Raw genomic sequence first — 225,931 nt, 5'->3', positions numbered from 1 at the left:
GAAATAAGACAGTTGTATCGCCATTCTCTATACAGAACATCCTTGGACCGATCGAGATCAGATTCATTTTCTTGCCCTCATCTGCCTGCCCTAAGCTGAATGTTTAGTTTGGGTTGAACTTTGCTTTATTTTGTAGAGTGACTGAGCTCGATTTTGAACACTGAGATGAGTTTTACAGGAGGTATAATCGAGTTCTGCGGTAATACCATTGGAAAATATTCTTTCAAAACACTGAAGACATTGGAAGAGGATAGAGGATTTGCTGAAGATTTAGCTGAATTTTGTTTCTGCTGAATGTAAGTGAACAAGAGATAGGTGAGAGAAACAGAGACTGCTCAAGTGTAGTCATGAGATTTCTGAACAGAAATATGACGAGGAGAGTGGATTATAGAAGATGATTAGTGTGATATACGATACGCGTATTTCTTCCAAAATAATCTACCTCTTTCATTCTCTTATTGTGTGAAAATGGTGAAAAATAGTTTTGTATCAGAACACATGGAGGGCTTACGAATATACTAGATTATCTGAAAGAATAGTCCAATGCTTACACATAGTGTGCTATATAGCGCCTTTCCGAAAGGTACATAGCGTTTTACAGGTGTATATCACTTATAATAAACTGATTTACAGATAAACAGAAATATCAATAGGAAATATCATATAGCACTCCAAACAGAAATAGATGGGATTTCCCTTGCTTCTTGAACAAGATTATGAATTATTTATTTGCTAATTATGGGGGGGGGGGGGTAATGAATTTTAAGTTCGGGGTGATGTACGAAAAAGAACGATCTCCCTTTTGTGAGTCTTTGAAACGAGGTATAGAAGAGTGATACAGGTAGATCATATAGATCCATGTGTATAAACGGGAAGCTTCTGCTGACGACTCAGTGCGGTGTGTAAAAACATCAGCGCCCTTGTACATTCTTCGTGTGAATTAATCGAAATACGGATATACTGACTTTGTATGACACCCACTTTTTGTGGACACAATAGTCATGACATCATGATTACTTTGTCCTGCCATTAACACTGCCATTAACACAGTAAAACTGTACATGATGACATGATAACATGACATGATGACATGATAACATGACATGATGACATGATAACATGACATGATGAAATGATAACATGACATGATGACATGATAACACAGTAAAACTGTTACATGATGACATGATAACATGACATGATGACATGATAACATGACATGATGACATGATAACATGACATGATGACATGATAACATGACATGATGACATGATAACATGACATGATGACATGATAACACAGTAAAACTGTTACATGATGACATGATAACATGACATGATGACATGATAACACAGTAAAACTGTTACATGATGACATGATAACACAGTAAAACTGTTACATGACATGATAGAATGACATGATGACATGATAGTAGAACTGTTACATGATGACATGATAACATAACATGATGACATGATAACACAGTAAAGCTGTTACATGATAACATGGCATGATGACATGATAACACAGTAAAACTATTACATGATGACATGATAACATGACATGATGACATAATAACATGACATGATGACATGATAACACAGTAAAACTGTTACATGATGACATGATAACATGACATGATGACATGATAACACAGTAAAACTGTTACAATCATGATGACATGAGAACATGACATGATGACATGAGAACATGACATGATGACATAACACAGTAAAACTGTTACATGATGACATGATAACATGACATGATAACACAGTAAAACTGTTACATGATGATCTTTGTGAATGCTTATAATTTCCTGCATATTTCGTCATTGCATATTTTGAAATCGGTCTAGACAATCTTTAGAATATTCATCAAGTTTAAGTTTGACCCCATCCACCTAGTCATGACCATGCAGCCAACAAAAAGCATCGGCAAAATCTGGACCTGGATACAGACGCCCGAAGCCTGCGTTCAGTATCATCCATAGGTATCCTTTATTTTTAAACTCAGAGAACTGTTTCAATGATATTAAGATAATCGATCCTCTGGAGACGAGCTATAATACACCATTGTAAAGGACTGCATCAAAACACAAACGCGAGAACAGCAGCTGTATGAAACTGATAAGAAATATGTGTGGCTCCATTAATTATCTTTATGCCTTGTCTTGCCAAAGATACCCATAATCAATAGGTTGATTATCATGTAGTCAGGTCTAATTGCACAGTAACAAGCAGGAAACTTTATACAATAGTAAGAATGTTTACCAAAATGTTCAAATGCAATTCTTTTATTTTAGCAAACGTTGTTAAAGACGACAACAAAAAATCAATCGGTGTCAAATTTATAGATATAAAAATATTTCCCTTGAGAACCTATATTTACCCATGGATACCTATGGAAGATTCTGAACGCAGGCTGAGCCTCTGTATTCAGATCCAGGTTTAGTCCTTAAGATGAGCCGGGTCATGTCCAGGTGGCGTGGCGTCGAACTTAAATTTTATGGGTTCATTGTCCCAGAATTTATCCAAACCAATTTCAAAACTGAAGACAATGGGTACATCTATTAAATTTCTTGGTAAACTAGTCCATGGTTTCCTGATACACATGTAAAATGAGTTTCTTCTTGTAGTGATATGTGATCGAAAAATATATAACTTTTTACTATGTCCTCTTGTGCATTTTTTTTTATTAAACCCAAATAAGGCACTACTTCCTGATCATTATGAAATACTGTAATTTAAAAGCTTCAATCATGTCACCTCTTGCCCTGCGGTATGCTAGAATTGAATGTCCGAGGTGCCTCAATCTCTGTTCATAAGATAAAGATCATATTTCACGTACTAATTTTGTGGCCCTCCGTTGGACATTTTCTAAAGTTAATATATGTTTTTTTTTTTTTTTCAAATAAGGACTCCATACCGCATGGGCGTATTCTAAATGAGGTCTTACCAAAACTTTATATAACAATAAAAAAATTCTTTATTTAGATAAACAAAATGTGCGTCTTATTAGATTCATTATTTATTTATTTGTTCCTGAAAATGTTGTTCAAATTTAAGTTTAGAATCAACCGTGACTCCTAGATCCTTGCATGAATCTACGTGTGAAAGGTACAGTGTTTCCAATATAAGTATTCAATATTTATAAGCTGTTCCGTCCATAAGTGCACATCACCCACAAATCATACAGATCACGAGCCGTATACAGTCCGTCAGTCATATAAACAGCCACTGAGTATGACACCAAGCAAACAAGGTCCACGAGACCGACAATGTAAGTCCCGTGTATATGTTATCAAACTCGTGGTCTGTTTTACCTTCATTATCGAACTCATGGGCCCACCGCCAAACTGGGCTGTATGACTATTGGGGCTTCTTTTTTTTTTTCAACGTCAAATTCGTGGGCTATGTGACTCGTGGTTGTCAGTCTCGTGGGATGACACCCATTCCTTGCTATATTATGTCAGGCCAGTCCTTGCAAACTTCCTGTCTTGGTTATATTGTAAGGGACATCCTTTGTTATACAGGTAGGCACGCAGACAGTGCCATTAAAATAGGTACAAAATAATATAAGCACTTGACAAAAAAAAAAATCCCTGTTTTGTTAGTTTTATGGAGGATGATAAGCCTGTTGACAACAGTCACAGAAAGAGCAGTAATCACGAAGAGTATCATATGGAAACAATTACATGTATCTTGAAATAAATTTACTCACGCTAATTTCGTCTGTATGGTTTTGTCAGGTTTCTTCTTAGACGCACCGGATCCCATTGCTCTTACACTAATGCAGGTCTAATGAAGAGATTATGACAGTATATTTGATAATCTCCAAATGGGAGACAGTTTATATCCCGAGTTGTGATCAGATAATTAGGTATAGAACCATGACATGATGATGAACACAGAAGCGCTTCGGGGATCGGTGCAAAACAGCGAAGTTTTTTTGCTGATTATTGACACGCGTTATATCTGCTCCGCAGACAGGCCCATTCGGAAAAGTTTGACAGTACTCATTAGTACCATAAGCTGAAAAAAAAAAATCCCTGATATGCGAATGTCCACGATTAAACTGCTTCCTTGTCGATGTTGTTCCCCACAAATGTACACATCTCTCTATGAGCTGACAAATTAATGGCGTCCAATGAAGTGAAAATTCCGAATGAGTGCATGAAGTTCACAACCGTGAGATAAACAAATAACGCTTCTTGAAAAGGTCTTCTTGATCGAACTAGTCTCAAAAGTTTAGAGTCCAAACTATGCTTCAATCTCTGGCTATTAATGAATAGTTTTCAGATCATCTATGCAAACGCGGATCTACGATTCCGTATTGACATATAGTCATCCTTGACACATTATGACGTGAGAAGTCGACGCACGGAGAATTACTCACGAAAGAAGTCGACAAACATAGAATTACTCACAAAATACGGCGTGGGTCTACATATCTTCCAACGGTGTCAGGGAAGCCTAATCTTTCCCTGTCGTTGTTAAGGCGATTGTATACATGCGCACAAATACACGGGGCGCGACATTGGGTAAAGGACAATAGACCTGTCCTTTGAAAAAAAAAAAAAGCGACTCCTTGTGGTTGGATACAGTTCAGTAGCTTTAGAATGGCGCGAGAGGGTGGGCCGGGAATCGTTAGGTGTAGCTTTTCGCTTTGTCAGCCCGTAAGAATGGACTGGAACGTCATTGTTGCTTAGCTCCAAATCTGCATTCCCCCAAGAGAGAATCTCATGGCCTGCAGGCCATGGCCTTTCTCTGGTCTTCGATCGGTTGGAATAGACTATGCAGCATAAGGATAAGTAGGTACTCACCCAACATGGTCTTTAAGGGTCTTTGCTCAACTTCAGTTAGTTTAGGACCGGAGTGTACACAACACTTTTGGAAAGTTTATGCAAAGTCAGAGAAGTGTAACCAACCAAGCTGCCACACAGAAGCCTTTCCTTGATGGATCTATTCATTCGGTCTGGAACTGAAGATTTTCCAAATCAATTATTCCTGAAATTCAAATCCAGTCCCATCACGCAATCATTGCATAAGTTCATAGTTACGTAACCGACTGGGAATTACTCCGTCTTGAAATAAAGAGGTTCTAATTTCCATGATATACAGTTACTTCACTTCCCAGCACCTCAACCACCTGTAGCCTCACAGTAAACGGTTGCAAATGTCATTGATTTTACTGCTTATTGAAGCATAATTATAACCATTGACGTCTAGATTGTACAAAATATTACTGATTTTTTTAGATTCTGGTCTGGGAAGGATTCACTAAATGACTGGGAGATAGATACCACCAATTCCTGAAGTTACTTCTTGACAAGATAATTTTCATGTTTTCCAATCTTTGACATCCTGTGCTGCGTAAAGTTTCTCGTGACCGCTGTGTGTGGTACCCGGCGAATCTCCAGAGAGAAGATTTTGTTCAGATTTTATAAGCCCAAAAAGCGAACATGAATTAACAACAGTCCTCCAGTCAAAACGGCATGCATCACATGCTAGGAGGCATAACTAGAAAAAAAAGTGACCAATAAAATTGACTAAGCATCACTATTTGCCTGTAATATTCTGCGATTGAGTGAAACAGGAACCAAGATTACACCATTCAAACGAAGACATTTGGAAAAAAACATTTGGAAATTTTGATATCAGTTTTTCGAGCTCCAGCAGGGTGGACAACATTGAATGTACAAGGTGCGACATAACCTTTTGTTATGTAAAGTAAAGTATAGGATGTATATTCTGCTTATATCTTTCCGTTCTCCCCTGTCATCACACCCAATAAATTAATGATTCCCTCGTCGAGAGCCCACAAACGTTTAATTTGCAAATAACGCTGTTAACTTGACTCATAGTACATCATCTTGTAAGAAAGTGTTACAATCGGGTCAATACAAATAAGGCACTATAGACTGCATTTTTGAGAGTGACATTATTCATTCTATCTTTATCAATAACAAAGGCTTAAATGGGTTTTTGTTCTCATCTTGCCTTGATGGCGCTCCTATAACTGGCGCACGCGTGTGAACAGTTGGCGCTGTTCACTTTGACGTGCGAACCCAATTGATACCCCTTTCACGCTAGTCACTGGGGTGATCAACCGGAGATTCAACGGGGAATCAAACGGGAAATCAAGCAGGGAAGACCTGCGAGAAATTTCGTTCACACTGACGATTGAGCTCCCGCTTGAATTTATCTTCTGCAGTGCAAGTATATATGGTAATATAATAACGTCACACTATAGAGGAATGCATCAAATGCCAATTGTTTTGACTTTAATTCAAAATCCGAATTTTCCGGGGCCTCCCCATTCGTCAGGGATGAAAGTGCTTATGTTTTTAAAGCACTTTCATCCCTGACGAAGGGGGAGGCCCCCGAAAATTCGGATTTTGAATTAAAGTCAAGGCAATTGGCATTTAATGCATTCATCTATTGTGACATTATTATTACTATTTTTCGTAATACCACTACGTGGAGCAAATACAATGTTTGGAACAAGATTTTAATATAATATATAATAGAGAAAGATTTCTCAGGGCAAGTTCTGGGCTATTGGGTCAAAGACCAAAGGTTAAAGTCAAGTCAAAATATTAAATCAGGGGTAGAATGATTGCGACCGTGGTGTGATATATGCATTTTTGTCAGAAACACACAGACACACATTTTTGTACGTTCACTCATACACACACACACACACACACACACACGTATGTAACCTTCAGGATTTTTATGCAATTTAATTATACATATATGCCTGTAACAATACAAAGATTATATTTGTATACATGTATATTACTATTTTGTTTGTAATATTTATGCTTAAAATGACGGCAAAGCATAATTATTATATGTCAGAAGTTCAGTTGATCTAAGAATTGAAATTAAGAGTTATTTATGATCATTTTTTTTTTCATTTTTGATGCATAACATATTTCTGTTGATAAGATGATGTTAGATTGTATTTTTGCGTTGAATCAAATGATTAATTTGTGCATATAATAGTAATACTTCAGAAGATTGATATGACACTGCGTTATAATACTATATTATGGCACATTATGCCATTAAGATAATGATATTATAATCGTTCTGTTGGTAGATCATGATGAAGGCCTGATGATAGGCCGGAAGCTGACAGGCCGAAAGCTCGATTAAAAGGTAGCACAAGATCGAGAGCAACGTCTGCCTCAAGTCTATTTTTTTTCCCCACTATATGTTACCCATAATGAGGCAATTACTAGAAGTACACGGTCCATGCCGGAAGAGCGTGGCGTCTGTACGGACCCACGGCAGCTACACGGATCAACACGGCAGCTACACGGCAGCCACACGGCCCATCCCGGATTCCTCGGCCAACACGGCAGTCCCCGGATGACGCCGGATGTTTTTGACCTCCAAACGTTGCGTGTTGGCCTCCCGGATGTCCAGGGATGACCAAGGCGTCAACACGGATCTCTCCCCGGGTCACCCCGGATCAGATCCGGGGTGATCCGGCATGTTTGTTTGTTTGTTCATTTCCATCTGAGAAGATAGCTGGATGGCCCATATTCAGCTACGTTAAGCTGGTCTTCCATGGGGTCCAGTTTGATGTGAGGTGGGACCACTTCACCGGGTTAAACACCCTGCTCTTTGCGATGGATGAATGAAGCGGGATATTTTACGTGCATGAGTTGTGACTCTCTCATACACGGGACCTCCATTTTATGTCCTATCCGAGGGACAGAGTGTTTTACCTCTTGCTAGAGGGGACGGTATGCTTACACACAACATTGCTCAGTCCTGACTCGGGCCCTTAGGATCGTGAGGCAGACGCGCTACCGACTGAGCCAACTCACCGCATGTCAGAAGCTGTGTTCAGACGGAGGCAGTTTTGGTCGGAATAACTTCGGAGGATGGGTCGGAGGAAGCTTGGTCGGAGTAACTTCGGAGGATAGGTCGGAGTAGTGCCCGTCTGAACAAGGTCGTGGTAACTTCCTCCGATCGGAGGAACTTACCACGACCTCTTCCTCCGAACGAGATACTCCTGAGTTTTCTCAGGAGTATCTCGCTACCACGACTAGCCGGTCGGAGTAAATTGCCCGTGCGGACAAGCCCTCGGAGTATCTATGAACTTACATACCTTACATGCCTTACGACCTAGGTAAAACTTCTTGGGTCAAATCGCAATGTTGATATTTTGCGACTATACGTGCGCGTGTATAGTGCAATTCTAACCTAGTTGATCGCGACGAAGAAGCTAGCAATCATGCAGAAATTTCCCTCAAAAAGAATGGAGAAGACTTAATGCCACTGGTAAAAAAATCAATCGCATGGTCGACGTGAGCGGCGCTACCACTTCCGGAAGTTCCACCGACCTTCACACATAAATTGGTCGGAGTTTCTTCCCACGACCGTCGTGTGGACACAAGGGTCGTGGTAAGATATGCATTAATTTGAATTTTAATTGCCGTGCCATCAATTTTTACTCCGACTAGAAATACGTCTGAACATGGCTTATTATTGTGACTGGGGCTTAAAGCAAGAGACATGCAAAAAAAAAACTCTCGTTTTACTTTTATGCATACACAGATGGCGCAATAATAAGCAGGGAACCAGAGTTCTGTGACAAACGCCCACACCGCTGAAAGTGTATATTACAGCTTTAGTTACTGACCACTCGGTATAAGATCAACAGGTACAAGCCCTACTGAAGTTAAGGAACTGTTCAGAATTCCTTTCTAGAACAAGAAGTGATAGAGATAATACAGTGCTATTAGTAAATCCATTGATGAATGCAGTTTAAAGTTTGTATGGCGGGTCTGGGGTGTCCTCCTGGTGGCGGGGGGGGGGGGGCTGTGGAGGCACCAAGTGTGGGACTTAGAACCATGGGCAACGTTTAATGGCCTATTTAAGTCAACCTTATCTTATGGTGTATTAGAGATCCCCTAATCCTTAGAAAGAGTTTGGTGTATACATATTTTGAAAATGATTTGAAATGTGTGATAACTGATAGCAACACAAATATTTGAGGGAAAAAATGGGCAATCCATCACAAAGTTTAACATTGCTCGTTAAAAAAAGAAAGAAAAAAGTTTTGGTTCATAAAACGGCTGCCCAATCTAGATGGACACTTTACAAGTTGTGATGACAGACATAGTAAAACAAAATATAGGAATAAACTAGAAATGTCGCTATGGCGACTGATGCCTCCGCCATAATGAATGATTCTCCCAATAGGTATATAGTACAATGTCTTCACAATGTGTGATGACAGTTTCACATAACTGGCAAAATATTGATATGACAGGTTTATCAGAAATGTCTTGAATGTTCACTTTCCTCAAACTAGGTTTGCTATAATTGTCTAAGAGTGCAGGTACATATATTTGGGGAATCGAGGATTTTTACTTGACTTCTGACCGACCCTGTTATAAGTTTGTGCATTGAGTAATTTTCAAGGTATGAAGAAAGAGTGTAATTACAGTACAAAATAGCTTTTTTTTTTTTTCATTTAAACCTGACCTTTGATCCTTAACCTTTGAACTTTGATCTTCTGGCTGGAAATTTCCCAGAATCTCCATTAGGTAATACATGTATATATTAGTAAGTTTTAAAACTAATAATGCAAGCATTGCTTATACTAGTATATGAGGCAAACAGTAAAATTTTGAGGAGTTGACCTTGACCTTTGACCCCTGACTATTGATCCATGACTCCTAAATTCCCTATATAATCCCTGCCAGTCAGTACATGCATATGTGCTAAGTTCCGTACAGATATATTGAACCATTTGCGAGAAAAGTGAAATTGCAACATTTTCACCTAACCTTTCACCTTATGACATTAAACTCTCTCTGGAGAATCTTTCCATAGTAGTACATGTCTACACTAAGTTGCAATAAAATACCTTCGGGCATTGCATAGATATGGGGGTAATAGCAACATTTTTAGCATTTGACCTTCTGACCTTTGATCTCTTGCCAATGTCACTAAAATCTCCTCAACTAATTGCCCCATCATACATCATCCTTGGACCAAGTTTGGTTAAAGCTGCTTCATCCAGTTTTGAGTTATCACGTAAACAGATAAATTTTAGGATTTGACCTTGATCTTTGACCTTTAACCTCTGTCAGATTTCACTACAAAACTAATCATGTAATTGTCCCATCATACATCATCCTTGGACAAAGTTTGGTGAAATTTGCTCTATCCAGTCTTGAGTTATTGCGTAAACGGATACAATTTCATGATTTGACCTTGACCTTTGACCTTTGACCTTAGGCCGATTTCACCCAAAATCTAATCAAGTAATTGCCCCATCATACTTTATACTTGGACCAGATTTGGTAAAATTCCAGTCTATATTTCTCAAGTTATCACGTAAACGAATGCGGACGGACGTACGGACGGACGGACGGACAACCCGAAATGCCTCCGGCACCACTTCGTGGCGGAGGCATAATGAAAAATAATGTCAACAATAGATAAAATCGCCCTACTGTATTCTAATTTGGTTGTGTGTTAATAACGGTGCGTAATCTTATGGCTCTGTTGAAGGGGAAGGGGAAGAAAGGATAAAGTGTTTGATATCATTCGAGTAATCATTAAAATTCAGTCCTATTCTATTCTATTTCAGTTGCATTACGAGAACCAAATAAATATTGGAAGACCAAAGAGTATTTGCTTCACACCAATATGTTGACATCAAAGTAAATATTTCATATTTACTGCAAAGAGACACGGATAAAGAAAATACACGAAGCTACAGCTAAAAGGAACGCATCGGACAAACATTATTAACTCTTAACCAAATTATGCGATAGCCATCCATCCATAAGGTCAAAATTGTATTTTAACCAAATACCTCTACACTCTAAGAAAAAAGGTTCGACTTTGAACTTATACGGGTGCAACTTTGCAACTTACAGACCACTGGAAACACCTTTAGGAGTGCAATATAAACTGTGCACCTTTCCGACCAGAAAGGTGCAAAATTGCACCCCTAAAGGTGTTCCCAGTCTATTACACGTGCAAGGTTTAATCTATTTTTCTTAGAGCGTGCATAACCTGAATATGTTCTATGTTTACCCCCCCCCCCCCAAAAAAAAAGCCATTTATAGCGTACTATGACATGTATGAGAATGTTTAAAAACATAACAAGTTAGAAAATAAAAGTGAGTTTGAAACCCCATGTGGCGAATGAGACAAGAGAACGGCGAGTTCATGTCTATGAAAATAAAACTTTTAATAAGATTTTGAAGAAAACGTTGCGGGGGTTGGGAAGCAAATGCCTTGGGCGTTTAGTAACATACGCTTAAAGGGAACCAAAGCCCAAAGAGCAATTAAAGAAAATTCCACGAAAATTCATTTTTCATGAAAATTACAAATTCCATCAACTTCATACTGACATATTTTATGGGTAGCAAATTACTATTCTCCCTGCTTTCTGAAAGCAGCTAGTCAAGTGTTTTATAATGCTAGAAAAGTGATTTTTTTTTCTTGGAATTTCTTTATATTTTCTTTATATTGTTGTCCACTCCATTAAAAAGTCAAATTATATTCATCACCATGAACAACGAAAAAATCTGCTAAAATTTCGTTTTCTTCTTTTTGTAAAAAAAATATGATGTTGGATTGCAATCCCTCAGAGTGACGTGGTCTTGGTGAAGAAAAGAAAATAAATTGAAGACCACATTTCATGCATTGAGGAATTTGTCTGGAATCTTGGGCTTGTTTGTTCACTTGAGTCGTGGAAGTAATTGGGCGAAGCAGTGGAATAGCTACGAAAGGTAAGACTGTCCGTTCATCACTGGCGTAGCCGGGGGGGGGGGGGGGGCGATGGGGGCGGTCCTCCCCCCCCCCCCCCCCCCAAGATTTGGACCGGGGATTTGGGAGGCGGAAAAAAAATGCGTGTATACTGTATGCATGCACATGAAGCGGGTCTCCTTTGCAACCTTTCATCAAATGAGATCATATTTTTTGAATATTTCACTCAAAGTGTGCACCAGATCGTTGAATTTCAATTCAAAATATGCAAAATCTCTCGTGCTTGGATCCCCCTCCCAAACCCTCCCCCTCTCCGCCTCTTTCCCTAGCGTAGTACACTTTTTAGATTTATAAAAAAATTATGAATAATTTAGTGCACAAGACTTATCACTTATATTCCGAAAACTCAAAGTTCCCTCATGTACAAGGGGAATTTCAACTTTTAATCGACCCTTTCCTCTCTCAGTCCCCCCCCCCCATCATTCTTTTTTTTTATGATTTCCCAAATATTTCATCAAATATGCGTATACGAGATATCTCAAAGTTCCATCGTACGGGAAGGGTGGAGATAACACTCGCCCACGCCTTCTCCCTGCTCGCCCGCCCCTCCCCCTCCCCTATGCATAGAAGTAGACTGTGGCTACACTCTGAACATAAACAGTTTTCCAAATATGACACAAAATGTGTACACCAAAACGTTTAACTGCAATCAGAAAATTATACAGAATCTCCTTCCACAGATTTGCTACACTTCTCTTCTGATTGACAAATTTCCAGATATTCCAACAAATCCCAACAATCGGCGGCAGATTGTTGAATTTCAGTTCTAAAAGCTTAAAACTGAAAAAAAAAATGCTCCCTTGAATATGGGAGAGGTATCTTGCCACCCTTCCATTGCTTGTTACCCATTATAGACTTAGCACATTTTTGGGAATGACAATTTCCGAATTTTCCACAAAAAAAGTGTGCTCCAGATCGCTTTATTTCAATTTTGAAAACGCAAAAGCTATACGAGCGGGAGGGGGAATCCCTCTTCCCCTAAGCTCTACCTCACTAGACTTTGTACATACACACAGATGATGCACATTCGGAATAGGAGCTAAATTCCGTGATTTTAACACTTCGGTGAAAAAGTATTGCACCAAAAATTTGCACCAGATCACTGAATTTCAGATCTGAAAATGCAAAATCACCTTCGTGTGGGAGGGGATATGCCCCTATCTACACCCTCGTCTTCATGCTTTTTCTGTTTGATTGCTGAACAGACAGCGTTCATGATATTCAGTGTAAGAATAAATTAATACAAGAAGATTATTTAAATGACACCATTTTATAGGCAAATTGTTCAATAATAATATACACTAAAATAATACTGTAACCTTAAACAAGTGGGACTGTTTGAACTCGTTAAAACACACAAAAACATGCATCAAATTGCACCATTTGCAACATCGAAATGCAAAAAGTTCTCACCGTGGGAGGGGGGACACCCCCCTCCCACACACACACCCCTCCCACACCCTGTGTGTGTGTGTGTGTGTGTGTGTGCAATTCGTGCATATTAAGTGGCACGTAAAGGGTTAATAATCTCTGTCTTCTATGCAACAGGCCTTGTCAGCCTTGGACTATTAACATAACAATGTTGCCATTTCGGGGCCTTGGTGCTTGTTCCAGTTCATCGTGTCACTGCCGGTAACCAAGGATAGCGTGGTGTATATTGTAGCTGCCAGGAAAGTACAGGTAGACCTTATAGTGAATAGATAGATACTGCAGATGGAATAGATAAACAGATGGATAGAGATCAGGGGAGGAAGAATGGGACAAGCGTACGAAAAATAAGTAATTGGGTCATAAAGACTACATGATTTCGTTCATGAATTATATATCAGAGCCTCCTGCAAACAGTGGTGATGATATCAACCATGGCTCCAAGCAACATTTCTGTAACAGGTAAGCACATTATAATACCTCTCTTTGCTGCAGCAGTTTTCTCAGTATAGACTTCTTTGGTTTGGGTGAGGGCTCTTTATTGTTAAAGGGAAAGATCAGTTTCGGTTGAGATGGGGCTTCAAGTTTCCAACGTTTTTCGGTGATTAGATCTCTTATGGAATATGGAAGAGCATATAATTCTAGAGGAATTCAAAGTTTATTTGATAAACATTGGTTTTGAAATGGCCAAGCTGTCTAAAACAAAGCGATCCCCATTAAAGGTGGGACCCATCTTTTAATAGGAGTGCTTTGTTTTACTTTATTTTTGATATTTCAGCCATTTCAAAACCGATTTTCATCGAATAAATTTTGAATTCCTCGTAGAATTAGTTTGTGTGCTCTTTACAATTTCATAAAGTAGTTATAAGTATCTCGCAAAAAGTCGAAAGCTGAATCCTCACCTCACCCAATACTTTCTCATCCCTTTAAAGGACAAGTCCACCTTCATATTATACATGTGGATTGAGTGAATGCAGCAATGTTAGTAGAACACAATCAGTGAAAGTTTGGGGGGAAATCGGACAATCCGTTCAAAAGTTAAGAATTTTTAAAGTATCTGCACAGTCACTGCTGGATGAGAAGACTTTATGCAAGAGTTTGTGCGTCTCACATAACGGCACTTTGCTCTTTAGCAAAGAAAATAGGTGGTCGCGAGACACCATTTTTTCCTCTCTTTTTTTTTTATGCGACAATGTTTATACTTATGACATGAGCAAAATGAGTAATGCTTTATGTGGTGTTGGTAAGTCGTTAACTAACCACAACCCACATACCTGTAAGTTTGCACTGTTGGGATACAAGCATATTATGATTATCAACCCTTGCTTGTAAAAAGACGAGGAAAATGGTAACAGTCCAGAACAGTGGGCGAATTCCTTCTTTATAACTTTCTCGGTTATTTTCCGTCTCTCTAATATCAGCCCGAACCTTACGGCAGTTCGTACCGGTGTGCCGTGCAGCAACACCCGCTCGTCACCGAGGATATGGGGTAACGGTTACCACGAGCATGTCCGCGCACTCGCTCACAAAGCACCGTGAACCTCCGGAATTCGGGAGAAGTCTCCGGGAGCGGGAGTTCTTCATCCCGGTAGATCTGGCCTATGTTAACCACGGGTCTTACGGAAGTGTGCCGAAGAGCTTGATGAAAATTCAGCAGAGGTTTGTTCATTGTATTCCCCTCTCCATTTTGTCAGTATAGGCCTATCACAATTATTCGAAACTTCGAAAGGAAACGAAATCCCAATATACGATATACGTGTGGGGTGAGGGAATGAAGCAATGCTCCTGGAACACATCAGTGAAGATTGAGGAAAATATGTTCAAAAGTTGGGATTTTTTGAAGTTTCGGTTCAGCCATCGCTGCGAGAAAACTGAAAACTACAGTTTGTGATGTCACGTACGTCCTATGTACAACGATATACAGAAAATGCATGTATGAAGAGAATTCCGCAAAAATTAATGTTTTATGTTGAGTACACATTCTTGTTACTGGCATTGTATATGTTAAGGGTGATTTCATTCCCCTTGCTTTCTAAACGAGGATAGTCAAGAGCTCTTTTATTAGGCTATACAGTGACAATATGGTCAGTGATGGTGCATTCTCCTTGTGTTTTACCTTTTATTCATATTGTTTTCCATACATGACGTTGCAAAGTGTTGTAGTCTTTTCATCTCACCCAGCGCACCAAAACTTTTAAACTTCATAATTTTTTAACGGATTCTGATTTTCTTCAAACTTCGCTGATGTGTTAAGCTATGATATTGTGACATTCTCTCAATTAGCATTTTGTATACTTGGGTTTTATTCTCCTTGACAACGTCAAATTGTAGATGCGTATTGTGTAATGTTAGAGCGTGTATTTGATATTCTTCCTCCGTTCATTGATACATTTTTTCTGTTTTTAGGCATAATTAAATATAATTGTACAATCATAGTCTGACAAGAAATGCGCAAATATCTTTGTAGTTTATGTGTACACAATGTCATGTACACATCTCAGATCGAATAATTACTTTATTACCATTAATGTTCATGATCATTATATCGACCTTTTAACAAAATAATGCCAAACTGCGGCCGAAACTCGAATGAAGCGACTTCTCTTTAGCACCAAATCCATTTCTGTACACTAGTCATGCGTGCTGTGTAGCTTTAGAAGTAATAAACTCAAACTTCTGTCGTCTGATTTACATAGGTATTACATTATCTAACACTGCTTGATTTGGCTTGATTTTTATTTTTCTGAATGGGCTATATTACAGTTGTATAATGATTGTTAAATGGATGAAACCGAAATCATTTAAGCTTAAAGCTTGTATATTAATGTTGTTACTCTCTAAACATTTATGAACCAGTCACCATGCTGTCAAACAGCATGTGAAATACAATCACACAAGGAGGCAATATAGGCTCGCATCGTAGTATCTCATTAGTTCAATGAAACTATTTCTGTTTGGGAGACAGTAATTTGGTAAATCGGCTCACTCGTGGTTTTAACTCCGTCAAAGCACTTTTGTGGTTTTCGTTTTCACAAATAATTTCTATATAGCCCTACATAACAGCAGAAGCATCGAAAACATGTAGGCATAGAACCTTTCTGTTATTTTTTTTAATGTATTAGGCCTATGCCTCCGGAAACATTATCGACAATCCTGTTGTAACCTCTTTTGATGCACTTTGTCCACAGGATGCTTGAAGAAATGGAATCCAATCCAGAGCTGTGGTATAGATACAAAGCGCTGGATTTGTACAAAAGCGCTGCAAAGCAAGTAGCCGATTTCGTGGCGGCAAAGCCTGAAAACATGCTGCTCATCGAAAATGCAACCACTGGTGGGTAACAGCATGCCATGTCTTGTGTGGTAAAGCGTAATAACAGATTGTTCAACGGGGATTATTCATGCACTAATGTGACCAAACACACTGTTTGTTGTTTTGTTTTTGATGAGGATGGGTATTGTCAAAGTGAAGATCTCTACCATTATGGAGCTGCACATCATGCCTGTATGGTATTTAAAGGAGCGATTTTGCAGAACCAGGCTGAAAACGGTGAACATTTTCAAACACAATACACGATGTATGCATCAATGTCATTCATCACAATCAATACGCGGATTGGCAAGGAAGCTACACGAGCCCGTGACATGGATTCCACGAGCGCTGCTCAGAAAGTGTTATGCACGACTAGATATCCTGCCAATATGTGTCACTTGACGGATAACGCTGAGAAATGCAAAGCACAAAGTTACTCGTCTACAAAAAAAAAAAAGAAGAAGAAGAAGAAAAGAAAAAACTGCGGCACGTGCTAAGGGGAAAGGATCTCTTTTTTCTTTTTTCTTTTTTTTTTTTTTGGGGGGGGGGGGTGGGGGAGGGTGGGTCCATAGCTGGCCCCTGGCCCCAGAGTGGTATTGGTGGTGGAGATGTGGTATGAAGGCAAAACTTCCAGTGGTAATCTTGGGGTTTTTCACTGTTTGTGGGGAGATTTACCAGTGATTTTATCTATCAAAACCTTTTGTTTGTTTCTTTGTTTTATTTTTTTTTATTTTTTTTTTCGTTTTTGTTGAATTGCTCTTTTTTTTCTTTTTTTTTTCTTTTTTGCATTCCAGAAGTGTTTCAGAGGGACCCGGTTCCTCGTCCCATGCAGCATGCAATATTTACTAATGTCACGAAACATTTAATACCCACACCGCCATTGCACCCACCACCACCACAATCCTGTGTAACTTGTACTGTCACGTTCATTTTCTTTTTCATTTCACTATTGACACACACAAATGCAAAGTGATGGGGTTGCTACAAGAGCGTATATCGAAAAAACGAGTGCCTATCGAATTGGAAAATTATTTGAATAATGTTCGCACCCGTTGCTAACCTAGAATAGTTCGTGGCATGTTTGATGTTCTTTTTTTTATGTTTTATTGAAAAAAAAATTATACAGAATCACACTATTTACAACAATTAACTTGATTAGAATAACATAATCACTGAACAATGTATAGGAATTGTAAAAAAGAACAAAAAAGGCAGAACATTAGGTTACCATATACAAATCAGATCTTGTTCAAGAGCGATATTCCGAGATGGGGAAGGAGAATAAAACAAACAAACACGCAAACAAACTAATGAGTGACCAATTAACAGTTTCATCCTCCCTTCCAACTGAAAAAAAAGTGCGTGCACTGCAGAGACCGGAACAAGCCAAACCAGGGGGCGAGAGGATCTGCATTACCCAAACATAACTTGAACTTCCACAACAACTACACCTCCCCCCCCCCACACACACACACCCCACACATCCTTGTCTCAACACATATACACTCACCCCCCACACACATACCCTTTAATGCAATGTAGATCACCCCACCACCCGACCTGGCCCATTCCAGCCACAATGCACTCTGTAAGATGTCCTGCAAACCCTACATCCGATGGTAAAGTTTAAAAACAATCATTATCAATTCACAGGTCAGGTCACGTCAATGCCAAAGAAAGCTACCATCTCAGAAATCGCCCCTGAAAAGTCCGAATCGACAACAAATGGCAGCGTTACTAGTACAGTGTATATTGTACTACATGCACTACATGCGACTACAAATGAATAACGCAATATGGCCTTCTATATACAAAAAACCCCAACCAAACAAACAAACAAAATATGACACCAATAAGCAGTCAATGTACTTGGTCTATTACAATGGCATGAGGATTGCATGGAGGCGTTAAATTTCAAAACGCCATTTCTTGAAATGGGAAGTTAATTTATTTTTCTTTTTTGCTATGTAATATTCAATTTCCTTCTGTTTTTTTAACAAAAGATTTGAGTGCTACTATATTGGGGAGACTATTACTAAACTTGCAACTGTAGATATGATATTTCATTAATAGAAATAAATATGAAACAAATTTATCATTACCAAATCCAAAAAGCTTTTCAAAATTGGTTACATTAATGATTGAACGGTTATACCGTGAAATTATGACAAGGAGGTCCTGCCAAATAGGGGTAACCTTTTCACATTCACAAAATAAATGAACAATTGTTTCCTCCTTTTTATCATATAGGGAACAGTTAGGAGATTCCTTCCGTTTAATCTTAAAAAGAAAATCGATGTTTGATGTTCTTTGTATTCATTAGCTATTTGTAGAAATTCGCAGAGATACGCTGGAGCCGTTTTTGTCGAGCCCACCATAGGTGATCCATAGGTCCGTTTGTGACTAAACTTGGATGGTAGATGTCCCTTGGGGAGTAGATGATCACCACAAGGTTAAAGATCACAAGCAGGGGTCAACGAACTTTTAGAGCCCAATGTTAAGTTTTTATGGCGCGTTTCTATTATGGGTCATAACTTTTGATCCATAACTCCATTTGTGACTAAACTTGGATGGTAGATGTCCCTTGAGGAGTTGAAGGTCACCACAAGTTCAGAGGTCACAGACAGGGGTCAACAAACTTTTAGGGCCCAATGTTAAGTTTTTACGGCGCATTTCGATTATGGCTCTTAATTTTTTATCCCTTTGTCCAAATGGGACCAAACTTGGATGGTAAATGTCCCTTGGGGAGTTGAAGGTCACCACCAGGTCAAAGGTCATAGGCGGGTCAATGAATTTCCGGGAATTAGATTAACATTAATTTCTTGTACGCGAATGGGCGAGACACAATTTGGCACTTGCCTTGTTTTCTAGACATATTGTGCATACGTTCAAAATAAGAAATAGGTGTGATGATGATGAAGATATAATGATACAAGCTCAGTGAGAATATGGTGAGGTAATGTCGTCATTAACTCCACTATTTTGCAACCATGTCTGTCTCGTGAAAACTTGTGAAATTCTGCAATTATTTGGCAACTTCCTTTTTTCATGTCCTGGATTTGTATAAACTTCTAAACTATGCTTGTACGATTTTACTCTGTTATCGGAGTCATATTGAAGTTTGACCGGCTTTTCTCCTTTCACATATTTTTCAAAGCATTGATCATAAAAACTTACAGACAGTAGGATACATTGTACATACACTGTCCATAAAAACTGTGAGTGCGTCTCTCTCTCTCTCTCTCTCTCTCGTGTATGTTTGCGTATGTGCGTGTGTGTGTGTGTGTGTGTGTTTGTGTGTTGGGTATAGGGAACTGTCTGAATATAAGTCCACCCTCGACACGCTGTCGTAGATGTTGAATACTTTGATTTCGGGAGACAAACAATAATGAAGCATTTCATGGTCATCTCCGAATCCCCAACTTTCACACCGTTATCATATAACTCTCTTGACTGTCTCAACCTGCAGCAACCAACAGTATCCTGCAATCTTTCCACTTCGAGGCTGGCGATCAGATATTGATGACGAATCACACATACACGTCGGTGGAGCAGACGGTGCAGATTCTCACCAGTCGGAGACCGGGTAAGACGAAAGTCGACGTAACATACGCATTATGAAAACAAGAGATTTGAACGAATCAAAAGGATTTGATAGCTTTTGTCAGGCATGAATAGTAGCAGTAGCAGTAAGCAGATCAGGTGTTCTCATTCGCCTGCAAAGTTGCCGTTTCCGGGGCTCACCACGAGGATTCGAGCGCTTGCCTGCACTGTAAGGCATCGCCCCACCATCTCTACGCAGAGAAAATCTCACTTGAAGCTGGTAGGGAAGGCCACCCAAGACCCTTCAAATATTCTTCACACCCGAATCAAGAAAAATGTATCCCTTGGACCCTTGACATTCGCCCTCGTCGTCCTTTCAGTTGGCATGCAGGAACCCTCAACGGCGTAGCCAGGATTTCATCTTAGGGGGGGGCGGTTAGTCTGCGAGGGAGCGAAGCGACCGAGCCCGAGCGAGCGGAGCGAGCGAGGGGGGGGGGGGGGGAGGGTGTGGGAGGGGGGTGTCCCCCCTCCCACGGTAAGAACTTTTTTTGCATTTGGATGTTGTAAATGGTGCAATTTGATGCATGTTTTTGCGCGTTTTATCGACGTGAAACAGTCCCACTTGTTTATGGTAGCAGTTTATTTTGATGTAGATTATTATTGAACAATTTGCCTATAAAAGGGTATAATTTAGATACACTTCTTGTATTAATTCTTTTCACTGAATATCATGAACGCGACTGAACCCGAGCGAGCGGAGCGAGCGAGGGGGGAGGGGAGGGTGTGGGAGGGGGGTGTCCCCCCTCCCACGATAAGAACTTTTTGCATTTTGATGTTGCAAATGGTGCAATTTGATGCATGTTTTTGCGCGTTTTATCGACGTGAAACAGTCCCACTTGTTTAAGATAGCAGTATATTTTAGTGTAGATTATTATTGAACAATTTGCCTATAAAATGGTATAATTCAAATATTCTTTTCACTGAATATCATGAACGCGACTGAACCCGAGCGAGCGGATGGAGCGAGGGGGTAGGGGAGGGTGTGGGAGGGGGGTTTCCCCCCTCCCACGGTGAGAACTTTTTACATTTTGATTTTGCAAATGGTGCAATTTGATGCATGTATTTGCGTGTTTTAACGACGTGAAACAGTCCCACTTGTTTAAGATTGCAGTATATTTTAGAGTAGATTATCATTGAACAATTTGCCTATAAAATGGTATAATTCCAATACACTTCTTGTATTAATTCTTTTCACTGAATATCATGAACGCGACTGAACCCGAGCGAGCGGAGCGAACGAGGGGGTAGGGGAGGGTGTGGGAGGGGGGGGGGGGGTTTCCCCCTCCCAAGGTGAGAACTTTTTACATTTTGATTTTGCAAATGGTGCAATTTGATGCATGTTTTAACGACGTGAAACAGTCCCACTTGTTTAAGATTGCAGTATATTTTATATCATGAACGCGACTGAACCCGAGCGAGCGGAGCGAGCGAGGGGGAGGGGAGGGTGTGGGAGGGGGGTGTCCCCCCTCCCACGATAAGAACTTTTTGCATTTTGATGTTGCAAATGGTGCAATTTGATGCATGTTTTTGCGCGTTTTATTGACGTGAAACAGTCCCTCTCGTTTAAGGTAGCAGTATATTTTAGTGTAGATTATTATTGAACAATTTGCCTATAAAATGGTATAATTCAAATACACTTCTTGTATTAATTCTTTTCACTGAATATCATGAACGCGACTGAACCCGAGCGAGCGGAGCGAGCGGAGGGAGCGAGGGGGGTAGGGGAGGGTGAGAGGGGAACCCCCCTCCCACGGTGAGAACTTTTTACATTTTGATTTTGCAAATGGTGCAATTTGATGCATGTTTTTGCGTGTTTTAACGACGTGAAACAGTCCCACTTGTTTTAGATTGCAGTATATTTTAGTGTAGATTATTATTGAACAATTTGCCTATAAAATGGTATAATTTAGATACACTTCTTGTATTAATTCTTTTCACTGTATATCACGAACTCGACTGAACCCGAGCGAGCGGAGCGAGCGAGGGGGTAGGGGAGGGTGTGGGAGGGGGTGTCCCCCCTCCTACGGTGAGAACTTTTTGCATTTTGATGTTGCAAATGGTGCAATTTGATGCATGTTTTTGCGTGTTTTAACGAGTTGAAACAGTCCCACTTGTTTAAGGTTGCCGTATATTTTATTGTAGATTATTATTGAACAATTTGCCTATAAAACAGTATAATTCAAACACACTAGTCTTCTTGTATTAATTCTTACACTGAATATCATGAACGCTGTCTGTTCAGCAATCAAACAGAAAAAGCATGCACACGAGGGTGTAGATAGGGGCATATCCCCTCCCACACGAAGGTGATTTTGCGTTTTCAGACCTGAAATTCAGCGATCTGGTGCAAATTTTTGGTGCAACACTTTTTCATCGAAGTGTTAAAATCACGGAATTTAGCTCTTATTCCGAATGTGCACCATCTGTGCGTATGTATAAAGTCTAGTGAGGTAGAACTTAGGGGAAGGGGGATTCCCCCTCCCGCTCGCGGAGCTTTTGCGTTTTTAGAATTGAAATAAAGCGATCTTGGTATAGCCACAGTCTACTTCTTTGCATGGCGGGGGGGGGGGGGGGGGACAGGAAGAAGGCGTTGGCGAGTGTTATCTCCACTCTTCCCTTCCGATGGAGCTTGTATCTTTTTAAGGCTGAAATTGAGATATCTCGTATACGCACAATAAGCATATTTGATGGAATCAACATTTGGGTAATCAAAAAAAAAATGATGGGGGGGGGGCTGAGGGAGGAAAGGGTCGATTAAAAGGGGAAATTCCCCTTATACATGAGGGAACCTTCAGTTTTCGGAATATTAGTGAAAAGTCTTGTGCACTCAGAATTATTCAGAATTTTTTTTAATCTAAAAAGTGTACTTAGCTAGGGAAAGCGGCAAAGAGGGGGAGGGTTTGGGAGGGGGTATCCCCCTCCCAAGCACGAGAGATTTTGCATATTTTGAATTGAAATTCAACGATCTGGTGCACACTTTGAGTGAAATATTCAAAAAAAATATATCTTATTTGATGAAAGGTTGCAAAGGAGACCCGCTTCATGTGCATGCATACAGTATACACGCATTTTTTTTTTCCGCCTCCCAACTCCTCGGTCCAAATCTTAGGGGGGCGACCGCCCCCATCGCCCCCCCCCCCCCCCGGCTACGCCAGTGGGAACCCTTGAGCCCTTTGCTACAGCTCCAACCCAAACATGCAATCAGATAGTAGCGAATGGCAACATCTGGACACGGTCACCATCACTCCTATTACCAAGCCCAAACCTAGAACCCATACCTATAGAGACAGGGTAATACTCAACCATATGCGAACAGGAGTTGGCCACTTCATTGGGGTACGTGTCTGCCCGTCAGCATCCTGTCCGCGTTACCCAGAACAGACGGCGCCTCACGTCTTGTCCGAGAGTGGCGACCTCGGCCCACCCGCTGGAATAGAGCTGCATATATAGACCTGTGAGATTCGCAGCCCTGCAACATTGTATAGAACATGCAGATCACATGAAAGAAGAAGCAGAGGGAAGAAGAAGAAGAAGAAGAAGAAGGAGAAGAACAAGATTATACATGAAATACGTGTAGATATGATGCGGACGCACCAAGGAGGTTTTAGAAATGGAGCTCCAACTGGCTGTAAACATTCAAACAGCTGTCAGTTTTCTTTTGATGTACAAAATAATTCCACAGGTGCATTTGTGACTTTGATGATTGGGGTTCGATGCCGCCGTCTTTCCGCGCAAAGAGATGGATTTAAAACGCTGACATAATGTCGGCTATGTTTTGTTTGTTTTTGTATTAAAGGAAATTGAATTTCAGCTAATGATAAGGCATATGAAAAAGAAAGTAACTCCTGTCCAGGATTATGTCAAAAAGTGTAAATCTAAGCCGTACGTTGTGAAAATATTTGAACTGCGCTCTTACTGGAAAGTCACTTTTATCATCTTTTCGATCACTTCCGACAAACGAAACTGATATGGTATAATCTTCAAATGTAGTTATTTATTAATTTATATGTTAGATTAGTGAAAAAACATGTAAAGTCGGGTAATTCTAATTCTTATTTCATCAATTTTTGTGGGATTTTATTCGCAGATCCCAGTGTCTGTACGTTTATGTACCGTTCATGTTTCATAAGAAGGGACAGCGAAAAGTAATTATCATCATAAAGACATATCTTCCATTGAGAGTGACGAGTCATGATGCAATGCCACATTAATCAACTGTCGCCCTATCTGTGAGACAGCTCCAGTTTAGCACATACTTCAAATATTTCATAAAGGCGGCATCAAACATCGGATCAAAGGGAATAACACTGTTGTTACTCCATCTCTTGAACCTCCATGGACGCACACAGTGAGGGTGCACGCATGACAAATAGGATGACGTTCGTTATTCCTCCAGGGTTATTCCAAAGGTTTGTTTATTCAAAAATGAAAACAGTATTCGTTATTCCAATGGTTCGTGTTATCGAAACACACAAATTCAGTTTACCTACATATTCGTCATTCCAAAATTTAAATAGGGTTCATTAATACGAACATTTGTAGCTTGTTGCGAAGGTTCATGCTCCAAAACTTTGTTCATCTGAAAATGGGAAAAACGTACATGCTTTTGCCCAACGAACGTTCGGAGTCGTTTTCGGATTAACAAACCTTGTTATGGAGTCCGAAAATGGTATGGGTTGTTACTAGCTCAGCCAGGAAGGATGTATTTGCAGGAATTGTCTATTTCTGCAATATCGCTTAAAAAGCTTTGAAATGAAATTTGATGGATATTTCAGACTACATTCGTTGTGGCAAGAGACACAAAATAATGTTGTATCAGATCATGAGCCGGAGTCACGACTTTCACTTAGGATTATTCGCCTTCCGGAATAGAGGACAGTACATTGCACCTTTTTTTTTTTTTTTTTTTGCGCGCGAAACAAGACAAAATTAAGTATCATCCGAAAGATTAAATGAACGAACAACATCTCCATAAGGTCTGTTACAATCTAATTCTAAATCTAAATCTAATTCATATCGCAGTATAGTATTTAGGATCTGGCGATCCAGAAGTAGAAGTCATGTACAATGCAATGTGTGATGGATTCGTATGCAATCTCTTCAGATGGACACGTTGTTGCAATAAAGAACAAAGAAATCCTCGGTTTAACGTGATGTGGGTTCTTTATTCTGTTACACAGCATGTATCGGCGATGTGTAACTGTGCATACTGCAAACTTGCGCTTGCTAGTGTGATATATTATATTCAACAACTGTGTTGGAATGAGTGGTTCCTGTAAGATACAAACAAGAAGAGAATTATTCATCTAACACGCCATACAAATCAGTATACTCTATTTCAACTCTACACAGAAATAGTAAGACGATAATGAATATTTTCTTTCTTTCTTTCTTTTCTTAAAGAAGCAATTTTGGCCAGAATATTTTAACAACGTTTATATCTATTCTAACTAACTCATGAGGGTGACTGTGTTAACTATCATCAGGAGTATTGCCGTTATGTATCTGGTGTACTCTACAAGCAGAATAAACATAATGAACTTTCAATATTCTGTCTAAGTCAGACAAATCATCGTCGGTTAATAAACTTATTTAACACAATCAATATATCTTGAATCTTATGATTGTAAACGCTCAATGCCACATCTCACAACAATGTCACTATAAGACGTCCTGTAGCAAATTGTGCATTAATAATTAACAACGAGCATTAGATTCTCCCTAGCAACGCTTTTGTGGTCTTAAATGAGACTATCACAGAATCTACAGCTAGACGTATCACTATAACTTCAACTTTAATATCCCTCCGCGTGCATGAACTTCGTTCGTGGAGCGTTCCTAACACAACTATCGTAATGATATACATACGCGAAAAGATATAATCCAACTTTTACGTTTTAACGTGAGCAATACATAATACCAGAAAACCCGTTTGAAACTCCACGGATTCACATTCACAATACTATCATTTCGGACCGTTCTCCGATAGGGAGAGGTCTTTACAAAGACCGTCCAAAACGTTCAACGTATTCGCATTAACACTTTCCACACCGCGGACCATGCACCACGCACGCTACACTGAACGTTAATGCAATTGAACAATACACGGAACAATAGACGCTTATACGTAGTACAGCGTATACGGCGATGACCTTGACCTTGAACATACATAATCTTATTTCTCATTTACGGTTTTTCCTTTTAACTCCCTGACCATGGAAGCTTTGTTTATTCCTTAAATGGTGCACAAATCATAAAAGAACGATTTTTGACATACCTTGGATTGTTGGACTTCGTCAGATTGTCCAAGAAACCCAAACTATAAGCAAACTGCTGTGGCCAACTGCTGAGCAAACTGCTGCTCTTGTGGAACGACTGACCGGAACTCTTTGTTAACAGTCTATAATTCAGACCCTAATTTTGAGACTCGTGGTATATTGTATCATTCCATGACACAATGTGTGAAGAAAAGAGGGTTTTTCATTATTCTATTATGTTGATATTCGGAAGTCAATGTTCTCTAAACATACTTGAATATCTTCCTTTTGCCTTCATTATTGTGACATTTATTTTTCTTATTAATTATCATTCTTTTGAATATTGATGGAACTTAGTTATCAAACTTGAATAAAAAATTGAGCTGTTGTCCGGTTTTCTTTCAGGGAATGAGTAGAAACGGCTATTTCTTGGAAAAGAAGCTATTTTTTTTTTCGGTGTGCTTGTTTACGCTATCAACGTGTAATAGTGAAATAATTCCGAACTCTGACATTACGAATGTTTATGCCATAGAGAGTGACATAAGTGAACATAAGAGAAATACTGGTAATATTGAGAAAAAGGACAAACATTAGTGTTATATTTTGGTCTATATAGCGATATGTGACTCTCTGTGGTCTTGGCTGGGGTCATTCTCTCCGAGCTCTTTTGCAGTTGCCATGATTGTTGGCTTCTCGTTTTTGATCGAATAGTTACAAAAATCCTTTTATAGATCACCACCGCCGTGACGACAAACCTTCTTTCAGAGCACCCGAGTCCAGAGAATTTGCGCCGTTGGATCATTGGTAAAGCATGCACGTGGAGGCTGCGAGAAACCTCGAACACGGTCGAACAGAGACCACACCGTTATGAACGTTTGAACACATTCTCGTGTTTCTGTATAAGTCATGAAGCATAGCGTCCCTTAGCTTAGAGTGAAATTGTTGTTTGTGGTGGTCTCTTGCTTGTGTGCTTTTAAATTCCTCTGCACTGTAACATAACGCAACCGAACAAGCAACCAAACAGCAAACAAAAAGGGACGTGACTTTTTGTGTCAAAGTTCAACCATCGAATGGCTTTATTTTTTTTTTTTATGTAAAGGAAGACGAACGACAACATCAACGACAAGGTGGTATGTGTAGAACAGAATGAACGAGAACTTGATGTTAGTTTGGAGATGGCGCGACAACTGGAATTTTTATCTATGATAATTTTGGGTTAGAGGAATTCAATATGCAAATTAAGTCATACAGCAATACTTCACTCAGATAACTCCCTATTCAACCCCCCCCCCCTCCGTCTCTCTCTTTAATCCTTGCTGACAAAATATACATGCGTAGACATGCATTGTAGATATATAGAGTGTATACAGCAGAGAGGTTTATTAGACGCCAGAATTCAAAATATGAAATGTCACTAACTTTTCTTCATTTTTTTTCTAGATTCCCAAAGAGTTTTCCCTGATCACTTATATCATGTGCAACTGATAATATGAACATATATATACATATATATATATATATATATATATACCGTAACAATGTTATGTTATCTTAAGTTGTTCCCTTTTCCCGAAGTGTCACTGGAGGCATTATGTTTTCGGGTTGTCCGTAGGCTATAATCAATTTTGTGGACAGCGTAACTGAACAATTTGAGGTATCCGAATGAAACTTAGCATTTGTGGACACTATGAGTGGGTGAAGCTGCGCCTATCAAAGTTTTGGACGCACACGCTCAGGATCAAAGGTCAAAGGTCAAAGGTCATGGTCAAATTATTAACATTTTACTGTTTTCCCCATATCACTGCAATGCCTGGAGGTATTTTCATGAAAGTGTATACTAATAGTGTACTACTTATAGTGTATACATGCCGGTAAAGATTTTTTCTCAGGAAAGTTTTATTTGGGCCATGGGTCAAAGTGCAAAGGCCAAAGGTCAAGTGATAATGCTAGAATATCATTTTTTTTTCCATATCTTGGAAGTGGCTCATGTTATACATGTACTGCCTGACATCTCTCTTGAAAATTCTAGGGTAATGGGGTCAAATGTCAAGGGTCAAAGGTCAGGTGAAAATCTAGCCTTTCGCAAATGCAGCTCGCAATGGACTCGCACACAGCGAGCGGTGGACTCGCACGCAGCTGGGTCGGAGGTCGCTACGCTCGCAGCTCGCCGCAAGCGCGTGCTGTGTGTGCGAGTCCACTGCTCTCTGTGTGTGCATGTCCTCAAATTTATAGCAAGCTGCCTTTGCAAATAAAGGCTAGTGAAAATCCACAAATCTGCTATGATGAAGTAACATTTTCTCTATACCTTGAAAGTTAGTCGGTGCATTCACAATTAATCTGGTTATATACACAATAATGCACATTATTCTGTAAGGAAAGATTTCGGCCATGGGTCAAAGGTTGAATTAATAATGTTGAAATGTCACTGTTTTGCCCGTCCCCGTCCTTTTGAAAATATCTCAAGGTATTGTCATGGGAATAAGATATTACGAGTTAGCGATTATTTGAAGAAAAATGTGGGTCAAGAGATCAAAAGTCAGGTTCCAAATAGTAGGCCCTAAGTGAAGATGCCCAAATTTCCGAAAACTTGCCCTCTGAACACTGTTTTATTCAGCCATCCAAATGAAATCTATAGTTCAAGGAATGCATAAACACTAAACATATTTTGGTGTTGTGCCATCACACTTTCAAACATGTCGTTTTGTTTTTTATCATTTTTTTTTTTACTAATCATGTGAACTTATAGTCTCACACTGTCAAGCTGTAGATTTCCTACAACAGACCTACGTAAGAATCAAATACGATATGGCGGTGCCGTGGAGGCATACCAGTCGCCATAGCGCCATTTCAAGCTTTGTATATACTTAAAACCACACAACTTTACAAGAGTTTCCTATTTTGCGGGGAGCATTATGTAGTCACAACTTCAGTTTCATTTTATTTTCCACAAGATATCGACGTGGTACAAATTCACATACCTTTCAAGACGACGACGGAAGAAATACTCGAGCGTCATGTGACAGCCCTTAACGAAAACCCGCGAATCCGGCTCGCCCTGATCGACCACATTCCCTGCACATCCGCCGTCTTGTTTCCAATCAGAGAGCTTGTGAGCATGTGCCGCGAACGGGGAGTGATCAGCGCGGTAGACGGGGCGCACGGGCCGGGCCAGATTTCGTTGAGACTGGAAGACCTTGGCGCTGACTTTTATTATGGTAGGCAAATGAGCGATGTAGGCCTAGTGAATGGTGGTAAGTCCTACCACACATCTCGATGGAATCAAACAGGCACGACGTGTAACAAACACACAGAACGACATCGTAACAGCTGTGTGGAAGTCACTAACGAAGGTCATAAGATAACAAAACTTGAAAGAAGATACACGTATAGAATACAGACAATTCAATGACATCTGCTTCCAAGGAAAGGATCATTAATTTATGATAATTACAAAGCGCACCCACATATCGTCCATTCAAATTAAAATCAAGAAGTAAAATGTTATTAGGCCTAACATTGTAAACACTAGACAAATTTGTAGGTCCACTGCACTTGTATCACATGAGCATTATATAGATTATTGATATGCTGTTCACTTGTAGGCCTAACTTATAGAGACGTTGCCTTAGATTGACAAACGTTATTTAAATCTCGTCTACGAGTAAATTTAGTCCATGAACAAAACAAGGGTGTAATAGACGTATCTGGCATAATTATGTGTCACGTGCATTTATAACAGTCGAAATAACTCATACCGGATTTACATACACCATTGTAAATGTATTCATTTATTCATTCATTTACTAAAATATATTTATTTAGGATGACTTGCTCAGTTTGAGCTGTTTTTCATCAATGTCCTGAGATAAAACACAATAACACTAGCAACTGATTAATCTTCACAATGACTGTCATCAAACAATTTCACATCAGCATCACTAAAAGAAAAATATTCAAACAGATTAATTATCCACAGAATAACGTTACGTCTATAATAATTATCTGCTGTCCCTTTTGAAAAGTGCCTCTTTACGTCTACGTTGGACAATTTGTTAATCAGCTGCAATAAAAACAACTCGATGGTAGCATGAATTTGAATAATTATACGCGGTTTCACCCGCTGCAAACTATAGGATTAGAACCAGCACTGGCTGTCGGGCGGAAGCTCGGTGGTCTAATGAAGAAGATACTGTACAGAGATCAGGAGGTTGTACTATGTAGGTTCGAATCCTACCCGAATATGTATGCCCATGATTTCTTTTGTTATGGCTACTTCTTATTTACGTCGATGTAGGGAAATTTGTTAATCGGCAGATGTATGATAGGCCTACATGAGATGGGCATCTGGCAATGCTGATGGCGTATAGAACTCTTGGATCACAGTGTTTACACTTTGTAAAAAATCACTGTGGGAAGCGAAAACCACATTATTGAATGCTGTTTGCTGAAAACAACAGCAACAAAACAAACAAAATCACACACTCAAAACAAACAGTAGAATCGTGAGCTGGGAAATATTTCAAGATGGCAAACGGAAAGGTTGTGACAGCGAGCTTATATTATAATCCATATGATATGATATATATATTACATTCGCCTGTACTATTTTTGTCTCTGTGTGTTTGTGTTCATGGGTGTGTGTGTGTGTGTCTTTTCGAATCTATGTGGCTATACTAGGTAATTTACACAAGTGGCTGTTCTGCCCCCGTGGTTGCTCGCTCTTCTATAAACGCACGTCCAGAGCACCATCACTGGCTGCGCACCGCCGTGTCGTCCCGGTACACCTTCTCCGAGGACCTCCACAAGCGTTTTCACTACACGGGCACCAAAGATTACAACCCTTTTTATATGGCCGGGCATGCGATAGGTTACCTCCACTACTTGGGCGGCTTGGTGAGTTACACTGTTTTGAGGATACTTGAATGGTTACTTCCATAAAATGTTTATCGTTATTACCATCATAATTGCTGCTTGTTTGACTTCTTGTTTTTTCTTTATTATTCATTTAAAGGCGACAGAATGACACTCTTAAAATGCGACAAATCAGCTTTGTAATCGTTCTCCACTGGTGACCTTTTTTTCATCAAGGTCGTGCCAGGTCACAATAATGTTCCAGTTCATTAACCTTCCAGATTCTTTTGTCATAAATGCTGCCATGCAAAGGACGGCGAAACACTTAATATTGTCATGGATGTGATATGATTGTTACATCGACTTTTTTATGATTATAAAGATTCGACAATAGTAAATTCTTTCACTAACATGGGTTGTTTGGTCTGACACAGGAACGAATCACGGCCTACAACTCGGAGCTGACGATTTGGGCCGCTGAGATGCTGGCCGACGCCTGGCAGACGAATTATATCAAACTGGAGGAGAGGGTGAGGGCGCCATTTATGTGTCTCGTCACTCTGCCGAAGACGCCGCGTCTTGCGCAGTTCTGGCATCCCACCGGACTGAGGGAAATCTGTCGCGAGATAGCCAAAGAGGGCGTGGTCGTTGCCGTCACGAGGGACGAGAAGGAAAAATATCTGCGCCTCAGCGCTCAAGTCTACAACTTTAAGGAGGAATTCTACGCGTTACGTGACGCAGTCATCAAGGTGCTTGGAGCGAAAGTTTAGATCAGCTGACGTACATGTTCAGCTCATCGGGTGTTAAAAAAAGGAGAAGAAGAAGCTCAGGAAGTTCATTCACATTATTGCTTTTTTTAAGGCTCTTATTTTAACAATAATATATGAACATTATATTTAAAGCAGTCAAGAGGGCGCCAGTCAGCATATGACGTATCAAGTAGATTCCGCTACAATTTTCCTGAAATTTGGGTGAAATTTTCTGGTTTTGGATTTACGTCATCATCATCAATATGTAAAGAAATTACTGTTTTTACTCAGTGACGCCATGGGATCAAAATCATGTCTCAAACAGCAATGTGTGTCTGGAAAAGCCATTCTCTCTCCCGATGCCTGACGAGATCACATAGTTGGGCAAAACTTCAACGAGCACCTTCTGGACCATTCCCCGAAGTTTTCCCGTAATCACGTCTATTCCTGAGGGGTATACGTTTGCCACGGAAACATCAGTGGACATGAGAACAGCCTGTTCTTACTGCACGGATACCCAAGGGTAAGTGGATTACTGGTCTTGAACATCTTTACATGACAATATACCATATTGTGCCTCCGCTACGCTCCTCAAGACTCATTATCTTGTACAAAAGCTCGTCTCGAAACTTGCTATTAACAAAAATCTAGCGCCTTACGTGTATCTGCATAGGAATCAAAATGTCGAAACCTGTTCAAATGTCCACCAGACAGACAAGGCAGTCGCAAAGTCAAAGCCAAGTGTCAAACGACAAGCCGATGAATGCCGCCATGACTGATTTCTCTCAAAATGATGAATTTCTCGCTGCCTAAAAGACGCAGTCAAACAAACAGTGCGCGAAGAACTGCAGGAAATCAGGCAGGAACTCTCCATGATGACGACACAGATTGAGCTCAACGAATCAAGAATACTTTCTCTAGAAGTTTGTAATGACCAAAAGTCAAAGAAAATAGATGAATTGGAGAGAAAACTACTTGAACAAAGAGAGCAAATACAATCACTGGAAAACAAAGCGAAAGAATCGGAGCAATATTCGAGAAGAAACTGTTTGAAGGTATTTGGAATCCCGGAAGTCAGGGGTGATAATACTGACGATATTGTCCTCAAGCTCGCCAAAGAAAAGCTCGGTATCGAAATCGACATCAATGACATCGACAGAAGTCATAGAACAGGACCCCATCGAACCTCAGAGCGATCGCATGCCCACAAAAAAAGCAGAGCGTCAACGAGCGCACTCGCAAGATCCAGCCACATCGACTTCGTCATCGTCATCGTCATCACGCGTGAGTGAAGCCTCGTCTTCTTCCAAGGCGGACAGCAAGCTGTACCATCGGCCTATCATTGTCAAATTCGCCACGTACCGTGCACGACAAGTCGTCATGAAAGCTAGGCGCAAACTCAAACAATCGGGAATCTCTATTGTAGAGGATCTCACGGCATCAAACAACAGAATTCTCAAAACAGCCAGACAATCCAAAAACGTCTCCGCTGCGTGGTCTCAAGACGGCAGAGTCTATGTTACCATTGTTGGGAAAAGTGAAAGGAAGCACGTGACCTCTCTCCAGGACGCGCAAAAGTTGTAAAACATGTTTAAAAATCACGTCAGAGCCGATGAACAATGAGGGTGCACGTTGCCATTATAATTCTTCCCACTGGCGGCACTTTTCTGTTGTTTAACTTGTAAATTGATTGATTTTTTTTTGAAGTCATAATCTAAGTGTGTTGTAATTTAGCTGAATTTATGGGTAAAGATTTTTATGTGGTTTATGTAGTAAGTCAGTAAGGGTAAATCAAAAAGGTTTGAAATGTACTCAATGTAAGAAATGGGTTCCTATCTCATGTAATGGTATCGCAGAGAAGCTGTACAATGATGTAACAGAGCAGTTTGTAGGCTGGGAATGTCGTAATTGTATTTTGAGGCGTACGCCGTTTTACGGTGAACAATATCATGAATATGAAAAGAAAACTACAAGTGCATGTAATCGGAAAAGGGATAATTCAGAAAGTGTAAAGAATGAAAGTTTGAAAATTTCGCATATGAGTCAGAATGGATTAAATTATGCACATTTAAATGTGAGTTTGATGAAGAATTTTGATGAGATTAAAGCTATACTTTGCAGTAATAATATTCATATATTTGCTATAAATGAAAGTAGGCTTGATGAAAGTATTCGTTCTTCGGAAATTTAAGTTGACCATTATAGATTGATTCGGAAAGATCGTAATAGGCAAGGCGGTGGTGTTGCTGTATACATTCATGAAAACTTGAATTATAAAGAAGTATCAGATCCCTCCATTAATGAGTTGGAGGCGATACTGTTATTGATTGATGTTACAAAATGTACACTCCTACTTTTTGTGAACTGGTACAGACCTCCTAATGCAAAATGCAATATTCTCTCTGAGTACGAAGATATGTTGGTTTTTATTGAAGGGTTCGGAACACCTGTGATATTGATGGGAGACATCAATCTTAACATTATGCAACAATCATTAAGTACTGATTGCCGAAGGTATTGTGAGATAAATGAAATTCATGATCTTCATCAAATTAATGCATGTGAATATAGGCGTATATCTCCTGATTCACGGTCTCTCATAGATCATATGTTGTGTAGTCAACCTGATAAGGTAATATCTTGGGGTATATATGACGTGGGATTCAGTGATCATTCTCTGAGCTATCTCTCATGGAAAGTAAAGCAGATGAACAATACAAATAATTATGCAAATGTGATCACGTTTAGAAAAACTATACTGGTGTTGATATATAGATGCATTTAAAGATGAAAATGCGGTAGAAGTAGAAGAATGTGGCTGTTTAGATGAAGCAGTGTCTCAATGGGAGAGATTGGTAATGGAAGTTGTAAAAAAGCATATATTATGCCAATCAGAGTCAAGAGAGTAAAGAAGAAACACTCTCCATGGATTAATGAGTTTATTTTTGCATTGATGAAGAAACTGGATAAACTGAAAAAGAATGCGAAATTGCACAACAGGGTCGAAGACTGGAGAGAATATAAGAAAATACGAAATAAAGTTACGTTGGAAATAAAAAAAGCAAAAAAGAAATATTATGTTGAAAAAATATGTGACAATCATTGTTGTGGGCAATCTTGGAACATCCTCAAATTGTTCATGCCTACTAAGTCTTCAGAAATGGTTCATATTACTGGAGACGGAAAAAATATAGCTGAGGAATTTAATAGTCACTTCTCAAATGTTGCCAACTCTATTCTTTTTGAGGAAAACGAATCGCAAGATATCCCACTAAATTGTATGAATAGAAATGGAAACTCCAGTTCATCGTCACCGGTGATCAGGAGGTCGTAGGTTTGAATCCTGCTCGAGTATGTACGCCCATGATTTTTTTATCATGGCTACTACTAAAACACTGATCAATTCAGTGCTTATTTACGTCGATGTAGGGCAATTTGTCAATCAGTTGCAATGAAAACATCTCGACGGAAGAATTTCATGAATTTGAATAACAAAGCAGTACCCGCTGCATGCTATAAGGATTAGAACCAACACTTGCTGTCGGGCGAAAGCTCGGTGGTCTGGAGATGACGCCTGTTCGGTGATCAGGAGGTCGTAGATGCGAATCCTGCTCGAGTATGTACGCCCATGATTTTTTATCATGGCTACTACTAAAACACTGATCAATTCAGTGCATATTTACGTCGATGTAGGGCAATTTGTCAATCAGTTGCAATGAAAACATCTCGACGGAAGAATTTCATGAATTTGAATAACAAAGCAGTACCCGCTGCATGCTATAAGGATTAGAACCAACACTTGCTGTCGGGCGAAAGCTCGGTGGACTGGAGATGACGCCTGTTCGGTGATCAGGAGGTCGTAGATGCGAATCCTGCTCGAGTATGTACGCCCATGATTTTTTTATCATGGCTACTACTAAAACACTGATCAATTCAGTGCTTATTTACGTCGATGTAGGGCAATTTGTCAATCAGTTGCAATGAAAACATCTCGACGGAAGAATTTCATGAATTTGAATAACAAAGCAGTACCCGCTGCATGCTATAAGGATTAGAACCAACACTTGCTGTCGGGCGAAAGCTCGGTGGTCTGGAGATGACGCCTGTTCGGTGATCAGGAGGTCGTAGATGCGAATCCTGCTCGAGTATGTACGCCCATGATTTTTTATCATGGCTACTACTAAAACACTGATCAATTCAGTGCATATTTACGTCGATGTAGGGCAATTTGTCAATCAGTTGCAATGAAAACATCTCGACGGAAGAATTTCATGAATTTGAATAACAAAGCAGTACCCGCTGCATGCTATAAGGATTAGAACCAACACTTGCTGTCGGGCGAAAGCTCGGTGGTCTGGAGATGACGCCTGTTCGGTGATCAGGAGGTCGTAGATGCGAATCCTGCTCGAGTATGCACGCCCATGAATTTTTATCATGGCTACTTCTAAAACACTAATCAATTCAGTGCATATTTACGTCGATGTAGGGCAATTTGTCAATCAGTTGCAATGAAAACATCTCGACGGAAGAATTTCATGAATTTGAATAACTAAAGCAGTACCCGCTGCATGCTATAAGGATTAGAACCAACACTTGCTGTCGGGCGAAAGCTCGGTGGTCTAGTGGAGATGACGCCTGTTCGGTGATCAGGAGGTCGTAGATGCGAATCCTGCTCGAGTATGTACGCCCATGATTTTTTTTTATCATGGCTACTACTAAAACACTGATCAATTCAGTGCTTATTTACGTCGATATAGGGCAATTTGTCAATCAGTTGCAATGAAAACATCTCGACGGAAGAATTTCATGAATTTGTATATTACCCTATGTCATCAGAGATCTAAGATGAGTCGGGGGGGGGGTTGTTTTGAGGGATTGTTTTGTGATATGATTTTAGATATTGTGTTTGGTGTGAATTAAAGACATGTTAGTTATATATATAGATTTATAAATCTTAGACCCCATGGAAGAACAGATCTATCATGTTTATAGATCTGAAATGGGCTATCCACCGTTACACGTTATCATCATTGTCACATGTCAATTTGTTTTCATTGTATTTTGATACTTCAATCTTGATTCATGTTTCAGTTATGTCATGTTCAACACTGTTTATTTTGTATATGATTTTATTGTTTCGGAAATAAAAACAACAACATTATCATTTCAATAGGTTAGCCTCCCTTGCTTTCAGCCTTCAAGGATAAAAAAACAACAACTTTCAACCCGAATACAAGTAGGCATGCTATTTAGCTGATACATGTTATCTAAAACATGAAGCGGATATTTGGGGACTTCTGTTTTAAGGAAGTAAGCTGTAGAGGAGTACATCTTTAGGTGTTAACACTAATGATTTAGCTCCCAGTCGCGTCCAAAGGCAACCGAAAGTTCTTCATTTCACATTTTGGATCGTCACCTTGGACGGGTCGGTCTTGGAATGAGATTCCTATAACGACGTCGAACAAAAATGAGAAGACATCCGCATCCAAAATAATAAAGAACATCACAGTGCACTAATGTAACTTATGGTGTAATTCGATATCACTTATACCGGCTTCTATACTTCTCTTCCCCCTGCTTTTACTTCTCTTACTACCACCATTCCACCAATTACTGAAGTGATCAATTTGTCAGAACTATCTATTCCCGCCATTTCGAAATTTATCTATATGCAGTTAACAGGACTGAAAGTGACGGCTCGCATATTGAAGATGTGCATGCACTGCTTCCTTAGGAACGAAATCATTGAGACGGTTGGGAGATGCAGAAAAAAGTTGCCGGAGATATAAACATTTAAATGAGGTATAAATCATAAATATAGCATATTAGTGAAAGAGCCATCAAAATTCATCATGTTAGCACTTAAGAAAGTTGTCTTAGACACCTATATGAGTATAAGTGATTTCGCACAGATACGCAAAATTTCACGAAAATTGATTTGTTTGGTAAAAAGCAAAGCTCTTAATTTAGTAAATTAAGTATAATTATAAGTAAATTTCAAAGCGATATTGCGATAAATATTACTTAAACAAAGATGAAAAAATAAACAGAGACTTTTTGAATATAATGAAGATGATGATAATGAATATGATGATGATGACGATGATAACGATGATGATGATGATGATGATGATGATGATGATGATGATGATGATGATGATTACTGGAGCAGGATTAATGTCGCGCCATTTGTCTGCAGAGAACATTCGGAGGCGTCCAAGCCTGTGAGAAAACTTTATTGAAGTCGCTGGTCTTTGGCATTTGAACTATTTGTCCCTTTGTAAGTACTGTACATTAAAATACCCATTTTGGTGTTCTTAACTGTCATTGATGATTTTGATGTGGACTCAGTGTGGACTACCTCCCTCCTTGACACCTCTCCTGGTCACGTCTCGAATACCTTGATGTGAAAAGAAGAAGCAGGAGGGGGGGGGGACAGACAACAGTAGGTATAGGAAGAGAGAGAGACAGAGCAAGAGAGACAGAGACAGACAGAGAGGGACAAACCGATAGGCAGAAAGAGACAGACAGAGGGATAAAGACAGAGAGAAGAGAATAAGGTTTCGAAGCTCCAAAGTAATCTTAATTCCCCTTGTATCCTGACTAAGACAGCGTGGAGAGAACATGACAATCAAACAATGTCGAATAAGGCTATGATGTCAGTGATAAAATTTGAATACCGTATAATCTACTATATTATTAGCAAATGATTACATTCACAAATTGTTAATGTAAGGTGGCGTGTACTAACACGCACACCTTCGAAATTGCGAACCTTATTTCGTTTTCGGATTAAACGAATCTACAGATTATTACAGTACATAAAAACATTACTGTAATCGATTTTACAGTGGATATGACATTTTAATAATAGTGATAATAATAGTGGCCCTTATAATGCGCTGAAGTCCATCAAGAGTGATGCTCATGGCGCTCTTACATAACCAGCATGACCAGTACATAATACAGCCATACAATAATCAAATGCAATAACTTGTCAGAAGAAATGAAATACAAATCTTTGACAATATTCCACCTGTTTATAGCCTAACTCATTAATCGTTGGATCATCACTACCATTTCCCCATTATACTGAGTTCTCCGTTGACGTAACCCACGCGAGTCATTCATCCATGCCTCTCTCTCCCTCTCTCGCACGTGGATGTTGAGTGATATATCAATGGCCGTGAATTTTTGTCACCGGAAACATTCTGTAAGATGAGTCTAATGTTCACAGTGTCGATGTACTATTTCTGCACAACCTTGCTCTGTGATGTTGGATAAGAACGGTCCTCAGCTAGACGCTATCACGTTGCCATAGTGACAAGAGTCAATTTGGATGATTGGTCGTGCAATTTGCATCGATGAATTTGTCCTTCACAATCAGGACAACATAACGCAATACGCTATAGGAGATGCGGTGCTGCGTTGTATGAGGCTGTAATACCATGATAGATATTATGCTAGTTTGGACAACGATACATCCCAAAAAGGATATCCCTACCAATGAAATTGACTTGAATATTGAACGGAAATGTCAACGGTGTTTGTGTAAAAACCTATTGCTACCATCAGGTCTAAAGGGCCACTTGTACACGTCACTGCATTTCGACTTGTGTACTAGTGTGTACTCTCGGTAAATCGTCGAACCTCACCTGTGTTATCAGTGATATGCAAGTGACATGTTGTGGAAATAGCGACATACTGTGCTGTTGGAAACCCATACACTCTGACGCATTATGGTTCAATTACTGAAACCAGACAATGCCGGAGTATGTATTACACTCGTAAATAGAGAAACCGGCTCTCCTGATTCAACAACCTGCATCACTTTCGTGCCAACGTGTTCGATTTCAGATGAAATGCCTATATGCTTAGCAAGAGACACTCCCCAAGACACGGATATTTTCCAATTTCCTGCCGCAGATAGTGTGTGTTGTTGTTGTAGTTTAGATTGTTTTGCTGTCGTTGGAGTCATCATTTACCGATATTGCTCAGCAAACATGAACCAAACCGAGGTAGAATTTGACAGGTAACGAAGCCCTCACTTTCTGCGCAAATCGATGCGCAGATCAATCGACTTACTGCCAGTTTCTCTTACCCATGTTAGTGCATCTGGTGATGATGTTTATGGCAACAGCTACCACCACAGCCAAGCTTCATTCTACTTCTCTCCAGCTTCGTCACAACTCCTGCCACCACCATCGCTACCACAGCTACCACAGCTACCACCACTACTTGCAGCAACAACACATGGTCGCACCATCACATCTTCATAATCTCTTACTTATCCCTAGCCATCGTTACCATTATCAACACGGCACCGCTCCTACCTTTCAATTATGCAGTCAACTGCTCATCACACGCACCACCGAAAAAGCCACTACCATTGTAACGTCCCTCAAAAAGAACAACTTCCTTTTCACGACAGCTGACACCACAACACCCGCCACCAACTCTTCTACGTCTACCAGTACAAGTACCAGCAACACCCCCAACAGTTTAATCACTGCCATCCTGAGTACATTAACGCGACCAGTTTCCTTGCATCCACTGCGGAATAACCATTCTTTCATCATTCATCGCACCATTTCAACCACCATTACCACCACTGAAACAATAATTATCAATCCCTTACATGATAACCATTGCTTTGACCAGGGAGGTGAATCCCTGCTTTGACTGATTGCACTCTCTCTTTCTCCTTTTCGAACGGTTGATAGGTGATTAACTGATGCCTTTGTTGCCATTGGTTGCTATGTCGATGCGTCGTTATACCAATGGACTGATTTTCAATTTCATCTCTGCTATACAACAGTGCGTTTCGCGGCTTTCAAGAAAGGAAATTACCCCAGAAACAACGACATGGCTATCAAAATCCAGAGCTAAGTAATTAAGTAGGAATTACATGCCATACATGTTATTTTAGTATCTGAATTATAAATAAAACGATTTGTTTTTTTCCGTCACTTCTACTTTTCGTTTCTCTGTCTCCCCCTTTGAATTCAAGTTAAGTCCAGTATTTCTTTGTTTTCCCTTTCATATAATATAATATATATATATCTGAAGAGTTTGTTCGCAAATACCGATAATTCCATTTTTGAAGATTTGGAAGTAGGGTCTCTGTCATAAAGTACAAAATAATACTTTTTAAATGATATATTGGTCACTACATAAAAAAGGTACATTTTTGAAGTTATAGTCAAAAGAAGCAAAAATTTTCTTATTATTCTCTTTAATTTTCTTGACCTTCAATCGCAAATATCTCCATTTGGCAAATATGGACTTATCGGTTTTTGCGAACAAACTTCATATATATATATATATATATATATATATATATATATATATATATATATATATATGTGTGTGTGTGTGTGTGTGTGTGTGTGTGTGTGTATGTTATGAACGAAATGTCACGCATGTAGTGTCATGACAATACTGTTAAAAGAGATGATATAGTTTTGGTTGAGATGGGGTTTCAGGTTTTTATTTTATCTTTTTTTTTTAGTGCTTTAGGTAATGAGAAACTTCTTATGAAATACAAAAGAACATATAATTCAAAGAAGAAATCAAAGTTTCTTTTATGGAAATGTGTTCTGAAATGGCTAAGATATCCAAAACAAAGCAACCCTCATGAAAGGTGGGACCTACCTTTTATTACGATTGCTTTGTTTTACTTTGTTTTTGCCGTAGAAATAGTAATGAACTTTCAAATAGAATACATAGTTCACGAAAGATGCAATGTCTTTTGTGTTTCATATCCGAGAAGACCAACTTATTTCATTCCAGTTCTCAAATATGACTACTCAAAAAAAAAAACCTCTCTTAAAACTCTCACTTTTTTCTGTTTCAGAATTTTTCGTCGACCTGTATGTAATTTATTTCATTTAATTTGATTTGGATTTTGTAATCTCTTTTTAAATACAAGAATATAACATAAATTAATTGAACAAAGTTATTGAGTAATATTTGAACAGAGGAAATGTATAAAAACAGGTGAACAATTGACTAAAATAAACAAATACGGACAGGTGACTTTTACGCATTAAAAAAAAATCACGTACTTGCTTTTGAAAACACAAATTATGCATATTTAAATGTAAGAGAAATGCAGGAGACCATTATCATAAGAATATAAGATGTTTAATCTTAACGTGTACTTTGAAGAAGGAACTCACTCTCATCATCTACATCTAATTAGTTTTTATGGCTTATTTTTTTTAATCTTTTTTTTTCTTTTTGTGTTTGTGGTTGTTGTTGTTGTTGCTGCTGCTATTATTGTCATTGTTTTTAAGATTTATCTTGGTATATTCGCTAAGAAAACGTGATTGATATGGGGCTGGTCCACTTTATTCATAGGTGTGACCCAGAGTTCTGTGGTGTGACCATAGAACGGTCTCATTTAATGTTTTGAACGCAGCTGGCGCCATAGCAAATAGGAAAACAGTTTAACTCGGACTTCCTCCACACACGTCTAGGATACTAGTACCACAGTACCATGTTGAGCTTACATCGAGTATGATCATGGCCAATGGTATGACCAAAGAGTTACAGACTTCTGTCTACTGGTTTAGGCTATACCCATTGATTTCACATCAGTGAATCTTAGCTCTATAAAAGACTAACAATCTGGCACATGATGTCCAGGATACAAGGATATGTTCAGATATAATCAAATCTTGGTCATTTCTACCATTTTTTCCCCTAAGGTCCTTCATTTCGATCGATATGGGAACGCTGAACCCATGATACCACCCACGTTTGAGGACGTTCTTGCATGCTTCACAACGACCACCGTAATGGTTTTAAAGGAAATTAGAAGATTACATTAGGATATTACCACATTAACAAGTTCCCATAGCGACACGTGTATCTTGTCATAAAGGAATGTAATCTATCAACACAATGATAAAACTTGCAAGAGTAATCTTCCAACAGAAGAACAGAGCTTAGGGGTAGGAAAAATATGGGGGATATAACATGAAGCACATTAGTTACTGTTATAGACCCTTATCATTCTAAGTAAACTATCTTTAACATGCCTTCTGAGGTTCGCCACGGATTCATTCACATAATTAGAATAATTAGAATAAGACCGCAAACAAACACGCGCAGCAATACATATTAATCTTACAAGAGCAAACGTTTAAACAGGAAGCTAAAAAGGTTGATTATGGCAATTTTGACAAGGCCTATTAAAATTAAATCATTGCCTTGTGTTGAGATGTTCTGAGTTGTCTAAAATCTATTGCCTTTCCAACAAATCTACGACGATAAAACACTCTATAATGAAGAATAGCAGAATTAACACAAATGTTGTGGACTCTAATCTCCCAACAAACAGCTACTGGTTGTATTGGTGCGTCTGCTGATTAAATTAACAATATTGTATATAATATTATCATATTACATTCCATGATTTGCAATTCCATTCATTCAACACAGACGACTGAAGAACGATGAATGGAGTGTTACTGAAAAGGTTAACATGATTTCCTGAATTGCATATTTTGTGGTGTCCTGTTGTTGGCACTAAAAAAAAAAAAACAAAACAAAACAAAACAAAAAAAAAAACTATGTAAGATATTAATTGGCAGATTTTTTATCCGGGATGTGGTATTTTAAAGATAATAATCAGGGATGAGAACGTGGGTTTATATAACATGGTTCAATACTAAGCCTAAAAAAGTATCAGACATTTTTTGAATGTACACAGCTCGTTAAATTCATTGCATTTGTCTTAAAATCTTTTCTGTCATTAAAGGAGCTATTAATCCTATATATAGTAGTCCAGTACTATTAACAGTAACAGAAGATTTATGTTTGATTCGCAAAAGTAATCATTTCAGCAGCCATTAATGCATATCATTTCAGGGGCGGATCCAGGAATTCCGTTATGGCGGGGGGGGGCCTTTACAAAACTAAAGGGAGGGGCGCACGCCCTCATTTCTCTTTTTATTTCTCTTGTTTTAACAAAAACTGCCGGTGTGCCCCCACCTGAATCCGCCACTGTTTGACGTTTGACGTGTTCACACTTTCATAGTATCAAGGAAGCTGAAAGTAAACACTTGAATAAATGATGAAAAAAATATATAATTACACTTGCATGCACACTCACACTCACACTCTCTTCTCTATCTTTCAATTCAATTCAATAGTTTATTCATTTCCATAACGAATACATGAAACAAACGGTACATTTGACAATGCACCTCTTTCATGTATAGGCCCTATACATAAATACATAATGATACATAAAAGCACATGATTATTTACGTCTTTCAATGTATAATGAATACACGCATGCATGTATACTGACTTTGATGGTGTACATACTTTGTTAAACTGGGTATAGCTGATCAACACAAGAGGCAAAGAGTTCAGAAAAGCATTTGTTTTTCGATACTGCAGATTGGACGAATGGTATCTCATAACTACGGGAAGAAAAGTAAAATGGCATCATTGTACGCAGGTCACATTGATTTGGATGATTGCCTTAAAGGGAAGGTAAACCCAAAGAGCAATGAGGATTGAATGAAAGCAGCAACATCAGTAGAACACGTCAGTGAAAGTTTGAAGAAAATCGGACAATCGATGCAAAAGTTATGAATTTTTGAAGTGTTGGTGTTGGAACTGCTGGATGAGGAGACTACTAGAGGTTATGACGTATGAGAGGACAACAATATAAAGGCTATATAAAGAAATTTTCACAAAAATTCATTTTTTATGAAAACCACAAATTCCATCAACTTGATGCTGACATATGTTAAGGGTAGCAATTATTCCCCCTGCTTTCTGAAAGCGGTTAGGCAAGTGCCTTTTCATGATGCTAGAAAAGTGAATTTTTGTTGATTTTCCTTTATATTTGCTTTATATTGCTGTCCACTCATACGTCATAACCTCTAGTAGTCTCCTCATCCAGCTGTTCAAACACCAAAACTTTAAAAATTCATAACTTTTGCATCGATTGTCCGATTTTCCTCAAACTTTCACTGATGTGCTTTGCTAATGTTGTTGCTTTCACTCAATCCACATTGCTCTTTGGGTTTACCTTCCCTTTAAAGAGGTTACTAGTATGCAGAGCCTACTTGTTAGTATATACAGAGGTAGTCATCGTGTGTGTGATCCCCCCCCCCCCCACACACACACAATATCTATGTCACATATGACAGGAAGGACGCCATCTCATCATTGACTTCTGTAAAAAATGGAGATGGTTCGGGTGGATGGTATATCCTAAGATGGAGCGGAACTAACACAAACTCGTTCTAAATAGTCGATTATCCCCATGTGGACACACCAAAAGTAGCAGGTAGCGGCAGAATCTGACAGATATAATTGCGATCATGACATGTCAACAACACATTTTATTGAAGGAAGTCATCAATAGCGTATACTGAGTATCACTCATCACAAACCTGCTAACGAGGAGAACTGTGACGTCACAGGTGGTCTGCTCGTCACTTTTTCATCCTGCATTCAACTTGAAGGCCCCAATTAACACAGTTCAGCTGAAGTCACGGTAATGATGATGATGATGATGATGACGATGACAAGATGATGACGACGATGATACTATACTATACTACTTCTACTTCTAGTAGTATATTGAAATATAGTAGTAGTAGTAGTAGTAGTAGTAGTGGAAGTAGTAGTATAGTAGTAACACCATAGTAAAGAATAATGAACTCACAGATTGATAATATTGCTATATGCAACGTAAAAGCTTTATTAATGGAATCAAGTTAAAACTAAATGTAAACATCTGAAACATTATACATCTTCTCTCTCCCCCTCTCTCTCTCTCTCTCTCTCTTTATACAAGGGAATGTAGAAACGAACTCGTCTCTAAGGTGTGGATATAGACAATAATATTGGTTCATTCAGAAGTTCATTGCTAAAGGCACACAATTGAAAAGGAACTGCATGTATTCAAGTGCTGATCGCATACTTGGCGATGATCTAAACGCACTTCCAAGGCAGGCTTTTGACAGAAAGCTGTACGAACATAGCACTGGAAAGGATACCGTGGTATTCGCATAACATGAGGAATTCAGAGAGGTCAAAGTCTACTAGGCCACAAAATATTTCGATTATATCATCACTGATTATGACCGCAAGATATTGGATTATGTTTTGATATGATTGTTAGGAGGGCATACCGCTATAGCCAGCTGCAATGTAAATGTCATTGTTTTTTTAAGGTATTTATTTTTGTTTTGTTTTTCAAATGTCACACGGACTGTGTTATCCATTGGTTGGAAAACGGGTATCTTGTGAATGATATTGATGACTAAGAACGAAAAATGATAACACTGATGACGTCACAACAGCAATTACTTCATGTTTTGTCAATTTGTATCTTGTGTTTAGGATATGACAAATAATATTTCATTGAATACACTACTTTGTGTGTTTCTATAACAGTGGAGTTGATCAGATTGAAAAGCATTTAACAAAATCCGTAACTCCAATGCAGTCCCCGACTGTACCACTGACGCCATGTAAACACCCTTTGTACGTACGTGAAAACTTTACTGTCTAATATCACACTCTATAAAGACTACACCAGCAAAACGATGTTTTCACCTATTTTTTATCATTGACGTAGACAAGAGAGAGTACTGCTATTCTGTTTTCTGTTTTCGAGTTTCAAGTTTGTAGTTTCGAGTAGGACTAACGTAGACGATTATACATCTGTATTACTTAAAGATAAACTTGGCTCAAGATAGAACTTGAAAGGAGTGGTGGAATACTAGGCCTTTACTCCCCGGGCTTTACTCCTACTTATACAGCGATTGTTCGTCGGCATTTCTTACTGTTGAATCACACACCCGTCCATGTAAACCCTCTTACGACAATATACACGAAGATACAATATAAAACCAAGAACGCAATTCTGAGAACTTTTCAGCTTTTGACTAGGCATGGTGATAAATCCCGCCCCTCATGCATATTCATAAACGACCTCTTTGAAGAAAGGGGGATCGTACCGATGATTATGACGTCACCCAAACAACACATGGGGGATTCTCGCTCGTGCGATCGATTTATATCATTCGGCGCCCGTAAGGTTGCATTACAGTTTCAGTGACTGCCAACACAGCGTGGCTATTGCTCTGCAGTGCATACAAATCAACTCTCTGCTGGACAGATGGATCCTAACACGGGAATATTTGTAAAAGTCGAAAGACTTTCGAATATGGCAGTACTTATTTTCACAATCGTGTCGATATCATTTGTATTAACGGTACCTGCACAGCATTCAGAAAGCGGTAAGATTTTTAGAACATTTTTAATTTTTACATCTCGTCATATTATCATTCTGTATAGAGATCTGACCGATCGAATCCGACCAGCTGATCCAGTGCGAGCGCTTGACGTCGGCGCCGCCTAAGCCTTCGGGGCTGTCCCCAATCTCATACTGGGTCAAGTATGAACGCGCAGCTCTTATCATCCCAGATATTTACGAGAGGTCGTTTATCCTTGATAAGAGATATTATCATCTTATATCCATGCCGACACATGGCAAGACTGTTGCTTCTGGCTGTTTATGTCCATCAAATTGCAGCTTTGCATTTCAGTGCATTTAAAGGGATACATACCCCGAACATACACATGGCCCATTCTCAGTAAAAGCGTTCAAATACGGAATTTTGGTGTCGCCGACATTCCATGACAGTTTGCGGTTCCCTGAAACCTATTAGATACTATTTAAATGTTTATAATATATCTCGAGGACTTTATTTGTTAAAAATAAACACGATCAAATGCGGTTGTCTGCCTTTTTGTATAAAATTTTGCTGTTAAACCTCGTTAAGACCCCCAAAACGCAGTGTCGCCGGCTATTTCAGAATTATGTTTTATTGCTCCTCTCCGTCCACAAACACACTTTCCAAATATCATTTTCATGGACGATGAGCATATCATATGTGCTAATCACAATACTCAAAAAGTTCCAAAATTTTTATTGAGTTCTTTTTTTATAGCCTTTTGAAACCTGTCGCCAAGTTCATCGCCAGATACGTTACCAGTTTCTTTAGTGTTACAGCATTGCGAAAATAACAAGACTATGCAATGACCCTGTGTATATGAAACCCTGAGGATATACTTCATACATTGCAAGTACTTAAATTTTTTTGTGCAACAGCTCTTTTTTGAGAATACGGTACAATGTTTGAAATATCGGTTTTCTACACTTTTATTTGGACAGATACGTGACATACTTTTCACGCCACCCACTGCGACAGATATTGCAATGTCAGACAAATTGTATATTATACATTACTCCTCGGAATGACGCATCCATTCAACATTAAAGTTTAGTACAAGTGAGAAATATTTGGTAGATATCGCTCTCATAATAATATGATCAACCATATACGTTACCACAGATACGTTACCCCAGATACGTGACCGAATTTTGCTCATTGGTCTTGTGCTTTCTGGGGATCAAATCTGGTCAAAATTCATTCCTACACATTACATGCTTCGCTTTGTTGGACCTCAGGATTATATTCTTACACCAAAAGGACAGAGAGGTGAAAAAGATCAACACTTCCACATGATTTTTCTTTCTGCGTCAGTGTCTCACAAATTAATGCCAAGTTTTCCGACAGATACGTTACCACATAATCAAAATGCTGAAAAGAAATTGTAAATGTTTTTACAAACAAATCGTTGTGTGCTCATAAACTCAAAGTTCTATTCTATAAAACCCAGCCACTTTCATATTCTATGCAACAACTTTGAACGTTTATTTTACAAGACGAAGCTAAGATTCAGCATATCAGTTTTTTGCTTTTCAGATTTAGCAGATACGTTACGTATAATTCAGGGCACCCACGGTGACAAATAATGTTATGTAAAACAAGTGTTCATGAAACAATTCTGCATACAATGACGCTTCCATAAAAAATTTAAGTTATGTTCAAATGAAGAATATTCAGTAGAAATTGCTCTGTAACTTCACCGACAGATTCATTTACGGTACGCCAGATACGTTACCAAACTTTGAAAGAGTAAAAAGTAGTTTATGAAACGCTTCCGAGAAAAGTTTCAGTGTTCTGCTGCATATTTATTCTAGTGTTTTTCAACATATGAAGAACTACTCAAGATTCATTGATAAGTTGAACAATTATTTATTCATTTTCATTAAAAGGGATGAGCCAAATACGTTACCATAGGTCAAACAATTGTTTAGCATATCGAGTTCATAGAGACTGTACCTACTTCCTTCTAAGTGCCTGCAAAAATATGTTTTTTAAACCTTGTTTGCATTATCCATCAAAACTTAATGAATATTTATAGTCAGATGAATAAATACATTCAGACGTAAGATGAGAATATTCTGTGAATGAAGAACTCAGCTTTCACATTTAGGGCTCTTTTCCACTACATTTCATAGTTTAAATATTACGTACAATGTTTATGATGGTTAATTTGGGCTTACATCATTCATTTTTACATCAATTCATGAGGTAAATAATTAAACAGGTGATATTTATTAATTCATACACAACTAAAATTATTACTTATATTTTACCAGATACGTTACCAAAGGTAATTCGATGTTTTTCCAATAGTTATTTCCCCAGGAAAGCAATTCATATTTGTTTCCTGTGAAATTCCAGATCGGATCGTTCCCTTTGCATGATTTGTGGGATTCGAAACTTTATTTGTAAGCGAAATTTGCTAAAAATACAAAGTGAATTTTAAGGTTATATTTCATTTCAGCAAAAAGCATATTTCAACCTACCACACAGAAATAATTTCTACCAATTAGCAAGGGATGACAACATCTTTACCTCTTGAAAAACCCCAATATCTTTAGGGGGGACAAATGTCTTTTCCTGAACAGAAATTGGATCAAAACAATAAATTTAATTCAGAGTTAGGAGTCCATTACAACATGTAAATTTGCGGTAACGTATCTGATTGGTGATCAAAAATCATATATGATGCTCTATTTCAATTCATTTTTACTCAATGAATGGCCATCATTTAGAATGTTCCACTTTTTGTTTCGTATTTGACCGGTTTTGAAGTTTCCGAAAACACATCTTTGAATGTATTACTTTGTGGTTGATTTTTCGGTTTTACTCACATGGAATTGAACACTTAATCTGAGAATGGCCCACATGACATATAGGCATTCATAGAATATGCAGAAATGTTAGTTTAAAAACGTCACCATCATTGAACTGTGAGGAAAATCAAACAATCTACTAAAAAATTATGAGTTTTTGTAATTTTGGTTTAATGCATGTGCCTTATGGATGAGGAGTCTACAGCAATGATTTACTGTGATGTCGCAGCACTATAACAATATAAAAGCCTATAAATAAGAATTCTGCCGAACTCGTGTCAAATGGAGTGTAGGCCTACATTCCTGTGACTTATTACTGACATGTAAGATATCAATTAGGGTAACATTATTCTCCCTGCATTCTGAAGGAGGTAAACCGAGGGCTCTCCCATGATATCAGGAAAGTGAAATTATTTTTATTTACCTGCATGTATATTGACATATTAAACTACCAACATATGGTGTGTGTGGCTGTATGTCTATGCATGTTTGTGTGTATGTGTGCATGTTTATAGCCAAACAGTGAAAAAGGATGGTTTGACTCCACCCAGTGTATATTTTTGCATCAATCAACTCTTAACACACAGTGATTCATGAACTTCCATGTCTCACTGTTTTATCTTGTCTCCGTCCATTCATACATAGGCCTGTGTATATGTATATTTATATTCATGCATACATACATAAATTATGTAAGGCTTATTGATAGATGGATAGAAAGTTATGTGACACAATCACCATGAAAGTGCCCAATTCATTGCAGTGAGATCTGGGCTAGAAGTCATCAATTTTTGTTGAAGATGGCAAGAAGGCTGTAATTAAGATTGTTTCGTTGATGTGTATACCAGGACCTCCCTCCAGAACAGGAAATTAAAGGTCCCATTTACCTTTGGGAGCAGTGATTTAAAAAATGTTCAAGATATCACTTTTGATGCATATGTGTAGGTCAGTTGTATCACAAAACATCCTGCCATATACAGGGGCCGTGGAACGTTTTGAAATTCATGGGTGTTGTGATTTTTTTTACGATTTTTTTTTTCGATTTCTTTTTTATACGATTTTTTCTTTTAAGAGCCAAAAGTGTGGGGGGCTGCAGCCCCCCCCCCCCAGCCACCCCCCCCCCCCCCCGCTTCCGCGGCCCCTGATATAAATTTTTTGCAATAAAGCCTAACATATAAGGAGATATCACTGTTTTTCTTATCAGATCATAACTGTACAGACGGTTTAGTGTGGAAACATTCTTGTTATAACAATTGTTCACATTTTTTATATTCAACAATACTTAACATCGCGTATACTGGTTCAAATTTGTGCATTGGTTGTTTCTATCCTTAACTCACATTTTAAAACTATTTTGAAGCACTAAAGCTGGGTTTTTGTTTCATCTGCAAATGATAAATTATGTCTTTAAGGAATGCAGACACCCAAAGGCTCATTCTGTTGATATGTGGAACTCTTGTGATATTACAAAATAATGAACGAAAATCCCAATAAAGTGGCACTGAAGAAGTAACCTGTCATGTGACATAAAGAATAGCATTACCAACTGTAGCTGCATATTTGACGCATGGCAATATGTTGTTGGAGTAGGAGTCACTGGAGAAAATCAGAATTTTGTGTTGAGGGCACTTTGAAATCATTACAAGTTTTATTCAATGTTAGGAAATTGTCATCTGGTGTGCAGAAAATGGTTGGAGGATTAAAGAGAGAGAGAGAGAAGGAGAGGGATAGAGAGATGGATGTATTTTTAAGCCATGTCTTTTTACCTACCAGCACTAGAAAGGCAAGAATATATATAGGTAAATCATGTGACTTTACGTGTTTTTTTTTTTGTGTGTGATTGATATACATGGATATAGATACTACATTACTATTTAATTATGATTTTTGATATCATGATCAACCCCATTGTCATCTTCATCAATTATTTTCATATATCTACTCATAATCATTACAGTTTACGAGGTTGGATAAGGATGAATGAGTTGCAGATTGGGGTATACTTTACTTACCACACAATGACTGAAGATATTCATGGAAAGATGGATGATATCTTTCAGGGATGAAAATTATTGTGTGTCAGAGGCTTGGTACAGGGAGAGGGGGATCATAATAACTTAAACTGAAAGCATATCAGATTTTATTAGTTACAGCCAGAGGGTGAGCAGTGTGTGATGATAAAGGAGTGGATTTGTCATGCCGGAGTCTGCCCTAAAGCTAGAGTTCAGGAATGCGAACAGCATGAGACAGAAACCCACTTTTCTTCTCTCACATAGACAGTGTTTACTCAAGTCAAGTAAGAAGAGTAGTTCAGTGATGTTGAAGAAACACACTAAATTCAAACCTTGCATTGGTTTGGTTGATTATCCCATGCTCAAAATAGCAATGATCACATTACTCCATTACAAAGGATCCTTCATTTGTGGCAGATGTCTATTTGTGTCTTAGTTATGATAGTAATAGTAATAATAATAATAATAATGATAATAATAATAATAATAATGATGATGATAATAATAATAATAATAATAATAATAATAATAATAATAATAATGATAATGATAATAATAATAATAATACATTACATTTGTAATGTGCTTAATACAGTGTTTCTAAGCACAAGTTATTTCACATTCAAAGCTTATATACAAATTTGATAGGTTGCAGGGTAGAAAACACTATCAAATCTACAGTCTGGAATGCAGTAATAATTTGATAGTTCACTTCCATACTACATTAACTCACAACCAATTAGCACTCAGTACAGCAGAAAGGGAAATGTGGATGGAGGAGAATCTGACAAAAGCACAAAAATTGTAGAAGAGTCGATGGGGGGGGGGGAATATTGAATAAAATGTCACACATAAAAGAGAAAAGATGTGAGAAAGGCTATAAAAGAGTGAGAGGGAAAAGAGATTGCAATAATATAGAAGAAGAAGAGAAGCAGGAGTAGAAAAACCAAAGAGTGCCCAGAAAGGAGAAAATAATTTTTAAAGAGAGAGAGAAAAAAAAAAATGATGGGGTGGGAGATTGAATACATGTCAAATATCAGATCTGCAGAGAAATTCTTACTGTCAGAGATATGATATGTCTAGAAATAAGACTAATATGAATATATTGGAAGCCAGGCTGAACAATGCTGCCCATAGTTCAGGCTGACCTCCAGGACCCAATACACTTTTATGACATATCCTTATCACTCTCAAATGGGACTGTTCACATTCATACCTTTTTCCTGGAGGAATCATGTTTCCCAGGACCTTGCTTAAACCATGGACCTACAGGTCCATGCTTAAACCAAGGAGTAGGTCTAAATACTTTTCTCCATATTTTCAGTGGATGTATTCAGCTTTACGCATGAAGATCTTTGAACTTTTGTGAGACATATTTATTTCTATTCCAAGAGACTGTGTACCATATTGTATTTATTTGGTCATCATGACTGCAATATTTAAGCCTAGTATATACTTCTGGTGGAAGTTTAAGAAGAATACTGCCAAACTGCATAAAGTTTGTTGTGTAAGTTCAAGTAAGTTTTTGAAAGAGTGAGAATATGTCTTCATTTCTTTACATTTCTCATGTTTAAGGAGACAGTTTTAGATATAAGTTGTATTTTGTAATGAGCTATATTTAGCTTGGCTTTTGACGCCTAATGTCATATATATGGTACATATGAAGAGTTTGTTTGCAAAAACCGATAAGTCCATATTTGCAAAATGGAGATATTTGCAATTAAAGTCAAGAAAAATAAAGAGAATGATAAGAAATTTTTTGCTTCTTTTGACCATAACGTCAAAAATGTACCTTTACATGTAGTGACCAATATGTCATTTTAAAGGTATTATTTTGTACTTTATTACCCTTTATGACCCTACTTCAAAATCTTCAAAAATGGACTTATCGGTTTTTGCGAACAAACTCTTCATATATATATATATATTTATATATATATATATATATATATATTTTAGTGCAATTTTACCGTGTCAGTGTGAATGGCTCTGGAGTTATGAACAGATACCAGCATAGGCCAGCAGGCATGCACTCAAGATAAATGGCACCCAGTGGCAGTGACTTACTGATTTCAGTCAAGTGATAACTTACTCTGTCAAGAAACAAGCTGTAATTCTTTCCTCAGTGTAATAACGTGTAGCCAGTATAGGGCTAATAGTTAGCATCAAAGCAGATATGGATGCAGCAAAAATGTAAAGTGTAGGGAAACTCTCTATTTCTCACTCCAACCAAAGCCAAATCATATAATGTACTTCAATTTACTTGACCCCTGAAATTGAGGACAATTTGTGCCGATGTGAATGAAGCAGTATAGGCCTATCCCTGCTCTGCAGGTTTGCTTTCATAGGTGAAACTCTGCAATAATAAATGAAGCCTGGGCAAGAAATGTGTATGAAGATTAAAGGCTTTAGCTTTTAACCTGCGACAGGGACCTCCATTGTCCACTGGTGATGGGCTTGTTATGATAGATGGAACAGGACATTATAAGGCCCGTTCACACACAAGGGAAAAAGTGCGATTTAAAAATCGATTTTCTTATCGCGATCAAAATTTCGAAATTTTTTCCAGTGTGGACAGAAAAATCTCACTAATTACCGCGATCCTTATCGCGATCCAACTCGCACTATTAGGATTTTTCATAATAATCGCGATTATTTTGCCAAGCGTCGTGTGTGTGAGCGCGATCGAGATTCGGAAATCGGTATTTTTAATCCCATCGTTCGTAGCGCGTGCGAAACTCTATTGGGACTGCGGGCGGGGTCAGTCTTCGGTCATGCAAGTTTCGCGCATGCGCAGTTTGGCCACTGATCGTTCTTTCCTTGCTGCGAAGTGCGATTTTTCCCTGTGTATGAACGGTCGAAAAAAAAAATCGAAATTTGGATCGCGATTGAAATTTCGATTTTCATTGTTTGTGAACGGGCCTTATACTGCACCTCAATAGCTGAATTTATGAATGTTGAAGATGGCATGTGACCATTTGATTTTGAGGGAGATTCGGATTTTCCTGTGCAGAAGCTCTGCTAGGATACCTTTTAGAATTTCTCAGTAAGGAACATAAAATCTTTGTTTTATAAAGCATTGTTTAGGATTTTGAAGCTTAGCTTGTTTTGTGCTTGACAGCAAGGCCTTCACTTTGATTAGAATGTGAAAACTAAATTTTAGCGTTTTAAATACCAAAATGTCAGAGTGATTACTTTGCTTTAAGTCAGTGAAATGGAACATTCACAACAACACACTTGTGAATCATTACCAAAAAGGTTGAAATGAACTAAAATCTGTGCTGCTTTGACTGCTAGAAATCTATAAAATTGGCTGCCATCACATGTTATTGTTACCGTAATAATTAAAAGTAATAGTCCTTTATGATTATGAGATAGTGTGAATGATCACAGACATTCAGAGGGCATAACGACATCCAGGTTCTTCCTGTGGAAAAGGAACTGTTGTGGGAGATATGAAGAAAAGAACTAGTTTGTTCTATTTTAAAAAAAAAATAATTCATCTTCTTTTTGTATCTTGATATCTGTTTCCTGCTATTCTACATTTCTCTGCCCCTCCCAGCCCCCCTTCTCTCCCTCTCTCTCTCTCTCTTCCCTGTTCAATCTCTGATTTCATTTTCTCCTTCTCTTCCTTCTTTTTCTCTGATATCTTGAAGGAAGCCAATGACAGAATTTTCTGTAATCACAATGCTAGTCTCTTATTTAAAGGGGATGGCTAGTAACTGATCAGTGGGAATCAGTGGGAATGCTAGGGATGATTGTTCCAATCCTTGTGGGATTCATTTAAGAGTACATTTATATCTATTGTATGAAAATTATTTGCTTCAAAATGGTCTCATATTCAAGTAATGTGCAGTTCAATGTTTCCAGGTTAGCATGCCTGTACAGTGTCGGGGCGATCGCCCTTTACACTGTACAGACACGCTAACCTGGAAACATTGAACTGCATGAGACCATTCTGAAGCAAATAATTTTCACACAACAGTGGATATATAATGTACTCTTAAATGAATCCCACAAGGATTGGAACAATCATCCCCCAGCATTCCCACTGATTCCCACTGATCAGTTACTAGCCATCCCCTCTGAATGCTGTTAAAGTCACTTAACAAGTTTTGTTTATATATCCAAATCCTGGCTTAGTAATGCTGTGCAACAGGAGCAGGCTTGTAATTTCTTACCGCAAAAGGAGAAAAAAAATATCTATATAGATATACAAATTGTGCAAGCATATTACTTGAAACATGCATATAATTTTATATCACATTATTTGATCAGATGATGAATTTAGTAGGTCCTCTGACAGACTGTGAGTTTCATTTGTTGTGATGAGTTTGCAAGAGTTTGCCTTTCCCCATTTCTTTTTGAGCAGATTTAGTTTAGGTTGTTCCACATTGATTTAGCTTTCAAAGGGCATGGTTATACAGTTTTGTTTCTCTCACATATATATTCTCTAATCATGAAGTATGAATTGGCCTGTCTAGCAGTAAAATTATATCTATTCCATTCTTTCAATGAGAATACTCTAGTTTTGAGCTTGATGTCTTGTTTATGGTATCAATTATGTGCATTGCCCTTATCATCTGATGTGCAGGTAGGTTGCATCAGTTTAATGTGATTAAATCCAGCATTGGAGGCAGTCAGATGAAACACAGATAAATTGCCCCGAATGGCTATCCAGAAATCTTTATCAAGAGCTGTCCTCATTTTACAGTTTATCAAATCATGGACCCTACCAGTGGTCCATGATCAAATTATCAAATTTATCAGGACGATGTGTCTTACATCTAATTGAAGACTGCGTCGGTGGTGGTATTGAATCTGTAGCAATCATATCAGTAGAGAAATACAAACAATGTCCAATATTTCCATGATGTAATGTGTCTGTTATGAGATGATTCAAGCTGTAGTATACATGTACATGTACTACGTGGCCCCAAACCACATTAGATAAATCAGATCACTGCCACATCTGTATATTTGTTTGGATATAAATCAGTCCCAACCAGCAGCAGAAGCTAATCTTACATAGGTCTTAAAAAGGGATTCAGCGACGGCATTTACTTTGAAATTCAATAACCCTAAAAAACTTCCTGCCATAATTTCATTCCTCTCAATTTTATTTGCTGAAATCTGATAGCAACAGAGAAAACTAACAGCTTCCTTTTGAAAATATGATGTAAATCAACAGATTGTTGTGTTACAGAGTATAATACGTTATCATCCTTACTCTGCCATGTCTATTATATGAAGGGAATATATCCCTCTAGAAGCTGATATATGTGACAAGAATATAATTGGAACCATTGACATTTTTGCCTGTACAGTACGTTGACTCTACAGGAGAGAACATAATTTATGGGAAGAGGAATTCTTAAAGCCAAATACCAAATAAAAGGTACCCCTTTTATCATGAGATGAAATATAATACAAGTGTTATCGACATATGATATTTTTCTGCTGATTGTTTTCAGTTTTAAGATTTTCTAGACAGTGACAACTGTGCAAGACTGTAATTTACTGATGATAGTCACTCATCAATACAAAGCTCCCAAAGCCATAATCTTATCTTACCACCGGGTAGGTAGTTAATTTTGTGATACTTGCAATGAGATACCAAACCATATGTGAGTTTCAAAGAATGCAAAAGCCCTTTCTTTGCTCACTGTTATTGCCACAGTTACATTGTTTAGAAGAAGAATCCCATGTAAAGCTGAAGCATGCAGGATAACACATGATTTCATGGAAATTAGAGGCAAAGGCCACATTAACTGAATTTTCTGGTTGGTAGAATCAGACCACAATTGTGTATGATCTGTTTTTGTGGTAGAGGCTGGAGGACAGGACCACTGCATTTGGAATTAAGAGACCCATTCTAATTGGGGAATATTGCTATAGTAATGAACTCATTTTTTTTTTCCATTTACACATCTATACAAAACATTGCGAAGTTATGTCTCTATAGAGAAAAAATAATCAGAGTTTACATTGTTACTGTCATGCAGTTATGTGTGTAATTAGCTTGGCAGTTTGCAGAATATGCAACTGATATATCAAACAATGACCTATCCCGGCTAACTACACATATTGAGAGTGCCTGTAGGAATTAATCTGCACATAGAGTAGAAGAGACAGAATTGTGAATTGTCTGTAGATAGGGCTCGTGCTGTAACTTGTATACATACAAACTTCAATGCACAGGTAGAAAAATAACATTCGTCCCCGTCCCGCGTAACCAAATTGAATGGGGTTTTCTGCAAAATAGAGCTAAAATGTTATATCTTAAGACCCTGAAGTAGCATTCAGACAGTTTAATCATATTGGGTGTTATCAGTGCGAAAATCTGACTGTAATTTTTTTTTTTTTTTTGGGGGGGGGGAGGGACAGACTATATATAAAAATCAGTAAAAGTACAGATAAGATGGGGATTAAGGTTACTTTTGACCAAATTTCAAGGCATTTGAGATTTTACTCATGCAACTTGCATAATGTTAATAGGCCTACTGCATTTTGATATGGTTTACATCCCATTGATTTGAATATGAAAATGTTCATTTTTGTTAAAATACAGGACAGGTAAAAAAGGTAGTAATGTTTATTATCGCTCAATATTGTATGTGCCTTTAAAATGCATGTAGCCAATTTTCACATGTATTACTTTAATCTCATTTGGTGCAAAGTACAATCCACATGAAAACAAAAACAGGTAGTCTTCAAATCAAATTCCAGTCACTAAGTCAATATATGTTGTAAGATAAGGCAGCACTGAGAAAAACAGTCTTTACTGTCCTTGAGTGGTAAATGTCATATTTTCCAATGTATCATGTAGGCCCGATATGCTTATCAGGGCAGGGAATAGTAATAGACACAATGAATGTGCTGGCCCGTCATATATCCCAAAAATTTAATCCAAAGCTGATTAACACTTTTTGATAACGGGAACTTAAAACATTGCCCATACCTGTCATTTGATTCATATCCTCAACTGATCAATTCATAGTCTTCCACAATTAATGCGAAAAGAACATAAATTTCATTTGATAGATATTTTGGATAACTGTAACTGCAAAGTATTTATTACAAAGTGATAATCTCTGAACTGCCAGATGAAACAACAGAAAACCTAATTTATATCAAGGTCAGATTACAAGAGGATTTTCACCAATAAGACTTGGAAAGAGCTGATAAAGAGACAGACAGACAGACAGACAGACAGACAGAGGGAAAGAGAGAATGAAAGAGGAAGATAAGACATGAAAGAACCAGCGATTATACCACAGCTATTAAATGTTAAGTATATAATTAAATCTATAATTTATAGTAGGATCATGAGTTCCCATGTGTAGGTGTGTGAAATAGATCAACTCTACAGTGGACAAAGTTCAGTGAACTTTTGCTACCTTCCTCATGGTGTATGTGATGAGATATGTGACATGGTACAGGAAAGGAGTGTACAGGGTATCAATTACCATGTTATACACATATCAACTGACCATACTGTTACACCTGTATCCTGCCGATAAAATCACTGTATTAACCATCTGGTATTTACTTGGAGGTTGCTAGGAGTGATCTCTACACTTATGATTACTGACAACCATTTGCATCAGCGCAATTCATTTAGAACAACATATAAAGAATTAGAGAATTTAAAGTGTCTGAAAATAACAACGAAATAGAAATTTTTATCACATGGACTGTGGTGTGTATTGTATGATCTAACAATAGAATTAAAACAAAAAATGCTCACAAAAGAGCACAACTGTGGTATGTATTTACCATAAGGAAATATCAGAATTTATCTTTAGGGGAAGTTTGAAACAAATAAACAAGTGAAATTGATTTATTAACTATGAAATTTGTAAGTCATTTTTCTCTTCTTTAATGATTTTTTCATGAACAATAGGATGTGGCCTAATGTTTTGTTGACATATCTAGTGTATGATTTTAAGTTTCAGTATGCATTCTTCACCTCTTTCTCTACTTTCAACCTTTCTGTGGTCCCTTTTGTTCTTATCTGCAAAGATCACTCTTATAGTAACATATTCATTTTGCATTCTAAAATTATTCTGCTGGTATATTCTATTCATAACAAATGTAGACGTTGAAGTTTATTGTGATAATCAGAATGAACTGAATGCTGTTTTGCAACAGAGGTCAAATATCAGTTCCTGTACAACAACATTTGAATCGAAGCCAAAGTATTAGGCCTACTCAAACTGTTTAGTAAGCTTGACTGCTGTGTAGAAGTATCTGCCAATATCTGCCAATAATCATTTCTTCAGGAGAGATTGTAGGGTATTATTTTCATTGTAGGAGATGAAACGGAGATGATGTCCTTGAGGAATATATTTTGCTGCATCCCCCTCCCCCAAATATCAAATGCTGTTGTCTTACTGGCTGCCAACTCTGTAAATCCTTGACTTGATATTTTGAATATGCCCATCGTCACTGTTCCATGTGTATCATGTCAACATGAATACTATACTTTGTGCAGTGCTGGAGAAATAAATAGAGAGAATGGAATGGAGATAAACAGAATTATATTTTTAATAACAATTAAGGAGATAGATAGAGGTATATTGATAGATAGTTACAAAGGGAGATACAGTGTAGATAGGTAGATTTATTTACAGATATATTGATAGATAGTTATGTAGCTAGATAGATTGACAGATAGTTACTTGGATAGATAGATAGATAGATAGAAAGAAACTGTAAAACTAGAAATTGTTGCTTGAACTAAAGAGCTACTACCCACCTCTTTGCTTGAACTGTAATTGTGAATTTTGCAAGAGCAAAAATTTGTGAGATTAAAATGCACGCAAATGTTCTTGACTACAATGCACATGCATTCACTGCCAGTGGCAATTGCAAGGGTTTCATGCTACGAAAAAGGCTGCCGGCTCCAATTCGTGAAAAATTAATGCCACAAAAATGTCTTGCTTAACAGTAGATAGATAGGTATAAGTTACATAGGTAGATAGAAGAAAATCAAAAGAAAAAGAAAGAACAGTGGAGAGGGAGGGGAAAGAAACCATGAGAAAGCAGGGGGCCTAGAGGACTTGCTGGAATTATGATGAGATCATCCAATTAAGGCAGGTTACTAAGGCTGGTCAAGCCCTAAGTCCAAGGAAATCTCACAAATTTTCAGACTTGGCAAGAACATTACCTGGCTACAGGGTATTGCATTATAGAGACTTTCCTTGGAATTATAAAATCCACTTGAGCTTATTGGCAAGGGGTTCATTTGAACCATAACTGCTGTTTATGAGAATGCAAGCCTGCAATCGATCCTGAAACAGTTTCTTAAACTTAGGCAAAGTATACTGACTTGACCTTGATCAGGTGCAGTGATGTTTTAATTGATTTGATACATATTGCCCTTATGAATGTTTGTGGTTTTACACTGTACAGATCAGGGCCCCATTTCATTAAAAAGTTGATACCAATAGCTACCCTTGCTGGAATAGCAACTGTCATGGTAACAACAAAAATCCAGCTTCCTGATTGGCTACTGTTGCTAGCTATAGCAATTACTCCCCCCACTTCCTGAAAGGGGTTCGTCAAGTGCTCTTTCATTATGCTAGAAAAGTGAATTTTTGTGGAATTCCCTTTATATTTTCTTTATATTGTTGTCCACACATGACATCATAACCTCGAGTAGTCTCCTCATCCAGCGGTTCCAACACCAAATTTTAAAAATTTATAACTTTTGCATCGATTGTCCGATTTTCCTCAAACTTTCACTGATGTGTTCTGCTAATGTTGCTGCTTTCACTCAATCCACATTTCTCTTTGGGTTTTGGTTTCCTTTAATGCCTGCATAGTAACTAACACTCTGCGTTGTTCCTAAATCCTTGTTACTTCACCTTTTCCAGTAAGTTTACAAAGCTGAGATTGTTTGTTTATCTTCTCTAAGAGGATAGAACTACAAAGTTTCACTTTCACTGGAAGATTCCTTTGCTCATCTGTAGGAGATTCCCTTGTGTTAGTATTTCACATTTCAGCTCCAACCTTCTGAAAAGCGTAATACGATTTGCAGACGCGGAGGTAAATCTGCATGTCTTTGTGAAGATTTGTGACCGAGAAGTAGGCCATTTGTGACAGGTGCTTAGGAGCAAGAAGATTAGCACCGTCACTGGATGAGAGTTAGGTTAGAGCATGTTAATCTTGTAGCCTATGCAGGGGTTCTATACTACTTTTCCTGTATTGAATGGTAAGGTTTGCTCTTTTACATCATCTGTTGTGGAATATCATCCAGCAGCATTCAACATTTAAGTTTATGTATATACTATATCAGTTGTCATTTATATATCAAAACAACTCATTCCTAAATATGATTACTGTCATAGATTTACACTTTTAAAAAACCGAGCTCTCCATCATTGTCACAGTCATTTTTCTTGAATGTTTTCTCTTTTCTATTTTTATATGATGATGATTATTTCTTAGGGGGGGGGGGGGTTTCAATAGTTTCACCTGCAATATAAATATCAAATCAATGGAGACACACTCATGCTTCAGTACCAAATCCATGATATCTTGTAGAATGTCTCCATCGAGAAGCTACGTAGATAGCTTTTTAATAGTAAATGCGAAATATTTCTTCTTTATTCAAGGTGAAGTGAAGATGCCCCAGTTTTCATTTTTTTGTGTGTTTGACACTTTCCATATCCTTTAATCAGGTATAGACCCACGATGACTAAATCATGATCACTATGCTGGCCTTTCTCATTAGCAGGCAGTTGGGGTAGCACCCACGTCTCTGTGGTTGGTGACTCTTCTTCACCCCTCCCCCTTCCCCAAGTCCTTTAGAATAGGGTCTAGAGTGTATTCTCCCCAAAGCTCTTCAAATTGGCAACTGGAATCTCCGAGGCTTTAGTCAACATCCTACTCATTAGTGAGAACAAGTGTCTTCATCATCCCTTTGACAATTTCTCTCTCTCATCTTGTTTTTTGCCCCAGCCCAATTTGAGTCTTAATTAGTGTTCCCCTGTATTGCTGCCCAGTCTTTGACATAATTCCAGAGGTATGTTTCAAATTAAGATAGAATGATGCTGTCTGTGTAATTAGGCCCAGCAGACGATGAAAAAAAAAAAGAAACATGAGAAATTCAGAGATAGAGATATATAGACAGACACAAACCCAAACTATCACCCACAGATACTGACACCCACACCCTGCCCTGTAGGCATTTATGACTGACTTGGACTGGTCAGTTGCCCTGGAAAGTGGAAAGTGTCAATCAAATTATAAGTGTTCACTGAGTGACTCATTGGGCCAATGAAATGCTGGTGTAGTGATTTCAGAATTTTTCATCAATAGACCCACTATTTGTATCATTATTTAGAGTACTATACATTTTCCTGGTAATTGTCCCTTTTTATAAATTCCCTGTAGTAAGATTGTTAAGATGATATGTCTCATTACTAAATAAATGCTCAAATAAAAGAATGAAAAATATGTGATAACAATGATGATAAAAGTGACGATACTACTGTACTGATTTATTGTAATTGTAATAGTAGAAATAGCAGTGATAATGATAGTAATAAACAATAAGCATTCTTTTTTATGGTTCACTTGCAACACAGTATTTGTGCTCCAAAAATGTTCTTCAAGTATAACTTATTCTTTCCATTTCACATATCTCTATTAACCAAATTGCTAGAAGACAAAGTTAAACTTGCATACAACCTGTGATGTATGTTAGTTATGATTTTAGACTTACAGCAAATTGTTTGCCTGCCAGGGAAGGTGCATTTTGTTGTGTATAAACTTGGGGCAGAGGAGAAAAATTGAGGATGGTTTACATACACTGAATTCTGATGCACCACAGATACTAAGACAATAGGACAGGTAAAATACCAAGCATTGTTTTGATTAGTATTTTTAGTTTCAGATTGAAAACAAACAAACATGGTTGTCATAACTGTCCTTGTCCTGACTGCCCCATTTATATTGTGTGGCAACACTTACCTTGAATTGAGTGAGTGTGAAAAAGCTCACAAGTCTGTGTGCTGTGTCACTGTCTATGGGTTATTGTATTCAGGAAAGAGACATTAATCATTCATGAACACTGAGTTAGTGACACAGCTCACACAATTCATGTCACCTGATTCTGCTGCTGAGTGTGTAGTGTTACAGCCAATGTTTTACAGGTCCCAAATACCAGGTACCTTTTCTGTTTTTTACTAGGCTTATGTTGTCCCTCCCATATGTCATGATGGGCCAGGAACGACTCGAGAGACTCAGTCTGTGTCACATGTCAACATCCTCTGTATTCCCATTAATCTTTAGACTCTGCACTCATCAGTGATAATCCAAATTTGCAGATTTGGGGGATTAAAGGAAGAAGCCCCTCATATGCAGAGAACTGTGGGCAAATCATTGTAGCTCATGATGCTAACTTTTCTGGTATTTAAGTTTACAGATTGTTAGATTTATGTTCATGAAGTAGCATAACTTTCAGAATGATGTTTAAAATTTTTGTCATAATCACCATGACTTGAAGATATCTTAGGCTAAGAGTTGCTTGCGAAGAAGTAAGTCCATGCACTTATGCTATGGAATTCATTAGTTCATCATTTTTACTTTGCATCTATGACATCTCTGAGAAGAAATCAGCTCATTGTGGGAATTGTGACCTACTCTCTCTCTCTCTCTCTTTCTCCATATCTATGCATTTGTTTGGATGTGTGTGTGCTACAAAAGTGTCTGTGTGTGTGTTTGTATGTGTGTGTATATAGTGACTTTTTCAAAGAGTGCCTTTAAAATGAAGTTGATATACAGAAGGTAATCTTTATTTGCTTTACTGAGATGAAGGAATGTCATATCATGATAGAATGTAAAGAAATATATCAAGACTACACATTGAAGGATTTGACATACTGTGCATATTGTAGATGATATTTATGACAACACCATGACAGGCAATTTATAGGCTCAAGTACAGATAATAACCATATCAGCATGGGCCCAAGTATGACCTTGTGAAAGATCCGATACACCCATAAGGAAAGCTCGCCCTTTATTCCTCATCTCTCCAGGGCTGTTTCTCTGATTCAGCTCCATGAGGGCTTAGTCACTAATAATATTGCAATTGTGAGTACAGAATGAGCTGTTCCTAGGGCATATATGTGATCATCACACACACACACACACACACACACACACACACACACACACACACACACACACACACACATAAAAAGAAAACTCAAAACCCTCCAGGAAATGATATTATAGAGAGAGAGTTTTTGAACATTTTGATGAAATAGAGCTCTAAATCATTTACTCAGGATGTGTCATGCTGTAAATGTCAGTGACATGAGCTCATATCATCCAGACAGGGCAGGTGATAAAGACAGTAAATGCATCAATGAGGAGAGAGAGAGCACCTCACAGGAGGTGAAGGTGGTTTTTAATAGATTACGGGAAGTTTTTTTGCACTTGCTTATCTTCATTTATTTTGCTGCCTGTTTTGGAAGGAAATAATCTAGTCCCATTTTTTCTAGATATAGATATACTTCTTGCAATACAAAATACAACCAGAGGAACAGTATATAGTTCAACCGGGCCTTTTTTTAGTATTTTATTTTCAATATCACCAGAAAAAAAAAAAAAAAAGATCTTGAATGATAATTTTGTTTGTAATGATATAAAAGAAGATATTACATTTGCAAATAAGGGCTTCAAAGAAAAGAAATGGATCCTTTAATGTGATTTTACTTGAAAATGACAAATGATACTACTTGAAGTGCCCTGTTTTCATTAGAATCAAATTTTATTTCCAAAATTGAATTTCTGTGATGATCATGCAGTTCATGTATCTTGTGGTGACTTTATCATACCTCAGGTATTTGAAAGAAATGAAAGGAAATCTAGGGAATGACTTGATTTGTTATCTACACTGCTCCAAGACAGAAGTTTCATCAAAGGTTGCTATGCTATTCCAGTGCCATCTATTCTTCCCAGATGAAATTTCACATATGTTTGGAGACTCATATTGAGGATGACAGTGGAGTGGTTTGGGGCATCATACATTGTTTGATTATTTAATGGAGATGCATAAAAGAAATATGAATGTAAAAGGTTTGATGTACAATGTACCACCTTTTAAAGAATGGCAGGACAGTGCGAAAGCAAAAACAGCCAGAAAAAGTTGTAAGTTCACAAATATTGAAACCAAGTCTAGATAACCATCAGACCAGCCTCCACACACACACACAAACAAAATTATCTTAACAAAGCTTCCGATGTTTGTTAGTCTGTCAAGATTCATTGTAAGATATTTGAGCACACACCATGAACAAAAGGATATTTTCGAAGTCATCATTTTGTTTCAGCAGAATAACTACCTCTGTGAATCATTTTACGCTGCAATGTCTTTGGAGATTTTCAGTGGATTTCCTGTATGCTATTTTCTTCACATTCTAGCATTGACTAGGAGAACAGGGAGTGTTGCCTTGCTCTCACCTGTGGGGACTTCTCGCAGGCTAGCTGTTGGTGTGAGTCATCCAGCAAAACTTGGCTCAGAATCCTGACTTTTATTGTCTTTGCTGACATGTATCATATGATTTGTTTGTTTCCTTGTTTGCTTGTAACCTAGATTAACGAATTGCCTAACCTTGCACTGAAAATGTGTAATGGTATTGTCTTGCAAGATGAGACATTCACTAGGGTTCTGGAGTCTGTAAATAATATGTAATGATATACAAATGATGCACAGGATAGAGTGCGTTAGTGTAGGCGTAGCGCACTCGAGGGTATTTACAATTGTGAAACATGCACGAGGCGAAGCCGAGTGCATGTTGCACTACATTGTAAATACCCGAGAGTGAGCTGCGTCTCCACTAACGCCACGAAATAATCCTGTGCATCATTTGTTTTATAAAATGGGTCGAAAACTAACAGCATTTTCACGTACCTTTGTGGGTCAATAGTCCAGTCAGCTACATGTAGCACTCGCTCGTGAGAGTCGAGTCAAGCACGTCGCACTCGGAAATCCCGCACATGTAAGTACTGTACGTATCAGAGCATACTGTATACGTACGCCACATAATATGTTATGCACACAAGAAAGGCTGGCCGGCATACGCAGCCCGAACTAGAAGTTGTTTATAGGTATTGACAGCGAGTATAGTAGCGCGCGACGCACTTGTAACAATTGATTGAGTGCACACTGGTACTGCAGTGCAATGGTACTAAAGTAATCAAAGCCCACGTGACTCATTTCAGCGCTTCCTATTGGCTACATTCTTGAACCCATTTTATAATAGTGATTATCAAAGTGATGAAAGTGAAGGTATTCTATAGACAGTGCTGATGGATGATATTCACAAATCAAAGTTCACTGTAGCCCATTCTGTGCCTCAGACTTTGGACAGTGTGTACAATGCTATGGAATTTTCTGTGGCAATCAACACTCAAGGCATACAAAGGGTTAACAAAACCTCCAAACCAAACCAATCTCTGTACAGAAGGACTTGTGTGTATAATGTGCATACTATAAAGACTTATGAGCCAAATTTTGAAAACTTTGTTATAGATATGTAATTAGCCTAGCATGCATTGGGTGATTCTACAATGTATTAACCCGTTGAGGACGGGCTGATAATTTGCTACAGCGCACATTTCCCATAGACACTAGCCCGAGTATACTCCGGACTCGTCCTCAACGGTTAAAGGATCTTAGGTAATATGAAATTTTGTAGGCCTCGATCCTTTTCATTGTATGGAGCTCATTATGATGATAAAGTGTTGATAAACTGTTGCATTGTTGAATCAGCTACATCATTGGGCACTGCATGAATCAGGAATAACCCTTGTGAGTAAAATGCTCTTTAAAGGGTGTGTACAGTTCTGGTCGAGGTAAAGATTTAGCTTTCAACATTTTGTGAGATATTCAGAAACTGCTCTATGAGATGTCAAAGAGCATGCGGTTCTAAAGGGTATGAAAAGTTTATTCGATGAAAATCGGTTTTGAAATGGCTTAGATATCCAAAAACAAGGTGAAACAAAGAGATACTAATAAAGTTGGGGCATGTCGCCTTTTATTATTAGCACTTTTTTGGATATCTCAGCCATTTGAAAACCAATTTTCGTCAAATAAACATTGAATCCTTCTTAGAATTACATGCTCTTTCATATTTCATTAAGAGTTTTGTTCCTCTGTAAAAGGAGAACAGTGGAAGACTCCACATGAAGAAACAGAAGTGTTCTGTGATGAGTTGCCACCAAATTGCATCCAGAATGCATACTCAATCCTGAGGCAACAGAAGGTATCTTGGTTGAGTCTGGAAGACGTGAACATATTCATATACCTGTTATCAAAACAATGTTGTCACAGGTAACATTAATTTCTGATCCCACTTGCTTATAGTTATAGTAGGAATAAGAAATATCTCCATCTATTGGATAGCATTTCTGGCAATGATTAGAATATCATCTGTGGTACATTTGGGCACATTGTTCAGAGGGTTTCACACAGAAAAATGAAAATAATAATCTTGAAAATAACTTAAATGCATCACTTACACACAGTTACCTAGCAATCAAGAACTGGAGTCATCAACCTGAATTAACATTACTTTGTTTTGATTTTTATCCATTTTTATAAATGTATGTCCATATCAATGCTGGTGGAATCACAGGCTTGGTATGGGATGGTGGGTAATAGCACCCACTAGGGAGAGATTCTTAGGGATGGAGGGGGAGGGGTGGGGGATGGAAGAGAGATAGGGGAGGTGTAGTCTAGTAGAAGAGGATGGAGCCAAGAAGGAGACACCTGGTACCTTGCCACATTAATGGGTTAGGATGTTAATCACTATCATTATAGACAGATCTGACCTTTCTGTCAGAAAGAGTCATGATAAAATCGATATGATTATGGTGGGATCATTCTTTAACAATTAGTTAAATATAGGCCTGCCAGAACTAAATATACATCTCAATATTTATGGCTTATACTGAATGTTTGCTAAAATTATAACGCAACGATATTTTTGGAGATCAGGTACAAAGATTTTCTTACCTGCAACATTATAAACAAGCAAAGTTCACCGAAAGTTTCTTGGCAAGAAGATATTAACTAGGAAAAATATGAGAAAAGCATCCTATGGTTCCTGTTTACTGAATGAAATCATCCCTGAGTGACATATTGGACATCATTTAGATAGCATTTAGCCTGGCATACCTATCAAGGGTTGCCATAAACCTAATGATGACTTCATCAAATATCTTGCAATGGACCCGTTTTCTACTTCCCTGCAGTGACAAAATTGCACTGGAGAAAGTTGGAGATGCCCATTAGGCCTGTCATTAATGGTCTTAGTGCTGACAGCAGGGAAAACATGCTAATGAATGCAGCAGATGGTGATGGTAATTATATCTACATACCAGCCCCTATCCCTCCCTATCTTGCAACTTTCTCTTCACCGCCAGACAATTTTCGTGAGGATATTGAGATAGTTGCAGAGAGATAGGATAGCCGAGAAATTGAGATAATCATGACACGGAGGATGGAATCAAGGCTGCTTTTTTTTGGTGAAAAAGTTTTCTTATTTTGGACATGATTTTCATATTATATTTTGTCCCTGTACTCTTCATATTATCACAAGTTTACCTCAAATTATTTCAGATATGAACTATGTTTTCCTCATCTGAAATGTATGCAGTTATTGTCTCGATGCACTTATGTATCTGTAATAGCTGATGTTTAAGTAATAAATCTTTAATGAAATTGATGAATTGTGGATGATATTTAAGCTTAATACATCTCAAAAACCTTGCTTCTCTTGTATTCCCATTGTCTTTGACTAGTCAGTAGTATACCCAAGGCTCAATACTAACTTTTTTTTTTTCACTGGTGGCCCCTAAAATTTTGAATTTGAAATTTTGGTAGCCCCCAAAAAGGAATGTATTGATCTGAAGTAAAAGAAAGTAAAACAATCCATTTTGAATCTTCTGGCCTTCAAAAGATGATCTTGTTGGAAATTTGGTGGTGCAGCATCAATTTTTAGTGGCCCTGGGCCCAGGCCACTGGGCCACCGCTAATGTCGAACCCTGGTGAACCAATGGCATGACTCTCTCATGTAGACACTCAGACCTTGCTGGGTTCGCCTCTATAAAGCAATTATCTTTTTCTGTGACATTCAGTGTATCAAACTGAAATCTACTGTGGGGTAGAGTAGAATTCTGTATTGCCAAGGGTAAGTAAGTGCAACTTTAAGGTGAATGTAGTGAGGTATCATCAACACTAGCAGTCCATTATCATGTCTGGTCTAATGTTCCTGCGTCGTTGAGCTGATAAAGAGAGAAAAAATTTAAGCATAGTGCCATTGATAGAAATTTCCAAAAAGATGAAATAATAAATTTCTCAGTACCTGCTAATTTTGCAACACCAAAAATAAGGGATAACTTAGCTTTCCCTTTCTACCATAATTCAGTGAGATTGCTGTTTATTCCTCTCCTAAATAGCTCTAAATTAGCATATCTTTTCATTCTGTTATCAAACTATTGTATACATGATTTTAGTTATGTTTAAATGTACCAATGGTACATCTGCTTGTTTGTTTGTTTTTTCCCCCGAAAAATGGGGGAAGATGACTGTATAATATTTGTGATATGTTCAATGAGGAAGGTGAAACCCACCTCTCTGGTTCAATGGAGAAAACTCTGATAAAATTTTAGATTGAATCGAATTTTAATTGTATTGAAATTTTTGAAAGATCTCTCCAAGGAAACAGATTCAGATTAAGAATTAAGAATGGACAGGAATCTGACAGGCTTCTTTGTAAGATGACAGTTATCTGGAAGTCAACCATCAACTATTCAATTCCCAATTAGCAGCCAGGTCAGGTGATCATTGGTTAGATCCCGTTTTGAGGATGACAGCTTGGTTCCACGTCAGGGTGTAAAACCAAACACCGGCATTGCCACAAATTAGCAGTATTAGATTTAGGGCTCGTAAGCTTTCCTGTGAATTAGTATAATTCAACTCTCAGTGTGCGTTGTTGACCAAGCAATTAAACAAGAGACATTGACATTGGTCAGTGTCCAGCAGGCACTGGGGAATTAAATTGCTAATCCATAGAGACATGTTGCGGTTTGGAGAACCTAAGTGGATTCAAGGAAAGATACCAAGTCGATGTAGACTTCCTATCTGCAGTATAGTTGATATGACACAGTTGATAATGAAGGGAACACGATTCCTTTCTAGCTTGGCAAGAAAAAAAAGTTAAACCTGAAATTCCACTATTGTATACTATACTGTACACTAGCAGAAAAGTCAGTGAGAATTTACTTTATACCCTCGAAGTTTCTATGGTTTGAAGGTAAGTAGCATGCAGAATCCTCAAACAAGAGTGGTGACCCTCATGAGTGCTCTCATGGTTTAGTGTACCAAAATGGTTAGAGGTATATGTGACCAAATACCATTATGTGAATTTTCACTGATGAGTGAAAGTTTTCATGGGTGAATAACCTGTGGGGAAAAATGCACTTTGGATACGGAACTTTCATATTGGGTTTTACTTGTGCTGTGATTTTGAGTCGTTATTAGTGATGTCCAATGAGACTCTAGAACATGAGGAAAACCCAAGTTTTATGCTGTCAATGTAAATGATCCCAATGTCTCAGCCTATTGAATTTATACCCAATGGCATTCGCTCAGGAATATCTGCTAGTTTGTCAGTAGACATTCAATGTGAAAAGAAAGCATCAGCATGTCGTAAAATACTTATGATATAACATGCATCAATTCTGTAGTACTAAATGTTAAAATGTGTTCTTAATATTTGAGTGAACAGGAGTAATACATGGGCTATGCAGTGATGGTAGTGGCACTGGTAATGATATCCCTGTGCAATAGATTTACCTAGTCATGGTAAACAAGAGCCAAGATCATATTTCATACCCTGATAAAATACCAAAGTAATTAACTATAGGTCACTAGACTGTGATAAGAAATGAATATTAGAATTTGATTTCCTCATGCTGCTTTTATACATGCAGTATCGATTACCTATTGGAAGAGTAAGAGAACTTTCTATTACTGGTACAGTGCACTCCTGATAAAACAAAGAACGGTTAAAATGAAATTCTCATGACAATGAATAAATTTTTCAGGTCTCCAAAGTCTCGTGTATACATCTTTATATACTTAGTTGTTATGAAATTTCAGTATAATGAACAAAGACTGGCAGTCCCAAGGACTTTGTTATAATGGGAGTCGCCTGTGCTGATAGTAGAACTTCGGTACCAGTCCTCATGCTAGTTGCCATGTTAGTAATCCTAGCAAACATGACTTCAGGCACTGGCCCAAGCTGGTGTGATATCATCCGCTACCTGTTAATCTGTAGGTTTTCCCCTCACACAGAGAGAGAGGAAAGCGAGTCATACAGCCACACCTTGGCAGGTTCTCATAGTAGTCTAAAACTTTCCATCATTTCAACCCTCTTTTCCAAACTCTTGTTTTGTCCACTTACATTCATTTTAGCATAGCAGCTGCTACTGATAGTAACATTTGGCATAGCTTTGCTATCATGCATCCAAAGAAACTTTCTTCATATGGGATTTGAAATAAGTGTTAATTTAATTTTTCCCTTGTACTTTCATTAAATGGTTTGTTTGGACCTTCATTTACCTAAAGGGCTTAGTGTTATTATCTATTTGTGTGTAGATTTAAATCATGATTAAGGATTAAAGATCAAGATAGGTGGAGTATATCAATCTTTATCTTTAGCTGTGGTAATTATGTTTGTTTGTTTGTTTGTTTTCCAAGCCCTTGTAATGCCTTGAAATTACAGGGTAAGACCTTTACATTTTACATGACCCCTAAAATATGAAATCTCTTGTGACTTCCATCAATTCCTCCTTTGGCAAAATTTTGGCACTACATTGTCTGGCAGTGTTTGCATCACTCAACTACCTTCTGTTTTGGCTAGGGAGAAGGAAACCACATTCTCCTCTCTCTACATTCCTAGGTCATCTTTCGTAAGTGTTTCAAAGATCAGCCTTCTTTTCAAGTGCTTCTTCAGTGGCACCGTGCTGGTATGGAAAGTCATTCTTTGTCATACACGGACACAGAGGAAAGCCACAAAATATTTAGTGGACGGGCAAGCAACTTGCAGAAGGCGAGGTTAACATTAAATGTATCTTTTCTATCTGACAAACAAAACGGGAAAACTGTGGAAAATAATAGTGTAGAAAAAGAAGGGAAATGACACTATGTCCAATGCTATCGTTTGTTGCACCCTCCACCCCTTGGTGGTAGGCATCTTACCCATTGTATGATTGTGAAGATTCTATGCTGTATCATTCGCAATGTGTGTGTTTGCTTATTTGTTGTTTTTTTTTTCTTTTGTGTGTAAATGTTCTGTCCAACCATCATGCTATCTTTGTTGCTTGGATATCAGAATACAACTTTTAGTACTGCAGCTGTAGAAATAGAAGTAGAAGCCGATGACAGTCTCAGAGACTCTATAGGAAAATGATGAAAATGATGACAATATTACATCTTATCTCATATAAATCTTATCCGTGAGTGTGCATTTTCCAGAGTCTGGGTTTGTTTTACTCATTTACTTTTAAATTTTTGCATCAACAGTGGGTAAGCTCTCAGATAGGGCCTATAGGCCCTATACCCATTCCTTTATTCAATCACAGCTAAACTGAACTGTTTTATTTTAAGTCTGGATTGTTGTATATTTTGCCATGTAGACTGAAGAAAAGGGGAGGAAGAAAAATGACTATTACTTTCTTTGAAAGGTACTTGCATAGAAATTGCAGTGGGTGTTGAGCATTGTTTTGTGGAGAGTTAAAAAGCAGGAAATGAGGAAGAATTGTTAGAAATAGTTATTATTAAGTGTATCATCTTATTCAGTTTGTGTTGATTAATTAGCATTCTTCATTTTTCTCTGCCTAAGTATCCACAATGTCTCTTGCTAACTATGAACAGAATTTTCTCATCAATTGTCAGTTATACTACTTGTAAGATAAGCTTCAAGATGACCCAATAAAGTGGCAGAGGAGAGGAGTAAGTCTGTGAATGTCAGGTGTGAAATAAGGTCATCATTCAAGAGAATGCTATGGAAGACGATCAAGGTAATTGTGTAGGATGTTGGCAGGATAGTTTTAATGATCATTACTCCAGACCACATCCAGGCATTTTCTCAGTTTCCAAAAGCCCAAGTATCCTGTTATGCTCCAGCGTTGTTGCAGACATGGGTGGTCAAAGCCAAAAGTACCAGGAAGGTGATTGGCTTACTCCTTGAGGAATGGAATAGGGGGCAGAGGAAGGTGAAAAAGGGGGGGGGGGGGAGGGGGTTAATGTGATACCACCCCAGAGAATGGTGTGGTGGAGAGTACAGTGTAGTGGGGATTGAAGCAAGGTCTCGATACCTGGAACCACATCCTTCTCCCTTTCCATGACTTTGGTGTAATAAGATGCTTTTCATGTTTAGCATCATTTTAGAAGTGCATGTATAATGATGTCATGCACTCAGCTTAGTCGCAGTTTTCTGCTGTTTTCCTTCATTTTTAAAAAGAACATTGATTTATGAAAATATGCTCAATTAGCAGAAAAAAAATTCTGGTCAAATGGATATCATGTGATTTTCTTTTTCTTTTATATATCCTTCCTAGTCTTTTTTTTTTGTTCATATTGTTACTGTTATGATGATGATGATGATATAATTAAATGAAACCTTTTTTGGATTTTATGAGAGGCAAGGTTTCTGCTAATTTTGATGAGTTGTTTTGTGTGAAAAATATTTCAGACCCAATAGCACACAAGATAAAAAATGTAATAAAATTTCACAAATAGATGTCTAGGCCTCTTGCCTTCGCCCTTTGCCTTTGTTCTGTCTCTTATTTCCATCTCTGTGGAGGGGTCGCTGTAAGGTCACTGCACTTAATCTCTTTCGTCCAGACGACTTCATATGCCATAGCTCATTTATTTTGCAAATTGGCAATATGACGAGTGGGTGAGTTGAGACAGGCCCACTGGTATTGAGGAGGTCTGTTACATGATAGGTGCTGGTTGATTGCACTTGGCTGAAGTGAATTTTGGGAACCAAACCGGGGGTTGCTATCGCACCAAACCGTCATGCCCGGGAGACCTGTATCAGATGACCCTGTGTCTCATGTGAAAACCAACATGTGCATGATTCTTTATGATTCCTTGTGATTTGTGTGAGAATGAGGATTTACTGAAGCTAGTGAAGATGATGACAATGATGATGATGATGATGATGATGATGATGATGATGATGATGATGATGACAATGTCTCTAACAGATATACTGAAAATTATAAAAATGATGATGATCATGCTCATGCTACTCATGCTCGTGATTGTGCTACCAATTTTTGATGATGATCATCATAGTTTGTTGTGTGCAATAGATGTATGTGATGGATTATACTTCTAATTGTAAACACATATACATTTGTAAATGAAAATGAATAAATCTCAAAGAAATATGTATGCTAAATAACTGACATGCAAGACTCATGCAAATTAGATTAAGATATAGATTTTGAAGTCACCTTACCCTGCTCATAAGAAAGAAATCAAAAGAGTTATGTATAAAGTGTACATACCTAGTTCGGCAGTTTCTTTGTTCTGTTCTTACCTATTCAAGTAGATTCATTGTACACTGATTCACAATACGCTGTATTCTATCTTGTGTTTGTTTTGATGCTGGATGATGTTTTAACAGTAAAGGGCAAAATGTTAATGTGCTATACATTCCTGCACTACGGAAGTGTATTTTCTTTTTCACACCATAGCTGGTGGAAACATGATATAATTGGACTGTACGTATCCTAGAAGGAAAATCTCTTGGGGTTTATTCTAACCAGGATGGCCAGAAGGAATAATTTGTTTTCAGTGATTTCATCTAGATTTTAAAGTGAAAGTGAAATAAGAGAACATCCTGAAAAAAAAAAAACCACCACCAAAAAAAAAAACACACCAAAAAACAAAACAAAACAAAACAAGAAGTTCAATCATCAAACACCAATGCCTGAGAGTGTCACTTTGAACTGTAGGGAAATACTTGGAGAGATAGAGAGACAATAAGAGTGAGAGAGGGAGAGAGGGATATATATATATATATATATATATATATATATATATATATATATATTATATATATGTGTGTGTGTGTGTGTGTGTGTGTGTATGTATATGTAAATACATACATACATAATTTAGACAAAGAGAGAGAGGGAGAGAGAGAGAGAAGGAAACAAATGTGTAGACGCTTGTGCATGTACCCGGTACTAGTACTCTCTGCACACAGTTTTCTTATCTTGTTCGTTCTGTTCTGCAGAAAATATTATTGAGTTGCATCACCTTCACTGATAAGGCATGCTTGAGTCTGTGCCAAAGAGAAAGCATTAAAGTTCACGTTACATGGATTAAAGCACTTAAATCATTTGTACTTAGCCATGAGAGATAGTTGTTAGAAAACATTTGGCTGTTGTGAAAACTGTATCCATGGGATCATTGTACTTATGTGCTGTCTTTAAAGGCAGTAACTTCTGATTGCAAGCATCATTATATTGGAATAGCAGTTTTTGGTTATTTTTGTGAATATGAAACCAATTTTTCCAGCAGTGGCATGTGATAACTTTCTCCTGGAATTTTTAAAACCAGCTTTAAACCAGCCAGTATATAAACAAATTGTCATAAATTTAACATACAAGAAGCAGTTGGTATGATCTAGTGTTGTAACTTGTATTTTATAAAAGCTCTTACTCTCATTTCTCTAAGTAAGTAGTAAGTTACATATAAATATTTATTATACTCTGCGTGTGTGAATATGTGTATGTATGTATGTATGCATGCATGTATTTGTTTCTCATGCCTTGTGAGGACAATTCTACATTATAGAGCCTCCTGTGAAACCCACTCACACACATAGGCCTATGGCCAAATGAATAAATGGTAATTAATTTTATTCTATATAGGCTGGGCTGTAGCTGCATGACCATTGAGTTGTATGGTGGATACTAGTTGTATTGTTCAAGGGTCTATAAAGTCAAGAGTTGTAGCAAAGAGAAAATGTTTGGGAGTAGACAACATTTTATCCAATCTTTTCAATTAGTTTTCCTGAAGTCATGGCAACAAGAATCCCTGCTTCAACAAATATCTTCAATAGTCACAATGAAATCCTTCCCACCATATGATCAATTGCTCGCAATTTCTTCTTACTTGAGATCGGCAATTGATGGAAATACAGAGAAATTGTAAACATATTTTCACTGCATATATCACAATGAACTTGCAGAATGGGTGGACATCAAACTATTGTATGAATGAGGATTGAGTGCTCCTAATATTGAAAAGGCATCAGCTTGGTTTAGCTTGCATTCAATTTTCAAAGGGCTCTGCCAACAACTTAATATGATATGGTCTATATACTTGTTAATACAGTGTCTTGCTACAATTGTAAACCAGAAACAATATTTTTTGTGGTGGATAGTGATTTTTGCTGTGTCTGAGCTGTGTTCAACCCCTTTAAGAGTGTGGTTCAGAGATAGCAATGATTGGCAATTCCAGATTTATTACATTCTCCTTGATTCCCCCAGCAGCTGAACACAAAGTGCATTGACACTCTTAATGGCACTATAGCAGCTGCAAAATGGGGGAAAATAGCAACTTGGGATGGTAAGGTTCCTAATATATCCGTAATATATTTCTCTCTTCTTTAACTAGTTGTAATATGGTTACTGTCTCTCTTCATCGGGATTTTACTTTCAGTATTGTTTGCAAACACATTCTTCATAAGCGAGTGATGTTGGTTTCAATTTGTAAGATACAAACACAGCAATAGTCATGCCTTATCCAAGATGGGGAAAATATAATGGAATCAAATTTATTGTCTTACTCCATGTCAGTTAAGTGATAGTCTGTTGTATCGTAGAACTAATCAAAACAGTGGCAGTAATAGGATTTGAGCCAACATGAAAAGAATGTACTGTAAAACCAGGAATGTTCGCGTGCATTTTAATTTCGCGAATTTTGCGAGCGCCAAGATTCGCGAAATTAAATGCATGCGAAAGTTCTTGTCTACACTAAATGCATTGAATGCCAGTGGCAGTTCGTGAAAATTTCATGCCGCAAAAAAGGCCGTCGGCTCCAATTTGTGAAAAATCCATGCCGCGAATATTGTCCATAATTTACAAGAAAGTATTCATGTGTCATGAAAGTATGATCAGTGTGTTTTAGTGTTTACTTTGTCTGATGAAATATCAAATGAATACAACTCTAAAGACCTGTTGAAGTGGACATCTTTCTCTTTATCATGTATTTTCATTTTCATAGGTATCCACTCATTTAGTGACAACACCATAGATGTGAGAATAAGGAAAGATTTGAGTAGTGAAGAGTTTTATTACTTTTCTAGGACATGAGCATTGTGTTCACATGTTTCAGTATCAAGAAAGGAATACAAGATCTCCTTGTACTGAAAGCTACATCCTTTCATACAAAACATCAAGTAACTACATATGTACGAGAACTATGCCTGATTTTCTTCACATCGAAAAGGCATACATTGATATGCCAACTGGTTTCACATTATTCACAACTATATCTACATGTTTAAATCATACGACTTCAAACAGGTCAACATTATCACAGACATGCAGAGAGAGAACTTTAAAAGGAAATGACAGATATAATATTCATAACAAAAGGTCACAAATGCTAGTGTTCTGCTGCTATTTTTCATATGTACAAAGCTCGAACTATAAATTGTTATACATGTGGCTTAGTCACTTCAAAATTATAGTTCAAGCTACACAATCTATTTTCTTTTTTTTTTACATGCTGAACAAGACACAATATGAAAACTACACGTATAACTAATCAGTATAGAGTGTCCTGCAAAAGTTTGGATGAGAACATCAGATAACATCTTCTGATAAGTTCAAACTAAGCTAGAGTTGAAACCATAAATGACAAAATAAGACACTATGGAATAAGTGTCTTACAGCAATGAGACATCTAAAAAAAAAAATCTGTAGATTAATTGAATGATCTTCATCAAATCATATTCTCTCTTTTTTTTTGTTACAACACAATGATCGTTGGTTACTGTACAAGCTGAAATTTTCGCGGTGGTTTTATTTTCGCGAATTTCGCGAATCGCCTTTGAACCGCGAAAATAACAACACGCAAAAATAACAACGCGCAAATAACTAAGTTCGGTTAGACCCTCGCAACCGCGAAATTAACAACACGCGAAAATGTCCGCCAAGTAGCAATTCGCGAAAATATCTGTACGCGAAAATTTCAGCTCGTACAGTAGTTGGTGGAGTCTGTAGACACACTGACATACATCGATTGGAGAGAACTCAGTCACTGTTTGATAATCATGATTTTCTTTTTTTTGGGGAGGGGGGTTGAAGGAGGTTGTAGCAATAAAAGAATGTAGTAACTTTTTTTGGACATATTAACATTTTTATGTGCCATTGTATAGTAAAGTAATTACAGCAAGTATACTAACATTCATGTACTCAGTTAACTGAACACATAAAAATATGTCATATATGTACTGAAGAGTGACTAGGACGCAAGAGATGTATATCACAAGAGCATTAATGAATGCTTTCATCTTTGGTTAGAAACAAGACAAGCAAGCTACACATTCAAACAAATGCTTTTACTTTTTCATTGTTTAGCATTAACACTCAGCACAGTAATTGGGATTACAATGTGTAAACAGGAATTATTTTTTTCTTTTTTTCTGCAAGACTAATTTAGTGCAATTCCCATACTCTATGCATATTTCATTCTACCATGTATGCCATCAACACAGTCTATCCTAAATGTAGGACAGATATTTACATGTGTAATGCCACAGATGACTGGCACTGTTTCAGAATATTTTCTGTTTTACGAGAAAAATTACAGTAAATCCACCATATGATACTTCATTCACAAAACTGTAATCAAAATATCAGTCTAACTGCTGAATTTGTTAAATCAAACAGACTTACTTTTCATGAACAAACTGAAGAAGTTCAGATGCACAAAATCCTTGTACAATGCAAGGAATATGAAATAGATAAATGTTTTGTCATGAAGTTCACAAAATAATGCAGAGTGGAGTTGTATGACTTATCCTCTACACACACGATTTGGAAAGAAAAGAAACTAATAAAAACCACTTAGCAACATACTGCTGAAATAAAACTAGAAGGTTACTCTTAAAGTACATGTAATAATGACATGATAACATATGTTAAAAGTATAATTCACCATCTTGGCACTTCTACAGTCTAGCAACACAGTGTAACACAATTATGGTTTATTCCAAGCTCATAGATATGAGTGTTTGAACCTTACATAGCGTGATAGTAATGTAACACTGATACTTCTTTTCATTTAATTTTAAAGCCATGTTTGTGAGATGTTAGCATTTCTAGCTCTACAAAGCTATGTACAGCCACAAGTCACATAGTCAGCTATATACACTTATAATACAAAAAGACATTTAGGTTAACAGGTCTTTTGAATGCTAGCATGTCATCATCCGGCATTGAAAGTTATTAACCATGGGGTACATTGTATGTCGCTCAAGTTGGTGACTGAAGGCTGGAGAAAATTCAGCTTTACTGAAAATGCTGCTGTAGATATTGTGAGTTTTGAATTTATGTCTAAAGTTCACGACCAGTGAAACCATTGAAATGTGACATGTTTTTCGGAAATTCAAGTTACCGAAAGTTTTATTCTTCATTCTGAGAATTTTCTGGTGACTATGTTGCATTTCTCCTTTTCTTACAGAAATCACTCATTTGGCAAAAATATGGTGTCATTATTGCACTGCATGCAAAATTCCTGTTGACTCTCTTTCTATTAGAGATGAGTAAATCTTGTGAGGAAGGCAAGAAACTTTTTAAAAATGAAGATATATAAATAGGAAAAGACACAAATCTTTCTACATAAACATATTCTAAGGCAGACAAAAGAAAAAAAATACCATTTTAAAAGTCATACATGTAAACAGTAATCAAAAGCAAATCTAAGCAAGTACAGTGAGCAATGATAGGATGTTGAAGATAACAACAGTGGTGGATCACATACACAGTGCAGTGAGAATTCTGTTAAGAACCTGTGTGCTGGGGTCTTGGGGCTTGGTGCAGTGTCAGCCCTGGGATGAGGCTAAGGTGTGCAGGGACCTGAAGTGGTCCTGGACCAGGGTGTCCTGGAGCCTGGTGTGGACTCTGGCCCTGATGTGGCACCTGGACCTGGTGAGGTGACGAACCCTGATGTGCAGATCCATGATGCATTCCTGGTTGCTGGTGCTGCCCAGGAGCCTGCTGTGGTGCCTGGCTCTGGTGTTGGAGCGTCAGGCCTTGGTGTTGCTGCGCAGCAGCTTGGTGCTGCTGAGGAGGCGCTTGATGCTGGGTGGCATTCCCCTGGTGCTGGGACACTGCCACTTGGTGCTGCTGCTGCTGCTGCTGGGCCTCATTACTTTGGTGTTGGAGGGACGAGGATTCTGCTGCTTCCTGGCGCTGGGTGGAGCGTGGCCTCCCTCTTCGTCCGGTTCCCTGCTGAGGCACCTGCAGGGGTTGGCCCTGCTGGGGAGAGGGCGTCTCTGTGTTGTGAGGAGACATGTCATCGCCCTGTTGCTGTGGGCTCTGCAAGAAGAAAGGCAGGAACCGACTACCGCAGTCAAGTTCCAGCTGGCGCACCCTGAGATACACAGCCTCGGTTGGGGTGGGGATGAAAGGGGGATCCCCTGGCTGCTGTGCTTTCAACTTGGCCTCCACCTGTCTCCCCTGTTGCACCATATACTTCCAGCAGTACCGCAGGTCACGAATGGTTCTATGGTGTAGGACAAAATGGACAGAGTCATGGGGCTGTGTACCAAGTTGACAAATAACAAAATCCAATTCATGTGCATACCTTGATGGCATATTACAGGCACAAGAATAAGTACAAATTTGGGGAGGATCACTCATAGGTATCAGACTGTCAACCAAACAGGATAGCACACACTTTTCTGATGAGTATTGTTTCTTACTCTAAATGTGTAATGAATGGTTTTCTTCCCATTACTGAAAATTTAGTTTTCCTGGACAAATATCCTAAAGTAAGGTGATGTTCTAGTGTCAAAAGGAATTGTAAATGATGAAAGACAGAGAAAGAAACTGCAGTTAAATGCAGGGAAAAAAAATCAGGTGGTAGCAGAATTATCAGAAATAACATATTCCTTGAAACACTTTGCCTATGGAAGCCCTCTTCTGTCACTGAAAGACTCAAATATTTGGTTAAATTTCAAGTTTTGTTGGCCTACCTCTGGGTGACAGCACGAGGGTCCTCATTGTAGTTGTCATGGATCTCCTGCCAGGCCCCGTCCCTGCGGAGCTCGCAGGTGAGCTCCGGCCCGGTCAGCATGACGTCCGACCACCTGTTGGTGACCAGCTCCAAGAGGAGCTCCTTCTCATACAACTTGTACACGGTGCGCTTGCCTCGTTGTTTCACGTTGGGCAGGTCTGTGAGAGGCGGACACGGGATTTCTTGGGGATGACATGCATGTGTGGTGGAAGCACGGTCAATGCGAAATGTCACGTCACGTTCAACGGAAAGAAAAAAAAAAGACATGCATAGGGGTTCACACATGGAAGAAACAACAGAGGTCATGAACGTAATACAATTTATAATGGTGCATAAAGGTACATTCATTATCAACAGATTGGGCACAGAAATCGGGCTTGGTTACTGGTGCATGCAACAAATGGTTAGACTAGAGAATTTTTCATCATATTAGATATTCTTTTAAAAGAGCCTTTGCTGCAAGTGCATCTCTTCCACACAAAACTGTTACTTTGTTGAGATAATAAGCCAGTTTGGAGTTAGCTCATGGGCACGTTCGTATGAATGACCTCTCTCTTTCTCAGTCAGTTAGGGGCACTTTACTCATTTTCAGAGCGACATGTTAATGTACATGTATAAGCTTTACCTAACATTTCATGGGATTCATAGATCCTGTTCAAACAAAGAATGAACTTGCATAGACCAGATGACCAGAATGATCCATCAATTAACACTTGGGAAAGCATCCATTACATGATTTTGCATTGAATGTATTAATAATATCTTTCTATTGATATTGCCAAATACCATGTTTGCTGTCAGGTGGATGTGCTGGCAAGCAGCATATAAGGATTACACATGAATAATCATTACATCACAGATGCTTATCCCAGTGAATTTAAAAACCAACATGCATGTTGGTACAAATTACCTTTTTTCTGCTCATGCACATAGTAGAACTGCAAACTGGCTTATAATCATGATGAACAGCTTTGAAGCTGGACTGACAATGATTTTGTGTTACAATGAACTGATTGCTTGTGCAAGTGTTAAAGCAAGCTTCTGACTCCATTCCATATGTAGGTATATTAACACAGATTACAGCTTGGAGTTAACTCAGTTTGATTCTAAATCTCAGGCCACAAACTACATGGATGTCATGTATTCTTTTCTTTTGTGGGAGAACAATTCTCTTATTCTTAGAATAATACATTCAGTAGCATTCCATCAGTAACTTTAAATAATACAAGTGGTCTTGAATAGTTGATTTGGCTTTGTATAAGAGTTGAGATTTAATCCCAACTATCTTCTGTTCCTGCAAGGTATGAGGAATAATCTGAAAGAAAGTGCTTTGTAGATTATGTGTCTATGATATTGCTCATGCAGTGTTAAACAAACGTACACAGGACATAATGCCTTATCAACTAGAACATGCATGTTATCTATTGCTACAGTCATCATAAGATGGGTAATTCAACAGAAATGAAACTCATGACAAGTTTAAATAGCTTTCCATATGACAAAGGTTGGAAGTATGGCAGTTAATCCCCCTTCTTTCTTAATTAATGTACATTCTACAAATAAAATTATCTATTTTGTTTCCCTTCAGTAAAACTGCATAAACAAAGGGACAGCCAAGATGTACAAGGTAATAGCTTGTGCATTCAAGCATGCAATAAGCTCTGTCTTTGCCAGCAAGCAAATCACGAAATTCATTTGGATCTAATATTTATTGAAATAGGAAGATAAAAAGATGGACAAAATTTTGCTGCAACTTTTGAAAAATGCTAAAAGATGTCATACTTCCCATCTGTGTCATAATGGTTGTACGTGATTGCAAAGAACGGGGATAAAACTACAGAAAAAGGACAAGGAAAGTTGACTGTACCCGCACCGTCTTCCATCTTCCAGTGGGAGGCATCAAGGAGCAAGGCCCGGTAGTTGACCAGCCGTTTCCGCCCATTCAGGTACTCCATCACTATCTGCATCGGGGGCAGCTTGGGGAACTGAACCTGTGTCACATACTTCCAGGCACCCCGCAAGTCGTCGGAGCTGCGCCGCGACACTGTGTCGCGGTGAGCATTGAAGAGGAGCGTGATTTCCGTCCAGGCACGGTCGCAGTTGAAGAGGACCTTGCCCTCCTTTCGCTTGTCGGTGATGGCGGGGAGGTTGGGCTCGATGAGCTCCATCAAGATCTGCTTCTCGATCTTCGTGTACGTCTTGCGACGATACTTTGGTGGCATTTTGAGTGGCATTAACATTCAGCACGATTTAGGTAGAAACCTGCATGGAAGGAGCAAGAACATTCGAGGGAGTGTTATACCATTTCATTACCGTAACCTGGATATGAATCCCGGCGAAGGGAGAAAAATATTCATCCATATGGAATATGTGTCTGTAATATACAGAACGACGAACAGTGTTCAAAACACACAAATTAATTCACAGCAACACACTCTATGCTTGTGACCAGGTAGATATTACATGCAAAGTATGACAACAGCTGATAAAATAAAGGGGACTAGCCTCTTTCCAGACTGATACGTACAGGTACAAAGATTGAATTTAACAAATGTGAAAAAAAAAATTACAGCCATGGAACAAGGCTACAGCAAGTTGTCTGTGTCTCTCAGTCCTTGTGGTCAACTCTGGCACCAATTACCTGCTTTGCCAGAAAATTTAATTACCTCATTTTCACAGCCACTGTGGTGGATGCATTTGGATTCTTACCGCTGTATAGCCTTAACTTATTACTCTGTGGTGAGATGATGAAATATGCTACTCAGCTTGACTTGGCTTGACATGATTCAGGAGGTTGAATACTGTATACGCCATATATTTCGTGAGTCTAAATTTTCGTGAATCGGGAATTCCCGACGATTTCGTGAGTGGTTAAATTCGTGATTGTGGAGTCCTGCGCTGAACGGAGAAATGTAGACACGTACAGAGTCAATATTTTCGCATGTTTTTAATTTCGTGAATAGTATCCGACTCGCGAAATTCGCGAAAATAAAAACCTCGAGAAATATTTGGTGTATACAGTATGACTTAGGACCATATAGATTGCTATGCCATGATGGTTTGTGTTGTGACTCCAGTTGGCATTTAAACAAGTACTGTATATGGCGTATATTTTGTGAGGTTTTTATTTTGCAAATTTTGCTATTCGCGAAATTAAAATCACGCAAAAATATTGACTCTGATCCTGATATGAATGTGACGTACGCCTATACATTACTCTGTTCAGTGCACGACTCCATGATCGCGAATTTAACCACTCGCAGTATCATTGGGAAGTCTCGATTCACGAAAATTTAGACTTGCTAAATATATGCCGTATACAGTATAAAAGTCCAGGATGCAAAGTGATTATTTACTTCACACATTACCAATGGAACTGGTGGCAAAAATGGCCACCTTCATTGAAAGTCACTTGCCCAAGTGAGGCAAAGAATGTCTATGGGGCAAGTGAGCACTCATCTATTGTTTCAGTAGCAGTTTTCATATGGACAACTTAAGATGTGGTCAGTTGGCAGAATTTTTAGCGAGTAGGTCATCTCAATTCAGGTCACGGGTGTCCAGTTAGGCGAGTGTGGATGACATCGTGCTTCCTGCATATTTTAATCTAAGTTTGTTAAAGAAAAAAATACCACAAAAAAAGGAAATAAAAAGCAAGTACTAATTTCATACATCTATATATTTACTGTATCTACTCATGTACCTTGAGAAAAAATGACTTAAGATGTGAGGTCAAAGAGCTGACTGTCTGAGGTACATAAGAACAAAACTTGTTTTACAGAATGCCATTCCTCCAGAATTTCAGAATTCTGAGGGCACATGTCCCTCATTCTTCAGATGTTCATCAGATGGCTTCAAGGGTAGCCAGCTCACACAAGCAGGGGATAACTTGGTGGAGAATGAAATATTCATGTCATGTCCCAAATCTTGTTTAGCTGCTGTAATCCTATATGGCAGGGCTCAGACACATCAGTACAGTGTTTCAACCAGGCAAACGTGAGAGTGTAGACAAGATGAAATCGAGGGGGGGGGGGGGGGGAGAAGACAGATGAATGGGTGCATGGAAGGATGAAAGTAAGGTGATGCGAGAGAGCAGAAAAAAGACACTAGGCAAAAATTGGAAAAGCAACATTGAGAACAGGGAGGCATCCCACCTCCCTGTTGAGAAGGACTGAGATAAAGAGAGAATTGTGCTGAATATACAGTAAGTTGGGAACAGTTGATGAAACACAATGTGACAAAAATAACACTGCAATGATAATGCATATGGAGATTGAATTAACATATAAACAGTTATACAGATAGTTGGAAGAAAATTAGAGCAAGAGATCTAAGAATATGGACAGGGAGATAGTGGAAGGAACAAACAATGGAGAATCAATGGACAAAAGGCGGCTGCTAGCTTGAGAAAATAAGGGAAGGGAATCTGAGAAATTGCAAGAAATATAGAGAAAGTTGGATGTCATTAGAAAGATATGCTGGCACTCGGAATGAGAATTGAATACATTGAGATAACAGATATAAGGCTGGTTAGAACAGTGAAAGGAAATATCATTACCCTCCCCCATCCCCCCCCCCCCCCAAAGAAAAATGTAAGGGAAGAGGATTCAAGAAAAATATAAGGCATAAGAAGTGAAGCAGGGATGGAATTTCAAAGGATGCTGAGAGTATAGTGAAGAAATGGGTAACAGGGGCCATATCATATGAGGTAGGGGGGGGGGGGGGGGGGGCATGGCCGGGGGTTGAATTGGGCAAAATTGCTGCCTATTAATATGTGGACAAATGGGAATGTCTTGTCAGAATCTCCCCTTTGTAAGATTAACTGCGATGGGACAGTATATGTCGAAACAGATACCCTGAGAAATCAAGTCTCGAGTCTTAATGGATGCAGCGAGCCACGCGGATGTATTCCCCGTCTGGCCCAATGCAATGTGGATAGGAAGTCTCAACATCAATTTGTTTGATCATTACTTTTCATCTGTCAGAATCTCGCTCAGACCATTGCCACGGGAGCCGGTCATCCAAATTGCATTGTGCATGCACATCTTCCTGGACTAATAAGATTCATTTTCTGATCATGTATCTTTATTTGATAAGAATGGCATATCTGCCATATTACTACATTTCCTCTTCTTCATGTCTTTTTTCCATCAGCTGAAGCAAGCAGAAATGAATTGCATGCTAAATGTAATGGTGGTTAAAAAAACTAAAACAAGTAGATTTATTACTGCAAGAATGCATAATATATGTACACATCCCGATTCCTTCACATATATGCATAATATATATATATATTATTATTATTATCATTATTGTTATTTTTTTTATATACTGAAGATGGAATCCATAAGCATAGCTCCATTCATACGAACTCATAAAACAAATGGAGTTAGGGTACTGTTTCAGATCATCACAATAGTCATGACGTTAACCCATTCCGTACAGGAACCTAGCTTAGTGACCTACGGATTAAGTCTATGGGTATTTCAGAATTCAGTATGGAACAAGTTCTGAATACTTGCTGATTGTTGAAATTTATGTGGAATTATATTTCGAATTTGATTTCAAATGGAATATAATGAGCATTTCATCATTTTCAAAAAATCTTTTTTTTTAACACTATACAGGATGTCTGTGTAGCAGTCAGGGAACAGTGAACTACACTTCATGTGACAGTGGAACCACAATGTGTACCTGTAAAGAAGGCTTCACTGGGGTTAACTGTTCAGACTGCTCTACTGGTTTCTACGCTACAGGGACAGGGGACTGCAGTCTTTGCCAGTGCAATGCACATGGGTCCATCAGCACTGACTGCAACATCAGGTTGGTTTCAAAGGAAAACGTGTGTGTACATGTGACCTTTTGCCGCAAAAGAGGGACATAGATACCAGAGATAAACTTTTTCAAATGAAGACAGTGAAACCTTTTGATTGTTTCTTTTGACTGTTTCAACTGAGTGGCAAAACCAAGTTTATTAATATGTGTCTGTGGTACTGTATACAGCATATAGTGAGTCTATTTTTTTTTTTTTTTTTTCAAATCGTGACTTCCCGAAAATTTTTCAAATGCAAAAATTCATGATCGTGGCGCACAAGAATAAATGGAGACATGTACATGTGCACGCTGCATTCATATCTAGATCAGAGTTTGTAATTTTGTGCATTGTTAAATTCAGAAATAGCATCCAACTAGCAAAATTTGCAAAAATAAACACCTCATGAAATATACGGCACATACAGTATAAGAACAACATTTTTGAAAATGACTTGTTACTACATGTACCTGTGCTATGAAGCTGTACCTCATTAGTGATTCACATAGCTAACAACAGCTGAAACTGTGGCCAGTATTTACTTGCAGTTGCATTCTTTGACTAGATAATATGGGCCAAAAATTAAGTAATTAGTTCCACCCAGTATGGAACGTGTAGGCAATGCACTATAGGTGTTTTTAAGTAATCAGTCTGATACAGATTTGTTGGGCAGTTTGCTTTTTTTTTTTATTTCCAAGGATGGAATAATCATTGGATATGACCCAAACCAGGAAACCTGTATGTCATCACTAGGGAGAGTGTAATATGGCAGGTGGTGTAAAGTCAGGAAGGGCGGTGGATGACCTGTGGTGGAAGTTGTGGGGGCAGTGACACCAATGGAAGGATGCCACTGAACAGGTGTATTTAAGGATGAGGGAATACCGTAAGTCCAGGTCCATATTAACTCATATCGTATGGCAATTACATCATATGTGCATAAGTGCTAATTATGCTCATGGTTGTGGACAAAAGGTAACCATCTCCCCCCCCCCCCCCCCCTTAAAAGAGAAAACAAAGAAAATGTTTGTGTATGTCCAAACTTGCCAGGGGGACTTTATGTTTTTTCAATATCAAGAACTTAGAGTTGAGCCTGTTGGAGCATCTGTACCCTTTATTACTCTGCCTGATATATCTATTACAACAGAGTTCCAAAATGTCCCTCAAAATAATTCATTTCAAACAAGATCAGAGTACAATGTATTTGGGTGATCAAACTTAAACAGTTACATTTTTTATACAATCTGTTTGTTACCAAAAATCTTGCAAATGCACATACTTCTGTAGTTCAAAACAAAATGGTGCACCATGTACATGTGTTTAAAGTAAATACATGTAGGTATCATTTGAATTGCACATTGTATTATATTTGGTGTTTAATATAAAACATGTGCAATTGTAGATTCTATGCACACACTCTGAGGGGAATGAACTCTGACTGAAATTGTTTTATTTACTAATAAAACCTCAATTTGCAAGAATTAAATGGAAAAGGAAGAATACAAAGACAACACTAAAAATGACTGTTAAGCTCGCAATAACTCCCCTGTAAACCAAGATATAGGAGAGTGTCTCCTTACTAATGCTACTCCACCACTTATCTTTACAAAATCCCTAATTTCATATTTCATCGCTGGCTGCTAGTCTAGCTATGTTTGACATGATATGGACTCTGGATGTCGCTGCCAGCCAAATGTGACACATTGGATGGTTGGCTCTAAAGGGGATTCCCTCTGATATTTTTTTTTTCCTTCGTAGGAGGGAGAGGGTTGGAGGAGGGGGGTGACTCACCCCGTGGTGAGCTACATATCCCTTGCCCTTGATGAACGAACCTGCACAGCTTGATTGGCAGTCAATTTGGAGACATTGACTAAGTGTTTAATGACATGAACTACAGGTGTATATTCTGAAAATCGCAAAGTGAAACATGGGTTTTGCTGTATGACCCCTTGACGTTTTTGTCACAGATTTCTTTTTCCAGTATATTTGTCATCAAGCAATATTGACCACATATATCAGTGTTCTTACAATCTGAAAACCATGTGTTGTGGTGAAGCTGAAACGTGAATCATTTCCCAGGAAATTATACCTCTTCAAGATGACATACATGTACTGTCTTCTCTTTTTCTGTAGTGATATTTGAACTTTTAACCTTTTATTTCACTGTTGATAAAATCTCAGTCGAGTTTGTGATGGGTATAACATTCAAAGTTCCAGTTTCTCAAGTAGACAATTCATTCTTGATGAAAGATCTTACAGTTGTCAAAAAGTGGTAAATGTAATTGAAACAATGGTCAAGAAAAGACAAAAGGTTTTAGGTCACTTTGTGACCAGAACAAAGAGAGATGGACAGCAGACACCTATATGTCCATCAGCTGACCACTGTGACAAATGAATGCCCGGAAATCATAGGTACAAGAGACACAACCAACTAACCTTGCTGTGATCTGTTAAATCATCTATGACATCACTAGCAACTCAGGCAAGAATCATCTTAACATTGCCTTCATTTATTGTGGTTCAATTCAAGAGCATTTGCAGACACTGCATGTATGCAAGTCATAGTTTCAGAGTTAATTGCTTGCGTGCATCAACCTCTAAAATGGCAGGTGTATTCAGCATAACATTAAGCACACAACAGACAATCAATCCGACATGAGTATCTCAAGGGACTGATGTTTGCGTGAAATCAGTGGTGATACACTGTGCCTTGGAATTTCGATAACAATTTTAGTTCCTTCGTAACTGTCCGCGTAATCTACCTTGAAAGAAATATATTGACTATTGCTGTCCGAACCTTATGTTAGTAGTTTGTGAGAGTATGGATATCAAACAGCCACTATGTTTTCTAAATACTCACTTTGAAAAGGACATAGATTTGGTAATGAAACAATTCATTTCTTCACTTTCATTAAATCACAAATATTTTTGATATTTACACGCTAATTCATAGATCCCTTTCCTTCCCCTTCAAAATGGTGTGTTATGTGACACTTCCCTTCAAGTATAAGCCATGTTGGCTACCCTTTCACATCCGATAGAGTCTGCCCAAAATGTAATTTTTAAAGGTTTTTTTGAATGTCAATTCCACAATGCCATTGACCAAGCATGCATCCAATTTCACCTGTCTGCACCTTGGGGGGGGGGGGGGGGGTACTCCTCCTCAGACCACAAACAGCCACTTGTCTTCCACCACTAAACGAGCCTAGTTAGTGGCTGTTGCTGTGGTTTGGCATATCACCAGGGAAACTATCTAAAACACATCTTTCATGGCATTAAAGTTGTGGTACCAGGGCCCCCCTCTCTGAGCTCCAATTTTCTTCAAAAACCTGCCTTTTTAGTGCCAAAAGTGGTTCACCACAATTGTACCACTGGTTAACTTCTGTACAGATATATTACAAGTTCTTGTTTCTCTGCAGGCTTTCTTGATGTGTCACTTGTGGAAATGCCAAGAGTGTCATGAAACTGATTCTCAAAAAAAAATTATTTAAGAAAATGTCCAGACTTGTGGTCTGTGACATCATGTGATGTGTCACATGATCACACCCACATGACCACGCAGTGCACTCACAGTTGGTGTGATTCCTTCTCAAAGTGGAGACAGAGGGGTGTGTGTCATCAGGGGGTTAGTCACAAACAGAAGCAAAGTGGGGTCAGAAGGAGGCTAGATCGGGGACAACGGAGCAAGTGTCATGGAACTTCACAGGTTATGAAAGGGACATGGAGAATTCCATTTGTGAAAGGCTGAAGCTGATTTCAAATATTAATCTCAGCTGTTTTTATGTGTGTTTTTTAACGAGGAAAACTGTTTTTTTTTTTCAGCAGGAGTATCCATTACATTTACAAAAGTACTGTGTTAAGTCACAGAAAGGAATGATTTGATTGTGATGAATATGGCAGTCAATATTATATACTGTAAAAGCGGATATTTTCGCGCAAGTAATTTTTCGCGCTTGGCCGGGTAAGAAGAGTTTCGCATGTTTTTAATTCCATGGAATCAAGACATCACGCACAGGAGTATGGCAAGCAAAAATATTCGTGTGCTTTTATTTTCACGCTAGTTTCTGGTTGCGCGAAAATTTCAACACCGCGAAAATTTCCACTTTTACAGTACATGATGACTGGCGGGGGAGGGAACATACCGAATGTTCCACCCGAAGGGTTTGAAATGCTATTGAGGGAGGTTATTAGTCCCGAGACGAAGTCAAGGGACTTGTAGCCTCCCGAGTACAAGTCATCACCTGTTATATTATATGGGTTAGTCAAATACCATCATCTGTTATGGGTTATCCTATCGATTGCGTGAAAAATATGATCGTTCAGTCGTTTGGTATAGTTTGTCATTTGTTACGTGAAAATGTTTTCCCATGGGAGAACATTACAAAAATGTTCTGCCCATGGGCGAACATAACCAATGTGCCTCCATCACATGACTGTGTTTAGCCAATCACTAACCGATATTTGACTAACCCACATATTATTGTTATTTATGTCACATTTGATTTCTGGTCATGATTTAATTGAATATAAATTATATTTAGATGAGCAAATCTGACATAATAAAACGTTTCACAAGGAATTATTTACATCGTGAAGTGACTATAGACTTCTTCAGAGACCAAGTGATGTTTCATTCACCAGTTTACCATTTTCAAATGGTCTTTACTGACCTTTATTTGGCAAAAAATATAGTGTTTAATAGTGAAAAAAAAATATCAAAATGTCAAAATGAAATATCCACTGCAGACTTGTGACAAGAAACCATTACTAAAAGAGAAAATTTAGATGTCATGCACCTTCTTCATAGTTTGTGGTTTCTTATTTCATTGACTGACAATGAAAAATAAAAGACATATTAAAGGAAGACAAGTAGTGATGCTTGAATGTCCTGGAGAGTTTCTGTTGGACCAGACACTTGTATACATTGTAAATTCTTTGTCATGACTTGCAAATAATTTGATAATCTCGTAAATCTTGTACGGTAAGCTGCGGTTTCTCCTCCACTGGGAATCAGCAGGAGGACCAGGGACAGAGGATCCGTCGTTAAGGTCTTTGCCAACAATGACATGGATACCAGAAACCTACTTAACCCTTATCCAGCTACAGATATAATGATGTGCCATAGATGTGCAATTCACATAGAACCATCATTTGACTGACAATGAAAGAGTTGAGTTTGTAAGATGACCACAGATTTTCTTCATAATAGCGTAATTGCTTGATCCTCTCTTACTGACCAGAGGGAGTGTCTGGATGATCATCATTAAATTAAATAGCCAATAAGCATTACGACTCTGTTATTCTGGTCACTTTGTGCAAAACAAACAATTTCCCACGACATCACACCTTTTTATAAGCTTAGTCGGAAAAACCACATACATAACAAAACACTCCAGTCACTGATAACTGAAACAAAAATCTCAAAGAATTCAGAACAATTTTTTCTACTTGTGACAGAATGACAGTGTTTAAAGCAAAACTGTAATAAGATATGATAATTATGATAAACAACCTTCAGTATAACACACATTCATCTTAAATCAATTGAACAATTGAGAGAACAGTAGATGGGAGGGGGGGGGGGGGAAAGAGCTTACCACCTCCACACCTCTAGACCCTGAATAACCTCAGGAGATACTAGGTGAACCAATGATGCTGTCACTCATTGAAACACAATTAGCTCTCCTCCAAGAGACAGGTGACCCTTACTTGATACATCTACAGTAATTAGACTAGTCTGCCAGGTCCTGAATCACAGATTTGCCATCCACCTGTATCTCTGTCTTTGCTGGGAAATTCAATTTAGTGAAGAATAATCTGGACTCGTGAGACTAAACCATAAATGATTTGCAAAAAGTTGCAAACTCAGTGTTCTCTGTCACATTTTTGTCACCATGAAATTCAAAGACAATGTACATTAATATATGTGTATGTACTTTGTTAAATGTTATTCTATATCATAATTTTTATCAATGGAATAGTCTCAGTGTGCTGCAAAAGTAAATGCATGCAAACATACTGGCTGAAAGGCAGAAGCAACAAGAAAGATTTATACCAAAGCATAACATTACAGCACATCCACGCACAGCCCTAAGAATACTGATCTGGGCCCCATTTCATAAAAAGTTGATATGATAGCAACTCTTGCTGGGATGACAATTGTCATAATAACAAGAAGAATCCAGCTTCCTGATTGGCTGTTGCTATTGGAAGTTGTCATTCCAGCAAGAATTGCCATCCTAACATCTTTTATGAAATGGGGCCCTGGTTCATATTTGTTCTGTTTCATCATACTGTTGCAAACATTCATAGAATACATTTTGAGGGTGAGTGGTTGTCACTTATGTCTCAAATGCATGATAAGACTGTCAGTTGTTCTCATGAGGAAAAAAAAAAGGATTAAAGAAATAAACCGCAAAAACCTATTCTCAGAAGGAGTCGAGAGATTATGATCATATTTGTTCTGAAGAAGGTTGACAGCATGTTCATGATTTACTGCGACATTGAGGGAGCTTTCCCAAATGTTGTCCCTGGAAACATGACCACAGCCAAGGATAAACACAACACACGCCTCTTACATCACTCGGTCTCTGGGCTCAGGAAAGAGACTAGTTACTCTGTCGCTTCAGAGATTTTATGATTTCCCTCTCAGCTGAGAACATCAAGGTGTCACTGGTTGTGTCAGTCATGATTTTTGGCACTTATTTGTCCTGCCATACTTGATTAATTTACAGAAACAAAGACATTTACTGGTCCTATATGTGTAGTAATGATCATTACGGCATCATTCAGTGTGAGCAGTAATCCCAGATGAGGTGACAGCTCTTTAATTAGTCAGTGAACAGCCACATTCAAGGGAGATGCTCGGAAACTCACAATAAAAATCAGAGTTTGACACTATTAAAGTATGGAATGACCAGCAGCTGTCCTCGACCAAGGTTTCCTTTCTTCCTTCAGCTAAGTTGCATGGGGGGGGGGGGGGGGGTGGTGTTGTTATTGGTCATTGCTCCAGACTTTTATTGTTTTGACAATGTGCACAGTGCTACACATTGTATGAACTGTGCTCTTATGGAATTATAGAGTAAATATGATGTAGAAGGCACAGGGTCAATGCGAACAAGCCCTGCAATGGTAATGTGCTTTTTTGTTACAGTATTTCATATATTGTTGTTGAAATCACAGATTGTCTGAAGATGACCTAAATTTAAGACTTAGTTGAAAACTAATTTTTTTCATGATATTTTAACATTTCTTATTTCTTTATCTTGAGCATTTCATGAATGGATATGGCACAATATAAATTGTAATTATTATCAATCATTATTATTACTTGTTTTCATTTCCTTTTTGTATCTCCTGTGCAGTACTGGTGAGTGCAGCTGTAAGCCTGGCGTTGGTGGACCCCTCTGTGACAGGTGTACTGATAGCTCTCATTGGTTGGATGGAGAGACATGCCGGCCATGTAACTGCTCTGAATATTCTGCAAAATGCAGTGATACTAATGGTATGTGTCATCCATTGATTGTTTAAGTCTTGTCATGTCATTTCTATTAACTGAGAAATGGTCTTGTTTATAAATACAATGTCTCTTTGCTTCCATAAACATTTATTGCACACAGAATGGGAGTGGAGATGGGAGTGGAGAGCAAAGATAATGCTCAATACTGCTTACTTTAGCTATAATTAAACCATGATAAGTGATAGAATTTGATATATACTGAATTAGAGCAGACAGCCTTTTTCATGGCATGAAATTTTTTGCAAACTGTCACTGGCATTCAGTGCATTATGTACACTAAAACTTCAATTTGCATTTTATTTTCACAAATCCTGGCTCCTCGTGAAATTTGTGAAAGTTTTGTACACGCAAAAATTTTTGGTTTTACAGTACCCATGCTGTGAAAGAAAATACAGTGAAATCTGTTACTCAGAAATGACAAGGCCCTTGATTTCCTGTTCCCTCACCCTATCTGAGCTGGTTAGGAATTTAGTGATTGCCAAGCTCTGGGGTGATGGGAGTTTGTAGATGCAAAATTATGATAAGAACTCTCAGTGGTTTAAAGACTGGCAAGCTTTGTGCTGGTCATTCATAACAGGATCACTTATTAATTACGGGTGCCACGAAACCTCCCCACATGATGATTTAATCAGTTTTGACAGCTTTTGATGCTTCATTGCCTTATCAGTGCACTGTAAAAAAAAAATAAAAATATGCTATCACTTTTACTACTACAGTGTATATCAAATACCTAACGAGGGGTTATACCAAGTTTTTTACATCTGTTAGGCTTGAAAATTAAACTAAAAATATTATTAGCAGCATGTTACTTCAAAATAATTAAGGTGATTTCTGATAGCATGAATCACATTTGTTTACATCTTATAACGTTACACACGTATGCACAAAAGTATAGCTGGTAAATACAATTGAGTCTTTTGCAATTGATTTGTCATACTGTTTAATTGTCTTTGCTTTTGTTTTATGTGTTTTGCTCATCTCATCACAGCAAGTAAGAATGACATGTGCCGGACATGCGAAAACTCTGTAAAAATCACCGAGAACTGCCCAGAGCGTGTGGTCAAGGCTACTACAAGGACGGCGATCACATCTGTTCCCCATGCCAAGCCTGCCAGATGGCCGAACCAAATTCAACGGATCCCGCAACAGCGAGCATACCGGCAGAATGTCGTAACTTCTCCCAGCAGTGCCTGAGTAGATGTTCCCATGCTGGTGCAGATAGCGTCAAAGAATGCAGCACATGTCATAGCTTCAGTGCAATGTGGAATTGCACAAACATAGGTGAGATGCTGTGTATAGTTTGTGCATTGATAAGAACCACCCTTACGGCCAGATGGCATGTCCTAATTTTTCATTGATGCTGAGCAAAGTTTTATCTGGTGCAAACAAAAGTATAGAATTCTGTGAAATATCCCACAAATTTCTCCAATTATTATTTCAGTGGATCCAAAAGGGCTCAAGTGGCCATTCATTTCCTTTCATCTCTGCACTGCACAGGTACTTTTAACTTTTAGTCAGTTTACTCTCAGTTAAAGGTAAGTTTTTTACATTTGGTAGGCCTATACAATACATTTAGGTATAGCAAAAATTAAAAAAACCAAAAAAAAAAAAAAAACACACATGCACACACACACACACACATGCAAACATAATGTTATGCATGGGTCATGAAAAGCTATATAATGCTATTCTATGTTGACAATGGAGAGTCTTTGCCATACCGGTAATCATTCCTTTATTACTTAACCCTTCTGTGCCAGGGACTTTTGTGAGTGTGTACAGTGCTATGGGGATTTCTGAGCCAATGGACACTCAAAGCAAACAAAGGGTTAAGTCCACCAGCATGATGTCAATGCCTGGTAGAGTCCAGTGAGCAATGAAGTCACCTGACAGGCTCAAAACAAAGAAGCACTGAGTGACCTGCTCCTTCTCCCAGGGCAGACTTACTTTTGGATAGGTGGTACCTGTCGTTGTGTGGACCAAATCCCCTTCTAATCCACCCTGTGAGTGTAAAAACCAAAGTCTGGCAAAGAACTGAGTATGCCTACCCAACAAGTCAGCAGCATCTGAAAATAGAAATTAGTACCGCAGAAAAAATATGGCCCATGATTCACTTTGAGAGTAGTTTCAATGCCTGCACCCAGTGGTAATAAGGATAACAAGCATAGTATTTTTTTTTTCTTCAGTACTCCATTGCAAGTGATTGACAAACTTCCCTACATCAACTTCCATCAAACTGATGAAATTATTTATAAATATTTTCATCAATTTGATAGCATACTCCAGTGCACTAGAAATTATATACACATACAACACATTGTTATCACTAAAGAATGACTGTCTTGTTTCCACATGTGTATGCTGAGTCCACATACATTATTAAAACAGTAAAGCCGATATGATGTTTACACACAACATAAGAATTCAGGATGATAATTCTTTATTCTTGAGAAGAATTCTTGTCCTGTTCAATACACATTCAAAAGTCTTTTATTGTAAGCTCGTCAGGGGCAGAACATTCTCTCCAGAAACACAAGGACCCTCTTGGAAGCTTGGACCAATCAGTAATGGAGGAAATGAGTCAGAAAACTGTCTGGGATTGGGAAGGGCATACTTCAGTCCCTCCCATCAAGTCTTCTCTCGTGGTGTGTCCACTATCGCAACTCCCACACACTGGGGCTATATAAGGTGGACTGATCTTTTTTAGACATTAGTAATTTGCTTGAAGACTTTCTGATGTGCTTTCTAACTGAATAAGCACAAGTTGTCAAATATCTGAAGCAGCTGGGCATTTAAGTCCAGAGCCTGTGTTTCATTTCTTCTGTCATCATATGCATTGTACAAAGAGACTTTACTGATGTCATTTAGCAAAAGGTATATCAACCTTCTTGCAGAAACCTCGATCAAAAATTTGAGCAGGTGACACAAATCTTCTGACATATGATTTGTCATTTTGTTGGCATTTCAGTCAAAATATGGCCTGTAAAGGGAATTGTTCCAGGGCATTTTAGATTGTATGATGCATACATAAATCGATGTGATTTGTCTATCAATTTGCATAAATTTAGATGATATTGGAACACGTTTGATCAAGTCTACGAGTTGTACAGCATGATTTAATTAGTGACACAAATATGTTAATCACATGCCAAACTGCAAGTTGAATCAGCAGTCTGCATTGATCAGACCAATCAATTATCCTAGGTCATGCAACCCTCATTCAGCAGGTGTCAGGTGCTGGCGCACAGCCAACTCACCTGCTCTGTTTCTCATTGCTGTCCACCTCAAGCGGTTAGACGCAGTCCAAAGCCACCATCTCCCCTAGTCATGGAGCGTGGTAGCGGTCAACTTAATCTCAGATTGTAGGCCTAGGTCCCCCCCCCCCCCCCCCCCCGAAAGTGACCATGGAGTTATATATATGGATCCACAAAGCATCTACTTAGAAACGATGCTCTTCATTCCATGTTATGGTACTTCCTAACAGGAGAAAGAAGTTTTAGGTAGAAACAAATCCTTTTATCATTGCCGCATCAACATGGAACAGTTAAAAAACACCTACTGGACTGCTGGCGGAAGTCTACTCATGGTGGTCGAACACATGAATGAGTCCTCCAGAGGCTGTTGCCATGGGGACACACGCTTTTCTGACACCCGGTCCTGGAGGATACCAGGGGTAGATGAGTGCCAGCTAAGCACCTGTCTGTCAGCCTCAATCAAATCTTGAAGAAATAAAACTAGTGAGTCATTGCCGCATGAGTTTGAGAAAACACTCCTCTCTCTCCTTTCTGTGTCACTGGCCGCTGGGGTTCAGCAAGGAGATGAGGGGACGTAGTCAAGGTCTTGTTTCTCCAGTTTCCATGTGATTTATTGCTGTTTACATGTCAATAGAGCTGATGGTTATGATCTGCATGGTGATAGGTTAACAAGATTGATCCCCCCCCCCTGTCAACAATCTATGTACAAAATTCCACTTGAAATCTGCATCACTTACTGATGTAGCTCATCAAATAATGTATAATAGACATTCTCTTGCAGCCTTTTTAACCCCAGTTAGATACTAGCCTTGTGATAGGTTGTCAAATTAATGGGGTCATTTTGTTACCTCGGTATACCTTGCTATGCACTTCCTAAGAAAAGAGCGGCACAGCCAGAATAAATTTATTAAGGTTGTGATGTGGTGGTCTAACATGAATGGCAATGCAATGAGTGAAGAGTTCAATGTAAATTAAATTCACTTTAACAAACTTCATGTTTGTAAAAATCCAAACTAGAAATGTGAGAGATAGGCATGAAAAGGTAGAACTCACATCATGGAATCAGTGCCACAAGAGCATTAATCACCTGTTCACTAAGTTATTAACGTTGGTGTGAGGCAGATTAAGCCCAGGCGTGTGGTTTTTACCTGTCAGTCACATCTATTCATCAATCCCAGGCAGGAGAGATGTGGGATCAGCCCATCTGTACGAAGTCATTCAGTAGGAAGGAAGCTGACAAAATGTTGCGCATCAGTCGGGCCACGGTCGTCTTATCATTAATTTCAACACAGGCTTGTGTTATGGGGAAATGTCCGGCAAGGTGAAAATTTTAGTCAGAGATTTGAAAGAGAGATGGGAGGGGACAGCTTTGCGAACAATGAGTAATTTTTAAGAAGGGGAAGTCCCCCCTTGGGAGGGACTGTGGGGAGAGTTGGTCAGGAAACTTTGCCTAGGGCATCCCACAGTCACACCACCTTGAAATAATCTTCAAAAGATGGCCAAACCCTCAATATTAGTTACGTTCAGACGACAAGCCCTAACCTCGAGGTTAAGCTCTTGCCCTAACTTCGACGTGCGTCCACCTGACGAAGCTTAAAGGGTGTGTACAGTTCTGGTTGAGGTGAGGATTTAGCTTTTAACGTTTTGCGAGATATTCGGAAACCACTCTATGAGATGTCAAAGAGTATGCAATTCTAAGGGTTATCAAAAGTTTATTTGTTGAAAATTGGTTTTGAAATGGCTGAGATATCCAAAAACAAGGTGAAACAAAGAGATCCTAATAAAGGGTGTGGCCTGTCGCCTTTTATTATTATCACTTTTTTGGATATCTCAGCCATTTGAAAACCAATTTTCATCAAATAAACGTTGAATCCTTCTTAAAATTACATGCTTTTTCATATTTCATAAGAGGTTTCTCCTTATCTCACTTAGGAATGTTATAAACCTGAATCCCCACCTCAACCAGTACTGTACAGTCCCTTTAAACTCGAGGTCAGGAAACCTCGAGGTTAAACTCCTGCCCCTTTGAGTTCGTCGATTTTTGTGTCCACCCCGTGCTTAACTAAGAGAGGGGACCCCCCCCCCCTCCACCTGTGTAAAATAACTTTCATTGAATGAAAAATGTATTGTCTAATATCTTCACCTTAAACTTGCTCGAGTGATGGTGTCTAAGGTTTTTGCAATCCTGAATTGACATAATTACACAAAAAACTAGTTTATTGGTTCGTTATGTCCTTGAATGACAGGTGCTCTCTGTAATTCAATTCACTCACTGCTGTTTCCTTGCTTTCTTGTCTTCTTGTCATTTGACATTTCAGAGACACCCGGCAATCCTGCCCAGAATGGAAGTGGGAAGAATGCCTTGCACAACTATTATGTGTACGCTGCGGCAGGGGGTGGGGTTCTTCTCCTCACTGCTATCATCTCCACGGTGATATATGTCAGGCGGAGGCGGAACGACCAGAAGCCAATGATGCCGTTGTGGACAATAGAGCTAAAACAAGACGACCAGGTCTCGTTCACAGACTACAATGATGTCGATGTCATGTATCTGGATGATTCATACCTCATGGAACCCTCGGAAGTATTCACAACGTCCACAGACAGTATGGACGAGAGGATAGGCTACAAGACTCTCAGTTGATTGGCAGACTGGGATGAACTTTTCCCTTGTGAGGAGAAACTAATGGACTACTACATCATTCTCTCTTTGTTGTAAATATGTGCATATATGAATTGTTTATCTACATGTTTATCTGTCATTGAAGCATTTCAAGGTATTTATGCATGTACATCTGTCACTGCAAGATTTTTCATCTTATTTTTTATTCATGTTAAATGTAAAATCTGTGTTGTTAAGTCATCACTGCATTTGATGGCTATAAGGGAAGAGCTTGTCCAGCTTATACCCACAGAACACATGCAAATGATGATAACTGATGTTTAATCTATTTCACTCATACAGATAGTATTGTTGATGTTCTGCCTTACATGTGGAAGGTTCATCTTTGTCAAGCGTATTTTTTTTTTTTTTTTTTGGGGGGGGGGGGGGGGGGAGGGGTTGTCATCCATAGTTCTGTAAGAAAAAAAGTCTACATGACCATTCATCTCAATTGTTGGTTGCCAGTCTGTAAGAACAAACTAACATAGCCTTTCACTTCAATGCATAATGTCTTTCTTTTCCTTGGTATGGTTTTGGCATGGAAATGACACAAAAGTTAGTCAGAAATGCATTTACACCTTTACTGCTGTACAGTACCTCCTCACTCAAAGAAGTGGAAATACATGTACTATAATGAACAGTGTGAAAGGAATGTTGCCCATTGCATATAAATCAAGGCAAATTGTCAAAATTGCTTAATTACACAAGTTATAATGTTTGATGGCTTGGTCAGGTTCAATTTGTCTTTTTTTTTTTCTAAATTTCGGGTTTCTTTACAGTAAGAATGGAAGTGTCAATGGTGGAATGAATATGTTAAGTGTCAGTGGTTGAATTGAAATGATAACAACTGTGCACTGGATGACATTGTGACCACTAGGAGTCAATTCTTACAAAGGAATTGAGCATTGGTACAGAGCTTCACTTATCATTTTTTCAGTTCAATCCTCTACTCAATTCTTCGTTAACGACACTTTCAGTTATTCAGAGGTACACATGAATGTAACAACATGCTGCAAGCTCAGTCTGATTTGTGTGTGTGTGTGTGTGTGTGTGTGTGTGTGTGTGTGTGTATTTGTGCAATTTTCCTGGAAGACCAGTATCTACATGTGGCAAACTCACAGGCACTGTGGCAATAACTGTCATGGGAGACACTTTGAGTCATGGACTGTACCATAATACTGCACATTCTGTTAATTGATGTACACAAGATATAAAGATTCATAAGCTCTGTGATACATGTATGTGTGCTTTTGGTCTTACTCTTTCTCTTTCAATATTCCAAGGATACACATATGTATCCCAGATGTGCATCATTATCGCATCAAAGACAGTGCATTTTTTTTTTTTTTTTTGCATTGATTAAAATGGAGCCAAACAGTATTGCTATATGATATTGCACAATCCTTATTTTTTTGTGTGTGTCCAGGCCTTAGCAGTGACACTTTTTAACCAGAGCTACCACAAAAGGTTCGATAATTCTAGGAGAAAAGTCTGAAAAATGAACGGTAAAACAGGAAGATTGATCCCTCTCTGTGCCAGCTGCAGACACAACCCAGTCATGATGAGTTCAGCAGTCAATGCACATTTTACAACTTACTTTTGATACTCGTAATGACAATAACAGAGCAAGGAAATTAAACCTTCTTTCCAATCAATGTATCTCTCTTCAAATTTCTTGGTCATAAAGCTAAATACAGGGGCAGATCCAGAAATTCCGTAAAGGGGGATGGGGGCTCAAAAAATATTTCTGGTGCTACTCCCGGGGGTTTTATTTCACTTTTTTACTTCTTTTTATTTCTTTTGTTTTAACAAAACATAAAGGGGGCGTGCCCAGTGCACCCCCCTCTGGATCCGCCACTGAAATATGGGTTTAGTGCACACTATCTATATACACCACGGACACTCATGATAAAACTTTGGATCTAGCTTTGGGAAGACACTAAGTGTTTATTATTACCTTAAGGAGACATTAGATGTTAAAAAGGCATTTTGTGTCCCCTTGACGTTTTTAGCCATATTATATCCCATTCAATCGCATGCTTTACTGCCAACAATGCTTAATACACACAGTGTCTTCCTGAAGCTGGATCCAGAGTGTTAATATGCACAGCTGCATTCTACACACACCATGGACACTCAAGAATGTATACATGTACATGGATACAAAGGCTATATCAATAACATGCTATGATGGAAAGAAAAAAAGTGTTCTGTGCAAGATGAGATGCAGGAAGCATGTTTATTCCCTACAAATAATTTCCACACACATCATGTACAATTCAGTGCAAATGTTAGATGATAATGTAGGTTTAACATTCACCACATGTTCTGAGAGCAATATAAAGTCCTTCAGACATAAACCTTCTTTCAGTAGCTGGGAGTAAAATGGATTACCGGTACTACAATACTGTACATCGTATGTTATCGTTTTAGTCCCCGTCTTGAAAACCAGACTTACCTTTAGATTAATGTTAGCAGAAAGATCCTCCAGCTCCTTTTGTTTATTGTATAACCTGTTAGGGAGGGAGAAAGAAGAAAAACCATCATCATCATCATCATCATACCAGCATTTTAAAGTCTACATTAATGTATAAGTTTGGTTTCTGAAGATATTTCTCATTGTAGATAATAAAAGCATACAAAAGAAATTACATAACACATACATTGTAAGTGAGACACATTTTCAAGAGATCATGCTTATGGACCCAATTACAGAAATGAAGTTGCCAAACTATTATACTTGCTGCAACATAAAAACGATTTCACAAAACATAGTCATGAATGCTAATACTGTCAAGCAAGATAATTTTGCAGCATGAAATTTGTTCGTGAATTGCCAACTGGCATTCAATGCATACAGTGTACACAAGAAGTTTTATATGTATTTTAATCTTGCAAATCTTGGCTCGTGAAATTTACGAAAAATTAAAATGCACACAAACATCTTGTTTTACAGTATCCTATATGAAAAAAGGATGAGAATACAAGATAAGAAACATTTGTTGTTGTTGTTGTATAATCTTAATTACTGGTCCATAGAATGTGATGAATGTGGAGGGGGATTCTATTACAACTTATGGCCAGGAAGGTAAAGAGATATATACATATTCCCACTTCTCTGCTATAGTCAAGGTACCACATACATGTACAGGTACATTCAGTTTACTATCACATGATGCTACCATATTTGCAACTGTAACTTCTCAAACTCTTGCACTATTACAAGTGAATGATACTATGCAGTGGGTCTTCTTCTTTTCATCATAATGTTGACTGCATGTTACAGGGCTGCCAACCTTGAGTGAGAGTTTGAAGAGAGACACTGTGAGGGAGTGAGTGAGTGACCAAACCAGGGGGGCATTTCATGAAGGAACTTGTCGGATAAAATGTCCGACAAGTCAATTATATCCGACAAGTTCAGAGAAATCAGCCAATCAGACTAAAGAATTTCTCAAAACTTGTCGGATATAATTGACTAGTCAGATATTTTATCGGACAAGTTCCTTCATGAAATGCCCCCCTGATCAATCAGAGCGATGGTGGTGTGGGGGGAGGGGGATGGTGTGGAAGGAAAGTGTCTCTCCCCCCTCCCCCCCCCCCCCACCTTCCACTGGAGTTCTTTGCTGGTTCTTTGTAACATTTATATGTGGTGTGTCACCATGTTACCTATATAAAGATGGATGATATCATGAAGGGAAGAATGATGTAACGCTGACTTCAACACTGCAACCTTTACAGTTTTCTATTTTTTATTGTTTTTTGTTATATTTTGCTTGCAATGAAGTAGGGCAATTGTAACATCAATTAAAGGCTTATTTATATCTGCCAAAAACCAAAAAAAAAAAATGATTTTCTCAACTTTATATGGCTTTTGTGGTGACGCATCACATGATTATGACCAATTCTTTATTTCAAACTGTGGGGCTTTTTGCTTTCTTTGTTTAGTTACGTTTAAGGGAATCTAGCCAAGCAAGAATTGCACTGTAGTCAATGAATGAAGCTGTTGTTTTTTTTTTTTTTTCGTCCATTCAGATTTTAAATTATTGTCTTCACAGTAATAAGAAACCCTTCATGATGTATAAGTAATTTTATAATGTAAAGGTAATGTTATCAAACAATAAGTAAATCTGAAAAGTATGTGTATATCATTTGCTCGGTAAGGAAATGTGGACACAACTTGTTTATTTTTTCCAAATTCAAGGTGATAAATAATTTGTCCTGAATGCTCCTAAGGGTTACATAAGTGGTTGTTGCTGTACAGTTTAATCAATACCAATTCATTTCAAGGTTAAAAAATGAAAACTGATCAGTAACTGCCGTGAACATGGCAACAGATATGCAACAACCAATCTGCTGTACCACAGTGTTTTATAGGTTGAAGTTGCACTGTGTTTACATTATGTTGCAAATCCTGCGTGAATTGGAACACATAATTAGCATAATTTTGACCATGAAACAGTGAGATGATATATTTAAAGGAAAAAAAACACACTCATGTTTGCACATTTATATTCTTCAATTATCTTGCTAAATGCAAAATCAGTATCATGCACTGGTGACAATATACTTTTTATAGCAATGACTTTATTTTACTTCATGTTGAGTACTCATTATCAATTTAGTAAGCTATAAAAGTGTCAGTGATGTACATCAATAAACTGCATGGCTCAGCAGCACAATAAATAACATGAAATACTCCAGGCGCACATGTCCATAAACTACAGATAATATACAGAGATTTACAAGTGTACTATAGCTATTAGGCAGATTTGGATAGATGCACATTAGTCATTGTTGCGAGGGTACCATTTCTTACAAAACAAACAAAAAATCCAGCATCACAAGGAACATGAAGCCTAAATAAAGAAAGAGACCTGTTTAATGTAAGTAAACTTTGCTTTGTGTACATCTTCTCATTTTTGCAAATAAATGAATGATGAAATATATGTAAGACAATACGGTAATGTCTCAATGGTCATTATTTTGGATAGAGCTCCTGTTGTGTAAGAAGGAAAATAAGGAACTTAACCTCATGTTCACTTGACTTTGATAAAATAAGAAAAATCAAGCAAACAGCAGAAAATCATAAATTTAATGGAATGTTTAAATTTTACCAGTTTTGAGAAAAACACAAGTATGCTGTGATATCATTTTTTTTTCACAATCATCCCACTGATATACAAACTAAAATGCATGTACATGCATACTCAGTCATGCGCTGTTGAGAAACTACATGTGTACAGATATTTCCAAGAAATTTGGTTTTTCATGAAAAGCATGCATTCCTTCCACTATAGTTTCTGATATTTTACGTTGCCTTCTGGAAGAAGTAAGCCCAGTGCTCTTTCATGATGTTTTATGTTTCCCATATTCCTTCGGTGAGGGTGACATCACAATAGTCTTCTCAACCATGCAGCAATGGCAATATACCAAGGCTTTTTAAATTCATAGCTTTTGAATGGATTCTTCGATTTCCTCAATGGATTCTTCGATTTTCCTCAAACTTCACTGTTGCATTTTACTAAATACATGTATTCCTGCTTTCAATCACGCAATTAATATTTACATTTGAGTTTCATTCACCCAACGTTTTCCAGTACAACTAATTGTACAATATTACTGTAAAACTGTAATTGAAATCCACGTATTAGGTTCCAATCAAATGCACCAGCAAATCTGATGAAATGAGTAGCAAGGATGGACTCATAATATTAGTGTTGCTCAGTGGTTCTTGGAAAGTTGCAACAATTCACTACAGTTGTATAGCAAGTTCGTGAACACAATTTTGACAAACGCTTTTATAGCGTCATCGACAATAGGAGGCGCTATTTTGGTTGAATGTCTGATCAAGAAGGTTGAAGAGCGACCTCCAAATTCAGACGGACACTGCTCGCTCGATCCTCGCTTGCGTACCGACCTGCTGCTCCAAGCAACGGTACCTGCGGTACTGAAGAAGTCCTGGGAGAAACTCTAATTCCCTCTGTGATCTTGAGGTATGGTTGACATCAATCGTTTGTAACATGCCGATGAATTCATTTGTGATTTCCAATGATTTACATGCTGTTTTATTTGACGCTTTCCTTCCAAACACGGGCAGGTATAGCAAGGGGTGGTAACACACGTCTGCTATCTGTCACCTGCCTGCATGCAATCGAGCGGGGATTCCCCACACGATTTCGACATTACAATGATAACTGATGGCGGCTTTGCAGACATAAGGCCTGCCAGCATGTATCCACATGCATTGCAAGCATTGACGAGTGTATGATAGTATACTAGTACTTTCCAGGGGCGGATCCAGGAATTCTGTAAAGGGGGGCGCAACTAATGGCGGGTTTCATTTCATTTTTTTTTATTTTTTTTTAACGAAAAATAAGAGGGGGGGGGGGGCGTGCGCCGGCTGCGCCCCCTCTGGATCCGCCACTGCTTTAAGTTATTCTTAGTCGACATATTTACTAAAAACGACATAATGGTCCGAAAGTAGAGTCAGGAAAACTCAAGTTCATTGTTTCCGGACCAAGCTTTCACTGTGATTCATCAGACTCCGACTCCGAATAATATTGGTTTTTATTTGCAATCTACACTCCATTATAGCAAATTAGTCGATTAGTCATTAAGATACTAATTTCATAAATATTTGGTGACTGCTTCTTTTTTATGCTTATCGGGTGATCTATGGTATAAATAATAGTGTAGTTATCAGTATTGTTACCGCAGGGAGTTGGGGAGTAGGCGGACGATAATAGATCGATTCAATTGTATTTCTACATGTAAAGATAACCACTACAATGTCGTTGGTCATCATTAAATTAATGACGTAATGTTTTGGATATTTTTGTTTTCTTTTGCGTTAGTCTGTTGACATTAATTGATGGAGTAAACAGACTAGAAAGTTCCAATGTATAGGTGAAAAAATGTTAAGTAGAGTTTCAAAATCTACCATGTATTCATGAGATCAGGGGACGTTCACGTAAGATTTTTTTTTTTCAAGCTAATAAGTAGAATTGTAAGTATCTTTTGCATTATGTTCTAGCGCTGTCAACCTGTGATGATGTAGCAATGGGTCTGTAAGAGGAGGGGACTTTATTCGCCGAATCATTGACACAAGCAATTATTTTCATTTTTATATGAAGAAACCAGTGTGCTCCTTATTGTCTGTTCCTTAATGGAACTATCGTTTTCTGTTTGTGTGATTTTACTCATACTATGTATAATGAGTATACACGATCAGTCTGAACGTGGGATGGCGTTAGACTAATGAACAAGTCCGTGATAATGATGTAGGCTAATGACATACATGTACAATCACGTCATAGGCAATCGCGACCTTTTTAACTCTGACTTGTGACACATATCTAATAAATACAAAGCCTGTGAAACACACAAATGAATGAACGAAAACAAAGACATTTCCTTTATGCGCACAGGCATTGTATTAAGAAAGATGAGTGTATAAGTGTCATCAATGACCATTCAACTTGAGTTACGATGCGTCCAGGTTCTAGGAGTCACCCCGAGTGTGGAATCATGTATGAAAATACATCCTACATTTAGTCTGTGAATATCACTTATTCCGTGCCCTAAGTACACTTCGGTGACGAAAGTTCACTTTCCCCTTTCTTTTGCAACAGGAAGATGCCAAAAAGTCGGAAAAGCTCCACTACGATGGAGAACAAAAAAGAAACAATCACGAATGCTGGAGAGGGAAGCTTACGAGGCAACAAAGAACATGAGGATGACGAGGGGGTAGACGTAGACGCGGATCAATTACAGGGAAACAAGAAGGCGGCTGGGACCGATGCTATTAGACAACGGAAGGGGGCTAAACAAATATCAGCATCAACGGAGAAAAATGTTCCGACAGATGTGCTCTCTCGTCCCGCGATTAATCGTTCTCCATCTCACAAGGGTCCCAGTCATGCTGGTCCGTATCACGATTCCGGCAGTGGTCTCGAGAGTCGAGAGTCGAGAAAGTCGAGAAAGGGGAGAGGAAGGGAAGAGGATCAACATGGATCCACGTCTTCACAATGTCGCAGCATTCTCCTAGTAGTCGTGGTCATAGTAGCATTGATTGCCATTGCATGGTGGTTCATGTATGGTTTCTCTGGGTTGGATTTGCTCCAAGAGACTCCTAAGTCCTCTTCGGTTACAGAGAAGTGCACTCCGAGAAAGCGATCTGATAGATACGACGCTCTCATGCAGAGAATGACGGATCTGAAGAAGCGATTCCTGTCTATGAACAAAATGGCCTGGAATGTGATCGGGGGTTCGTCCATGGCGCACGTCACCGAAGACATGAATCCGGACAATCCCGTGGTACTACTTCTTGTCGGACATCCAGGGGCAGATACGGACGTAAGAATACTCGCTTCGCAGGTCGCAGACATGTACGCCGGAGTCTTCGCTGTCCACCACGACGCGTCAGACATCGCATACATCGAAGGCGCTCGCCTAGCGGGCCAGTCAGCCGACGATGCTAAACTAAGCCTCGATGAACAGCTCAAATCAGGTTTGAGTGGCTGTAGTAAGGTCGCCTTAGTCAATGACTTCGACAAGGTACCTCCATGCTCGGCCATCTTGTTTCACGCTTACTGCGACAACGACAGCGCACCGTACAAGGATGCAGTCATCATCCTGACTATGATGCTGAAAGAGGCACTGGGGAAGACGGACTTTAGAGAAAAGAGTACAGACGAAGCCATCAGAAGTCATCTGGAGAAGCGTTGGACCAAATGCCCGGAAGAAATCCCGCCGGACAAGACAGAAGCAATGCTCAGCCGCGTCGCCAATAATGTCGTAATCATGAAATAATGGATGCCCTCGTGAGAGTCGGGTGTCATATCCCGAACAAGTCATTGTATGAGGTACAATTGTATGAATTTTCTTCAAACAGTGTAGATCAGCAGTTGCAATCTTAGAAATTTCATTTGTACAGAGGGAGACAAATGGAAGAAAACTCATACCTCAATCTTCACCCCTCTACTTCACAATATTTTGCTTTCATTTAAGTCACTCTGTGTGACACAATAACTGGTATTTGAATTGCGAATCATTACATAGGTCTATAAAGTAATCGCCAATTTCATTCATTTATGAAAATAGAGGGAAACTTCCGTTACGTAAGTTGACAAGTTTGTCTGTTCTATTTTATGATGGTCTGGAAATGGCGTCACCTTTACAAGAATCTTGAGTCACTTCCAAATTTCTGTGCATCGTTCTTAAAAACAAAAAGAAATAGGACGTGAACATCTTATTGCGAATCTACGGATACAATTCCATGGAAGTATGAGTTTGTTGTTGGTGTATAAATGTAAAAGTCAGGGATACATTGCCCATGAACATCGATAGTATGAAGGGGGAAAACGCGTTTGGAATACTGGTGAATATGAAAACCATTTTGTACGTATGACAAACTTGGAGTATGTAAGTTGTGGTTACAGATAATTTCTGATAAATATATAAATATTCATTATAAATGTTGTATTATTATAATGTATAAATTGTGAATACTCCCTTGTTGCAGCCATGTGATGCATATAGTTATATAAAGACTGAAAAACGCGGTCGCTTCACCGCCTCGTTTACGTCAATAATGACCATATACATCTGTACAGTGCACTCCCGTTACAAATTACGAAATTTCGTTATAACGAAGTAAATCTTCTGGTCCCAAAATTATCACCATTAAAGTCTATGTACAAAATTCGCTTATAACGAACACGGTTATAGCGAAATTTCCGTTATAACGAAGACTTTTCCGAGCACCACAGACAAAGAAAAACAAAAGAAATGTGCTCCGTTATAACGAAATGCGAATTGCTTTCGAAAATACGTAGCGGAACAAGCATTTATAGCGTCTCTGCATGGGTGAACGCTTAGACCACTGTGTGTTCGCTCCTTGTGTCACACACAGTTTCTGAGGGGAACTTGCGTTTATTATTGTAATACAGTTATCCCATCACATTTCACATAGCTTTGCAGTGTATGATGAGTATTAAGCAAACATAATATACGTGGTTCCTTGTTTTCGTTATATATTGTATTTGTTCGGTTATAACGAAATTTCGTTATAACGAAAGAAAACTGCCGGTCCCGAGCATTTCGTTATAACGGGAGTGCACTGTAGTAGGTCTGTTCCTAGGTCCATGGTTAGACGCAGGATAGTCAAACAGCAAATACAGTAAAACAAGAAAATGGTGCTTTCAAAACCATATTCACACAACTACCATAAATGGGGGTCCTCTCTGTTCATCTCAGATCCATGCGATTATAACGCTATCGAATTGCAATGGACTGTTAATGCTGCGTCAGTCATTGCGTTTTTTATTGCGATCACCATAGCAAAATAATAATAAAAAACATTGTCCATGTCAAAGCTGTTGAACACACACACACACACAAATGTAGCTTCCGTGAAAAGCAAGATCTGGTATCTTTGTGTATCTCAAGCAATTTGCTGCTGTTTTGCGAGGGCAGATCAGAAAAGACCGATTGTATCGTATTCACCCAAAGTGCTCTCATTATGGCCCAAACAAAAGACAATAATTATAATCGTATCATTTCTCAAAATTTCCAACTGAAGATAAAATTTACTCTACAGATACGTCAGCCGGATACATGGAGATGAATTTTCACACTTCCGCTATCAAACACAGGGATTAAACAATAGCCTCTATACCATAATACGCGAGTCCTATATATACACGACGCTAATGTCAGAAAACGACGATTATGCAGTTTCATCATAGATTATTATTGTATAAGTTCTTGTTCATGTACATTGTATGTCATGTTGCATGCCATCAAAAATATTGATGAATATGATTCATGTGTCCTGTTTACAGTATATAGGCCACGTTAACGTTAGTGGTGCTCATGTTATTTTCCTCGCATTTGTCTTTGGGTCTGCTTTTGAAGCTGGGCTTTGGTTAAATCTGCTTTAGTCAATGTAACTCCGTAATACATGATTATAATGAAGCATGTTCAGTTGTATAATCATGATGATTTTTCAAATAAAAAAGATGATTATTTTCTAATTAAAAGTTGCACGCTTATGGTGTGACAGAACGAGACAAATCAGAATTAGGGTGTGTCTTCTGTTGGTTTGCTAGGAGGACTTGCATTTATATTCCACCAACTATATCGAAATGCGCCCTTGTGACAGAATGCCAAAACTGATCCATATGCGCGTGTCCATAATCTCCGTATGGACCCATATCACTATAAATTATGCCGTGCTAATTTTGTTTGTTCATAGGCCTATATCATCTATATTTGATTTAAATACAGTGTAGTAACGTGCAGTTACATGTATACAGAGCGTATCAAAAAAAAAAAAAAAAAAAAAGGTAAGCCAACTTTGGAGGGCTACCATTTCATAATTGTCAGCTATGGAGAGCTCAATGTTGGTTGTAAGGAGAGAGGAACTCTTCCTCTTTTCTCCTCTTTTATGTTGACAAATGTCACGCATGACTGAGCACATGAACTTTACAGACAACAATGACAAATTGCACCTTTTCCAAGTTTGCGTAAAATTGTGAAGGAACAATGCATGTCTCACTGAATGGATGGTATCTATCAATGAAAGTGGTAACATTAACAGGCCAGCCTGCATAACTGCAAGTATGTGTTTAGGGTTAGTGTTTAGGGTTTCTTCTAACATTTTGTGGTTCATAACCTTTTACATGGCCACCTGTCCGATAACTTGTCACTCCTGCTAAGGCAAACCCACACAGTCCATTTTCCCTGTCCATATTCAACACACAGCTTGCAGCGCCAAACCAAGTCTTGAATGTGAAGAGAGAAAATGGATAATGGTTTAGCCTTTGTGGGAATGACCAAGTTAGCGACAATGTGGCCATGTTGAAGATTACAGACCATAGAGGTTAGAAGAAGCCCTAAACACAAACCCGCAGTCATGCAGGCTGGCCTGCTGATGTTACCACTTTCATTGAGAGATTCCATCAATATATTCAGTGAGACATGCATTGTCCTTCACGATAACACTCAAACTTCGAAAAAGTGTAATTTGTCATTGTTGTCTTTGAAGTTCATTTGCTCAGTCATGCATGACATTTGTCAACATAATAATTAGATATCAATGAAAAGAGGAAGAGGAAGAGTTCCTTTTTCCTCACAGCCAACATTGCACTCTCCAGAGCTGACAATTTTGAAATGATAGCCCTCCAAAGTTGGATTACTTTTTTTTTTTTTTTGATACGCTCTGAATAGCATTTATCTCGAATGTGTACAACAAAATACAATAAATAAAATCATTCAAAACATGATTCATTATCATTTTACACTCCAACGGTATTTCCACTTCCACTCCGAATTGGGCCCATGTGATTATCACGGCAAAAACACACCACACACGCACAAACACGCAAACAAGCACACGAATGATATTATGTATACACTTAGCAAAAAAAGAAAGTAAACACTTTTTCAAGTTCATCTTTCTCATAGATTATTGGCTAATATCAATGTTTCATAATACTAGGTTAAAGGTAATTGAATCGGCTATCAACCTAGTTGGTCAATAAAAAAGGAAACTTTGCGCTTGAGTAACTTAACCCATTCATTTTTCACTACCAAGGCACAACAGCAAAAATGGACAATTAGTTGTTATTCAAGCGTATGTGCTCTCTCATATATTATATAACAATAACACAAAAGACATATTCAACACAATAAGAAATGCAAATAAATTTGCAAATATCAACCTATGATCTCTATAATGTCTCTGTAACCCTCCAAAGATAAAGAAAAGCAAAAAACAATGGAGGAAAATGAAGAATCTTCTGTCAAATTCATATTCAAAAGATGAGAGACGAAGCAATGGTAACAAAGATGGTAAAAATTTGAAATGTTATTCTATAAAAGAACAATTGAAATGATATTTGGTTCTTGAATTTGACTAATGAATTCTTAAATTCCTTAATTTGAAAAGGAAAAAAGAAATTCTGTCCATTTTATCCCCTTTGCGGCTTACTCCTTATGTCATTTTCACTGAGTTCACAGAAAAAATTATCACGTTCCCCCTTCAGTTTCCCAAGCATGATTTGTTTGTGAACATAAAGACAATGAAAGAGAAACAAGGGAATAAAAACTTATTTCTGCTATTTCATTCATGTCTCTCATTACGTTTAATTGGTCTTTTAATATCATTGTTATCTTGAAGGGCATTTGCATATTAATTTCAATATATCAATTTCTGCAACACGAATGTGTTTACTGATGCGTAAAATTCCCCTTTGTATGGACCTACCATGTTAATAGCCAATTAAATAACTTTTAACATGGTACACGACACGATGATTTTTATCAAAATCTTCTATGAAAAATACGAAATGGAAAAAGTGTTTACTTCTTTTTTTTTTTGCTGAGTGTAGATCGCAAGAAATTCACACACACACATACGCACACGCAAATAGATGAAAACTAAATGAATAAATACAAAATACCCTACAGTGTTGGCTGTTTGTGAATCCCTCTCAAAAATGCATTTACTTGGACTACCTTGGAGGCTGGACGTATAATTCATCATAACTTTAATCATACTGTACAAATTATATGTATAGTTCTACCGACAGATGGCGTAAACCCTATATAAAGTTAGAATACTTGTACACCGTCTACACTTGGTATATACAGGTACAGCACAGTGTAGAAGTCACCCGGCATGTCGTAATTTCCTTCACTGACTCTTCATAACTTCACTACGACCAGAATTCCAAAGCTGTCTATCTTGGAATGGGACTATTCTCCATATTACATAGAAATATCGTTTAATGGATGATGGCAAACAGCCAAACACCTAGAGCATAATAGGGCCTATCATAACAAGATCTTTCAAAAGGGCTTGGAGAAAAGTCAATAAATTAGCTGTGTTATGTAAGAAATTGGCAAAGGAACAGAAGGACAGAAATATTGGTAAAAAGGAATGTTCAGGGCGGTGAGTTGGCTCAGTCGGTAGCGCGTCTGCCTCACGATCACGCGGCCCGGGTTCGAACCCGAGTCCTGGACTGAGCAATGTTGTGTGTTAGCATATCGTCCCCAGCAAGAGGCAAAACACTCTGTCCCTCGGATAGGACATAAAGTGGAGGTCCCGTGTATGAGAGTAACAACTTATGCACGTAAAAGATCCCGCTTCATTCATTCACCGCAAAGAGCAGGGTGTTTAACCTGGTGAATAAACTGTTTTAGTGGTCCCACCTCACATCCAACTGGACCCCATGGAAGCTGAATATGGGCTATCCAGCCATCTCTCAGATGGAAATGAACAAACAAACAAATCAAGGAAAAAGTCATAATATTATTATGAAACGAGATGATAAGGGAAAGACCTATAATAGAAGATGCTAAAGAGCTATAAATAATACAAGGAACATTATATAGACGATGAGAAATTAGTACACTCTTACTTCTGCCATATTGAATGTATGCCTACAGTATACCTTTTACATTTTGGCTGGCAGTTCAAGAAGTAACGTCCATCAACACAACTCACTCAAATCCGGAAGAGGGGCAGAACATATGAAACCAAGTGAAGACATGGAGATTTTGCACGACCCATATTACACGTGTAGCTAATTCATACGAGGTGGGAAGAACTCACGAATAAGCCTCTTCTTCTTCTTCTTCAATAGCGTACTTGATGGTGATTAGTCAAATTTGATTATCATCATCAGTTTCACGCGTTATGAATAAACACTTCATAACCATTCTCACACAAAAATGACTACGAATATATAGAAATACTGATTAAACAATGGGATATTGCGACATTCATTCAGCATAATGATGAGGTTGATGTTGGTCATCGAGCCAAGACAATTTTCAGTGCTCCAGTCCATCTTGAAGGTCGGGGAATGCGACCTTTCCCAAATCAGAGATATTGGATATGCTCCAGCTATACTGCAGTAGATCTGACAGGGCCACTACTCTCAGTATGTGTATTGGATTAGCATTGCCCCCTCCTGCATAGTACATCATAATGCATCACCCCCTATTCTACCTTGTTTTTTTAATCATTATTCTATACTTCTTTGTCTTTAATCTTCTTGCATATAGAGTTGCGGAATTTTTCTACACACCATCACCATCTCGATTTTAGCTTTGTCAAAGTCTTTTAAACCTCCTCGTAATGAGTCTATCACCCGCTCATAAGGGGGGGGGGGGCGGGGGAGAAGAAAAAACTTGAATTGGAATTCGCACTACAGAACGGCTTCTGCGAGCATTAAGTGACAAAACAAAACAAAACTAAACTAAACTAAACTAAATCGTTATACCGGAGTAGTTTCGGGTGAATAACCTGAATAGCATGCTGGCACGTAGTTAAGACAACCCCTAGAATTTCGTAATCGAATTGAAGAGGTTACACACACTTAGATTTTTTTTTTTTAAAGAAATATCTGTGACGATTTGGCAAAACTATGTAACACGCACTAAAAATGAACTGATGCCTAATTCTCTATATTGGATATGCTCACAGATAAGACGGATGTACAGTGCGGAAAAAAAAAACCCAACCCAAAACGGTAATTCAACTTTACAGTATTAACTGTTTCAAAATATTATCAACTATATGGAGAGCGCAATGATGGTTGTGAGGAAAGGGTTACTCTTCTTCTTTCCACTGGTACCTAATTAAATTGTGTTGATAAATGTCATGCATGACTGAGCACCATAACTTAAAGACAATAACAAGTTGCGCTTTTTACAAATTTGATCGTTATTATGGAGGAACACTGAAATGGATGAAATGGATGAGATCTGAAATGGATGAGATCTGTCGATGAAAGTGGTAAAATAAACAGACCAGCCTGCACGACTGCAGGTTTGGTTTAGAGTTTCCTCTAACCTTTTATGATCCACCTGATCACTCCCACAAAGGCAACCCACACAGGCAACCCACACAATCCATTTTCTCTGTTCATACTAGTCCAGTGTATACTCAGTACCCAAGACTTGGGGATGTCGCTGCGACTCTTTGGATATGTACAACAACAACAACTGGACAGTGTGGGATGGCTTTTGTTGGAGTGACCAGGTTATCCGACAGGTGGCCATGCTAGGTTGAAAGTTACAAAAAACAAAAACAATGACTCTTGACAAGATAATTCGCAACGTGCAAGTACATATAGTAGTATCGCCTTCGTGGCATCTGCTCAATAGCAGGGAACAGCCAAAATATTAATAGCATAGCCGCCTGCACTGATAGCATGCAGAGAGAGATAGAGAGAAGTGCACGGATGGCTGAGGCTGCGCTTCATGACATTGAGCACAGAACTTCATTGAGTCATCAGAGCAGTGTGTTGTGCAGTGCGTCCCCTCGCCATAACGGCCACGGCGTACAATGTACTTTCAAGTGAAATGCTGTACAAACTGGTGGAGCTCATGAACGTTACTCTACAGGCGCTCGAAAAGGAAGGACGAGAAGAGCAAAAAAAGTATGTTTCAATTGCGATAAATCTGTTTGGTTCATCGAATAATATTCGAGTTACATGATGAACTTTACGATGCTAAATTGATATCCGGAGTAGTTTCAGTTTTAGACAATAATTTAATAGATTGTAGTCCCACCTATACGCACAGGTGTCGGTTACTCGTTTGCCATCAAAGTTACGAAAAAACGACAGCCGCGCCGCGTGCCATTGATCATCATGCATGTCCACGCATTTCTACGTTTATGCGTTGGCTTTATACTAGTCTAAATTCATAATTTTGATGGGTTTCTGTTGAAAAAAAAAAAGAAACACCGATGTTCAATATAGGCTCTCTTTCTAGTTTAGGTACGAGTACTAGTCTTAGTACTATCGACTATGGTCTATGCCACTAGTCGTATCTGCCAGCTGTCTGTAAAACACAGCCCGAATGCCGAACGCGATCACAGTCCCGGGGTGGTATTCTGTAGATTATAGAGGCGATCCTTATTTCGATCCTAGGACTAGTAGGAGCGCGCGTAGGACAGAGAATAGGATACCCTAGGACAGGCAAAATCGGTATTCTGTAAGCCTGTCCTCAGAGACTCCAACCCCAATGCTTAAGCACCTTCTAATCTGGAGATTCTCCCGCCCGAAACCCCTAGCAAATGGGAGACTCTAAGTTGATGTGTGTGAGGCGCGAAGTTCCTTGGGTTCTAGGTGTTCTCTGGTGCTATCTAAGGCTTATTTTTTCAACATACAATAGAAATAAGCAAGAAATCCTTTCCACCGGGAGACACAGAGCCAGGGCGGGAGAAATCAAATCTCAAACGGGAGAACGGGAGATTTTGCAAAAATGGGCTTTTAGCTCAAATTTTGAACTTTTGGAGGATGTTGGGGTAAACTGGGATATTATCACTGCCAAATTTTGCCCTTAATTCAAAGCTATGATAAAATATATAAGATTTTCTTAAATAAATATAAGTAATATTAAATAACGCTCACATTATTCTATGATCGATATGCTTGTAATAATAATGTCTTGCTTATAGTTACTGTTTGTCCTGCTTAAACCAAACCAATGTTCCACTTCTCCCAGGAAAAAACAAAACAATGATAACACAAATATGAGACCTATAGGAAATAGTGTAGCAACCCGTTATATGTGGCTAGCATCAAAAGTCTTTGGGTCTGAGACATGTGTGCCCCATTCTAAATATTCGAGAAAATTCATCAAATCACAATTTTTGTCCCACTTCACCCTGCTAGCTCTCCCTATCTTTATGGTAGTACTACAGTGTAGTATAGACTTACATGCAGGGCAATGATAACAGAATAAATAAAGGAGATTACTGATAGATTAAACAAAGATATAAACATTGAGCTACTATAGCTCCATGATATCCTCGTATAAACACGTAAGTTCACTACATTTTGAAAAAAAAAAAGTTAACCCATCCACATGGACTGTTAGGTCAGCGGGTTGCGTCACGCACTACATATGTCTTAACAATAATGTGGGCGTATGGATCGTTGCGTTACTAGTACTTTATTCTTCACGCAACCTAGAAGCGCACTGCGTACGTATCTTTTTCTTTATTACTAGATCTACGTAGCAACGACTTTGAGGGTCACGTAATGTCGACGGCGAACAGGCTACTTGCACTGCATCCGCATGACGTTCGGGCTGACATTGAGCATAATAATAATGATATTAATAATAATAATAATAATAATAATAATAATAATAATAATAATAATAATAATAATATAACAATAATTATTATTATCATTATTATTAATTATAATAATAGCTTTTGTTGTTATTGTGTACATAACGTACTTTTGATTTATTTTGTGCTGAATAAATTGAAGTGTGAATTGAATTGAAAATGGCGAACAACAAACAAATAAACACATACCAGCCAGATAAAGAATACAATTGTTTCGAACATTATAGACTGCAGTTCTAGAATCCTCAGTATGAGAGGAACAGATAACTCTGTTACACGATTCATGTATTTATTTTCTTGTTCATGAATATACAAAATAAGAGACAGTAGGTCGTCAGTAGGCCTATCGGAAATACGCAATAGCCCGGCATAAAGCGCCAGAGAAAGAATGCCTAGAGGCTATCCTTATTTTTGCTCCTAAAGTTTATCCTACTTGTGCTTACAGAATACCACTTATGTTAAGATCTCATTAACATCTAATGACATCTAATTAACATAACAAGTTACAGACTTTTTTCTGTTTTTTTTTTTTTTTTTTCCTGTTGCAAACCATGTAAGCCATGCAGTTTATAGTATAGAATATAGAATTAAATAGAAAGTTGGTTATTAACTTCAAAAAATTTTTGGTTTCCTTTTCTTTTTTTACTGTTAGATGCCAAGTTCACCTAGACTTAATCATAAACGCTACAACTTAAGAAAGCGTTCATCAAGACCAAACTATGATGAAACCACAGCTTCTGAGAATGATGCAAACAACTCTGGGTCCGAGACTGATTCATCTGAGCATGACAACACGCTTTCTGGAAGAAACCCACCTCCTGCCGCAGATGCACCATCTGGCATGGACACATCACCTGGACCTGGTGCAGACACCACTCTAACTACCATCAGTGGAGCAACTGACGAGGATGGAAATGAAACTCTCAGCGATAGTCTACCTAAAGCATCGAGAAGAAGGGGCATCACAAGAACTTTAGAGAAAGACGATTGTGAAGTGGAAAAGTTGGCTTCTCCTGCAATGCATCGTTCTAACCAAAATGATACAGTGGAAGAGCCAAAGGGGAAGCATGAACATCTACCTTTACCTGATAACAAGCAAAACCATATAAAGCAAGGGAACTGTGTAGGTTATTTTGTACTTATATTTCTTCTTCTCATTGTTCTTCTTATATTAAAGGTATACTTCTTCAACAGTCATGATTTTCATGATGCTGGTGCCAATACTGCTGACATAAGTAAAGAAATTAGCACAATACCAATACCAGAGCGTTGGGAAAGACTCAAACTGGAGCTAGAATCCCTTAAGCAAAGTCACAGTGACATTGACAGTAACTTTTGGGATCTTATTGTGGGTCCGTCATGGAGTCATGTGCGAGGAGTCAAGTCCCCCATTAGACCAGTGGTTTTGATGTTGGTGGCACAGTCTGATTCGCCAAAACTTAGCACAGTTTCATCAGCTATAGCTTCATTATTTTCTAGAGTATTTAGTGCTAATGAAGAAAGTATTGTAGAGATTTTGGGGAATGATTATTTCTCAAAAGAATCTGGCCAAGCAAAGTTAGCAATAGATACCAAACTAAGGACAGACTTTGATAAGGGTAAAAAAGTAGCACTTATTCAGGATTTTGACAAACTTCCAGCATGCTCCATTCTATTGTTCCATAGTTACTGTGACAATGAGTATGCCCCTTACCAAGATGCAGTTCTAATATTTACAGTTCAACTCAATTTTACACTGCCACTGGATGCAGGACAAAAACTTGTAGAAGAATCCCTTCAGGAGCATCTTGCACAGGTGTGGTCACAATGCCCAGAGGAACTTTCCAGTGATAAAATAATGGCTATGCACAGCAGAGTGTCTAATAACATTGTCTACATCAAGTAGACTGCAAGCAGTTTTGGGGTGAATATACTTAAATGTGTATTATATTCAAAATACGGTCATTGGTGTTGTGCATGACATAGATGGATGTATACTGAGTACCAGAGAAAACAAGGCATCACATCTACTGCACTTGTATACATACTGTATATTCCATTCCAATTAAAAAAAAAAAAAAAAAAAATGTTAAAGCCAATTTACAAGATCAGTTTTTATCCACGATACATGCATATTTTTTTTTTTCAATATTATCCAATAACCCATCTTTGTTGTTGTTTTGTTCTTACCAACTGTTGGGAGGTGGGCTAGGGGATCTGTATGGCCTCTGCACATCGTCTGCGTGTTGTCCGTCATTTTTCATCCATCACAAATACAGTATCACATTTTACCTGCGCTGTTTTCTTGTAACAAGCTTAGTGACTTTGAAACCATTTCTCCAAATGTGACCAGATTAGAGCAGAGATGCACGTACTATATATAGGGGATCTTGTTATCATGGAGCTGTCTGAGATGACATGCTATGGTCAAGGATAAATTAAGGTCAAATTTTATCATGTAAGTCTTTCTTTGTATTGCCTTGTCCATGTCTTTTCATTTCAGTGAGCAGCAACAAATGTATCACCAATCTTGATTGATACAAGTACATGTGTAGGTGCGCTTTGTGAATCTACATTGTACATCTTGTGGTTTTGCTTTCCCTCCATTTTTGTGTCTGTGTCTCTGTCTAGGTGGTCACCAAACTTCTGTTATTTACTTAGGTATAATCCACTAACACTAATACCATTCTGTCTATAATTCTTGAATGCAATTGTCAAATGCAACCAAGCTTGAGTCATACAAGTGTAGGTTCTTTGTGTGAACGTACAAGTTTTATGTTGATAGAGCACTGTCAATGTTAAAGGTCATGTGATCAACTTTGCACTTTCAAAGTCAATCTGCCATTCACAATATGATATTCCCCCAAATTATGCCAAATCCACCCTCATTTTCCATTGCAATGAATGTAATTTTGTCATACACACAGACACATAAATGCTCACTTACTTGTGAAGATTATCAATTTGTGTAACACAGACACATGTATACTGTAAGTACAGGTCGTACACATAATACATAGTTATGTTTGTAGTATGTCTTCTAGCTACATGTACTTAGTCAGTAGAATACAGTTCTGCTACATACTGTAATTGTGGCATTGATTCACGTGAACCACCCAACTATACCACATACTATACCACATGTACTAGCATTCAATGCTGCAGACGAAAACTTTCGTGTACATTCTACTTTCCCTAATTTTGTCTACTCGCAAAGGTTTAATGCACACAAACATTTCTGGTTTTGCAGTATATAGTGATTATGAAGAAAAGCATAATGCTTCATCACTTAAGCGCTGGATATTTGCTCATGAGTGAAGGTTTTGAGTCTGCCTCATGTAATATCTCTGACTATCATGCTATATGTACATACACACTGCTTCAGCTCAGATGGCTTCCAATTTGTCCTGGCTTGTTAATTGGAATTACCCTTGTTAGCATTCCCCTTCCTCAGCAACTTCCACTGGGAATACTTCAGTAGTGTGTTCTCTACATCCCATGGTTCAGAAGCTAAGGTTAGCTTCAGTCTGATGGCCCTGCGTTGCCTTTCTTTTGTGCTTTTGTTTTGCCGTAGATACTGTTGATTATGTTGGTCTATCATAAATGCAAACTGATACTATAGATTAAATACCCTGTACATGTACAAGTAGTGACATGATATACATACTGTACATTATTTGTACAGGTGTACATGTGTATTGACCTTTGAACAAATCACTGTCTTACTGTACATTGTTTAGTACAAGAAATTCATTAGCATTTGTGTGTTTGTGTGCAGGTCATGTACAGTCAGCCTTGCTGAAAATATGACTTATACAGTGTATGAGGGATATACAGATCAATAGAATACTAAAAGATAAGAGGACTTGAAAACACCATAGACTTTGATAGGCAATTATTCAATTTAAGCAATGTTGACTCTATGTCTTATAAATATCAAAGATACATGTATGTTGGTACAATGTACAATGTGAATTCCTGTATCTCCAGCTCTCTCCTGACATCAGTGTTAATCAGACTGTATTGTCACACAATAATGTATGATGATCACACTGCCCTACAAATACATGTACTGAAAAACAAAACCTTGTTAACTACGTGTATCCTTCAGAAATAATCCTCTTGTGAATTTCTGCACATTTTAATGACAAGAATGTCTGAAGACATGCAGGTGTCAAAGATGATTAAAAATATAATGCATACAATTGTATAGCCAAGGAATATGAATGTTTATTTTTTTGATCAATTTTCAGTAGAAGAAAATCAGTTCCTTTCACCAAGAGATATTAACAGGTACAGACAAATCCTATTACAGTGTATAACAAATATGGGTGCATACAAGAAAATCTTGTTTAGTATGAGAGGATTTTACCTGTGACACTGATATTATTTCCCTGAGTCACTTTGTTCATTTTATTTTTAGGAGGTTTCATTATAACTAGAAAATTCTTTTGGTCCCAATGAGTATTGACATGGTGATTCCATCTCATGTTTTGGGCAAGTGTAACCCACAGAATATTTTTTATAACCAGGATTTGAAGTTTACTCTTATCATCTTTTGAACAGAGAATAAAGAGTCAGAATATAATTGCAATCTCACTTTTAAAACAAAACATTTTTTATCAACATTGGAGTAAAAGAAAATGCTTATATGACTTTAAATTGCTGATACAGTGTACATTGTATCTTGTTTTGGATTTATTGTCAGTTGCCAATTTCCACTAGGTGTCATATACAGTACACTTAATTCTGTTTCACTGTCAATCATACACCTCGTGCAGACAAAGGCCTCTAGTTGACAGTGACTGACAAAGTCAAACACAGAAATAGTCATGCCTTGCCCGATTCTGTAATTAATCAAACTCCTCTCAATTACATCATACATTGAAAATGAAGCTACTGTACCATATGTACTGATCATTACTGCCTTTGAGCTGTCACCATCTCCCCAAATGAAAACCCAGTTTTGAATATGTGTGAATAAACCATGTTATGTTGGCACATGTAACATTATGTTCATGCAGTGTTTGGTTGTTGTGTTTTTTCAGCTCTGACTGCCCGACAGCGTCACTGTGAATTAATGAAGGGCTCGACACTAACTCTTTTGGGCCAGTGAAATCTTTAAATCTTAAATTCTAGTGGCCCAAAATAAAAGCGAAAGTAACAATTTAGTTGCATTTTAAATTTCATTTGCTCAATCGGGTCACAAAATTTATCTCTTGGCCCAACAGCAATTTTATTGGCCCTAGGCCACTGCTAATGTCAAGCCCTATAATTCAGGTAAAACTAAATTGAGGATGGGTTGATTTTGCCAACATGCATTTCCCATAGACACTTACCAGAGTATACTCGCGACTTGTCATTGGTGCATCAAAGGGTTAAACACCCATGTCAGCTGGTGTAGGTAGCTGTGCATGTAGCACAAAATACATACATGTGAGTACTTGGTGCTGCATGCACACAATGACATCCCTTATAATGTTTGAGGCCGAGAGAGTGAGGAATGGAAAAGGTACAGTGGTATAAAAGTGTAAGGCTTCTGAGGCGAATACATGTGTAGCTCCCCTCCCCCATACACACACACAGTGGATGAATTGAGCTGAGAAATATTTGGTCAAATGCAATGATTGGCCTGATGGTTGAACCATAATTGAGAGAGATAGAGGGAAAGAGAGGAGGGAGAAAATGTATAAGAGGAGATATTGTGAAACTAAGCATGACAGAAAAGTGAATGAGTGGTAAATGGAAAATTTAATAAAACAACTTTACTTAAGGACATTACGAAACTTGGTTTTTTTTTTAGTGATTTCTCGAATTTTCATTTTTTATGGACAAGAAATGTTTCAGGTTCACTATGTGCAGCTTATACCTCATGGACACTGCATTTTAGGCTGTGCTGAATATGGGATAGAACTGATAGCACAGTTTCTGTCAAATATAAATAAACTTCAAAGCAGAGTACAGAAAATGAATTAATTTCTCTTGATCATGCAAACTGGGTAGGAAGTCAGGATTGTTCAATGAGCACTGCACAATACATTACATGTACCTACAGGGACTGCTGTTTGATTTACAGTATATAATGCAAACTTCTGATATTTTCCTTTCCTGCATATTGAGGGGGGGGGGGGGGGGGAGGGGGTTGTTACATAATTGCGACTATAGTACATGAGTTGTCAATAGAGATTTGCATCACTCGAGAGGCCACTGCATATTCTACATTACTTACAGCTGTAATCTCTTGAGAACATTTTTTATCTTGCAGGCATATCATATTTGTAAAACTGCACTGTGCATACTATTACTATAGGACAAGTGTAATACACAAAGTTTGTGTTCTGGGGGGTGTTTCATCAACGTTTGTCGGCACTGAGAACTTGAATCACCATAGTAACAGTCGGTGACCAGAGCATCTCAGCCAATCAAAACTAAGGATTTTACTGAAATTGGTCAGCCCCGACAGTTGTCGGTGCTGACAAGCGTTGATGAAACGCCCCCCAGATGCGGACTCTATACGAACACATTCTTGCAACTACACTTGTATAAGAGATTTATGGACATGATGAGATCAAAATTTATTATGCCATGAACATATCCTAAAACACTTGATAAGTTTCATATTACTTAAATTCCCCTCCCCACCTTTCTTCTAATTTACCAGTCTATGCGGGAACTTTGGAGATAAAGCCACATGTATTGTTTGTCCCATCAGTGACTGGCACTATGCAGCTAGTGTACAATGTAGTGGTCCCCGCTTAATACAGATCTCTCAGAGTCGCGGAAACAAGCTTTTGACATGACAGTTATTTGAAGCAGGGCTCCCACCTAAATGGTGGCTGGTATTGACCTGTTGCAGATCATCAGAACTGCACTGAGCATATCAAATTGTGATCAGTACCTATGACTCTGCCAATGTCAAGAAATAGGCAGCACTTTAACTTGAACATGTTTTCACTACGCCATTTGAGTGTGAGTAGAAGCTGATGATGAATGATAAAACCACCTGCACAATGCCACTTTATTGTGTGATCCCACAAATAAAAGTATCCAAGATTGGTTAAAAACAAACAAACAAACAAAACAAACAAAAAACAAACAAACCTTGGTTCTGGTTAGGAAATTATATCCCTTTCATTCCTTGTCAGTATTTCATTATTATTTTCAGGAGCAACGGGAAAATTTAGGCAAAATGAGTCTGTATGTCCTGTACACTCATTGTATGCCCTGATCGAGTCAGAGGTGTAGTTCCTATTGCTAAAAGTAAAAATACTTGGTAACATGTAAAAAGTTTTCTCCGAAGCAGTTCCCAATTATCTGGAGAGTACGGTACTTTTGCAGTAGCAGGTCACTGACATCACGAAAGAATTCCATTTCTCTGTAACTCATTTCTCATTTGATGAACAACAAATCACATTTTTTCCCCTCCCACCAGCCTCTCTTATGTTCATTCAGACAGCACAATGCATGTCTGCTAAAAGTTAGTCTCTTGTCATACACTGTATTTTTCAGTGTGAGAACAAAACACTTTAATTGTATGGCTTTTCACTGTAAACCTTGTACAGCAGTGTAATAAAAGAGATTCTGCAACAGCATTATACTATTTGTGTGTGTGTGTGTGTGTGTGTTTGTACAATGTGATGTCAATGCAAAATGTACGTACCACAAAAGGACATAGTGCACTGCTTTGCCTCAGGGATATGTCTTCATTGTGTTATGGCCGACAACACAATTTTATGACATTTGAATTCCACTTGGCTGCACTGTACATTCCCTTCTTAAAAGGAAAACCAAAGTAGTCCACTAAGAAAATAGGTGATTTTTATAGGCTGATCTTTATCTGGTTTTCAAATGGAATTTCATGCACAGCTATAATTTAATTAATGACTGTATTTCATGATGCACAAATTTAATTAGCATATAAAATACACATACACACATGTACACACATCCAACAACCAAGTAACTCTAAATTCAAGTGGTGAAGTACTGTACATGTACATAATGTACTGTACCTTCATGTATGACAAGCAGTGATTCAGGCCGGGACAGTATCGTACAAAAATACAAAATGGTAAAGATTAACAAGTCAACAAGAACTTGAGAAAGTCTTGCACATGTTATAAAAGGTGTTGTCTTTCTGAATTATTCTTTGAGTGCATTTGAAACCAATTTTCCCTGCCATTTTGTTGTTTGTTGGTTTTTAGGAGATTTGCTGAAAATGCACTATGAAGTGTACATGTTACAATGTTTTTTGTGCAGTCAAACTCAATGGAAGAGACATTTTATGTAGGCATACTGCTCTTAAAAGACAGAAAAGCTTTTGAGTGAAATTCTCAATGACATGTAGATCATGGTTTATTGATACCAATGTACATGTTGTACATGTAGACAAAGACTGTTTGAAGGCCACAGTTTTTCTATTCAAAGCTTAAAGGTCCTGTTTACCTTTGGGAGCAGTGATTTGAAAATTTTTCAAGGTATCACATTTGATACATATATGTGTAGGCCTGTCGTATCACAAAAATTCTACCATATAAAATTTTCGCAGTAAATCCTTAAATATAAGAAGATATCAGTATTCTTCTCAATAAACCATAACTGTAGATCACCTGGTTTAGTCTGGACATTTTTTTTTATCATAACAATTGTTCACATTTTGTGTATTTAATGATACTTAACATTGATTATACGGATTCAAACTTTTACAGCTGGTTGTTTCTATCCATAACTCACATTTTAGAACTACATTTTAAAGCACTAATGCTGGGTTTGTGTTTCATACTGCTATGTGCAAATGGTAAATTATACCTTTAAAGGGAAGGTAAACCCAAAGAGCAATGTGGATTGAGTGAAAGCAGCAACATTAGTAGAACACATCAGTGAAAGTTTGAGAAAAATCGGACAATCGATGCAAAAGTTATGAATTTTTAAAGTTTTGGTGTTGGAAACGCTGGATGAGGAGACTACTAGAGGATATGACGTATGAGTGGACAACAATACAAAGAAAATATAAAGGATATTCAACAAAAATTCACTTTTCTAGAATTATGAAAGAGCAGTGGACCAACCGCTTTCAGAAAGCAGGGGGAATAATTGCTACCCTTAACATATGTCAATATCAAGTTGATGGAATTTGTAATTTTCATGAAAAATTGATTTTTGTAGTATTTTCTTTATATTTTCTTTATATTGTAGTCCACTCATACGTCATACCCTCTAGTAGTCTCCTCATCCAGCGGTTCCAACACCAAAACTTTAAAAATTCATAACTTTTGCATCGATTGTCCGATTTTCCTCAAACTTTCACTGATGTGTTCTACTAATGTTGCTGCTTTCACTCAATCCACATTGTTCTTGGGGTTTATCTTCCCTTTAATGTTTCATCTCATCCTTCCTTTGGCAATCTTCTCAATTCACCCTGTCATTCATGTATGCTTGTCAGAGGTTAGTGGGTGACTCACTCCGGAGATGATTTTAGGGTAGGTAAACAACAGACTTGTTGCCTGCCATAACCCAGACAACTACATTAGTACATGTACACAAATTAGTGTACAATGGGGGTATCTTTACCCAAAGTTATTCAAGACAAAGTCTAAGCTTGGGTGATACAAACCCATAATGCCATCAATTGGGGGAAAAAAAAAAGAAAAAAAAAAAACTTGGGCAGTAAATCATATCATATGAATGATCATAACAGCATGGTTTCTTCATTCAACACTAAAACCAATACAGCATGGACTGTAGCGAGCAAGATGGATGCAGTGTAATTTAGCTTTCCAAGAGCAAATATGTGACATATTCGCATACACCCATGCCAGAATACACTTGTATATCCACAAGCAAATTCGATATCACATGGTGCAACTGCAATGTGAGACGAAGAATAAGATACAATATGTATGTATAATGCACAGAAGCGAGAAATACAACTGGGGGGGGGGGGATGTGAAGGGATGTGTGTGGGAGGTGTCCTCCTGCCCCCGACCCCCCCCCCCATGGTACCATTTTTTAGATGTAAATCATGCAATTGATAAATAAATATATACATATATATATTATATATATATATATATATATGTGTGTGTGTGTGTGTGTGTGTGTGTGTATATATATATATATATATGTGTGTTGTGTGTGTGTGTAATATATCTTATATAAGATGCATACTAAATTAAACAAGGCATGAGTAAGCTTGTCAGACCTGTGAGTTTTGCATGAGAAAGACCTCGAGGCATGATTATCACACCTGGTGTGCAAGACTTGGTATGTCTGAAAATAGGAATGCTAAGAAGTGAAATGACATAAATGTATAGGCTCGAGAGTGAAATATACATGGAAACTTGACGGGTACCTTTACATTGTCACTATGAAAGCTTATGAAATTTGCAATCACCAAATTACATGCACCTTTAGAATCAATGGTAGACTCCTATGCATTGAAATTTTGATTGCTATCTACTGCAATGCTATTACAGTGTATCAGTGTGGTGCATGAACACAAGTGTCAGGGATGGCTCATTTATTTATTTATTTTTTTCTAAAGAAGATATCGAAGTATTGAAGTTAGTCTTACAATCATATCATTTTTCTTAATGTGTCATTCATTTTATTAATATTCAAGACTCGACATTAATAGTGGCCCAGGACCACCAGAAATTCATGTTGGGCCACCATTTTCTAAGAAAAGATATTTTGGTAACCCAATTAAGCCACCAGATTTCATTGCTGGGCCCCAAAAAGAAAAAAAAAATAGTGTCGAGTCTTGATGTAATTATATACTTATATGTACTAGTATATGGCATGTAAAAGGCTGTAAGTTATTTGTTATTTTTGTTTTCTTTTTTGTGTAGTTGAAATAGGCTCTATTAGTATTCATAATCATATTAATTCATGATCTTGAAACCATAGGCCATACATGTATTTTATTTTGGCATGATAGCTCAGTAAAATCTCTTTTGAGGAGCTTTACAATTTAAAAAAAAAAAACAACACACAAACAAAACAAAACAAAACCTTAACCTTTGATGGTTCTCCTCCTGAACATGGTTAGGCCTATACGACTCGTGTAACAGACTCAGAGGACATTTCCATGGGAATTCCATGAAGCTAAACAAGACTACGATATAGACGTAGTTTTAGCAGAACATGCAATGTACAGTGCACTCCTATCAACAAAATTCCTGTCACAACGAAGTGAAATTAAGGACGGAACACTTACCACTCTATGTATTTTTATGGTTATTTGTTTGGTTGTGACGAAATTTTGATACAATGAAAGAAAACTGCCGGTCCCAAGGACTTTGTTGTAACGGGAGTCCACTGGGGAATATTACAGTAGGCCTAGACCTATATAAATTATGTACGACTGGTTTTTCAAAGAGGCATGATAATCCACACACTCTGTTCACATGTCTGTACATTTCTTTAAGTCTGAATTCCAAGCCCTAACATAGATAATGACACTTCATCTTGTTCCATCCATTGATCCCCTCTGCTCCGCTACCTTATGACCCCCCCACCCCACCCAACCCGGTACTCTCGCTTCCCCTCGCTCCCAAAATGTCCAACGCTACGTACACAGTGCAAAAGATGGCCTAGACAGCAGCTAGCAGCTCTCCACTTGTCCGAGGTACATACAGAGCGTGCGAGTGAGGCCTCGGCTCGGAGATCGCGTGCGGACAAATCTAAACACGGTTTTCTGCCCATATTTTCATAGGATATTCAAAATTATTACGAATGGAAATAAGAGCTCACTTTACATTGACACAAAATATATCGTTCTCCCTATTTCGATCCTCAATATACCTTCACATTAGGTCACTGAACTCTGTGAAAATACGAGACACTGAGACCACCCCAAGCTCGGATCCTCAATACGCGTACACCATACACACACATACACACAGTCAAAAGGTACAGTGTTTAGGTCGTCTCTCTCCTCCTCTTTCTTTTTCTTTGTTTCTGTCTCTCGAAAAATATCGAAATACGCATATAAATCATCAAGTTGTTTACTCACCATTCAGATGAAAATACAGTACAGACTCTCAGGAAAAGGATTGAACACTAACAGTACAGATTTTCAAGATATCTTCGTTTTTCTGCAATTAATTTCTGTCAAAATGTCTTGTCAGAGCAGCTGTCCAACAGCTCGTCATGTACAAAAACACATAGGCGTACGCAATTCTAATGTATTATCATAAGATGAGAGCGAATGAAAGGGCTAGCCTGTGTCACATTCGCGCGTGCTTACTGGTAGCAGACGACAAAAAGACCTATAATGCATCTCAAGAAGAAAACACTGTGTAAATTTCCAAATACGTAACATTGATTCAAGGTCTTATAAATATATATAGAATAAAAATATTTATTTAGGAGCCATTGAGCTTTGTTTTTTGAATCATAAGATTATTTGTTTTTCTAAGTTTAAATTTTTAAAGACAGATTTAAATTGACAGCTGAGCTTTAGCGTACGCGTACGCGTTCCCCTGAACGGAAGAGTAAAATTAGATGCTTACGTTCTGTGGTAAACGGCGACGGAGGTGAGAGATATAGCGATATAACGGATAAATACCATGTGTTTTTAATTTATATTGTCAGCAGCTGTCATTTGGCATGTTCGTAATACGTGTGTATTAGTCTCGAAACTATTTTGCCGCGTATAAGTTGTTGTTACCAAAAGTGTGCAGCTTGTGGTGTTTGCCCAGTCCACTCGTTGCTTACCGCGTGTCTCTGGTGGAGACAGTTTAATCATTAATTTTATTGATAACAATAACAGTTATGCTAGTGCTCAAGTGGTGCTGACTGTATCACTCAGACTGATGAACATGTGGAACTGATCTGTGTGATTGACTGCCTAAATCAACCTTAAATATGTACATTTCAGTGAAGTCGGCCGTCGTATTCGGGTCAACTTTATTACTTCATGAGTACGAGTCAGTCTAGAGTCTAGCCCGACCAGACGCTGTTAATACGCTACGCGAATACAGCGTCTGACCAACGAGCGGGCACCTACAAAGTGGGGAACCACAACACAACTACAAAACTTATGAAAATTCATACGTTCTTTATAAACAATGTACACGTTACCAAACGTTACTCACCTTAAGTGCATGCTTGTATTACAGAAGGTTTGTAAGTCCATTGAGAGCCCTCGTGATAAGTCCGTGGAACCAAAAAATGATACTTTCTGGCGGATTCCCTAACACCGTCAGGGTTCATCGTTGCAGAATTCAAAATGGCGCGTTGATCTCTGCGGAAATCTTTTGCGTGCGTGCGATGCGCTGCTTGAGTGTTGGTGTAGCAGCACGGTCAACAGCGCGACCTTTTGAGGCATTCAGATCATGTGACCTCCCGGATATTGGAAATGGCCTGGCGTGAAAGACGATGTACCGTTCGTGAACCGTTCACACATGCTGCATATAACCATCATTTTAGGTAAGTTATTAAATCTAAATTTCAATATTCATAGCATAGATATGAAGTCTCATTATCATTTTGTTCGTCAGATGAGTTTGAAGTGACAAAAAAATGATCTAAAGTATCAAAATTCAGTCCGACCGCATGCGATCGTTGGACCCTCTTCGTGTTTGGAGCTTCGTTGGTACAGCCCTGTCGCGCTACGTATGTACAGCGGCGACTGGGCTGTGTATAGTTATCTAGAGTCTAGTCTCTAGATCAAGAACTGAACTTTTGAGTGAGAAATTTAAAACTAGTTTATCTCCTGTGACTTCTGCGACTCAATTAGTCACTCTGGACAGTCGACAGTAACTCCTGAGCCAAACTGCAGCTATTCTGTGAGATGCATCTCTATTAGGATGGATGACGGCGCTAATGCACTTTCGTATTCATGTAGATATCTCGATTATATTATTAAAACACACCTAAATTACACCAAAATCACAGGATATACTTATAACTTTATTTTCAATCACTCACATGAATTTGAACCAAATCAGTCATCGGAAAGTGTCAATATCGATGTTGACTTTCATGTCGTTGATCAAAAACAAATCGCTCTTCACGCTTTGCGAACCACTCTGTATTAAATGTGCACATGTTGCCTTCACAATCTGAAATGGAAGTGAGCCATCTAATATGTGACAAATCTTTCAAGTAAATGGGGGCTGAAAATCAACGTACAAATGATTTATGACAAGTTGAATGTAGTTTTGTTGAGAAATGTAGTGCCTAGATCACACATGACACACACACACAATATGTACATGCATTCCTCAGCTCAATTGACTTCCTGTCACCTTGCCACAGTCATTGTACTGATACATTATAGTTCCATATTGAATCCCGGCTGCCCTTGTGACTGCTAGTGCTATTTGTAGTACTAAATTATATTCTACCAGCTACTTGTGTCTAGTTGGCTTTCCCAAGTTTTATAAATTTTATAAATCAAGGAAAAAGCTCTGCTAGTTTCCACTGCAGTTCACCTATCCACTATACTGTTCTAAATAAAATCAAATTGGTTATATATAATTTATCTTTCATGCACAGCCTGCACCTGTAGGGTCCTCAAGATGTACTCATGTTATTAGTTTTATACTTTCATACACCACAACGATTGCAAATATGAGGATATTCTTCTTTTTTTTATCTCGAATATGTGTAGTAGTACACTGCATCACCATGGAAATGCACTTTCTGGCCAGACTTGTCTCCATGGCAATAATTCTGCTGATGGTGCTTGGAGCTGCTCAGCCCAAGATCTCCCTTTATGATGATGATGATGATGAGAGCAACAAGATTGAAGACATTTCTCCCTCACTATGCAGGAGACCAGCACTTAGACTCCTTTGACCAGACCCTATTTATTGGAGGAAAGGTATGATTGCTCGCTGTAGCCTGGCTCCCCCCCCCCCCCCCCCACACACACACACACACTCTCTCTCTTTGTGTGTGTATTTGTGTTTTTAAGTTCATGTGTACCAGGCCACCACCAATACAACTCTGTTAAAAGTAAAATGTCCTCCAGAAACTTCATTTATACTGTGCAGTTTTGCCATTTTCAAACAAAATCATGTTTTGCCTCCAAAATGTTGGTTTGTTTGTTGTTGGTTTTTTTTTTTTTTTTTTTGTCCCACAAGGCATCAGTATTTCTTTTTAATCTTCAAAGGCTGACAGATGTTTGCCTGTTGCATGTGTGATAGATTGTGTGAAGGTGAAATTACTTCAATGAACACTTTCCATTGAACAAATTATCGCTGTCAAATTCTGAATCAGTGTTTTAGTTTCACCTTTAATCATGGTCAGTAGATTTAGATGTTGCCTTTGTGTTTTGAGTGATACAACACTTACTGCATCTAATGCAGTGCTGCACACTGGCACTGGTCCGACAGTCCCTGACCAGTAAAAGTAACTGTCAGACCAGTAAAATATTCAGGAACAGAGCAGTAAAAATGGAAAACTGGGTACCTAGGGGCCTACTGGTCCGACAGACAGGTTGGACCAGTAGAAAATGGGGTTAGTGTGCAACCCTGGCATATGACTGTGGTGCATGTTACAAAATTGCATTTTCATGGAGATTTGGTACATGGCAAAGAGTTTCCACAAAGATCACTATTTGCGTGACTATGGTATTAATCTCTATCTGTGCTCTTGGGGGATTTTAAAAAACTAAAAAATTTACTACAGCAAGGCAGTCACCTTCCAAGTGAGTACCTCAACAATATATCTGCACAGTGGGAAATCTGCCATTATTTTAAAGATGGGCCATCCCTTTTGCATTCCTTCCCAAATAGCACAGAACATGATATATTCCACCAGAATGACAAGACTATTGTAAAGCTATAACATTTCTGTGATATTTGAAGGTTGTTAGCCGTTGAAATTGAAATAATGCACCAAATGCTCACCGTAACATATTCTATGTACAAGGCACAGCTGCATATACTAATCATCCAGTGGTTGTAATATGATACTTATACTTTGAACAAAAGACATGCATGTTAAAGCTGTCAGAAAGGAAGAATTTACTAGCTTCTTTTACTTTGTAACTATGGCAAATAACAAACACCACTTACATGAAATACATAACACTGTAAGTGCATCACATAGGTCTGTAAAACTAGACTAGTAGTTTAGATTTGTATTTTTTTTTTTGGTAGTATGAAATAATTATTCGAATCTTAATGGTCAATTTAACTCAGCAAATAAAGACCCTCTTGAGTTCAAAATTTACAGGAGGTTTCCAAATAGTGTTTTCTTCAATACCTAAGTGTTCTCACCAAATTTTCAAAAATTTGCATGCAAAAGGATGACCTATCTTTAAAGGGGTAGTTCAGATGATTAGTTCAGATGATTTTCAGACTTTTACATCATGTAATACATGAATTGACACTCTCGTAGGCCTATAGATTCATTGTGGCATTTATTGTGGTCCATGAGCAGAAAAATCAACTGTAAAAACCAGAAACAAAATACACTGAACAAGGATGATGACATATATTAGGCCCGTTCACAAACAACGAAAATCGAAATTTCAATCGCGATCCAAATTTCGATTTTTTTTTTTCGACCGTTCATACACAGGGAAAAATCGCACTTCGCAGCAAGGAAAGAACGATCAGTGGCCAAACTGCGCATGCGCGAATCTTGCATGACCGAAGACTGACCCCGCCGCAGTCCCAATAGAGTTTCGCACGCGCTACGAACGATGGGATTAAAAATACCGATTCCGAATCTCGATCGCGCTCACACACACGACGCTTGGCAAAATAATCGCGATTATTCTGAAAAATCGCACTAATAGTGCGAGTTGGATCGCGATAAGGATCGCGGTAATTAGTGAAATTTTTCTGTCCACACTGGAAAAAATTTCGAAATTTTGATCGCGATAAGAAAATCGATTTTTAAATCGCACTTTTTCCCTTGTGTGTGAACGGGCCTAATGTAGGAGGCTCACATATTTTAGAAATGTAGCAATGTAATTCCATTGCAATACTGCTTGCTTAACAAGTTCACCCATGCAGAATTTATGCATGATTTCTTCTTTTTTTTTTCTATTTCCTTAAGCATCCGCTCATGCATTCTTATAGGGAGGCTGCCATAGAATCATCCTTGTTCTATGTGATTTGTTATAAACATCTTATTCCTCATCCCAGTCACTATAGACAAGTTCACCTTCATAGACACGTGGATTGAGTGAATGCAGCAATATTAGAGCACATCAGTGAGGTTTGAGGAAAATTGGACAATCCGTTCTAAAGTTATGAATTTTGAAGCTTCTGCTCAGTCACTGCTGAATGAGAAGACTACTACAGCTTGTGATGTCACATGTGTACAACTATATAACGAAAATACAAAGAAAAGTCAACATATTTTCACTTTTCTGGTATAATAAAAGAACACTTGACTTCGCTCTTTCAGAAGGCAGGGGAAATAATATTGCCCTTAACATACATTAGTGACAAGTCAAGAAAATATGCATTTTTTTTTTTCAAAAAGTAAAATTTGTGAAATTCTCTGTAATTTTTTTTTTTTTAATATAGCTCTACGCATGTGACATCATACACTGTAGTAGTCTTCTCATCCAGCCGTGACTGTGCAGATATTTTAAAAATTCTTAACTTTTGAACGGATTGTCCGATTTTCCCTAAACTTTCACTGATGTGTTCTACTAATATTGCTGCATTCACTCAATCCACATGTATATGAAGGTGAACTTGTCCTTGAAACTCTGTACCCAGTATAACCAATTATAGTTGTTCAAATATAAAAGTATGAAAGTCATCCAGAGGTCTCCTCTAAGTGAATATTTGCATGTTTTTCTTCTCTTTTATTTTTTATGTATATGTGTGTGTGACAGCAAAAAGCTTCAGACTTCCGCAAACTGCAGAGGAAGAGAGAAAAAAATATTTGCCAAGATTGTCACTCTTGTGGACGTGAATGCAGATGGGCTTATTGACAAAGGTACTAGATTAAAAGAAGATTCACGATGATGCATATGTAACATAAACGAGGTGAAGAGATATGATTTGGATTATGCTCTGCACACCCATAGAATAATAATAATAATAATAATAAGGTCGTATTTACCCAGGGTAGCCTCTTCAGTGTTGCCACTGCTCTACCAGAGGGCCCTGCTATTATTATTACCCTAGCGTTGCCAGGTACCCATTTATACACCTGGGTCGAGAGGGACATTGTGGGTAAAAACATCTTGTCCAAGGATGTAAGCACTGGGCGGGATTCGAACTCGCGGTCCTCCGTTCGGGAGTCGGGAGTCTTATCCACTATGCCACAGCGCCCCCTAGAAATACTTGGCATTGCAAAGAAATGTGTTTAGACATTAATTTAAGTGTGATACTCTGAGTGTTTACCTATAATAGGACAATAACAGACATTATCTAAGTCTTATCCTTGTTGAGGGAACTATGGCTTGCTCTTTCAAGATTGTTTTTGTAAATTAATGTTTATTGATGATTACTTTGTGAAAAAACTGTTGAAGCAATGTACCAACACTTATACATTTCATCTAAAATTATGGATATGTTACACATGATTTGTGTTTTACAGGTTTAATCTTTTCCACATTATATCAGTCATTTTCAAAGCAATGTATGAATTAAGTTTATGATGATCATTCTATAGTCCAAACATAGCCTGTGCCATGCACGCAAATGTAATGTGGTCCTGAGGCTTGCCAGTATTCATTTTGTGCAGTTATCACTGCTCACTACATATAGTTTATACAGTCTTGGGAAAATAAATTGATGATTTAAGCCTCTACTTAGATATGTCTTCAACCATCTCCTGTTGCAGAAATACACAGTTGATAACCACGAACACACACACACACACAAAAGATTATCATCGGTGACTAAATTTGTATGAAATTGTGCAGTTTATATTAAAACTCACTTCAGTCTCAATTCGATATCAATTTGATTGATGATCTGATCCCAACATACAGAATGTTTCAAATGATATGCCGATGAACTCACATGGAAAGCACAATTTTCAGGCTTTCAAGTGGCCCTGCTTTTCCTACTTTTTCCTACTTTTTTTACTGCTGTCCCTACTTTTCCTATGTTTTTGCTCAAAATCCTACTTTTTCCTACTTTTTTGGTGAAAAATCCCGCCAAAAAAAAAAAAAAAAAAAAATGTGCAAGGCTACGCGGTACTTGAATAGTTTATATTCAGAAATGATGAGTAGACTCTAGTTGCAGATTCTTACTGGTTGGGAGAGCCTCTTCAGCATGAAAGAGGGATAACACAGACCAATCAACCACAAGACTGCTGCCAGCCTCAGCTTTTGCTCCTGTGCAGATGTGATTGATTCCACTGATATTGCAGCCTAGGACTTGGAGCAGTGCTCAACCAGCTCTCATCATCGCTCAAAATTACCAGGTAAGCTTGCCATATACTTAAAAGTAGAATTTGACATGTGACTTCCAAAGAATACAACTGAGGGAAAAATGCTGCCTACAGCCAGTTTTAATGGATGTAGAGTTCAAGCATATCATGTCTAATGCATGTGCTGGAATGCAAATCCTCAGAAACCAGAAATTTCCTTTGCTAAAATATGGTTTACTACGTAAATCGTAAAGGTCATGTCAAAACAAGAAATGACACCTTCAGATCCCCTTTGCCTGAAATCCTTCAATAATATATGTTTTGATAATAATTAACAGTGATTGCAATATGAAAAACTTAATATAAAAGTAAGTGTTTCACCACAGAAACTAGATGTGGTTGATGTGAGGATGAGTTATTCCCAAGAAAGCATGGATTGGTAGGGACCCATTTGCATGAAACTTGCATATTACTGAGGCTAAATCAAAAGCACTGCTCCCAAAGGTAAACTGGACCTTTAACATGAGACATATGACTTGTGATATCTATTTGAATCATGGGCAGATGGTAGATATGACTACTAGAAACCTTAATTCATCTGAAGGTAAACAGCTGAGGAAAGTTAGTTGCTGAAAAATCAGATGAACAAAAAAGAAATGTTTAATTAACAGATCCCACAAATTGTTAACAAGGAGTGAGAACAACAGTAATTACTTAGCCATCGTGAAAGATAAAGACTAATAGAGCAGAAACCTCTTTATGGACAATCTTACAAGTATTGTTTAAGAGGTTGAATTGCATCATAGGTAAGACATACATTACCTCGAAGAACTTAAAAGAAAGTAGGAAATGGAGGAACTTCACAGAAAACAAACACAAAAATAATAATTCAGTAACATTTAAAGATTGATTGAAGTTTAAACCATGAGACGTTAAAGTTCACTTCCTGACGACACTTACAAACTATCAGGAATATGTAGAGAGAAAAGCCATCTAGAGCATTACCTGAGAAAAAAACCCTAACATTTAGGAAAGATAATGAATAAGAGCAAGTGTGTGGATGTTTTAAGTTGAACCGCCAAGAACAGTTTGTTAAGTTTGGAGGAAACAACTTGCAGAAAAATTAGAAGCCATGATGTCTTTTTATTCCACAGATCTTGCAAATTTTAGTTAAGGCTGAACATCTTTTTATTACCCAGCTAGTTTGAACAAGATGTGAGAAAATGGTAGAACAGAAATCACGTAATGAAAGTGGTCAAAGTGTGATGAGTCATTTGAAGTGACATATCCAAAATATTGAACCATCTGAAAGAGTCTTGGTAAAATGGGAGACAGGGAAACTTCTTAAAGAAGAAAAAAGTGAATGGATGGATGTGTATGCCGATTGTGTCAACATACAAAACTGTAAGTTGAAGGTGAAAACCAACAGAACAGTGGAGAGTATCAAAATTGAAAGGGCACAAATACACTGTATTTAAGAGGGGGGGGGGGTGGGAACTGCATGGTAAATATATACAGATTTTCTAGAGTGTATTTGCTCTCAAACAACCAGAGAAATCAGAGAAGCTAGCAAGGACTAAAATGATAATGACAGTCACTGTTTATTTATTCTCCAGATCTTGCAAAGAGTAGTTTATAAGATTAACATGCTGAAATACTGAGCCAGCAAAATATCTGGAGAATGAAAAGCAGAATCTCAACCATGTAAAATTTCAAAGGCAGAAGGATGCAATATTCTCAAAATATATGAAGAAGTTTGATTTCAAGAATATTGAATGAACTTAAAAGTGCCTGGAATAATTGCAAAATGGAGAATCTTCTTGAAAAGGTCAAATAGCTGTATGTGTATTCAACAAAAAGGGTCATGATGAGCTGGAAAAAAAAAGTTGAATGTAAAGAACTATTAACTATCTCCAGTAAATGTGGCAAATAATGCAAACAGTAGTAAGTCATTGGAAAGTACAGAATGATTATTTTCTACACCTCTTTCTAAATTAACAAATGTAAGTTGATTCAAGAATTGATGGAATCTAGCATCAACAGAACACCAAAGAAATGAAAACTTATTTATTTGTTATCTACAGAAAATTATCAAAAAATAGAGTCATTTTTTTGCTACCTATAAAGTCGGTAAGACTACAGATAGTGAGAAACAAAAAGCAGATGTACATGTATGCTCCTCACATCTTGTAAAGTGGAGTCATTCGGTTATATTACAGTGTTATGTTACTCTACATGCAAGAATACTACATTTCCCTGATGCTGAAATGTAAAGTATTTACCTTTTTTCTCTCTCTTTGGATGTTTTGTGTTCTATTGGTTTAAGTGTTTTAAATTGAGCTTGCCTTGTGTTTCCATCTATATCATATGATTATGAAGGTAATCTATATCACTGGAAATTCAGTTGTGGACACTGTGCCATAAACTCACAGTATCTGAGTGTGTAGATTTGTAGTGGGCCAGGATTTGCAAAATAAAGATGTCAATGCATTGGTAGATATAATTTCACTTCGTAAGGCCTCACTGTCATGAGACAACCCATTCTTCATGCATGTCTTGCTAGAAATGTAATATGATAACACATGCTCTCAGAGACTAATACTGAGTGCTACATATAAGTAGTTTAAATTATCCTGTTATTTTGAAATGTTTGAACACATGTTAAGTGCTTACATGTATTTGAAATTGAAAGTCTCTTGGAAAGATATAATTTCACTTCATAAGGCCTCACTGTCATGAGACAACCCATTCTTCATGCATGTCTTGCTAGAAATGTAATATGATAACACATGCTCTCAGAGACTAATACTGAGCGCTACATATAAGTAGTTTAAATTATCCTGTTATTTTGAAATGTTTGAACACATGTTAAGTGCTTACATGTATTTGAAATTGAAAGTCTCTTGGAAAGTAAGTATATTTCTTATCTCATGGTCATTCAGCTGGAACTTGAAAGCATACTAAGCTGTTGTGAGCATCACTTGAATAGCTTTGTCAAACATCTTTATATCCAGTCTTCCTCACACTTTTAAATGAAACATATCTCCACAATTTCAAATGAATGTAGATAAAAGTGTCATCTTTTTTTAAATTGCTTTTGTCAAATATACTTATTTCCAATCTTTTTTATGCCTCCGCCACGAAGTGGTGCCGGAGGCATTATGTTTTCGGGTTGTCCGTCCGTCCGTCCGTCCTTCCGTCCGTCCGTCCGTCCGTCCGTCCTTCCGTCCGTCCGTAATGAATTTTGTGGACAAGGTAACTATCAAAACCTGTTGAGGTATCCTAATGAAACTTGGCATGTATGTGTATTAGGGGGTGAAGTTGTGCCTATCAACTTTTGGGTGCACATGCTCAAGGTCAAAGGTCAAAAGGTCAAGGTCAAATACATAAAATTTCACTATTTCCACCATATCTATTGAATGCCTGAAGATATTTTCTTGAAACTTAGTGTATACATGTATTACCCAATTAAGATTCTCTGGTGAAAGTTTGCATCATGAAGTCAAAGGTCAAAGGTCAAAAGGTCAGGGTCAAATACATGAAATTTCACTATTTTCGCCATATCTATTGAATGCCTGAAGATATTTTCTTGAAACTTAGTGTATACATGTATTACCCAATTAAGATTCTCTGGTGAAAGTTTGGGTCATGAGGTCAAAGGTCAAAGGTCAAAAGGTCAAGTAAAAATATCAAAACTTCTTTTTTTTCTCCGTGCCTTGGAAAATTGTTCAAGTTATCTTCATGGAACATAGTATATACATGTACTGACTGGAAGTGATTATCTAGAGAATGTAGGGTTCACGGGGTCAAAGGTCAGGGATCAAAGGTCAAGTGCAACACTTCAAAATTTTACTATGTCCCTCATATTTATGCAATGCCAGCAGGGTTATTATTTTTTTACACTTGGTGTATGCATGTGTAACCTAATAGAAATTCTCTGGAAAGTTTTTTTTTTTCTTCTTTTTTTGCCTCAAAGGTCAAAAGGTCAAAGATCAAGTGAAAGTGCTGAACTAACTTTTTCCTCCATATCTCGAAGTGGCTCAAGTTATCTTGAAACTTAGTACATATATTATGCATGTTCTACCTGAAAGTGATTATCTTATGAATTTTAGGGTCAAGGGCCAGATGAAAATGGTAACAATTTACTATTCAATTCAGAAATTGCACTTTTTCTCCACACCTGTACCTTGAAAATTACTCAATGCCTAAATGTATGAATGGGTCAAAGTCGAGTTAAAGTCCTTAAATCCCTGGATACATGCTCTCCTATTCATCCAATTAAACCTAGGTCAAGGAAGGTGAACATTCAACACATTTGTGACAAACTTGTCATTTCAATATTTTGCCAATTTTGTGAAAATGTAATCACACATTGTCCACATGTACTATCTAGACCTATTGGGAAAATCATGCATTATGGCGGAGGCATACCAGTCGCCAAAGCGACATTTCTAGTTACATTTTGGAATGAAACACATATCTTCACAACTTCAAAACATTCAAATGAATGTAGATAAAAGATGCCATCTTTTAATTATGGAAGTGTATAACATACCTTTGGCATAAGTGTATAACTTACACATCATGGAATGTTTATGTCATATTTTGTGGGATGATATGTGACCGTCCATCACAAAACCAACAAAAGTCGCATGCACTGATTTTGTATTAGGACTGATAATAGATGATATGGGCCAATCCAGCCAATCTTGAGTTTTTCATATTTTCTGAAAGAGCAAGTCTTCTTATATATTATACTAAAGTTTGGGATCATAAAACGAAAAGGAAATTCAGTTTTTTAGCAGTTTTTTTTTTTCTGGAACATGCACTTTTTGGTAGAATAGTGTGATTAGGTGTTTCTCATAGTCATCTTTTCATTTCTTAAAAACCCTGTCCATACTTTTAACTTTTTTAAAAAGGACGATGCTTCTGCTTTGAAAGTTGGCATTGATCACCTACAGAATGTGTTAATGAAGCATGCGCAGCTTAATGTGATAATCTTTTCATTGTTGTAGCTCCAGTGGTTAACATTCTGTTATTTGTTCCATTCATTGCACAGCTAGCACGGCTTGATAAAGATTTAGCGCTTGAATAAACGCTAGATACTTCAGGAGCCCCTTTTCTCAGTTCACATTTTCCGGAGTGTGTGCTTTCATTCCAATATTAGGATAGGTTAGGAGAGTCCATTTGAATCGAGTTATACATCATTTTTCATCTTTAAGTTTGCTCTTTCAGAATCTGCTCTTAATTAAAAATGTATGTTTGGCAACTTTTTGTTGGTGTTGCGATGCAGGATCACATATATGGTAGGTGTTCATGTCAATCACAAAATTATGTCTTTTCTATGTAAGTATTGTAATAAGTGATCAAGATTCATCTTGACTGTACGGTTGAACATGCATTTGTGCTTGTTACCTGACATTGTTCTAACGAACGTCTGCCTTTGTTGTATTTTTCAGGCTCTCCCAGGAGCAAAAGTGAGGCTGAGGCAGCAGGGTTGTGAGTACAAATTAAGATTTACATGTAACATCAAGAGTTCTGGTGAGTATTGACAAAAACTACTCCAAAAAGCCTGCACATGTCCTGATTTATTCCTACTTTTTTTCTTTAATGCCCTACTTTTTTCCTCTCATGTCCTACTTTTTCCTACTTTTTTAGAGATTTTGTTCCTACTTTATTCCTACTTTTTCACATTATCCTGCTTGAAAGCCTGAATTTTTGTTAAGAGTGATTCTCTACAAATGAAAGCAATGCAAGTTAAAAAAGTGCAAAAAGTATACGTAAGACATGTACATGAATGCAATTTGATGTCTGAGAGCACCTTTGCATCATCTAGTCTGGGGGGGGGGGAGGCGAGGTAGGTCAAAATTACAGCTATAATAAATCAAAACAACAACAAAGCACAGACAATGGTGGAGTCATTGTATGAAGGCCTTACAAGTGTTTGTGTTTGTGTGTTGCATGTGTATTTTAGGACATTTTAGTAACCATCGGAAGACACATGAGTGTTCGTTATGTTGTCTGTGGTTTTCTTTCCCACGCCCACCATGATAAGATGAGCTGACAGATTGGATGTACGAGGCCCTGGTCACTGTGGACAAGGAGGATACATTGGAGAGCATGGAGCCAATTGACGTCAACCAGGATAGGAAAGTGTCCTGGTTTGAGTACCATGACCATATCTATGGCTACATGCCAGGTGATGATGAGGAGGAGAACAAGGAGGAGCACCAAAAGGTTTCACTTAAAATTCTTTTCCTCATTCACTTTGAGGAGTTCCATAGCTTTAGCTAACTGGATATAACACTATTTGCCCTCAATCATGTGGTGTGTACTTAAAACTTCCTTTATAGCTGCAGTGTTAATGACATTGGGCAAGGCACTTTGTTCTCATTGCGGAGTCATGGTATACAGGAGACTTACGGGTATTGGTCACATGGTAATAATGAATACAGGGCTGGAACTGGATGTCAGAGGACCTGTTGTGTCTTCCTCAGTGGCAATGTTGCATGAATAAAATCCATCTACTGTATACACCATACATTCCGTGAGTCTAAATTTTGCAAATCGGGGAATTCCCAACGATTTCGCGAGTGGTTAAGTTCGCGATGGTGGAGTCCTGTACTGAACGGAGAAGTGTACAGGCATACGTCACATTCACATCGTGGTCAGAGTCAATATTTTTGGGTGTATTTAATTTCGCAAATAGCACCTGACTCGTGAAATTCGTGAAAATAAAAACCTCGCAAAATATTCGACGTATACAGTTATTCAAATGTGTGTTTATGAGGTGTATTGAATAAGTTTTGGCAGCCCAAATCAACTGATAATTATGGAAGAGATAACTCTTTCTACTCCCCACAAAGTCATTGCTGTGTAATGTTTCATACATCTGAATATTTATGTTTTTGTGAACTTATTAAATGAAGTCCTTAGTTTGCCTTGGTTTCAATGCCACTGACTCCAAGACCCTGCATCATTCGTGAATTCGTGGAGGGCTTGGGTGTGATTGCCGGAGCTGATAACTCACATTGTGTGATAATGACAGTGAAGAAATGGAATGTACAGTGTATGTCTGTTCACATCCAGTGTATTTTGTCATTCTGTGAAATTCTGGCTCTGATTTGAAGATGGAGCCATACATTCTAAATGTCAGTGGAAAATTCCATGTACTAAGGTACTCAAAGAAAAGTCGTGGGCTATCTGTTCTTAATTTTTGATGATATCTACCTGCAACGGTTTGAAGTCAGGAGACCAAATTTATGTTAGCTTTCATTTTATATAAGAGCAAATCTCATGATCCCATTCGGACCTCCCAATTTTTGTGTTGACTATGTTTGGCTTTCACATTGCACTGTTTACAGTTTTTGTGCCTATATGTGACAACATTGCTGGTTTGAATGCTTCAAGTCAAAAGGGCTTTATAGTTATGAGCTGATTATTAAAAATTTGAGAACAAAAATAATAACATCCCCAGGTAAAATGGGCAATGTGAACTGAAGAATCTCATGTAAAAGGAAATACAATTTATTAAAGTGGTTTTTGTTTATCACATGGTAAAAGGAGATTCATCTAAAGTGAAGAAATTGAAATGATTTTATCTTTGAAATAAGAATGCAAATTATCCACTGATTCATCTCTTGTCATGGACATCCTTTTTATATCAGTCATGACATATGCAGCCTGTGCGTGTCACTATACACATACACTGTATGAATGATTTTTGAGGTGTGAAGTTTCTTCAATTTGTCCCCTCAACCTTCACCCCTCTTCTTAATATTCTCTTGCTTTCATGAACAATTTTCATGTTTTTGTTCTTCTTTTGTTATTGTGGTTTGTTTTGTTGTTATTCTTAGTACATCCGGAGAGCTAAAAGGACTTATGATATTGCTGATATGGATGGTGATGGCTTCTTGAATGCCAAGGAATTTCACATGTTTCACAATCCTAAATTCTACAGAGAAATGGAGGTGAGTTTAAGGAATTTCACGTCATCAATCTGTGTGATCTCATGCAACAGACTGGACAAGAAGCTACAAGAGAAGGATTTTATGTAAACTCTATGCACCTGAGAATGGAGATACTATTCCTTCCACCTCCTTGCTTAGTCAGGGAAAATTTGAGACAGTAATAAATAAATATTGCATAGTACCAACCACAATGCAATCAACCTTAGAGGGGGACATTCAGAATAGTTGTGATGGACTTATAATTTTTTTTTTTCTGTAGCTGTGAAGTAGTGCCGTGTCACACAAATGTCTCCACTCCTAAATGACCTCCTATTTCTCCCTTTGCTATGCCAGTTGCCTTGTTTTGTGTATCACTTTGTGTGCTTTATTATAGCAATCACAAATTAGACAAATTCCCCATATAAAAGTTGGAATATACCTGGTACTGTTTCCTCTTAACCTCTTCTCTCATCTTTGAAATGCTTGTGTCTTTGTTTTAATGTTTGCTTTTTTTTATATATATTAACATCCATTCTCTCCTTTTGTGAAGAAAATTACTCAAAAAGAAAGACATTGTTATCGATATGCAGATAATTCTTTACTTATCAGTTGAGGAGATCTTTATGAACACTTCAACAAACACTTTAGTAAAGAATATCCAAGTAAATCTGTCATTGAGTTTGCATAACTTACACATGTACAAATATAGTAGCAATATTTGTATGACTTAAGGCAATCAAGTTTAATGTGTCAAATGATACATGATATCAGTAGATTAGGATCGAAACCAGGTTACACTGTGACAGTCTAAAATGTTCATACCTTTCAGATTCTCAAAGGTTGAACATTGCAAAGCCATGTAGGATGTGTCATGACCTCCTTGATTCTTGGATGATAATTCTTCAAACGTTTGGTCTTATATTATCTGTGTCACCTGTAGAGAGTAGTTGTCTCTGACTCCCTTGAAGACTTTGACACGAATGGTGATGGAGGCATTGATATCACAGAATTCATTGGAGACTTCCACACAGTGGACGGTGAGTACCTTGTGAATAATGTTTTATGACAGTGTGACACTAATTCATGATAGATATTTAGATTAGTATTCTTTACTTGCTAGCCATTAATTTCCAACGGTGAATGTTATTTCAAAGATGACTTCCTGCCACAGCTCTAGGGGAAGTTCGCCAAAATACAGTGCACTACTGGTATAATGAACACAGTTAAAAGGAAAACAAACTTCATAGTAAAGGTCATATAAGCTCATTTTGATGGCCAAAATAAATCATATGCAATGGACTTGTGTAATCAAAACAATAGTGTTAGTTTGAGAAGAGTTCAAGATGACTAATCAAGATGACTAGTATTTGTGGCATGTCATAGGTATTGTCAAGATGTATTCGTACACTGTGACTGTGTATATTCTCCCTACACCACCAACACTGCTGCCAACTTTTCTTTCTTTTTTTTTTTTTTTTTTTTGGGGGGGGGGGGGGTCAGTGCCAAATATGTCAATCAGACAGATATGACATAAAATATTGTAATATAAATGCCATACCCACTGTCATCAGTATTGGTTTCTTGCTTGTACTAAAAAATTGTGGCCTAAACAGTGTACCAGACCTTACGCTTAGAACATTCTGCAATCAGTTTTCTCACCAGTCAAATGTGCTTGTTGCTGTTGTTGTTTTTCCAGAGGAAGAAGATATACCTCAGTGGGTGCTTGAAGAGAAACACATGTTTGAAACCGAGTTAGACCATGACGGAAACGGCAAGCTGGAGGGAAATGAGATATTTGAACTTGAGTCACAAGAAAAGTCTTTGAGGGCACAAGCAGAGCGAGAGGTAAGACCAGCAATTAACTTGTCACAAAATAATTTCTTTATGTGGCCGTACTAACCAAAAATGACAGCAAAATGTTTTGCAGATGAAATGCTAGTAGTAATAGGTCTGCTTCTGATCTTTGTTTTGTGATGATATACAAATCGTTGTCATTACTTTGATTGACTGAAAATGAAACACACCTTAATATCACTTGTGATGATTAGTGGACAGAGGAAAATCTTCTTTATTTTCGTTCGCTATTGTCACAAGTCTTTGCACACAATAGAGCATTAAATCTATTACATATCACACAATTTTTACAAAAGTAAGAGTGAATGAGGTGCCTTTCAAATTCAGTTCAGTTCAGTTCAATTTCGGTTTTATTAAAAAAACACTAAATAAAAGTCCAAACACTAACCATATTCGGTTTACATTATACTTTTTAATACAACAGGGAGACATAAAGAAAAAATAAAGCAAACGGACACTTTACACAACAACTGATTCATATTGACAACCCCCCCCCCCCCAAAAAAAAAAATGCCACACTATAATTACATTGTCATAAAAATTGTTGACACCAATTTTAACAACAACAAAATAAGGCATTAACAGAAGAGAAATTGCTCACACCCTTACATACAGTGTACATATGATAAAATTCATTAAATATAATTCACACATTAAAAATCTTTAAATATTTTCAAATTAATGAATAAGTATTGCATTAAAAAAAAAACAACAACAACTGGAAATGAATGCAGTAAAACACAGATATTTAAATTAAGTTCAGCCAACTGCAAATAAATTTGTGGGAGAAAATAAAACCCAGCATGATGCGAACATCGTAATGTGCAAAGACAAAAAAAAAAAAACACAAAAAAACCCCAACAACAACAAGGATATCAGTATTCGAAAAGAGAGTGGAAAAAAAAAAACAAGGAGAGGAAACATCAAGGGAGTTGAACATGAGATTTTAGAACAAGTATTCATGAACAGGTGTGGAAGCAGATAAAATAAAAAGAGGACAACCGTAAAATAGAGAGAGAGAGAGAGAGAGAGAGAGAAGAGACTGACAGAGATTGATGAAAAGGGGGAAACAAAATGGAGCAGAGAGAAAAATAAGTACTCACGAACAGGTGTGAATAAGTATTCTCAAACAGGTGTGAAAGCGAACAAAATAATGAGAGGATAGCAGCAGCATATAGATCAAGAGGGAATGAATGGAGAAATCAAGGAGAAGGGATAAAACAAATTGGAGCAGAGAGGAAAAGCAATCAAAAAGAGCTCGGCTAAATCTTTCAAATTAAAAGATTTACCTCAATGCTTGTGTCATTCATTCGTGTTCATCTTGTTCTCTCTCTCTCAGGTGGACCATCTTCTGGCCATGACGGACTCAAATGGTGACAACCATCTTAGTCTTGAGGAAGCCGTGGAGAGTGAGATCCTCTTCATGGGAAGGGACCAGCACACACATTTCAACAGGAACCCCAACATCATTGTCCAGCACAATGAGCTATAAAACTAGGCCAGTGTTTCAACGCCTTAAAACTACAGTAAACTTTGCTTATTTTAGCATTTGTGACAGCACAGAACTGTGTCAACTTACGCGAATAATTACTTTTGTGTAGGTTGACAAAAAGTCAACTTGTCAACCATGCGTGTACTTTGAGTTATTGGTATCTTGAGTCACATTTTTGATGAACGTGTGTAATATACTATGATCAATCTTGTTGTAAACTCTCTGAATCTCTGCCTTACGACAGAGACCTTCTGATGAAAAAGTGAAAGGCAATTTTAGCCATGAGTTTCCAACTAAAATGTACTTTGGGGGCCTACAGGTTTCATTAACTACATTAACACTCTTTTTAACATTGTGATATGAACATGCAATTGACTCACTTGGACCATCGATTCTCTAGTGGTCACCAAGTTTACTTATTCTAGAACATTATTACAGAGCTGCCAAGTCTAATGTAACGGATTCTGTTGGAGGCTCCCTGAAAACTGAAATTTTTCTTCATGTCCTGACAATAAGATACAAGAGTCTCCCTAATTTGGGTATTATTTGACCTGAATTGAGATGCATGAAAATTGTATTAACCAAGTTCTTTTGAATCTCCCTAATATTGATGTGGGAATATTTGCAGCCTAATTATTTATTAGCACCGTTGCTGGAGTCAAGAAACACAAAGAATAAGGGCCCCATCACACCAAATGCTGTTCAGGCCACAAAACAGGTTCCATGGTGTGGATCATATCAAATCGCTCCCAGAGCGATCACATGAAGACGGTTCCAGTTACCATTCTGCTTAGATACCAAGGTAATACCAAGGTGTTTCATGTGAACAGTTGCATTAGAATAGTATACAATCAATTCATTTCCACTGTTTTCTTATTACCATTGAACTGGAATGGGATCCATTCCGTGGCCTGGGCAGTATCCAGTGTGCCGGAGCAAACAGAGGGTCGACTTGTTCATATCAACTTGCATAAAGAATTCCATGAGAAGAAACAGGAGGGGGGAAAAAAGAAAAAAAACTTACGACTTTTTTCATGTGCACTGAAGCAATGTCGATTTAAGAGAGTTTTACTGTGATCTAGTTCCTGTTCAGAAGCAGAAGAGTGTTTACTATGAACTTGTCAGAAGCTAGCACCTTCTGTTCAGAAGCAGAAGGATGTTAACTATGAACTTATCAGAAGCTAACACCCTCCTGTTCAGAAGCAGTAGGATGTTTACTGTGAACTTGTCAGAAGCTACTAGTAACACCCTCCTGTTCAGAAGCAGTAGGATGTTTACTATGAACTTGTCAGAAGGTAACACCCTTCTGTTCAGAAGCAGAAGGGTGTTAACTATGAACTTGTCAGAAGCTAACACCCTCCTGTTCAGAAGCAGAAGGATGTTAACTATGAACTTGTCAGAAGCTAACACCCTCCTGTTCAGAAGCAGTAGGATGTTTACTATGAACTTGTCAGAAGCAAGCACCCTTCTGTTCAGAAGCAGAAGGATGTTAACTATGAACTTGTCAGAAGCTAACACCCTCCTGTTCAGAAGCAGTAGGATGTTTACTATGAACTTGTCAGAAGCTAGCACCCTTCTGTTCAGAAGCAGAAGGATGTTTACTATGAACTTGTCAGAAGCTAACACCCTTTTGTTCAGAAGCAGAAGGGTGTTTACTATGAACTTGTCGGAAGCGAGCACCCTCCTGGTTTCCAACCAAATTTGTTAGCCGTCTGTCACTGGTATGATACTTTTCCTGCGTGCAGTCACATGAAATCCAGTGACTTTTTAGTCAGTTTGTTACAGGCTTTAAGTGTTGATAAGTAAAATCTACTGCTGCACAGGATACATTGACAGGATGTATTGAAGCTGTCAAAATCTGCACTGTGTAGAAATGTTTAGACAAGGTTTCCTCATCAAAACTGCCATGTACAATTTACCAAAATTGGATATACTGTAGTATTCACAGAAACAAGAAATCATGAAGAAATCATCATAACAAATAAACAACAGGAGAAGGAGATAAAGAAGGAGGAAGAGGAGAAGAAGAAGATTTTTCTAAAAATATGTCGGGTGTTAATGGTCATTGTCATGAGGATTGATGTTCAGATGTTGAAGATAAAACAGGCATATATAAGCACCATGTACTGTTCACATCCATATATTCGTGCGATTAATTTTTTGCATTGACAGCTAAAAAACATATTCGTAGGGTCTTAAAGAATTTGCGCTATACAATTGTCAACCCATTCAAAATGTGCAGAGAAGATTGTGAAGATATTTTTGCAGGTTTTAGAATTCATGCTAGCCAAACATAGCGTAAAATGCGCAAATATTGATGTACCACGAAAATTTGTGCGTTTACAGTAACATGCCAGAAGATCTTGTACCTTGAAATAACAAACATTGGTGGGTGAATGTTCAAGGAATAGGGGACACTATTCAGGTACATTTTCACATCTACTTTTCATTCATGTCTCTGTTATAGTCAGTCTGCACTATCTTCTTGTAGACTGGACAAAAAAAAAAAGTAGACTGAAATAGTACCATGCTGCTGTGTAAGATATTGACTGCCATGATAAATGAAGCATTCTATGAAGTTACAGAAGAAAACTATCTCTATATAAGAATATCCTTCATTATAGGGATATTTTGCAAGTTGCCCAGCTTCACTCCATGTGATGAAATAGATCTTATGGAGTACTTGATATTGGAAGAAGGGTAAATATTGAGGACATCCAGAGTATTCTTATTAGGCTTTTTGAAGTTTGCCTAATTGTAACTTGCAATGGCAAATTACAAACAGCATTCCAATTCCATCTGTGTGTAAATGCAATCATCGATGTTGTGACACAAATTTATCATTACACTACATGCTCTCTCTGAATGTTAATGCTTCTGTCTTGAGAAATGGCAAGAGCAATATTTTAGATGGACTCTGAGGTCAGCTTAGAGTAAGCTAGAGATAATTTTTGCAGAATCATAAAAATTGCTATCAAGATATTCATACTTGAACCATATTTGATCAGTGTCCAGCAAGAAAATGCATTGTCAGTATTATGCAAAAATTTAGGGTTCAAGTGTTTGTAGCTGATTATCGTTCTGAAATATTTCATGTGAAGTTGGTCCATGGAGGTCACATGTTCTTTGTGTTGTGCTGGTAGTAATGACATCACTAGTTTCCAAAATGTCTGGTATATGTTCACATACGTACATTTGCAGCAGTCAAACATTTTGACTTCTGACCTCAGTCTTTACAACCATCATAAAAATCACTCCTTTCCAACGTCTAGTGATACCTATAGCAGGGCTCGACACTAACGATGGCCCGGTGGCCCGGGGCCACCAAAAACGCACGTCGGGCTACCAAAATTTCAGAAATGAAGAATTTGGTGACCTGATTGATGGGCCACCAAAAAAGGTTGGATGTTTGCCTTTGGGCCACCAAAAATAAAAGTTAGTGTGGAGCCCTGCCTATAGGGGATATCATGACATGTTGTTATGTGACATGCTGTTATCTGGACAACAATAAGTGCATTGGAACTCATCTGCAGGAACCTCATTTTATTGGGTATCTCATTATATCAGTGTAAAAACATAATATGAAAGGAGTTGGACCTGCTACCTATTTTTATATCAGGTATCTGGTTGTATCTGACCTTGTTTTAACGAGGTTCTGCCGTATTTGACAGCTGTCAGGCAAACTGTATTATTGCCGTTATAGTCATCTTAGTATTACGTAAATGATGTAGACTGTGTTATTTATGAACACAAGAGAGTATTCTGATGGCTCTCATGGACCGAATTGCATGAAGCTAGAAAAGTTCAGAAAAAGTTTTAACTTTGACATGAGGTCCGTGTGTGCATGATGTTCCTATGCTATGACAAAGTTGGATGGAAATCCATGAACATGTGGTTAGAATTATGTTTAACATTGTCAAAATCAATCTTTTATTGGAGAGAATGCAATGCATAATGCTTATATTCATTCACAGGCCTAAATACTTGCTTTTTTTAAATTTGCTTTCAGAAATTGATACTACACATGTATCTCTTTTGCAAGTGTGATTGCATTTTTTTTTTTTTTTTTTGGTGGAACCCACTGTAAAAGCTGCTATTTTTGCGAATGAGGAGGTTACAGACATTTTCTCAAGATGTAGTTTTTGCAGTTTGACACACAGGCCATTGTAAATATGTGCCTTTCTACTGTGCATGACAACATTTTAGTGTGTTGTAAAATACACACCCCAAAAGTGACTTTTCAAATTAGCGAAAGTTAAACCCTCCCAAAAATGAGAGCTTTTACAGTACATGGCATAGTGTATTTTTAGTATTCATCCAGAATGTAGCACTGCAGTGCTACATTCTCTACCAGTGCTGATCTCACTGACACAGCTGCCATTTGTAGTAACACTACAGTCATCTCTCATAAGCTAAGCCTACTCTCATTTCTCCTTCTCCCTGTGCACATTGATGGTAAATTACAAGATTTTAGCACCCCAGTGTAGGCATCACCACTTGGTTTAATGTGATATACTGTAAACTCAGTCAAATTTTCATGTCGATGCCTTCCATGGAGAAAGGTTCATATACATGTATTTGTAACAGCATGGTAGTGGCTCGTAAAATTTACTTTGTTATGTTTTTAGACTAATAATGTAGATTTACTTTTTAATGTCAACTCATAAAAACTGCATGCTGAGAATAGGTGATTTAAGATCCAATTCAGGATTTTAAAATAGAATAATGTGACAGGTCTGTCATCTTGCCAACATTGTCATAATTTACATTTGCTTGGTAAACATATTTGTATATGTGCATTGTATCATATTCAAGCTTTCCTTTGTTTGGATGATCTTGAGTTATCTCTTAACATTTGTTGATTAACATTAATTGATTCACGTTTATCGTCACACGAGTATGATAGTATGTGGAATGAGCTTTCATAGTGCATCAAATCTGCCTCAACTTTTCTTCTTTTTTTTTTTGGGGGGGGATATTGTTTATGTCACAATATTTATGCTGGCTTACTTATGACAATGACTCTTTTATATTTAGAAATCAGCAATGGCTTTTCCTAGTAGAATGTTGGTGTGCCTTTAAGGTTCTGTGTAATGCAAATATTATTACCTGCAAAGTTTTATTATGAATGGGAAATCCATATAAACATCTCTTTCCACAAAAAGAATGAAGGTATGATATGAATTTGAATAAATTGATTGACAATGGCCCCTCCCCCAAAAAGAGAGAGAGAGAGAAACAATTGCTCAAAGATTATGTAATTGCTATGATACCATGAAGGGCATTGCTGAGTTTAATTCTAAAAGGAATTCAAAGTGTGATAAAAAGTGGCTTTGAAATGGCCAATGGCCCAAACAAAGTGATCCCAATGAAGTGTGGGACCCACCTTTTATTAGGATTGCTTTGCTTTACTTTGTTTTTGGATATCTCGGCAATTTCAAAACTGATTTTCATAAAATAAAGTTTGGATTCCTCTCAGAATTGTATGCTCATTAACATTTCATGAAGTTGTTTCTAAGTACATTTATCTCGCAAAAAGTTTTAAGCTGAATCCTCACCTCAACCAAATGATTGAACCAAAACTTTCAGGGCCTTCACTCATGAAATAGAAAATCTGTCACAACTGCATTATAGAGAAACATTAAATCTATGCAATAATTTGTATGTTATCATGATAGGACATAACTATGCAGTGTTCATTTATGTATGTCTGTAGTTTGGCTGAATTGTTCATTTAATAAATATATTGTACAAACAGCCATGAGATTTTTCTCATGTATGTGACTTTTTCCTTCATAACTGAGTTGAAAATGTGCAATACATGTATTGTGTGTTGAATGTACATTGTAGTATGTCTTGTTGATATAATTTTCTAATGACAAATGTCAAAATTCACACAAGTCAAACGATTTTCTCAGGTTCCTTTGGATGCGACCTAGGTGAGGTTAACTAAACACTAAACAAAATGTAAGTTCCCCCTTAAACAAACCTCTGTAATTTACGAATCAGGAACCTTTGAGGAAATCTGAATACAGGATCATGTAGCTGTATTTCTAGGCTACATTTCATGTGAAATTCGGTGGATATCATTTGGTCACGCTTGAGTGAGCATGACTTAAAGTTGGTCCTACTAATTGACGCGAACTAATGCAAACTGATGCAAACTGACGCAAACTAATGCAAACTCAATGCAAACTCTATGCAAACTACTAATCAATGCAAACTAACGCAAATTACTAATTAATGCAAACTAATACAAACCGCTAGCGGTGAAAATTAGGGTTAATTCATGATCCTGTATTCAGATTTATTCAAAGATTCCTGATTCATAAATTACAGAGGTTTGTTTTAGGGGGAACTTACTTTTTGTTTAGTGTTTATAAAGGCCTAGATCCAAGTTATACCTTCTGTATTTCTATCTTATTCTGCATGGAGAGTAAAATTTTTAAAACACATTTGTAAAATCTGTTTATTATATAAAGAATGCATACTTTTGCACTTTAAACACACACACACACACAAAACAACAACAACAACAACAACCCACCACCAACAACAAAGGAGGGATGAGTATTAACTTCATCATATAAAACTTTATTGATGCATTTTCTTCATCAATGATATCCTGACAAGTCATATAACAAATATGAAATGGAAATAGTTGGTGAGGGACATAATGTCACACAAACATTTAGGTGAAAGCAAGTTAGTTACACAAAACACCAGTACCTACAGTGTATAAACAAAAGAGAAATTAGTCTGTGTTCATAAGTTAGACTGAATAAATACATTTGTGCAACTTCAGGCCAGCACATTGGATTTGAAATCTACAAGGCAGAGGACACTGATGGAAAATACCATACGTACATAACATCAGTGTACATTACAGTTGATACTCTTGATAAATGAGATGTTGCAATAGCAATGCTGGCAAATCACATTATAAGGCACATCTTCATCAGACCAAAGTTCAAACTAGCAGGGTATTTTGCCGTTTGGGATAATAATCCAATATTTCGAATGTGCATCTTCACTAGCTCAAAAACCACCTGCTTGGGAGATTAGCCCGCTGGGAAATTAGCCCGACATTGATGCATGTGCACTTTGCATCATTACTCGGCTAGGCTCAGTGTGCAGTTTGAATTTGGTTTCTCCAGTATGATGGGATTGAGAAAATTTCAAGCCGATGGAAATGCAACTAAAACTGAGGCCAAATAGTGGGCTAATTCACAGATTACCAAGCTATTTCACAAACTAGACCAAGATTTCTGGGAAATTTTCCCAATCAAATAGCATGCTATATGCGTCGTCATTGCACAAATAGCTGGCTAATTTGACATTGGGCTAAATTTCCTAACCACAAAATAGCACGCTATTATGAAACTACAGTCTGATGAAGACAGGCCTATTGCCACACTTCTGCCAAGTCTATCTGGGTTTTGACTGGTCTGGCATTATTTGTTCTTTGCTTTCAAAGCCAGTACTTCCTACACAGTATAACGTAATGGGCTGATTTTTATTTTTTAATCTATTTTATTATTTATGTTTTTGTCCTCCAATCCTGGAAGTTAAAGCCGTTTACTTCCCAGATGCAAACTGTGAATAAGATCTGGACAAGAAAATGGCTTTAAAAGATAAATATTTGTACTCAAAATTCTGAGCCAATGTATGCAAAAACAAAATAATAAGCATCCATATGAAAGGGAACCTCGTTATAACAAGCTGCTTAGGAGCACTTAAGTTTCTTCATTATATCAGGTACAGTTGTATCTTGTTACAACTCATGGATAAAAAAACAACAACAACAGAAGAATGTAAAAGGAATTGGACCTGTAAAATTACCTTCTTACACTGAGTTTCTCACTATATCGGCCCCTTGTCATACCAAAGTTTGACTACATTCATTTCAGTACTTCACTAAATACAAGGGTTTTCAGCATAGTTTGTGACTTTGCACATTCAGACTTCCACGCCAATTTCACACAAAATTTCCGAAAATGAGGCCGAGGCCATGAAGAATCATTGTATGTCAGCTTTTCACTCACATAATTTATACCATCAACTTAAAGCAGTTACATTTGACTTGTTTGTGTATCTTTGCTACAAAATACAATACGGATAACACTAATCTATGATAAATATTACAATATCTGTTTACCATCTGTGATACATACTAGTAGCCCGTGTGAGGTTTAAACACTTCAGTATGCAAAGCTTTTATAAAATGTATCTCACATTTACAACACATGTTTCTCCACACTGCTCTCTCTCTCTCCATATGAAACTGAGAAAGAATGCTTCTCTGTATATTTGTAACACACAGATGTTGAGAGACGCATTTCATAAAGCCTGCTGATATAGTAATTTAACACATCTGACATGAAAATTTGCTATAATTCAGCAATATTCAAGGTAAATAATAATCTTGAAAAGGTATTACTTTTACGCTTAAAAGAAAAAAAAAACACACACACAAAGTAATCACAAGAACTTCAAAGACAGAAATGTTTAGCTGTACAAAAAGAAGTTTCATATTCTGCATGAGATGTCACTGGCATGTAATCATATGTTTGAGAATATGCTCAAAGCATTGATTCTAGCATTTGTAGTTTGTTTCCATACACTTTCTTCCAAAGGAATCCATGCCTTTCTCCTCATGTATAATGCAACAACACATTTTTATCTTCATAAATTGAACAAATCATTTGCTCATAACACGCATATCTATACCATATCACAGCCCTTGGGGTACAGTCTTCACTTTTGAATAGGAAGCACAACTGATATTACTTTTGAACTAAAGCTATTTTTTTTTTTTTTTTTTTTTTTGCAAAACTGGATGACCTGCACAGCACGAGAACAAATAATTCCTCCGTCTCAGCATTTAATGTACGTCACTGCAAGGAGTCGAAAACAAAGTATGTTTACCAAAGTTCAGCAAAAAAACTACTCAAGAACTTGTTTGTAGATATAAAGTTTGCCTTCTTGATGTGTACCAAAGAGAATAATGTATACACAGAATTAAAAGCATTAATTACCTCTGCCAAGGCGGAAGGTTATGTTTTCATCAGTGCTGGTTTGTTTGTCTCTTTGCAAAATAACTCAAAAAGTTGTGAATGCATTTGAATGAAACTTGCACGAAAAGTTGATAATGACACATCGAACAGACAATTAACTTTTCGTGTGATTCATAAATTTTTATGGATTTTTGAAGGATTTTTGATCATTTATGCAGGCAAGGTCAATGAACTTGGGGGTTCAAGCTGCACGTATTTGAGGTTTGCATAACATGTGTTCTGTTCAGGAGAGGTGCCGTGCAGCTGGAAGCTGATGATGTATAAACAAAAGGTGTATATATTGGGAAACTGGGCAATTTTCATCCTGCGTAAATGGGTGGAAATGAGCTGCTTGCCAGATGTCTGTGCTCTCTGAGTGCTTTTCTAATGGTATAATTGACTACTAAATTGACTACATATGTATAATTCAGCATGTTTAAAGATTACATTAAACAAACCACTATTCATTTCAGAGTAACAGACTTTCGATAAAAAGGTTATCCAGTACATGTCAATAAATGCTGGAAATATAGCTATAGAAGATATTGCGAACTTAAAAGAAAGAAAAGTTTCTGCCATTTCCAATAATCATGTAAAACAGAACCAACAATGCATTATACGTGGTTATCTTTCACAAAGTTGTTTCTTTTCTTCGAAACAGGTAAACCCTCAGAACTACACCCGATACCCTTTTCTATTCCATATATCTAAATTTCCACTCATCATTGGAATACTTCTGGAATGCTTCAAAATCGAGAAACAAGTTAAAAAAGCTCAACATAAAGCACATTTAAGCGCTGACCTCAGTATAAATTTGCTTTTTATGACTAATTTCATCCACTAAAAAAAAAAAGAGAAAAATGCTTTGAATACACCACAGAATTGAAGACAACCATTACTGATGAATCATACAAGAAATAGAAGCACACCTGAAAATAACATACACGGAATATCTCAAAAGCGGGGAAAATGCTAGATGAGATATTTGACTGAAGTACAAATAAAAAAAAAATGGTTTACACTGAAGACGAGATTTGAGTACATTTCAACTTGAAAAATACCAACTGTATGCACAAATGATTGCTTTTTGATATGTTCTGTATATTTCTATTAATTTGAAATGAAGGGAAAGACATGCACATTATTTTTTAACCTTTTGTTTGTGAACATAGTTGAATTTGTAAACTGTCTCAAGGAATTCACCACCAACTTTCTTGGTGTAGATTTATCCAAAGTCATATCAAATTCAAACCAATGTTATTTCCATCTCATTACATTGAGGACAAGTATTACCAGAATATGGTTTGTACAAAATTTTGTGCACAATGCCTCCATGTTTAGTGACAAAAGATAGGAAATATTTTGTACTTTCTGACAACTGACAGCAGTTTCAGAGGATTTTTTATTTAATGATTTACAGAACATAATTTGACAAAACATTATGACATAATGCCACACAGTCACAATAGCATTATTTGAAGCTATAATCTATAGTGCAATACTTCACGAAGAGAGGAAAAAAAATTGTGTAAAAGCTCTTATAGACCTACAAAAGAAAAACAAAACCAACAAAACAAAACAACCCCCCCCCCCAAAAAAAAAAAAAAAAAAAAAAAAAAAAACAGTTTCTAATCACACAGTGGATTTCGGAATGAATGGAAATATTACCTATGATGCTTTACTTTTCTCAGTATAAAAAAAAAATCGGCAATTCAGAGTTATTTTGTGAATGGAAAAGATATTGTAATAAATTGGAACCATAAACTATGACTGATGAAGTGATGTCTATTTACTCAAACATTCTGGTGATTTCTGGACTGATAAAAACTCACACACAGTCTGGGCAAGAAAGAAACAACAGTATAACATACCTAAAAATATTGAGACATTACTCCAGTCAAGCGTTGCCCAATCATACTTTGTAAAAGCTTACTAATAGATTATTTTCACACCTGAAAACTACTTTTACAGTAATCTCCCCGTATAAAAATAATCTCAGCTTTTACAGTCTGCGACAGCATATAACACTGTTATTCCTTTTGCAAAGTGATATGTATTTTCACATAGCTATACATTAAGTATAACATATTCTAGACATGCATGCATCTTTTCTCTCTGAACTCTTGCACATGGGCATTTGCTGAAGAACAGATACAAATGTACTCAAGAAAGACTTGACTCAACTTGACTCAACGTAAGCGATACACATTTGCACAACACAAAACACTACGTACAAATACAAAACACTACGTATTCTGCATTCTTCATGACACCATATCCTGGTGGCTACAGACCCACTAAAAATGCACCCGTCAGTAAAGAAAGAAGAAAGTATCAATAGGTTTAAATATCAATCACTAAAAATATGATTTTTTGGGGGGTCATTTCCAGCAATCATAAAACAATTTCAGTAGCACATTTATATCTTCAAGATTGAACGTGGGTTTTCCTTTTTTTTTTTAGATGATGGCATAAATTTGGTTGCTAGAATATCAGAGCATATATATTTAGCTGTACCACAAAGAGTGAATGATAATAAACCATTCCACATGAAAAACAAATTAACAGTATCGTAAGTAATATGTTCCTCCATGAATGATGGCATATGATAAAAATTCATATTTTTAAAAACAAATTACGAAACCATCCTGAGCATGATGTAAACAAATTGTGTTTATGTGATGTAAGGCACAATATCAAGCGTCATGAGGCAGGTGGTGACATTCGCAGCTGATGAGATGAAGTGATAGGTAAACTAGATTGATTGCCATCATAGAAAGGTGCCTCTGTGTGTGACATTGTATCTTTACATTATTAAAACACATATTGGGCTAATGCAGGAGGTTGAAGTATCATTTGCAAAAGGCTACAAACATCGCAGAAACTTTTTCCAACAACAAAGACTCTGCAATGAAAGAATTTATGGTAGCCGAAGATGCTTCATTTTATCTTCTTACAGAGAAAAGAGCAACCTTATTGCCTTCAGGATCCCTGGTCAGCCAGTGGTCATCATTCAGCCGTTCAGCTCCCGTTGCTTTATTCAAATTCCTGATATGGAATCCTACTGCAAGAGAGTCAAGGGTACAGGGCTTGCAGCCAGGATAGTGTGCCAGTGTGAACTCACACTTGTCTGATAGACTATAAGTACTGTAACGCAGCACACTGGTGTCTGTCTTGTGCTCCAGTGCGGTGACACCAGTAAACTGACGATAGAACTCATCCATGGCATCAAATTTACTTGGATCACGCACAAAGAGCAGGAGGCGCACGCCAGTTGCTGCAGCTCCGGTGCGCACACCCCACATGGGCAGCGCCCTCTCTGAATGGACGTAGAAGGAAGTTTCGTTTTCCATCTTGGACACCTCCTCAGGGAAAGACCTTGTCTGCCAGGGAGGACTGGACAAGATCTGCTGGATCTTGGCCGCCCGCGATTGGGTTTGGGGGGTAAAGAAGAGGACCACACCCATGGAAGGGACGCTGTCGGAGGGCACAGTATCAGCAGGTGCTCCCTCTTCTTCTAAGATGCTGGCATGGGTGAAGGATGCAGAGAAGACCTCCAGAAAGGATGAAATGCCAGCCCTGGTGGGATCTCCTTGCTGCTTTGGTACACTGATCTCCAGGAGACTGCGAGGAGGGTTGGTTAACTTGGCAGCTGAAGTTTTGGAGACAAAGAAGTGAAAATCACAACATTTCTGTCAAACAGCAAGGAAGCCCACGTGGTCTGCCTCAAAGCTAGTGATCATCACTCGACTGTCTGGCTTTGCTTCTTTTTTTTTTTTTTGAGACAAAGAAGTGAAAATAAAAACATTTCTGTCAAACAGCTGTGAAGCCCACATGGTCTACTTCAAAGCTAGCAATTATCACTCAACTGCCTGGCTTTGCACATTTACATTGAGATCAAGCATACGGGATAGCTTCTGCATTTCAAGGGTAAGGCCTACACAGATACTCAGTCATAATTCCATCAGTCTGAACACATGCGTTAACTGGAAAACATTCCAAATGTGTCGCGTGTACACAGTGTACCCAATGTTTTTACTTATTATGTGAATTCCACAAGTCGACCAGTATTCACAAAATTACCAAATCACAAATATCTTGCCTCTTGGAATACAAATTCTTCATGTATAGTCTCCATGACTGGAAATGGCATACTTTTCTCTAGAAAAAGGATAATACTTCTCATACCATCAATATGGTTAGAATTCCATTGTGAATTTGATTTTGAATTCAACCATATGTGAAATTGTCCCAATTTGTGAATTGTTGTACTGACAAAATGCATCTCACATCCTTGTATAGTACTATCATACTGCTAGGTCATTTCTGTCATATCTGTCATGACATATTATGCATGGAACATGGCATATCTAAGTTACAGCAGATGTTTTATTATCATGAATAAGAGAGTCACAATATCTTCATTTTACTAAGAAACCATGGAAATAGCTTCTCTTCACTTTACAGCCCACAAAAATGCTTGTACTTTAATATATGGGTAATACTTGGTAATTGTTATCTTTCGCCAAATCATATCACCACAATCTATTCTTCTGACAGGTGGAAAAGTATCACATAGAAGACAATAACAAACTCCTGATAAAAGATGTACGTACATAATCAGCCTAAAAAATCCCCTGCTGAATCTACAATGTACTTGAAAGTGAGTAATAATGCTCACCTGATTTTCACATAGTCTCTAAATGATAAGTAATCTATAGTATATTTCATAGGCATCCCCCATACCACATTAGAAGGGGTAATGTAGTGCAACAAACACAAACCTTCTAGTTGCATGACCTTTGACCCCCCACATGTATCCAGATGTCCATCCATAAAGTGCTCTCCAAGCTGCTTGTATTCAGCTGCAGACTGGAATCCAAGAAGCAGGCACTGCTGGTCCCATCTTGAAATACAGTGATTACAAAAGGTAAATAGGCCAAGGTCATTCTCACTCAAAGCACTGAATTTACAGTGGATGGATCAATTCCAGCATGAGACATGTTAATCATTTGTCCTTTTTTTAAAGGAATGGTATAGTTCTGGTTCAGATGGGGATTCAGATTTTAACTTTTTGCAAGATGATTAGAAACCACTTATATGAGAAATTAAAAAGCATATAATAATTCTAAGAGGAATTAAAAGTTTTATGAAAATTGGTTTTGAAATGGCCGAGATATTCTAATAAAAGGTGAGTCCCACCTTTTATTAAGAGCACTTTGTTTTACGTTGTTTTTCAATATCTCAGCTATTTCAAAACCCATTTTCATCAAGTTGACTTTTAATTCCTCTTAAAATTGTATGCTTTTTAAAGTCTCATATAAGTGGTTTCTAACTATCTTGCAAAAAAGTTAAAACCTGAATGCCCATCTCAACCGAAAATATACCATTCCTTTAAGCTTCTCTGAGGATACTATTTCATAATGTTATTTGTTTTGTTGAAATCTGATGTGGAGATGTGGGCTTTTTCATGAGCTCTCATGAGGAGACTTTTTTTGTGAGCTTCCACTATGAAGACAATTATTTTTACAAGCTATTGGTTTGAATAATAATATTGTCTGATTTGTTGATAATATTCTTTGAGTTGATATCAGTGCTGGAAGTGGATTGGGCAAATCATTTCCAGAAGGGCCCCATTTTTCTGTTCATGAAATCTACATGTCAGTGGCAGTTGAAGCAGATGGGGATTTAACTAGCTCAAGCAAACAGATATCAGTTGTATCGATGGTTCAGCTTAGTGACATCAATTCAAACACAAAATACAAACTTCCTATTTTCCCCCTACGATTCTTGAATGCTGCCATACTACAGGAAGTAAAACATACAGAACTAAAAAAAAATAAATAAATTAAAAAAAAAAATCATTCATATGTTAAAGGGACTGTACAGTACTGGTTGAGGTGGGGATTCATGTTTTGAACATTCCTAAGTGAGATAATGAAAAGCCTCTTATGAAATATGAAAGAGCATGTGATTTCAAGAAGGATTCAACGTTTATTTGATGAAAATTGGTTTTCAAATGGCTGAGATATCCAAAAAAGTGTTAATAATAAAAGGCGACATGCCACAACTTTATTAGGATCTCTTTGTTTCACCTTGTTTTTGGATATCTCAGCCGTTTCAAAACCGATTTTCATCGAATAAACTTTTGATACCACTTAGAACTGCATGCTCTTTGACATCTCATACAGTGGTTTCTGAATATCTCGCAAAACGTTATAATAAGCTAAATCCTCACCTCGACCACAACTGTACACACCCTTTAAACCAAGAGGTGGCAGGTAACATTTTATCAGAAAGCTCCTTTAACAGTTTTGATTTCTCTTACTTACAGTGCACTGAATATATAGAAAATTACTCATTTGGATCAGTTAAAATCATCTCCATACCATCTCTACATTGCTTGCTACCTCACACCTACCTCAAAAAGTCACACTCTATTCCCTTCAGGAGAGCTTGAATGTCTCTAGCTATACGTTGTGCTGCTGTCTCGTCCAGCGACTGGTCATCAGTGGTCAACAGCGCCATCACGCCTGAACCCTCGACTTTGCTTGATACTCTCTTTCCCCATTCCCTGTGGAGCTAGACATATTCGAAAACAGAATATGAAAATAGTTGTATAAAAACACACACACATCATACATGTACACACAAAAATGCTAGCAATATTGAAGATGTACTGTATGGTCATTTCAAGCAAGCTGAAAAAGAGAAATGTGTACTTTTTTTTTTCAAAAGATGAAAGAGAGAGAAATTAGTAACACATGCAGAGACCTGATGAGTTAAGCTTTTTCTGAAAAGAACACTTCCACCATGCTATGGACAATCTATGGCGACCAGATTTCTATACATGTTACTTTGGCCTTTGCATTAATTTTTGCATAGACTTAGCGGACATGTTCAGCGGTTTGGCGAGGGATCTCGTAGACTGCCAAACTTGAGCGGAAGATTCAATGCATTTTCATGAAGGGTTTCTCACGTTTTTCACGGAAGGTTTTCCTTTGGGTGGAAGATACACTACATTACAGAAAAGATAGTGGTATATATTCAACACAGCTTTTTAAAATTTTCCTTCCCCTTTGTGAGAAGCCACCTTGGAATGTTGTACAGCCAACAACAAAAAATTATGAATTCTGTCAACCTTTACTGTGCTTTGTTCTCTGATTGGCAAAGATGAGTGGAAACTAAATTGTCAATGAATAGAGATTGCCTAATCAGGCTATCTCTATTGTGTCACCATGGTCTTCCTGTTGGACTGATCAGGGAGGTCCTCTCTGGACTGGTGCACTTTGCTACACATGAGTGGGCTTGCTACAATATTGTACAATGTACTCTCTACCACTACACAGAGGTCAGTTTTAGATAGATTACTGAATGCTGATGACAAAGCTTGGAAAGTTAGGCACATAGGCACAGACAAGGCACTCAACCACAGGTACGCCTACAGTTATAATGAGTATATTGCCATCATGAAGAAAGTGCATTTTTGCATTGGTATCATTGATTAAATTCCTTTGCCCCATTGAAGTCGGCATGAAATGGGACCATCCACGGTATAGAGATCTCTGTGTATTCTTGATTATTTCAGTTGGTGTGTATGAGCCTTGATACATGAGGCCTTGATAATGTAAAGAATTTGGGAACATTGACCCTGTTTACACTGCCGGGCTCGGCCGCGCTTTTAATTCAAACCTTTCAATATTTTGTAGTAGTGGCGCTCTGCTTGTAAACAAACACAATTTGGTATAGTCTGGTTTTCAGACCCTTTGCCAACTGGATTCCGTGGCGACGAAGGAAAAATCCTTTGCAGGACAAAACCACCTTAAACTATACTAGTTTTCGACGTTGAGGGGGTTAATATCGTGAATAGCGAAATAGTACGGGCAGAGTGTCTGGAAGCCAGACTAAAATTGGCCGCGCATTTGGCCCAGTTTGCGTTTACACTAAGAAGAGGCCGAGACCACCTCCAGAGCGTGGCCAAATGCGCGGCCAATTTCGGCCCCGCATTTGGCCTGTAACCGGGGTCTTACTTAATAATCATAATGTTGTGCCACGTGAGGACCTGCTCCTAAGCCTAAAGTCTCCAGTAGACCACTATGTATAAGTCACAGACCCCGTTTACAGTGTGAGGCTCGGCCATGGCCGAGCCGCGGCCGAGCCCTCCTTCATTTCAGTGTAAACGCGCAAAAGGCCAAATGCGAGGCCAAAATTGGCCGCGCATTTGGCCACGCTCTGGAGGTGGTCTCGGCCGCGGCCGAGCCCGGCCTTTTCTCAGTGTAAACACAAACTGGGCCAAATGCGCGGCCAATTTTAGTCTGGCTTCCAGACCCTCTGCCTGTACTATTTTGCTATTCACGATATTAAACCCCTCAACGTCGAAAACTAGTATAGTTTAAGGTGGTTTTGTCCTGCAAAGGATTTTTCCTTGCCCGAACGGCGACTTCGTTGCCACGGAATCCAGTTGGCAAAGAGTCTGAAAACCAGGCTATACCAAATTGCGTTTGTTTACAAGCAGAGCGCCACTACGACAAAATAATGAAAGGTTTGAATTATAAGCGCGGCCGAGCCCGGCAGGGTAAACGGACAAAATTGCGGGGCTCGGCCCCGGAATTGAGGCTGGGCTCGGCCCAGGAATTGAGGCTGGGCTCGGCCCAGCCCCGCACTGTAAACGGGGTCACAGACACATGAACCTAAAATTGCTCTATCTACAGCCCCCCTCCCCCCCCCCCCCCCATTAAAAAAAAAAAAAAAAAAGTTCAGATTTTTCTCCATGCATTCAGACAATAAACAACTTCAGATGAGTTGGAATTTGCTGAGTAATATATCAGATAAGTTTCAGGGAAAAATCCAGTCTCCATTTTGTGATATAAGCAAGAATTTTACCCCTTACATTGAACTACAAATTTTGTTTCATCAGACTGAATTGCTAAGCTTTAGCTTCACTTACACTGATCATACTTTATTCACAATGAAGCAAATCTTAACAAGGTATGGATTTTCACTTTAGAGTCACTGTTCACTAATTATTCTTCCAAGCATAGTCACCACAAAATGTCATTTTAGCCTTCACTATAGCAGCTCTGTGTAAAACTTACACATTGGACCCACTATTAGTTTACAAGTATGTGTACAAATTTATGCCTTTCTCTCCCATCCCCATCAAGCCAGCTACTTTTATTTTCCATTGTTGGCATGGAAACCTTTTTTTTTGTCATCAATTACCATCTCAGATATCCCTTGGTTATTAACAACTAAATCCAATATGAGATTGGTGTGGCAATAACGTAGCAATATTAGCAGATGAAGTGCACAGGTTCTATTACACTAGCGCGCACACACATACTCTTGCTTTACACTCACAAATTCACACACTCAACTCGCTCCATCAATCTATTGTGTTTGTCTTGTGATAAATTGGGAGGAAGGTCAACACATGAGTCACATCATTATTTAGACAGAGCACGAGAGTAATAAAGCACTACATGACAAAGTGATGTTCCAATGACACAGTCCAAATTGTTCTTATCACACAGATGAAGAAACAGACAGATAGAGAGATGCTGTTTGTCTGCTACATGTATATTCTTCTTGCTTACCGTACATTGCACAAATCTGCCCATGCCTACTTTCAAAATACTCTTCATCTTCACCAACAACCACAAAATCTCCGTTCATCGAACTCGCAAAAATTACAGGCATCTCAAATCAAGCATAGTTGGGGGGATCGTGCTTTTTCATACATGGGTCCAAAACTTTGGAATGGCCTGCCAAAATCTCTTCAACAAGCATCTTCTATTGATGGTTTTAAAAAGAACCTCAAGACCTACCTTTTTAATCTAAATTGAAAATTGTTTACCTGTATGTACAGTATATAATGTGTATATTGTTTGTTTGTATATTTTTCTTATTATCTTCTTTGATAGTCTGTGTGTTGTAACGTGATACATATGTACTCTGTTCTACAGCGCTATGAGTATCTTTTTAGGTAGAATGAGCGCTTTATAACTTAGTCTCTATTCTTATTATTTATTATTATTATCATTATTATTATTATTATTCTATTGTATACAGTACATTGCCATTTGACAACTATAAATCCACGAAATACCACCTGCATGATAATCATGAAAGCTAGTACTTCCCCACTTGTAGAGCTACATGCATGGTTTTGTATACCACAATTGCAAATGGTTTTGAATTCTTCCCTGGCCTGGTTATGGCTAGAGCGCATAGTTTCCCATTTACACTGCTACAACAAGGTAGTACAATAGTAGGCCTTCTTTTACTAAGGCCTTTGTCATGATATGCAAATGAGATTGCACTATATGCAAATGAAGTTATGTGACCTTTGGGTCAATTCGCATGTGCGCGATGTATAGCGGCGTGAGTACAAGTGTGGGAGATACCAATAAAGTAGTGATCATGCCTCTCAGTTAATGGTGTCTAATATCTCTTCCATCTAGCCTGGAAGTATGGGCTGAGATGCGACATTGGTGACGAGGATCAAGTTTAATATCTTTAGAAGGATTGTAATGCAAAATGGCCACCGGAAGTTTTGAAGTCAGCGGAATAAAGGGTGTTTCGTCGTTCGATCCAAGCGGGGACGCCAGTGTAGTGAGCGCCCGATGGGAGGCATGGTACGAAGAGTTCAATGCCTACGCCGACAGCTTGGGGTTGTTTGTTGACGCCGACACGGACGCGGCTGGGAGGACGTCGCAGCAGAAGGAGAAGCTAACTTGTAGAAGGGCTTTACTGCTATACACCGCTGGTGTAGCCGTGGGAGAGATGTTCAGCAACCTACCGGACACTGGTGATAAGGCCGATTATGACAAAGCTGTAAATGCTTTGAAGCAGCATTATGGGGTGAAAAAGAATTCGACCTTCCAGAGACATGTTTTCAGACAGATCAAACAGCAAGACAGCGAGACAGTCGCGCAGTATGTAACTTGTTACAGCGAGCGGCAGAAGGGTGCAACTTTGGAGCAGATTTGAATGATTAATTGAGGGATCAAGTTGTGCACTGTTGCAGGTCAAACAATTTGAGGAGGAAATTGTTGGAGAAAAGGGATGTCATGATATGCAAATGAGATTGCACTCTATGCAAATGAGGTTATGTGACCTTTGGGTCAATTCGCATGTGCGCGATGTATAACGGCGCGAGTACAAGTGTGGGAGATACCAAGAAAGTAGTGATCATGCCTCTAAGTTAATGGTGTCTAATATCTCTTCCATCTAGCCTGGAAGTGTGGGCTGAGATGCGATAGTCCTTGCTGCCATACCTACAGTTTGTACTTTCCTGAATTAATGAAGCTCGTGTATTAAGTAGTTTATGGACTCAAAACAGAAGGATTATACACATACAATTTGTAGCTGTGTAAATATCAGGGGGGGGGGGGATGCATATATACATACATGAACAGGAAAAAGTACATGTAATTATGTCGAAAAGAAACTTTCACTCGCATCCTGTTTGTTTAGTAATTTTACATCTACATAGCTACTCACAATAGCAATGCTGTGCCTCCATTTCCAGGACTATCAAGGCACTTTGTCATTGTTTAGGGTGGTATAATATAAAAGGCTTGACTGAAAATTACAAGTTGAAATACAAGTGCAATATGATGGTGATGCAAAATGATGATGATAAATAATGACAATAATTACCATCATCATAACAATAATAATAATAATTGGCCTAATAATAATGATGATGATGATAATAATAATAATAATAATAATAACAATAATAATAAAAATAATAATAATAATAAAAACAATAATTACAACAATAAAATTACTTGTTGAGCACAGAAAATATATCTCTTCTACTGTGCTGCAAGGACGGGACAGGCCAATTTTGCTACAATAGGCAATTCCCATAGGCACATGTCCGAGTATACTTGTCTGAGTATACTCGGGACCCGTCCTCAATGTTATCTTGATGCGCTGACTGTACATATCTGGTTATTCAAATCAATGTACCAATGTCCTCAACAACAAAACATGAACAAAGAAGGGTTCATTTAAATTGTGGTAAAGTGATCTTAGAATGTATCTCATCCAGTGATGACAGCACAAAAACTTTGAAAATTTATAACTTTTGAATTGAAGTCCAATTTTCCTCAAACTTTCACTGATGTGTGATATTGCTGCCTTTACTCAATCCACATTTATATTTGGGCTTCAGTCTCCTTTTAAGAAAATTGTCCATCTAGGGCAATCCCTGCGACCTGGTACTCATAAAGCAACAGGCCCTGGCCACTTGACTATCAACCTGACTATCAATGTATTTCTTTCAGAAAGTAGGGGAATATTACCCTTAAAGGGGATGGCTAGTAACTGATCAGTGGGAATCAATGGGAATGCTGGGGGATGATTGTTCCAATCCTTGTGCGATTCATTTAAGAGTACAGTTATTGTTGTGTGAAAATTATTTGCTTCAGAATGGTCTCATATTCAAGTAATGTGCAGTTCAATGTTTCCAGGTTAGCATGCCTGTACAGTGTTGTTGGGGCGATCGTTAACGGGCGTTTAACAATCACCTCTTCTGTCCATTTGGAGATTTGGGAAGAAGTTTTCAATGTTATTTTCCTTTCCATGTTCAAGTGGATCCTGCGCAGGGGGAGGTCACCCCTGAAACCCTTATTCCTACTATAATCAATAATACTAGGTCAAATCTTGTCTATCCGATTACATGCCTTTGTATGCTGCCGAAACATGGTGTGTGTTTTTTTTTGGGGGGGGGGGGGGTTGGGGAGGGAGGCTATCACTCAAACAATCAGCACCATGAAACATACGAATATGAAAATAACTCTTTCTTATGTCCCCTGAAAATATTATAAGGAAAATCTAATTTTTTTATATTAGGAAATTGCATTTTCTGGGGAGAACTATGGTATATATGCCATCGATGATATCCTATAGATCTATACATTATCAATAGAAGGGAACGACCTAAAGATATGAATGATGCAATTGATATTCATATCATTTGAATAATATTACCTAGAGATGAGAGAGGGAGAGAGAGGGAGAGAGGGGGGGGGGATGGAGGGAGGAACGCTATATGAGTACGTTTTAGTTAGCCCTGCATACTTTCATTAGTTAGCTTGAACTTTGAGGGGCAACAATTTCGAACAAAACAGGCATTTCTTCAATTTTATATCACACTTCAGTCGAAATGATATTTCTGTATGATATAAAAAAAATCCTAAATACATCTGAAACTTTGTATGCCCCGTAAGAAGAAGAAGAAAATGAAAGGGAGGCAGAATTTACTCCATATGGCAATGTGATATACGCTCCAGACGATCAAGCGGCTTGCATCCTAAAATGGCCGCCGTTGGTCTCCACTGCGTACTATGCTCATTAACGCGTAAAATCGGGAGAGTGTTCCCTCTTAGCGCACTGCATGCACTTCTATACTCTTTGGTTTTGGCTTACAAAGTTAAATGCAGGTATATGAAAGCAATGAATGGCTAACTGCATGTGCACAGGTTGCAAATCCTTCAAGTGGATACAGTAGTTGTCATACTACAGATTTCACTTGACCAAACCACGAAAAATCATGAATTTGGACAGGTACTAGTGGAGGAACAAAATCTTATATCATATTGAGTTGCTAACAATTAAATTACATCTGTACGTATTCAAAATGAAAATAATTCAAATTTGACAGAGCGCTTCACATTTGATGTCTAGGTCTAATCCCACCATCTATATGAGACACCAAATGCTTACATACATATGCAGCCTGAATGCGCATTCAGCTGTGTAGCTGTGGCAATAAAATACTGAAATTTTTGTCATGAATGTTGACAGATCATATGCTTACAGATAAGAGCTACTACAGTAGCAAATTTACTGCACTGAATTGTTAGAGTTTGGTGGCTTCCACTGGCTGATGGTATCTTATTAAACTGTGATGCTCAGCCCCTCAAAAGACAGAATATCTTCCATTCACTTACAAGTGTAGCTGTGCGAACTGTGTAATCAATCTGTTCATAGGCAAGTTCAGCATTTTGAACATGAATGCTTTTACCTTTGCGAATGCATCTTGAGTAGGCAAGTGGGGATTGAAGTCCGAACTTTACCCAATAAGGCATGCAAAATGTAACCGAGCGCAGCAGCGACCCCAACACGTAGTACGAGTACCAAGTTATAGTTACAGCGCCCCGCGCCTGGGTTAGCAAAATGGCGAGTAAAGAATCATGAAATTGGTGAGCCCCAAAGTAGAACCACTAGAAATTCAAGTGCTAATGTTACTTTTTGCACTTTCTGTCACTGAATACGACTGACACACTAAATGGTATTCAACAACTACCACGACTACCATGATGAAAGACCCAAACACAAACTGACATGCATTACAACTGTAACTTCATTCATTCATTCATTCATTTGTATTTCAAAACATAACATTAACAAAAATCAAAATAATCGCCTTCATAATTTATATCTGCAGACTATTTTGATCTATCATTAATTTCAAAGTTTACATTAAAGCTTGAATGGTCTTCAAATCATAACATGTTTGATTGATCTCAAACAAATGGATTAAAAATGAATCGCTTGCGTTCTTACCAGTCGGTATCGTGTTGCTGGATTTGTCACCTTCTGGAAGCTACTCATATCTTGGGAGTGAGGAGAAAATATCCTGTTCTGGTAAAATCGAGGTGGGATATCAGCAGTCTTAACTAAATCAATTACAGCTCGAGCGTAATCAGTTTCGTCTGCAGACGATGACAGCTCGCCTTCTAAAAATGTCCCATCGCAGTCCTCCGGTACCCCAAACCTTGCCATTTCCAAGCTACAAGTAAAACTTTTTCTTAGTGGTAAAATACTAGAAAGAGAGAGTATTGGGCGAGTATTGAACGAATACGAACGGACTTAAGAAAGCACGAAGGGCCTAGACCAGGAAGACAACATCGGCAATACAAACGAAAATGACCTCCACAGTAATCTACACCTGAGCAGTGAGATTGAGAGCCAAGCTAATCAGCTATTCATTCAATGATGACTGGGTTTTCGCATGGGGTTTCGCCACAGGGGCCGCATGCAAGGGAGCTGGTCGGGAAACAAAACAATTCGGCCTTCGCATTAGTCAGCCTAATATGAATCGAATCCTTCCTTGGACAACTCGGATTGGCAGCGTTGCTTTTGGAGCGTGTCAAAAATTTCACCTGACGGAACGTGAGCCTGTGGCTACATGTATATCACACTATGAAAACGCTCATAAGTACAGGTAATTCATGAAGACAATGGAGTCATGTTAGACCTGAGCTTGGCAATCTGTAACATTGGTAAATTCCTAGTGATATAACTTGAATAGATAATTAAATGACGGATGGATGGACTTAATTGGCAAACAACATAAGTGAAGAAATAGATATATGTATCTAATATCACCACCACTTTTCTACTACTTGGGTCCAACTTTCACTATTATTACTAGAAGCAGTTATGATAATGCCACTTTTACAAAATGCATAATCACTTTGAATGTAGATCTTTTGCATCTTCTTCTTTTGATACTAGTGTAACACCTTCATTATGTAGCGTTTATTCTTCGATGGCGTTTGGCGGTGTTACATTGGTAATGTTTCTCGACAGCACACAGAAGAGACCATGAGACCAGTTCATATAAGCATCCAAATCCAGGCTCTTTATTTAGTCACAAGAGGATATAACGCTTTACAGGAATATGATATATTAATAGGTACTCCCCATCAAACGGCCATATATTGCCCCTAAAGAGGGATGGCAAGGGAGACCAACGCTTTGTGTGTCTCTACCCGAAGAGGGTGAAAGAGAGAACTCTTGACCAAAGCACATGGTCACTTTTATAGTACATCTATACTCGAAGGAGGGGCTTAATCTATGATATTCAAATATTCAAAATAGAGGGATTCAAATTATAATAAAACAAAGGAGTAGGTTAGTAATGACCACTGTCAATCCATGGGTCACTGACACCAGTGACTCACATTTTACATGATGGGGATGATGGGGGAGAAACTTAGCACTGGTAGACAATGGGGAGACAAGTTATCCAGAAATGTTTATGGGAGAGGTTAGGCTCCTAGGGAGGTAGGGTGTGTAGACTGACCACAGGATGTGATGACCAGTCGGGGTGGACAAAATTCTGGGAATAGCAATAAAGGAGTTTTCCCTCATGTCTGTAGTGGTTGAAGCTTGGTTTTGCAGCGACAACGCTCCTACATTTGATATATTACACTAGTACAAGCCAATTGTGGTGGAGCATACTGCATGGTTGACTATACCAATCTCTAAGGAAAGAATAGGTCCCACAGATGAATCATTGAATAACTCCTTTGATATTCACAGCTGAAGAAAAGGCAGAGTTCAATAAAAGTTGTTAATCTGCAAACTACATCCCTAACAAAATGAATGCTTTGTTCAATTTCCTATGGGAGAAGTCACGACTGTCGTATGTAGTGATGACTGGCGCATCGCATTGTTTTGTCTATTAGTATCATTATAATCATCATCATCGTCCTCATTATCATAATTGATATTCTCTCTGTGTGTGTTCTGTCACTGCCCGTTGGCGATCACTGATGCAGTACGCCTCCTCCAGCTCCCTCTGTATCATTGCACGAATGCAGCAATGCAGATGCTCTCTCGCCAGCTATCTCAACCATTGTGGAAAGGAAAGTGAGAATATGCCAATCTACGAGTAATAATTGATATTGATAATTTATATTCTACAATTAGTAGTTATATAACTGCAAAGGGATGATGTCCCCTTCATTATATCCTACCTATGGTCCTCTTCACAATTGTAACAGAGACTCCAACTCTCCCGTTTTCAACGGGAGATCTCCCGCCGAAAACCCATTTTTGCAAAATCTCCCGTTAGCTCCCGTTTGAGATTTAATTTCTCCCGCCCTGGCTCAATGTCTCCCGTTGGAAAGGATTTCTTACTTTTTGCTATCGTATGTTGCAAAAATAAGCCTTAGATAGCACCAGAGAGCATCTATAACCCTAGGAACTTCGCGCTTTGCACACATAAACTAGATTGGAGTCTGCCGTTTGCTTGGGGTTTCAGGCGGGAGAATCTCCAGATCAGAAGGTGCTTGGGGTTGGCCCTCTGTTGTAAAGGCCATACCGGAGTGACTCGATCCATTCATCTGAGGTGCTCGGGACATCAGAACTATGTTTAGTCCATATCTAGTGTAAATGTATAGTGGGATATCCAGAGAGAGGCCTAAAGATTAAAATTTACAATTGTAGACACAACTAAATGATAACAATACTATACTACACTCCGACTAATAATAAGGGTGACAATAACAAAAGCAAAGAATAAAAATAACGACAGTATTGCCACCACTCGCATCACACAATTTCCATACATTTGTACATAAATCTCCCAAACTGTACAATATTAAAAACAATTAGGTGTAAAATTGTTATTTCAAAACGATTTTATAGCCGACTGCTTTTTTGATTAAACTTGGATACCCACTCCTAAAATACTAAGTAGAATTTAAGGTTGAATAGTAGATTACAAACTTGGTACAAATGCACACAATGATACATCAGCATTCATGTACAGCTGTGTTAAATCATGGTTAAATGCATAAAGTGTATAACAAGTACATAAACAGTACACAGTTCTTGTTTTTCGTGCATGAGGGACAATGTACTGAGTATGGGCTGACTTGCTCTATAAGAGTATCCGACTTTTTGTTTGGCCGAATCATTATCAAGCCGATTGAGTAAAGAGCCAGCGAAAGAATATTACGTGGAGCGCTTCCTACACCTGTCTGTCAGTGCAGTCCAAGTGCGTTCCATTTAGGGTGGATAAGCGAATCCATTATTATAATAGGGATGTTTATTATGTAAGGATATGAGGATCATAAGAAAGTTGAAAAATTATACCCTTTAAGAGAAGCTATTGTGATTTATTAGATAGAAACTATCTGTCTGGTGTTGTAAAATATTCCTTTCATTTATTTGACATTCTAGTGCTGGTCATGCCGCCCAATTACCTTATGAAACATGTAAAACCCCGCCGTCTTGCAGTCCTCGGTCCACAGTCGGTTCTGTGTCCACGGTGTGAGAGTACTTGTCAGCGGTCTGGTTCCCAGCGGTTTACCCGCCCAAGAACGATACTTCTTGCACTTTAGCACAGTGATCACTACAAACACCACAGTTTGTTTACGTTGCTTCTTATCTGAATGAATGAATGAAGGAAGGAAGGAGTGACTTTCAATGAGTTAACTACAGTACATCAGCATCATTGCAAGCAATTTACTCTATGTACATTTGCACGCAAAGGTAATGAATGAAGCAGAAGGAGGTCAATATGATATGTGCGTTGAATTTTAGGAACGATGAGAAGAGCAGAATGAATAGATAGTGACACTGCCATTTTGGCTACAACTTGGGTACATATCGCGGATTGAAAAGCTCTTTCCCGCGCCAGCAATGCTTGCACAGTGCAGTTTGTGATCGCACGGCAGCGGACGACATCTGACGGACAGGAAGTACGTTCTGCTGTAGAGACTGTGAACGAGGCTGGTGCTGCGATCTTCCTGAGCCGTATGATTCGGCGTGGCACTTCATTCGTGGAACCTCCGTGCACAGTGAATATTGGGATTTACACACAACCAGACATAGTCTAACAGACTTCGTGTAACTGTAACTCCTTGTTGTTGGTCAGTCCACTATCAAGGAAGACATCGTCATCAAATGGCGAAGCCGTGGTTTTCAAGTCGTAAATTGCAGGGGTTTAGCTGCATTATTGCATTTTGCTTTGTTCAAGCAGCCTTCGTTTGGACCGAAGACACAGCAGCACAACCAGAAGCTGACACTGCAAGAAAGAAACCGACGATTTTGATCCCGATATTGGCTCGCAATAAGGCGCATTCATTACCTTACTTTTTCGGTTATCTGGAGACACTAAATTACCCCAAAGATCGCATCTCTTTATGGTAAGTGAAAAACTGAAACCTCGTTTCCCTTGATGTTATTGTTATGATCACTCATTATGCACAAATGCATACACTTTGACCAGCTAACCGCAGCAGCGACCCCATACGGACAAATACGTAAGTAACGTATTTGTATGTTACAGCGCCCCGCGACGGGGTTATTGACCAGCTAGCTGTTGACATTGCAATTGGTTATTGTTTCTAGATAACAAAGATAGGTCTTGTTCTCATGTAAATTTATGTGTTCACAATCCCGAATTGAATATCCTTCCAGTGTTTATTACAGCGCCAATATTTGATTGAACGTTTAGAATGATTTGATTGAGATTATTTTTGTTTATTTAAGACTAAGAGTATGCGACTCATCACATCAAACCAATCGATGCTATGAAAAGCTTGTGGCACCAGACAGGGACAGGGTAATTAATTTACACACAGCTCAGAGACTAGAGTACCAGACATTCCTGAGCTGGGTATGAGTTTATGAGATCTTTAGACAGCACGATCGTTTGACCACAGGCTAACTACACGCAGCCGCTGTCGCGAATCGCGACAATATCTGGTCAGGCTAACCACAGGCATGATGTGCATGTCTAAAGATTGTTGCTGGTCACAGAGACTCCAACTCCAGCTCCAAGCTCTTCTTACAATGTACATGGGATTCTTCTGCCTGGACCCCATAGCAAACTGGTGTGTGGAGACTCTGATCACGAGAACATGTGCACAATATAATGTGAGACCTGTGTGAGAGTGTGCACAAGCATGAAGCATGACATTCCTTGCAGGGGTCCAGGGCCTGTTTTGAAACCCTGGAAGCTCTAGCGAGGGTTATAGATCTGCTCTCTGGCATATCATAGTCTAAAGTTGCACTTGAACATAAGAAAATTAAAGTTGAATGGGAGAAAGCTCCATCTTAAGTGAAGAAAATGCCTGTTCAAGACTTGGTAGCATGAGGAAACATGGGTGGTCCGATTGAATTGATCTTCTTCGCTGCCCACTGGAGTACATTCAAAAACCGTGCAGATCTGCTAGAAATAAGAATAGACATCAGTGAGTTTGAGCGTAGCAGCGTATGCTCATCAAAAACAATCAACCACAGTCAATATTCCTGTGCAACTCTCAGTGTGTGTAATTTTAGAGATCAGTAATTCACAATTCATATATGGGGATTTTCAAACGTATCGGAGTTGGGTCAGCCATCCCACTCCATGACCATGCCTGGTATCCCCATGCTACCACGGAATGCTACCGGGTCTTTATGCAGGAGATACACAGCCAGAGCAGGAGAAGTTCAAGCTTGTTGTGTTTACAAGCTGGAGGGTGAGAGATTTGAGAAAATGGCCCCGGATTGGGAGATCTGTCTGTATGTGGTCGATATTGTCAAATATTCTGGGAAAAGTGAGATGCATTGAGTTGCTGACAATTCTGTGTGACAATTTCATATTGCCACATTTGAATTACCAGTACATAGCAAATCTTTTTAAAGTGCGAGTGAGCCGAGTGTTGTGGCTTGCACTGCTCTTATAAGGAGTTTGGCACTTATATAAACTGCTGTAGGAAGCTCAATCTTGAAACTGCCAAACAAAGAGAAACAATAGTATCAAACCTGTTAAACCGTGAAATACAGCAAGGAGCTTCAAAGCTCCTTGAATACAGGTTGTAGTTGGAGAGCACACACATGCTCAGTTCGTGTTCAGTTCGTTGACCACATTTCTATGGTTTTCACACCTGTACAATCGGTGTTCACTTCATGCTAATCTACTTTTGCATTCAGTATGCACAGAAATCTCAGTGTAATGTAGAGTTTTATGTTTTGGACCAATATGACCTCAGACCATGAATCCATTTGTGCATTTAATATTCTCATAAGATGCATGTCCTGTAAAATTGTAGAGCTCTATGATTCCATAGTGCCTTGCCACTGCCTGCTCACACTCCTGCAAGAGTATTACACCATATATGATGACATACATTGTAAATGGTATCCCGGGGTGCCAAATAAAAATCAGCCATTTTGTTGAATTATTATTATTTTTTTTTAAAGGTTGTACCCTGGGTGCCAAAAAGGGGGAAATTATTGTGGTGCTGGAGCTAGCGCGCACTAGCCACTGCACTGAAGCACATGCTATATTGCTACGTGTAGCACAGCATACATATACCATGCATGCATAGTATCACATGCAGTGGCATGGGAATGACTGTAGACGCACACGGTGCATGCATTTCTCTGCGGCTGTCCTCAAGTGGACGTGAGGTGGCACTACACAACATGGTACCCCGGGGTAACGCATGATGCATCATTATGTCAGGCACAACACAGAATCCACACTACATGTACCTCCAGTACTACATAATGTAGGTACAGTACACTTCAAATCTGTGATATGATAATATGATCATCTCTATGAAAACTGCATATAATTTAGAACATCTTTAAACTCAGGAAATAATAGAATTGGGGAAATAAAAATTTCTGTGGTAAAAAAAAAAAAAAAACTTAACAAAACTATTATCACATTTAAAGAGGCACTTTACATTAACACGTACATTACAATATCGGTGCTCACATAATAATAACATATAGGTCACTAATACACATTAAAGGACAAGTCCACCTTCATAAACATAAGGATTGAGAGAATGCACCAATATTAATAGACCACATCAGTGAAAGTTTGAGGGAAATTGGACAATCGATGCAAAAGTTATGAATTTTTAAAATTTTGGTGTTGGAACCGCTGGATGAGGAGACTACTACAGCTTGTGATGCCATATACGAACAACAGTATAAAGAAAAATCAACATATTTTCACTTTTTTCGCATAATAAAAGAGCACAAGACTTGCCTTTTTCTTAAGGCAGGGGGAATGATATTACCCATAACATATGTCAGTAACGGGTCAAGAGAATGTGTACTTTTTTCAAAAGATGAAATTTTGTGAAATTCTCTTTATATTTTCCTTATACATGTATTGTTCTACGCATGTGACATCATACACCGTAGTAGTCTTCTCATCCAGCGGTGACTGCACGAAAACTTCAAAAATTCATAACTTGTGAACGGATTGTCCGATTTTCCTCAAACCTTCACTGATGTGTTCTATTAATATTGCTACATTCTCTCAATCCTAATGTTTATGAAAGTGAACTTGTCCTTTAAAAGATCTGTTTGTGCAATGCATTTTGGGATTACTTTTAATACATGCAATAACAAAGAATATGGTTTGATTTGAACCTGCTTCTTATATTCTTGTACCGTAAAGATATTGAAAGTGGTAACTGTAGACAGTTATACTTAAGGTTTATGAAACTTTTCTTCATTGAGATTGGTAAATAGTTACACAAATTATTCAAATTGTTAGCTATGAAAGTGAATGGGAGAAAGAGAGATGGGGGAAGGGATGCAGTGTGTCTAAAAGGACAAAAATGTGTCTAAAATATTGAGAGGATTTTGAAGGAGTGAGCCAAAGAAGCAGTGAGTCAGTCAGTCATTCCATTAGACACTTCTTTTCAAGTTGGCTTCAATGAACAGAGTAAAATCATATGAACAGAATGCTAGAAGTTTGGTTGAAATTGGTCACAAGACAAGCAAGTCAAGGACTAAGAATAAGTTGAACATACATGTATTTTCACTTGTACAGTAATATTGGTTGTAATGACATCTTTGCAATGTAGAGAAAGGGGGCTGTCATCACTTCACACCTCTGTAGCTCTCCCACTGCTTTGAGAAAATAAGATCATATCAGTAATGTGGTGACTATAGCCACTTTATCACTTAGAGAACTCTTTAAATACGGTACTGGGTTTATGAATTCAAATACTATCTCAATAGTTTGGAGATCAATGCTGTGGTTACAATGTAATTCTTTCAATAAATTCACACAAGGTAGCTTTTATAGTGGAAATTTGTGCGCAGACCAGCGAGAGACTTGTAAGACATTGAAATTTATCTCCTCTGACACCGTTTTTGGGGAAAACTTTTGCTACTTTGAAATTTTCCATACTGGTAATTTCCTTATTTTATTCAGTGTCTGATCTTAATCAAATGTCTGTCATTCTGTTTGATTTATTTTACTCTGCTTAATGAAGAAAAAAAATGGGGAAGTGAACTTCCAGTTGTATTGCACTCAGGGTCTGAAAAACTTTGAGTCTGTCAGTTGTAGGCAGTAGCAGACAACCAGCAGACAGGGTCTGCCAAGGTCTGCCAAATTCATGATTCACAAAAAGGTCAGTTAGCCTGTGAGACTAGAGAGAGGAAGTTTGAAATCCATCCTATGTCCTGTGAGGGCCAGCTGTGAGATGAATGCCTTTTAGCTTCCCACCCGCCATGTTCATGACCATCCTGGTAGCTGGTAGACCAGTGGCCTTTCTATTACCTCTACCATCCACTCATCACTGTTGCTGAGGATACATGGTCAGGGTTCAACAGTTTGACCTTTCTGTGACAAATAGACAAATATGGAGCTGAAATCCAGCTCTGCAACTACATGTAGTCCTCATTCACGATGATAATCTGCACAGAGACTCTGACGGGAGAGCAGTGTTTCCTAACTATTTGTTTGTGATACTCTGTGCAGTCAGTTGTGATATAAATGTTAAAAAAGTGCTTTTATGATAATTATTGAAATGACTTGTGGGGACTATGCTTGAATATTCATTCATGAATATAGAACAGACACAAATATATCCAGTTGCAACAATTTGAAGACTATCGTATAGGAGCAGTATGGCTGTTTACCTGATCTGTAGTTACTTTATTTATTCTCTGCATTAGGTTCCACCATGTTTAGCTTTTGTTTTGATGTGGTTTGCCTGTAGGTTAGGATTGTAGGGTGGAGTACTGCACCAATAAATTTGATGTGTTTCTTTTGTCCACATTTGTGACCCTCCTGCTGAAAATTATCCCTTTAAAACATAGATGGTATGTACAAAACTTTGAAATCCGAACATTAGAGACTATGGCTGCCACTTGCAAAGTAGAATGTGAGTACTGAATGCTGCACTTGACAGCTAAATTTTCTCAAAGCAAATATTTCCTTGAGGTGAATTTTTTTTAATGAGTGCATGTAGTTACAGACAAGATGATGGAAGTTTGCCAGTAGCAGTGCAGATACTTAAATAAGTTATTGTATTCTCAGTAACTGAGAAAGATGGTTGTGAAATGACAGTCATTTATTGAATCTGACAACTGAAACCACAAAGTGCTTCAGGATTTCAAGATTTACAGACAAACTAGATCTTCACCATCCCCATAATCCAGTAATACCGGATACTGTTCCACTAAATAAATCTGAGTGTCTTGTCCCTCCTTTTTTTCCCTCTCTTACTTCCCTTGCCGCCTCACAGGATGTTATGACCTGTGTAGCTCTTCATCCCGTCAAATGGAGCACCCTTCAAATTGGTCTTTCAATCAATGACAGCCCGGAAAACTTGACTTTGTGAAAAGTGCACTATGGTATAGCTTTTGTAATAGGGAAAGTTACAATAATATTGAAGGTGATTTTAAGTACATTTGTACCTATTGTTTTGCCATTTTGTTCACTTTAGATCTGGCCATCAGATTACACGTATACGTGGAATGTTGATTAGACATCTACATTTTTTCAGACCTTCAGTGTTCAATAACATTTAGTTTAGTCATTTTTGTTGTTGTTGGAACACACTCTATGAATCTCTGAAAATTTCAGTGTTCAAAAAGGGACTGAAGTGGGATTCAAAATGGATCACCCATCATGTCAGTTGTTAGGAAAATATAAGAATGGTTCTTATTCAGTGCATTTGATAAATGCTGTGTGCTGAACAAACACCCCCATTATCACTTTGCCAAATCTTGTATAATTTCGTGATCTGAAAATTCTACATGCAATAGTGTACGAGCTGAAATTTTCGCGGTGGTTTTATTTTCACGAATTTTCGTGAATCGCCTTTGAACCGCGAAAATAAAAACGCGCGAAAATAACAACACACAAATAAGTAAGTGCAGTTTAAAGACCCTCGCAACCGTGAAATTAACAACACGCGAAAATGTCCTCCAAATAGCAATTCGCGAAAATATCTGTACGTGAAAATTTCAGCTCGTACAGTAACCCGAATGTTGCATGTCTACTGGAGCAAGTGTGAAATGATGTATAAATCAAATAATGTTCTTTTATATCAACAAAACATTTTGAGGGAATAAACAATTTATACTTGCATAGCAGTTTGACTTTTTGAGATACAGCTGTATCCTAGGGCATGTATTGGATAATGTTCCCATCTGCTGAAAGAAAGAAAAATTTAGTCAAAATATTTAGAGAAGAATATGTTTTAGTTTGTTTCCATTTAGACTACAGTGAACATACCATCATGTCAAAATGTCAGGCTTTAGCTCCTAGATGTCACCAGTCAGTGATGTTTGTTATCACAGCTTCCTGGATCTACTCTTTGATAAACAGCATCATCAACAATATTTTGTTAACATGTGGTGATGGAATGGGTCAAAGTGTTAGGACCACATGTTCAAGCCACAAGGATATGAAGGCGGTAGAATGTTGGTTTTCTTCTTTAAGTGAGACTTTGTCGAGGAGGGGAGTGGAGACGAGGAGTGGGGAGTATAGCTTCTAAGATTAGTGAGTAAAACTCTCACATGCATGTTCAGAAGGTACAATTTGTACCTGTGTAATTAGCTTTGTTTGTTCTGTTAGACTGTTTACAAGAACCTCTTCTGACTCTTTTTCACTCTCATTCTAGTAATGGAATGCAAATAAAAGAAACAGAATTACACTCAATTTCATGATGGAAATCAGACTGCTAAAATGAAATGTGGAGAAGCTTGTTCATACGGTTAACAAGATCATACCAATCTTATCATCAAAAGCAAAAAAGCCATGGAGAGATGTGTCATAAAATTAATTGGACAGAACAGTTTGCCCACTGTATTACCGCTGAACTTTTGTATTCAATGGACTGCACACACACACACACACACACATACACCATAGCAAAAAGAAACAACAAAAGCCAAAGAAAAACATGCTAGATAATTGATATACACCTTAGTGATGTAGGCCTACAGCTGTACATGTTATAATGCTCTACGTGATCATTTTAATAGTCATAAATATGTTTCCATTTGCAATCTTCTGAAAAGAACAAACAAGCAATAGAAATTTGACATGATTTTTTGGGATATACTATGTTATCTATAGTGGCTGAGAACTATTGATTTCTATGTACTTTGTATCTGTTGCTAGGATACGAGCTGACCACAGCATCGATAACACCATCCCAATGCTGAAGGAATGGGTGGAAGCTACACAACATCTCTATCACCATGTGGACTTCCAGTTTTCAGAAACCCCCAAGGTGTTCGCTCTGGAGAAAGGCCCTCATGACTGGCCTCCTGCACGCTTCAACCATCTCATCTCGCTACGTGAGGGCGCTCTAAATGCAGCTCGCAGACAATGGGCAGACTATCTACTGGTGAGAGCATGATTTGTCTTTTAATGCATTAGCAAGGATTGTCCTTCCTTTAGGTATGTGAGATCCACTCGGCTAACTACCGAGTACTGTAAAAGTGGAAATTTTCGCGGTGTTGAAATGTTCGCGCATTTCGCGCAACCAGAAACTAGCGCGAAAATAAAAACACGCGAATATTTTTGCTTGCCATACGTTCCTGTGCGTGATGTCTTGATTCCGCGGAATTAAAAACACGCGAAACTCTTCTGACCCGGCCTAGCGCAAAAAATTAGTCGCGCGAAAATATCCACTTTTACAGTAATGTGATGAACTGGGCACACAATTTATATTGGGAAATTTATGATGGCATATTCCTTGCTATATACTCTTTTAGCAACTGATATTATTGATTCTGTCTCCTGAAGAACACATCACCATTTGAATTATAAATGTAATGCCATGTAACAGCTATGAAATACCTTTGTATAATGCTTGGAAAAAAACAAGTGCAGTCATAGTGTACATGTGAGTGTGTGTGTGCCTGTAAAACAGGATGTATGTGATCATGGTAGGTCCATGATGTGATTAAGCAGCATAAAAGTGAATGGAATACCAGCTGCCTTTGTTTGTATTTGTTTCATTGTGAATATGATGCTGACTTTGAACGAAATCTAAAGAAAGAGTATCATTTGAAAAAAAAAAAAAAGAAAGAAAAAAAGATGTATAAGTAATATCTGTCTGTATTAGGGAGAAAGGAAGAGATGGAGAGAGTATATTCCAGTGGCGGATCCAGAGGGCGGCGCACCGGGACGCGCGCCCCCTCTTTATTTTTTTGTTAAAACAAAACAAATAAAAAAGAAAAGATAGGGGTACATGCTCCCCCCTTTAATTTTGTAATGGCGCTTCCCGTTTACGGAATTCCTGGATCTGCCCCTGTATTCATGTATTTGTGTGCCATGGCTCATACAAGCTATCATGACAGATGGAGACAGGCTCTGTACACACGCTTTCAGTCAACTTTCTTCTAATGTTTAATAACAGGCAATAGATGTTGATAACTTCCTCTGGGAACCCAATGCCCTGGATATCCTGATGCGAGCCAATAAGACTGTCATAGCCCCGATGCTGGAATCTACCACATACTACTCCAACTTTTGGGGTGGAATCTCAGAGAAGGTAAGCAGTGGGTCAGATTGGTCAACATCATAGCTGTTGGTCAGTTTGTATTAAATTTTCTTCATCATTTTTCAGGTACTACCACCTCCTGTGGGTACAATTGTAGGTGGTCACACTGGATGTTCTTGTCCATATTTAAGTGTATTGAGATTCCGCAGAGGGTTGTGACAAGAGAACAGTATGTGATGGTCTGTAACCTGAGCTTGGTTGGTGCTGTAACATAGAATGAGTGGTCAAGTCAGTAATAAGAAGGAAATATCATACGAAGTTGATTGAGGTAAAGATATTCTAGATTCAATTTTTTTTATCTAGTTTTATTGTCATAATCTTCATTCTGGTTGTCAAACAAAAATAAAGGTTTAGTTTGAAACAAACCCAGTGCATACATCATACATTAAAAAGGAACTATACACTTTTTGTGTGTATGACATCACTTCACTCAGCATCGTCTTCATTCAGGCACGTCTAAAGCAACCCAATTTGGACAAATCAAGATATTGGGGTTACTTTAATTTCCTTTGAACCTTTTGTCATTGTTATACTGATCTTGTCGCCTCCTAGCTGAGGAGGTCATCGAAGCCTGCTGAGTAGTCACTGACTGAGTTAGCTGTGTAGTAGCTGCTGGTTGCTATGTGACCAAAGTGCACCAGACAGTCTAGACCCTGATTGCTCATTGTACACCAATAATCAATCTCATATGTTTCACATATGTGGGCAAGGCCGAGCCATGGAGATTTTGTTTGTCACAAGCATTTCAGCTTTCAACTCATGTAGAGTAGAGATGCAGGGCATACTGTGGAGATACAGATTGTACATTGCATTTGTGATAACGCTGCTGTGCTTGTAATTATGCTACTACTTTGTTCTCTACTGGACAGTCAAATGTGGCTACATGTACACGTATGTTTCAAGATTGGCACTCATATGACACTGTGTAGGGCATTAGATGTTAAATGTCACATTGCATCACATTGCTGAGCACATCATGTCTCGCTTTCAATAAATCTAATCATATTAAGAGCAAGAATGACACATTATAACAGCGGGTGACTCTGCTCCTCATAATTAATGTACAGATGAAAGACAAACTCAGGATTTTACAGTGCATTGTCAGTAGAGATATGAATGTGGGAATTTCATCCTCCCCTATTCAATCTTGTAGATTTATGCCCCATCAACATTTTTTTTTCTGACAAAATATTGTCTTATGAATATCAAAAATTTTGAAACAGGGAATATCACACATAGTATGGTATACAAAAAAAGACCTTGAAAAATGCTTCCCTACTGGGTCCCTTGCTTGTCGTAACTTACATCCCCAGGGAGTCTGATTTGAGTTTGTGGACACACAAATTGAGTTATATCTGCTATCTAAACCATCTTTTGATGGTAGTAACCGTTAGTTTAGATAGCAAGTATTCTCAATTTATGCAATCTTCATCAGTAAAAGCATCTCGATCTGTCTTTTTTATCTTTTTTTTTATGTGGGAGCCACATCATGAACTATGATCCCAATATTAATAATTAACAAAGAAATCTATCCCTCTTTTTTTTTTTTTTTTTTTTTTTTTTTTTTTTTTTTTACTGTGATCAAATACTTCACACTGGAGTTATTTAAAGGAAACCAAAACCCAAAGAGAAATGTGGATTGAGTGAAAGCAGCAACATTAGTAGAACACATCAGTGAAAGTTTGAGGAAAATTGGACAATCAACGTGAAAGTTATGAATTTAAGTCCCGTCTGAAGAATTAGGTAAAGTAGGATAAAGTGCCTTGCCTGGAGACACATCGGCTACTGCTACTGGAATCAATCCAGGAACCTCACAACACTCTGTGATCATATCCACTGAACTACACCTGCTCCTTTATGTGCAGCCTTTAGTTTTTGAAACATCTTCTTTTTTTTTAATTTGTGATATAATTCTTCTTTTTCCATGTGAAGATTTACAGTGATCTCCTTTCTGCTTTAGTCTGGGTGGCTGCATCAATAATCAAGTAATTGTGAATGTGAACAGTCACTAAATATTGCTTTTAGCAAGTAAGCCTATTTGAGTTCCATATGAGAGAAAGAAAACAATTAAATCTTATGTACCAAGATTTGAAGAGGTAAATTCTCATTTCATTGCAGAGAGTAAGATTTGAAGAAATAAATTTTTGTTCTCCATTGCAGAGAGTAACAATTACATCTGAAGTTCAGTAGATTTTCAAAGGGATAATTTGCAGGTGGGATACTGAAATGGTAATCATGATGATAAACAGCACAGGAACCATGAGCGTGTTTCTACTGAGCGATGAAAATTCGAGGTGATGCCAGGCAATGCGAGGTGATTCGTGGTGATGCGTCGTGATGCATCGTGACACCTCAAATTTTTCCTCGGTAGAAACAGATCGGGTAGTGGCCGATGCGCGGTGATGCGAGATGCTCCGTCGTCCACCTTTTGTGGTGGTCGATGCGTGGTGATGCGAGTAACGATTCTCAGTAGAAACACACCGGGTGAGGTGGTACATGTGAATTGCGTGCATCCATCGTCTAAATATTGTTTGCGTGCTCATCAGCCTATCATACTATATACATGTACTCTGATTTTTACACTGAGTTCTTTTTCCCATAAAATCGTATCGTCTTGAAGATGTAGATTCCCTAATTCGTTTTCGCTGGAATACTAAATACAAAAGATGTTAGTATGTTGGAGCCCCGGGAGACCTGCAATGACCGATTCCTAATAACCAAGTGGCAGGAAATTTTGGTGAGGGGCATTTTGGACGGAAAGACTAAACGAAATTCAGTGACCTACCAGTGACCTGAAAATATACCCGACTTCCGGATTCACCTCATTTAGCACGTCACCTCGCATCACCGCGTATTCATCGCTCAGTAGAAACAGCTCGAGTGGTCGTAAACTACGAGGTGATGCGGGAGACAAAATTCACGGTGATGCAAGGTGCTCTCAGTAGAAACACGCTCCATAACCCAGTGGACTATTACAGTCCGCTGACCACGTCAGATGCAACTTGGGAAAAAGTGCAGCATAGCCACAAAAAACCTCAACATTTCCATCTTGAAGAAGTTAAATTTTTGAAGCTACCAGGTTGTCTTGTTTGTTTGAGTTGCAAACAAAGATTTGCGTTAATAGCATGCCCACACATTCAGAATAAAGAGATCTATATCATTATTTAAGATTTTTTTTTGGGGGGGGGGGATGTAGTTTGAGAAGAATATTGTGTCCAGAGACTTGCAGGATTTTAGATATTCGGCCAGTTGAGTTTCCAACATTTGTGATCCAGCACTTGCTGAATGTCATTACAGGAGTAAATCAAATTTTGACCTCAGTATTGAGTTCATTACCCTACTTCCTCTGATATGATTGCCAGGCGTAGTGTTTTACCATGAACACTTGTTTGCATACATCTGGAGCATTGCACTATAAGTGCATGGTAGGATATTCCCTCCATGTCTCTTGGAATGTCTACTTTGTGTGACACACATCTCATAGCTTACTGTAAGTTACTGTAAAACAAATGTATAAACGTGTATTTTAATTTCGCAAGAGCCAAGATTTGCAAAATCAAAATGCATGCAGAAGTTCTTGTCTACATTATATGCATTGAATGGCAGTGGTTATTCACAAAAATTTCACGCCGCAAAAATTTCGTGCAACGAATATATCTTGCTTTACATAGATCAAACTTTGAAACCTGTCAAGCCAATTGTTGGTTTTGATTCCTGAGTGTATGTTATGATCTGAATGCTTAATGTTTTGCCCTATTTCTAATTTTGTGCAATAATGTCAAATGCTGTGTCACTGATTATCAAGTGACCATTTGAAATTTAAGAAATCTAGTAAAAGTGGCAAGAATAGATCAAATACACCAAAGCAGATTTAATGTTTCCGTGGAAATTGTACTCTTTTCAGAAACTTCTCTGAGTTTCATCTTAGCCAATCCTTTTACAGAAAAAACAAAACAAAAACCAAAGTGCATATATATCATTGTTAACATCAAAAGGATTTGTGCAGCTACAAGAGTATGATAGACTGGGTTTCAGGCAGTACTAAATGACTTTTAATACTGTGCATAGGTTTAGATTGGATTACTCTTTCCAAATGTTTTTCCATGGCAATCATCAAATCCTTATGGATGTGAATGTAAAACCATTTAAACCACACTTACATGTACATGCCCATTTAGTCCTGTGTTCATGTAAATCAGTCCAGAAGGTCCGAGGGCAGCTAGAATGACCTGTTTCAAAACTAATACTGCTCAATGCCTCAAGTGTCTCCTAACCCTTGACCTCAAGTCTAGTTTCTAACATATGTCTCGCTGTTGGATGTTGGGCGGTGTATGATTTTTTTTTCCCTTAGGACTGTGGATTTGGTACCAACCCTTTCTATTTGCAGAAAGGGAGTCAATTTACAAAGTGTGTGTGTGTGTGTGGGGGGGGGGGGTGTTTTCTTCAGAGCACTAGTGTGATATACATGTAATTCAAGAAAGGTACCATTCAGTATATATATATAAAAAAAAAAAACTGCATTCATTTAAACATTGACTGTTTTATAACTGAAAAGTTCATTTGGAAACAGAAACTTGAAGATCAAAATGTCAAGGGTTCTATTAACCCATTGAGGACAAGTCCTGAGTATACTCGGGCAGGTGTCTATGGAAAATGCATGCTGTAGCAAAATCAAACTGCCTTGAATGGGCATAAGGAGTAGTCAATAATGTTATCTGGCACAAGACTTTTTGAAATGTTGTCTTCAGAAAGTGATTTGTGAAGAAATTCTGTGCCCTCTTCATTGTTAATCTAACTCCAATCTATTCCATTGGTGACATCTGTTCATCACACTGTATGAATGCAGAGTCACAGTGTCAGTAGGAGAGAGTTTCTGTGATAGGAAATTGATTTGGGCCCTTTTGCATGAAGCATACATAGACCTTACGTGTGAGAATTCAAATATTGTATGCAACGCAAACCTATCGCTGTTGTAACCAAGCAGAAACCAACAATGGGATGCTTTTGCGATGTTTATGTTAGATTTTAAATGTTTGTTCAATATCCACTTCTGTGCTGAGATGGGTTAATGAAATGGGTACAGTATGTTGGATTGGCTGTTGGCTATAATGTTATTGATTCTGAAATAGTTCACCAGTCACATTTTAATTCTACGTAAATAATAAAGTTTTGAGTGTGGATGGGCATCTGCTCCATCCTCCTCCCAAGCCTCCTTTGGTTGATTTGTTAAATCACAGTTTTTCACTTCTGACCAGTTAAACATGTTATGATTTAGAGGCCCAAGGCTGAAAAGGCATATTGATTGAAAGATAGCCTGGTGTAGTGTCACTGCCCTGTAAATGAAAGCAGTAGATGACAGGTTCAAATCCTACTGGTTCCTTTTTCTGACAATGTTTGTTAAAATGTAGATCAGCAGTTGCACTCTTCCGAATGTGATTGAACAGAGGGTGACAATATATTAATAAAAAAAAAATCAGCCAATGCATGTATTAGTTGAATGGTTGTTTAAAGTGACTCATATTTGTACAAATTAATATTTCACAGGCCAGGCTGTCTCTCTCCTTATGATCCCCCCCCCCCCTTTCTCTATTTAATTCTGCTCCTCTTTCTTATTTGCTTTCTGCCTTTTAATCTAGACTTTAAAAAAGTCCATCATTGCAGTAAAAACAAAACAAAATACCGGAAGTACCGTTATGGTATTTTTTTTTCCTCCAGGGATATTACAAAAGGACCAAGGAGTATGTCAAGATCGTGAAGAGGAACGTGACTGGCTGCTTTCAGGTACCCATGGTGCACTCCACCTACCTCATTGACCTGCGCCACAAGGCCACAGACGATCTGACCTACAAGCCACTGCCGGACTTCAAACTGGACTTGGACGATATGCTGACATTTGCACACTCTGCGAGGGCTGCAGGTGGGAGTTTTAGCTAACAGCCTTTACTTGCTGCCTCGACCAGCCAGTTTTCTGTGCTGTAGATATTTTGTTCTCATCGATGTCCTCTCATTCTCTCTGATATTTGATATGTATATGCTACAATATGCTACAATCATGCAGCAGTGTGTTGCTAAATGGATGTCAAAGAAAGAAATTAGAAATTATGAGTTTTGGAGGGTATGCATTGAGGAAATAAGGTCAATTGTGGAGCAAAAGGAAAGACAGAAACAAAAATGGTGTGTGATTCTGTAAAATTTATTTGAATTTAGAAAACTGGAAAAAAAAAAGTACCGATAGTGGAAGGGACAGGAGAAATGAGTTCATAGCCAGGAGAAAAAAAGGAAAATTGGGGAAAATACATAGCAGAATTGAATGACTTGGCAGCATGACTTACCTAAGGGTTGCCTGTTTGATTTAATTAGGAAGACAGGCAGCATGTTACATAATGTGTGATGCTGAAGTAAGTGTCACAGTAACAAGTTAGTGCAGTGCTTCTTACAGCAACTAGCAGGCAGTGTGGATATGGACTTTGCAAGGGCCTTTCCTGTGTGTTTGCAAAATGAGCAACCTGAACAACAGACAAAATGTTAGTGTGACAAGATTAGTTTGCTTTTTGATGAGCTGTGAACCTCTTGGTATGAAAACACTAACTTATGCTTGAATAATTGAAGGGCTTCGAAGACAAGGAGAAAAGATGATTCAATGGTTCTTGCAATGAGTTAGGTGTTTTGCTATGTTAGTGCATAAATCAACTAATATTAGGCATGCTGAAGCCCCAAGTTACTGATGAAATAGATATTAACATTAAAAGAAAAAGCACCCAAACTGAACAGGTTTATTAAAGGATCAGCAGCCCAGCATAAATGTTTTAAATAAAGATCATACAAAATAACAAATGTGAGAGCTTCAAACGTAAACTTTGGGGCCTGGGTGGGGGGCAAAGCCTTGTATAGACTATGTGGATTAGGGGCCTGCTGACAATGTAAGTACTGTAGATTTGAAAATGGTAACAGAGTTTTGTTTCCTGGGACAGTGTTGCTTACGTGAGTGTGAGCTTCAATACATGTCTATCTCAACTTTTAATGACATCCTCTGTCACCAAATAAAGATAGACTCCATGTATGTGGATGTCTGTGTCCAAAGCTACACCTGGACAAGCTACCCACTGTGTGTAAGGCTTCATAATCAGTCTGCTGTGATTACAGGACTTAATATGCTTTTCTTGTATTTTGAAGTGAAGTAATGAATTATACTGCACATGCTGTCTATATCGGGCACATTTCACTTGTTCCAACTCCAAGGGGTACCGGTACAGACACCAAACGCATCAAATCTGTTCAGTGTATAATTATCATGATCTCTGCACCTGCAGTAGACAAGTTGCCTGTCATGATGTTCAAATACATTGCTGTCTGATGTACATAGTACACCTTGTTGCTGTTATAACAGGTGTTAGTATAAAAATATGTGTTAGGACATTTCCTGTATACAGCCATATGGACATTTGATTGTATCAGGGGATTTGTGTTTGCTTGTCTGCGGTCTAGACTACCAAAAGGAAACAATTGCTGAAGTCCTAAAGGGCCTTGACTATCATTTCCACTCACTCACTCTCATGCAGGAGATTCCCATGACAAATATAGCTCCTACGAGATTGTAGCTCAGACCATTGAAGCAACTATCTTTCTCAGAGATAATATTTTGTTAGGATGTTATTTTTGTCAATCGTGCCAGTCAAAAAATTTAACTAGAAAAAAGAAAAAATCTCAAATTTGACAACACATCAAAATATTGCCGTCCTGTTTTGTGAGTATAAGTAGGAGAGCAATGTATAACCGTATGCAACATGAGCAGGCAGCAGCTGCACCAGATGAAAAGCCTACTTGGTGCACATGCACACCTGCATGGTATGCTGAGTGCATGTAAGCAGTAGGCCTATGATATTTTCATTCCAGATCGCAAATTCAACTACCCACTACATTGTCTTACAACTCTCTAATGTGCCTGTGAAATATTCATTGGTATCATTATTAAATGACCACCATCCGTAGTCAGAATTCATCAAACTATGATTTGTCTGAACATGTGATAGCAGTATGTATGCAGAAAATCACTCATGAACATTTCCATGGTGAAATGTTTGTTTGTGTTTTAAACAGATGTTGTTATGCTTCATCTGCCAAACCATTCAAACTAGCTTTATTTTGCAACATCTGTACTCCTCACACAGCTGATCTTACTGGTTATATCATACTATCGGTAGTGTAAAAAATGGCAACCAATATCAAATGCATGTCAATTGCATGGAAGGAGAGCATTAGTGACTGTCATGCCCTTAAATTTCTTGGCTAATATTCTAGAATACATCTTGCTCATAACATTATCATGATTTCTGAGTTGTCTGATAATGATATGAGCGCAACACAGAGCACACATGAAAAAAATAGTGCAGTTTGGACAGTGAAATGTCATACTGAAGTAAAATTGCTGTAATTCAGTTTTCAATGTTGAGTGCATTTTTTCTTTATATTTGACAAGTGGGTGTGATGTTGAATTGTAAACCATCCCAGTAAAGGCCATTTGTAAAAACAAAAAAACCCTGATATAATATGCTTTCTTTCACAAAAACATGATTTTTTCCCTAATTTGTGCTTTCCCAAACTTTTCTTGGGTCTTTGTAAATGTCCTTCCTTCTTTGGATGGGAAAAATGACTTCCCGCATTGAGTGAGTGGTGACAGGTTTGAAACCTACCAGATTAGACCCTGTCTGTCTGACACCAACCCATCCTGCCCACAAACCTTGACCCTGACTGACGTTAAGAATGTGTCTGCATGGAGCAAAACAGCATCCTCAATGTCTAAGGCCCTGGGAGGCAGTAGCCTTTTGTCAAGGCCCTCTTGCTTTATGATGGCTATAATGTGCAAGCAAAGCAAGCCCAGCCAAGTGTGACAGAGCATGGGCAGAGCTACCAGGTCTCACGCATTCTGCGTGAGACTCAAGCATTTAGGGGCCGTCTCACGATCTCACGCATGGCACCCATTTTTCTCACGCATCGGGCGAAGCCTGCAACTTGGGCCTATAATAATGAGCATAGCTCAAAATATTAAAGTGATAGTTGCAATTGAAGGTATATTTTCCTTTTGTCTTTCAAAATAAGTAAAAATAGTCACTTAAGTATGCACCTGATCGCACCATTAAGAGCTAAAAATTGAAAAAGCTCCCTATTAACCCCTCCCACACCCTCGCTCGCGTGCACATTTGCCAGCCGAGATGCCGAGTCATGAAAATCTCACTCATAAAATTTTTTGGAACTTGACATCCCTGCATGGGCTTTTTGAGATCTGCTCCACACATTATTAATCATGACACATGAACCCTACTGAGTAGTCAACTAATGGAATGGCGCGCTCCCTACAGCCTCAGTCTTTGCATGCATCACTGACCACCAGTGGAGGTCTATGGCATGCATTTGCCATCATATGCAAATCGGTTTCAAGTAGACAGACACACAGATTTGTCGATTTTTGCTCCTCAAATTGGGAAGCAATAGTCAGTAATTCAAAGGGCTAACATAAGGATGTGAATCAGATCTCAAAAGGCCCTCGTGCTGTCCAGTTCAGCTGAACTTGCTTTGATTGCCCCCATTCCCTCATGACCGTACAGTGAGAGGGTCTTGGCAAAAGGCTAGGGAGGCAATGTCTCTATTCCACCATAGCTCTTCCACCGTCTCTCTGGCAGTAGAAATCTGAAGTGTCATATCCATGGAGCAGTTGCTCTTGGTGAAGTTGAAGTGTGCGATGATACACAGAAAAAAAAAATGTACTGGTTTATAAACTGGAGTACAGTGATATCTCTGTTTGCTGTTGTGATTATTGTACAGATGGTGTAAAGATGTCAGCAGAGATCATCCAGAAATACGAAGATTTATGTCAGACGAGAGTTACACTGGGAAAATTGATTATGGCATCACTTTCGGTAATCCTGAGAGAACCAGGGCAGGTATTCCCACTGATATGCCATGTAAACAAGATTCAATCCATGGTATGACTGAAGACTGATTGGCAATATAGGCCTAAAGCATGCTGAACTTGAATGGAATGTCTGAATATAGATTCATAAGTGCATGAACAAACTGTATTTAATCTTCACTATTTTGTGATATCCATAGCAATGTGGTCACCAGAGAGACCCCGTTTACAGTGCGAGGCTTGGCCGCGGCCGAGCCCAGCCCCGCTTCAGTGTAAACGCGCAAAAGGCCAAATGCGAGGCCAAAATTGGCCTCGCTCTGGAGGTGGTCTCGGCTGCGGCTCGGCCGCGGCCGAGCCCGGCCTCTTCTTGGTGTAAACGCAAACTGGGCCAAATGCGCGGCCAATTTTAGTCTGGCTTCCAGACCCTCTGCCCGTACTATTTCGCTATTCACGATATTAACCCCCTCAACGTCGAAAACTAGTATAGTTTAAGGTGGTTTTGTCCTGCAAAGGATTTTTCCTTCTGCAAAGGCCTTTGCCCGAACGGCGACTTCGTCGCCACGGAATCCAGTTGGTAAAGGGTCTGAAAACCAGGCTATACCAAATTGCGTTTGTTTACAAGCAGAGCGCCACTACGACAAAATATTGAAAGGTTTGAATCAAAAGCGCGGCCGAGCCCAGCAGTGTAAACGGACAAAATTGCGAGGCTCGGCCGCGCAATTGAGGCCGGGCTGTAAACGGGGTCAGACAGAGGGGGGCTGTATACCATTTCAATATGATCAACATGAAATTCCTCCAGAATCAAGGCAGGCATGTCTGTATGCTAATTTCATCAGTGCTTATAAGTTTTTGGCTGATAAGAAATTTCACCTGCTGTTGATATGATGGAAGACATGACTGTGGGAATATTCTGACCCTTGAAATATCATCTCGTGTTATTTCTAGTTTTATCAGATCTTCTGACATTTATAGTGAGAACATCATTAGTAAGATTACAACTACATCTGTGTGATCTGTATTGAATGTTACTGTTCATGCAGTCTACTATGCAGTCGTAACTACCAGGGTATGTTACTATAGGCAGAATGCTTAGCTCATGCCATGACTGTAATCAAAGGCTTGCTCATTGGTTGCAGCACTAGCAAGTGTAAGAATGCAATTTCCTCATGAAAGCCAGACAAGTGCAAATGTAGCTGAACTCTAAAGTTAACCCCATAATGTGGAGTTCATGAATGAAGCTAATGGCACAACGGACTGTGATGTGACCTTGCTGTGTGTTCCTGTCAAAAGTTTGAGTGAAGAGGTACACATCAGTGCTATGGATGTTGTACATGTTCACACCATAGCAAGTGAATAGAGGCATTTGCTTAACTATTCATCAGTGCTAGAAGAGCTATAGACCTGTTTGGTTTTGGTTATCGTTCATAAACTCTTCGATCTGCACCAGGCCCGAGCCTGGCCTGCACCTGGTGCTAGCTTCAGCAGCGCCAAAATAGCCCACTCCTGCCGCAGGCCACTTTGGCCCAACCCATTCATAAACTCATTTATGACTTAGCTCAGCCTAGCCCGAGCCAGAGGAGTTACTGAAAGGCGTAACAGAGTCACACTTTAGCCCATATGTGTCCATAGTCACTGTCCCCACAGCCTAATGCAGTGTAAGTAGTGAGCAGTAACTGGCAAAATTTGCACTGTGTATTCTGTTTAGCCAATTAAAGCAAAGGAGTTTGGGTGACCCAAAACACTTGTAGATCAAAACTTTCATTTCCTTTGGGTACAAAGACTAATTAGCATACATGTAGTAATGAAGTGCAAAAAAAGGTCAGTCAGTGTATTTCCTCCTAATAGCAGTAGAAGGCCATGAGATGGCACACTTTGAAGTACATGGAACAGAAAAAAAGTCCAGAGAATTAAATCAGTGGATATAAAAGCATGCATGATTAGTATCTAAATGAGATGAAATTTCAATGTACAATCAGTGGAGAAAATAAAAGTGATTGAGGCTATATGAAGTTGTGAACTTTTTTTTCATTACATACCAGCTAGTTGAGAGAGCCCAGCAGAAATTGACAACAAGAAAGTGCTTGGAGAATAGGAGACAATGTGATAATTCATTTTCAAACGAAAAAGGGGATAGAATCTACCATTTGTGAGACATTGCAACACTTATGAGTCCCCCCAAATACACCATGAGGGTAAACTCTATTACAATCAAATTGTGATATCATTTCTCTGCTCTTCCTGTTGATGTCATTCATCTGTTGGTCTTGATTTTCTTTTATTGTTTAATGTAAATCCTGTAGAGATTGTTGTCCTTTAATCTTTTCTTCTTGTGTAAGTGGTGGTGGTGTTGTTGTTGGGGTCTTTTAAATATGCCAGCTATTATTTGTTGAATTAGAGCTGACAGTGAACTAGTATCTGTGCTGAAGACTGTAATCTTCCCAAGGCAAGTCTTATTTGCCATCTTAGCAGACCTCTAAATGCCAATGACATATCTGTGATGATGAATGTAGTGAGTTTGATGTTTGCTCTGATCTATCTTTGCATGTCAGCAGCCGCTGAGGCTCCAATCACCAAACCAGCTCCCCCGGTCCTCTATTATGACATCACCAAGGTTCTCAGAAGGAAAAGTGCATTGCTCTCTTTTCTAAAGTCACAGCAGTAAGCAGCAATATTCCACTCTGCTGCCACATGATGATTCTTCCAGACACTAAAATGTGTTATGGCTGCAAGTTCTGGGATATGAGCTAGTCTTAGTTAAAGGGAAATTTCAGCTGAAAGTGAGAGTTGTTTTGTGGATGTCATCTATGGAAGCAAACAAAGCAAATAGGATGATGAAAGTTTGAACAAAATCAGACACAATACCAAGAAAGCTAGAAAAGGATGAGTGACAGTTTATCATCTAGCATGGCATCTATGAGACATTTGGAAAAAAATCAAAGCACTTGTGTGACTGTGATTATAGGCCCTGTAATATAGGCCTATATTTTTCCAGTTAGCATGTATCTGGTTAAACTAAAGTACCGGTACTAAAATTGTTATCAAGAATGAATCAGACTTCTGCCCACAAAATGTATCCTAACATGAAACCTGTGCTAAATATATTTAACGAAATTATGAAAGTCTCTGAAGAAAGGGAAAACTGGTAATGACTCGTTAATGAAACAGGCAGGGTTTACACGAGAGCATCTCACTCACATAGCAATAACAGCTATTCGAAGTGATAGTCCTACGTGGTTTAAGAAGACCATCCAAACGTTTAATGGTTATAACTTTTTCAATACAGGCCACCATGCTAAAATCTCTGTATTTGTTTCTATTCAACTGTAATGTATACAATTTGTTTCTAAATAAATAGTTCACATTTTTCTTGCTATACATAGCAAGAAAAATGTGAACTGTTTATATAGAAACAAATTGTAGTACATGTGCATATTTTGTACATTTTTTTTAACTTCTGTGACTGACTATTCCTCACTTGTTGGACCATTGCCCCATCTCCACTAGAGAGGGAATGATACCAGGGCCCCATTTTATCAAAAGATATAATCAAACTAAAACAGAAAAACTGACCACAATGAATATTATTTATTAGTGGAAAATTGAGCAGAGAAAATGGGATTCCATCGGGAATCCCATTTTCTTTGCTCAGTTTTCCACTAAAAGATATAATCGATAAATTTTCTTACCACACAGACTGCCAGAGACTTATGATAGAAATCAATGCTCCGTAGTCTTGTTACAGAGTCCTTTCCATGACATTTATTGCCTCAGTATGCCAAGGCAATGAATGTACTCTTAGGGAGACTTGAATGCAGGCTAGTGTTGGAATGAGAGACAGGGAGAGAAAGAGAGAGTCTGAGTGAGTCATCACCCAAATTCTCTGCAGGTTGAGGTCAAAGGTTAGGGCAAAGCTGGAGAACACTTCCACATCATCATGTTTTGTAATTCCCCACTCACAATGTGGCATAAATCTGTCAACCTCCCTGTGTAAGTCAGTAAAACTAAACACTCATATTACTCATATTTTGTCTTATGTCTCTGCAATTTTAGCAAGTCAAGACTCATTTCTGGGTGTTGATATGTGAAAGGAATTATTGTGTTGGACTATGCAGCTATATGTTGCTGTTCATTCATGTGTGCATCCATGTTGATAAGTTTGTGAATTTGAAAGTGAGTTAATGTAGCATAAATTTCATTGATAACACACCTTTGTATTATGAGATTACTTCTTTTTCTTTATTCTTATTATTATATTTTGCTGTTGGGGCAACAAGACCTCATATCTAAAAAAAAATGTCAAATGTTCAGATGAGGGAAAAAACATGGCAGCCAAAGCACTGTAACAAATGGGATAGTCTTTCCTTTGATATGCTGAGGTAGCGTCATTTTTGGAGTAAGACAGAGCTAAGATTTGGACAGGACATCACTTGACTGATTATGTGGCAATTATCCCAAAATTTTCACCCAAATTTGAGATACAAGCTCTTGTCATCCCAGCAAAGATTGGCTATTAATTATATCATATTATTGTTTGTACGCAAATATCTGATGTCAATTTCTTTCAGTCATGAAAAATGTTGCAGTTTATGTGGATATGATATTTAGAATACAATTAACATTCTTTATTCACTTAAAGCTTTTTCTGCATTTCTGCAGAGGAAAGATAAGTTTATGGGGAACAGTTAGGGAAGTTGAAGAAGATGAATGATTATAATACTTTTGTTCATTAATTCCCTGGTAAAGTCTGCTGTAGTAAAGGCAAGTTCATATACATACGTGTATTCAACTGTATTCACATAAAAGTGCAAAAAACTGTCGGAAGTTGTAGGGCATGAAAAAGAGGTTGTGACCTCTCCTCTGATAATACTATCACAGAAATAGGATGTCATCCCCTGTTATTACATCATCATTATATGCAAGAGAACTGTGCTTAGTTTGATAGTAACTGGTTTGAGAGTGACAAAGTATAGTGCTTCTCAATACATTTCAACATGTATTAATGATGCAACTATTGTGACTTTCAGTGAGATGCATAAATTTACTTCACTGAATTTTGATTTAAAGAGTAAAATTAGATAATTCATGTATGGATATGAAATCAAAGCTCTAATTTTGGTACAGAATGTCATTGTCTGCCCATGCTCATTTAATTTGATTACAGACTAACAACATTGGTTTAGCTTGACAGATAAAATGAATGGCAGATAGCCATTTACAAAAGATGTATTTCCATGAAGACATTAAACTAGTGAAGAAAAAAGTTGGTCTACTGTTCGTGGTTTGCTGAAATCTCCTTTAAGTAAAGATGAGATATAAAGGAATGTCAGTTCATGCGACATCAGCTTATCTGGCTGGATACCTGGGAAATCAAATTTTTGTGCAGCTGGAATACACAAAAAACAGCCATCATTCACCTGTGATAGCCCCTGAAAGTATACATATTTTTATAAATCATATCATATCTCTACTACAACAATTTTGCACATGTGCTGTGGCATTTAAGTTCTTGTCCACCATAAGTTCCGGTACTGATATGTGTGCATTCGAGCTATATGCATAATGCTTTTACGAATATTATCAAGATTACTTGTGGATCAGTTTAATAGCGAGGTATTGATCAGAGTACATGCGCACGTTACATAAGATCACGATTGTTCAAGACCTATCTGGAAAAAAAATATGTGATAGCGCTATTGTTGTATGAAACGGGTGATTGACTAACTCTATTTCAGGTCATTCTTGTTTTTGTATAGGGCTTACTCTTAAAATTTTACATTTAAACCCCAATAAATGATAATTGGAGTGACAACAAAAAATGTTAATATTTTGCAGAAGGCATGTCTCAAGTATATTCTACAAGTATACTTAACGTATACTCAGGGTATTGGTACACTTTAAAGGGGTGGTCACTATGAACAGGGTTCGAAATTGGCGACGGTCCGTTGGCCATTGGCCACCCGAAATCACGTCGGACTAGCTAAAAATAGTAAAATTATGAAGTTACTACACCGTCTGGCTAGCCAAAATATTGCTTCAGTGTCAAAATTGATTCTAAGTAGTCCGCCTGGCTAGTTAAAAAAAAAAAGTTCAGTGCGACCCCTTGATAGTATAGGTGGAGATGAGGATTGGACTTTTAATTTTTTGTGAGATACCGAGAAACCACTTATGAAGTAATACAAAGCATACCATTTCTAAAGAGGAATTCAAAGTTTATTAGATGAAAATTGGCTTTGGAATGGCTGAGACATCAAAAAACAAAGAAAAACAAAGCGATCCTAATAAAAGGTGGGTCCCACCTTTTTTCATGCCTGTCATGAACGCTCTGTTTTTGGATATCTCAACAAAATCAAAACCAATTTTCATAGAATGAACATTGAATCTCTCTTGGAATTACATGCTCTTTCATATTTCATAAGAGGTTTCTCATTATCTCACCAAAAAATGTGAGAAACCTGAAGTTAGGTCTCTACCAGAACTATACAATCCCTTTAACCCATCACCTTGTATCTGCATCTGGGAATTTGGTAATACATCAAAGGTTGCATTTATCGTCTTTCCCATGTTTGAAACATGTTTCAATAACCACTATCAAAACATGTTTGCAAAGGCCTTTGGATGCATTTCTTGAGTTGTTGTGTTTATCATCTCTTTCGTGAGTTGAGATGGAAACCTTGTCACTGTGCATCTCCATTGCGCAGTTTCACCCTAGGAGCGGAGATGTGTAGTTGCCAGTGGTTGACTTGGGCATGTCCAAGTTTCAAAATGACTCTGCATTTATCATTTCCAAAGAACTGTGTTTCTAAACTCAAAAGCATTTGTGATTGCTCTTTTTTTTTTCTCTCTCTCTCTTTTTTTTTGTGTTTCAGAAAGGCATTTCTAACCCCATAATCAATATAGCTTTGTGTTTATCAGCTGCCCAAATCTCCTGAAAGTTGTCAGGACACCTTAATTCTGCACCAGATGTGATTTGTATTAGTGCATCCTTTAAGAGGGCAGTTTGAGTGCTCCGAGAACCATTTGGCACTATGGAGTGTTAAGGGCAGTTTTGGCACACTGTCCAGGGCTCACACCTGTAAATAAAATGGACTGTCCCAGACCCCTTCACAAATTCGTACCAAAGATACCAAAATAAATGAAGAAAAAAATTAATTAAAAATCAATGATGTAGTTTGGCAAAAAAATGAAAAGCTGTAGATATTGAGTATGAATTCCTCTACAAACTGCATTTTGGTTGGAAGATGAAAGCTTTTTTGATGGAATTTGAGGGGACTATATTTCATTGGGTACGTGTACGGAAAATAGGTGATTTTTTGAGTGACAAGAACTCGTAGTCTGGCTTTGCGGACCCCTGGACAGAATTAGAGCAGAACAACCCACCCTGGCAATCTGATGGATGAAAGGTAATATCTCACTTATTCAGGTTAGTGAAGATGAAACACCTCATTTCTCCCAGCTATTTTACAGAATTTTTTGAAATTTGAATTTTAACACACGTCTCTATGGGGAATTATTTACCCGTGTGAGCCCTATAGAGAATGCACGCAATACATGCAAGTCTATGGGAAGTATTCATCCCATACAAGCTCTGCTGGTTTATGTTGATCTTGTATTGTGTCAGATCTCTCTTCCTCCCTCCCCCTTCTCCTCCCTACTCTCCCCCCTCCCTCTACCTCTCTCCTCTACTCCCCCCCCCCCCCCAACTCTATCTTGCTACAATTTCTTTTCTTAATATTATGTTCTTGTGGTACTAGATCTTAGTAAATAGCAGTCATCAGTATCACACAACTTTGAATGACTTCTTGTATTGTGTATCTTGTATTGTGTCAGATCTCTTCCTCCCTCCCCCTTCTGCTCCTTACCCCCCTCCCTCTACCTCTCTCCTCTAACTCCCCCCCCCCCCCACTCTTCCTTGCTATAATTTCTTTTCTTAATATTATGTTCTTTTGGTACTAGATCTTAGTAAATAGCAGTCATCAGTATCACACAACTTTGAATGACTTCTTGTATTGTGTATCTTGTATTGTGTCAGATCTCTTCCTCCCTTCCCTTCCCCTCCCTACCCCCTCTCTCTACCTCTCTCCTCTACTGCCCCCCCCCCCCCCTCCCCCCTCCTCAACTCTGCCTTGCTACTATTTCTTTTCTTAATATTATGTTCTTGTCACTAGATCTTAGTACATAGCAGTCAGTCATCAGTATCACACAACTTTGAATGACTGTGTGTGAGAGGACAATATTAACAACTGATTTATTAGTATTGATTAACTATGTACGTGTATCAAGATATATCTCTATGTTGAATTCAGACATTACCCAAATTGCTCTACTATGTTTCTATGCAGTGTTGTATTCTGTACCCTTACACTGCAGCACATTTACCCACACTGTAATATATACTGGGGCATAGGCAGGAAGCAATAAAAGAGTCAAGGCAGGAAGGGGGAACAATAAACCCCCCATCACACAGGATTGACTTGTGTATTTATGGCATTAGGCCTGGATACTCACAGGTGAAACAAAGACCAGCTAGTCCCCTTCATCTAATTTAAGTGTTCATTGACCTACATGGGGTCCGAAGTGAAACAAAGACTAGCTTGCCCCCTCATCTGAGCAGTCATTCCACGCCACATACTCACTAAGAGAAGCAGCCTGTCTTAAAACTCTCCACCTGCCTCGATTGTGGGAGACATGCAGCTTTCTACCAGAGAACTGTAAGTTTTGTACAATTACCATCTCTAAACTTTACTCACTTTATGTGCCACAAGACATTTATATGTTATGAATATATCTTTAGTATTGGCAAAGAATTTTATCAATGCGAGAGTTGTTTTCTAAGATATTCTCAGTTCCAAGGACTTGAATCGTGAGTAGTAATTGTCACAAGTGTATGATACTTTACACTCCATTGGTATATACAGAATATTATACAGAGTGCCTCCTGTACATACTTGTAGTTGCTCTCCTGTACATTATTTGATAATCACTGAGTAGAGTATTTGGGGGAATATATCTCCTTAATATAGTAGTCGCCAGTAGCAGGTATAGCGTAGAATATCAATTAAGTCACTTGTGTTCTGTATCTATTTCCTTGTATATTCACCAACTCTGTATTATATTAGGCGCATGGATTAATCTTAGCTGCGTATGATACACCCTGTAGTGTATTATTAGTGCTGTGTAATAGTAATGCAGAGGAGAAATATGCAGTCGTCTATCATATCGATCACACATTTTTTATACTGTAACATAATAATATAGTAGTTGTTCCCAAGAGTCACAAAGATGTCATTCGTTTTCTTTTATAGCATATCCTTGTAAATAGACTTCCAAGTCACGTGGATACTGCCTGTCTGGATGTATATCCACTAAAGGTAATTTGTTGAAATTTTATCCCACTTGCTTCACTGTAAATATAATGTGTGTTTTAATATTTCACATGTCAAGATATAATCGTCGTAACTTTTCTAGCTAAATGTACAAAAAAAAAAGGGGGGGGGGCCTCACAACGTTTTAGTGAGATATGTTTAGTAGTTATAATGTTTTGACGTTTGCAATTGCATTGTATTCATCCGATGCACAGTCGTTTCCGGAGATTAATTCAACCAGAGGACAATTCTTATATTGATGTGCTGTATTTCACCTTAATTAGTTTGTTAATTGTATTCACAGGAATGAATTCATTCCTCCCTCCACATTCTATGTAAATATATCATGTACAGCAGCATTATGCTTGGTTTTCAAGCGATGCATTTCATTGAAAACGTTGTAATTCAGTATTGAGATTTGCTCAGTAATGAGTCTTTTATCATCATGTCATTCATATATTATTTTCCTTATACTCTTTTCACCTGGTATAGGACATCTACATGTACTCTCAGTGACGTGCACGCAGTGGTGCTGTGTTGGTTTTCTTTGTTTTATGTTAATTAATTTGTCGGTGGAAACATCGTAAATGTGTGAATAAACAAGTCCACCCTTTTCTTTGTAAATTAAACGAAAGTCATTGTTTTGTGTCTTCCTTTACACCTTCTCTTCAAGCGTTTGAACCAGGCGTAAGGTAAATTTTGTGAATGTTTGGTGTTATGCTTGTAAGCCATTGAGTGGACACATTTGGTCCGTCACATAATTTTGGTGCCGAAACCCGGGAAGATTAGGCAAAGGGAGACACATTTGTTTATTTGTTATAGAAGACTAATAATTGTCCTGTCAGAGGCGCAGTTTGTAACAGTTCATATAATTGTAATAAAGAAAACGTCAGAAAACCAACACAGCATCCAACGATGGACTTCAATGGAACAACGGGCACCCCAGTACCACGTGACCTCCTGACTCCAGAGGGCGCACACTCGACGCTTGCTGAAACTCCGAGACGTCAATACAGTCCACTTCAGCCGGTGGTGACTCCCCTCCAGATGGCTGGCTTGGACCCGATGCCAGAACACACAGCTAATGCCAATGTTCAGTGTGTAACCTCGTACCAATTTAAAAATGTTTCTGTTTTCTCGGGTAACAATAAGCAGGGACCTAGGATCGAGGATTGGGTGAGAGACATGAGGCATCTCCTCCAGCTGAAAGGTTCTGTTATGCCTGCAATCTCCTTCAGCGACATCGTCAGGCATACCAGTGGTAGGGCGAGGGACCTGGTCCTTAACCTGGAGTGCCGTCAGGGCGAAATCCCAGCTTCGGAGACTGTCTTCACCGAACTACTGGAGGAGTATGGTGAGTCTTCCTTGACAATCTCTCCTATGGCAGCATTTTATGCTCGAGTACAGGTACCAAACGAGTCTCCCGCTGAGTACGCCATTGCCCTAGAAGCACTTCTGAGGAAAGCGGTGAACTGTGGGGCAAAAGTGGAAGTGAGTTCGAGGGACCAGATGCTGACCACACAATTCATGTGCGGTCTGCGGGACCGAACTGTCAAGAGCAGGCTGGCGCCAATGAGACCCCGTGAAATGTCGTTCAAAGAGCTACGCCGAGAGCTGCAAATCATCAATGAGGAAGTTCGGCAGATGAGGGATGGGAGTCCTGTTGGAGTTTTTCAGCATGAAGCAAAGCCCACACCAAAGCAGGAACCAGACAGAGTAAATGATTTGCTTGAGTCCATGCGTTGTCAGCTTGCCCAAATCCAACTCGCCCAGCAGCAACAACTGGAAACAGTAAGCAATCTGGTTGAAGGTCATGGTCATCTTGCAAACCGGATAGGGAGCCTGGAAAACCACATGGCAGCTCCTCGTAGGGAACCACTGACATGCTACAAGTGTGGTCAGCCTGGACATATAGCGAGAAGATGCCCTGTTCGTCAAAGCCCACAGCAAAACAAAGCTTTAAACATGTGAGATCCACAGAGGTAGGGCACTCTGTGGGTATAATGAAGCATAGCCCATTGGAAGACAGAGAAATGTCATTTGGACTAGGACCGCCCAAGGAACTGATTGGCCCAGTGAATAGTACTATGGTGTCCATTTGTGGCGAGGCTTGCCCCACATTACTCGACACGGGATCTCAGGTCACGACGATATCCTCAGATTTTGTCCAGGCCCACCCAGTCTTGAGGAAACGGGAAATCTACCACGCCAGTGTCACTGTCCAAGGAGCAGGAGGGCAAGATGTTCCTTACGTGGGAATCATTGATATCGATGTCACTATACCAGAGCTAGACATAGAGCTTGTGTCCATCCCAGCGTTGGTGGTTCCAAGTAGGGTTGGTGAGGACAAAATGCCCTGCCTATTAGGAACCAATGTTCTGCGTGCTTCTAGGGAAGAACTCCACAGGAGGCATGGCAGGTGTTTCATGACAAAGATTCAGGACTCCCCAGCGTGGTTTCTGACCTGCAGGACATTGAATCAGGATGGTTTGGACCTGGCGGACAGGGATGGTACCATGGGGATCCTGCGCTATGTAGGGAGGAAGCCAATGACGATACCTCCTGGACATCAGCGCTTGATTTCAACAAAGGCCCCGAAGATTGTTGGAGACCGGACCTTGGTTGGGATTGTTGAAGAGTATGCCCCGCACCACAATCTTACGGTGGAGACTAGTTTGTGCCTGGTACAGAATCAGAAGCTCATCGTTGCTGTAGTGAATCAAACTGAGGAGACGGTCTTATTGCCAAGAAATGCCCCGATTGCAAAGCTTGGAGTTGCAACTTTGGTTGACGGAGCTAGTTTGGATTGCTACAAGCAGTGCAATATAGTTGCTGAAGAGATCGATGGTGCCACAAAGCCTGATGACGCTGGTCCGATCCCAGGACTACAGCTACCAAACACAGAAATTTCCGGAATGCAGAGGGAAATCTTGGAGAAGCTACTCCTGGAAAACAAAGATGTCTTCTCTACAGGACCACACGACTTTGGCCACACACACACAATCGCTCATGAAATACCACTCATTGACACAACCCCATTTCGCATGCCGTATCGAAGAATTCCCCCCACAGACTATGAGGAAGTGAAAGACCACTTGCAAGAGCTACAGGAAGCTGGAGTGATTCGACCTAGTAAAAGTCCGTTTGCATCACCGATTGTCATTGTCCGCAAAAAGGATGGACAAATCCGGATGTGCGTTGACTACAGGAAGCTGAACTCGCGCACGGTACGTGATGCATACCCCATCCCAAGAATCGAGGAGTCACTTGATGCACTGGGAAAAGCAAAGTTCTTCTCTAGTCTAGACCTTATGTCAGGCTATCTTCAGGTAGAAATGAAAGAGGCAGATCAAGCCAAAACTGCCTTCACAACACCTCTCGGACTCTTTGAGTACACACGGATGCCTTTCGGGCTCATGAATGCGCCGGCGACCTTCCAACGCCTCATGAACACTGTCTTTGGAGATTTGAATTTGTCAGAGGTCATCATCTACCTTGACGACATAATAGTCTTCAGTGAGACGATTGAAGAACACATTGCAAGACTTCATCGTGTCTTCTCCCGACTTCGTGACCATGGTCTCAAGTTGAAGCCAAGCAAATGTCATTTGCTTGTTGAAGAAGTGAAGTATCTAGGTCATGTTGTCTCCAAGGATGGCATCAAGACAGACCCGGAGAAGATCGAGGTGGTGAAGACTTGGCCCGTGCCCAAAACCACAAAGGATGTGCGCAGCTTCCTGGGATTCACAGGGTACTATCGGCGCTTCATTGAAAAGTATGCAGGTGTAGCCAAACCACTGTTTGAGATGCTGGGAGGGAAGCCGGGCTCTAGGAAGGCAAAACCCAAGCCCTTTGACTGGACAGCGGATTGTCAGAGTGCATTTGAAGAGCTGAAGCTTCGACTCACATCTGCTCCAATCTTGGCCTACCCAGATTTCACTAAAGCCTTCATCCTGCAAACAGATGCCTCGCTAGATGGATTTGGCGCTGTTCTTGCCCAGGAACAGGAAGGCAAGGAAAGGGTGATTGCCTTCGCAAGCAGGAGCCTCCAACAGGGTGAGCGCCACTATCCAGCACACAAGCTGGAGTTCAAGGCACTACACTGGGCCGCGACGGTGAAATTCCGGGACTATGTGTACGGACAACAGGTGGTTGCCATAACTGACAACAATCCACTCACATACGTCTTGAAGTCAGCCAAACTTGACGCACATGGACAGCGGTGGGTGAATGACCTGGCTCAGTGTAATTTGGAAATTGTCTATCGCCCGGGCAAGGCAAATGACAACGCAGACAGCTTGTCAAGAATCCCGAGCGACGAGGTCAAGCTGATGCTCGATCAGGTATCAAGGGAGCACCATCCAGTTCAGCTGAATTCAGCGCAGGTAAATGACAAGACCCATGATCAAGATGAGCAAGTAGTCCAAGAGACAGGAGGGTCTCCAACCGCTTCTCCTGATGAACTAAGGGAGGCTCAAGCTATGGATGAGACAATCGCAAGAGTCAAGGAGTGGCTGGACAAGGGTCACAAACCAACCAGACGTCAAGCTGGTAAGGAAGCCAACCACGTGCGAAAGCTTCTGGGTAGATGGAATCGGCTGGTCACGATCCAGGGGGTATTGCACTACAGGCTTGGGAACAGTGACAAGGATGCTTCCGTTCCTGTTATTCCAAGGCGCTTGAGGAACAAGGCCCTTTGGAATGCACACGACCGGATGGCGCACCTGGGTTATGAGCGTACGTTACACCTTGTCAGAAGTCGCTGCTACTGGGTTGGTATGGCTTCAGATGTAAAGAGGCACCTACACCGATGCAAGAGATGCACCCTGAGGAAGATCGCTGAACCACAAGGAAAGACTCCCCTCACCAGCATTCGCACCTCTCGACCAATGGAGCTTGTCTGTCTAGACTTTTTGAGCCTAGAAACATCTGGGGGAGGTATCGAAAACATACTTGTCTTGACTGATCACTTCACTCGCCATGCACAAGCCTTTCCGACTCGTGATCAAACCGCCTTGACTGTTGCTCAAACCCTCTGGAGGAAATATATCACCCATTATGGCATCCCAGAGAGGATCCATTCTGATCAGGGAAAGTGCTTTGAGGCTGCAGTCATCCATGAGCTATGTGGTTTGCTTGGAATGACCAAGAGCAGGACGACACCCTACCATCCACAGGGAAATGGCATGACTGAGCGGTTTAACAGCACGCTCCTCAACATGCTGGGAACATTGCAGCCATCCCTAAAGTCCAACTGGAAGGAGCATGTAGAGACACTCACTCATGCATACAACTGCACGAAACATGCTTCAACTGGTTTCTCCCCATTTCATCTGTTATTTGGTAGGGAACCGAGGATACCCATAGACTTGTTACTTAACGAGGGGGAAAGGGACCAACATGTGGATGAAGCTGACTATGTGGCACACCTGCGGAGATCCTTGGAAGAGGCTCACAACCTCGCAGAGGCAAACGCGAAGGAGGCAAGAGCAAAACAAAAGGCGCACCATGACATAAGAACTAGGCCCACTTCATTCTCAGCCGGGGATGTTGTCCTGGTGGCAAGAAAAGGCCAACGGGGGCGTCACAAGATAGGTGACAGGTGGGAGGAGACCCCTTATGTCGTGATCAGCAAGATTGCTGATTCACCAGTCTATGTTGTCAGGCAACATGAAACAAACAAGGAGCGCACTCTCCACCAGGATATGCTCATCCACTGCACATTCTACCCCAGTGATGGTGACGAGTACTATGTCGAAGAGAGAAGAGACAGTGATGCTGACGACGAGACGAGCTCTACCTCATCCGACGCATGTTCTGCCACCCAATCCTCATAGTCCTGTCCTTTTATATACATACACATTGATAAACTGAAGGTCTTTGCTCCGTTTCTACCTTAACATATTCCTATATTGCCAGGGACGGCAATTATTTAGCCGGTGGTGAATGTGAGAGGACAATATTAACAACTGATTTATTAGTATTGATTAACTATGTACGTGTATCAAGATATATCTCTATGTTGAATTCAGACATTACCCAAATTGCTCTACTATGTTTCTATGCAGTGTTGTATTCTGTACCCTTACACTGCAGCACATTTACCCACACTGTAATATATACTGGGGCATAGGCAGGAAGCAATAAAAGAGTCAAGGCAGGAAGGGGGAACAATAAACCCCCCATCACACAGGATTGACTTGTGTATTTATGGCATTAGGCCTGGATACTCACAGGTGAAACAAAGACCAGCTAGTCCCCTTCATCTAATTTAAGTGTTCATTGACCTACATGGGGTCCGAAGTGAAACAAAGACTAGCTTGCCCCCTCATCTGAGCAGTCATTCCACGCCACATACTCACTAAGAGAAGCAGCCTGTCTTAAAACTCTCCACCTGCCTCGATTGTGGGAGACATGCAGCTTTCTACCAGAGAACTGTAAGTTTTGTACAATTACCATCTCTAAACTTTACTCACTTTATGTGCCACAAGACATTTATATGTTATGAATATATCTTTAGTATTGGCAAAGAATTTTATCAATGCGAGAGTTGTTTTCTAAGATATTCTCAGTTCCAAGGACTTGAATCGTGAGTAGTAATTGTCACAAGTGTATGATACTTTACACTCCATTGGTATATACAGAATATTATACAGAGTGCCTCCTGTACATACTTGTAGTTGCTCTCCTGTACATTATTTGATAATCACTGAGTAGAGTATTTGGGGGAATATATCTCCTTAATATAGTAGTCGCCAGTAGCAGGTATAGCGTAGAATATCAATTAAGTCACTTGTGTTCTGTATCTATTTCCTTGTATATTCACCAACTCTGTATTATATTAGGCGCATGGATTAATCTTAGCTGCGTATGATACACCCTGTAGTGTATTATTAGTGCTGTGTAATAGTAATGCAGAGGAGAAATATGCAGTCGTCTATCATATCGATCACACATTTTTTATACTGTAACATAATAATATAGTAGTTGTTCCCAAGAGTCACAAAGATGTCATTCGTTTTCTTTTATAGCATATCCTTGTAAATAGACTTCCAAGTCACGTGGATACTGCCTGTCTGGATGTATATCCACTAAAGGTAATTTGTTGAAATTTTATCCCACTTGCTTCACTGTAAATATAATGTGTGTTTTAATATTTCACATGTCAAGATATAATCGTCGTAACTTTTCTAGCTAAATGTACAAAAAAAAAAGGGGGGGGGGCCTCACAACGTTTTAGTGAGATATGTTTAGTAGTTATAATGTTTTGACGTTTGCAATTGCATTGTATTCATCCGATGCACAGTCGTTTCCGGAGATTAATTCAACCAGAGGACAATTCTTATATTGATGTGCTGTATTTCACCTTAATTAGTTTGTTAATTGTATTCACAGGAATGAATTCATTCCTCCCTCCACATTCTATGTAAATATATCATGTACAGCAGCATTATGCTTGGTTTTCAAGCGATGCATTTCATTGAAAACGTTGTAATTCAGTATTGAGATTTGCTCAGTAATGAGTCTTTTATCATCATGTCATTCATATATTATTTTCCTTATACTCTTTTCACCTGGTATAGGACATCTACATGTACTCTCAGTGACGTGCACGCAGTGGTGCTGTGTTGGTTTTCTTTGTTTTATGTTAATTAATTTGTCGGTGGAAACATCGTAAATGTGTGAATAAACAAGTCCACCCTTTTCTTTGTAAATTAAACGAAAGTCATTGTTTTGTGTCTTCCTTTACACCTTCTCTTCAAGCGTTTGAACCAGGCGTAAGGTAAATTTTGTGAATGTTTGGTGTTATGCTTGTAAGCCATTGAGTGGACACATTTGGTCCGTCACATGTGTTATTTTAATGTATTTCTTTGTTTTGGCTACCACTGAAACAGCTCAAAATACATAAAGTTAGTCTGTTTGACAAAACAAAGTCTTATCAAGTACTTTGTAGGCTATAAGGTGATGATGACACACCCACAATCAAGGATAACTGCCTGGATCTATGTATTCATCTTATGAAGAACTGATCAAAACTGCAAGATTTATTTAAAAAAACCCTAAAGGGCATGATTTTCTAAAAGTGTCCCTTTGAGAAGCTTTATAATCCTTGAAAGTGTAATTTCTCATATGATGTAGGGGCAAATATCATAAAAAACACATTTTTGATGTTTAAAAGTCAAATAAGAAATATGACATCCACTATAGGGCTCACACCTGTAAATAAAATGGACTGTCCCAGACCCCTTCACAAATTCGTACCAAAGATACCAAAATAAATGAAGAAAAAAATTAATTAAAAATCAATGATGTAGTTTGGCAAAAAACTGAAAAGCTGTAGATATTGAGTATGAATTCCTCTACAAACTGCATTTTGGTTGGAAGATGAAAGCTTTTTTGATGGAATTTGAGGGGACTATATTTCATTGGGTACGTGTACGGAAAATAGGTGATTTTTTGAGTGACAAGAACTCGTAGTCTGGCTTTGCGGACCCCTGGACAGAATTAGAGCAGAACAACCCACCCTGGCAATCTGATGGATGAAAGGTAATATCTCACTTATTCAGGTTAGTGAAGATGAAACACCTCATTTCTCCCAGCTATTTTACAGAATTTTTTGAAATTTGAATTTTAACACACGTCTCTATGGGGAATTATTTACCCGTGTGAGCCCTCCACTGTCCTTACTTTGTGATGGAGATTACTGATCCATTTTTGGGATCAAATAATGACACCATGCTTACAAAAATTGCGACTCTTTCACCTTTTAATGACTTTACAACATTAGAAATTGCAAACTTTTAATCTTTGACAGTGACATTAAGACATTTGGAAGTACGACTGCATCGACTTTATTGCCTGTGTCTGGAAAGTGGCAGAAATTTGCAATAGCTGCCTTTAAGGCTTTCCATCTGTGCAGAACATTCCAGTCTCAGTGATTTGTTTAGCCTGGCTGGCTTCCTTCCCTAATGAAGTCCCTCCCAGTGGCTGGCTGGCTGTCTGACCCAGCCAGTGGACAACCTTCAGGCCTGTACTCCTGGCAGCAGAAGCTATGACCTCATGCTGTCCTCACTGCCTGCATTGCCCTCATTAAAGGGTCAGCAACACCTAGGACACGTTTGAAAGAAATGAATCAGAAAATACATGTATTCTATTGAAACAATATTATACACACACATACACAATGCACACAATGGATGAAACAGTGTATATTTCCTAAGTATTTTTCAGTGTTGTGAATGCATAGTAGCACTGACACAAATTCCAATTCCAATGTCACAGTGTTACATTTGTAGTTTGTCAAATTGAGAGACTTCAACCTTTCTGAAACACAAAATTATCTAAAAATGATTTTACTTTAAATATTAGAATAGCGGACCTGAAACCCTTCTGTGATTTCTGTACAATCACATGGTAAAAGTTTAGGGGCCTACATGAATATCAAATATCATGATGGCTTCTGACCAATTGACTGAAAATCAAGTTATTCTAGTTATATGAGTGTGTTGCATACTAAACATTTTTCTTCAGAAGGAGATGAAGTAATGCCCTACTCAGTATTTTGTCTCAAATAGAGTGTTTTACATGGTACCTAGGGCTGACCTAGGAATTAGAATGAACTGTTACAGTATTTACCATGCAGACACTCGCTGTTTCTGTGTTCCCTTCTGAGTGAATTCCCAGACGTCACTCTATGGAGATTGTTAGATTTGGTCAGGATTGGGAGACAATCCATGACACTGGATGCAGCAATTTTTTATCAAATTCTAGGTTTCCTTGCCAAAGAGGTGAAATGACTCAAAATCAAATTATGAGAGAGAGTAAGAGAGAAGGATAGGAGAGTGTGAGATGATTGGGAGAAAAGATTTGTGCGTTCAAGTAAGAAGGAACCTGTCTAAAACTTCTTATGAGATGCTTGTATTTCAGGCTTGTGTATTAGGCAGTTAAAATTTTCATGAAATCTGCTTCTCTCAAGTGTAGGAATCAGCCAAAAGTTTAACACAATTCAAAACATCATTCTATCACTAAAATCAGCAGCTAAGTAAGTAGTGTAGTGTTGCTGTTTTCATATTGTGTGGTTAGTTGTTGTTTCAATACTGGACACTGCAAACCCAGGGTGGCACCTGCCAAATCAAATTTGAAACACTAGTCTGAGTTGCAATCATTTTCCCCAAACATCACTCAGCCAAAATTACTGGTATGTGCTGAATGGCAAAAGCTAATATGCTTCAGTTCCTAACCCTTTGCATATTGTTGTTGTTGTTGTGATTGTGTTTTTTTTTTTCATCATCATTGTTAAAGGCACTCTGCAATGTGTTTGATTACCATATCATGCATGCTTTACAATTACTGAAGACATGTTACTTTCAAAATTAAGCAAACATGATATTATATTTGCTTACATGCCCAATTAGACATGTTTGAAAAAAAAAAAATAGATAAGGAGGAAATATAGCAACCTGCAGATTATAAACACTTATTTGTGATCTATTTCCTCAGGTGTACCTTTTCACATCTTGAACACGGATCATTTTGGTGCCATGCTGGTCCCTCCTGAGACCCACCACCCCCTGAAAGAAGAACTGGAACAGATGGTACACACCAGACTTGAAACTATGTGTAAGTTGAAAGATGAGTCATACCATTTATAGATAGGTACAGCATGTTTCACAAGTATATCAAGTTGCTTCTTCTGTATGAGGCACTGTTCAGACCCAAAAGAAGTTGTCAGATGATCACTGAAAGAGCAAAGAGGAGATCTATATGTGAGTCACAAGGCTATTTCACAATGTTTGCGTATTTGACAAGGTTCACACGCTGTTCCTACACTTTAAGTTTAGGACGAAAACTTAACTCTCGATGATTAGCTTGTAGTTTAGCACCGTGTGGATGCACTCGAAAGTTAACAATCTTAAAGTTTAGTCGAGACATCTTAGAGACATCTTCGAGTTTAGGCCCTCTCCATGAGCCACAGGGGGTCCCCACTCGTAGTTTCCCTCCGTGTGGACACAATAATCAACAAGCTTGTGAGTTAGCGTGAATCTCACGTCTCGTTCGCTGCGCTATTTTGTATGGGCATAAGGTCATCTAGCAAAGACTGAGCACTTCCATTGTAATCATCAAGTGGGGCTCGCTCGTAAGTTGTAACTCAAAGTTCAGGTGCACGTGTGAACCCGTGTCGTGAATTCACGAGTGGAGCTAATCATTGACAGTTAAGTTTTAGACCTAAACTTCAAGTTTGGCAACTGCGTGTGAACGTAACTATTGATTTTCTGGCAGGATAACAAGCTGGATAGACAGACAGCATTCTTCCATAAATCATTGCAAGATGGAGGTTTGGAAAAAAAGAATGAACAATCGAAACCCTATCAAGAAATCTTGGATCATATGTATCATTCTCCAACAGACAAAATATTCTTTGAAGTTAATCCATATATTTGAGGCCTTTTATGAGTAATTAAGTTCCAAACATTACCATGCATGATATTTGTAACCCAACATGCAGTGAAGTTATTATCCTTTGCAATGCTAAGATCTGAATGTACAATAATTTCTGGCAAGCTGTGAGTAGGATTAGGGAAGCAGAATGTAATTAATGGTACATAGATTTGGGTTTGCACTGGGCATAAAAAGTTCAAAGACACTGAATCTGTGTAAAGTTATACATAGCTTGCTAGCAATGGGCTTATTGTTGATGCTGAAAAAAAATGGCTGCCACAAGGGGATGCTGTTCTGGGTAGGCTAACTTCTTGGTTAAGCGAGACTAGCCAAAGTACTTTATCTAACCCACCTATTACATGTATGATGACTTCTGTTATCATACTACCAAATATTAAATCCTATGATTTGCAATGGTATGTCATGAATGTTTAAATCCCCGAGTTCTATTTTAAGCCCTTTGGATAGATCCTTTGGTATGTTTCCTCCCACACCAGCATCTGTAGAATGTTTTAATGACCTTGAGGGGGAAGAAAATTATATTTGAAACAGAGGGGTTTTTCTTTTTAGTTGTGCTGGGGGTTCCAGAGGCATTATATTTGTTATATGTTTCATATGTTAAAGGGAAGGTAAACCCCAAGAGCAATGTGGATTGAGTGAAAGCAGCAACATTAGTAGAACACATCAGTGAAAGTTTGAGGAAAATCGGACAATCGATGCAAAAGTTATGAATTTTTAAAGTTTTGGTGTTGGAACCGCTGGATGAGGAGACTACTAGAGGATATGACGTATGAGTGGACAACAATACAAAGAAAATATAAAGGAAATTCAACAAAAATTCACTTTTCTAGAATTATGAAAGAGCAATGGACCAACCGCTTTCAGAAAGCAGAGGGAATAATTGCTACCCTTAACATATGTCAATATGAAGTTGATGAAATTTGTAAATTTCATGAAAAATGGATTTTTGTGGTATTTTCTTTATATTTTCTTGGTATTGTTGTCCACTCATACGTCATAACCTCTAGTAGTCTCCTCATCCAGCGGTTCCAACACCAAAACTTTAAAAATTCATAACTTTTGCATCGATAGTCCGATTTTCTTCAAACATTCACTGATGTGTTCTACTAATGTTGCTGCTTTCACTCAATCCACATTGCTCTTGGGGTTTATCTTCCCTTTAACGTACATGGGAATATTCACAGTCATCCACTTTCACCTCTGAATCTGTCTTTGCCCGATAAATAAAAGAAAAAAGAGAGTCTTGAGTGAGTGAAATGCATAGGAAATTACATTGTTGAAGTTCCTTACATTATAGATGTAAGTGCAACAAATGTGCTCAAGTGAATACCGTAAGAGTTAATCTGTATTCATTTTTTCTTCTTGTCATTGTAGTGGAAGATGATAGTCCCATGGCAGTATCCAAGTACATCACTCTTCCACTGGAGAGGGCGCCAGACAAGATGGGATTCGATCAGATCTACATGATAAACCTGGAGCGTCGGATTGAGAGAAGGAAGAGAATGATGGCCTCGCTGGCGCTGCTCAGGATCGAGGCAAAGATCTGGAAAGCTGTGGATGGCAAGTAAGCTGAAGCTTAGACCATCAGAATAGTGCAGCTCTTTCTTGGTTTTGTTTTTGTTTTTGTTTTTGTTTGTTTGTGTGTGTGTGTGTGTGTGTGTGTGTGTTTGTGTTCATTCGTGTCTTCAGTCAGTATGTTCTCACATAATTTTGGTGAGAAATCAAAGCTTGAAAATATAACTACTTGTCAATGGACCAAATTTTCAAACAAAAGCTGAGTATGTGATTTGATGAACTTGGAACAAATACTCAAACTCCCAAATTCAGACATTGTTATGTTAAGTAGTCCAAAGCAGACAAGGCATATTAGATGAAAACAAGAGATTATTAAGCACAGGGGTGAAGATATGAGGTATGAGATTTCTTCAATTTGTCTGCCCTCTGTACAAACAAAATTTGTAAGATTGCAACTGCTGATCCACATTTTCTGAAACCTGTTTGAAAAAGGAACTGGTGGAAATCGGACATGTTGTCTGCTGTTACTGCTATTGCTGGCAATCAGGGATATCCTGGTGGTCAAGGGTGTCAGTGCCAAGAAAGCAGTAGATGGCAGGTTGGATACCTGCTGGTTCCTTCTCTTTGTTTTTTTTTTTGACATGTTTGTGAAAATGTGGATCAGCAGTTGCCATCTGACAAATTTCATTTGCAGACCTACAGAGGACAGACAAATTGAAGAAAACTCATACCTCATATCTTCACCCCTCTTCTTAATAATCTCTTACTTTCATATGTGATTCCTGTTAACCCATCAAGTCCTGGAGAATTTGCTACAGAATTTACCATGTTGTGATCATTAAGTTGGCAACTCTGAATTTCCCGGCATATCTTATGTTAGAGTAAGATTAGATAGGTGATGGATATGTTTTTATTCATTAAACCTGCATAAAATAAAAAAGAATGTATGAACATTTCCACTTCAAGAAACAAAGAGTGCCTAAGTCAAGATGTATAGATGAGAGCACAGCTGTCGCACACAGAAAAAGTCTGTGCACTTATGGAGGCCGGTCTGCCATTACTTAAAGAGATATAAAATACTTGGATGCCCTATTTGTCTGTACAGTATTTCATGCATTCGTAGGCTTTACTTCAGTGTCCATTTTTGTCATTTTTGAGTGAGTAAAAGATACCATCACTTCCATAGTGTGCTGTATAAACTCCAGATCTGGTGTGCATAGAATTGATAGTGAAGGCCAAAAATAGGGCAATAATTATTGCTTTATACACCATGCTTATTCTTTGTGTCTCAACTGGCATATGGCAGACAATTAGAGCATCGATAGACAAATAGATGGACAGATAAATAGATGGATTTGATAGATAGACAGTAAGATGGATAGATTGATTGATGAATTCAAATATGATAGAGATACATGAATTTGTTAGCAGATAAGTTCACAGACAAATGGATTAAGGCTGTATTATGACAACAAGAATGAAATCTGCTCTGAAGAATTTTGTCTTAGAGTGAAAGGGATGCATCAAATGAGGGAAAATTAATACAAGAAATAACTAGAAATGAACTTCCTCCTTTTAAGAAACATTTTGTGCTTTGTGTTCTGTATTGATATGGCTTTTCTTATCTCGAACTTTTCTCAATTTTTCTGTGTGTTTGTGTGTCTTCCATTCTCCACAGAAATCTTTCACCAGACATGCTGAGAGAGATGGGTATTGACATGTTGCCAGGATACGCTGACCCCTACTGGGGTCGGGTGCTGACCAAAGGAGAGATTGGCTGCTTTCTCAGCCACTACTACATCTGGCAAGATGTGAGTTACAATCACCTTCTGATCTCCTGGCTTGTCATTAGTAGACGGGTGACCAAAATCAGAATGACATGAGCATAAAGTGCTCTCATCTTGTTTCCATGGTAGATGTGGAGTTTGAGTGTATATTCTGTGTATGAGTATGTCAGTTTTTTTTTTTTGTATATCATCTGTGTATGAGTATGTCATTTTCATCCTAGTTTCAGGATGGCGATAGCTCCTATCATGGGAATAATGACAAAAAAAACACTTATAAAAACAGCTTATTGACAGGGCTGCTCTCTCATTTGTACCAAGCTACTCCAAGCTGACATTGCTAAAGGCAGAGTATCAAACTTTGGCACAGGTTCTACAATCTAAAAATCCAAAGTTTTACAAGTTCAAACCATATTTTTTCATTGTATCGATTGGTCTTTGTTATTTTTGATCCACAGATGGTGGCCAGGAACTTGTCACGAGTCATTGTGTTTGAGGACGATATCCGCTTTGGAGGGCGTTTCCGACCCCGAATGGCTAGCATCATGGCCGAGGTAGCAGCCCGCAAACTTGAGTGGGATCTCATGTGAGTCTTCTCTCATAATGCAATCTCTCTATTTATATCACTCTATTCAATGTCTCTCAATTTACTGTAAAAGTGGATATTTTCATGCGAATAATTTTTCGCGCTTGGCCGGGCAGGAAGAGTTTCACGTGTTTTTAATTCTGTGGAATCAAGACATCACGCACAGGAACATATGGCAAGCAAAAATATTCGCGTGCTTTTATTTTCGCACTAGTTTCTGGTCGCACGAAATGCGTGAAAATTTCAACACCGCGAAAATTGCCACTTTTACAGTACTCTCTCTTGATTCATTCTATCTCAGTTCAATCTCTCGTACGTCATGTATAAACGTGTTAATACAGATGTATATGCCCTAGTTTATATTGTAATGAAATGAGTTTAGAGCACTGGAAGTTGGTGTCTCTGGTACATCTGATAGGACATAGGGGGTGTGCGGTGACGGCGACCCCATGGCCATAAGAGTTTCAGTGGGGGATCACAGGTCGCACGTTGGTATACTCTCACTCGGGTAGTAGGAGCAAGCAGTGGTGAGCTGACGCTCGACGGAGGTGGATGTGTCCGCGGTGTCTTTCCTTGTTTGGTAGCATATTGTACACAAAAGTCTTGCATACGCTGTGTGTATCGGCTGTTCGTGTGCCGAGTACAGTTGTGCATCGTGTCAGGTGATGAGCCCTGACAGGTAGCTGGATTGGCGAGTACACTAATAAATGTTCTCCTTCGCACGCACTTTGAGTGTCTCCTCGGTGAATAAATGATGTTGACTCAGGGTGATGTCATGTAATTGTTGTGAGTCTTGGTGAAGTGTCCAAGAACATACCCAAAAAAAGATCCCACACAGTAACTGGAGAAATCTAGTTGCTTTACAATATGTACTGTGAGTACATGTATTTTCTTTTCAGAGAGCAGAATCTTTTGAGTATGAGGAGGAATGTTTTGTTTTTTGTTTTCTCCTACCTATTCTCTCATCTTTTCCTCTCTATCTCTAGATATGTTGGCCGCAAAATCCTTCACATGAAGGAAGAAGAGTACCTACCAGGGTCCAGCCAGCTGGTCAAGCCTAGCTACTCCTACTGGACACTGAGCTATATGCTGTCACTTGAGGGCGCCAAAAAGCTCCTTGCTCAGAAGCCACTTGGCAAAATGGTGCCAGTGGACGAGTACCTGCCCATCATGTTTGACAAGCATCCAGAGTGAGTGGAAACAGACACATAAAATTGCCATTAGAATGAGATGGAGAAGTCAAATTGCAGCTGCCATTATTCTATATTTGTCAAATGTGAAAGCAGATTATTGTTCAATGCCATGTGAGTCTAGTGAAGTGATTGCTAATTATTCGTACAGGTCCAGTAATTAGATAAATGTTAACAAAAGTAGTGACATTCAGTGATGACACACTGACCTTTGATAATCATGTTAACCATGTCAAAGCTAGTCAGGACTACTGTGATTATAACATCTTAGCTGTGTCTCTTCTCACTATTTCCTCAGCCTTTTGAAAAAGAATTGCGTTTTGTTTCATATATGGGATGAATTCTTTAGACAAACTACTCAAATGCAGCGCATTCAACCCATTGCAACATATTTACTGACTTCTTGAAATCTGGATGGAGTACAAGATGTCATTATTTCTGAATGAAAGTCTCTTCAAGTCTTCTACATTTGTTCAAATCATCATTATCTTTCAGGGAGGAATGGGCAGCCCAGTTTGAGCCAAGAGATCTGAGGGCTTTCTCAGTGGATCCTCTCTTAGTGGCACCCACCCACTACACCGGGGAGGAGAACTACATCAGTGACACAGAGACCTCCAGTATCTGGGAGGAGCTGGAGAAGGGCAAGAAAGATGCGGGGAAGCCGTCGGCACGGCGACAGAACGAGACCAGCTCAGGGGAAGAGACGGGTGAGACCATGGTGCCTGCTGCCAAGGGGAAGAATACATCACAGGACCAGAGGAAGGACACACCCTCCACTGTCAACCAGATCAAACAAGAGGGAGAGAGCAGTGTGAGGGAGTCTGGTCAGAAGCATTCCGTCCGGGAAGAATTATGACAGCCGCCAGGGAGCAGCCATCTTGTGTTCACCACCAGCACTGAAGAAAACCCCACCGTTAAACTTGATTTTGTTGTCCATCAATCTCATCCAGATGAGCAAATTCACTGAAGTATCCTATCTAAGCTCATCAATGCAAGTAGATGTGCACTGTCTTTTGATACGAGATAAAATCCTGCCCACCTTACTCTAGTTGCATCCCAGAATATCCAGCAGAAGACATGTTTACCGAAAGGAAGACTGCTGTGATTTCTTTACTTGTGCTTGGTATCAATTTTTGATGTTAGATGTTCATCCTCAATCGACAATTTGTTTGTTTGTTTGTTTGTTTTTTCCTCTATCTCTGGTTTGGTAACATTCAGCCTGGATTTGATATCATGTACTACTGAACATAGAAACTGCCAAGTGTGAGGTTTGCCACAAGCAGTAAGTTGTAGAGACCACAGAGCATTGCATATTGCAAGATCTGTTCTTTCTTTTTATATCAAACTGCCAACTTAAATTCTTTTGTAAAAATCATGAGGGAGAACTTGCATTGGCAGACAGCAGTGATCACATTTTTTTTTTTTTAAATCTGAGTCAAAGATAATCCTTGTACTGCAGATCTAAACAAATTTCCTCATGTCAGTGAAGTATGGTTTGCTTTACTATGACTCTGGGTAAATGTAGGTGAGAAACACAAATCAAACAAATGTTCGTTCTCACTCGATTTCATTGTGAACCACCTGAAAACAAATGCTTGATAAGTATGTACTTGATAAGTCCTAATACACTTTAATACTCAATACTCTGTGAGGAAGGAGTAAAGACTATGCAGTGCTTGCTAGTTTGTAGTATTGTTTCTCCTTACCCATCATCCCCTTGGTAGTACAATTGTAGTTTTGCATTTTGAGTATTATGTATAATATCATACTTGTATTAGCATTGTCATTATTTCTTATCAACTCTTTTGAAAGTAACACATCCCTGGATGCTTTTTACACAGGTTGCATCATTGAATAAATTTATACTGTATTTATTTTTAGATGTAAATATCTGTACGATTTAGATTCTTTGAATTTGTACCACAAATGTAGTGGACTTTGTAGAATGCAGGGTTTGTTTGTTTTCTAAAGCAAACATGTGATAAGGACTAATGTTATGATGGATGTTTTGTATGTTTGATTAATCATAAACCCTGCATCACAAAACCTACAAAATGTCTTACGAATTGATTTCTCAGTGCGCCGGAAAAAATGCATTTTAGGGTAGTAAGGCTGATTTGGGGTGTGAGTTTTTTGCTGCTGTAGTAAACTTCTTTTAGCTGAATTTGGAATTTTGAACCATGAAGTAAACTGCAAGCAGTCTTCTTATTACAGACCATTTCCCCCCCCCCCCCCCCCCCTGTTTCAGGTTAGATTTCTCTGTTTTTCACCCATGCTGATCCTACTACTGTAAACATGTTGTGCTTGAAAATTCACAGAAGCTTTAAAAAGAATCAGCAGTACCTTTTATACTAAACATGAATAGAAAGTTGTTCTAATTCATTAAATTCTTCCATCGTGCCCATGGTTTCTTTTGTCATGACTACTAATACGCTGATCAATTCAGTGCTTATTTACATCTCAATGTAGGGCACTTCATTAATCAGTTACGATAGAAGGTTGTGTTTACCAAGCTGTGATTTAATTGAATAATTCCTGTAAGTGGTTGCCATGGAGTTTAAAATCCCATCTTTGCTTCATACACAGATAAAGAGTGGCGCTGATCTAAAAAACAAAAAACCTAAGCCTCTTTTATCAGAATTAGTCTTTGTACATGCTTAATTTTCACCATTAATTTCAGTTGATATAGATCATCCCATCTGCATGGGTAAAACATCTTTGAAAAACTCCCCTTTCAGAATTTTACTTTGTTTAAAAATCATATCCAGCAACTCTTTGTTGTTTTTGTGATGCAGGGTCACACATATGCATATATTCTTTAATTCCTGGACATTCTACTCAGATCTATGCCAGTATTTTGTTTCTTGCTCACTTAGTCCTTCTGTAGGTAGGGTTCAAGAATCAATGTTTTTTGTTCTTTTTGTTTTTTGTTGTTTTTTTTTTTGCTACTCGTAGATGCATTACAGTAAATTTGTATTTACATAGTATAGGATGAAAATGAAGAAGATGATGTCATGCAAACTTTT

General features: G+C 38.4%; 6 protein-coding genes and 2 pseudogenes across 7 annotated transcripts; 6 read left to right on the top strand and 2 right to left on the bottom strand.

Annotated features, from left to right (window-relative positions):
* The first annotated feature begins 13,678 nt into the window (after window positions 1–13,678).
* On the top strand, window positions 13,679–32,035 carry LOC140241213 (uncharacterized). Its single transcript, XM_072320968.1, has 7 exons — window positions 13,679–13,706; window positions 14,666–14,903; window positions 16,433–16,575; window positions 20,024–20,140; window positions 29,366–29,665; window positions 31,156–31,307; window positions 31,700–32,035. The coding sequence occupies exons 1-7, from the start codon at window positions 13,679–13,681 to the stop codon at window positions 32,033–32,035; spliced, it is 1,314 nt and encodes a 437-aa protein (XP_072177069.1).
* A 15,078-nt stretch (window positions 32,036–47,113) lies between these two features.
* LOC140240429 (uncharacterized) lies at window positions 47,114–102,060 on the top strand (annotated as a pseudogene).
* On the bottom strand, window positions 78,508–132,003 carry LOC140240428 (uncharacterized). 2 transcript variants are annotated; one of them, XM_072320197.1, is made up of 4 exons: window positions 131,878–132,003; window positions 84,349–84,743; window positions 82,441–82,663; window positions 78,508–81,968 (listed from the first exon to the last, which is right to left on the bottom strand). In XM_072320197.1, the coding sequence occupies exons 2-4, from the start codon at window positions 84,719–84,721 to the stop codon at window positions 81,245–81,247; spliced, it is 1,320 nt and encodes a 439-aa protein (XP_072176298.1). In that variant the 5' UTR covers window positions 84,722–84,743; window positions 131,878–132,003; the 3' UTR covers window positions 78,508–81,244. The 2 variants fall into 2 exon arrangements, with proteins under 2 accessions (XP_072176298.1, XP_072176297.1); XM_072320196.1 differs by lacking the exon at window positions 131,878–132,003 and adding an exon at window positions 104,181–104,236.
* Window positions 107,410–112,787, top strand: LOC140240778 (torsin-1A-interacting protein 1-like). Its single transcript, XM_072320550.1, has 2 exons — window positions 107,410–107,715; window positions 109,354–112,787. Exon 2 carries the CDS (start codon window positions 109,358–109,360, stop codon window positions 110,531–110,533), a length of 1,176 nt encoding a protein of 391 aa, XP_072176651.1. The 5' UTR covers window positions 107,410–107,715; window positions 109,354–109,357; the 3' UTR covers window positions 110,534–112,787.
* LOC140240787 (torsin-1A-interacting protein 1-like) lies at window positions 118,062–124,860 on the top strand. Its single transcript, XM_072320561.1, has 2 exons — window positions 118,062–118,176; window positions 120,535–124,860. Exon 2 carries the CDS (start codon window positions 120,535–120,537, stop codon window positions 121,765–121,767), a length of 1,233 nt encoding a protein of 410 aa, XP_072176662.1. The 5' UTR covers window positions 118,062–118,176; the 3' UTR covers window positions 121,768–124,860.
* A 387-nt stretch (window positions 132,004–132,390) lies between the features above and the next one.
* LOC140241041 (reticulocalbin-2-like) lies at window positions 132,391–150,461 on the top strand (annotated as a pseudogene).
* An 11,979-nt stretch (window positions 150,462–162,440) lies between these two features.
* On the bottom strand, window positions 162,441–174,355 carry LOC140240974 (uncharacterized). Its single transcript, XM_072320748.1, has 4 exons — window positions 174,101–174,355; window positions 165,939–166,099; window positions 164,302–164,423; window positions 162,441–163,169 (listed from the first exon to the last, which is right to left on the bottom strand). The coding sequence occupies exons 1-4, from the start codon at window positions 174,317–174,319 to the stop codon at window positions 162,463–162,465; spliced, it is 1,209 nt and encodes a 402-aa protein (XP_072176849.1). The 5' UTR covers window positions 174,320–174,355; the 3' UTR covers window positions 162,441–162,462.
* Window positions 174,356–178,173: 3,818 nt separating this feature from the next.
* On the top strand, window positions 178,174–224,106 carry LOC140240715 (procollagen galactosyltransferase 2-like). The gene is made up of 10 exons (XM_072320479.1): window positions 178,174–178,479; window positions 185,712–185,940; window positions 186,958–187,092; window positions 192,817–193,018; window positions 216,871–216,990; window positions 219,205–219,394; window positions 221,024–221,156; window positions 221,588–221,715; window positions 222,702–222,905; window positions 223,401–224,106. Exons 1-10 carry the CDS (start codon window positions 178,238–178,240, stop codon window positions 223,759–223,761), a joined length of 1,944 nt encoding a protein of 647 aa, XP_072176580.1. The 5' UTR covers window positions 178,174–178,237; the 3' UTR covers window positions 223,762–224,106.
* The last annotated feature ends 1,825 nt before the right edge of the window (window positions 224,107–225,931 follow it).

Source organism: Diadema setosum, chromosome 17, assembly GCF_964275005.1.
Source record: "Diadema setosum chromosome 17, eeDiaSeto1, whole genome shotgun sequence".
NCBI lineage: Eukaryota > Metazoa > Echinodermata > Echinoidea > Diadematoida > Diadematidae > Diadema > Diadema setosum.
The sequence above is the reverse complement of the archived record's forward strand: the minus strand, read 5'-3'. Positions and strand labels throughout refer to the sequence as shown.

Bases quoted from the DNA above. Each gene is read 5' to 3' on its own strand.
- LOC140241213 (XM_072320968.1), top strand. From the start codon at position 13,679: ATGGCTCCAAGCAACATTTCTGTAACAG. The intron at 13,707-14,665 runs GTAAGCACATTA...CTCTAATATCAG, and splicing joins AAGCAACATTTCTGTAACAG to CCCGAACCTTACGGCAGTTC. The intron at 31,308-31,699 runs GTGAGTTACACT...GGTCTGACACAG, and splicing joins TCCACTACTTGGGCGGCTTG to GAACGAATCACGGCCTACAA.
- LOC140240428 (XM_072320197.1), bottom strand. From the start codon at position 84,721: ATGTTAATGCCACTCAAAATGCCACCAAAGTATCGTCGCAAGACGTAC. The intron at 82,664-84,348 runs GTACAGTCAACT...GTCATCCCCAAG, and splicing joins GAAGATGGAAGACGGTGCGG to AAATCCCGTGTCCGCCTCTC. The intron at 81,969-82,440 runs GTAGGCCAACAA...CCTACACCATAG, and splicing joins CCTCGTGCTGTCACCCAGAG to AACCATTCGTGACCTGCGGT.
- LOC140240778 (XM_072320550.1), top strand. From the start codon at position 109,358: ATGCCAAAAAGTCGGAAAAGCTCCACTACGATGGAGAACAAAAAAGAA.
- LOC140240787 (XM_072320561.1), top strand. From the start codon at position 120,535: ATGCCAAGTTCACCTAGACTTAATCATAAACGCTACAACTTAAGAAAG.
- LOC140240974 (XM_072320748.1), bottom strand. From the start codon at position 174,319: ATGGCAAGGTTTGGGGTACCGGAGGACTGCGATGGGACATTTTTAGAA. The intron at 164,424-165,938 runs GTAGGTGTGAGG...CTGTATTTCAAG, and splicing joins ATAGAGTGTGACTTTTTGAG to ATGGGACCAGCAGTGCCTGC. The intron at 163,170-164,301 runs GTTTGTGTTTGT...CCAAAACTTCAG, and splicing joins AAAGGTCATGCAACTAGAAG to CTGCCAAGTTAACCAACCCT.
- LOC140240715 (XM_072320479.1), top strand. From the start codon at position 178,238: ATGGCGAAGCCGTGGTTTTCAAGTCGTAAATTGCAGGGGTTTAGCTGC. The intron at 187,093-192,816 runs GTAAGCAGTGGG...TTTTTCCTCCAG, and splicing joins GGGGTGGAATCTCAGAGAAG to GGATATTACAAAAGGACCAA. The intron at 219,395-221,023 runs GTAAGCTGAAGC...CATTCTCCACAG, and splicing joins TGGAAAGCTGTGGATGGCAA to AAATCTTTCACCAGACATGC.